Source organism: Stenella coeruleoalba (genome assembly GCF_951394435.1).
Source record: "Stenella coeruleoalba genome assembly, chromosome: 19".
NCBI lineage: Eukaryota > Metazoa > Chordata > Mammalia > Artiodactyla > Delphinidae > Stenella > Stenella coeruleoalba.
Genome location: NC_137165.1, coordinates 35,415,815 through 35,688,698, shown reverse-complemented (window position 1 = coordinate 35,688,698; position 272,884 = coordinate 35,415,815). Strand labels below are relative to the sequence as shown.

Here is a 272,884-nt window from a genome sequence, read left to right as displayed (position 1 = left end):
ACAGTCAATCTTCATCAATTCCTATTTGGATAATTCAGAATTAGTGACAGTTTGGCCTGGGTTGGGCTGAAGTTGACTTCTGAATTATCTAAAAGTGTCTGTTGACAGTAACAAAGGCAAACGCATTTAAAAAAGCGTAATTAAAAAAAAAACGTAATCTTACACCAAGGATGTTTTTTGCTAGCTATCGTCACATACGTAACTTGGTGGCTGAGGGTGACTGAATCACCCAGAATGGGGAGAACTTGTCTCATTTCTTCCACCCGAAGACTTTGACGCAGGATGGTTATTATTCTCCCTTTATAGAAGTGGAAACCGTGCCTCAGAAGAGGTCACTAAGGTCCTCGAGGTCACACAGCAATAAGTGGGATTTGAACCCAAGTATTTTTTTTTTCAGATTGACTTAAAAAAAGAAATTGAACCATAGTTGACTTACAAATTGTGTTAGTTTTAGGTATACAGAAAAGTGATTCAGATATATGTATATGTATAGATACATATATATCTATATATATACATATTCTTTTTCAGATTCTTTTCCATTGTAGGTTATTACAAGCTACTGAATATAGTTCCCTGTGCTATACAGTACTTCCTTGTTGTTTATCTATTTCATATATAGTAGTGTGTATCTGTTAATCCCAAACTCCTAATTTATCCCTCCCTCTGCCCTTTCCCTTTGGTAACCATAAATTTGTTTTCTATGTCTGTCAGTCTGTTTCTGTTTTGTCAATAAGTTCATTTGTATCATTTTTTAGATTCCACGTATAATTGATACCATATAGTATTTATCTTTCTCTGACTTAGTGTGATAATCTATGATGTCTGACTTACTTCACTTAGTATGATAATCTTTAGGTCCATCCATATTGCTGCAAAATGACAATATTTCATTCTTTCTTATGTCTGAGTAATATTCCATTGCATATATACCACATCTTTATCCATTCATCTGTCGATGGACACTTAGGTTACTTCCATGTCTTGGCTATTGTAAATAGTGCTGTTATGAACAACAGAGTGCGTGTATCTTTTCAAATTAGAGTTTTTGTCTTTTCTGGATACATGCCCAGGAGTGAGATTGCTGGATCGTATGGTAACTCTATTTTCAGTTTTTTAAGGAACTTCCATACTGTTCTCCCTAGTGACTGTACCAATTTATGAACCCAAGTGATTCTGATGACCAGGCTCAAGCTCTTTCCACTGACCCACATCATTCAGGCAGTTAAGCTGTTCTTCATCCTCTCTAGGTGCCAGGTGCTGTTCTCAACTTGTCATAAGAATCCTCTCATTCCCTCCTGACTCGTTAAACAATTACCAATAGAAGCACAGTTTTGGAAACCATGGCCCATCTCATTTAAAGAAATAAATTGTAAGCACTTAAGAAACATCCAGCCATCTACACAAAAATGATCTGCCTGTTTGAATTGTTCCCTTCATGTAATCCTCTTAGTCAGCAAACATGTGGGAGGCTGTGCTGCCTAGTGGTTAAGAGCAGGGGCTTTGGTGTTTCATTTACAAGCCAGGTGGCCTCCTACAAGTTACTTCATCTCTCTGGTCTCAGTTTCCTCATCTATAAATCAGCGATAATAACAGTGGCCCCTCCCACAGCTGTTGAGACAATTAAGTTGCCATAAATGTGCTCACGCTTGGAAAGCTCTTAAGTACAATGCCTGACACTGTTAAGTACTTAATAACATTAGCTATTATTATTGTGTTATTATTGTGTTATTATTGAGTAAGAAAATGGCAGTCCCTTTAAGGATATTCTATACTGTAGGTTCTTCGGCAATCTAGACAGCCCCACCCACCCACCCCGGACCTCAGTTGATGTGGATTCGTGAACCCTATTACGAAGACTATTTTTAAGCAGGTGGGTCAGTTGAGGCTTAGAGAGGTTAAATGACTTGCTTAAGGTCACATTTCCTAAAGTGATAAGAATTCAACATGGAACCCAAGTCTGTCTTGGTTCCTAGCTTCCTACCACACTGCATTGTATCTAGAGAAATCCTGAAACGTTTGCTAAGGCTGTTTTTCCCTGTGAGCTCTATTTCTGTTGCCTTTCCTTGATCTCAGTTTCCTTCTTTAAGGAAGAAAGGAAAGTACTTTTCTGGATACCAAATACGCTGAGTTGGGACACGAGCTGAGGACAGAGCTGAGGGAACCACAGACGACCAACCTCATCCCCATCTTTAAATCCCAGTGAACGATTCTGCTGTGTGTAAGTGTGTGTGCATGTCTGTGTATAAATGGTAGTGGGAATAGGGAGTGGGTAGGATGACAGGGTTGCTAAGCAGGAATAGGCAGTGGGTACATCAGGAGTATTTTTCTTCCCTTTTGGTGGTTCCAGGGGATTATGGGTGTGCAGAGGAGAGAGAAGAACCTGACTGTAATTCCATTTCTGCCACTCACTTTCTCCTGTGCAAAATCAGAGTTCAGACTCACGGAATCAGTATATTCTCTGGCTCTAAAGTACTGATTCCATGAGGAAATCAGAGCCCCTGTGTAAACAGTACAGTACCTGGTACAGGGTGGGTGTCCAATGAATGGCAACTGTCATTATGATTTACCTGGCATTCTGTGTTCCCGAAAACCAGGAACGCCTGCCCATCTGACTCACCACACTGGCGGTCGAGAGGATCAAGGGAAGTGATGACAGTGGACGTGCTTAGGAGACCGTCAGGTGAGGTGCAAACGTCATGAAGCTGTCTCTGTCCTCCCTATCCCGCCAGTGTGGTTGGCCTACACCGCTCCATCATTCCTTGCTGCCTCCGCAAATTGTCACTGAGAATTGCTGTGACCCAGGCAGCCCTCTAGGTGCTGAGGACACCATGTGAGCCAAAGACCTGCCCTCTGGAGTGTCTGTGTATGGGGGGAGGGGAGAGCTCACCCAGAACAAGGGAAAACATACTCCTTTACTGTGAGTCAACTTTTCACTGGTCTTGTCTTAACTCCCTGAACACAGTAACAATGTCCTATGCTTTTTTTTCTATTTGTTTTTTGTATTCTCCCCCTGCATTCCAACAGATGTCTTGGACATGATAGATGCTAAATTAATGCTGCTTTAGTCTTGATAACTTCTTACAGCATCTTGATTAAGTTCATGGGCTCTCTAGCGTCTGACTCCTGGGTTCAATATCCAGCTGTATTATTAATTCTGGCTTGGAGCAAGTTGCTTACTTTCTCTGGGACTAAGTTTCTTCATCTGTCGAGTGAGAGATTGATTCTAACCTGTTCTGGGGAATGGAGCCCTTTAAGAACCTGATGAAAGCTGTGAACACTTTCCACAAACATGTGGAGACCTACCTAAACCCTCACACATGTAATTTTTGCATAGAAGAGGTTCATAGACCCAGCAGGCTCACTGATGGGCCTCTGGAGTTCAGAGGGCTGGTTCTCATCACCCTTCCTCCGTCCTGCACCCCTTTTCCTAGCACATCCCGCACTGAAGCCAGACGCACACTCCGCCCCAGCCTACTGCAGCTCCTCCCCTGCCCTCCTGGCCCAGTCTTCCTTTTTCCTCTTTCATTTCATTTCGTAAGCAAAGCTGGCTGCTTGCTCAGCCTCCCACTGTGATGTTAGGAAAACCAAAAGCAGACAGAGAAAGCGAAACCTCATCGTATCTGGATTCTGAAGCTTTGCTCTGACCTGGAGTTCCCCCCACGACTGTGTGGGGAGCCGCTCTGGCTTTTTTGGCTGCTTTAAAAAAAAAAATGTCCAAAGCAGGGAAATTCCCTCCATCCTCTAGGAATCCCAGTCTGGGCCCCAGGAGAAGCCTGAGGCAAAGTCATTTCCTCCTGATGAGCCTTAATTTTCTCCATTCACAAATTGGAGATATGCTCTCTGGTTGTGTCCCTCCTCTGCCCTTGTTAACACGTGTCCCACCTGAGCCAGTGAGCGGCCGTCTCCTGCTTCCTTGTGCCTACAGGGCCCTGCTTGGGGTAGGTGCTCCGTTAGTGCTGGCGGAGGTCTGTAGGGGGCGGCAGGGTGAAGGTGCAAGGGGAGGCCTCCCAGCAGGCTCAGGGGATCTGCCCAGGTGGGAACAGGATTTGAACCCCTCTTCAAGACTTTTCCTGCTACAGCCTGCCCTTGCCTTTTGGTCCAGCTCTGGTTGGTTCATCCTGTGTCATTCTATTCTGTGCCTCCCTTCCCTTCCCCATCCCCTGCTACATTTCACTGTGTCAGGGTACCAACTGTGACGACCGTTCTCCTGTTCAAACACAGTCAGGCTGGAGGGCTGCAGCTTGGCGCCCCCCCCCCCGGCCTTTCGCACCTTCACCACACAGTTCAGGGGCTGTGTACGCCCCACTTGTTTTCTGCAGCTGGAGACCACAGGCGGTGTGTTTGCTGATGTGCTCACTTGCTTCGGGGGACTGGAGGAGCCCACTGCAACACACCCTGGCGGGGGTGGGGGGGGCAGCTGTGGGAGCGAGGCCCAGGCAGAAGCATCAATTCTTCCAAAACTGCTGGGGGCGGGGGGTGGTGGGTAAGGTGGGCAGACGATTTCAGGGCCTCTTCCTCACACTTCGGAGTCTGTTTTTTGTTTTTGTTTTCCTCTGCGTGTTTGTCGGTGGCTTCCCCTTTCTCTGTGCATACATTCAGAGGACGGCAGCCCCTCCCTTCTGCTGTCCCCAGCCCCCAGGAGAAAGGCCGGTTAAGGGGGACAAACTTGGGGCTGAGATCAGACACATCACTTACTCTCTGTGTGTTTTTGGTCATGTTATTAGCTAGTCTACACTTTGGCTTCCTTTCTAGAAATAGGGCAGAGAATCCTAGCTCCTGGCACACCGCAGAGTATGAAATGAGGCAACCAGTGGACTGCTCGGCACCATTCCTGGCACAAGTACATACTCAGAAGTTGATGCCTTCTCTTTCTCTCCCCAAATGTCCAGGCTCTAGCATTTCTTCCCTCAATGTTCCCCCCTCCGCCCAGGAGAGGTGTTCATCTCAGCTCAGTGTCAGGAGGCATGAGGGCAGGCAAGGGGTGTTGACGGTGACTTTCCACTAGCTATTAGGCGCTGTGCTAGATATTTTAGGCATTATTTCACTGATTAGGAAGAAAACACATAGAAAACAATGATGACTCAGGCCTGCCTTGAGCTCTCCTGCCCTCTGTGCGGCAGGCTTCAGAGACTCAGGCCCTGTGCTCTGCCCCTTCTCTGGATTTCTCTCTCTCTCAGCCTGGTCATGGGGTGAGACATGGTCCCCTCTTCCCCATTCCGGGCTGTCCCTGCAGGTCAGCACACAGACCCTTTTTCAAAGAGTTTCACAGACAGGCTTACAAAGGAAGTGACACATGTTTCAGGATCTTACAGGATTCTTGTGGCTGTGATCTGGATCCTGCCCCTGTTTTGAGCTGGTCCCGAGAAGCCCCCTGGATTCTTGGCTGTTGCGTCCATTCCCGGGGCTGGGGGTCTGCAGTCTCTCGCCTTGCCTCCCCTGTGCATCCCCCCACCGCAGATCATTCAGGCCACAACAGGATGGACCTTAGCACCTCCTGAGCCATATGCGTTTTTTAGGACCTTCAGCCTAGGAGAGGAAGTCCCCTTGGGGAATTTCCTCAAAATGGGATTTGGAAATTCTGCACCTTAGTCATTCCTAACAGAGGAAGCTTTGGGCAGTGAAAAGAGCAAGGGACAGGGAATTAGGAGACCTGAGCTCTAGTCCCAGTTCAGCACCAAACCTAGTTGTGAGATTTTGGCAAACCTCTTGCCTTTTGTGGCCCTCAGTTTCCTCATCTAGGAAATGGAGGTTTGACAGTATTATTTCTGAGGCCATTCTCCGTTAAAAGATACAAAACTAGAGGATCTGTAGTGTCCTGGAGGAGAGCTGGGGATAGGTGTCTTATTGCCCCTCAAATTGGTTAATATCACTCCTCCTGCAGGTAAGGCTGAGGGGTTATCATTATTACCCCTTCTTAACCTCCCGTCTTTCCAAGGCTTGGGACTCACCTTACCACTTGGCTCATGAAGTCCTTCCATGGGCAGTACTGCATTCGTCCACATGCTCGCTGCTCGGCCCTTTCACTTCACTCACTCCTTCACTCCTTCCATTCCTCCACCCATCCACCCGTACCTTCATCTCTACATCTGTGTCATTTAAGATTTTGCTTGTAAGTGCAGAAAACAACTCTGGCTAACTTAAGCAGGAGGGTAATGTACTGGGGGTAATGCTGAGTAGCTATTAGAATGGATAGAGCATTGGAGAACCTGACTTGGAAGAAGGACAGGTGAGAAACTATCTGGGTGTTTGGGCAGCAGCTACTGCTTGACAGTCTCATCAGGCCACCACTATTGAAATAAATGTACTCCAGCCATTTTTCCTATCCACATCTCAATCTATTAAGGATTCAGAGTCCTAGGGAGGGAGGATAACCAGGCAAGCTGGTGTCATCTGCTTGCTTCTTGGCTGGGAGAGGATAGCGCACCTGATTTGCAGTACCACCGAGACTATATACCCTGGGGGAGAAGTAATTCCACAAAAGGATGTCAAGCCTCTCGGCCAACCAGGAAACACATGTTTATTGAGCACCCATCATGTTGCAGAGGCCACACCAGACACTTAGACACAGTACAAATCCACCCATCCCAAGGGTCTCCTCACAAAGGATGTATCTACAGAGCTGAAACAAAGATGAGGACCCAGAGAAAGGAATTCCTGTATAGCCATGCATTGGAGGGTCCCAAACAACATTTCTAGGGACAGGGTGACTCATCCTGGATGTGGGCAGATAAGGGGGGTTTTTGTGGACACATATCACGGGAGATTGCTTACATAGATGCACAACAGGATGTGGCCAGGATTAGGCACCAGAAACCCTAGGTCTGCCTCTGGTCTCTGTTCCTCTCTAGCAATGGGCAAGTCGTACTTCATTTTTTTCTTTTTTTTTGCGAACCGCGGGCCTCTCACTGCTGTGGCCTCTCCCGTTGCGGAGCGCAGGCTCAGCGGCCATGGCTCACGGGCCCAGCCGCTCCACGGCATGTGGGATCTTCCCGGACCGGGGCACGAACCCGTGTCCCCTGCATCGGCAGACGGACTCTCAACCACTGTGCCACCAGGGAAGCCCCGTACTTCATTTTTAAAATCTATAAAACAGGGAAAATGAATATAAGAATCCCTGCCCTGTGTAACTCAGAGAACTGCTGTGGAGGTGGAATGAGTTAGTGGATGTGAAGGTACTTTACAAGTACAAGGATGGAGAACTGTTTTCGCCATGCTTACTTCTGTTTCCAGAGTGGCTGATGAGAACACCCATGGCTCATGTGTTACTCTCACTTCTTTCCTGCCCTCAATGCCCACTGCCCAGCAGTAACCATGGAGAGGGTCTGTTGAGATTTTTTGTTCTTCAGGCTGGTGGATAAATGTCCAGGGTAATCACTGCTACCCACCTCAAAGCTGTGGATGGTCAGGAATCTGTGGGCTCCAAGTAGGCTGGAAACAGCAGCTGGGTGAGTGTGTATGTGTGGGATCAGGTCCTGGTTTCTGGGTGAGGCATGGCAACTCTCAGGGCCTGTTTTCTCATCTGTGAAATGGGTGGTTTGCTTGCAGGGAGCAGCCTGTTGGTGGTGCTGGCTCATCTTTGTCACTTGTCCTAGGACGAATGTCTGGCTAGGCACAGGCCTGCCTGTCTGCCCCCATCTTGTCTCTGCCAGCTAAAGGTCTTTCCTCATATGGAAAGCACTCCCTGTGCGGCCTTTCATTGTTGGTGGGCTACACGTTGCTGCAACCTCTATGGAGGGCAGTTTGGCAAAATCCATTTGAATTTTTAAAGCATATATTGTATTTAATAAGCACTAGCAATTCTACCTCTAGGAATTTATCTTACATACATATGCACACAGGCACGACCTAATATATCCAAGATATTCATGGTTTGTAATAATGAAGGCTGGAGACTGTCTCTCAGTAAGGGACTGATTAACTAATTTGGCACTTCCATGCAATGGAATATCAGGCAGCTACTAAAAAGAATGATGTAGCTCCCTACGTGCAGATATGGAATGATCTCTAAGATACAAGAAGTAAGAAACAGAATAGGGACTTCCCTGGTGGTCCAGTGGCTAAGACTCTGTGCTCCCAATGCAGGGGGCCCGGGTTCAATCCCTGGTCAGGGAACTAGATTCCACATGCTGCAACTAAGACTTCGCATGCCGCAACTAAAAGATCCTGCACGCCACAATGAAGGTCTCACGTGCTGCAACTAAGACCCGGCGCAGCCAAGCAAATAAATATTTAAAAAAAAAAAAAAATGAGAGAAACAGAATAGTCTATGTAGTGTGCTACATGTGTGAAAAAAAGAAAAAAAGGACTCACATGTATAGATTCTCTTTTGGAGGCTTGTAAGAAACTGGTAACAATTACCTTCCCTTCCTATTAGGAAGGGGAACAGGAGGGAGGCCTGGGAACAGGGAGGGATAGGAGGGATAGTATTTCTTTAAAGCTTTTAGACATTTAAAATGTCAGTTTACTTAGGACAAAAAATATATTTTGAAAAATTGATATCTATCATTCTAACCAATATAACTATTCAAAATTAGTATATATTTTCAGTTTCTGGTTAAAATATATATATATATATATATATATATATATATATATATATATTACACGAATCCTTCACCCAGATCCCATTTAGCTTGCTTGATTTTTTTCTTTTTTGAAAATTTTTATTTTATATTGGAATATAGCTGTTTAACAATATTGTGTTAGTTTCAGGTGTACAGCAAAGTGATTCAGTTATACATACACATGTATCTATTCTTTTTCAAATTCTTTTCCTATTTAGGTTATTACAGAATATTGAGCTGAGTTCCCTGTGCTATCAGTAGGTCCTTGTTGATTTTCTATTTTAAATATAGTAGTGTGTATATGTCTGTCCCAAAGTCCCAATTTATCCCTCCTCCCCCAGAGGGATACTATTTTGCATCTTCAGAATTTGTATCATGTGCGTGTTTGGTTTATTTATAAAGAGTCACCTGCAGGATGTGCCCAGGTGTCCAGGAGGAATTCCCTTGGCGTTTCTTAGTCTCAGAACCTCTTTTATCCCTGAGTCCAGTGAGAGACCCAGGTCTTCTCAGTGGGGTTCTCTTAGGCGGGACGACTCACCAAGTGGCTCATCCTTGCTGCCGCCTCTCACCCCACCCCTCATCCCATCAGGTGACTGGCCTTTTAGAATCACACTTTGACACCAAAAACACGGCCTTATGTGCCTTCCCCTAAAAGACTGATGGTTGGACCCAGGGAAGGAGGGGCAGATCACTATCTATCTCCTCCGACAGAGGGTGTTGAAGTGGAAACATCACAGGCTTCAGAGTTGCACAAGCTTTGGTTCAAATTTCGGCTTCTGCTGCTGAAGCTGCAAAAACTCAAGAAACTGCCATGATCTTGCTAGCTGGTTTGCTTATCTGTAAAATGGGCCAACTACTGGGTTGGCCAAAATGTTCGTTCGGGTTTTTCCGTAAGATGTTATGGAAAAATTCGAACAAACTTTTTGGCCAACCCAATACTACTGAGCCCTGGGACTGGAAAGACGAGAGGAGGTCATTGTGTACAATGCCTGGCACACAGCAGGCACTCAGTGAATGGTCACAGCTGTGCACATTGTCGGGAAGTCAGGGCCTCCTGCTGGGGCCCTTTTTCATGAGGCGGGGAAGAAACAGTCTTGGTTGGAAATGAGGGCCTCCTGGGCTTGGTCCCTTTCCCAGTAGAGGTGAAAGAGGCATGGTGCCTGCCCACCAGGGGTACACGCTGATTAGATGGTCTGGGAGAGCCTCGAGTTTGCAGCTTCCTCTCTGTAGCTCTGAGGTCTAGAGACGGTATGGTCGGCCCCAAGGTGACTGTTTGCAGGATGGGACTTGCCCTGGTGTTCACAGTGGTGACTCTCTGGCCAGGGGAGAGGCTGACTCAGGAAGTTCTGGAAGGTGCTCCGTGAAGATGGGTGGTCGGGACTGTAGGGGAGCAGCCTCCCCCAGCGTCAGGGGTTCTTATCTCCTGGCTCCACAGATGACCCTGCAGCATACTGGCCTTTCCTGCCGCGTGGGAATTGTTCTGAAAATGGGGTTCTCCTCCCAGCTGCAGAAACATAGCTCCTCCCAGGATGGGCAGTGGTGGAGAGCACGGCGTTTAGAGTAAGGCAGACCTGGGTTTGAGTTCTTGCCTGGCTGTTGGTTCACTCAGTGGCTGTATTCTTTAACTTTGCTGAGCCTCGGTTTCCTTGTCTGTGAAATGGGGATAATAACATTGCCTACTTTTCACTGTGAGGATTCAAAGAAATGTATGAGGCAGTACAAAAATGTTGTTTTAGTAGAGCTGGTTAAAGTTGAGCTGACTGATCTAAAGTGAGGGCAAAAATCTTAGGGGGGGAGTTACTCTTGGGCTTAGGGGAAAAAGTACATAATGGACATGTTCGATAATAAAGGGGGAGACCCCCTACCTTATCCCACCCCTACCTATATTGCCTAGAGAGGGCTAATTGTTCTGCAAAAGAAAGAACTAGGATTGGGAGTCTTTAATGGTCAGTGTGAGAGTTGGTGTGGGGTTGTGAGGGAGAAGAGGGCAGATGGGCAGGGGTCCCAGGTGTTGGTAAGAAAGTCAGGCCAGGGAGAGGTTAATTCCTTCTGGCAGGGAATGGCCAGTGGATTTCTAAGGCAGGGATTTTTATGGTTAATATCCAATTTCAAGTTCTCACCCGAATCATTCTGTGCTACATTCAGAACCTATCTTATGCCCAAATTTCCAGTAAACATCTGTTAACACCCAGTAACTCACACCAGGGTTGTTTTGGGGGAATGGGGGCCCTGACCCATGGTGGGTGAAGCAGCATGTGAAGAAAGAGAGAATTCAGTAGAAGCTGGGAATTGGAGGAGACGTGCCAGGATCCAGCACCAGCCTTTAGTTCTCCTGGGGGATGTGGATGGGCTGAGACTCCTGACTGCCCGCAGTCTCTGAGATGCAGGATGGAACGAGTTTGGGGATATTTTGGTGAGGCTCCGGATGACCCCAGAGCAGAGGCTGCCAAGTGGGTGGCTTAAAAAGGAGGGAGGATGTGCTGAGACTCAGGTCAATGAGAACATGGTGGGGCAGAGGCAGCAAGTGAGGGACCAGGGGCCCTGGCCACACCCAGTGAGCAGACCATGAGTCCCCCGGCTGCAGCAGTGTGGCAGCTGGGAGGGTTCAGAGCAAGGTGAGAGGAGCCACACCTCAAAGCGGCATTAACGAGAGCCAGCAGGATGAGAGCCATGTCCCTCACCCCCAGCCAGGGCCTCGAGGCTGCTTAAGTGCCCCGTGCATCCTGAGGCCATCTGGGAGAGGGTTTCCCATCTTCTTCCATCATTGGTGGGAATGGATCTTCCAGTGTGAGACCAGTTACTGAAAATAAAGAGAACAACCCTTTTGGGGGTATATCTAAGTGGTGTACATTTTTGACACTGCCACATGATGCACGGTTAAGAATCGCCCCCGCTGTCACAGTTGCACACAACCCTTCAGCCACAAAACCACCCTCCCGTGTTGCAGACACATAGGCTGCTCTCCTTCCTCAGCGCTGCAGGTGCTCAGACCACCGGCATTTCTCTCTCCAAAGCCCTGCTGTTCCTGCTGAAAGCACGAGGGTTTTATGTCATGTGGCTGTCCTTTGACGTGTAGCTTCAGTCCTCTTTCAGAGGCTTAATTCCCTAAACTCCCCGCTCCTGCCACCCCCGGGACCAGGCAGGAAATGCTCAGAAAGTAGGATGTGGAACTGTTTTGTTAAAAAATAGAAAGAAAGAAAAGAAATGGAAAACAGCAGCTGAGTCACAGGGAGGTGGGGCTGGACCCAGGCCACCGGGATGTCAGGTGGGCTGGATCGTCTCTTCACTGTTGTGTTGAGCTTGTCCTTCCCCCACCCCCACCCCGCTTCTGTTAAATGGGGGATAATTTTAGACAATTCTTTCCTCAAGGCTTTTGGCAAGATGAGATGACGTAAAGAATTGAACAGGGCTTAGCACACGTGTTGTAAGCACTCACTGCAAAATAGCTGTCATTACCTTGTCTGTTCTCTCCCACCCTCCGTACTTTTGGTCTCTCTCTCTCTCTCTCTCTTTTCTTTCTCTCTTGCCTCCACTTTCTCCATCAGTGAAAAGGTGAATGGTAGCACCATTAAAAATCTCTACTGTGAGGAAAGGAGAACTTTCCTGTTGGGAGTGAGGGGCTGGCTAGTGGAAACAGGGGTCGTCTTGATCCCATGTTCTGAGCAGCCAAGCCAAAGCAGGGTGGACTTACTCCCTCTCTCACCTCCGGATCCTTGAAAACCAGTTCCACCACTTACAAGCTGTCTGACTCTGGGCAAAGGCTTGAACTTTCCTGAGCCTGTTTCCTTACTGGTAATATTGGGATGACCCTGTACACTGCACACTGCGGCTGGGATAGTTAATCAGCAAACTCTATGTCACAGGCCCAGCCAGATGCACATGGCAAATGCTCAGGATATGTAGCTACTTACGCTAAGATGATGAAGCTCTACTGGCCAGGCCAACAACCTAGGAGTCATCCTTGACTTTTCTTTCTCTCACACCTTTGAGGTTGGGCTCCCCTGGAAGCAGACCACGAGATAAGAATTTGAGTGCAAGTACTTCACTGGGAGGTGGTCCCGAGAATTTCCAGTAGGGAAACAGAGAAATGAAGCATAAAAAAGAAGGATGGCCCTGCAGGGTTCTTTACTGAGCAGATTACCATTGTAATGGGGCACCTTGGACTCAGTTCCTCTGGGGACCTCTGGGCACTCTGAGTATTCCCCCAGGGACGAGAAACTGAGTGATTTGCTCACCACTGCGTGTCTATCATTGATTGAGGGCTACTTCAGGGTGAATTCCCCAGCATTCCCATCTTGCTGGGGGTGGGCTCTGGGGCAGAGTTGCAGGTGCTTGTGGTAGAGGGACTGCCCGCTGTTGTGTGGCCTGGATTAAAAGGATGAGCCGGACCGAAAAGATTCCTCTGTTGGGGCCTTGGAAATGGAGAAACAGACTGGGCAGTGGAGGCATAAGAACTTCCTCAGCTAGTACCCCTGGACTCTGAGCTGGGAGGGTAGATTCTATGACGATGGCCCGTAGAGACCACGGGGGCGGCGGGTCAGGCACTGACTGGTCCCATCTGGGAACCTTGGAGTCAGACAGACATAGATGTGAATTTTGGCTTGGTCACTGACTAGCTGTGTGAGTTGGAGCAAGTTGCTTAACTCTCTGAATTCTCCACAGTTTTCTCACATGTCCTACAGCTAATCCCTGCCCTGAAGGGTAGATATTAGGATTAAGTGACATGTGTAAAGTGCCTGAGATAAAAAGATGGCCACTGAGTGTCATTTTCCTCTTCATTTCCTACTGCCCCGCCTCTTGCTTCTTGAAGCTGGGCTGTGACAGGGTAGCAGGGTCGGAAATGGGTTTGGAAACAGATGCTTCTTAGGAAGTGACGGGGAGAACTCCAGCTAGCAAAGCGGAAGAGGAGGCACTTTCATGACGCAGAATTTCCATTTCAGGCTCCCAGGCAGAATTGGGAGGACGGTCCCCTGCCGTTGTGAGAGGTAAGCACAAGACTAAGCAAGGCCAGGGCTGCTTAGGCAGAGGGGGATTTCTGGAGCTTGGCTGGAGAGGAATGGGCCCTCCCCGTCCCCCCTCTCCCCCGGGGCCGGGGTGGGGGGGAAGGTGGGGCGGTGGTGCTGACAGGGACTCTGTTCTGTAGGAAAGCAGGTGGGAAGGCACCCTGCCAGTCCTGCGGCCAGGAGCCACAGGCTGCTCTTTGAGCCCAGGGGGGAGGCAGCCAGAGGTCCCACTGTGGTTCAGCCTCGGGATGAAGGGTCAAGGGAGTCTGTGGTCACACCAAAGTGGCAGGGAGGCCACAGTGGGAACACCCTCAGCGGACTCCTTCCTTGTGGGTCTCCATGCCAGAGACACAGGGTAACAAAAGTTAATGAAAATTATGCAAGTAAAACACAAACATAGAAGAGATTCAGATCATCAAAACAGATTCAAATAATGCAGAAGTACCTAGAGTTGTAGCTGGACTCTAAGTCCACAGACTCGGGTTTATAGGAAAGAAAACTTTACCACTATAACCTAGTCTGATGTGTATTTTTAGCCTGCCTTTTTGCTGGCCTGGTGGGACACTTTAACCTCAGCCTTTCTGGGGTGTTCCAGGCATTGGGGGGCCCATATGATGATCTGTCCCCACTAGTTACTGCTGAGTCATCCTCCCTGGGGTTAGTGGGGGTCTGGTGGTGTTCCGATAGTTTGGGGTCACACTTGAGGACACGGAGACCTGCCCCAGGGCTGCTGTGGCCCATCTGCCTGGATGTTCTCCACAGCCCTTCTTCTTTGGGTCTCCCTGTGTCGACTTCAAGATAAACACACAGTATCAAGTGTTGTGAGTTTGGGCTTCCATGGTGGTGCAGTGGTTAAGAATCCGCCTGCCAATGCAGGGGACACGGGTTCAAGCCCTGGTCCGGGAAGATCCCACATGCCACGGAGCAGCTAAGCCCGTGCGCCACAACTACTGAGCCTGTGCTCTAGTGCCCGCGAGCCACAACTACTGAGCCCGTGTGCCACAACTACTGAAGCCTGCGTGCCTACAGCCCATGCTCTGCAACAAGAGAAGCCACCACAATGAGAAGCCCAAGGACGGCAATGAAGAGCAGCCCCCGCTTGCTGCAACTAGAGAAAGCCCGCACACAGCAGTGAAGACCCAATGCAGCAAAAGTAAAAATAAATAAATCTTAAAAAAAAATTAAAAAAATAATAAAATAAAATAACTTAAAAAAAAGACCCAATGCAGCCAAAAATACATAAAATAAATTAAAAAAAGAGTTGTGAGTTCAAGTTTCATTCCGGGACTTACTGAGGACTATAGCCTGGGAGACAACCTCTCAGCCGCTCTGAGAAAACTGCTCTGAAGAGGTGGGGGAGAAACTGGTACATGTATGATTTCTGGCTAGAGAATACATACGGTCAAGGAGACATCTTTGTAAAAGATTACTGCTAGTCGCAAAGAAAAGGTATCTCAAGTTAATGATTCTAGTGCTTTTCTGTGTATGGGAAGATGTGAGAATCTGGGTTCATTAAAATTCTTCCTGAGATAAATATCTAGCTAACAAAGGGGCCTGCTTGTCCGAAGCACAGAGTGCGTCATCCTGTTGTCTTAATTTCCTCTCAGAGTGTGCTGTCAGCCAGCGACTGCTGTGGGTTATGACCTAATCCTTGTAGAACTGGGTGGTGAGCAGTGCTCTTTGTTTATCTTTGTTTACACCTGCTTCCTGGCAGTGATGCTGGAATGCCCAGGCTGCACCTGCCTCCCTCCAGCCCAAACCAAGACTCTCTTTTTTTTCGGCCACTCTGCGTGTCTTGCAGCATCTTAGTTCCCTGACCAGGGATTGAACCCGGGTCGCTGGCAGTGAAAGCCTGGAATCCTAACCACTGGACCGGTAGGGAAGTCCCTGTTTTTTTTTTAAAGAGCGTTTCATTATCTTTTTCTTTAACTTGAAATATCGTTGATTTACAACGTTGTGTTAATTTCTGCTGTACAGCAAAGTGACTCAGTTATACACATATACACATTCTTTTTAATATTCTTTTCCATTATGGTTTATCCCAGGAGATTGGATATAGTTCCCTGTGCTATACAGTCGGACCTTGTTGTTTATCCATTCTATTATTTTTGACTGCTCCGCGCGGCATGTGGGATCTTAGTTCCCCGACCAGGGACCAAATCTGCGTGCCCCTGCAGTGGAAGCGTGGAGTCCTAACCACTGCACAACCAGGGAAATCCCTGTTTATCCATTCTAAATGTAATAGTTTGCATCTACTAACCCCAAACTCCCAGCAGGACTCTCTTTTCATCCTGGAAGAAATCCATACTCTAATAATTCCGGTGAAGACATTAAGGAAATATGCTTTGAATCTTGTTATTTATTATTAATTTTTTTTGCGGTACGCGGGCCTCTCACTGTTGTGGCCTCTCCCGTTGCGGAGCACAGGCTCCAGACGCGCAGGCTCAGCGACCATGGCTCACGGGCCCAGCCAGTCTGCGGCATGTGGGATCTTCCCGGACCGGGACACGAACCCGTGTCCCCTGCATCGGCAGGCGGACTCTCAACCACTGCGCCACCAGGGAAGCCCTGAATCTTGTTTTATTCTTTGTGCCGGGGGCTTAAGCTTTTAGAACACACAAGCCAAAGAGACCTTCAGTTTTGCTCTCTGCCCTGCCTTCTCTCTCCCCTGAGAGGGATGCAGGAGCTGCATGGTGCAGACTATCTGCTTGAATGAGGGAAGGGAAGAGGGGATAACAATAGGAAAATACCCCCAAATATCCTATCAGGATAAATAAAATGTGGAAGCCTCCCTTCCAATAGGGCTTCCTTCTCCACTGTTAACTCCTATGAGCGGTGTGTCCTGCATTTGCATGTGTGTAGATCTGGTAACCTGGGTTAGTCCCTAATGGTCATGCCCCTCTATAGCCAGGGGCATTTCTCCATCCCCTTTCCCATTTAAAAATGCCATATAAAGTACAGTGTAGAATATACTACAGGGAGTAGTAGAATATGGCCAGACAGTCACGTGTGGTTACATCATGCCCTCTGCACAATCCCAGCTGTTTTTATCTTGATAGATGTGCAGCTCCCAAGGGAGCAGAGTACAAAACTGCTGTCTCTGCTTTACCACTCCCCCAACTCCTTATTAAAAAGATTATTGAGGTGTAACTTGCATAGAGCAAAGTGCATAAATCTTACAGCTTGATGAGTTTTGGCACATGGATATATCAATACTTGTGTAGCCATCACCCAGCCTCATTTTCAGCATCCCAGAAGTTTCTCTCATGTTCTCTCTCTCTCTCTCTTTTTTTTTTTTTTGGCCACGCCACAGGGCTTGTGGGATCTTAGTTCCCTGAACTGGGCCCCAGGCAGTAGAAGTGCAGAGTCCTAACCACTGGACCACCAGGGAATTCCCTCCCTCACGTTCTCTTGTAGGGAATATCCATCCCACAAAGGTAACCACTCTTTGATGTCTATGACTGTTTTGACTGTCCTTGAATTTCATGTAAATGGACACCTAGTATTTACTCTTATGGGTCTGACTCTTTTACTCCAAATCACATCTGTGAAATCCATTCGTATTGCATTTATCAGTGGTTTGCTGTGTAGTATCCCGTTGTATGCATGCACCACAATTACTAGGACTGGACACAAGGTTCTCTGAATTCAGGTTTCCCTCCAACCTCTGGTCTGAAGGGAGGATTTCATGACACACTGCTCTCCGGTTGTTTGTCTTGAGCTCTCACTCTCTACTCCTCTGCCACTCCTCTTGGGGTGGAAGGGGCAGGGTTTCCAGGTTCTCCGCCTGTCTCTACATCATGCCTTCCTCCTTCTGAGGAGGCACTGGCCCTGCCTTCTTTCTTGGGCAGGGAGAGAAACTGGTTTACCAAGGAGGAGATCCAGCAAGGTGATACCTGCTGCTGAGCTGGTGTGGGACTCCTGATTGGGGAGGGAGATTGGGGAAGGAGAAAACAGGCCAAAGGAACGGAAGGAAATCTTGGCAGTGGAGTGGGGGGTCCTGGACTTCCACAAGGCTGTGGCATTGGGGTTGCACCAAGTTTAATCAGCTCTCCCAGCGACTGGGGACCTCGAGCTGGAGTCTTTTTGCGTACAAGGATGCCCAAGGACAGGGGTCACCTTGGTTCCTAGCCTGTCAAAGCAGGGCAAGGAGGATGACTCAGAAAGGACTTGGAAAAGGCTGGCAGGACTGAGCTGGGGAAGCGGGCTACGGCGGCTGGATGGGAGAACAGGTCTTCACTTGGGAGATCCCTGTCCCCAGGAGGCCCTAGCCAAAGGCTAGGATGGCCTTCTGGGGGCATTAGAGAGCTTCTGAGCAGACGACCATTTCTGGACCCCAGTGAGCTGGTTACATTTTAATTTATTACGATGTGTCAAAGCTCCAGCAGCTCCAGAGGGGAGCTGGCTGAGTGTCAACACTGGGTGTATCCACTGCGCATGCTGGTCTCCTTCTCACCCCTGTGCTCCAGCCACACTGTCCCCTGGGCCAAGCTGGCTCCTGCCTAGGGCTGTTGCACTGGTTATGCCTTCTGCCTGGAAAGTTTTCTTCCCATCAGTCCTCACGTGGCTGATTTGCTCTGGTCATTTAGCTCTCAAGGAGCATGTCACCCCCAAAGTAAGGCCCTTCCTCACCACCCCACCTAAAGTAGCCATCCAGTCATGTCCCTGGATCTTGAGAGCGGCTTGGGGGTCTTTCCACTTCTCCAGTTCTTACAGTCTAGGGGAATCCAAAGCTTTCACAAGACTTCCGTGAATCCCCAGTGACTTACTTCACATTTTCCAATCTCTGGTCTAGAGGTGCCGGCCCTGTCTCACACCTCTGGCTTTCAAAGGCAAAACAGTTACTTTTCTTGGTTCACGCAGAGCAATTTCATCCCTTCCCCTGAAATCTTGGTCCCAGTCTATGTCCTGGGAGAGGTTCCTGCCTTCACTGGGATTACAGACACATTTTCTAAACAATGGTTGTTTCCTCCACGAGAGGGATTCTTGTTCTATCTGCTAAAAGACTAACAGCATTTTACTGTCAGGGTAAGAGGCAGAGTTGGGATCTGAACCTGGATTTGTCTGCTGAGTGTGGAGCCAGTGCTTTTAAACCGTTGCATCAACTGTGTCCCCCATATCCTCATTGAGGCTGCTGGTGACTTTCAGTAGTTACTCACATACAGGTGCAGGCACACGTGTATTTTCTACAGGGGAAATGCTTGCTCGTCTGGCCCGTCTCAGGAGGCTGCTCCGAAGGCCGAATAGCATTTCTTACAGGCCAGCCAGAGCTAGCCGCGGGACATCTGGTTGTCCCATGCAAATCCTCACTTGCACTAGATGGATGCCCGAGAGGGGGCGTGCGGCCAGACCTCTCAGTGCCAGGTAAGATGCTCTTTGTACTGCCCAGAGCTGCTTCCTCACTTTCTTCCCTTCCTGTCCCACGCACTGGTTCCTCATGTTGCTGTGTGTGGCCTTCACCACTTACTACCCCTTTCTCTGACACAGGAGTGGAAACCCCACTATTCCAGGCCTTATTGTTCACGCCCTTCCAGTCGATCACCTTCATCCACAAGGCTGACAGTCATGTAAGCTGTCTGGGCATAGGTTAATGTGGGTGAGGTCTTCAATGTAGGATGATCAGGGCTGGGAGACCCCTATGTGTCAGGATGAGGAGGTCCTTCCTGTGTGTGTGTCTGTGTTCATGCACGCGAATGTTTAAAGCCAGGCATTTATCTACCTTGAAAAGCCTAGGAATAGCCCTCTTTAAAAACAATTGAGGGGCTTCCCTGGTGGTCCGGTGGTTGAGACTGTGTGCTTCCACTGCAGGGGGCACAGGTTCGATCCCTGGTGGGAACTAAGATCCCACATTCAGAGCGGAGCGGCCAAAAAATAAAAACAAACAAAAAAACCCAACAAAAGACAATTGAATGCACCTTTGGTCCTGAACTATTAGGAGTTTCTGGCAAGCTTTATATTATGTGCTAGGGTAAGAATTTGACTTTGTATATAGATTTTCAATTAGGTTTTTGGACTGACATCTCAACCCTGAACTCCTCTGATAGACCAAAAGAAAAAAAAAAAAGAAAAAGAAAAAAGACAAATAATGACATTTCCGTTCCAGCTTTTGCCAGAGTCCTGATCCTGGCCTTTGCTTCTTGTTTGCAGCCTCAGTTTGTCCCTAAGGCCTTTGAACTCGGGTTCCCCGATTTGACCCTCACGCTGGCTAAGGACTCTGAAACCTCCTGCTTGGGTGTACACACTGAACTTAGTCTGGCTCCTGTGTCAGTCCAAGCCCTGCCACCCCTCTATGTTCACTCTGGCCCCTGTGAGCAAAGGTCCAGCCTGGCTGTGTTGTATTTGTTGGTGATTCTGTCATCCCTGGGCTGTGAGCTCCTGGAGGAGGATGTTTGGTCACAGTCAGCTGTAAGCTCTCAGCTTTGATCGCAGGGAGGGTGGAGAGAAATCCCTGGATACAGGAGCAGCTCACAGCCTGGCGGGGGGGATTAGAGCAGGTAGCAGTGACCCCTGTGGGGGAACAAGGGGAAGCCAGAGCCTTGGTCCCTTACCTGCCCCGAGCCCCTGCCCAGCCAGCGTGGTGATTGACAGGTAACTGCACAAGTTAAAGTGATTTTGGCACAAGTAACAGAACCCAAGACCTGCTAACTCTGGCTCATGTAAAGAAAAGCGGGTACTCAGATACCTGTGGACAGATTAATGAATGAACAAAACAGGGTAGATACATACAATGAAATATTATTCAGGCCTAGAAAGGAATGAAATCCTGACAACATGGATACATTTGGGAAACATTACGCTCGGTGAAATGAGCCAGTCACAAAACGTCAAATACTGTATGATTCCACTTATATGAGGTACCTAGAGGAGTCAAGTTCATAGAGACGGAAAGTAGAATAGTGGTTCCTGAGGGCTGTGGGGAGGGAGGAGTGGGAAGCTGTTGTTTACCGGTACAGAGTTTCAGCTTGGGGTGATGAAAACCTTCTGGAGATGGATAGTGGTGATGGTTGCACAGCAGTGTGAAAGTACTTAGTGCCACTGAATTGTACACTTAAACATGGTAAAAATGTTGCGAATGTTTTAACACACACAAACCAGAACTGACCTAAACCAACGAAAAGTTATTCTGGAGATGCTAAATGCCACCATGGTCCTTTAGGAATTAAAACAAAACAGGAATAGTGCGAGGAATGCTGGGGCATCTCATGGAATTGAGATTCACCAAACCTCCAAGCCTGGAGTGGGGACAGGAAGTAGGGCAGCTCCAGGGGCTTCAGTGGATGAGTTCATAGGGACAATGAACTTCCTTCGGGACGATGCTCGAACAGCAACCAGTACTCGTTTCTCTGGTCCAAATTTCATCTTTCTAAGAGAGAGTCTCATTGGCCATCTGGAGTCAGGTGGCCATCTGGATCGATTAGCTTCAGTTGTGGTGGGGTGGCAGGGAGGCAGGATGATGCAGTACCACTGGGGGCCACTGGGGGCAGGCATGGGTCAGTTTATCAGAATCCAAGTCTTTGGATGGCCAGTCTTCAGAATGATCACTTCAGCAAATTTATTTGTTTCTCTAATTAAGTAGCTTTAGTTGCCTGATTTTGCTTTGCCTGCATAACACCATTTTGCAGGAATGTTGGATTTTGTCTGAGTCCACTCCCTGTTGTTGAGCTGGGGACAGAGGGGTAGGGAGAAGGGGAGATTGGGTATATATGTCTGGGCTTGGTACCATGTAAACTTTCCAGTCCCCCAAATTGACAAATTTCTCAGGCGAATGTGGAGAAGCCCCTGCAAAAACTTTGATTAAGTTTCTGCCACCCTAGCAGAAAGCAGGCAGGAAATTAGAAATCAAGTTGGCAATAAAGCAAATTTTATTTATTGAATGGTTGCATTTTAGATCAAGATTTTTATCCCCAACCTGGTCTAATGCCCTTCCCTTGCCATGCAAAGCTTAGAGTGGGAGCTAGGGATTCACACCTCCTTTTCTGTTTTGGCACTGTCTATACACACGTCACCCTGGGGAAGACCCGATATCAGGGGATCCAGCAAAACCTCTGCAACAGGGACAAAAATCACTAGTATTTGAATATTCCCACCCTGGCCTGCTAAGAAAAAAGTTATTTTTTAAAAGAAAAGATAATAGAAGAAAAAAGAGACCTAGAAAAGGGATAAGGGTGGACAGGAAAAGTCTTGAGTCCTCTGGGTCTCAGTGAGTGAGAGGCCAGAGGTGGTCTGATCATTTAGAACAGCTGGAGTGATGTGAGGATCTGAAAGCAGAGCAAGGAGGAGGATGTGAAAGATGCTTTTCTGTGCATTAAGAATGTATCCCTGCTCTCCTTCCTTAACTTTGGCATGTCCTCCAGAGATTGAGAATATATTTGAAACTTTACTTTGTGGGATCACTGACCTGCTTCTCTGAATGTAACTCTGTCATTCAGACCACAAGGCTGCCTGCATTTTCACAGGGTTGCACCATTTTTCCCCCAAACTTGGGCTCCCATTGAGGCCTGACCACCATGGGCAGTTGAGGATCTGGGGCTGACCTTTCTCAGATCGAATAATGTTAATAACCTAGACCAACTTCCTGGAAGGATGCAAAGGTAGTCTGGGATCCTTGATGTATTCTTGGACCCGTTCGTTATTGGGGTTGGTACAGATCTCTCGTTTCCTTCTGGTGATGAAGCTGTGGAGGCAGAGTTAGACTGTCATGGGTCATAGAGTATGTTGGGGGTCCAGTCGACACTTCTAGCTCACAGCGGGCTTGCCTCATGCCCTGTACCACCTCCCTAGGCCTCCCCCACCTGGGTCCCCTCAGAAGGCCTCCCTCTCTGGCCTCTAGACCTCATCTCTACATTCAGCCCCTTCCCCACTCAGCCTAGACCCTCAGGCTTGGGTTTCATTATGGCCACCATTTCTTGGGCCACACAACTATAAGTGGCAAAAATCAAGAACGAAACCCAGGCCTGTCCTGTGAGAGTCAAAGCCCAGGCCCTTAACCACTGTTCCCCTGTTCTAGCATGGAGACTTGGTTCTGTGCACCCCATTCCAGCCTTGGGCTCCCCTTCCCTCTCCATAGAAATGTCTGCAGAGCGGTGCTTACATGATTGCTGGCAGGTAGCAGTTGAGGGCCTTTCTGTATCTCACCACCACTTTTCTTGGCAATACTTTCTCATGATACTTCAGGCAGCAGGCGGGTGGAGGGTTCACCGACTCAGGAATTTCTGAGGGAATGACGTTGAATGCTGAGCCAAGGAGGTAGAGAGGGAGCCCATGGCTGCCCACTTCCATGTCCCATCTCTTGCATTCTGCTTTTCTGATGGCAAAGCCATTTATCAGCAGGGACTGATGGTAGCCTGATGGATAATGGAGAAGGTGAAAAAGCTGAACCTTCTGTAGAACCTTCAGCCTCTGGACTGAGTGTCACCAAGTACAGAGGACTGGGGTAATCACATTTGCTGATGAACTTGACTTGGCAAACACATATTGAGCTCCTATTACACGCCAGGCTCTATGGGGTTCAGAACATGAGGAAGACACAGTCACTGCTCTTGTGTACCTTACAGAGCAGTCTGGGTAAAAAGGGAAAGTGAAAAGATAAACGCTACAATAGAACGTGGTCTGGGATAGAGTAGAATTTGACACAAGATGCTATGGGAACAGAATGAGGGGTACCTAACCCAGCCTGGGTGGTTGAGGAAGAAGTCCTACAGCAGGTGGTGCCTGAGTTGATTCCTGAAGGATGATTAGGATTTAGGCAGACAGAGGAGTTGTGGGATCTGGAAAAAAGAAATGTATGGAGGCCTGAGGTGGGGGAAGCCCAGTGTGTCTGGGGGGACGGAACAGTTCCAGGAGGCTGCAATGCAAGGTGGGAAGGAAGATGTAGGAAGGGAGGATATTGACGAGGGAGGGGAGGGCCACACCTCTTCTCAGCTGTGATAGGGAGCCTGATTCTGTGCTAGAGGCACCAGAGAGGCTGAGGTCAGGGAGGAGGCTGAGATGGGGAGATGGGCAGAAGTCAGGGCAGGAGGAAAAGGCTTATATTTAGGCTTCAGAGTCAGACAGCTTGGGCTGGAGTCTCGACTTAATGACTTGAATCATGGGCAAATTTCCTAATCTCTGGGTGTCTTTACCCATTAAACGAGGGTAAAAAATTACGTCCTAGGATCGTGGTGAGGATTAGTTGAGAGAATGCTTGTAAAGCCCTTAACTCAGAGTCTGGCACAGGAAGACTCAGCGCTCGCTGTAATGAAGAGCCAATGGTTGTAATGGCCACTCTTCTGGCCTGGAAATGGCTCTTTCCCCCTCTCTGACGCTCGCAGGATACGAGACTCGGCTGGGTTATCACTGTGTCTCCCTTGGGCTCCCCTGACTGCTCATCAGTTGGGGATATCACCTCACCCGGCCCCCAAACCTGCAGAGTGCAAATCCCTGACCCTCGCTTCCAGCTGGTGGCAAAGCCTGAGACTTCTCGAGAGAATCATTTGCCTGACCCGTGCTTTGGGTGGGCCATTTTCTCTTCCTGCTTGACCTTCCCGAAGGGCACTGTTGCCCCATCCCACCCACCAGAGGCACCTCTACCCACAGTGGCCCTGGTTCTCAAGGCAACGTTTACAAAGACCAGGGGCACCCTGAGAGCGTGTGGGCAGATTACATGGTGTGTGTGACCCTCGCTCCCCTGAGTGTTTACACAGGCAGAATCTGGCCAGACCATATGCCAAGGGCAGCCTTAGGGACAAAGGAAGGGCTGGGGCAGTTGGAGGCGGGTATGTAGAAGGCCTGAGTGCCTTGGTCCCATCCCTGTCACCAGCCCTCATAAATGATGGTAGAGGCAGGGTTAGGGGGTGGGCAAAACAAGCCCCATTCTCCATAGGTCCCAAGCATCCCATAGTTCCAAAACCTCTCAACTTCCTTCAACCCCTTTTCTCTTTTCTCCAGACTTTATTTAGTCCTAGGCTGGAGGATGGAGATAGGGGCCCAGAAACCCACAAATGGTACACGTGGGCATCCCACCAGGACTTCTTTTGGCTGCCGTGGTAGTCCCAGCAAACTACAACAGACACTGCGAGCAAGGGGTGTCTAGGTTCAGACGCCCCGTTCCTGGGCTTAGCCTCAAACATCACTCATCCCTGACCCTTCATCCTGCCCTCCCAGAGGATCTATGGCTTTTTTCATCCACTTGCCTTGCCTCCCTCCTCATTGCGTACATTTATTATCTCTTCTGCTTCTTCCTTGGCTTTTCCTCCTAAATGATAGTTCCTGCTGTCTGTCTTTGGGATTCCTGATGTAACCTCGACCCAGCTTCCTGAAACTGCCCAACCCCAGAAGGATCTGGACCACAGCTCAGCTCTACTTACAAAGCGAAGAGTTTGAAGGCAGCAGCTCTGTGTGCAGGAGGGGAGAGGCCCCGGGGCTGGTGACAGAGACCTGACAGCACTCTTAGCAACACCTCGCTGCCCGCTGCCCCGTTCCCTTTTCTCAGTGCCGCCCTTCAGGGACAGGTGGACTCACTTGGCTGGCTGTGAATGGCAGAAGTAATGGTGAGCTGAGGAGAGAGAAGGCAGCCACGGAGACCATCATCCTCTCAGTGGGGCAGTTGGGCTTTGGAGGCTGAACGGAGACAGTCTCCTTCCTGGCCATCCACGCTGGGCCCTCAGCTCTCTGGACTCTGACCACTTTAGCGGGCGGAGGAGGAGAGACAACGGCCCCTCCCTCGGTGTTTGCTGAAGCGGAGGGCGGTGGAGGGCGGGGTCTGGAGCAGAGTTGAATTCGGTAAGGTTTGAATCCGTGTGAAGGAAACAAGAGAGAAAGGGAAAGTGTGGAGAACGTGCCATGTGTCAGCACCTGGCAAGCCCCACTTCACTTAATCCTCCCAGCGGGGAGTAGAGATTTTCACTCCCATTTTGCAAATGAGGCCACTGAGGCTTAGAGAGGTTAAATAAAGTCTCCAAGGTCACATGGGTAGGAGACAGATAGGCAGTCCTGAAAACCAGATCCGTGCGGTTTCACCATGTTCCCTGCCCCCATCTCTATGTTGGGGAAGGAGGAGGGAGGAGGGTTGAACTGACTATTTCCCCAGGTGATCGGTCTTTGGGAGGGCAAACAGAAAGCCGGATTAGAGAGAACACAGACCGAGGCAAGGGTAGGGTTAGTGCCCTCGGAAAAGGATGTGTGTCCACCCCCGCCAAGGACACATGATTGAGCTCACACTCTTTCTTGTCACAGATTATGCTACAAATACCACCCCCCAGCCCCCACAGTGCCTGATCCTTGGGCCCCTGTTTGTTGCTGAAATGTTTGGCTTATTTATCAATGTTCTCATTTATCTCTTTGGACCTTGGACTCGGAACCAGTTTTACGTCTAATTAGCTGATCCCTTCTGGGTGCCCTCAGTGTGGGTTAATTCAATCTGCCACCATGGCCAATCATGGCCAGCAGAGGGCCACCCCAACCTCATGAACCTGACAACCTGCTTCTGGGTCCGGAGTTCCAGCTGCGGCCCACCCCCACCTTTGTCTAAGCCTGGACCTGCCCCTCAGCATCTTAGCTCTTCAGACTGCCTCAGAGCCCTGTTCCAGGCTGAAGGCAGCGTGCAGAGAAGAAATGAAAGATACAGGGGATTTTGCCTTTGATGCACTGTGAGTTTTAGAGATGTGAGGGAGTGTTTCAGGAGATGGGAGTAGAGGGAGGCAGGGGAAAAACAAGGACTATGAAGATACCTGTGGGGCTTGCTGTTTGGCATGACTGCTTATAAACAGGAAAAAAACATACAATGCAGTTAGTCCTGGTGTGTTCAAGACAGTCAGTGGTGGTGAAGCTGTGGCTTTTTATGAAGCTAGGGAGGGTACGTGTGTGAGATACCCCATTGACCTCTGTTTATGGAGGAGAGAAGGTCTGAGGAAGTCTGCTATACCTTCAGTGTGCAGGCACCCTCCTGGCCCTTGTCTGTGGAGGGCTGGAGGCCAGGAAGGGTGGTCATAGTGCCTACACTGGATGTGCTCTTCCTCTTTGTATGCAGAGCTCCTTCTTGAACCTGGAAGATGGGGGCATCCCCCCCTTTGGGGGCAGTTGAGTGTTATTCCTGGAGCATAAGCTTCCTCTGGACTCCTGAATCGTTCCATCTATCCACGCATCCATCCACCATCCATTCATCCATCCATCTACCCATCCATCCACCCATCCATCCACCATCCATCCATCCATCCATCTACCCATCTGACTATCCATCCACCATCCATCCATCTATCCATTTCCTGAGCACCTGGTGTGGGTCAGGCTTTTTGCTATGCCTTGTGCAGGACACAAAACTGAGTAAAACAATAGAGTGCAACCTGATGTATGTAAGTGGATGGGCAAGAATTGGATAAAATATTTCCATGAGTCATTCCTATCCCAGTCAGCAGGGAACAGAGGCCTTGAGACCAGCCCAGAAAAAGACTATGGAGTTTGCTATAGAGAGGCCTTTATGAAGATTTACCTGCAAAATCAGGTGATAATTCTTAGCTTTACACTTGTGAAGCTTAAATAAGATAATGCACACAAACTGCTTAGCAGAGTGCTTAGAATATAGACGGCGCTACAAAAATGGAATCTGTTATGATTGTGGTTGTTATTGTGTAAAGGTAGCTTTTACACTGTCTTCCTCATTTTCTGCTCAGTTTTCCTCTACCTCCATTGGAGACCTGACCCATTTTTTGGCACCAGGCTCTGGCCAAACTTTTGCAGAGTGATGCTTGAGGCTGAGAGTGCCACCCTGAGCTGGACTCACCAGTGTCCTCAAGTCTACTGCCAATGGGCAATTTAGTAGAAATGAACGAGTGCAGGGAAGGGCATGATGGTCTTTAATTCAAGGCAGGGCAGCTCCCAGGAGGTGTCTGGGGCTAAATTGGGAGTGGAGTTCAGCCCCATCTCTTTAAATTCTGAGCTGTGTCCTTCTCCGCTACTTCTGGGTCACTCAGATCTCCTCCAGCTCCTTTGATATAGTCCTGGACCCAGTCATCGCTGGGGTTGGCACACAATTTACGGCCATTTTTGGTGATGAAGCTGTGGAACAAGAGGGGAGAAGGATGACAAACCAAGGGTCCAGCAGCCAGGAAGCAAGAGCCCATCCTCCCTTCCTCACAAATTCCTCATCCAACCCAGACTGGTTCTCCTTCCTTAGTGAGAGGTAGCCCAGGGCCAGCGTCCTTTCTGAGGCATGCCCTTCAGCCCCTCAGGGCCCCTGGGCCCATCTAGTCTCGGTGTCCCCACCCAGGAAGTGCCCCTTGCCTCCCTTCCCCTCCCCCACACCTCCCCATCCATGGCACCAGCTTCCTCCTGGCCCCAGCGGGCCCCAGACAGCCCAGAAGCCCCCAGGTTCCCTCCCGACTGCCTCTCCCTGCGTGGACATTCCTGAGAAGCACCCTGGGGAGCACCCATTCTGTGTTCTCCCTGCCCTCCTCTCCCCTACCCGGACCCTGCTGGCTCCCCCTCCCCCAGTGTGGTGTATGGGTGCCACCTACACAATTCCAGGCTTGGAGCACAGGCCGCCGGTCTCATAATAGCGTGAAATCCAGTGCTTCCTGATTGGCCGGGTCAGGTAGCTGTAGCAGCACTCGGTGGGGGGGTAAGGTCCTCCTGAGGAGAAAGCATGGAGGGAAGCTGAGATCAGGGCACTTGTTTGTTTGGTTTTTTTAAATAAACTTATTTATTTTATTTGTTTATTTTTTGCTGCGTTGGGTCTTCGCAACGCGAAGAAAGAGAGACTAGAGAAAGCTGCGCGCGGGCTTTCTCTAGTTGCGGCGAGCGGGGGCTACTCTTGGCTGCGGTGCGCGGGCTTCTCATTGCGGTGGCTTCTCTTGTTGCGGAGCACAGGCTCTAGGCGCACGGGCTTCAGTAGTTGTGGCTCACGGGCTCTAGAGCACAGGCTCAGTAGTTGTGGCGCACGGGCTTTTTTCTCCACGTCATGTGGGATCCTCCCGGGCCAGGACTCGAATCCGTGTCCCCTGCATTGGCAGACGGATTCTTAACCACTTCGCCACCAGGGAAGTCCCAGATTGGGACATTTGTTAAAGGTGACAGCTGCTGGCTGCCTCTGCCGCCGAGCAGGTGGAAGAGGGAAGGAAGGAGGGGACAGCCCCCAGAATTCCAAGAGAGGGCTGTAGAAAAAACTCAGTCCTCTGGTCTCCCCTTCAGACTCTTCCCGGGGCTCCCCTTTCCCTCTTCCTTCATTAGTGATCACTCTGCTTTCCATTCTCCACCCCCACATCCCCACCCCAGAAGGACTGGCTGATGACTTTGAACTCCAGATGGAAGAGCAGCAAAGCCCAGATCTCAGCGAGCCCACGCCATCCCTGGGGGCAGCTGGCAGAGATGCTCCAAAAAGGAAGGATGTGGGAAGAAATCCCAACAGGGATTGGGATACATGCCATTTGGGAATGCAGACCCTGCCCCTCCCAGTGTCCCCATCCTGCCCGTTCCCTGCAAAGAGGGCAGGATGCCCATACCAAGCCCCGAAGACAATGGCCCGGGGGCCAGGACACCCAGATCTGCAGGACACCCCACCTCACCTCTGCTGGCTTTGCGCCCCTCACCCCTCATTCCCTCCTCAGTCTCCCCATCTGTGAAGAGGCGGTTAACTGGATTGATGGTCTTTACATGAAGTTTCCTGGAGGCACTGATGCACTTGGGAGTTCAGTCTTGGGTATAAGACCCCATCAGCCTTTTTGTCTGTTTTACATTTTGGGCCTCCTGTGTGAGATTTTGCTTGAAGAGAAGGTTTCCTGATCTAAAACACTTTCTAAAAAAATCACTATTTTTCAGTTATTTTTTGATTCTGAAATTTCATGACTCTTACAGGAGGTGCAAGGGGGTGACAGCAAAGTCACACCGAGATTGAATTATGGGGGTAGCAGGAAGGGCGTTTCAGATCAAGGACCCTGCAGTTAGCAGGTGCAGTGATTGGGGCTGTGCATGTTATGTGACCAACCTGGACAGAAATGTGGGTGTGCACAGCGATGACCTCGGGGTCACCGACAGTGACCGGGTGCTTGGGTGGAAAGGGAAGGGCTGGTCCTCTTATCCAGCACCATTGCCAGCAGCATCCTCACTCCCCAAAGAGTGAAATAAGGGACCCGCTGGTCCCCGGGAACCACTGCCACTGCATTCCTCTGAGCTGTCTGAGTGAATTCTCAGAGAGGCAAATCAAACTGTCCAGATTCCGTCAACTTTAGTCTAGTTTTATTTCAACAGCCTTCTATGTTTCCCTTCAGTTTCTGAAAAGGAAATAAAGTAAAATTGCAGAGTGAGGAATAGTTTTGGCTCCTGTAAAGGCAGCTCATCTTAAGAAATAAGCTGAAAAAAGGTGGCCTGGGGACACCCCCAACTGTTGCATTTCCCCCTACCACATAACTAAAAGATGCTGCACTCGTGGGGTAGGGAGGACCCTGGAAGCAGCCTGGGTGCAAATCCCAGGAGGTAAATGGACATAGTGGCCTCGACAGGCTCCAAATACTGTTCCTCAGTCTCCCTGGGGATAATGACCCCAAATGGGATGAGCCAGTCTTTTGCTTAATGGCAAAGAGAGGTGAATTGAGGGAGTGAAGAGATAGCCTGGCCTCACTGCCAGGTACATGGCATTGACAGGAAGGGGACTCATCCCGCACAGGGTGAGGAAGACACAAGACCTTATATACATACAACGGAATACTACTCAGCCATAAAAAAGAATGAAAATTTGACATTTGCAGCAACATGGATGGACTTGGAGGGCATTACGCTAAGTGAAATAAGTCAGACAGAGAAAGACAAATAACTGTAGGATATCCCTTATATGTGGAATCTAAAAAATATAACAAACTAGTAAATATAACAAAAAAGAAGCAGACTCACAGATATAGAGAGAAAACTAGTGGTTACCAGTGGGGAGGGGAAAAGTAGAGGTAGGGGGTTAAGAGGTACAAACTATTAGGTATAAGACAAGCTACAAGGATATATTGCACAACATGGGGAATACAGTCAATATTTTATAACTATAAATGAAGTATAACCTTTAAAAATTGTGAATCACTCTATCGTACACCTGTAAGTTATATAACATTGTACAGCAACTATACTTCAATAACACAAAAAAGAAGACACCAGACCTCCTTCTAGAGCCCCTTTCTCCTTGTATCCCCGGCAACCCTACTCGTGCTTGTTTACCCACAAGAACCAGGTTGGAAGGTATTGCACTCACTTGAATCGGATTCAGTCTTGGACCCCAGGGCGACGGAGATGAGGACAAGGAGGAGGGGGAGGGATGTGGCTGCCATGCAGACCCTCATCCTCCTGTGAAGGGAGTGGCTGCGGGAGGAGAGCTGGCCTGGTAGGGGCTTCGGAGGCTCCTGGGCTGAGGAAGTTTTGAGAAATGTTCATTGAGGCAACATATATTTTTTTAAATAGGGGAACTAAGATTTCAAAATAGACTTCTCAGCAATTTCATATCCTGCGCGTTTGTTGAGGGTGGAGTGAAGGAAGCACAGAGAGCTAAGTTTCAGGGAGGAAATTGACCTCCATCCCCAGTGGGAGTACGTTTAACCCTTTGATATAAGCTCTTCCCTAGTCGTAGGGCGACCATGAGCACAGTGGTAGAGGAGACTGTCTCAGATTCAGTGAAAGATCTCAAAGGCTGGGATGTGTCCTGTGCCCAATTCTGGTTCCTGGCCTCAGAACAAGGCTGTTTGGGGGCTGGAGATTGGAGGGGATTTGGGGCAACAGGATGAGGTCTGGAGCCCCCACATCAGGTCTAAGAAATCCTCACTTAAGCTCTTCAGCAGAACCTTTGTCTCTCTACCTCCTCCCCAGCCTTTCACTGTCCCCTGGGGTGAAGAAGTGTCACGGTGCTCAGCAGATCATTTATTTAACAAGCATTATACTTTAAGGGTTGCTATACGCAATAGCTGCTGTCCCAAACGCTTCATGACTATTAGCCCTTTTAAGCCTTTTATCAGTAGTTGAGGAAACTGAGGCACAAAAAGCATCCATTCCTCCCCCGAGATTTGACAGTTGATAAGTGGAATCGGGCTTCAAACTCAGGCAGTCTGGCCCCCAAGTCTGTGTCCTTAATCACTCTGCCGTGGAGAAGAAACGCAGGAGCCCCCAACGAGCTGTCTCTAAAACTGTCCTGCCTGGCTTGGCTTCTCTAGAAAACCTTTATTCTGAGACCTTTCTGAGTTCAGAGAGTGGATCCCTTTGGGACCTTCTCCCAGTTTCTGACTTTCATTACAGAAAAGGTTGATGGGAACCTAGAAAATGCTTCATTCAGGGATGGCTAGCAGGTTTCACTGATTAGTGGTGGACTGGCGCTTAGTGTTGGAAATGGTTCTGAGGCCGTGTCCGTGCATCATGTGACTGAGGTGCTTTCTGTGAAGGTGCAGCTTGTGTCATCCTTAGATTTGTCTAAACAGGCTATTTACTGAGGAGGAACTGGAGCTCAGGAAGGGCCAGAGACTTGCTCATGTTCACGAAATGATTTGGATGCAGGACAGACCCACCTCTTCACGCTCTCCATCCAGTGGCCTTGACCGTGCTCTTCCTGGGGGAACTTGCCCTATTCTTCTTGCTGTTGTGGTTAGAAGGCTGTTTCCATCTTCTCTCCTCCACTCGTCAGGGCAGGGCAGGCCTAGCAGATAGCAAGTGATCTGTAAGTATATGTTTTAGAAGAAGGATGAATTGAGCTGGTCTAAGTATGTATATCTCACAGGAAACAGCTGAATTCTCATGCTTAGGTGCCAAGACAGTAATTTATTCAAAATGTTCTGTATTTGTTGTCAGTAATAACACTATTTAAACTCCTCAAGTCAAGTGATAACAATTGTCGTTAGGAACAATCTAAGGAAACAAGATGTTTCTGGGAAGAATATGAGTTGGGAAGAAATAATGATTACTTTGTTTTTGTGGAGACTAGCCTACTTGCCAAGTTGTTGCTAGGATCTCTACAGGAAAGTCCTTTATTTTTCAAGCAGTTATTGAATTCCTACCCACATTAGTCTGGTTACGCTCATTGCTATAATGAACAACCCCTAAATCTCAGGGGATTCATTACATGAAGGTTTATTTCTGGCTCATGTCACAGTCCAGTGTGGGCCAGCAGTGGGATGAGTGTGAATGTGTTGGAGAAGGCTGTTTCATGCACCCATTCAGGGACCAAGTCTTCTTCTATCTTGTAATGCCGCCATTTTCCACAAGAGGCCTCCAAGTTTACTACAAAAGGGGAGAAGCAGAGAGGGATGGGCAGATTTTTATGGCCCAGTTCTGGAAATAGTATAAATTACTTTCACTTACACTTCATGGACAAAATGAAGTCACCTGGCTCCAACTTAATGACAAAGGTAAGGAAAATATAGATCATCTGTGTGCCCAGGGACAAGAGAGAATGGGTTTAGTGACCACATCACTTCTTTGCCATAATATCATGGGCTAGGCTTGGAGGTGACCCTGACTTCAGAGGACTCATAGCGTGAAGAGGGACTCAAAAAAGTAAATGAAAATTGCAAAACAGTGGGATGAATGGACTTCAGTGGCAACATAATCAGAGACCTTAAAGGTTCTCCTGCTGCTCACTGGTGAGTATGCAGTGCCTGTTTAAAAAATGTTAAAAATATCGGATTTCTCTGGTGGCACAGTGGTTAAGATTCTGCCTGCCAATGCAGGGGACACGGGTTCAAGCCCTGGTCCGTGAAGATCCCACATGCCGCGGAGCAACTAAGCCCATGCGCCGCAGCTACTGAGCCTGTGCTGTAGAGCCCGCGAGCCACAACTACTGAGCCCACATGCCACAACTACTGAAGCCCGTGTGTCCAGAACCCGTGCTCCACAACAAGCGAAGCCACTGCAATGAGAAGCCCGCGCACTGCAATGAAGAGTAGCCCGCGCAGAGCAACCCAGACCCAATGCAGCCAAAAATAAATAAATAAAATTATTTTAAAAAATGTTAAAAATGTTTTTCAAAGCAACACATATGCACTGATTAAAAAAAAATTGAATAATATAGAAAGGGTGGGTGGGACCCTTAATATGTTTACTTCTTTGCTTCATTGCCTGTGTGTGAGAAGTCTTCCAGCTCCACCGGCCTCAACCAAGTGGGTCATGCCCTCTGTCCAAGCACTGGCTCACACCAAGAGAAAAGGGAATGAGCTATATTACTTTTAAAATCTTTTTTTTCCTTTACTTTAAAAGTCTTGTCTGTGGTTCTAAAAGTGAAATAGTAAAAATATGGATTTTTCTTTTTACAGCTTTAAAGCACATATTTTTCTAGTTATTTTGCCCTTCTAAGATTTTTACTTTTAAAAATTCAAAATTGGTTGTCAGACTTATTTAGCCATATTTAAACTTTTCCCAATTGTATATTTCTTTTATAATTAAGTAGCTTTGATAAGCTTCATCATGAAAACAATCAAGAATTAACACAAGTCAAAAGCCGGCCCATTTTGTTGTTTGTCCTTGAAAAGACAATGAAGATTCTTTTTTTTTTCAATTCTTTGAAATTAGTTTTTGGTTACTAAAGAAATATGTGCTTTATATAAAAGTTGCAAACAATGCTGAAGTTACAGTGTTGAGAGTGAGAGTTGCTCTTCAAATTTCCACTCCACCCTGCAGCATCAGCATTACCTGGGAACTTGGTGGAAATGCTGATTCTTTGCCCCACCTAGTCCTACTGAATCAGAATTTCTGTGGTTTTTTGTTTGTTTGTTTTTTTGTTTTTTTTGCGGTACGCGGGCCTCTCACTGTTGTGGCCTCTCCCATTACGGAGCACAGGCTCCGGACGCGTAGGCTCAGCAGCCATGGCTCACGGGCCTAGCTGCTCCGTGGCATGTGGGATCTTCCCGGACCGGGGCACGAACCCGTGTCCCCTGCATCGGCAGGCAGACTCTCAACCACTGTGCCACCAGGGAAGCCCGACTTCTCACTTCTTGCTCTGTGCATCCATTTTTCTCCCAAGTTCTTTGGTCACCTTTACAGTTGCTACCCTGAACTCTTTCTTGGGTAGATTGCCTATCTCCACTTCACTTAGTTCTTCTTCTGAGATTTATTTAATCTTGTTGCTTTGTCTGGTGCATCTTCCTCAGTCACCTCATTTTGCCTAAGTTGCTGTTTGTATTTTTAGGTATCTGGTACATGAATTATATTTCTTAACCTTGGAGAAGTGGCCTTCCGCAGGAGACGTCCTGTGCATCCCAGCCGTACATGCCCCTCTCATCATCCAAGCTGTGTGCTCTAGGGGTTCCCCCTGTGGGGGCTGTGTGGTTCCTTCTGTTGTGGCGGGCTATGTGGGTGTCTGATAGGCTTAGTTGGCCCTGGTCTCTTTGTTTGCCAGGTTCTGCCTTGTATGGAGCTGTTGGCTGCTGGTTAGTAGGGCCTGGTCACAAGGCTGCTGACTGCAGAACTCCAGGGAGCCCCAGGGCTAGTGCTGGCTCACTGGTGGGCAGAGTCAGGATCTAGAAGACTCCAGGGTGTTATCTGCCTACTGGTGGGCGAAGCCAGGTCTTGGGGTTAGTGCCAGACTACTGGCAGGCAGAGCCGGATCCTGGAGTCTGGTTTCAGGGCTCAGGGGTCCCAGAGCTGGTGTCAGATCACTGGTGGTGGGGGTGAGCAGGTCCTGATAAATTGGCTGTGATGATGTCCGGGTTGTCCCAAAGCTTGTGTTGGCCTGCTAGTGGGCAAGATTGAGGCCCAGCTGGTCCCAAGGTAGGATCTGGCCTGCTGGTGGGCAGGCTGGTTTTGTAGGCTGTGGGATTGTGGTTTTCTTGCATGTGGTGTCTGCCCCCTGGTGGGTGAGGCTTGTCCAGAGGCTAAAGCAGGCTTCCTGTAGGGCAGAGCTGGGGCCCTGAGGATTCTGGGGCTGGTGCCTGCCCCCCGGTAAGTGGAGCTGGGTTCTGGAACTCTGGTGGGTGAGGCCATGTCCAGAGGCGGCTGTAGGCTCAGGGGGTCTTAAGGCAGCCTGTCTGCTGATGGTGAGGCTGTGTTCCCACCCAGTGACTTGCTTGGCCTGAGGTGTCCCAGCAGTGGTGCCTACAAGCTGTTGGGCCAGAGCAGGGCTGGATCCTGGAGCAATAAGCTAGAGGGAAGATTCCACAGAGGTGCCCCCCAGCGCCAGTGTCCACGTGGTAGGAGGAGCTCCCAAGGATTGCGGTTGCCTCCTGCCTCTCTGGGAGACTCCCCAAGATCAGCAGGTAGGTCTGACCGAGGCTTCTATCAAATGTTTGCTTTTGCTCTGGGTCCCAAGGCCTGTGAGATTTTGTGTGTGCCCTTAAAGAGTAAGGTCTCTATTTCCCCCAGTTCTCTGGGACTGCCAAAATTAAGCCCTGCTGGCCTTCAAAGCCAAATGCTCTGGGGGCTTGTCTTCCTGGTTCAGGACCCCTGGGCTGGGGAGCCTGATGTGGGGCTCAGACCTCTCACTCTTGTGGGAGAACCTCTGCAATGGAGTTATTCTCCAGTCTGTGGGTCACCTACCAGGGAGTATAGGACTTGACTACATCATAAGTCTGCCCCCTACACGTCTTATTGTGGTTCCTTCTCTATGTCTTGTAACTTGTAGCTTTTTACCAAGCACAGATGCAAGGGATTTTTGTCTAGTAGAAAAGATAATCCCCAAAGTTACAGATTTATTGCCCTATAGCAGCGGTCCCCAACCTTTTTGGCACCAGGGACCGGTTTTGTGGAAGACAGTTTTTCCACAGATGGGGTGCAGGGGAGATGGTTCAGGTGGCAATGCGAGCACTGGGGAGCGGCAGAAGCTTCGCTCTCTCGCTCACCCGCCACTTGCCTCCTGCTGTGCAGCCAGGTTCCTAACAGGCTGCGGACTGGTACTGGTCCACGGCCCAGGAGTTAGGGACCCCTGCCCTATAGGATATTAATTTGTTTTTCTCTAACAACATTTCAGAATGCCATCCCCAATAACTATATAAACCTCTGTTCCTCAGATGATCTTTGAATCAGTTTAATTGTTCCTTCATTAATGGGTTAAATACATCTTCGACACATATTCAATCTATACTTGAATGTCATGTTTTTAGCTTTTAAAAAACTCTACTATGATGTCTTGTTTTGACAAAAACGCAAATCCAAAGTTCAGCAATTCCGACAGATTCTTTTTCCTCTTAAAGTTAAAGTTAAATTGGATACTCTTTATTAATGCACTGCTTTTGTAACCAGAACAGAACAGTAATTGTTGCTTTTTAAAAAATAATTCAGGGCTTCCCTGGTGGCACAGTGGTTGAGAGTCCGCCTGCTGATGCAGGGGACACGGGTTCATGCCCCGGTCCGGGAAGATCCCACATGCTGCGGAGCAGCTGGGCCCGTGAGCCATGGCCGCTGAGCCTGCGCGTCCGGAGCCTGTGCTCCGTAACGGGCGAGGCCACAACAGTGAGAGGCCCGCGTACCACAAAAAAAAAAAAAAAAAAAAAAAAAAAATAATTCAGGCCAGGGCCCACCTAGGAGGTAGTCTGGGCTAGAGAGATGGAGGTGAGGGGGCCTACTTCAAGTATCTCTTCTCAAGAGATAGTGTTCTCAGGTCCTTGGTCACTGATCTTAGCTTCAGGTCCAACATGCATTTCTGAACATTCTCATCTTTGGGGTTAGCACAGACACGCTTCTCCCTTTTGGTGATGAAGCTGGGGAGCAAAGGGGGGAAAGATTACAAACAGAGGAGGGTTCAGCAAATGGGAATGGGGAGGCCCATCCTCCCTGCCCCTCAGATTCCCACTCGGCCCAGCCTGTTCTTTCCTTTCTCTGCTGCAGGAGCTCAGTGGCCCCTCTCTGAGACCCTCCCTCAGGCTCCGAGACTCCCTTAGTGACTCGTGGAGTTTCCTTGGGCAGCGTCCCTCCTGCTCTCTCCTTCCTTCCCTAGCTTCCCTCTTCCCTGGGAACATCTCATACCTGATGGATCCTAATGAGGACATAAGCCTCAGCTGACCTGGCAGGATCCAGAGGGTGGGACTTTTCTGGACATCCATCCATCAGGTGCCTCCCCCCACACCCCCAGACATGGCCAGTGAGCTTGGCACTTACATGACAGCAGGCCGGGAACATGCACTGGTCGTTTCTTCATAATCTTTCATGAATACACATCGGATTTTTACTTGGGTGTAAGAGGTGCAGCAGTCAGTGGGACGGTGAAAGCCTACTGCAAGAGAAAGGGTCACTTAAGGACTGAGTCTGAGGAAAACTAGATCCTTTCCCCCTCTCCTCCTGAGTACTGGGAAGGGTAAGAAGGTGCAAGACTCGAAAGTGATGTTTTCCTTCTCTGCCAGCACTTGCTGGTGTCTCCTTGCTTCACTCTCCCCAGGGTTGAGCTGTGTGTCGGAGGGCATCCAGGCGGGGCCACAACAGAGCAGGACCATTCCTCCCAGAAGAGGAAGGGTCTGAGGCCTGCAGGGGGCATCAGAGAACACCCCTCCCCCCTCCCCCAGATGAGCCAGCTCTTGGGACAGCCAGGTGGAATAGAAGTCATCTATGGAAGAGGCCACCTGTAGACCCATGGCCCATCCTGAAATTCCTTGGAGATGTTCACCACCCATAGGACCCTCCTCTCCCCCCAGGCCCTGTAAACGAGGTAGACCGAAGCCATTGAGCAGATATATATATACCGTAACAAAACTTTACCTCCGTGAGACGCGAAGTGTTCGTTCTTCAGGTTCGGCATCAGGTGTTCTATTTGAGAGAAACAGTAGAGAAGGGAAGAAAAATTACTGGGAAGCAGTTGTTTCAACATCTCCATCTATCTCATTCCTCAACCCCATCCCCTGGTAGGGAGGCAAGGATGCTGGACCACTGGACCAGACCTGCCTCCAGACCCATTTTCTCTACCAAGGCCCTGAGACTTTTCAGGGAACGTTTGAAGAAGTTTGAGACATGAAAACATTCTATTGACTTGAATACAAAAAGCAAATTGCAAATCCAACACAAATAAATCAGTTGATTAGCTACATAATGTGATACGGTCCACAGTGCTTTCCACACATTTTTGGAATTCACAGGACTCTGGAAGCAGACAAATGTTTCATTAAATGATTTGGTGGTACAATGTCACCCAAAGTGAAGTGAGGCTATCTACAGGCTTTATTTACTCCTTTAACATAGGAGTAAATGTGTTTGCTGCAGAAATATTACTGTGTTTGGTTAATGTGTCTCTCAGACTCTGTCAGGGATGTTAAGTAACGTCCAGGTATGTGTTACCTTTTAAAATATATATATTTTTAGAATGTGATAAAATGTACATAATATAAAGTATACAATGTTAATCATCTCTAAGTGTACAGTTCAGTAACATTAAGTACAGTCACATATTGTGTAACTCATCACAATCCATCCATGGAACTTCTTTCTTGCAAAACTGAAACTCTGTACCCGTTAAACAATAACTCCCCATTTCCCCCTACCGCATCCCCTGGGCCACCGCCATTCTACTGTCTGTCTCTGAATTTAACTACTTGAAGTACCACATATGAGTGGAATTATACTATTTGTCCTTTTGTGACTGGCTTGTCTCATCATTATGTCTTCAATATTCATCCATGTTGTAGCATGTATCAGAATTTCCTTATTTTTTCAGGCGGAATAATATTCCATTGTATGTGTATACCCTGTTTTTCAATCCATTTGTTTGTCAGTGGACACTTGGGTTGCCTCCCCCTTTTGGAGATTAAAATTCATGCTGCTGTTAGCACGGTTGTACAGGTATCTCTTCATGTATCTGCTTTCAATTTTTTTGGGTATCTCAAGAAAAGGAATTGCTGGGTCATATTTTATTATCTTTTTAAAACCTGAAAAATTCTGCATTCCAAAATACATCTAGCCCCAGAGATTTTGATAAGGGGTTGTAGACCTGTACTATGCTAATTAGGCAAAAACACAACTAAACTTCTAGTTCATTTCTTATATAGTTACATATGAATTATATTAAATGAGGCATGTGCACACACTTCAACACGCTTGGTATGATGTGTGTGGGGCTTGCAAAATAAAGTCTTAAATGACATGTCTTTCCATAACAGCTTGCTAACTAGCTTGTATCCTAGTGCCACCACTTATGGCTGTGTGATCTCGAGCAAATTACCTACGGTTTCTATGCCTCAGCTTTCTCATTTGTAAAATGAGAATAATAATAAGCAAAACCATATAATTTGCTGATAGTCTACCCCACAGCATTGTTAGGAGGATCCAATGTATTAATATCTGTAAGACACTTAGAACGGTGCCTGCTTTCACACAGAAAGGACTAGATATTTATTTGTTAAGTAAATAAATAAATGTGGTTAAGTAGACTTGGGTGAGTCACTCGCCCGGCTTGTCCAATTTCCTCCCTGAAATGATAGTTTTACACCAGAGGGTATATAACAACTCTAACATCATAGAATTCTATACCTCTTTCTACAGATTTACAATTTTACTACAGTTCTCTTGATGTAGCTGGTAATAGTCCTATATCAGCTAAGAGAAAGTGTCATATAATTCTGGCCATGAAAGGGAGAGAATTGTTTCCCCAGGTGGGACCAGTCACCTGTATACAGTTTTCCCCAGGGACCGAAGGCTGCAGGGAGAGGTCTATACCTGCTGCTGCTGCTTTTAACCAAGTATCACATCCCTATTGGGACAAAGGTGTCCCTCTGCGTCTCCTCCCTGGACTGAGGGTCACCATCCACCTGCCTACCTGTGAGAAGGCTCACTGAACTCACCAACTGCAGCCTGGGCAGCAAGGATGAGGCAGGAGAGGGCAGCTATTGAGGTCTTCATCTTCCCCGTGCACAGCCAGTACCAGCCTGAGGACTCCTGGGCTCTCTGCTCTCTGACTCCCCCAGACCCCAGCTCTGCCCTTGTATTTATAAGAACAGGGGGACCAGGAAGTCACAAGGCGGAGGTCAGAATGCTGTTCTTTGGCTGAATAACAGACAACACACTATTTCTAAAAAAGGGAACAAGGCTGGGAAGGTAACAGGAAGTAGAGGGCAAGGATGACTTGAGGTTTTCCCAACTGCCCAATGGATACAGGCAAAGGGAGGGACTAGTTTATGAAGGATACTTCCTCTAGGAGGTTCACTGAATACTTTAACCAGAATTTTTTCCTCGGGAGTTAACCCATTCAAGGGCATGAGCAGCCTGTCATCAGGGGGTGACCAGAGAGGATGCTCTAACGTGTGAACCCGGTCATGTTATCCCTCTCTTTGTTTCACCCCCACATCCAATCCATTAATAAATACTTTTGGGTCTACTTTCAAAAATGTGTCCAGAGTCTTATTATCTTTCACCACATCTACCCTCTCCATCTTGTCCAAGCCAACCTTATCTCTCACCAGGATTCTTGCAAAAACCTCCTAATTTGTCTCCTTCCTCTGCCCTTGCCCTGTTTCACTTCATTCTCAACATTGCAGCCAGAGCGATCCTGTTAAAATATAAATCAGATCAAGTCAATCCTGTTTAAACCCCACCCATGGCTTTTTAATCTCCCCAGTGTAAAGCCCAATCCTTCTAAGAGCCTACAAGCCCCTATGTGCTCTGGTCCCTGTTTTCTCTCTGTTTTCAGACCCTATTACTTCCCCTCACTCATTCTACTTCAGTTATACAGGCTGGTTCAGAGACCTTTGTTCCCTCTGCCTTCGTTACTCTTCCCTTAAATTACTGTATTACTTTCTCCCTAACTTCCTTCAGCTCCTTACTCAAATGTTATTTTTCTGGTTAGTCTTTCTGGGACACTCTATCTAAAATTATAATCTCCCTCTGCCCAAATTTCTTGTCTTAATTTTTTCTCCTGTGCACTTAACACTATCTAATATACTATATACTTTACTTGTAAATCTTTTAATATCTGTCTCTTTTTCTAGAACATAAACTCCATGAAAGCAGGGATTTTTGTATCTTTGTTCCTAGTTTAGATTCCCCTGAAAGCAGAGCATGAGAACTATGGGGTGAAGCTCGATAATTTGGGAAGTATTCCTAGGAGCAGGAATGAGAGCCTGGACCAGTTGGTGGGGATTAGTGTTTGATTCTGCTGGGACTTTTTGAAGTGCCTTATGAATGCATTGCAGAATATTTTGCCTGGAGGAAGAAAGGAGAAACATTTAGCTCCTGGCTTTCATCCCTGTGGCATTTTAAAATATGGCCACAAATTCGTTGACGTGCTTTTCTCTTCAAACAGTGAGGTCTCTGTTTTCTCGTCTTGAAGCAGAGAGGGCTTGTGACTGGTTCCATCAATGGAGCATGCCATGTGACCTCTGAAGCTAGGGTGTGGAAAACCATGGGGCTTGAACCTTGATCACTGGGGACACTTGCTCTTGGAGCCCTGAGCCACCATTTAAGAAGAGTGACTAGCTTGAGGCTGCCATGCTGTGAGGAAGCCCAAACTACGTGCAGGTGTTCTGGTTGACAGTCCCAAATGAGCATAGCCTTCAAGTCGTCCCAGCCTAAGTGCCAGACATGGGAGTGAGGAAGCCTGTAGATCTGCACTGCCCAATATAGCAACTACTAGCCACATGTGGCTACTGAGCACTTTAAATGGGGCTAATCTAAATTGAGATATTCTGAAAGTATAAACTATACACTGGGTTGCAAAGACTTAGTACCCCCCCCAAAGGTAAAAGCATCTCAATAATTTTTTATATCGATTACATGTGGAAATGATAAGGTTTGGGATATATTGGATTAAAGAAAATACATTATGAAAATTATTTCATCTGTTTTATTTATTTATTTATTTTTTTTAAGCCATGCCACGTAGCTTGTGGGATCTTAATACCCAAACCAGGGATTGAACCTGGGCCAAGGCAGTGAAAGTGCCGAGTCCTAACCACTGGACCGCCAGGGAACTCCCCTGTTTTACTTTTTTAATACGGCTATTAAAAAATTTAAAATTCCATATGTGACTTGCATTGTATTTTTATTGGACAACACTGCTCTAGATGGTCGCCCATCCCTTTGAGTCATTTCTTGCTAATTGTGTCTTCCCAAGCATGCCCCAGGCATCATCAGCAGAGATGAGCCATCTGGGCTGTGCCCCGTATGAATTTCTGACCCATAGAATTTGTGAGTAGAATACAATCGTGGTCATTTTATACCACTAAGCTTTGGGTGGTTTGTTACACAGCAATAGATGGTGGGGACAACCCTTCACTGGCCAGTGGTGGATCACAAATATTAAATTCCTCACATTTCTGGTTTGCTAATGCATGTGTGTTATATTCTATCATGATTTCCACAGCTCAGGATCAGAGAAAGCCCCAGGGCAGGAAGCTATAGAGTTATGTGGCAAGAGACCTGCATGAAGCTTGTGTAAATCTAAGAAAGTGATGGCTGAGCAGTGGCTGAGTTAAAGGGTGAGTTTGCAAGGATGTGAAGTAATACCCGATACGGTCCACCCTTTGCTTCCCTCCAATGTGTTTGTGCCTTTATTACGTCTAATCCGTCACAAAGCCTCCTTCAAGATGGTTGTATTAGTTCTTCCAGGTTCAAAAGAACCCATACTGTGTACTCATACTAGTACATCTCTACTACCCACCCCTGCCTTCTCCCCAGGAATCCAGCAGAGCCTAATGTTGCAGGGATGGGAACCACAAATAGATGACTGGGAATTATGGAGAGGGGCCAACCCCTTGGTTCCTGAGTGTTTTAGCCACTGGCGACAGAGCATCATCTGACAACCTTTGATTCAGTGCATATACTGAACTCTGGGAAGGTCCCAACCCTGAAGTTTGTTGTTGCCTCAGCTAAATTATTAACAGCCCACCATTCTCTTGATCTGGGTGATTAAGTATATGCTAATACCAGTGGATCCCATATACCCACTGACTCACACCATTTGCTATAAAATGGATCCCCTGACTTGAGCCATCTTGTACAAACACCATACTGAGTGATCAGACATTCTGTAAGTCCTTGGACCATTGGCAGAGGTACTGCTGGTAGGGAAAAAAACCCCACATCTGGAGTACGTGTCCGTCTTGCAAAGGTTGGATTGTTCTCCCTTGCAGGGTGGCAGAGGTCCAAGATAATCAACAGGTCACCATATGGCTGTTTCTTCTCCTTGGAGCTGGGCGCCATATTGAGACTTGACATCTACTTCTGCTGCTGGAAGGTTAGGCATTCAGCAGTGGCAATAGTTAAAGGGGCCTTGATGAGAGAGAGTCCACACTGTTGGGCCCACGCATAGCCGCCGTCCTTGCCACCATAGCCAAGGGCTTGCTGCACTAGCGCTGTCGTGACTGAGGGAAGAGGCTGGCTGGCTTCCATGGGGCAAGTCATTCTATCCACTCGCTGACTTTCTCCTTTGTTGTGGATGTTACCCAGTGACTTCCAAGTCCCTGTAGTCATGAGTCCTTGTCCAGTACCTCCAAGTTGCACGTGCCTGAGTACCGAACAGATTCCTTCAGGTCCTTTATGTCAGTATCAGAGAGTCCCTGATACAGGAAAAGAGGGGTATGCATGATGGCAAGGTGAGGTGCTGTCAGATTATACCTATGTGGAGCTGGACAAGGCCTGTGCAGGACTGGTTGCTGTAGTGGTGGCCAGAGTAAGAGATGGCACTGACAGACTAGAAGTGGTGTGTACAGAGGTGTCTGACACAGTACCGAACGAATGTTGGTTCAGCAAAAGAAACAGTGAAGGCGCAAATGTCCAATTTCACAATATACTGCCGTTTCTTGACCTCTCTGGTATAGAAAACATTTTGTGAGTAGTTTTTGTGTACTTCCTGAGTCTTTTATTGATTTTCCTCTCCTCCACCACCAAGCAGCATTGGTGACATTTAAGAATCACATCAGCTCTGTTTGCTACTTAGCTTGGCATAACCGAGGGAGCAGGCTGTGCATCTCCACATCAGCTGCTCCAGCCTCAGCGGTCTTCCAGAGCTGATGATAACAACAGCCAATGCTTCTTGAACACTTACTACGCTCCAGGAACTGTGCTTTGGGCAGTTCCTTTGAGACGAGGTGTTTGCTACGTGAAGCACTCACTATAATAATTTCACAATACTGCTTAGGACACCTGCTAGCTTCTTCCCTTAGAGATACCAGATATCTTGTCATCTCTGCCTGTAAACACTGCTCTTGCCACACTCCAGTATCTGGGCTTGCACAACACGTTTATCTAGCATAAGCTGAGCTGCCCTATCCTATTACAAAGTTAGCATATTTGAGCTAAGATGTCCCCTCGCTGGGGTAGCTCATCTTTTTTCTCAGACCTGCACTTAGTCTACGGGAATTTTCTGCTGTTACTTTCAACTTTGCCCTCCCTTCTTTCTCATCACTCCATGTGTTATGTGTCTGCATGCTGGGCAGGTCTTGAAATCTGGATGGTGTTCCATGCACAGGTCCCTTTTCAGGAGAGAGGCCTGAAGTTGTGGTTCTTCCCTGCATTGGTTGCTGTTCCTTGAGTTTCCACGTGAAACCATCCCAGGTGTCCGGCCTCATCTGATGGATGTGTGGTGAGCAAGAAAGGTCCTTTGAGTTCAGGTGGTTGTCCCAAGCAAAGGTGAGGTAGTGATCTAGTTCTCTCTCAGGCCAGGTGCGCATCCCACTGGGAAAGGCATTCTGGGGTATGTGATCTTTCAACCCCTTCAGGGCCACAGAAGAGAGGCCTTGGGGCTGGAACACTTCCTTCCCAAGAGATAAAGCGCTGCACAGCTGTGCTGGGTTTATTGCCTCATGTGGGATTATCTTTCTGCGTTCTGGACTCAACGCGTGCACCTTTGTTTTGCCTAAGCTTGTACGACATAGGGCACCAGGCCAACCCTCCCACCACCTGTTCCCAGTGGGGAAGGAATGGGACCCTTCACTTGTAGCCCAAGAGGGGTTGCAGATCATTCTCCTAAGTTGGCTGCAAGATGGTACCCACTGCCTGTGGGGAGGAACGACACTCACTGTTGAAGCTCATCTTGCTCTGTCTCTTCTCTACGTGAGTAAAGTATTCCATCCAGCGCCTGTGTAAGTTGTGTCCTTTGTGGCAACTCTGGCACAAACCATGCCGTAGGTTGACATCCTGGGACAGCTGCTCCTCGTGGCAGACAAGAGTTATCACCTGCCTAACACGTCCCAACTTTCAAAGTGCCAGGACTGGTACTCCTTTAAGACCCAGACAGGAGGGGACTACGCCTGGACCCCATGCTTTGGAGCACTCTTCGTATCGCAAACACACACTAAATAAATTCATCGGAGAACACAAAGGAACCTCTGTCTCTTGGGATGTGGTACTCAGGGCTGGCCTGGCATGACCTTCAATACTAAACATCCACTCTTGTGACAAACACAGTTCATGACTCAAGGGAAAATGCTTTCCCACCTCTCCTGCCCTGTGTCTTTGAAAGGCTGTGTGTCCAAAGGCTGTGAAGACTGATGGGTTGCCACTGCCAGCACTGGAGGCCGACACCCCTTTGGACCGCGGGGAAGATTTGAACCACAGAAGCCTTTAGGTGAGAGAAAAGGTAAGCCAGCTAGCTTGTCAAAATCTTTCCTCGCAGATGGTATGAACGCCATACGTTCTTGAAAAACAAGCAGTTCTTCCCCGGCGGTGCTCCATGTTCATTTTCTTGCTTGTTTTTGTGCTCCGGTCTGTGGCGATGCACTCCCAAACTGGGGCTGTATATGCAGTAGCTTCACAGGGCTGCAATTCGTTGTACTTTTAAATCTGTTTGTTCGCTCTTTTATAAAGTTCAAATATTGGCACACCTGACATAGAGGCCTCCTTATGGATTCTTACCCTGGGTCCTGTAAATGTTAGGGCAGGCCTGACCAGGACCCACAGAGACAGGTAGCTGGTGAGGTGACTCCTGGTCTACACCACTTCCTCCGTGTCCTTACTGTAAATATCTGTGTTTGGAAATAATCCGTGTGTACCTCTTCCACCCTTGTGTATGATCTTAAACGGCCTCACTATTGTACATGGGAAAGCCTTTCTTTTTAAGTACTAAGGGGAATAAAAGATCCAACCCACACGTCTTCTTGTTTCTCCTGATGTCTACAAGACTGGGCCCACGCCCTCCTTAGAGAAACACAACAAATCCGAAGAATAGCATTCCATTCAAGAGTCCACAGCTTGGGCTTCCCTGGTGGCACAGTGATTGGGAATCCGCCTGCCAATGCAGGGGACACGGGTTCAATCCCTGATCCGGGAAGATCCCACATGCCGCGGAGCAACTAAGCCCGTGTGCCACAACAACTGAGCCTGTGCTCTAGAGCCCGTGAGCCACAACTAATGAGCCCGCGTGCCACAACTACAGAAGCCCGTGTGCCTAGAGCCCGTGCTCCGCAACAAGAGAAGCCACCGCAATGAGAAGCCTGCGCACCGCAATGAAGAGTAGCCCCTGCTTGCTGCAACTAGAGAAAGCCCATGCACAGCAATGAAGACCCAATGCAGCCAAAAATAAATTGAAAAAAAATGAGAAAAAAAAAAAAAGAGTCCACAGCTGAAGTCTGTTTTATAATGTAGAACTGAAACTGCTCTGTGGTCACACATGGATGGGGGTCCTCAGATATCTTCTGACCGTTTCCTTTATGCCTTGGTGATATCAAGTCAAATAAAGAGATTTCTGTTTTGTACAAAGCACTTCTCCTAACTCTAGCTTGGCTATTAGAGATTAGGTCTTGGTTTAAATATTTGACTTCTTCCTTCCTTTGGTAGCTTATGTACAAAAATGACTGCAATAAATCCCCCCACCCCGTATGCATACCCTTGGGAAGTTGTTTCCCATACTGACTCTGGTCTTGGCTATGTGACTTACTTTGGCAAATGAGACAGTAGAATGTGTGATGCAAACAGAGACTTGAAAAGTGCTGGCCCATTGAGACTTGTGCTAGTTTTCTACTGGGAACCTTTATGCAATTATGTGTACCAGCCCATAGTGGCCTCTTGAAGGTTAAGCAACCACATGGAGAGCTGTCCCAGCTGAGAGGTCATCCTAGACCATTTTTTTTTTTTCTTTTTGTTTTCAATATATTAAAAAGCAACATAGTACAAATGTTGTAGTTAATATTAAAAAGAATCCAAATTTTTCAAGGAATTAATTTTTATAAACAAGTTCTACAATGAAAGGGAAACGGCATATTGATACATAAAAGTTTTGTTAAACAAGATTTTAAAAATTTTAAATCAAAGTGTTTTAGACTAAATTCTTTCAAATGTTCAAACAAAAAAGAACCCTGTACAATCTCCATAATAAAATGTGTCCTTGCACTTTGAAAATGTTAAAAGTTTAGAAATTTGAGTGATAGAGGCAGCACTTAAAGGTTTCATGAACCTTTTTTCCCAAAAAAGAATACTTTCAGTAAAACATTTTACTACTTTATCTGACTATGCATTTACATTTTTGTTCTTCCAGAAAAAGATTTACATTAACACTGTATTTTTACTGTAAAAAAAATACATTTAGAGATATTTAACTTCCTGAGTGACTTCAGTCATACATCGAACATTTTTTTTTTTTTTTTTTTTTTGTTGTACGCGGGCCTCTCACTGTTGCGGCCTCTCCTGTTGCGGAGCACAGGCTCTGGACGCGCAGGCGCAGCGGCCATGGCTCACGGGCCCAGCCGCTCCGCGGCATGTGGGATCTTCCCAGACCGGGGCACGAACCCGTGTCCCCTGCATCGGCAGGTGGACTCTCAACCACTGCGCCACCAGGGAAGCCCATGGAACATGTTTTAATGAGCAAATTCGAAAATTTTACAATGAAATAGCATGTGTAGATGTATACTTGTATGCTCACTTACAGTAAAACTCAAGGTCATGTCACAGAACTTACACTTAAGTTCTCTAAGTTAAATAATATGATTTATCCCCAAACTTGACCAAAAGGTTTTCTCAAATATTAGTAAAATGAATCACTGAATTTACATTTTCTCGTTTAGTAACAAAATACTGAGTCATTTCAGACTATCAACTTGAATGTTTTCCATTATATACACCAAAAATCGGATTCCCTAACAAGAAATTTATTGTAATACAAAAAGATAACAGATAATTAAAATATTTGCTTCATAATACAACTAATCCAAATAATACATCCCTTCCTCAATTGTCTAAAATGATTAGGAATTGTGCACTTTCTTTAGCATAAAACCCTTTCCTCTTCTTAAAACCCTGAGGTGAAAGGTTATTAATGTAATAAAACTAGAACCACAATTCTCATTTCTGTATTGGACTGCAATTAGGTTTTAAAAATTTTATAAAGAAATGTGCCAACTTGTAAAGCTGCTCTATAGACTTTTTTAAAGAAAACATTCCCAGAAACAACTTAACAAAAAGGGCCTAGAATGACACTATGAAAACATCCTTTTAACACTTGTTAGTGTCGAGATGAGCGCCATTTTCCATCTCTACCACTGTCTCTTCTGTTATCATAGTCATGGCTCCAGCCATCGGGATTTCTCTCTTCATAGAAGAAATCATCTCTGCTTCCTCTATAATGATGGTCGGATCCATGATCAGTGTAACGCTGTTCACGGCTATAATGTCTATCCACTGCGTAGGTATGAGAATTCTGTCTGACTTTTCGCTGTGATAATGGTGTATCTTGGCACCACTGGGAGGTTGAAGACCGGTTAAAAGTGTGATTATGTGACTGAACTGATGGGGAAAATCCTGATTGATCCAGATGTGGAGAACTAAATTTCCCTCCATATGACATCTGTCTCAAGACACTGTTCATCACTGCTTGTCTCTGAAAATTTTCTGAAGAAGAAAAAGATCTTTGAATTATTGCTGTTGATGGAGTCATGTTATCCACTGTCCTTTCGTACCTGCTAGGAGATGTGGAAGTAGGTCTTGAACTTCCAACATGATGCTGGGGATATGACGAACTGACCTCCTGTGAGGCATGGCTACTTCCTGATCTAAACTGAATTTTGATGGGCCTTCCAAAAAGTTTGATTCCGTTAAGCAGATTCATGGCATAAGGAACAGATACTTCATGTTTGAAATTCACAAACGCAAACTGCTTTGGTTTACCATCCTTATCTTTTGGAATTTTCACTTTTATTACTGGCCCAGCCTGGTGGAAAAGCTCGAAAAGGAGCTCCTCTGTCACTTTCGTTTCAAGGTTGCCCACAAAGAGAGTACGATCCGCTTCCGCTGCCGCCGCCCCCATCTCAGCATCGCCCCCTCCCGAAAAAGGCCGAAGGGTCGCCGCCGACGCACCCCATCCTAGACCATTGAACCCCAGCTGAGTTGCCTCAGACCAGGAGAACCATCCGTCCAACCCACAGAATTGTGAGAAATAATAAATGCTGGCACTTAAAAGCAGTTTTAGATTCATAGCAAAACTGCGGGGAGGTATAGGGGTTTCCCTCATACCCCATACCCCCAAAAGGCACAGCCTCCGCCATTATCAATAGTCCCCACCAGAGTGGTACATTTGATACAATTGGTGAACCTAACAGTGACACATCATAATCACCCAAAGACCATAGTTTACATTACAGTTCACTCTTGGTGTTGTACATTCTATGGGTTTGGACAAATGTATAGTTAGGTGTATCCATCATTATGGTGTCATAGACTATTTTCACTGTCCTAAAAATCCTCTGTGCTCTGCCTACTCATCTCCCCTACCACCCACCTACCCCCAACCCGGCAATCACTGAGTTTTTACTGTCTCCATAGTTTTGCCTTTTCCAGAATGTCATATAGTTGGAATCATGCAGTATGCAACATTTTCAGATTGGCTTCTTTCACTTACTTATATGCTTGTAAGATTCCTCCCTGTCTTTTCACCGCTTGATACCTCATTTGCTTTAGGGCTGTCTGGAGGTACCACAGTTTATTTACCTGTTCACCTACTAAGGGACATCTTGGTTGCTTCTAAGTTTTGGCAATTATGAATAAAGCTACTATAAACATCTGTGCGCTGGTTTCTGTGTGGACATAAGTTTTCATCCCCTTTGGGTAAATACCAAGGAGCATGATTGCTGGATTATTTGGTAAGAGTATGTTTAGTTTCGTAAGAAACCTCCAAGTTGTCTTCCAAAGTGGCTGTACCATTTTGCATCCCCACCAGCAATGAATGGGAGTTTCTGCTGTTCCACATCCTTGCCAGCCTTTGATGTTATTTTTCCAGATTTTGGCCATTCTAGTAGGTGTGCAGAGGTATCTTGTTGTTAATGCTTGTTTTTTTTTTTCTGTAAAGATTTTTTTGATGTGGACCATTTTTTAAAAAGTCTTTATTGAATTTGTTACAATGTTGCTGCTGTTTTATGATTTGGTGGGGTTTTTTTCCTTTTGGCTGTGAGGCATGTGGGATCTTAGCTCCCTCACCAGAGATCGAACCCACACCCCCTGTACTGGAAGGTGAAGTCTCAACCACTGGACCGCCAGGGATGTCCCAATGCTTGTTTTAATCTACTAAATTTGAGGGTGATTTGTTATGAGTAAAAGCTAACTGATAATTTCCTCTTTGGGCAATGGAGATTGACTAATCTGTATAAGTTTCCTGAAAGTAAAAGTAATACTTCCTCATTCAAGAGGAGGCTTATTGCTTTTTGTTGTTACAGAGGTAAAACAAATAATATTAACTGTTAATCCTTTTTAAAGTGTGCAATTTAGTGGCATTTAATACATCCACAGTTTGTGTAAGCATCACCTCTGTCTACTTCCAGAAGATTTTGACCACCCCAAAAGGTATTTCCTACACCCAGTAAATAGTCACTTTCTTTCTCTCCTCCCCCAGGCCCTGGCAACCACTAGTCTGCATTCTGTCTCTATGGATTTGCCTATTCCCGATGCTTCGTATATAAATGGAATAATATTATATGCTGCCTTTTGTGTTTGGATCCTTTCATTTAATGTTTAATTTCATGTTTTTAAGGTTCATCCAGGTTGTAACAGGGATCAGTACTTAATTTTTTTATGACTGAATAATATTCCATTGTATGGCTCTATCTCATATATTTATTTATTTATTTATGTATTTAATTTAATTTTATTTATTTATTTTTGGCTGCATTGGGTCTTTGCTGCTGCACTCGGGCTTTCTCTAGTTGCAGTGAGTGGGGGCTACTCTTCATTGTGGTGCGTGGGCTTCTCATTGTGGTGGCTTCTCTTGTTGCGGAGCACAGGCTCTAGGCATGGAGGCTTCAGTAGTTGCAGCACACGGGCTCATTAGTTGTGGCTTGCGGGCTCTAGAGCGCAGGCTCAGTAGTTGTGGCACACGGGCTTAGTTGCTCTGAGGCATGTGGGATCTTCCGGGCCAGGGATCCAACCCGTGTCCCCTGCATTGGCAGGAGGATTCTTAACCACTGCGCCACCAGAGAAGTCTCTCGTGTTGTTTATCCATTCATCATTTGATGGACATTTGGGTTGTTTCATAATTTGTGGATATTATGAATACTGCTGCTATAAACATTATGTACACATATTTATATGAAAATATGTTCATAGATCAGGGTAATGCTGACTTCATGGAGTGAGTTAGGAAGTATTCCTTCCTCTTCTATTTTTTGGAAGAGTTTGACATGTTAATTCTTCTTTCAGTGTTTGGTGGATTTCACCAGTGAAGCTATGTGGTCCAGAGTTTTTCTTTGTTGGGAGATTTAGGCTTATTTCTTTTAATTAAGCTAGTACTTGTTAAGAAGGCCTACTGTAAGTATGAGTAAAGATGGTTTTATTCTAGTTGGGGTGGAGATGAAGAGGACTGAGAAAGTCCCTGCCATCTAGAGCTGTGAGGCCTTAGGGCCCAGTGAGGATTTCAGAGGAAGGCAAGAGAGATCCCTTGATTAGAAGGAGGAGAAAAATGCATGAAAGGGATGGCATTTGAACTGGGTCTCAAAAATTGGACTGAGACTGTATCCAATTTTAAAAGGCAAAGAAAGAAGGAAGAACGTTCTAGTCAGAGGTAACTGCAAATAGTGGTAATAACAAAGAGTTGTAATAGGACACAAACCACTTACTGTTTTGAAAATATTTTATCATTATATCCTCATTACAACCCTGTATAATAGGTACAATCATCATCCCCTTTTAGGGATGAGGATACGCAGGCAGAGTAGTGAAGTAATTTGCTCACACGGCTAGAAAGGGGCAAAGCTGGGCTTCAAAACAAGGTCTCCTGATACGAGAGCTCACTCTTTCAGACAAAGGCATGGAAATGATAAAATGTGACGCACGTTTTGGGTGTGTGCACACCACGCACATAATGTAGAAATGAGCACAAACATTTAACGTGGTAATACTTTAAGACAATGCCTTAAAGTAGATCAATACTTTAAGACCAAGAGGTGTTTTTTGTTTGTTTGTTTTTTAGAAAAAATAAAGTAGGGAGATTTACATCTGTTTATTTCTTTCCAGCACCCTTCTTTCTTCTGGAAGCTCTGCCCTCCTTCTCTGAGGGAACTTCTCTGCCCATGCAGCTGTTAGTCCCACGGGGCTCTTGTCAGTCCTTTGTCTCAGGTGGGGACCCACCTCCCAAGTCCAGCAGCTGTGGTCCTTCCTCAGTAGTTCTCAGCTTATAAGGAAGCGGGGAGGCAGCTCCGTTGGCGGGGAGGGGGTCCTGTGGTGGTCTTGGGGCATCTGCAGAAGAGCAAGTGGAGTCAACCCCACAGTGCTGAGGAGTCCTTTGCCCTGGGACTCGTTTTCCCTGAGCCACCCTGGCATTTGCTCTTTTTGAGTATTTGGGGACATAAGCCAATAAGCTATTTTTGTTTTTCTCTAGGACATTTAATGTGGGCTTTCTGTCACACGGGACTAAAAGTAAAGGAGCTTCCATCCCCCACTCCTGGACTCCTTCTTGTGTCCTGCTCAGGGTTCTGACCTGCCCGCCTTCACTTCTAAGCTCCTGACCTGTCAGAGGCCCAAATGAAACCACACAAATTCTTGACGTGTCCAGCACAGTTTTGATGGAATGGCCCTTTGCGCTTCCTGCAAGGCTCCGCTACCAAATAGACCCTAAGGCCTGGAGCCCCCTGGCTTCTTGGGCCCCTGGAGGGCTGGGAGTCAGGGCAAAGTTTTGGAAGAGAACAGAATCCAGCACAGTGAGTGAGAGCTGAAAGAAAGTGATATTGGGGTTAAATCCAGAGCAGGACAATTCCCAAGCTCTGGCTGAGGTGAGGGGGGTGGGGTAGTATAATAGGGAAGAACAAATCTGACTCCATATTTGTACTGTTTCTTTTACTTTGACCTTTGTATTCTATTGTTTTTGCTACAAGTTAAGAATGTTGCCTATAGCCTGAAATATACAGGATAGCCCATTCTCAAGGCTCTGACCTTTAAGGGTGTAACACTTTTCCATTCATATAGAGATAAAAATTTGCAGAACAAAGAATAACGTTTGTCCTGTTGACGGTTTACCTGACCTATGTGGACAGCCGCAAGAACAAAGGATTTCAACCCCCGGAAGTTGGCAACAACCAACCACACCCCCTCCCCTTTTACTAAAAAAGAAGCCTGAATTCTTCTCAAAGAACTAAGATGGTTCTTTGAGACATTAGTCCACCATCTTCTTGGTCTGCTGGATTTCCAAATAAAGTCACTATTCCTTGCCCCAACACCTCATCTCTAGATTTATTGGTCTGTCGTGTGGCGAGCAGTACAAGCTTGGACTCGGTAACAGTAGGAGGGGCCTCGGGCATCTGCTTTTCCTGCACCCTGAGCTGGGATGCCCCAATTGCTTTGGGGCAGAGGATAGAAGTCTTAAAAGAGTTTGGCACAAACTGTGTGGGATTTTTTGAGAGATGGAAGAGAGAGAGTATGGTCAGGTCAGCCACTGGTTCTGCCCTGAGAAGGGTGGTATGAGGCTGAGCTGTGTCCACTAGGACACTGAGACCTGCTTCTCTGTCCCTGGGAATGTTGGGGAAAGGAAGGAGGAGGAGGTGGCAAGACCCTGGAGGGGGTATGGCCTGGCCCCTTTTCTGGATGCCTCTTCCTCCTCCTCTTTTAATTTATTCTTTTCCTCCTCTGCTAACTCCTCTTTCTTTCAGACCCTCCCCAAGGCTGGACTATGCCCAGGATGGGCCACAACAGGGCAAGACTGTCCTCCCTGCAAAAGGGATGGGTCACCACCATTTCCCAGTCCTCGAGATCTCAGGAAGATGCTGGGACAGGAAGGGGAGATCTGTCTGTATGCAGCAGAGCCTTGATCATGAAGCAGGAAAACTAGATTTGCCCTTGTTTCTGCTTCTGAAGGCTGTGTGACCCCAGACAGGACACTTACCTTTTCTGGGCCTCTTCCTTGAAACTGCAAATAATACCAGATGGGGCATTGTATTGGGATATGGGTTCATGTCTATTGACATAGCTGATTGCTAAAATTCCCAACCTTTGGGCAATACAGGCAGATGATATTATTGTTATTGTTGTTGTTATTGTTATTATTCTGTTACAGATTAAGAACCTGAGACTCAGGAAGCCTAATGACTCACAGAAGGTCACAAGCTGGTCAGCAGCAGAGCTTCTAGACTGGAAGCTCCCTGAGGGCAGAGGCTGTGTTTCTGTCACACTGTATCCCAGCATGTTGAGAGATAGATGGCACAGAGCGGGGTCTCAAAAAATCATTGAGCACGTTTAAGTAAATGGATGATTGATGAATGAATGTGCCAGGTTGAAACCTAAGTTTGTCTGATTCTAAAGCCTATGATTGTTCTATTATGTCTTATCTATATGATAATAATTATTTTAGCAATAGTTATTATTAATTCCTTACTATGGGCAGGGCTGGAACTTGGGAATGGTTAGTGAGGTACTGACCTTGAGCACAAAATTTAAGGGGGCACCAAAAAAAAAAAAACCTCAGTAATCAACATAAATAACATTTTAATAAAATGTCAAAATTTTAAATAAAGACAGGATCAGTAACAGTACTATGCCAAGCCATATTGGAGCCTGAGGCAAAAGGAAAAATCAGCGTGAGCTTTCGGTAAGAACATCTACTTGTTTGTCTGTCCATCTATCCATCTATATAATACATATTTACCAAGTGCCTACCATTTGCCAGGCCTTCTGCTTGGCACCAAGAATACCACAAAGAATCAAAAGATTGTGGTCCCTGTTCTCCTGGAGACAAACATTAAATAAATAATCACAAAAGTAGCTAGATAACTTATACATTGGAATAAACAACACAATGGAAAGGAATATATTGGGAGCTCAGAGAATGCCTCTCTGATAAGAGAACATCTGAGCAGTGTTAGGTAGGTTGAAAAGCAAGGAAGACAGGAATACAGGTAAGGGAAATAGCTTGTGCAGAGGTCCTGAGGCAGGAAGTCCTAGCACATATCAGGAACTGAGTGTGGCTGGAACCCTGAGAGCAGGGGAAGGGAGTTCCTGATGGGGCTAGAGAGGGGGCAGGAGTCAGATTGCACAGGCAACACCAGGCCTTGTTATGGAGATGGGGTTTATCCTGAGGACAACACAAAGCCTTTGGTGTGTTTTAAACAGGGAAAGCGTGATCAGTTTTACATTTTGGGGAGCTCACTCTGAGTGGTTTGTGAAGAATGGATTCAGGGAGGCCAACGGTGGAGACACCAGTTAGGAGGCTGCTGCAGTCCTCCAGGTGAAAATGATCAGGCTGGACTCAGCCATGGCCATGGGAAGGAGGATCTTGATGATGGCAGTGATTGGCTGGGACGCCCAGCTCATCTGCCTAAGTTGGGTGGGGTCGGGTCTCGGGACCAAGGGCTGCTTACTGTGGTGAGGAAGCCTGGAGGAGCAGCAGGTCTGCGTTGCCAGGTAGGCAAGACCCATGACTCAGTTCCCTCAGAATGGGTCACTCAGATACCAGATGGGCATAGCCACCCACAGCAGTGGCTTTGTGTTAACTGGGCAGGCCCATCCTCTTAGAGTTTGTCCAATAAGACACATTACTTCAAAGACCTAGCCTTGGGTTCGTGCCCCGGTCCAGGAAGAGCCCACATGCCGCGGAGCGGCTAGGCCCGTGAGCCATGGCCGCTGAGCCTGCGCGTCCGGAGCCTGTGCTCCGCAACGGGAGAGGCCACAACAGTGAGAGGCCCGCGTACCGCAAAAAAAAAAAAAAAAAAAAAAAAGACCTAGCCTCACTGGGTCTCAGTACCCTCATCCAGAAATGGGAACCTATGTCAAGGGTTGGGGCGGGGGTGTCAACTGAGGTGTCATCCATAGAGCACCTCACACAATACCTGGCACAGAGTAGGTGCTCTGCAAATCTAAGCCCTTTTTCTCCCTCCTGTGACCAGGTGTCTCCCCTTCCTGGTGGGCCAGGTGGCAATGGGCTGTCTGTAGGATTACAAGTCTTGGGTTTTGTTAGCACCCCTGGATGCCTTCTTCCCTTGCTAAGCCCAATCTACCTGTTGGCCCTGCAACATCAGACCTTTCCCTGTGCCCAAGAGTTCCCACCCCATTCTCCCCTGCCCTCCCTTCCGTCCTTCCTGGAAGACTCAGGTGGCCCCAAAGCCTGGAAGCTACCAGATGTTCTCACTTCATGGATGATTCCTGACTTTTGGTTTTGGCCTTTCAACCCCTGTTAAAATGCTCTGGTTAGTTACTCCCACTTTAGTATGAAAAGAGGCTCAGAGACCTGATTTCAGGATGGCCTCTGAGTGAGAAAAAAATTAAAGGCACTGGGCAACTAAGGATTAGGGCTGTGGAGATGCCCTAAAAGGGCCTAAAGGAGAAAGCTGAGGACAATAGAGGCAGACTTTGCTCATTTCCTGATTGTTCCCTTTTTCAGATTGGGCAACCTCCTTCCTCTCCCCAAAGACATGTCAAAAGAGTAAATACTACTCATACCGGCATGATACCACCTTGATACAGATTCACAAAGAAGGTACTTTATAATTTTTAAATCCCTGAATTCACATTGAAGGTATTCAAGGTGGGGATTCGTTACTAAATTGTTTTGTTTTCATCATTTGGCAGATGGTTAAAATAACGTTATGTGTTTCTGCTGGGTTGCAAACTTCTCTGGAGCCTCCAGGGTGTAATCTGAAACTGGCCCCTATACTTGGAGGGCAGGGAGAGAATGAAGAGAGAGGCGGCTGCTCCAGATTGGTTGATGGCAGGTTTAAAAAGCCAGGGAGGGACTTCCCTGGCGGTCCAGTGGTTAGGACTCCGGGCTTCCACTGCAGGGGGCGCGGGTTCATCCCTTGTCAGGGAACTAGGATCCCGCATACCATGAGGGGTGACCAATAAAATAAAATAAAACTCAATAAAAAGCAAGAGAATTTATGCATGAGGCTCGTCTTGGACGCTGCAAGATAGTAGATCTCTGCACCTGCCCGGCCAGAATCTTAGAAGTTTATATAGAGGCCGTAACTGGGCTCAGGCACAGACACCATGCAGATGGTCTTAACACCACCTTAGTCTCTCAAGGCTGCATCCTTGGGGAGCTTCTGGGAGCAAGGAAGTGAAGCTGAATGCACATTCCAAGGACAGAGGAAGGGGGTGAGCAGCCTCTGATCACCCAGGTCCAGCTTGCAGGTCAAACTCAAGGTCACGTCCTCTCAATGACCTCCCCCTACACTCCACCCCTAGTGACCATGACCAGCTCTGACAATCTCACATGCCCCCCTTCTTCCTCAAGGGTCCTGAGAACCAAACCAAGGGGTTTCACTAGCACGGAAGTGGATCCTTCTTGGCTGCTATCAGGCTACATTGGAGGCAGATGCCTCAGCAACAATACAGGCACATGCAAGAGAAGCACAGGTTAAGACAATAATTCCCCAAATCAGTGGCAGCTTTTCCCACCAAGAGCCCACTGTTCAGAACCACTGATTTATAAGTCCCCTAGGCTGGGGGTAGGATCACTCAGGGCATTCCTGTGTCCTCATGTGATTTAATAAAGACAACACAGTAGCAGACAGAAGACTCACCAGGTATGAACACACAACATTCTGCTTGGCTAATGGCACAGGTGCCTCCTGGCGAGGCAGTGATGATGTCCAAGGCCATCCTATGTTGGAAGACAGCTTTTCTCATTGGAGACATGTCAGTGTTCAGTAAGGACAGGCTTTGTTGGCCTTCATTCAGGGCTTGCTGGGGGATTTAATAAGGGCCTCCGTGTGTGCTACAGTGTCCTCCAGGCTGATGGAGGGGACAAAGATGGTGGCCAAATGATGGTACTGGTGGGAAACAGAATGTGTGTCCCCGGCCTCGAGGAGAGGGAGGTGGCAGCTTTAGGAACTTGACCTGGTTGTGCGCACCATTCATCTTGGCCAGGGGAGGCAGCACTGTCAGGTGTGAGGAGATGGACTGGGGGCAGGACAGACCAGACCAGGACCCCAGGCTAGGGCATCAGCTTCCTGATTGCCAGGGGGTGTCAGTGCCTTCTGAGTTTTAACATGGAAACAGTGAGGACTGCCTCAGGTCTTGCAGGTGAACCCAAATGTCTTTCCACCTATCCTGACCCCACAAGGGCTTGTTCATGATCATCTACCCCTTGGATTCCCTTTGTCCAAGCCTTAGGGTTAATCCCTTTAGAACAGCCGGTCAGTGCAAAGGGTTAACAGCCAGGGCTCATGAGTGCTCACCAGCCAAACTGCTCTGAGTGCAGCCCACTGGCTGCTGTGGTTCATCTCTCCCTGAGAGGCTCTCTGTGGACGAGGGCTGTGTACAGCACTAAGAGCTGTTGCTCTGTGGGGTTATTGGCTTTTTTTTCCTCTTAGCGTAAAGCCTTTGAGCTCCATCCAAGTTGTTGCGTGTATTAATTATTTGTTTCTTTTATGGCTGTGGCTGGTAGTATTCCACGGTATGGATGTACTAGTCTGTTTAAGCATTCACCCATTGAAGGACATTTGGACTGTTTCCAGTTTTGGGTTATTACAAGTAAAGCTGCTCTGAATAATTGTGTAGTTTTTAAGACTGATTTTAGCCTCATCAGTAGGCTTGTCTCTCCCTATATACATAACTTGGCCTAAAATGTCCCACAGAGAAAAAGAGCCAACCCCCCCCAAAAAAAACCCAAAAAAACAAAGCCCTAGGAAAATCAACCTTCTGTCCTCTGCTAATAATAAAGTTAAATATATCAAATCAAAATCTTCAAGAAAAGTATATAAGCTCTTGATCTTTTCTTATGAGTCAGATATTCAACTTTCCATTAGGCAAAATTTAGGGTGAAACCCAAACTGAAAACCTATTTTTTTCTCTCAAAATTGTGATTTACAAATGAGGTTGACAACCAGGTGCTGGGGTAGCATTTACCATCAGTTGATTTATTTGTGGATTGATTGACCAGCTGACTAACAAGTGGTTACTGAGAGCCTACGAAAGCCCAGGGCAAGACAATTAGAAATAGTGGTAAGCAAAATGGAGCTGTGTTCTCATGGCAGCTAGATAGTGAAGAAATAACCACACAAATAATCTCAAATTATAAAATGTGATAAGTGATCTGAAGAAAAAGCCCAGGATGGTCTATAAGAGAATAGGAAATCCTAAATTGGGTCTGGGGGCAAGGGAGTTCCCTCCTAGGTATTGCCATTTTGGCTACGATCTGCAATAGTGAGAGTGAGCTAGGGACAGAATAGGAGAAAAGCACTCCAAGAAGAATGTTGAGAAAAACTGAAGGAATTTGAAATGAACTGCCTTCTTCCAAAAAAAATAAAAGGTTGCTGGGTGTCTTCTCTAGGGTCCTCTTCTGGATGATCTGATTTTGAAAGGGCTTGTACCTTTCATTGTCTTTGCATTGTTTTAGGACCTAGTAACTTGTAGAAAACTTATAGCCACGCATATAATCCTTATCTACAGAACTGCAAATGAATTTTGTCTGGTGGAATACCATTGATTATTGCCCTGTGTATATTGACCAAATTTGCATCTATTTGTAAATTTATTTCAGCTTTCCTCATTACTAATAAATGTGTACGTTGTTTGCATTCTCCATTAAGTTACTTTTCATGTGTGGTATAAGGAAAGGTCCAGCCTCATTCTTTTGCATATGGGTATACGGTTGTTCCAACACTATTTGTTGACAAGACTATCCTTTCCCCATCGAGTTGATCTGGCACTGTAAATGAATTAAAGAAGGAGGCCATTAGACTGAGGTAGTTCTAATATCTTAGCTGCCTATATAAGCAAACCAAATCTAAGCCTATAAGTGCTTCAAGGTTAAGAAATTGAAACTTAAGGAAAACCAATCACAAACAGCCAACTAGGTTTCCCAAATAAGGCAATGGCTTAAGCTATAGCCAATCAAATAACTTCCTTGTTTTGCTTTTCCCTTTTCTCTATAAAAGGCTTTCCCCCAGTTCCTGTTGGTGGAGCGCTGCTAACCACTTGTGGTTTGGTGCTGCCCACTTCTAGTTGATTTTTGCTCAAATAACTCCTAAAATGTTTAATATGACTCAGTTTATCTTTTAACAGCACCCTTGTCAATAATCGTTTGGCCATAAATGTAAGGGTTTATTTCTAGACTCTCAATTCCATTTTATTTATCTATATGTTTATCCTAATACCAGTACCATACTGTTTTGATTAGCTTTGTAGTTTGTTTTGAAGTCAAGAATTGTGAGTGCTCCAACTTTGTTTTTCTTTTTCAAGATTTTTTTTTCTTTTGCTATTCTTGGTCTCTTGTATTTCCATACAAATTTTATGATCAACTTGTTATTTTCTGCAATGTAACTACCTCAGATTTCGATAGCAATTACACTGAATCTATAGATGAATTGGGGGAGTATTACTAACTTAACAATATTAAATCTTCCAATCCGTGAACATGGGATATCTTTCCATTTATTCAGCTTATTTCTAATTTCTTTCAATGATGTTTCGTAGTTTTCAGTGTACAAGTCTTGCATTTGTTTTGTTAAATTTATTCCTAAGTATTTTATTCTTTTTGAGGCTATTGTAAGTGCAATTGTTTTCTTTCTTTCTTTTTTTAACATCTTTATTGGAGTATAATTGCTTTACAATGGTGTGTTAGTTTCTGCTTTATAACAAAGTGAATCAGCTATACGTATACATATATCCCCATATCTCCTCCCTCTTGCGTCTTCCTCCCACCCTCCCTATCCCACCCCTCTAGGTGGACACAAAGCACTGAGCTGATCTCCCTGTGCCATGTGGCTGCTTCCCACTAGCTGTTTGGTAGTGTATATATGTCCATGCCACTTTCTCACTTTGTCCCAGCTTACCCTTCCCCCTCCCCATGTCCTCAAGTCCATTCTCTACATCTGCGTCTTTATTCCTGTCCTGCCCCTAGGTTCTTCAGAACCATTTTTTTTTTTTTAGATTCCATATATATGTGTTAGCATACGGTATTTGTTTTTCTCTTTCTGACTTACTTCACTCTGTATGACAGTCTCTAAGTCCATCCACCTCGCTACAAATAACTCAATTTCATTTCTTTTTATTGTTGAGTAATAGTCCATTGTATATATATGTCACATCTTCTTTATCCATTCATCTGTCGATGGACACTTAAGTTGCTTCCATGTACTGGCTATTGCATATAGAGCTGCAGTGAACATTGTGGTACATTACTCTTTTTGAATTATGGTTTTCTCAGGGTATATGCCCAGTAGTGGGATTGCTAGGTCATATGGTAGTTCTATTTGTAGTTTTTTAAGGGACCTCCTTACTGTTCTCCATAGTAGCTGTATCAATTTACATTCTCACCAACAGCGCAAGAGGGTTCCCTTTTCTCAACACCCTCTCCAGCATTTATTGTTTGTAGATGTTTTGATGATGGCCATTCTGACTGGTGTGAGGTGAGTCCTCACTGTAGTTTTAATTTGCATTACTCTAATAATTAGTGATGTTGAGCATCTTTTCATGTGTTTGTTGGCCATCTGTATGTCTTTGGAGAAATTTCTATTTAGGTCTTCTACCCATTTTTTGATTGGGCTGTTTGTTTGTTTGTTTTTTGGCTGTGTTGGGTTTCATTGCTGTACGTGGGCTTTCTCTAGTTGTGGTGAGCAGGGGCTACTCTTTGTTGTGGTGTGCAGGCTTCTTATTTGCGGTGGCTTCTCTTGTTGCAGAGCAGGGGCCCTAGAGTGCTCAGGCTTCAGTAGTTGAAGTGCATGGGCTCTAGGACGTGTGGGCTTCAGTAGTTGTGGCTCAAAGGCTCTAGAGCGCAGGCTCAGTAGTTGCGGCGCATGGGCTTAGTTACTCCACAGCATGTGGGATTTTCCCGGACCGGGGATCAAACCTGTGTCTTCTGCATTGGCAGGCAGATTCTTAACCACTGTGCCACCAGGGAATTCCGGGTTGTTTGTTTTTTTAATATTGAGCTGCATAAGCTGTTTGTACATTTTGGAGATTAATCCCTATCAGTTGCTTCATTTGCAAATATTTTCTTCCATTCTGAGGGTTGTCTTTTCGTCTTTTTGTTTTAAAATCTATTTATTTATTTATTTGGCTGCATTGGGTCTCAGTTGTGGCAGGATCTTCGTTGCAGCACGTGGGATCTTCTTTGTAGCCTGTGGGCTCAGTTGCGGTGTGTGGGCTGTCTAGTTGTGGCACATGGGCTCTAGAGCGCATGGGCTCAGTAGTTGCAGTGCTCGGGCTTAGTTACCCTGCGGCATGTGGTATCTTAGTCCCCAACTATGGATCGAACCTGTGTCTCCTGCATTGGAAGGCAGATTCTTAACCACTGGACCACCAGGGACGTCCCTGTCTTTCTGTCTCGTTTATGGTTTCCTTTGCTGTGCAAAAGGTTTTCAGTTTAATTAGGTCCCATTTGTTTATTTTTGTTTTTATTCTCATTACTCTAGGAGGTGAGACAAAAAAGATCTTGCTGCGATTTATGTCAAAGAGGGTTCTGCCTATGTTTTCCTCTAAGAGTTTTATAGTGTCTGGCCTTATATTTAGGTCTTTAATCCATTTTGAGTTTATTTTTGTGTATGGTGTTAGGGAGTATTCTAATTTTATTCTTTTACATGTAGATGTCCAGTTTTCCCAGCACCACTTATTGAAGAGGCTGTATATTCTGGCCTATTTTATCATAGATTAAGTGACCATAGGTGTGTGGGTTTACCTCTGGGCTTTCTATCTTGTTCTATTGATCTTTATTTCTGTTTTTGTGCCAGTACCATACTGTCCTGATTACTGTAGCCCTGTAGTATAGTTTGAAGTCAGAGAGCCTGATTCCTCCAGCTCCGTTTTTTTCCCTCAAGATTGCTTTTGTTATTCGAGGTCTTTTGTGTTTCCATACAAATTGTAAAATTTTTGTTCTAGTTCTGTGAAAAATGCCATTGATAATTTGATAGGGATTGCATTGACTCTGTAGATTGCTTTGGGTAGTATAGTCATTTTCACAATCTTGATTCTTCCAATCCCAGAACATGGTATATCTCTCCATCTGTTTGTGTTATCTTTGATTTCTTTCATCAGTATCTTATAGTTTTCTGTGTACAGGTCTTTTGCCTTCTTAGATAGGTTTATTCCTAGGTATTTTATTCGTTTTGTTGCAGTGGTGAAGGAATGGCATTGTTTCCTTAATTTTTCTGATCTTTCGTTGTTAGTGCATAGGAATGCAAGAGATTTCTGTGCATTAATTTTGTATCCTGCAACTTTACCAAATTCATTGATTAGCTCTAGTAGTTTTCTGGTGGCATCTTTAGCATTTTCTGTGTATAGTATCATGTCATCTCCAAACAGTGACAGTTTTACTTCTTCTTTTCCAATTTAGATTCCTTTTATTTCTTTTTCTTCTCTGAGTGCTGTGGCTAGGACTTCCAAAACTATTGCAAATAAGAGTGGCAAGAGTGGACATCCTTGTTTTGTTCCTGATTTTAGAGGAAATGTTTTCAGTTTTTCACCATTGAGAATAATGTTTGCTGTGGGTTTGTCATATACAGCCTTTATTATGTTGAAGTAGGTTCCCTCTATGTCCCTTTCTGGAGAGTTTTTGTCATAAATTCGTGTTGAATTTTGTTGAAAGCTTTTTCTGCATCTACTGAGATGATCATATGGTTTTTATTCTTCAATTTGCTATATTGAAGAATCCTTGCATCCCTGGGCTAAATCCCACTTGATCATGTGTATGATCCTTTTAGTGTGTTGTTGGATTTGGTTTGCTAGTATTTTGTTGAGGATTTTGAGGTCTATGTTCATCAGTGATATTGGCCTGTAATTTTCTTGTTTTGTGATATCTTTGTCTGGTTTGGTATCAGGGTGATAGTGGCCTTGAAGAATGAGTTTGGGAGTGTTCCTCCCTCTGCAATTTTTTGGAAGAGTTTGAGAAGGGTAAGTGTTAGCTCTTCTCTAAATGTTTGATAGAATTCACCTGTGAAGCCATCTGGTCCTGGATTTTTGTTTGTTGAAAGATTTTTAATGACAGTTTCAATTTCATTACTTGAGTTTGGTCTCTTCACATTTTCTATTTCTTCCTGGCTCAGTCTTGGAAGGTTGTACCTTTCTAGGAATTTGTCCATTTCTTCCAGGTTGTCATTTTATTGGCATGGAGTTGCTTGTAGTAGTCTCTTAGGATGTTTTGTATTTCTGTGATGTCAGTTGTAACTTCTCCTTTTTCATTTCTAATTTTATTGATTTGAGTCCTCTCCCTTTTTTCTTGATGAGTCTGGCTAAAGGTTTATTAATTTTGTTTATCTTCCCAAAGAACCAGCTTTTAGTTTTATTGCTCTTTGCTATTGTTTTTGTTTGTTTGTTTCTATTTCATTTATTTCTGCTCTGATCTTTATGATTTCTTTCCTTCTATTAACTTTGGGTTTTGTTTGTATTTCTTTCTCTAGTTGCTTTAGGTGTAAGGTTCGGCTGTTTTTTGAGATTTTTTGTTTGTTTGTTTCTTGAGGTAGAATTATATTGCTATAAATTTCCCTCTTAGTACTGCTTTTGCTGCATCCCATAAGTTTTGTGTTTTTGTGTTTTCATTGTCATTTTTTTCTAGGTCTTTTTTGATTTCCTCTGATTTCTTCAGTGATCTCTTGGTTATTTAGTAGCATATTGTTTAGCCTCCATGTGTTTGCGATTTTTACAGGTTTTTTTTTTCCTGGTAATTAATTTCTAATCTCTTAGCATTGTCGTCACAAAAGATGCTTGATACGATTTCAATTTTCTTAAATTTTCTGAGGCCTGATTTGTGACCCAAGATGTGATCTCTCCTGGAGAATGCTCTGTGTGCACTTGAGAAGAAAGTGTATTCTGCTGCTTTCAGATGGAATGTCCTATAAATATCAGTTAGGTCTATCTGGTCTAGTGTGTCATTTAAGGATTGTGTTTCCTTTATTAATTTTCTGTCTGGATGCTCTATCCATTGGTGTAAGTGGAGTGTTAAAGTCCCGCCTTATTACTGTGTTACTGTTGATTTCCCCTTTTATGGATGTTTGCATTTGCCTTACGTATTGAGGTGCTCCTATGTTGGGTGCATAAATATTTACAATTATTTTACCTTCTTCTTGGATTGATCCCTTGATCATTATGTAGTGTCCTTCCTTGTCTCTTGTAACAGTCTATTTTAAAGTCTGTTTTGTCTGATATGAGTATTGCTACTCCAGGTTTCTTTTGATTTCCATTTGCATGGAGTATCTTTTTCCATCCTCTCACTTTCAGTCTGTATGTGTCTCTAGGTCTGAAGTGGATCTCTTGTAGACAACATGTATATGGGTCTTATTTTTGTATCCATTCAGTCAGTCTGTGTCTTTTGGTTGACGCATTTAATCCATTTTCATTTAAGGTAATTATTGATATGTATTTTCCTATTACCATTTTCTTAATTGTTTTGGGTTTATTTTTGTAGGTCTTTTTCTTCTCTTGTTTTTCCTGCCTAGAGAAGTTCCTTTAGCATTTGTTGCAAAGCTGGCTTTGTGGTGCTGATTTCTCTTAGCTTTCCTTGTCTGTAAAGTTTTTGATTTCTCCATCAAATCTGAATGAGAGCCATGCTGGGTAGAGTAATCTTGATTGTAGGTTTTTCCCTTTCATCACTTTAAATATATCCTACCACTCCCTTCTGGCCTGTGGAGTTTCTGCTGAAAAATCAGCTGATAACTTTATGGGGATTCCCTTGTATGTTATTTGTTGCTTTTCTCTTGCTGTTTTTAATAGTTTTTCTTTGTATTTAATTTTGATTAGTTTGATTAATGTGTGTCTTGATATGTTTCTCCTAGGTTTATACCATATGGGACTCTCTTCCTGGAGTTGATTGACTATTTCCTTTACCATGTTAGGGAAGTTTTCAACTATAATCTCTTCAAATATTTTCTCAGACCCTTTCTCTTTCTCTTCTTCTTCTGAGACCCCTATAATTTGAATGTTTGTACGTTTAATGTTGTCCCAGAGGTCTCTGAGATTGTCCTCAATTCTTTTCATTCTTTTTTTCTTTATTCTGCTCTGCGGCAGTTATTTCCACCATTTGTTCTTCCAGCTCACTTATCCGTTCTTCTGCCTCAGTTATTCTGCTACTGATTCCTTCTAGTACATTTTTAATTTCAGTTATTGTGCTGTTCAACAGTTTGTTTGTTCTTTAGTTCTTCTAGGTCCTTGTTAAATGTTTCTTGTGTTTTCTCCATTCTATTTCCAAGATTTTGCATCATCTTTACTATAATTACTCTGAATTCTTTTTCAGGTAGATTGCCTATTTCCTCTTCATTTATTTGGTCTTGTTGGTTTTTACCTTGTTCCTTCATCTGCAACATATTTCTCTGTCTTCTCATTTTGTCTAACTTACTGTGTTTGAGGTCTCCTTTCTGCAGGCTGTAGGGTCATAGTTCCTCTTGCTTCTGTGTCTACCCCCAGTGGGTGAGGTTGGTTTAGTGGCTTGCCTAGGCTTACTGGTGGGAGGGACTGGTATCTGCATTCTGGTGGGTGAAGCTGGATCTTTTCCCTTTGCTGGGCAGGGCTGCATCAGGTGGTGAGTATTGGGGTGTCTGTGGGCTTAGTCTGACTTTAGGCAGACTGTCTGATGAGTGTGGGTTTGTGTTGCTGTCTTGCTTGTTGTTTGGCATGGGCCATTCAGCACTGGATCCTGCAGGCAGTCGGGTGGAACTGAGTCTTGGAGTTGAGATGGAGACCTCCGGGAGAGCTCTCACCAGCTAACATTCCCTGGGGCTGGGAATTCTCTGGCATTCCAGCGTCTTGGACTCGGTGCTCCCACCCCAGAGGCTCAGGCCCGACCTCTGGCCTGGGAACCAAGACCCTGCAAGTCACATGGCTCAGCAAAAAAGGGGGAAAAAAATAAAAGAAAAAGAAGGGCAGGAAGAAAACAAATGAAAACAAACAGACAAACGAAACACAAGACAAACAGCAAAGACAAAAACAAGCATACAACAACAGCAATAATTAAAAACAAACAAACAGACAAACAAAACCCCACAAAAAATGGTAAAAGCAAAACCATACAAATAAAAACAAACAAACAAAACACACACATACAACATAAGGAACAGAAACAAAAACAGAGAAAACAAAAAACAAGAGAACAACCAGACAAACAAAAGAATCACAAAATGAAATTGAACAATTAAAAACAAAACTAAGAAACACAAGAAATAAAATGGAAAACGAAAGCAGAATGCAAACTGAAGGAAAAAACAAAACAAACACAAAAACGATAAAAAGTGATAAGAAAAGAACAAAGAAAAAAAGCAAACTAAAAAAAAGGAAAAAGAAAAACAAGGAAAAAACACAGAACAACAAAAAAGTAACATAGAAATAGAAATATAAAAAACTAAACAAAAATAAAAACAAATAATAATAAAAACAGCAACAGAACAAAACAAAATATGAAAAAATAGTAGTAACTATATTTTCCTGGGGTCTCAGCTCTCAGTGTCCTTGCCTCTACCGTGAGTCACAGCCAACTTCTTCTCCCCCAGGAGGCCATCCAAAACCTGTAGGTAGGTCTCTGGTCCCTCTGTGGGCACTGTGGGGGCAGCTCAGACTCTGACCTGTCATAACTCCTGAATGTACTAGTCCTGAAAGTTCACAGCTGCTGGAGCTAGATGGGTTTCATTTGTGGGAACACTCATACATTCAGATATTCCATAGATACAGGGTTTACCAAGCCAATCGCGGTGATTTAATCTGTGTTTTGTGCAGCTGCATGGAAAGATTTTTGTTCCTCTTCCTTAATCACCCCATTGTTATCGAAACAGGAGTTTGCTCCTGAGGCTGCCCTGGAGCAATTGGGTCTGCCCTGGTGAGTACAGGACACGGAGGTGGCACGACTGCCTGGGTTATGGGGGCCCCAGCAGTGATAGGTGCGCAGGAAAGCTGGCAGCCACGGTCACGAGAGATCCGGCCCTAGTGGGAGCCTTTCTTAGCACCTGGCAGCTGGCATGAGAAGGTCAGCCCTGGTGGGGGCTTTTCCTAGTGCCTGGTGGGGCAGAGGGCTGGCATGTGGGGAGAGAGAGGCTGCAATGGTGGCTCCACCCCCGGCACGTCACTCAACAGTGGTGCCTTGCTTCTATGGCAGTCTGGGTCTCCTCCACAAGCATTCCTGCTTGCGGATTTCCTCCCTCCCATCCCCTCAGGCTGTCTCCTCACATCCAACAGCAGTCTTCCACCCAGGTTTGTGCTCAAAGCCCCACATTCCAGCTCTCAGCCACTGTGTGCACTGGCAGACACATGTCCCAGTCTGGGGCACACAGGGCTGTGGCACAGACCACTTGCATACGTCTCACTCTGTCCTGTCTGCCACAAACCGGCCATTTCACCCTCCTCCAACAGCCTCAGATGCTCCCCTTCTGTCCCAACTGATTTCCCCATCAGTGAGGGAGATTCCCAGGATGCAGGAACCTCTTCTCTGCTTCCTCTCCCTACCAGGGACTCAGATCCCATCCTGCTTCCTCCCTTCTTCTTTTTCCCTTCTTTCTTTCATCCTACCCAGTTATGTGGGCATCTTTCTTGTCCTTTCTGGTGTTCAAGGTCTTCTGCTAGTGTTCAGCCAGTATTCTGTGAGAATTGTTCCACGTGTAGATGTATTCTTGATGCATTTGTGAAGAGAGATGAACTCCACATCCTCCTACTCCTCCGCCATCTTGGTTTCTTCTCATAAATGATGTTTCTATGTGTAGTGACAAGATTATAGACTCAACAACACATTGAATGTTCTCTAGCACATACAGACGGTTGATAATAGAACACATGAAAAGAAGGGAACATTAACACAAAGTAAAGGGCCAACGAAAATCATTTAAAAATGGAAAAAAATGCTACAACTATTTAATATTTAAAAGTTATCATTCAAAACTAGAAATCTGGGGCTTCCCTGGTGGCACAGTGGTTGAGAGTCCGCCTGCCGATGCAGGGAACACGGGTTCGTGCCCCGGTCCGGGAAGGTCCCACATGCCGCGGAGCAGCTGGGCCCGTGAGCCATGGCTGCTGAGCCTGCACATCCGGAGCCTGTGCTCCACAACGGGAGAGGCCACAAGAGTGAGCGGCCCGCGTACCGCAAAAAAAAAAAAAAAGGTTAGCCAATGTTTCTGGTTTCATGTCCTAGTATTCCATGACATTTATGCATTTTCTCTTTGTATTTCTTCTATTAAAGCATTTATAAAGAGCTATAGCCTTTAGCAATTATTCAAACACTGGGCAATGGCAGCAGACATTATTATTCAATAACATAACATCCACATCTCCTAGCAAGAAACATAGTTGAAGTTGCCCATTTAAGGATATATTTTGTTTCCCGAGCTTGTTATTTCTTGAAATACTACTTATATGAGTTGTGAAAATTTATTAGTTTTACAAACTCATTAGCATTTCTTAGCAGCAGAGCTATGAACTTGTACCATGGCAACAGTCTCAAGCTGTTGGATGGAGACCACCTCTCCCATACATGCTCCTGCCCTGATCTCCACACATGCTGATCTTAACCTTGAAATCCAGGTGCCAAGTGTTTCCTGCCGTTGCTCCTGATGTCAGCAAATTCCTTTAAGTCAGTAACTTCTCTCTGTTGAGTGTTAAGCTTTATACTTTCAGGAGAATTATAATACTTTTTTCCATTTTCCCAATTGCTCAACTGAGTTTTCTCGGGACTTGGAATTTAGAAAAACATATAATTTCCTGAGAAATGCTGAGAAGGAATTCCCACATGAAAATGCTAGTAGATGCCCAAGGTGGGCCACAGCAGGGTGGGACTGTTGCCCTGCATCTGAGAGGACCCTCCCTCACAGGTCTCAGGGAGGAGGGGGGGATGCTAGAAGAGGGGAGTTTGCTTGGCCCAGAGGAGCAGGGCCTTGGCTAGGAGGCAGGAAAGTTTGACTTGTCCTTGTTTCTGCTCCTAAGAGCTGTGTGACTCCAGGCAGGACACTCACCCTTTCTGAAACTTTGTCCTTAAAATGGCAAATAGTAGTAATGGGGCAAGTACTGTGCAAGTTGATTTTTATACTGATGATTGTTTCGTGCAATAAAGGCCTTACTACCGCTGTGGAACAGACGCGGAAGCTGAGGGTCAGCAAGGCTAAACGAGGCACAGAAGGTCACAAGCTGACCAATGCGGAGCTTCCAGACTGAGGCTTCCTACGAACAGATGTGTCTGCTTCTGCCCACTGCTGCATTCCAGGATGTTGCCTGAGTGAGTGGCACAGAGTAGGCGTTTAATGTATATATATATACTTATTGAATGAATGAATGAATTCAATTTGAATCTATGTTTTCCTGACTGTAAAGCCAGTTACTTTCTCCATTCTGTTTTGCTGTTCTCTGAAGACAAAAAAGCTTGTACTTACAGACGGTCCCTGATTTAGGATATTTTGACTTTACGATGGTGTGAAAGTGATACACATTCAGTAGAAACTGTACTTTGAATTTTGAATTGTGATCTTGTCCTGAGCTGGTGATAGGTGATAGATCCTCTCTTGTGATTCTGGGCAAAACAGCTGCAGCTCTGGGTTGGACATGGGATCACCAGACTCAACACTGACACACTTATAACCACTCTGTACCCAGACAACCATTCTGGTGTTCATTTCAGTGCAGTGTTAAAAAAATTACATGAGCTAGCCAACATTCTATCATAAAATATGCTTTGTATTGGATGATTTTGCCCAACTGTAGCCTAAGGTAAGTGTCCTGAGTACATTTAAGGTGGGCAAAGCTAAGCCATGGTGTTTGGTAGGTTAGGTGTATTAAATGCATTTTTGACTTCTGGTATTTTCAATTTCCAATGGATTTATTGGGAGGTAACTCCATCGTAAATTGAGGAAAGCCTGTACTAAGCCTCTACTACAGGCCAGGTGCCTTGCTTAGTTCCTGATGTGACTTATCTCCCTTCCTCACACAACCGTTTGAGAAATTACTACTTATCCCATTTCCAGATGAGAAGTCATACAATGAGAACTGAAATTATGGGAGAGCAGTAAAAAGCCCTTTTGCAGTCAAAGTTCCTGGAAAATAGCCATCATCCCTTGAACTGGCAGGATGTCACACAGTAGTCCTAGCATGGAGTGTTTTCTGTCTCTGATTTTGGTTGCAACTCAGCTTGGGAGAGTGGTTTCCTGGGAAACCTCCTCCCAGGGCCCCGGCTCTGCCACCTTCTCCCCTAGCTCCAACCCACAGCAGAGAGGCAACCGGGCCTGTTTAGGGCAGTAAGCTGGGAGTCAGGACACCTGGGGTCCAGCCCTGCCTCTTTCAGAGTCACCTGCTGCTTCCTCTTCCTGTATTCTACTGATATTTATTGAGAGACTACTACATGCCAGGAGCGACTGTGCTGTATACACAATGAGACAAGTCTTATAGGGAGAGGAGGGAAGTTGACACGGGTGTCTCAGGCTCAAATGCCCCCGCAGGCCTGTCAGAGAGAGCAGCTGGGTATGGCCTGGAAGTGGGGACCCCTGAGGCCTGGGCAGCACCCCTAAGGGGACAGCATCACCACCTCAGTTCCAGTTGGAGGTTAGCTCATGGAAACTTGGGCTCAGGTCTGCTTGGTCTTCCATATTTGCGAAAGAAATGGGCAATATAGATTTTTTTTTCTATTTTTATTTTTTTTTAACATCTTTATTGGAGTATAATTGCTTTACAATGGTGTGTTAGTTTCTGCTTTACAACAAAATGAATCAGTCATATATATATACATATGTTCCCATATCTCCTCCCTCCTGTGTCTCCCTCCCTCCCACCCTCCCCACCCCACCCCACCCCTCCAGGTGATCACAAAGCACCAAGCTGATCTCCCTGTGCTTTGCGGCTGCTTCCCACTAGCTATCTACCTTACGTTTGGTAGTGTATATATGTCCATGCCTCTCTCTCGCTTTGTCACAGCTTACCCTTCCCCCTCCTCATATCCTCAAGTCCATTCTCTAGTAGGTCTGTGTCTTTATTCCTGTCTTACCCCTAGGTTCTTCATGACATTTTTTTCCCTTAAATTCCATATATATGTGTTAGCATATGGTAATTGTCTCTCTCTTTCTGACTTACTTCACTCTGTATGACAGACTCTAGGTCTATCCACCTCATTACAAATAGCTCAATTTCGTTTCTTTTTATGGCTGAGTAATATTACGTTGTATATATGTGCCACATCTTCTTTATCCATTCATCCGACGATGGACACTTAGGTTGTTTCCATCTCCGGGCTATTGTAAATAGAGCTGCAATGAACATTTTGGTACATGACTCTTTTTGAATTATGGTTTTCTCAGGGTATATGCCCAGTAGTGGGATTGCTGGGTCATATGGTAGTTCTATTTGTAGTTTTTTAAGGAACCTCCATACTGTTCTCCACAGTGGCTGTATCAATTTACATTCCCACCAACAGTGCAAGAGGGTTCCCTTTTCTCCACACCCTCTCCAGCATTTATTGTTTCTAGATTTTTTGATGATGCCCATTCTGACTGGTGTGAGATGATATCTCATTATAGTTTTTATTTGCATTTCTCTAATGATTAGTGATGTTGAGCATTCTTTCATGTGTTTGTTGGCAGTCTGTATATCTTCTTTGGAGAAATGTCTATTTAGGTCTTCTGCCCATTTTTGGATTGGGTTGTTTGTTTTTTTGTTATTAAGCTGCATGAGCTGCTTATAAATTTTGGAGATTAATCCTTTGTCAGTTGCTTCATTTGCAAATATTTTCTCCCATTCTGAGGGTTGTCTTTTGGTCTTGTTTATGGTTTCCTTTGCTGTGCAAAAGCTTTTAAGTTTCATTAGGTCCCATTTGTTTATTTTTGTTTTTATTTCCATTTCTCTAGGAGGTGGGTAAAAAGGATCTTGCTGTGATTTCTGTCATAGAGTGTTCTGCCTATGTTTTCCTCTAAGAGTTTGATATTTTCTGGCCTTACATTTAGGTCTTTAATCCATTTTGAGCTTATTTTTGTGTATGGTGTCAGGGAATGATCTAATCTCATACTTCTATATGTACCTGTCCAGTTTTCCCAGCACCGCTTATTGAAGAGGCTGTCCTTTCTCCACTGTACATTCCTGCCTCCTTTATCAAAGATAAGGTGACCGTATGTGCGTGGGTTTATCTCTGGGCTTTCTATCCTGTTCCATTGACCTATCTTTCTGTTTTTGTGCCAGTACCATACTGTCTTGATTACTGTAGCTTTGTAGTATAGTCTGAAGTCAGGGAGCCTGATTCCTCCAGCTCCGTTTTTCGTTCTCAAGATTGCTTTGGCTATTTGGGGTCTTTTGTGTTTCCATACAAACTGTGAAATTTTTTATTCTAGTTCTGTGAAAAATGCCAGTGGTAGCTTAATAGGGATTGCATTGAATCTGTAGATTGCTTTGGGTAGTAGAGTCATTTTCACAATGTTGATTCTTCCAATCCAAGAACATGGTATATCTCTCCATCTATTTGTATCATCTTTAATTTCTTTCATCAGTGTCTTATAATTTTCTGCATACAGGTCTTTTGTCTCCTTAGGTAGGTTTATTCCTAGATATTTTATTCTTTGTGTTGCAGTGGTAAATGGGAGTGTTTTCTTGATTTCACTTTCAGATATTTCATCATTAGTGTATAAGAATGCCAGAGATTTCTGTGCATTAATTTTGTATCCTGTTACTTTACCAAATTCATTGATTAGCTCTAGTAGTTTTCTGGTAGCATCTTTAGGATTCTGTATGTATAGTATCATGTCATCTACAAACAGTGACTGCTTTACTTCTTCTTTTCCAATTTGGATTTCTTTTATTTCCTTTTCTTCTCTGATTGCTGTGGCTAAAACTTCCAAAACTATGTTGAATAAGAGTGGTGAGAGTGGGCAACCTTGTCTTGTTCTTGATCTTAGTGGAAATGCTTTCAGTTTTTCAGCATTGAGGATGATGTTGGCTGTGGGTTTGTCATATATGGTCTTTATTATGTTGAGGAAAGTTCCCTCTATGCCTACTTTCTGCAGGGTTTTTATCATAAATGGGTGGCGAATTTTGTCGAAAGCTTTCTCTGCATCTATTGAGATGATCATATGGTTTTTCTCCTTCAGTTTGTTAATTTGGTGTATCATGTTGATTGATTTGCATATATTGAAGAATCCTTGCATTCCTGGAATAAACCCCACTTGATCATGGTGTATGATCCGTTTAATGTTCTGTTGGATTCTGTTTGCTAGTATTTTGTTGAGGATTTTTGCATCTATGTTCATCAGTGATATTGGCCTGTAGTTTTCTTTCTTTGTGACATCTTTGTCTGGTTTTGGTATCAGGGTGATGGTGGCCTCATAGAATGAGTTTGGGAGTGTTCCCCCCTCTGCTATATTTTGGAAGAGTTTGAGAAGGATAGGTGTTAGCTCTTCTCTAAATGTTTGATAGAATTCGCCTGTGAAGCCATCTGGTCCTGGGCTTTTGTTTCTTGGAAGATTTTTAATCACAGTTTCAATTTCAGTGCCTGTGATTGGTCTGTTCCTATTTTCTATTTCTTCCTGATTCAGTCTTGGCAGGTTGTGCATTTCTAAGAATTTGTCCATTTCTTCCAGGTTGTCCATTTTATTGGCATAGAATTGCTTGTAGTAATCTCTTATGATCTTTTGTATTTCTGGAGTGTCAGTTGTTACTTCTCCTTTTTCATTTCTAATTCTATTGATTTGAGGCTTCTCCCTTTTTTTCTTGATGAGTCTGGCTAATGGTTTATCAATTTTGTTTATCTTCTCAAAGAACCAGCTTTTAGTTTTATTGATCTTGGCTATCGTTTCCTTCATTTCTTTTTCATTTATTTCTGATCTGATTTTTATGATTTCTTTCCTTCTGCTAACTTTGGGGTTTTTTTGTTCTTCTTTCTCTAATTACTTTAGGTGCAAGGTTAGGTTGTTTATTCGAGATGTTTCCTGTTTCTTAAGGTAGGATTTTATTGCTATAAACTTCCCTCTTAGAACTGCTTTTGCTGCATCCCATAGATTTTGCGTCGTCGTGTCTCCATTGTCATTTGTTTCTAGGTATTTTTAAATTTCCTCTTTGATTTCTTCAGTGATCACTTCGTTATTAAGTAGTGTATTGTTTAGCCTCCATATGTTTGTATTTTTTACAGATCTTTTCCGGTAGTTGATATCTAGTCTCATAGCATTATGGTCGGAAAAGATACTTGATACAATTTCAATTTTCTTAAATTTACCAAGGCTTGATTTGTGACCCAAGATATGATCTATCCTGGAGAATGTTCCATGAGCACTAGAGAAAAATGTGTATTCTGTTGATTTTGGATGGAATGTCCTATAAATATCAATTAAGTCCATCTTATTTAATGTATCATTTAAAGATTGTGTTTCCTTATTTATTTTCATTTTGGATGATCTGTCCATTGGTGAAAGTGGGGTGTTAAAGTCCCCTACTATGAATGTGTTACTGTCGATTTCCCCTTTTATGGCTGTTAGTATTTGCCTTATGTATTGAGGTGCTCCTATGTTGGATGCGTAAATATTTACAATTGTTATATCTTCTTCTTGGATCGATCCCTTGATCATTATGTAGTGTCCTTCTTTGTCTCTTCTAATAGTCTTTATTTTAAAGTCTATTTTGTCTGATATGAGAACTGCTACTCCAGCTTTCTTTTGGTTTCCATTTGAATGAAATATCTTTTTCCATCCCCTTACTTTCAGTCTGTATGTGTCTCTAGGTCTGAAGTGGGTCTCTTGTAGACAGCAAATGTATGGGTCTTGTTTTTGTATCCATCAGCCAATCTGTGTCTTTTGGTGGGAGCATTTAGTCCATTTACATTTAAGGTAATTATCGATATGTATGTTCCTATTCCCATTTTATTAATTGTTTTGGGTTCATTATTGTAGGTCTTTTCCTTCTCTTGTGTTTCTTGCCTAGAGAACTTCCTTTAGCAGTTGTTGTAGAGCTGGTTTGGTGGTGCTGAACTCTCTCAGCTTTTGCTTGTCTGTAAAGGTTTTAATTTCTCCATCAAATCTGAATGAGATCCTTGCTGGGTAGAGTAATCTTGGTTGCAGGTTTTTCTCCTTCATCACTTTCAATATGTCCTGCCAGTCCCTTCTGGCTTGCAGGGTTTCTGCTGAAAGATCAGCTGTTAACCTTATGGGGATTCCATTGTGTGTTATTTGTTGTTTTTCCCTTGCTGCTTTTAATGTTTTCTTTGTATTTAATTTTTGACAGTTTGATTAATATGTGTCTTGGCGTATTTCTCCTTGGATTTATCCTGTATGGGACTCTCTGTGCTTCCTGGACTTGATTGACTATTTCCTTTCCCATGTAAGGGAAGTTTTCAACTATAATCTCTTCAAATATTTTCTCAGTCCCTTTCTTTTTCTCTTCTTCTTCTGGAACCCCTATAATTCGAATGTTGGTGCGTTTAATGTTGTCCCAGAGGTCTCTGAGACTCTCCTCAGTTCTTTTCATTCTTTTTTCTTTATTCTGCTCTACAGTAGTTATTTCCACTATTTTATCTTCCAGGTCACTTATCCGTTCTTCTGCCTCAGTTATTCTGCTATTGATCCCATCTAGAGTATTTTTCATTTCATTTATTGTGTTGTTCATCATAGTTTGTTTCATCTTTAGTTCTTCTAGGTCCTTGTTAAATGTTTCTTGCATTTTGTCTATTCTACTTCCAAGATTTTGGATCATCTTTACTATCATTATTCTGAATTCTTTTTCAGATAGACTGCCTATTTCCTCTTCATTTGTTAGGTCTGGTGGGTTTTTATCTTGCTCCTTCATCTGCTGTGTGTTTTTCTGTCTTCTCATTTTGCTTATCTTACTGTGTTTGGTTTCTCCTTTTTGCAGCCTGCTGGTTCGTAGTTCCTGTTGTTTTTGGTGTCTGTCCCCAGTGGCTAAAGTTGGTTCAGTGGGTTGTGTAGGCTTCCTAGTGGAGGGGACTAGTACCTGTGTTCTGGTGGATGAGGCTGGATCTTGTCTTTCTGGTGGGCAGGTCCACGTCTGGTGGTGTGTTTTGGGGTGTCTGTGGACTTATTATGATTTTAGGCAGCCTCTCTGGTAATGAGTGGGGTTGTGTTCCTGTCTTGCTAGTTGTTTGGCATAGGATGTTCAGCACTGTAGCTTGCTGGTCATTGAGTGAAGCTGGGTGCTGTGGTTGAGATGGAGATCTCTGGGAGATTTTTGCCATTTGATATTATGTGGAGCTGGGAGGTCTCTTTTGGGCCAGTGTCCTGAAGTTGGCTCTCCCACTTCAGAGGCACAGCACTGACTCCTGGCTGCAGCGCCAAGAGCCTTTCATCCACACGGCTCAGAATAAAAGGGAGAAAAAGTAGAAAGAAAGAATTAGTAGAAGTAGAAAGAAAAGAAAAGAAAGAAAGAAAGAAAGAAAGAAAGAAAGAAAGGAGGGAGGAGGGAGGAAGGAAGGAGGGAAGGAAGGAAAAAAAGAAAGAAAAAAGATAAAGTAAAATAAAATAATGTAAGATAAAATACAATAAAGTTATTAAAATAAAAAAATAATTATTAAGAGAAAAACAAACAAACAAACAAAACGGACGGATAGAGCCCTAGGACAAATGGTGGAAGCAAAGCTATACAGACAAAATCTCACACAGAAGCATACACATACACACTCACAAAAAAAGGAAAAGGGGAAAAAATCATAAATCTTGCTCTCAAAGTTCACCTCCTCAATTTGGGATGATTCGTTGTCTATTCATGTATTCCACAGATGCAGGGTACATCAAGTTGATTGTGGAGCTTCAATCCGCTGCTTCTGAGGCTGCTGGGAGAGATTTCCCTTTCTCTTCTTTGTTCTCACAGCTCCCAGAGGCTCAGCTTTGGATTTGGCCCTGCCTGTGCATGTAGGTCGCCGGAGGGCGTCTGTTCTTCGCTGAGACAGGACGGGGTTAAAGGAGCAGTTGATTGGGGGCTCTGGCTCACTCAGGCCGGGGGGAGGGAGGGGCACGGAGTGCGGGGCGAGCCTGCGGCGGCAGAGGCCGGCGTGACGTTGCACCAGCCTGAGGCGCGCCGTGCGTTCTCCTGGGGGAGTTGTCCCTGGATCCTGGGACCCTGGCAGTGGCGGGCTGCACAGGCTCCCCGGAAGTGGGGTGTGGATAGTGACCTGTGCTCGCACACAGGTTTCTTGGTGGCGGCAGCAGCAGCCTCAGCATCTCATGCCCGTCTCTGGGGTCCGCGCTTTTAGCCGCGGCTCGCGCCCATCTCTGAGCTCCTTTAAGCAGCGCTCTTAATCCCCTCTTCTCGCGCACCAGGAAACAAAGAGGTAAGAAAAAGTCTCTTGCCTTTTCGGCAGGTCCAGACTTTTCCCCGGACTCCCTCCCGGCCAGCCGTGGCGCACTAACCCCCTGCAGGCTGTGTTCACGCCGCCAACCCCAGTCCTCTCCCTGCGCTCGGACCGAAACCCAAGCCTCAGCTCCCAGCCCCGCCCGCCCCGGCGGGGAGCAGACAAGCCTCTCGGGCTGGTGAGTGCCGGCCGACCCGATCCTCTGTGCGGGAATCTCTCCGCTTTGCCCTCTGCACCCGTGTAGCTGCGCTGTCCTCCGTGGCTCCAAAGCTTTCCCCCTGTGCCACCCGCCATCTCCGCCCGCAAAGGGGCTTCCTAGTGTGTGGGAACCTTTCCTCCTTCACAGCTCCCTCCCACTGGTGCAGGTCCCGTCCGTATCCTTTTGTCTCTGTTTATTCTTTTTTCTTTTGCCCTACCCAGGTACGTGGGGGGTTTCTTGCCTTTTGGGAGGTCTGAGGTCTTCTGCCAGCGTTCAGTAGGTGTTCTGTAGGAGTTGTTCCACGTGTAGATGTATTTCTGGTGTATCTGTGGGGAGGAAGGTGATCTCTGCGTCTTACTCTTCCGCCATCTTCCCGGAAGCCACGTCAGTCCTTGATTTTGTAAACTCCCCGGGCAATACAGATTTTTAAGTGTTTCCAGTTTTTCAATGTTGGCAACCAATCCAAATATGATAAAACCCCATTAAACCATGAAGACAGTTTCATCCTTGGTGGTTTCCTCTCTCCCAGTTTATGCTCATGCCTGGCTCCTGTGTGTCCTCAGGAAGCAGCTGAGCAGATAGCCTGGAGGGCTCTGGATCAGCTTCTGTAAGTTGGGGACCAGAGGCCAGGAAGGCTGTATTGAGGCAGGTTTTCCCCGCCCCAGGGGAGGCAGAAGTGAGTCCCAACCAGAAATGGGGAGATATCCTTGGTAAAGATGCTGTCTGTTTTGCAGTAACTTCCAGGTTGCTTTTTCTAGGCCACCCTCATCTCTCCCTGCAGCCCCTCTTCCACCCCCTCCAGCCACAGTGTTCTTTTTGTTCAGAGCAGTGAGACTAACAGGTCTCACCTTTATTGGCCTCGGAGTGGAGGGCAGCAGGAGTGAGGAGGAAGGCCAGGGTAGCCAGGCTGACCCTCATCCTTCCGGTGGCCAACCAGCTACAGGAACAGGGCTTCTCTGGCTCCTTTAAATCTAGGCTCTGAGCTTCATTTATAAGAGGTTGCTGCTCAGGAAGTCACAAGATAGAAAAATCCAAGATTGCACGGGAGTTTTGATTCTTTGGAATTGTGACCAGCAAAGTATCTAAAATATGAGAACTAAGTCAATTCAGCTGAAGAAAAGCGGAAGGCAGAGAACGACCCCAGGTTTCACAGTTGCTTTATATCTTGAAGGTGGTGGTAGGAGAGGCCCAGAGACCAACGGCTTTGTTGGAAACTGCCCTCCTCTCCTGCCTGTCCCCAGGGAGCCTGGCTGAGCCCCCTGGGTGAGCCCAGCCTCAGGTGTGGACCATGAACTCAGAGGCCTGGATGACTGTCTCAGGATCAGCAACTACAGGGCCCACCAGGATGGGGATGTGAGGGTACAGTGCTGTGTCCACCCTGAGCACAAGACTCAGGCCTGATGGGGGTTGGCAGTGGGGAGCTGGGTCCAGAGAGGATCTGGGATGGCTGGGCCTCACCAGCCAGGATTGGACTGGCACCCCTCGCTTAGGCTGAGCTTAAAGCCCTTGCCCCCTGCCCAGCACAGGGGGCTTGATCGGATCCTTGGCAACCAAGACAGGGGCACGGGGCTCCCTGCTCAGCCAGGACTGAGGGACATGTTTCTTCTGGATTGAACTGGGGGAGCCAGAGGCAGGGCAGTGTATTCCATAGAATAGAGTTGTAACTTGTCACCCTCAAGTTTGTGCTGCAGGGTCCCTGCAAAGGACACCACAATGACTTAGTAACCGAGAGGTAGGGTACCAACCATCTTGGTTTGCCTGGGGCTCAGGGGGTTCCTGGGATGTGGGACTTTTAGTGCTGACACAGGTATGTGTTGGTCACCCCCCTGGAGGTCAGGCAGAGGTGACTGTCCCCATCTCCACTCCCACCAAATTCAGATCAGGCACCTGTGTGGTTTTTAAATTTCTCTTCATTGTGGTAAAATACATATAGCATAACATTTTCCATCGTAAACATTTTTAAGGGTACAGTTCAGTGGTATTAAGTACATTCATACATTGTGCGACCATCACCACCATCCATCCACAGAACTTCTTTCATCTTGCAAAACTGAAACTCTATCCCATTAAACAATAACTCCTCATTCTCCCCTCCCCCAGCCACTGGAAATCACCAGTCTGCTTTCTGTCTCTATGAATTGGACTACTCTAGGTACCTCGTATGTAAGTGGAATCATACTAGGTACCTCGTATATAAGTGGAATCATACAGAGTTTGTCTTTTGGTGACTGGCTTATTTCTCTTAGTATAATGTCTTCAGGGTTCATCTGTTTTGTAGCATATGTCAGAATATCCTTTCTAAGGCTGAATAATATTCCATCGTATGCATATACCACATTTTGCTTGTCCATCCGTGCATGGACACTTGGGCAGCTTCCACATTTTAGCTATTGTGAATAAATGTTGCTATGAATGTGGCCATACAAATACCTCTTTAAGAACCTGTTTTTGATTTATTTTTTTTTTTGCCTGTGTACCCAGCACTGGGATTGCTGGGTCATATGGCAAATCTATGTTTAATTTTTTCAGCAACTCCCACATTGTTCCACAGCCATTGTACCATTTTATATTCCCATCAACAGTGCACAACAGATCCAATTTCTCCACATCCTCACCAACATTTTTTATTTTCTGTATCTTTTGAGAGTAGCCATTCTAATGGTGCGGGGTGATATCTCATTGTGGTTTTAAGCACTTGTGTTTTTATCAGTTTTATATAATAGGGTTCCAGTGTGTTTGCAAAGAAAATGACCCCTACTAAAAGGAAAAATTTAATGCCCTGTTCTAATGGAAAGAGCAGGAACTTTTGGTCTAGTCAGAGGGAGGCACTGTTTTGTCCTGGAGTCCACTGCTTACAAGCTATGGGAACTTTTGAGTAATTTCATTAAGTTTTTAAAGCTTTGCATGGTTACTGAAAGGTGTATGTAACATAATCTAAGTGAGTGAAATCTTCCTTATATGTCCATATTTAGACCTTCCTTAGGGCTGAAGTTCATTCAGTAGATTTGCAACTTTTTTTTTACTTTTTAAATTTTTTATTTATTTTAAAAATTATTTTTAAAATTTAATTTTTTCTACTCATGTTTATTGAACCTCTCCTGTGTGCCAGGCACTTTCTAGGCCCTTGGGATACAGAGGCAGACAAAAAAAAGCAAGGCTTCTGCTCTTCTGCTCTTTAATTCTGCTCAAATTATAGTGGGGAATCAGACAAAAAGGGAGTAGGAGATGGAGTTAGGAAGAGAATAAACCAAGGTTGTGATAGAGCCTGAGGGTTGAGTGGAGGTTGCTTAACAAGCCAGTGAGGGGAGCCTCTTCAGAGGGGGTGTCATTTCAGTTGGGACTGGCTTGTTGAGGAGGAGCCGGACTTGCAAAGATCAGGGGAGGTTCGTCCTGGGAGGGGGAACATCAAGGGCAAAGACCTGGAGGGGGGAATGGAGTTGGGGCATTTGAGGAATAGACAGAAGAACAGGTGACTGGAGAGAAGGGAGGTGAGGTCCATCGTCCAGGTCCTTTGGACCTGGTCACTCAACAGTTTGCATCCCATTTCATCCATGTGGGCCCTGAAGGTAGCTGTATCCTGCAGAACAGGTGGGTGGATGTAACAGGAACACTTGTCATTTGCTTTAAGGGAAAACAAGGAAGAGAAGACCACAGAATCATCCCCCTTAGACTTCAGTCTCCCTCCTGTAGGTAGATGGAGAGGGTCTGAGCTGCCTGATTTCTCCCAACAAACAAAAACCTAAGTGGGGATCAGTGCCTTTCCCCATTCTCTATAAGTTGAGAGAGATGGAGAGGCGTGTAGTGGATGCCTCTGATGGCTGCCTTTCTCCTCCCTGCTGACTGTGGGCGACTGGGTATGCAAAGGACGGGGCGGGTGGCAGACAGTGGCCTTTGTCCCTTGGTTAGCAGAACATCAGATGTGGGGGAGGTGTGGGACACGCAGGGGCAGAAGGATGAAAGAAGCTGACTTATACCAGAACTTGGGTCCGTATGCCAACTCCTGGGTTCTCGAATCTAAGTTCCTGGTGACACTGAGTTATCTGCCTTCCATGCTTTTGTAAGCGACATGCACCCTCCACCCTCTTGCCTAACTGACTCTACTTCTCTATTCAAAAAAGGGGGGCTGGAGTGGGGGAGGGGGCTTGGGGTAGATTAAGCCTCCAAGAGATTTTTTTGGGGTAAAGGTGCTGTTTTTGTTTTTGTACTGGCAATACGATAATGTGTCAGCCTGCAATAGATTGTATATTAGCTTCCTGAATTTTATTGTTTTCCCAGCTGGTTCCAGGTACTTTTATTAAATGCTGGAGATCAGAGCCTTTGTTTACAGCTCTTTCCAGCCCACTGTTCCTCAGATAACTGCTGCTGCCAGAGAAGGAAGTGGAGTTGCTCCTGCCACACTTGCTCTAGCTGCACCCATGCTGACTTGCAGTGAACACTTCCTTTTTAAGTTGCCAACAAAGGATTTCTTACCAAGAATTGCTTAGATATGGAGTCTTGTCCATAACAGAGGTGGCTGACCACTCTCAAGTTCATGGAATCCATCTTCTTTCCTATTCCTTCTTTGGAAAGTCAATTGCTGTATGCTCATCCTATATTCTACAACCTCTTTGCCTCCCCCAAATCCACAAAGATGATCAGTATCTACTGTAAGTTGTCTGGGCTGCTAGAAGGGACTTCATCCAAGCCAAGAAATGAAATGTCATACAATCTACCTACCCATCTTGGGCTTCAATTTCTTCTTGTCCATGGGAATTATGCCCGTTTAGACTGTAATGGACAGAAAAGGGTCAAATAAAAATTGGAGACCAAGTGTCCTGCTTTATCTCTTCCACCTGTTTAGTTAACACTCACTGTTCATTCATTAATTCACTCATTTACCCTTTCATTTATTCTATAAAGAATTACTGAATGCATACAATGAGCTGAGCATTGTCCAGGCACCAGAGATTCAGCCATGAGCAAGATGCTTGGGGTCTTCTGCAAGTTTAAGTAAGCAGTAGGCCTTTGGCACGTTCTTCTTAAAATGAGGCAAAAGAAAAACATTCATCATGATTCATTATTAAAAAAGCAACAGTATGGAGAAGTTTAGAAAACACTTAAGCATAAAGAAGTAAGCAGAAATATGCTGTGGTCCCACAGTGACACTTTTAGATGTATCTTTTCCCTCTGCATGCTTTCTCCTCAGCTGGGATCATACACAAAAAAATCAGTTTCATAGCCCATGCTTTGACAAATTGTGAATAATACAATTTATTTATTATTCTAATTTATAATATAATATAAATATTATATTTATTATATTATAATAAATATATTATAATAAATATATTATAAATATGATATATTATAAATATATTATGATATAATATAAATATATTATAATATAAATATTATATTTAACATTATAATATATAGTATATTTAATATTATATTATTATAAATATATTATAATATATACAATATATTATAAATATACTATATTAATATAATTACAATAAATATTATAACAAATATTATATTATTTATTATAATACAATTTATTTCATTATAAAATTCTATATGTGACTTAAAATAATTTTTTAACAAAAATGGTGCATACTTCTTATAGAATTTTTAAGAAAATCAGAGAAGAGGAAAAAACTCACTGTTTACCACTATTCACATTTTGATGTGTAATTTTCTAGTCATTTTCCTATATATAATCATTATGCATATTAAATACATATACCATTAAACAAAAAATAGGGCCATACTAAATCTTCTTTTCTATAATTTGATTGTTATAGTTTTATAATTTTTCTTTTAGTATTGAGTAGGCATAAAATATAGATTGAAAATAAAGAGAAACAACACAACAAACATCCCTGCACCCATCACCTCATGTGGGCTTCTGCAATTCTGTCCCTTTTCCATTTTTCCACTGAGCAATCTCACTTCCAAATATTGTTTATGCTATACTTTTTCTTTTCTTGTAGTTTTATTACCGACTCCAAGCTTGTACTGCTCACTGCAAAACAGGCCAATAAATCGAGAGAGAAGTTTTTGGGGCAAGGAATAGTGACCCTATTCAGAAAACCAGCAGCCAGAGAAGATGGTGGACCTGAGTTAGAATTCAGGTTTTTTTTTTTTTTTTTTTAACATCTTTATTGGAGTATAATTGCTTTACAATGGTGTGTTGTTAGTTTCTGCTTTATAACAAAGTGAATCAGTTATACATATACATGTGTTCCCATATCTCTTCCCTCTTGCATCTCCCTCCCTCCCACCCTCCCTATCCCACCCCTCTAGGTGGTCACAAACCACCGAGCTGATCTCCCTGTGCTATGCGGCTACTTCCCACTAGCTATCTATTTTACTTTTGGTAGTATATATATGTCAGTGCTACTCTCTCACTTCATCCCAGCTTACCCTTCCCTCTCCCTGTGTCCTCAAGTCCATTCTCTATGTCTGCATCTTTATTCCTGTCCTAACCCTAGGTTCATCAGAACCAGTTTTTTCTTTTTAGATTCCACATATATGTGTTAGCATATGGTATTTGTTTTTCTCTTTCTGACTTACTTCACTCTGTATGACAGTCTCTAGGTCCATCCACCTCACTACAAATAACTCAATTTCATTTCTTTTTATGGCTGAGTAATATTCCATTGTATATGTGTGCCACATCTTCTTTGTCTATTCATCCGTCGATGGACACTTAGGTTGCTTCCATGTCCTGGCTATTGTAAATAGTGCTGCAATGACCATTGTGGTACATGTCTCTTTTTGAATTATGGTTTTCTCTGGGTATATGCCCAGTAGTGGGCTTACTGGGTCATATGGTAATTCTATTTTTAGGTTTTGAAGGAATCTCCATACTGTTCTCCACAGTGGCTGTATCAATTTACATTCCCACCAACAGTGCAAGAAGGTTCCCTTTTCTCCACACCCTCTCCAGCATTTACTGTTTTGTAGATTTTTTGCTGATGGCCATTCTGACTGGTGTGAGATGATACCTCACTGTAGTTTTGATTTGCATTTCTCTAATGATTAGTGATGCTGAGCATCCTTTCATGTGTTTGTTGGCAATCTGTATTTCTTCTTTGGAGAAATGTTTATTTAGGTCTTCTGTCCATTTTTGGTTTGGGTTCTTTGATTTTTTGATATTGAGCTGCATGAGCTGCTTGTATATTTTGGAGATTAATCCTTTGTCAGTTGCTTCATTGGCAAATATTTTCTCCCATTCTGAGGGTTGTCTTTTCATCTTGTTTATGGTTTCCTTTGCTGTGCAAAAGCTTTTAAGTTTCATTAGGTCCCATTTGTTTATTTTTGTTTCTATTTCCATTTCTCTAGGAGGTGGGTCAAAAAGGATCTTGCTGTGATTTATGTCATAGAGTGTTCTGCCTATGTTTTCCTCTAACAGTTTTATAGTGTCTGGCCTTACATTTAGGTCTTTAATCCATTTTGAGTTTATTTTTGTGTGTGGTATTAGGGAGTGTTTTAATTTCATTCTTTTACATGTAGCTGTCCAGTTTTCCCAGCACCACTTATTGAAGAGACTGTCTTTTCTCCATTGTATATCCTTGCCTCCTTTGTCATAGATTAGTTGACCTTATGTACGTGGGTTTATCTTTGTGCTTTCTGTCCTGTTCCATTGATCTATATTTCTGTTTTTGTGCCAGTACCATACTGTCTTGATTACTGTAGATTTGTAGTATAGTCTGAAGTTAGGGAGCCTGATTCCTCCAGCTCCATTTTTCTTTCTCGATATTGCTTTGGCTATTTGGGGTCTTTTGTGTTTCCATACAAAGTGTGAAATTTTTTATTCTAGTTCTGTGAAAAATGCCATTGGTAGTTTGATAGGGGTTACATTTAATCTGTAGATTGCTTTGGGTAGTATAGTCATTTTCACAATCTTGTTTCTCCAATCCAAGAACATGGTATATCTCTCCCTCTCTTTGTATTGTCTTTAATTTCTTTCATCAGTATCTTATAGTTTTCTGCATACAGGTCTTTTGTCTCTTTAGGTAGGTTTAATCCCAGGTATTTTATTCTTTTTGTTGCAGTGGTATATGGGAGCGTTTCCTTAATTTCTCTTTCAGATTTTTCATAATTAGTGTATAGGAATGCAAGAGATTTCTGTGCATTAATTTTGTATCCTGCAACTTTACCAAATTCATTGATTAGCTCTAGTAGTTTACTGATAGCTTCTTTAGGATTTTCTATGTATAGTATTGTGTCATCTGCAAACAGTGACAGTTTTACTTCTCTTCCAATTGTATTCCTTTTATTTCTTTTTCTTCTCTGATTGCTGTGGCTAAAACTCCCACAACTATGTTGAATAATAGCGGTGAGAGTGGACATCCATGTCTTATTCCTGATCTTAGAGGAAATGCTTTCAGTTTTTCACCATTGAGAATGATGTTTGCTGTGGGTTTGTCATATATGACCTTTATTATGTTGAGGTAGGTACCCTCTGTGCCCACTTTCTGGAGAGTTTTTATCAAAAATGGGTGTTGAATTTTGTCAAAATCTTTTTCTGCATCTACTGAGATGATCATGTGGTTTTTATTCTTCAGTTTGTTAATATGGCGTATCACATTGGTTGAATTGCGTGTATTGAAGAATCCTTGCATTCCTTGGATAAACCCCACTTGATCATGGTTTATGATCCTTTTCATGTGCCATTGGATTCTGTTTGCTAGCATTTGGTTGAGGATTTTTGCATCATGTTCATCAGTGATATTGGCCTGTAGTTTTTCTTTCTTTGTGACATCTTTGTCTGGTTTGGTATCAGGGTGATGGTGGCATCGTAGAATGAGTTTGGGAGTGTTTCTCCCTCTGCTATATATATATATATATGTATATATATATATATATTTTTTGTGGTATGCGGGCCTCTCACTGTTGTGGCCTTTCCTGTTGCGGAGCACAGGATCCGGAAGCGCAGGCTCAGTGGCCATGGCTCACAGGCCCAGCCGCTCCGCGGCATGTGGGATCTTCCCGGACTGGGGCACGAACCCATGTCCCCTGCATCGGCAGGCGGACTCTCAACCACTGCGCCACCAGGGAAGCCCTCCCTCTGCTATATTTTGGAAGAGTTTGAGAAGGATAGGTGTTAGCTCTTCTCTAAATGTTTGATAGAATTCGCCTGTGATGCTATCTGGTCCTGGGCTTTTGTTTGTTGGAAGATTTTTAATCACAGTCTCAATTTCAGTGCTTGTGATTGGTCTGTTTATATTTTGTATTTCTTCCTGGTTTAGTCTCAGAAGGTTGTGCTTTTCTAAGAATTTGTCCATTTCTTCCAGGTTGTCCATTTTATTGGCATATAGTTGCTTCTAGTAATCTCTCATGATCTTTTGTATTTCTGCAGTGTCAGTTGTTACTTCTTTTTCATTTCTAGTTCTGTTGATTTGAGTCCTCTCCCTTTTTTTCTTGATGAGTCTAGCTAATGGTTTATCAGTTTTGTTCATCTTCTTAAAGAACCAGCTTTTAGTTTTATTGATCTTTGCCCTCGTTTCCTTCATTTCTTTTTCATTTATTTCTAATCTGATCTTTATGATTTCTTTCCTTCTGCTAACTTTGGGGTATTTTTGTTCTTCTTTCTCTAATTGCTTTAGGTGTAGGGTTAGGTTGTTCATTTGAGATGTTTCTTGTTTCTTGAGGTAGGATTGTATTGCTATAAACTTCCCTCTTAGAAATGCTTTTGCTGCCTCCCATAGAATTTGGGTCATCGTGTTTTCATTGTCATTTGTTTCTAGGTATTTTTTGATTTCCTCTTTGATTTCTTCAGTAATCTCTTAGTTATTTAGTAGTGTATTGTTTAGCCTCCATGTGTTTGTATATTTTATAGTTTTTTTTTCCTGTAGGTGATATCTAGTCTCATAGTGTTGTGGTTGGAAAAGATACTTGATATTATTTCAATTTTCTTAAATTTACCATGGCTTGATTTGTGACCCAAGATATAATCTATCCTGGAGAATGTTACATGAGTACTTGGAAGAGAGTGTATTCTGTTGTTTTTGGATGAAATATCCTCTAAATATCAATTAAGTCCATCTTGTTCAATGTGTCATTTAAAGCTGTGTTTCCTTATTTATTTTCATTTTGGATGATCTGTCCATTGGTGAAAGTGGGGTGTTAAAGTCTCCTACTATTATTTTGTTACTGTCGATTTCCCCTTTTACGGCTGTTAGCATTTGCATTATGTATTGAGGTGCTCCTATGTTGGGTGCGTAAGTATTTACAATTGTTATATCTTCTTCTTGGATCGACCCCTTGATCATTATGTAGTGTCCTTCTTTGTCTCTTGTAATAGTCTTTATTTTAAAGTCTATTTTGTCTGATATGAGAATTGCTACTTCAGCTTTCTTTTGATTTCCATTTTCATGGAATATCTTCTTCCATCCTCTCATTTTCAGTCTGTATGTGTCCCTAGGTCTGAAGTGGGTCTCTTGTAGACAGCATATATACGGGTCTTGATTTTGTATCCATTCAGCCAGTCTATATCTTTTGGTTAGAGTATTTAATCCATTTACATTTAAGGTAATTATCGATATGTATGTTCTTATTACCATTTTCTTAGTTGTTTTGGGTTTGTTATTGTAGGTCTTTTCCTTCTCTTGTGTTTCCTGCCTAGAGAAGTTACTTTAGTATTTGCTGTAAAGCAGGCTTGGTGGTGCTGAACTCTCTTAACTTTTGCTTGTCTGTAAAGGTTTTAATTTCTCCAGCAAATCTGAATGAGATGCTTGCTGGGTAGAGTATTCTTGGTTGTAGGTTTTTCCCTTTCATCACTTTAAATATGTCCTGCCACTCCCTTCTGGCTTGCAGGGTTTCTGCTGAAAGATCAGCTGTTAACCTTATGGGGGTTCCCTTGTATGCTATTTGTTGCTTTTCCCTTGCTGCTTTTAATATTTTTCTTTGTATTTAATTTTTGATAGTTTGATTAATATGTGTCTTGGTGTGTTTCTCCTTGGATTTATCCTGTATGGGACTCTCTGCACTTCCTGGAGTTGATTGACTATTTCCTTTCCCATGTAAGGGAAGTTTTCAACTATAATCTCTTCAAATATTTTCTCAGACCCTTTCTTTTTCTCTTCTTCTGGGACCCATATAATTTGAATGTTGGTGTGTTTAATGTCCCAGAGGTCTCTGAGACTGTCCTCAATTCTTTTCATTGTTTTTTCTTTACTCTGCTCTGTGGTAGTTATTTCCACTATTTTATCTTCCAGGCCACTTATCCGTTCTTCTGCCTCAGTTATTCTGCTATTGTTTCCTTCTAGAGAATTTTCAATTTCATTTATTGTGTTGCTTATAATTTTTGTTTGCTCTTTAGTTCTTCTAGGTCTTTGTTAAACGTTTCTTGTATTTTCTCCATTCTATTTCCAAGATTTTTCATCATCTTCAGTATCATAACTCTGAATTCTTTTTCAGGTAGACTGCCTATTTCCTCATCATTTGTTTGGTCTGGTGGGTTTTTACCTTGCTCCTTCATCTGCTGCATATTTCTCTGTCTTCTCATTTTGTTTAACTTACTGTGTTTGGGGTCTCCTCTTCACAAGCTGCAGGTTTGTAGTTCCCATTCTTTTTGATATCTGCCCTCAGTGGGTGAGGTTGGTCCAGTGGCTTGTGTAGGCTTCCTGGTGGAGGGGACTGGTGCCTGTGTTCTGGTGGGTGGGGCTGGATTGTCCTTCTGGTGTGCAGGGCTGCATCCAGTGGTGTGTTTTGGGGTGTCTGTCAACTTAGTATGATTTTAGGCAGCCTCTCTGCTAATGGGTGGGGTTTTGTTCCTGTCTTGCTAGTTGATTGGCATGGGACATCCAGCACTGGAGCTTCCTGGCTGTTGGGTGGAGCTGGGTCTTAGCATTGAGATGGAGATCTCTGCGAATGCTCTCGCCGATTGATATGGGGCTGGGAGGTCTCTGGTGGTCCAGTATCCTGAACTCGGCTCTCCCACCTCAGAGGCTCAGACCTGACACCAGACCAGAGCGCCAAGACCCTGTCGGCCACACGGCTCCAAACTCCAGAACTCCACACTTCAGTGATCCCCCCTCTAGACCTGTCTCATAATTTTTTATTGTGTTTTGGGCATTTTGTATACAAGAACAATAGGGACTGAAGCAAATAATTTACCCAGAACGTGCATGCCTCTTCTTCTTTCAGGCTGCTAAATATGGGGCTGATTCTATCTGATCTGTAGTTGAATTGGCTATGGGCTTTGTTGCAGCTTTAGTTTGACTCAGCTTGTACTGGCTTTAAATATTCTGAGGGGAGGATCAGGACTTTTCTTTCAGCAGGGTTTGAGATCTGAGCACTGGCACAATTCTCAACATCTCTTTGTGCTGTTAACTTTCTGAACCATATGAGGTCTTTTTAATTTATAGCCCATTTGCCCATCTAGGTCACTGGTTATTTCTCTTTATAGTACTGCTCTCAGCTTTTGGTACCTCAGGAGAGTTTTTCTTTGCTTCTTTGCTCTAATCATAGATTTTGGAAGGCAGCTGCCTTATCATTTGTGAAGGAGTAGGATGCCCCAGAGTTGTTCCTCTATGCTCTGCTGCCCCTGACTTCAGTAGTTGAAAGCCCATAGCATTCCAGAATGATTTCTTCTCAGCTTTTCTACCCCCTACCTTCAATAGCTGAAGCCTATAGTGCCTTGAGTGGACTTATCTCAGATTTCCTGCCATGTTCTCAGCCTTTGGTAGCTGAAAAGTTGGAGAACTTTGGATGAATTTCTGTCATCTGTTCTCCCCCACCCCTCCTGCCTTGGCATGTAGTTGCTTCGAACTTGCTGGGAGTCCAACACATTTCAGGAGGTTCTCTTTCCAGTCTGCTGCCCCTAGCTTTTAGTATGCTAATCATGGTCTTGAAGAAGTCTTGTAGGAAAGAGATGGCAGACGCGTGCAGGCTTGCTCTGTGTCTGGAGCTCCTTGGAATTCTAATATATTATGCTAACCCACACATGGCTATTAGAAGTTAAAGTTCAGAAGTTTGCTTTTTGGGGTTTACTTCACTTTGCTTTCTTTTTTCCATTTGTAGTCTTCTTATGAGTATGTGTGTATTATATTTATTGAGATATAGTTTAAATATATATAAAATTGATCATTTTTAAATGTACAGTTTGATGAGTTTTGACAACTGCATAAAGTCATGTAACTATCACCACAATCCAGATTTAAGGCATTTCCATCACTCCAAAAAGTTCCTTTCTGCCCCCTTTTTCACTCAGTCGCCTTCCCTCATCCCCAGTCCTTGGCAACCACTGATCAGATTTCTGTCCCTATAATTTCATCTTTTCCATAATACTATGTAAGTAAAATAATTTGATACATAGACTTTTCAGTCTGGATTCTTAATATTATGCTTGTGACGTTTATCCATGTTGTTGCATGTATCAGTAGTTGGCTCCTTCTTATTGCTGAATAATATCCCATTGTATGGATGTATAGTCAGTTCTGCTATAATGCTTGTTTAGGAAATGTGAATTTATTCCGATACGATTAAAATATTAGGAAACAAGTTGAGCATAACACAAATTATTCCATTTGCTTACATGTGATTTTATCCGTGAAAAACATCAGGTGAACAAGCCTCACAGGAATACACAACACACACACGCGCGCACACACCCCCCTCAAATACCTACTAGCTACCTCTGTTCACTGCATGCGTTATGAGCCATACTCATCCACAACTGGAGTTACAACTTTCTGGCTTCAGACAACCCTCTTTCTACCACTTTACAATAACTCACAAGCTGTAACCCTCTGACTCTCACTGCTACAAGCAAACTTCAGGTCTTTTTCAAAGTTAAGTGGCATAGTTGTTGTAGTATTTATGTTAACTATTTAACATGTGTAAAACTGTGCTATCATTTTTATTAGATTCCTATTTTTCCAGTGTGTCACCGATGAACTGTTGGAGTGTTGTGGCCTCAACCCTATTTTCCTGTAACCCTGTAGTTTTTATTGCATGATTTCTTATAGTGCAGTGATTTTTAGGGATGTACGTTTCATGTTATAGCAGAATAACTGTACCACAATTTGCTTATCCATCCACCACTTGAATATTTGAGTTCTATTTTGAATGAAGTTTGGGGATGTTTTGAATAAAACTCTCACAAACATTTGTGTACAAGTCTTTGGACATAAGAGATAAAAGTAGTGGGAAGTCTGAGGGAGCAAATGTAAGGGTCCTGATGTGGATGGAATCTTGACCGTGTCTGCAGATAGGAGAACTTGGCATGGAGCTCATTCTTCATTTGCACCCCAACCTCCCTGGCGACTTGCTTTATTCAGTGCCACCAAGACCTCCTCTGGATGAACATTTAGTTTCAGTTCTAATAGCAGGAAGGAAATATAATGGGAAAAGGGAAAACTTTAATGTCTTTTAGAAGCAAAATTATGTATTCAATACACTTAAGTATGTAATATATTTGTTATTTTTCTTATTTTTTCTTGATATGTGAAGAATATTAACCATTATACAAGTTGTGTATATCTTTTCTGAAGTTGGGGCCATACTTGTGATTTCTTATCTAAGTTGCAGAGTTCTGGTGTAATCTTTTTTTAAAATTAATTAATTAATTTATGGCTGTGCTGGGTCTTTGTTGCTGCTCATGGGCTTTCTCTAGTTGTGGTTGTGGCCACCAGGGAAGTCCCTCTGGTGTAGTCTTATGAGTACTTATTCTCCTTTATTTTCCAGCCCTAGGCAGTGTCACTCCCCTCCATCTTCCTGAAATTTTCTGTGTAATTTAATAAGATGTTGGTTGGGATTTATCCTACTTCAAAACGCTCTTGTCTCATGCAAAAAAGACCTTTCCGTATACCCCCTCCACAGACGATATCCCTGGAGTTGGCAGGACTAGCCCTATACTTCATTACATCCCTCCAGTCTACTGAAGCAGGAGATTGAAGAGAAGGGGGAGGAGAGAATCATTGCCCAGGGTAGGGAATGTTATTGCTTCACTACTCCCATAAAAGCAAATGAGAGGGGCTTCCCTGGTGGTGCAGTGGTTAAGAATCTGCCTGCCAATGCAGGGAACACGGGTTTGAGCCCTGGTCCGGGAAGATCCCACATGCCATGGAGCAACTAAGCTCGTGCACCACAACTACTGAGCCTGCGCTCTAGAGCCCACGAGCCACAACTACTGAAGCCCATGCACCTAGAGCCCGTGCTCTGCAACAAGAGAAGACACCGCAATGAGAAGCCCACCCACCACAACTAAGAGTAGCCCCCGCTCACCACAACTACAGAAAGCCCCCGTGCAGCAACAAAGACCCAATGCAGTCAAAAATAAAATAAATAATATAAATAAATTAAAAAAAAAAAAGCAAATGAGAGAACTCCAAGGGAAATACTTGCAGAGATTGGACGTGCCATCAAAGAAGGAGGGAGTCTTCTCAATACCTAGGTGGAGCCAACATAAACAGTATATTTGCTGATGTGCCCTGAGTGTACCTGAGTAGGGGTAAGGGGAGGGGAGAGAGATGGCAAGCAGAGAGACTTTGCCTACACTCTGACTTTTGCTTGATAAGCATGAGCAAAGTGAAGATGCCGTAAGAGGTGGAGGGACTTGAACCGTCTTGCCTTTGCCCACCCAAGTAGATGATCTCTTGGTTAGCTGGAAGCAGAGTAGCAACATCAGGGAACAGGGAATGTCAGGTTAAATCTGTGCCAGGTGGAACAACACCTTGAGAGACAGAGATCTGATGGTTAAGACCATGTGACATGGATGGACCCAGGTTTATCCAGCACTGCTAACTACATAGCCATAAGGAAGTTAATCTAAACCCTCTGAACTTCTGTCTCCTCATCTGTCAACTGGAGAAGCAACAGCATTTGCATCATAGTAACATTCTGAGGATGAAATGAGCCAATACATGAGAATTATTATTTTTATATACCACATTTCCTTTATTTATGTTTTAGTTGAAGTATAGTTGATTTACAGTGCTGTCTTAGTTTCAGGTGTACAGCACAGTGATTCAGTTATATATATATATATATATATAGTTATATATATATATATATATATATTCTTTTTCAGATTATTTCCCTTATAGCTTATTAAGAAATACTGAGTATAGTTCCCTGTGCTATACAATAGGTCTTTGTTGGTTATCTATTTTATATATAGGAGTGTGTATCTGTTAATCCCAAACTCCTAATTTATTCACCCCCTTCCCCCCGTTGGTAACCATAAGTTTGTTTTCTATGTCTGTGTGTCTATGAAAATTCTTAATTCATATTAGACTCTGAATAAATATGTCATTATTCTCAAGAAAGATTGATTTATTTTTTTTCAAAAAGCAAAGGTGCACATGAAGGAATGTCTTGCTTTTTTGTTCATGTAAAGTGCTGATTTTATTTTAGGAAATAGAAATTACAGTTTAATTTATAACATAATATTTTGGCTTTAGCTTTCTAGGATGCTGTCTCCATTGTAAGGCATAATGTCATTAAGGTGGCATGTCTTCTCTTTTTTTGTCTTTTCTCACTCTTCCAGTTTTCCTAAACTTCCCCTTTCATTCTTCTCAATCAGAATTATTGATGATCAAGGAAACAACATAATGGCCAGAAGTCCAAGGCTTACTTTCATTTCATTTTATTTTATTTATTTCTTTATTTTATAAATCCATCTATTTATTCATTCATTCTTGGCTGTGTTGTGTCCTTCCTGCTGAGCGCGGGTTTTCTCTAGCTGTGGCAAGCCGGGGCCACTCCTCGTTGCGGTGCACGGGCCTCTCATTGAGACGGCCTCTCGGGTGGTGGAGGCGCCCGGGCTTCAGCAGTTGTGGCATATGAGCTCAGCAGTTGTGGCTCACAGGCTCTAGAGCGCGGGCTCAGCAGCCGTGGCGCAGGGGCTTAGTTGCCCCGCGGAATGTGGGATCCTCCTGGACCAGGGCCCCAACCGTGTCCCCTGCATTGGCAGGCGACTCTTAACCGCTGCGCCACCAGGGAAGTCCTCCCAAGGCTTACCTTTAAATAAATAAAAGTATCTTCATTATTCAAAGGGTTATAACATAGTGCAAAGTCCAAATATTTGTTGAAAAATGAATATTTATAAAGTCTTGTTTGTTGATGGATTTGGCCCAATATCTAGAGAGAAGATTTAGCACAAGCACCCAACATCACCTTGGACAAGTATGTACTATGTGATTTCTTGGAGAAAACATTCAGTAGAAAACATGTTTCCAATTTTGAATTACATTAATAAAGATGAAATAATTTAAATAAATTAAAATTTAAACATGGAAGGCTCCAGAGTTTGGTTAGTAGGAGGTGGGGTTTAGACCCATAAAAGAGAGTTGCTGGGTCCCATTCTTCTGGCTCAGGTTTCTGCTTCCTAATCTACTGATGGATTTGGCTCTTTCTTTCCGGACCCCTCAGATTCAACTCCAGGCTCTTGATGTAATCCTGGACCCAGACATCACTGGGGTTGGCACAGACCAGCTGATCTCTTTTAGTATGGAAGCTATGAAGAAGAGCAGAATGATTAAGGACACAACCAGCAGGGAGATTTCTTGGCCATGATGACCCCTTCGTTCTTTCTGACTTGACATCTCAGGATCTGTCACTTTCTCAGCAATCAGCTCTCATACCTCAGGAACCCCAATTTCCTTGACAGTCTCATGGGGATCTCCTCAAATAGCTTCCCTCCTGCTCTCTCTTCTTCTTGGCATTTATTTATTTATTTATTTATTTTTTTAACATCTTTATTGGGGTATAATTACTTTACAATGGTGTGTTAGTTTCTGCTTTATAACAAAGTGAATCAGTTATACACATACATATGTTCCCATATCTCTTCCCTCTTGCGTTGGCATTTAGTTATTTTTTATTGAAGCATAGTTGATGTACAGTATTATACAAGTTACAGGTATACAGTACAGTGATTCACAATTTTGAGGTTATACTTCATTTATAGTTATTATAAAATATTGGCTATATTCCCTGCATTGTACAATATACCCTTGTAGCTTTTTTTTTTTTGAGACAGTGGTACAAGATCTTTTATTATTATTATTTTTTACCACCCCCCCAACCCCGCTTTCCCCCCTCGGTGTCCATATGTTTCTCCTCTCCTTGTATCTTATTTTATACATAATAGTTTGTACCTCTTAAACCCCTACTCCTATATTGCCCCTCCACCCTCCTGCTGCTCTCTTCTTTTTGCACCTGGCCAACTCTTCCTGGTTCCGTGCTGGGTCTGGACTGGCTCAGAAAACACCTCAGAGTCTCTTCTGTATCTGTGATGGACTCAGAGACAGTATTTCTACCATGGTGCCCAATCTACTTCTCTATACTCACGCAGGCAGCTCCCCTCTATGGGGCTTCCCAGTTTCTCATCCCAAGAATAAGCAGGACGAGTGGCCCTTACGGGACATTGGCTTAGAGCCCTGGCGGCTGCTACAAAATCAGCAGGAGGCTGAGGAGAAGGCACAGCAAGACACTGAATCATTCGAAAGCCAAACAACCTCAACTTCTCCTTGCCTTCCACCCACAAAAGGTCAGAAAGAACTAGAAAGACATAACATTTCTTAAAATTGGGGAACTTAAATGAACTGGGGCGTGTGGTTTTTCCTAATAAATTTCCCCTCACTCTCTATCTCTCCATTTTGGCTTTTATTCTTACTCTTTAGGGGACTTAGCTCACTAAAATGCCTACCATCTTTTGGAGGAGGGAATTTCATCTAGCCCATGATGTCACAAAACAACAGAGATCAAACCTGAGATATCTCTTATGTCTCCACAACAACAGGGCTTTTGGGAATAGCTGACATGAATCTAAACTTACCTGCACCAATGGGAAATAACTAGACCTGGAGTATGCCTCTTGCCAATTATTCAGTGAATATGGCCTCAATTATCTTATTTATAAAGTGGAATTAACCTGCCTTGTTCTTTCTCCCTGAACCACTTGGTAGAATATGATAACCTGGGCACTTTTGAAAGAGAGACCGCCTTGGGTTCAAGCCCTGGCCTTTTTTCTTGGAAGACGGAAACCGGGGGTGACTGGAGGGGAATATTTAGTAATAGCGTTGGTGTCAAGCTGTGAGTTGCACAACTCAGGGCTGTCAACACCCTTTGGTTAACAGAGGGGTTCAGAGCATCTGCACGAATAGCTCAATTTCTCCATTGGTTGGGGACACTTCTGATGAAATTATTTGTTTTCTGAGGTCTTTCTGAAGAATCCTTAGTTAGTGGGTGGCCGGGAGCTTGTATTGAGACAGGCCTCCTTTCAAGGACAGATGTATCTGTGAACTGTGTGCTGACTGTTGCTCCCCCACAGAGCAGAAGGTGCTGATGTTCTTTCACAACTGACTTGACTGCATAGGTGTGATATATATGACGATGCCACAAGCAGTCCAGTTTAAAGATAACCCTCACCATCTGGGCTGGAAGATCCACTTCTAACATAGCTTCCTTGGTCATGTCTGGTGCCTGGGCTAGGACAGTTGCAGGACAGGCTCACCTGGGACTGTCAACTGGAGCTGTGTATATGTGGCCCTTCCAGATGGCAGTCTTAGGGGTCAAAGATGACTGTTCCTGGTGAATAAGGTGGAACCCGAATAGCTTTTTATGACCTAGCCACAGAAATCCCATTGTACCTCTTCCAACATAATCTATTGGTCAAAGTTGTCACAAGCCTGTCCAGATTCAAGGAGAGGGGAACTAGACTCCTACCTCTCCATGAGAGGAGTGTCAAAGAAATCTTGGCCATGTTTTAAAAGCACCATAGTATCATTTTATCTGTAAGTATTTGTATTAGCTTCTTATTTTTTATGTTTATATATTGTAAAAAATTTTAATTGAAGTTGATTAAATCAATGTAGTTGATTTATAATATCGTCTAAGATTCAGGTGTACAGCACAGTGATTCAGTTGTATTAGATCCTTGTTACTGCTGTAACAAATGACCCCAAACTCAGTGGCTTAAAACAACACAAATTTATTTCAAAAGTCTGAAATGGGTCTCACTGGGTTAAAATCAAGGTGTCTGCAGGGCTGCCTTCCTTTTTGGAGGCTCCAAGAGAGGGTCCATTTCCTTGTCTTTTTTGGCTTCTAGAAATTGCCCACATTCCTTATCTGTAGCCAGCAATTTCTGGTCAAGTCTTTCTCACATTGCATCACTCCGACTCTGACACTCCTGCCACCCTTATAAGGATCCTTGTGATTACATTGGGCCCACACAGATAATGCAGGGTAATCTCCCCATCTCAAAGTCAGTTGATAGCAATCTTGATTCCTCCTTGCTGTGTAATGTAACATAGGTTACAGGTTCTCTAGAGCACAGGTTCTAGAGATTAGGACGTGGACCTCTTTGGGAGGGGGGTCATTATTCTGCCTACTGCACTATTTCAACCTTTATCTTTAAAAAATAAGGATTAAAAAAAAAATCACAAAACCATTGCTTATTTGCCATCTGCATATCCTCTTCAGTGAAATGTCTGTTCATGACCTTTGTCCATTTTCTAATTGGATTGTTTGTTTACTGTTGAGATTTGAGAATTCTTTATATATTCCAAATACAAGTCCTTTGTCAAATATGTTGTTTGTAGACATTTCCTCCCATTCTATAGCTTGTCTTTTCATCTTCTTGACTGGGTCTTTTGAAGAGCAAAAGTTTAAAATTGATGAGGTCCAATTTATCAATTTTTCATTTTATGGGTTGTGCTTTTGGTATCAAAGCTGAAAACTTTTTGCCTTGTCTTAGGTCCTGAAGATTTTTTCTTATGTTTTTTCCTAAAAGTTTTGTAGTTTTATGTGTTACATTTTAGTCCATGATCCATTTTGAGTAAATTTTTGTGTAAGATGGGAAGTTAAGGTCAAGGTTTTTTGGTTTTGTTTGTTTGATTTTGTTCTATGGATGTCCAGTTTCTCTGGCACCATTTGTTAAAAAGTTACTCTTTCGCCATTATCTCTTCCATTATTATTTGGTAGAACTTGCTTTTGAAGCCAAATAGGTAAGAAGATTTTTTTTTTTTTGCAAAGGATTTAAATTACTGATGTTAATTCCTTAATAGAAATAACACCATTCATATTTTCCATATATTTTTGTTACATAGACTTCTCATGTCAGTAAATTATATTTCTGATAAGGGAGAAAAGGGACTATACTCCAAAGGAACAGCAAAATTTAGCAAGCATGTACCAGCCTGAGCTGGGAGATTACCTTGGGTTTGGATTTTGAGGATGCTTGATCAAGGAAGCTGGAACACAAGAATGGATTGAGGGAGCTTATTGACCAGGGGGTTCTCTTTCTGGATATAGGCTATAACTTCCTGGCAAGGATCCCAGAGGTTGGTGCAAATTTGCAGCCAGGAAAGCTCCAGAAGCCTGGAGAAAACAATAGTTCATGCTGAGTGAAGTTAAAATACTTGAATTGCCATGACAGATGGAGAAGGAAGGGATGAAAATGACTATGGAAGTGGGCATGCTGGAGTAGATATACCATGTGAGGCTGAAAGACCCATCAGATTATGTTCCATGGGAAGTCCCAGAGAACACACTATTCATCAAAGCCATAAGGATTCACTGGTGAGACAGGCACCAGCATCAGTTGTATTTCTCCTCTGTAGGCTAGGACTGATGGTAGGAGTGGCTGTCACAAAACTTGGCCCACTGATAGCAATGGGGATGATGCCTTCCCTCCTTCCCTCCTTGAATCTTCAGAATTATATCTTTCATCAGTTTTGTAAAACTTTTAGCCATTATCCCTTCAGATCCATTTGCTGTCTTATTCTCTCTCTCCTCTCATTTTGAGATTCCAATTAACCAGATGACAGATGCCCTACTCTATCCTCTATGTTCTCTTATCTTCTTTTTTTGTAATTTTTTATTCTTCTGTTTCTCCTTGCTTCACTTTGGTATGTTTTAAATTTACCGATATTTCTTCAGTTGGGTTTAATCTGCTCTGAGTTTTTATTTCAGTTTTTGCATTTTTCGGTTCCAGAATTTATTTCCGACTTTTACAAATCTGCAATGATACTCATTATAGTTTCCAGTTCCTTGCCAAAAAGCTCAAGCTTCTTTGTAAGGCATTAGCATTAACATCTGGGATCATGTTTAAAAACATTTTAGAGTTTGAGATTTTCTAAACCACCCAGGTGACTGGAGCTGGCCTCCTGTCTGTTCAAGGGATGGTTCTCTTCTAATTTACTTTTACTCCTAAGCCATCAGCCCAAACAGAGGAAGGTTTCTTACAGTCCCTTCACTTGGGCAAACCTGGACTTTGTTTTCCTGCAGCCTGGCAAGGCTGAGAAATGTTCAGCTCACCTTCTTAGCCACCTCTTCTGAATTGCAAACATCCTCAGTCTAGAAGAGGTCTCAGTGCCAGGCTCACATCTCTGGATTTCTATCCTCTATGGGGTCTTAAATCAATAATTCCTTACTTCTCATTTGCTGAGGTAGGCTGTCTCTTATTAGAGAATTGTGCATTCCTGGTAACTCTGCTTCAGGTGGAACACTGAGAGACAACTTCCTAGTGTTTAATTAAGAGTGTGGGACTTGCTCTCCTCTGCAGGTTTGACCACAAAGTTACTAGCTGTGTGACCTTGGGAAAGCTCACTGAAACTCTGTTTTCTCATATGTCAAAGGAAGATAATCAGTATACACAACACAGTGATTTTGAAGAAGAGACAATGCATGTAAATCCCTTAGTACAGTCTGCGGTTTGTAGTAAGTCCTCAAAAACTGTTAGTCTTTATTCTTAAGAAAGCTGAATTTATGAAAATACATAAATATGCATGATCGAATACTTTGCTTTGGTGCAATGTAAGTGATGGATTTCCCTGGTGCATATAAATTTGCATTTGTTTTTAATACTTTTCTTTTCTTTTCTTTTCTTTTTTTTTTTTTTGTGGTACGCTGGCCTCTCACCGCTGTGGCCTCTCCCACCGCGGAGCACAGGCCCCGGACGCGCAGGCCCAGGGGCCACAGCTCATGGGCCCACCCGCTCGGCGGCATGTGGGATCCTCCTGGACCGGGGCACGAACCCGCGTCCCCCGCATCGGCAGGTGGACTCCCAACCACTGCGCCACCAGGGAAGCCCTTTTCTTCTTTTTTAGTCTATGGGAAATGTTTCCCTGGTATAAAGCCTGGTATTGTTGGGATAACATATCCTCATTCTCTTGCCTTCCCTTTCTACTCAGATGCCTCTAATCATTCTTTCTTATTCTTTCCAACCAATGAAACTGATTTGTCAGGGGATAAAAAGAATAACCAGTAGTCCAAGATATATTTAGGAAACAAAAAGAATCTTTATTATTCTGACATTTTGAACAGAGTAAAAGGCTCATAAAAACTCAGTAAGCATCTGTTGATGGGTTTGATCCAATGTCTACCCAGATACAGGAGTACCGTCATTCACCATCATCCCAAACATGAGTCAACCACTGTGTGATTGACTGGGAAGGGGCTTGGGAATGAGAGGGTGTCATATGATTTCTCAGAGAAAGCATCAAATGAATAAAATGATATACACTATTTAACTAGCTTAACTAAATTAAAGAAAGTTTTCAGAATGTGGTTAGTGGAGGGGAGAGGGACTCATAGGAGAGGGAACTTCTGGGGTTGCAGTCCCCTGGTTCAGGCCCCTGCTGCCCAATCTACCCACACCTCTAACAGGCTCCTTCTGGACCACTCAGGGGCTCTTCTCCAGGTCCCTGAAGTATTCCTGGACCCAGTCATCGGTGGGATTGGCACAGATATATAAGCCCTTTCTGGTGACGAAGCTGTGGAGAGGGCAGAAGTATTATATAGAGAATGAGTAAGGATGTTCTTGACCACCTGTGGCCCTTTCATCTTCATCCCTATGGGATTAATGGAGATAACCTCAGGTCATCTCCTTTCTGCTGTCTCTTTCTCTCCTCTCTTCCCTCTACTTCTGGCCACATCCTCCCTGGCTCTCGGCAGGCCCCATCCCATGTCAGGAAACAGCCCAGTGGCCTCTCTCTGTGTGTCCTGCATACACAGAAAGCCCCCAGAGGGCTGGGCGCCTTCCCAGGATGGCTCCTTATCTACAAGCCGGTACGCTTGAGATCTGCTCCCTGCTCTGACTCCTGTGGATACTCCCCCCGCCTCCACATCCTGTGTCTCCCCAGGGCTGAGCAGGAGGACTGACACTTACATGATACCAGGTCTGGAGCACTGGCTGCTGGTCTTAAAAAAGTTAACCACTTTTCTGCGGGGGATTTTCCGGGAGGTGTAGGTGAAGCAGCAGGTGGGTGCGGTGTAAACCCTACCTGTGGGGAAGCAAGAACAACAGTTACTCAGGAGTACAGGCAAGCCCCAGAGGATCAGGAAGAAGTGGAGAGAGACAGCGTAGCTCAGAGCTGAGGTTTGGGGGTAAAGGAAACCGGAAAGCATTTGATTCTTTCGTTTGTTTGTTTCTCATTAATTTCCCTCGTCTTGTTTTTGGTCTTGTCACTCCATTTTGGTCTCTATCTTTTTCTACAGGGAACTAAGCCCTGCAGAGGCTACTCCCTCCTCCTAACTCTCTTTGTGGAATTTTTTTCTGATCAATTGAAGGATAAGATGGCTGAGTTAAAGTACGAATGATTTTCACAACTCTTGGGAATCGCTGAATTGGGATTCTGAAACTTACCGCCAGGATCTAAATAGACCTGGATTCTACCTCATGCTAATAAGCAAATGTATTAGACTTCAATATTCTCATCTAAAAAGTAGGATAAAACCTCTCTAACTCCATCCTGAAGCCCAAATCAATAGAAGCTTTCGAACCTTCTTGAAGAAAACAACCATGTCATTTTTGAAACCCCGTTTGAGGTTCTTTAATTTCACATGGGGGTTCTTAGGCCACAGCACTTGGGCTAGACTTCAGACCAGAGTGTGGGAAGCAACGACTAAAGGAGGGCAGGTAACAGACTTACTTTTTGCATAGCAGCAGAGGGCCATGGTGCAGAGAAGGACAAAGATGGTAGCCACGATGACCTTCATGATGCGGGACAGGCAGGCAGAAGAGTGTGGACAGAGCTGAGATGGGGCTTGGGAACTCCCTACTGCTGGCCTCCTTCTGGAATGTGAGCTGTCTTCGCTCCTTTTAATAGGTGGTCCTGGGCTGCAGGAACATAAAAATCGGAGGTGCCTAAACAAGGAATTTTAAGTGTAGTGGTGTCGTTTGAGTTGTATAACCCAGCGTTGCCTGTGGTTACTAGAGAGGTTTTGGGTGCACCTAGCAATGGTTCAATTGCCAATTTGCTTGTGTGCTTATGAGGAAGTGGTTTCTCCAGATGGGGCACCAGGAGTTGGCATCGCCCAGGGATCAGGCTTAGCTGTTTCCTTTCCACGTGACAGATATCTCTCTGTAGTGAGTGATCACAGCCTTCTTCCATGGAGCAGGATGCTCTGATGGACTCCCACAATTGTCCTAAGTGTAAAAATGCCACTGAGTCTCAAGAAGGATAAGCCAAACTTAAGCGCACCCTAGATGGAAAGAACAGAATTGGAAAGGCTGGAGGTACAAGAACGGTGGAAATAAGGATTAGCTTTCCAGTACTGGTCTATTTGTCAAATACTCACCACATACCTACAATGAAGTCTGGATTTAACGCTGGCTAAGGGTCCAGCCTTAAAAACGTCCATATTATTTGAGCCAGAAATTCTGTTTTTTCAGAACCTATCCTATGGAAATGAACTCACAGAACATGGAAAATTTTAAGGACACTGTTATTTGGTGCAGCTTATCTTTGATCAAATAATTGACACCAAACTACATATTCTACAGAGCTGGAATGATAAAGTAAACCCACTGATAGACATAATGGTTAATGTTTAAGAGCCTAGTGCCAGCCTCTTAAACAAATAGAATGACGTGAAAAGACTTAATTTTTAATATTAAATATTAACAAGCAAGATACAAAAAAAATCCTGAGAAGAGGAAGAAAAAACCAGAAAGAAATATGCCTGTCTGCCCCTCACCCCATGGCCCATGGGTTGGCTCTCCTCCACAAGCCCTGCCTGTCTCTAGGAAGGAGGAGTGATACCGATATTATACCAGGGTAGGAAAACTGGCTGTGTGTGTCACCATGACCATGAACAAATTTGTGACAGATCTGGAGAGAAATAAGAGAAGCAGCAGGCACTGAGGTGTCTGCCCTAACCATGAAGAAGTGGCAACCAAGAGCCCGAGAAAAGCCAACTCAATTTTTTCTACCCTGGGCGGAGGCCGCCTAGAAGTTGGTGGAGATGTCAGAGCTCAGGGCTGCAGAGTAGGGCACAAACGAAGCGAGGAAACTAAGCATTTCTTCTTTTCCTTGAATTTTAAAAAATTAATTAATTTATTTATTTTTGGCTGTGTTGGGTCTTTGTTGCTGCGCCCGGGCTTTCTCTAGTTGCGGTGAGAGGGGGCTGCTCTTCGTTGCAGTATGCAGGGGCTTCTCACTGCGGTGGCTTCTCTTGTTGCAGAGCGCGGGCTGTAGGCGCACGGGCTTCGGTAGTTGTGGCTCGCAGGCTCCAGAGCACAGGCTCAGTAGTTGTGGCACACAGGCTTAGTTGCTCCGCGGCATGTGGGATCTTCCCGGACCAGGGATCGAACCCCTGTCCCCTGCATTGGCAGGTGGATTCTTAAGCGCTGCGCCACCAGGGAAGTCCCTACCTTGAATTTTTGTTTTGAATCTCTGCCTGTCTTGTTCTCAGTCTCTGGCTCCCTCTTCAGGGAATATAGCTATAGGAACAGTGAGCCCTTGTTCCGTCTCATTCGGGGGAACTTCATCTGGTGCACAGAGGCATTTCCCAGCAAGATACCACCTTCTGTACATCACCCAAAGTGTGGAGCTCCTTGGGAGAGCTGAGGGAATATATCATTTGGCTCATCCTAGGAACCAGCTGGACCTGGCATTTGCATCTTGTTAATGCCTGCATTAGACCTCAGTTTTCCCCACTAAAAATGGGTCCTAGTCCTCTTCTGCCTTTTAGATACAGAGGCTAGGAGAACTAAAACTTCTTGGGAAATAGTTCAGAATATTTTGAAAACTTTTGTGAATTCTTTGCTTTCACGTAAGGAATCTCAACCATAGGGCTTAAGTAATATGGTTTAGACATCCATCCAGAGCATTGGGAAACAATTCTAAAAGGGAGAAAGGATGAGGGTGCAGAGAGTCTTGCGATACAGACAAGACCTGTGAGCTGAGGGCCGTGGTGAGGAGATGGTGAACAAGGGCAGCCATGGGGAACTCATCAGTGATGGGCAGGCAGAGGGCAAAGCCAAGATAGGACTGGGTACTTGCTGCTGCCTCCATCCTTCTGGAGTCCATCCTGTATCCTTGTCCCTTTATAGGCAACTCTGAAGCATGAGAAGCTGGAGGCTGGGGATGACCAGATCGGAAGTTGTCGGATGGTGTCGTGTTATGAGTTGCACATGTCGGGGTCTGTGGGGTCACACGGAGGTTCAGGGCATCGGAGATAGAGCTCAGTTGCTCACTTGTTGGGGCTGATTGGCTGGAAATGTTTTGGACAGTGATAGGAGGTGACATGATGTTAGGGTTAGAGCTATAAGTACATGGAAAGATCTAGAGATTAATGGTTTCACCCACAGAGCAGATCTGATGCTTTGCTACAGCTCTTCTGATCATACAAGGTGACATTTATGGGTAATGCCCCAGCACCGTGAGCACACAAATCGCAATGAAAACCACACCCTGGGTGGAAAGGGCCATGACATCGTGTTGCTCAGAGTGCTTCTAAGGAAGTGATTCACCAAAAACGGGGGAAGACAGGAGTTGTTGTCTCTGGGGGACCAAGCTTAGCTGGTTCTTTCTACCAAGAACAGTTCTTTATGGCCCATACCGTTCCCTTTTTCCTTCCTCAGAGCAGACATGTCTAATGTTCTTCACAGGTGTTTTGACCATGACATACCTAATGATGCCACAGAGTCTAAAGTAGCCTGAGCCATGTTTGATCCAGTCCCAGATGGACAGAATGGAATTGGAGAAGCCTGGGCTACAGGCATGACAAGATAGATGAGATCCACTTTTTAATGACTGTTTCAATCATCAAACATTCACAAGTCCCTACAATGTGTCGTCACTGGGTTTAACAATAGCGTATAGAAATGGACATGCATTAGATAAAGGTGCCTCTATAGATCAGGAGCCTCAGTTGTTCTTATTTTTTGACTCAGAAAGTCTACAGCTAGGAAAATATCCTGTGGAAAAAAACTTCATTTGTGGAGAAAGTTTTATGCATATAGATGTTTGGTGCAGTTTATTTATAGCAATTAAACATTGGAACCAGTCCAAATGTGCTACAATAGTACATGATAATATAAATGCACTAGGCTGATGGTTGAGTAAATCAGGCAGCTCTTAAAAATACTGGAATGGGGCTTCCCTGGTGGCGCAGTGGTTGAGAGTCTGCCTGCCGATGCAGGGGACACGGGTTCGTGCCCCGGTCTGGGAAGATCCCACATGCCACGGAGCGGCTGGGCCCGTGAGCCATGGCCGCTGAGCCTGCGCGTCCGCAGCCTGTGCTCTGCAACGGGAGAGGCCACAACAGTGAGAGGCCCGCGTACCGCAAAAAAAAAAAAAAAAAAAAAAAAAAAAATACTGGAATGATTTGGAAGTCTTGTAATGTTAGGTATAAATAAGAAAAATACAAAATTGCATCCACATCATGACTACAGTAATGTCCCTTCCCCTCGCAGACACATAGTAAAAAGAGGTAAAAAAAAGCAAGTAAGTAAATGGAACTATCATAAGCCTAGGGGGAAATGCACTTGAAAGAAATAAACCAAATTAATAGTGGTTAGGTTTGGGTAATAGAATTTTTCCTACCTTTAAGCAATGTAATTTTACTCAGATTATGCCTCGGAATACATTTATGCCACAATAAGACAGGAAGAATGTGGACAAAAGCCTCCTACATCCTTACTTGCACTTGTCATGCTTACCCAGCTTTCAGAAATGAAACAAGTTTTTTTTTCTTTTCTGTATTTTATATATAGTTAAAATTAGCTTTTACCACTTTTGAGGGTCATCTACAGTTAACATTACAAATTATGCAAAAAAAACCCAATTTGAATTAAAAACACTAGCAACATTGCTTTTTCTCTACTCCTGTGAGACTCCCTCCTATGCCTGTGGTTGAGACTTTTTGTGAAGATGTGATACCTGAGCAGCAGCCACCATTTCATCACCATGAGGTAACAAGCCCAAAGAAGAAAAGCCAATGAAATGATGTGGGCAGGGGATATGTTTAAGAAGGGAGTCCTTGATGACATTATTGAGCTGCTAGGCAAACCCTGGAAATGCCAGCTTGACTTTACAATAAGGAAACAGGAAACGTTCTAGGATTTTTAAGTAACGAGGACTTCCTTTTAAAATTTCTTTACTTTCACAGTTTCTAAGGGCGAATTATTATTGCAAGAGGTGAATACACCATCACGTATTTAACTGTAGCTCATCTTTTAATTGTTATAAATAAGCTGTGACAAACACCATGATGCCTACGATGTCATCTCTGTGTTTATTTCCATAGGATAGATCCCTGACAGAGAGCTCTGCTGTTCAAAGGGTAACAACATGTTAAGGCTCCTCATATTAGCTCCCAGTAAGCCCAGTTAAGCCAGGGACCAGCTGTTCTGTGTCCGTCTCAGCCTGTTGATGGTGATGCTACAGTTCAGAACGCCCTGCAGGATCTCACCTGGGCTGTACTCCTTGTGGGAGCCCCACAGACATTTCCCTGACCAGAGCCAATGTTGAGGCTGGACCAGCCACTGTGGTTCTTATTATGACTGCAAGACACACCTCAGCAACAAACATCAGGGGACTTTGAAAAGACAAGAATTGTTACTCACCGGTCCTGGAAGGTACACGGCACTGCTGGGGCCACACGGCGAGGTTGCCAGTAGAGAAAAAGCAAGCTCAGACCTGGGGTTCTGCCTTTATTGGGGCGAGGGTGGGGTGCCCAGGGTTTCATGTGTTCACTCTTTATTGGTGAATTTAAAACATAAAAGAGGAAATTAAACAGGGAAGGGAAAAGTGGGGTCACTCAAGGGGTCAGTTATCTAGGTCACCCAGAACTTTCTAAAAGGGGAACTTCATGGGTAGGGCAGCCTGGCCCTTTATCTAGTTGTGTATTGGGCAATGTGCTTATTCGAGATAGATTTCTTTGATATGGATGCCTCAGCAGTCAGGTAGAATGTTTGAGGAATGAGCCAGAGTCTGAAAGGCCAGCCTCAATCTGGCCCCTTCTGTAGCTGAGGCTTCTCCAGTTCTGCTGTCTCCATCCAGGCTATGGTTTCCCCTTGGGGTGTGCTTCTTAAGACTCCGTGGCATTATCATCTACATCACAGCTGTGCCGTCAGCTGGGGTGAGTACCAGAAGGTTCAGCCCTGTGGGAGAGATGCTTGGTCTACAGATCTGCTCTCATGAGAAGGCACCACCTACCCTGGTCACAGGGCCACACCAACCTCTCACCTCCTCTCACTGTGGAAACCATTTCCCCATCAAGTAAGCAACACAAGCATTCTTGCAAACAGCCTGAGCCTTTGTGGCAACCCAAAGCTTTCCTGGCTTGTGCAATTCGCTGCCTGATCCCAACACAGTGATAAAAAATTTCCTCCTTGGTCTACCCAAGTTTCCATCTTTGAATGCCCCAAGGCTGCCTATAACGAGGGGACATGGCTTAGACCCCAGAAGGAGGCTGCAGCTTCGAGTCGCCAAGTCCCAACTCTTCTTGGCCACCACTTGGGCTCTCACTCGGCTGTCAAGCATCATGGGGGTCCCCGGGGCCACCCTGGCTGTCCCGCTCCTCTCCGCAGCCCCCCGTGAGTCTGTCCTCCCTTTCTTTTGCCCTGTCCCCTGCCGCCCCCTCTCCCCACTCTCTGGCCACGGCTTGGGCCACAGTGCCAAAATCTTGTGCCCGAGCCCTGTAAGTAGACGACTTCAGAGAGATTTCAGACACTGTTTCCTGAGCAGAATTCCCCTTCTCAAGGGGTTTTAGCAATTCTAATCTCCGGCTCTGGGAGAGAGTGGGAGGGATTCCTGGGAAAATGAGACCCAGATGGGATTCTGACAAGAGGTGGAACCTGTGTCGAGCTGGCTCCCAGTGGTGTGGCCTTCACTCTCCTTAAGAATCCAGTTGAGACTCCCCAGTGAGAGAGAGAAAAAGAACTAATTTGTTCAGAAAACTAAATCCTCCATAGAGAGGCACAGAGACTCCAAACCAAGACAGACAACCCCGAAAGAGAGACACAGAAATAAAAATGTCGAAGGAAAGAGGAAATGCCAACTTCCTCCTGGATCCCCCCCGCCCATCCTCCTCCCCTCCGGCAGCACTGTCTCCTTCAGGTCCGCCTGACCCTCCAGCTGCAGCTGGTTCACCTTTTCCTCTGAACAAGGACTTAGGATCAATCTGTCCTGTTTCTCACGGTTGGTGCCAACACCCCGACCGCCTGCTGCTTCTCCTACATCTCCTGGCAGATCCCGTGTAAATTCATGGATGACTATTATGAGACCAGCCGCCAGTGCTCAAAGCCCAGTGTCATGTAAGGGCCAGTTTCCTTGCCCACCCTGGGGAAGCAGACTGGGGGTCTGGCCTGAGGCACCTCCTCAGAGCTCAGGACACCAGGAGAGGCCACTGCCGTGTTTTCTGACCTGCTCTGGGGCCTGCAGAGAGTCCTGGAGGGTCTGCCCACCGGGCAGAGGGAAGAGTGACAGCAGGAAGTTGGCCTTCCCAAGGGACCCCCATATGAGACACAGGGATGGTCTGTAAACCCCAAGAATAAGGACATGATATAAAGCATGCGGATAGGCTCTGAGAGGTCTGGGGCAGAGAAGGAGGGAGGGGTCACAGTGGGCCCAGGATTCCCCTGTGGGATTCCTCAGTGTGTAATCCTTCCACTCCTCTCCACAGCTTCCAAACCAAAAGAGGCCAGGAGGTCTGTGCCAACCCCAATGGGGACTGAGTCCAGGAATACATCACTGACCTGGAGCTGAGTGCCTGAGTGGCCTGGGAGCTGCAGGGAAGGTGTTACATTTATGGTAGATGGGGGAGCAGGACAGTAACCCTGGGACTCCAAAAGGCACCTCTTCTGTGGGTCACATCCCCGCCCCCAGCCACACTCTGGGGCCCTCCTTAACTTTGATGTATCTTATTTAACTTTTGTCATTTATTTCCACTGTCGAAGTGGGTGATGTAATGAATATTTGCTCTGACACCGCATGTCATCCTCTTCACCATCCATCCCTCCTCCTTCCTCTTCAGTTCTCCTCACTCTCAATACGTGGACCAATCAGTGTGATTAGCGCTCTCTTGGCAGAAATGGCACCACACACAACAAACAACACATGCTGATTGAGTGCTTTTGCCCGGCACCATGATTCAAAATATCGAAGGCTCTTATATAAAAGGTAACCCAGCATTTTCCTTGTGCTGACTCTCTTGATTTTGTTTTCCCAACTAACCTGAATCACAGGTTGAGAGGAGTACTGGGGGAAGAAGTAGGGAAATATGAAAACGGGCAGAAAGCAATGAGAAAGGGATAAAAGCACTAGTAGAGGAACACCAGACATCTCCCTGGAGATACTTTCCTGGAAAGTTGAAACTGACATATTACTTTGTAAGCAAATCACAATGGATATGGTCTAGGAAAATTTCCTAGTTAAATGAATACCGTGGTGATGCGAATGTGTGCACACAAGTTCCTTTTCATAAATGATTTCCTCAGAATGATGGCTAACACTTGTTGAGGGCTTACCAAGTGTTGGGTTCTTCGCTAAATGCATGCATTAGTGCTGTGCTAAGTGTTTACATTAGTGCTGTGCTGAGTGCTCACATTAGTGACAGTCTAGCCACTCCTGCCTGCAGTCTGTCAAGGATACCCTACCCGCCAGTTGACTGAGAGGCTTGGTCACCTTCTCTGTTGTTCTGCACTTTGCTTTCTCCGGGAATGTTCTCCATAGCCACACCTGAGCTGAGGCTTGGGGGCCAGAGTGGCCAGAGTTAAATATAAATACAGGATGAAGAATTCTTCACTATAAGGATGTCCCATGCAATAGATGGGACATACTTATACAAAAAGTATTTGTCGTGTATCTGAAATTCAATTTTAACTGGGAATCCTGTATTTCATCTGGTAACCCTACTTGGGGTGCATACCTGTCATAATGGCTGCCTAGTTCCTGCTGGAGATGGGTGCTATAGGATTGGCTTGAGGGAAGAGCAGTGCTTTTCAACCTTGAATTCACATAGAATTACTTGCAGGAGCTTTTTAAAAAACTCCATTGCCTGGAGAGCACCTCCAGAGTTATGGGTTTAATGAGATTTAGGTGGGAACGGGGCAGCAGTAATTTTAAAATGTTAATGCACAGGTAGTTTGAGAACCAATGTTGGGGTGTAGTCCTTGTCTGTTTTTGGCTGGTCTTGGGGTTTCAGAGGCAATACAACTCCTTTCCCATTTTTCAAAGTTCTGATATGTTTTTGGTCAATTCCACTGGATGGTTAATTAGCAGAAAATCCGTCAGTTACTGTTACTTTTAGAACGGGGTTTTGGAACTCCTCTCTCATAGCACAGTACTGGGAGCTCTGGGCGTCCCCTTTACCGTCACACCCCTCTCCCCCATGTCACTGGCTGCTATCTCCCCATGGCCCTCTGCTGATGAAACGATGCCACAGGCATGGAGGTTTCCTTAATTAGCTCCAAGTATGTTGCCGCAGTTGTTGCCTCCAACTGCATCCCAGTTGCCTGCGTCTTCGCAGAGAACATGATGGTTCATTTTGTCCACAAGATAAATATTTAAAGGAGGGGTCTGAGAACGGGATGACTCAGGCTGTATATGGACCCCACTTTTTTGTCCTCTCTATTCTCTCATCTTCCCATTTCTTCTTATACTAACATTAGCTTGGAGGAAAGAATTCTGCTTTTCCAGATGACTGATTCTCAATCGGCTTGATTTGCAGGCAGCAAGCAGAAAGGGTTTCTCTTAAGCAAACTATACTTTTTTCCTTCTCTGCTATTGGAGAAGCCAGTTTCAAAGTGAGCTAATCTCTTTCTTAGTGGGCTTTGCTCATGTATGCAAGAAGTAATCAGTCTTCAACATCCTGAATTTTGCTTTTGGATGCAACCTTGGTAGGCAGATGACCTTGGTGAGAATACGTGAGGCCATGGGGGTGACCCGCTGTTGTGCTGACCAGAGGTATCCTTACTGATTTTGCATTCAGCTCCTGCCCTCAGCCAATTCCACTTTTGGGGTCTGCTGCCTGCAACACTGCAGTCTGTGTCACTTAGGGATGTTTTGAGTTACTGTATCAGAAAAGCTGGCTCAATCTGACTAACCCGATAAAGGAAACTTGTTAGTTCACTTAACTACCTTCAGGCAAAGCTTGATCCAGTGGTCCTTAAAGTATCACCATAAACCATATTTCTTTCTGAATTTCTTTTTTTAAAATAGATTTTATTTATTTATTTATTTACTGGCTGTGATGGGGCTTTATTGCTGCACGCGGGTTTTCTCTAGTTGCGGTGAGCGGGGGCTACTCTTCTTTGCGGTGCGTGGGCTTCTGATTGCGGTGGCTTCTCTTGTCGTGGAGCACAGGCTCTAGGTGTGCAGGCTTCAGTAGTTGTGGCACACGGGCTCAGTAGTTGTGGCTCACGGGCTCTAGAGCGCAGGCTCAGTAGTTATGGCGCAGGGGCTTAGTTGCTCCGTGGCACGTGAGATCTTCCCGGACCAGGGCTGGAACCCATGTCCCCTGCATCGGCAGGCGGATTCTTAACCACTGCACCACCAGGGAAGCCCTCTTTCTGAATTTCTGATCTCCCTTTCATTTGAGAGCTTCATCCTAGGACCTCAACTGTAAAGTGAGTCATTTTGCTTGCAGGCACTTCCAGATGTTATGAGTTCCCCCCACCCCTCAAGATCCCTTCACTGCGTTTCAAGAGGAGAATGACCTCTCTTCACACAGGTGGAACCCGCTAGGCGGTCCGCTCTCTTTCTTCTTCCTATAGATATAGAATGTGCTTGTTGACTTCCTGAGCCAGACTGAGTAGGAGAGAAGAAAATGAGCTAAGGGGCAGAGCAGAGAAAGGAGTGAGTTTCCTCTTGGTCAAGCGACCCTGTGGAAGGTTCTGGAGCTTGAGCCTTCTTCTCAACGACACAGCACAGATTGGGGAATCATATATCCCACCTTTTCTGGGGAAGACCCCGTTTATGCTGGTTGTGCCAGCATAATTACTAATAGTATCCTCTTTGACTCTCAGAACGGTCATCCTACCAATAGGAGGTCTAAGTCTTGAAAGGTCTCTAACGGCAGGAGCTCAGGGTTGATGTCCACAAAGGTCCCTGGCTGTGTGGGCAAAGGATGCTGAAGTCCAGTCTGCACATCACCTGTAAACTCTTACACCCAACGCAGGGCCAGGTGTGCTCCAAGAGGGAGACTTTTCTTAACATGCTCAGGCTAGCGAAGGCCCAGGTGTGCTGCCAGTGGTGTGGACTGAGGGAGAGATGACGGGTGCGGGCAGGAGTGGGATGTCAACATCAGGGAACTATGCAAAGAGAGGACCCACAGAAACCCCTTCTGTGCAAAGAAATGCATGTGCTGCCCAAAAGAGCATCAGTGGCTTATTGGTATTAAAAAGAGAAGCAGAGATAACAGGCAGAAGGGAAAAGGGACTACATCTGTTAAGTTTTCTCTTTACTCCAGTATCACCCCACATAGACCACCTACCTCGCCGCCATACCAGAAGAATTAGGCCTTTAAAAGAGAGGAGGGGAAGGGATCCAGGACCAAACTAAAGCCTCATCTCACTCCAACTCCGCTGAGCCCAAGTTGCACCAATGGGAGGTGTGGAGGTGGGGAGAAGTGGAGATGAGATCAAATTTGAGATTGAAGTTTTAAACTGAAAGAATTTTAATTACTGAATGTGGCCAGAAAGTTATGGGATCTGCCCCAAAATGTTGTTAAGGTGGAACCAGCAGTGGGAGAAAAGTTCAGCATTTTATGTTTGTTTTCTGTAAGAGTCAGGATAGGACAGGCTATAGTTCTGTAATGAACAACCCCCCAGTACATTAACGAAATAAAAGTTTCTCACTTGCACAAGATCTGATGTAGGTTGGATCATTGGTTCTCAAAATTTAGTGTGCTCCAGAATCACCTGGAGGGCCTGTCTAAGCCCAAGAGGCTCTAATTCTATATGTCTGGGGTATGGCTCAGCTCTGCTTTTCTATTGGGCTTTCAGGTGATGCTGCTGCCGCTGGCCCATGAACTGTACTTTGAGTTGTACTGATCCCAGAGCAGCTTGCCTGGTGACTCAGGAATCTAGGCTGCTTCCATCCCGTAGCTATAGCTTCTGGAATGAGAGAGAAGGAGACAGAAAAGGCGTACTGCTTTTAACTGTTCTGGCCCAGAAGTGACACACGTCACTTCTGCTTACAGACCATTGAGCAGAATTAGTCACAAGAGACCAACCCAGCTGCAAAGTAGGGAAACATATGGACTATTTAGGGAGCACTGTCTCTGCCACTTACTCTCAAACAAAAGGGTAACCAAGGAAAGAGGTCTGACCAATGTGAACTTTTATTTTTGGCCGCGCATGCAGATTGCGGGATCTTAGTTCCTCCACCAGGGATTGAACCCGTGCCCTCAGCAGTGAAAGCACCAAGTCCTAACCACTGGACCACCAGGGAATTCCTGACCAATGTGAACTTGTAGTCTATGAGAGTATTTTGCTTTTTCTTTTCCTAACCCCCTTATTACTAAAAGATGACTGTCAGTTTAGTACTCATCCTACATATGAGGTATTCATGCAATATTCGTGCTGTCAAGATGTGGACTAAACCCTAGATCTGTTGGGAAACATTTCAATGCTCATAGGCCAATAGTGTAAGTCGTCAGATGTTGAGAGTCCACAGAAGCAAGGAGGAGACTCCATGGCTTCAACAAGAGCAGAGGTTCCTCCTGTGATCACTCCTAATAATGCCCACACACTTGTCATGGGTGGTTTGCTATGTTGTTGGGCAGAAGGGAGAATATCTCAGAATGGGAAAGGATTATAAAATGTTGCATGGGAGGAGCCGTGTGTGCAGGTAGGTGTGCGTGTGCGTGTGTGTGGAGAGAGAGAGAGAGAGAGAGAGAGAGAGAGAATCCTGAGTCAAAATGTACCCCTTGGAGCTAGACAGGATATGTTTGTTACCTTGATCTCTTGATACAATGGACAGCATGACATTAACCAACATTCCAAAGTTTTCTGAGCCGCACTGAAGTCTGAAAGGCTCATCCCTTCAATGGTGGATCTAGATCTTGAGCAGGGGATTCAAATATCTGGGATACCACATATAGCTGGGGGTGGGCTGTGGGAGGATGAGATGAGGACAAAGAGAGCTAAGAAGGGGCAAGTTTTTGGAGTAAGACCCCAACTTAAAAAGTCTTGTCTCTTAAATGAAAAAATTCACACACTCATATGTATGAAAATCAAAGGACAAAGAGTGGAAAATGAAAAGGGGAGCTCTCCATTTCTTAAAAATTGTGTTTCCCAGAGGAAATCACATTTAACAGGTTGAGAGGTATCACATCACATGTCCTTCTTATGTTTATGTAAATATATAGAGTTTTTACCAAAGCAAGCATTATTACATGTAGTTCTGAAACAATTATGTTATAACAAAGATATTTGTATATTTACAGATACACATATGAAGGGTATATTTTATATACATAGCTTTAAATTAATGTCATGGATACGTTTTCATCTCAGTACATTTATATCTACTTCATCATTTTCAGTGGTTTCATATTTATTATGTGGCTGTACTATGATGCTTTAAGCTATTCCATTTTTGATGAATTTGTTTCTCTTTCATTGCTTTCACAAACAGGGCTGCAAAGAACATCTGTATGCCTATACCTTTATGTCTTTAGATAGTGTTTCTCAAAATAGATTCCTCAAAATAAGATAGATTGAAGAATGCGTCGTACATTTAAAAATTTGCTAGAAACTGTGTGATTACTCTTCAAAAACCCTGACTATCAAAATTCCACTTTGTGATACTAAAAAATAAAGAGTTTAAAACAAAACAAAGTAAGTAGGGCTTAACAAAAAATTAATATACATTTGCATTTCTTATAAGCATGTGGAATTTCTCCCTCCTGAATTTTACAACAGAGACTCTGACTTAATCTAACTTTCTTACGCTTAAAAACATAATCTAGGCCAGGACTCAGAAAACTTTTCCATAAAGGCTCAGGTAGTAAATGTTTGGGGCTTTGCAGGCATACAGACTCAGTGGCAATTATTCAACTCTGCCACCATAGTGGGAGCAGCCACAGACCGTATATCATGGAATGGGCGTGGCTGTGTTCCCCTAAGACTTCGTTTACAAAAACAGTCTGGAATTTTTTTTTTTTTCCGGCCGTGTGGGGCGGCATGCGGGATCTTAGTTCCCTGACCAGGGATCAAACCCATGCCCCCTGCATTGGAAGTGCGGAGTCTTTAACCACTGGACCACCAAACAAGTCCCAAAATCACCTTTCGTTTTTAACTTTCAGGAATATGTGGCCTCTAGATGTGTGACGAACCTGAAGCCTGGCCCTCAAGCTGAGGCACAAGAACAAGCAAACAGGCTTCTTTTACAGAGAGCTGGGGTGTGTTTCAACCTGTTATTTGTGCTGTGCCCTGAGGCTGGTAGCCTGTTTTCCATGATTGTTACAGTCTTGAGAGACCCAAGAATGCAAACCCCTGTGGCCACTAGAGTCAGAGGTTCGCAGGGCATCCCCTGGCAGCAGCCACAAAGCCTGGACACCAGATGGAAAAACATGGTCACCAGGAATGTGTAAAAGCCCGTCTCCGGGAGATACCAGTGCTGTGGAGTGTGGCAGGGGGTGAGCACAAAGATGGTGTCCACTGGTGGGAGGGTAAAGATGCCTTATGCTGAGAAGAAAGAAAAAGAAAAAACAATAACTGCTGGCTTTAGTAGAGCACAGAGAGAGAGAGCAAAAATGGTTCTACCGTACCTCCATCCTGGAGATGATCCCAATGGCCGGCCCCTCAGGCCAGTGCTTTAAGTTGAGCAAATGCGTCTTTTTGGCCTCAAGTCTGATGCTTTTCCAATGGCTGCTTCTGCGCTGGGCCCTGGGGCGAGTGAATCTGCAGCGTGAGACCCTTAAGAGGTGTTTCTCAGTTTGCCACAGCTCTTTGGATCTCGTGGACACGAGTCCCATTGGTTTTCAAAGCCTGATCTTTGGGGGGGATCACCTCTCAGTTGCAGGTCTTAAAAGTTGGGGTGCCTGAAAAGTTGATGGGTTACAGACCTTTTGCTCCTCAGGGAGAAGCTCCCGGTTTGTGAGTTCCCTCCTGACTGTGGGTGGTCACCCTGGGGGTGGGGTTAATGGCCAGACCACAGCTCAGACTCTTCTACCCTCCTCCCACGTGGTACATTTTTTTTAAAACTGAGGTATATTTACAATATTAGTTTCAGGTGTACAACATAGTGATACAAAATTTTTATAGATTTCACTCCATTTGTAGTTAGTATAAATATTGGTTATATTTCCTGTGCTGTATATACCTTGTAGCTTATTTACTTTACATATAGTAGTTTGTACCTCTTAATCCTCTACTCCATCTTGCCCCTCTTCTGTTCCCTCTCTCCACTGGTAACCACTAGTTAGTTCTCTGTATCTGTGAGTCTGTTTCCTTTCTGTAATATTCACTAGTTTGTTTTATTTTTTAGATTCCACATATAAGTGATAACATACAGTATTTGTCTTTCTCTCTCTGACTTTTTTCACTAAGTGTAATGCCCTCCAAGTTCATCCATGTTGTTGCAAGTGGCAAAATTTCATTCTTTTTTAATGACTGAGTAATATTCCATTGTATATATAAAACCACATCTTCTTATCCATTCATCTATTGATGGACACTTAGGTTGCTTCCATACCTTGGCAATTGTAAATAATGCTGCTATGAACATTGGGGTGCATGTATCTTTTCGAATTAGTATTTTCTCTTTTTCCTGATATACACTCAAGAGTGGAATTGTTGGATCATATGGTAGTTCTAATTTTGTTTTCTGAGGAAACTCCATACTATTTTCTACAGTGACTGCATCAATTTACATTCCCACCAACAGTGTACAAGGGTTTCCTTTTCTCCACGTCCTTGCCAACATCTGTTATTTGCAGTGTTTTTGAAGATAGCCATTCTGACCAGTGTGAACTGATAACTCATTGTGGTTTTGACTTGCATTCCTGTTGATTAAAAAATGTTGAGCATTGGGCTTCCCTGGTGGCCCAGTGGTTGAGAGTCTGCTTGCCGATGCAGGGGACATGGGTTCGTGCCCCGGTCTGGGAAGATCCCACATGCCATGGAGCGGCTGGGCCCGTAAGCCATGGCCGCTGGGCCTGCGCGTCTGGAGCCTGTGCTCTGCAATGGGAGAGGCCACAACAGTGAGAAGCCCGCGTACCGCAAAAAAACCACAAATAAATAAAAATTTTTTTAAAAATGTTGAGCATCTTTTTACGTTCCTTTTGGCCATCTGATGCCTTCTTTGGAAAAAGTTATCTTCAGGCTTTCTGCCCACTTTTAAATTGGGTTTTTTGTTTTTTCATTGTTGTTGTTGAATTGTATGGGCTATTTATATATTTTGGATATTAACTCTTTATGAGTCATATCATTTGCAAATATTTTCTCCCATTCAGTGGGTTGTCTTTTCATTCTGTTGATGGTTTCCTTTGCTGTGCAAAATCTTTTAAGTTTAATCAGGTCCCATTTGTTTATTTTTGCTTTTGTTTCTTTCGCCTTAGGAGACAGATCCAAAAAAAATATTGCTATGATTTATGTAAAGGAATGTTCTGCCTTTGTTCTCTTCTAGTAGTTTTATGTTCTCTTCTAGTAGTTTTATGGTTTCCAGTCTTACATTTAGGTCTTTAATCCATTTTGAATTTATTTTTGTACATGGTGTGAGAAAATGTTCTAATTTCATTCTTTTACATGTAGCTGTCCAGTTTCCCTAGCACCACTTATTGAAGAGACCGTCTTTCTCCATTGTATACTCTTGCCTCCTTTGTTGCAGATTAATTGACTATAATTGTATCGGTTTATTTCTGAGCTCTCTATTCTGTTCCATTGATCTTTGTGTCTGTTTTTGGCCAGTATCATATTGTTTTGATTATTGTAAGATTGTAGTATAGTCTGAAGTCAGGGAGCGTGATTCCTCCAGCTCTGTTCTTTCTCAAGATTCCTTTGGCTACTCGGGGACTTTATGGTTTCCATATAAATTTTAAAATTATTTGTTCTATTTCTGTTAAAATTGCCATTGGTATTTTCATAGGGATTGCATTAAATCTGTATATTGCCTTGGGTAGTATGGTCATTTTAACAATATTAATTCTTCCAATCCATGAACATGGTATCTTTCCATCTGTTTGTATCTTCTTCAGTTTCTTTCATTAGTGTCTTATAGTTTTCTGAATACAGGTCTTTTACCTCCTTAGGTAGGTTTATTCCTAGGTATTTTATTCTTTTTGATGCAATTGTAAATGGAATTGTTTCTCTAATTTCTCTTTCTGACAGTTTATTATTACTGTATAGAAATGCAACAGATTTCTGTACATTAATTTTGTATCCTGCAACTTTACCAAATTCCCTGATGAACTCTAGTAGTTTTTTCATGGTGTCTGAGATTTTTAATGTATAATATCATGTCATCTGCAGATAGTGATAGTTTTACTTCTTCCTTTCCAATTTGGATTCCTTTTATTTATTTTTCTTGTCTGATTGCTGTGGCTAGGACTCCCAATACTATGTTGAATAAAAGTGGGGAGAGTGGGCATCCTAGTCTTGTTCCTGACCTTAGAAGAAATGCTTTCAGCTTTTCACCATTGAGTATGATGTTAGCTGGGGGTTTGTCATATATGGCCTTTATTATGTTGAGGTATGTTCCCTCTATCCCCACTTTTTGGAGAGGTTTTATCACAAATGGATGTTTAATTTTGTCATCTGTTATTCTTCAGTTTATTAATGTGGTGTTGATTCACTTTGATTAATTTGCAAATATTGAACCACTCTTGCATCCCTGGGATAAATCCATCTTGATCATAGTGTATCGCCCTTTTAATGTATTGTTGGATTTGGTTTGCTAATATTTTGTTGAGGATTCTTACATCTGTGTTCATCAGTGATACTGGCCTGTAATTTTCTTTCTCTGTGATATCTTTGTCTGCTTTTAGTATCAGGGTGATGCTGGTCTCATAGAATGAGTTCAGAAGCATCTCTTCCTCTGCAATTTTTGGAATAGTTTGAGAAGGATAGATGTTAACTCTTCTCTAAATGTTTGGTAGAATTCACCTGTGAAGCCATCTGGTCCTGGACTTTTGTTTATTGGGAATTTATTTTGTTACCAATTCAATTTCATTACCAGTAATTGATCTGTTCATAGTTTCTATTTCTTCCTGGTTTAGTCTTGGGAAATTGTAGATTTCTAGGAATTTGTTCATTTCTTCCAGGTTGTCCATTTTATTTGGCATCTAATTGTTTGTAGTAATCTCTTATGATCCTTTCTAATTCTGTGATGTCAGTTATAATTCTCTTTTTTCATTTCTGATTTTATTAATTTGAGCCCTTTTTTTTGATGAGTCTGTCTAAAAAATTGTCAATTTTGTTTATCTTTTCAAAGAATCAGGTCTTAGTTTCATTGATCATTTTTATTGTTTTCTTAGTCTCTATTCCATTTATTTCTGTTCTGATCTTTATGATTTCTTTCCTTCTACTAACTTTAGGTTTTGTTTGTTCTTCTTTTTCTAGTTCCTTTAGGTATAAGGTTAGGTTGTTTATTTGAGATATTTTTTGTCTCCTGAGGTAAACTTGTATTGCTATAAACTTTCCTCTTAGAACTACTTTTGCTGCATCCCATAGATTTTGGATCATTGGCTTTTGGTTTTCATTTGTTTTCAGGTATTTTTTGATTACTTCATTGATTTCTTCAGTGAGCCATTAGTTGTTTATTAACATGTTCTTTAGCCTCCACTTGTTTGTGTTTTTTGCAGTTTTTTTCTTGTAGTTGATTTCTAGTCTCATAGCACTGTGGTTGGAAAAGATGCTTGATACGATTTCAGTTTTCTTAAATTTACTGAGGCTTGTTTTGTGGTATAGCATATGATCTATCCTGGAGAATGTTCCATGTGCACTTGAAAAGAATGTGTACTCTGATGCCTTTGGATGGAATGTACTATATATATCTATTAGGTTTAATGTGTCATTTATGGCCAGTGTTTCTTTGTTGATATTCTGTCTGGATGATCTGTCCATTGATGTAAGTGGGAGTTAAAGTCCCTTACTATTATTGTGTTACTGTCAGTTTCTCTCTTTATGTTTGTTAATATTTGCTTTATGTATATAGGTACTCCTATGTGGGTGTATATATATTTACAATTTTTATATATTCTTTGATTGATTTCTTGATCATCATGTAATGTCCTTCTTGGTCTCTGGTAACAGTCTTTGTTTTAAAGTCTATTTTGTCTGCTATAAGTATTGCTATCCCAGCTTTCTCTCTTTTTAAAAAATACTTATTTATTTATTTATTTATGGCTGTGTTGGGTCTTTGTTGCTGCCCGTGGGCTTTCTCTAGTTGCGGCGAGCAGGGGTTACTCTTCATTGCGGTGCATGGGCTTCTCATTGCGGTGGCTTCTCTTGTTGCAGAGCATGGGCTGTAGGCATGGGCTTCAGTAGTTGTGGTGCATGGGCTCAGTAGATGTGGCTCATGGGCTTAGTTGCTCCGTAACATGTGGGATCTTCGTGGACCAGGGCTTGAACCTGTGTCCCCTGCATTGGCAGGCGGGTTCTTAACCACTGCGCCACCAGGGGAGTCCCCCCAGCTTTCTCTTGATTTCTATTTGCATGGAATAACATTTTCCATCCCCTCTCTTTCATTCTGTGTGTCTTTATATGTGAAGTGGTGTCCTGTGAGTCTCAGCAGTGCACTCCCCTCTGGTTACTAGAGCTGTATCCTCTAGGGGTGTGCCCTATGTGGGCTGCTTGGATCCTTCTGTTGTGGTGGGCTGACTACTGTGGGTGGTCTGGTAGGCTTGGCTGGCTCCTGGTCTGTTTGGTTGCCAGGCCCTCCCTTGTGTGGAGGCCACCAGCCACTCCTTGGGGGGGCCGGGTCAGAGGGTAGGGTCAAGGGTCAGGCTGGCTGCAGAACGCTGGGGGGACCCTGGTGCTAATGCTGGCTCACTAGTGGGTGGAGTTGGGGCACAGGAGATCCCTGGACTGGTGCCCACCCACCAGTGGTTGAATCTAGGTCCTGAGGCTCGTGCTGGCCCACAGTTGGGCAGAGTTGGATCCTGGGGTCTGGCTGCAGGGCCCAGGGATCCCAGAGCTGGTGTCAGACTGCTGGTGGGTGGGAATGATTTCTGACACAGCTGGCTGTGGGGTCTAGGGTATCCCAAAGCTTGTGTTGGCATGCTGTTGGGCAGAGCCTGTGTCTGGTCAGTCCCAGGCTGGTGCTGGCCTGCTGGTGGGTGGGCTGGGTCTGCAGTCTATGGAGCTGCAGTTTTCCTAGGCCTGGTACCTGCCCGCTGGTGGGTGAGGCTGGTTCTGAGTTTAGAGTAGGCTCACTGGTGGGTGGAGCCAGGGCCCAGCTGGTCTGAGGGCTGGTGCTGGCCTGCTGGTGAGTAGGCTGGGTCCACAGGTATTGGGCAAGGTTTTCCTGGGGCTCATGTTAACACACTGGTGGGTGAGACTGATTTTGAATCTAGAGCAGGCTTGCTGGTGGGAGGAGCTGGACATTCTGAGGCTGGTGTCTGCCCTCTGGTGGGTGGACCTGGGTCCTGGGGTCTCTGGCTATAGGGCTCTGGGGGTCCCAGATCTAGTGCCTGCTCACTGGTGTGTGGGGCTTGGTCCTGGGCCCTCTGGTGTATAAGGCTGTGTTCAGGGGAGGCCGTGGGCTCAGCGGGTCTTAAGGCAGCCTATCTGGTGGTGGGTGGGGCTGTGTCCCTGCCCAGTTAGTAGCTTGGCCTGAGGTGTCCCAGGACTGGTGTCTATGGGCTGGTGGGCATGGATGGGGCTGGATCTGAGGCTAATAAGCTAGAGGGAGGATTCCAGCATGGCACCTGCCAGCACCAGTGTTCACATGGTAGAATGAGCTCCCCAAAATGGCTGCTGCTGGTGTCTGTGTCCCCGGGGTGACCTGCAGTTGCCTCCCGCCTCTCTGGGAGGCTCTCCAAGATCAGCAGGTACGTCTGACCCAGGCTCCTTCTATCCTGGGTCCTGGAGCATGTGAGATTTTTGTGTGCACCCTTTAAGAGTGGAATCTTTATTTCCCACGGCCCTCTGGGACTCCCAAAAGCTGGCCTTCAAAGACAAATGTTCTAGGAGCTCGTCTTCCTGGCCCAGGACTCCTGGCCTGGGGAGCTCAATGTGGGGCTCAGACCCCTCACTCCTTGGGGAGAACCTCTGTAATTGTAATTATTCTCCTGTTTGTGGGTTGCCCACCTGGGTGTATGGGTCTTGACTGTACGGTGAATCCTCTGCTCCTGTCTTGTTGTGGTTCTTTCTCTATATCTTTAGTAATAGAACATCTAGTTTGGTAGGTTCTTGTCTTTTTCATTGATAGGTGCTCTGTAAGTAGTTGTAATTTTGGTGTGCCTGTGAGAGAAGGTGAGCTCAGGGTCTTTCCATTCCGCCATCTTGCCCTGCTATCCACTGTCGCTCTTTTCTGTTTGCTGATGTGAAGTAGCTGCTCAGGTAGTTTTCAGGTCTTCTGCAGAGGAAATTGTTCGGTACGTAGCTACAGATACAGCATGTCTGTGGGAGGAGGTGAGTTTGGGATCTCCCTAAATCACCATCTTGGACCACTTCCTCTATCGCTTATTTGCTCTAATCTTAGGTTTAGTCTCCATCTCCTTCTGCAGAGAATGCAGCTAATTGAACAGTCTGTCTCTTGTTCCAATTCCATTTGGGAACCTTAATCTGTTCTAAGAAGAGATTTTTCCTGGTCTAAGAAGAGATTTTTTCCAGCAAGAGACTATCTCTGTAAATCACCTATAAGGTGGCACTGAGGTTACTTAGCTGATCACTGGGAACCACCTGAAGCTGGATTCTGCCTCCTATTGAAAACCCACCCAATTTTCCCACTCCCACTATAGGACAAGCCCCCACCCTTCCTTCTGGGTACATAGAATAGAAAGCTAGAACTCCTTTGGAAAGAGAAGCCCCCCTGAACAGATAGCCCAGGGCATTTTTGAAAACCCCTTGGGAAGTCCTGTATTTCACTTGGTACCTCCGTACATGTGGTCTGATCTGAGCCAGAAAGTGGGGGGACAACAGCAAATGTCAGCAGGAGGACACTTGTGAGAGGAGGGCTGGGAGCAGAGAGCCCTGGTGAGGAGGGCAGTAAGGGCTCAAGAGTGTGGGCCAGAACAACTCACTGTTGCCAGCCTCCTTCTGGGGTCTAAGCAACATCCCCTACTCTTTTTTTTTTTAAACATCTTTATTGGAGTATAATTGCTTTACAATGGTGTGTTAATGTCCCCTACTCTTAAGACCTAAGTGGTGGACTATTGGGAGATAGAAACTCGGGGTGATGAGAGAGGAAGTTTTTAAGCCCAATTGTGCCTTGTTGACTTGTATATGCAAGAGGGGTCTTGGGTAACCACAAGGCTCAGGGTATTTGCAAGAATAGTTCAAGTGCTCACTTAACTGGGGCTGTTTATGGGGAAGTGGTTTCCACGGCGAGAGGAGATGAGATGTGTCATTGTGGGACCACACTTAGTTGGTTCTTTCTCTGTAGAGCCCTATAGTCATAATTTCCCCCAGCAGAAACTTGTTATTCCACAGCTGTTCTAACTGCATAGATGTGGCATTTGCAATGATGCCATGAGTCCTGAGCAGCACAACCCAATTTAAACCACACCCAAGTAGACAGAGTTGTATTATCAAAGCCTGGGCTTCAGGAGTGATGAGAGGGCAGGCTGCTTTTCAGACACTCACTCATTCAAGAGAGGTTCATCAGGGCTCTCAATAAACACAAAGCAAAGAGGATAAAGACATGTTAGGTGGACTTCCCTGGTGGCACAGTGGTTAAGAACCCACCTGCCAATGCAGAGGACACAGGTTCGAGCCCTGGTCTGGGAAGATCCCACATGCCACAGAGCAACTAAGTCCGTGCGCCACAACTACTGAAGCCCATGCACCTAGAGTCCGTGCTCCACAACAAAGAGAAGCTACCTCGGTGAGAAGTGTGCGCACTGCAACAAAGAGTAGCCCCCACTCGATGCAACTAGAGAAAGCCCGCGCGCAGCAACAAAGACCGAATGCAGCCAAAAAAAAAAAAAAAAAGACATGTTAGGAACCTTACATGTAAGGAACCTTAAAATGATCTTAGCCTTTGACCAAGATAATCCGTGTCTAGGAATCTATTTCCTATATAAATATATTCAAATATGGAAGAAAGTTTATGCATAAGAGTATTTGGTCCCCAGCATATTCATAACAATTTAAAATTGGACCCAATTTAAATCGTCTACAATATGGAAATGGCAAAGAAAATTAGGGTATCTTCACTTGGTTGGCTCTTAGGGAGCCTTTACAAACAATACAATGACATGGGAAATGCTTAAGTTCTAATGATAAGTTAAAAAAAAAAAAACCCAAGATGCAAATAGGCTTATTTTAATCAGGACCTACCCCATGTCTGGGGATGTGGTCAATTCTATATAATATTTTTTTGTGGATGCTGTTCCCAGGAAAGAGGGGGAACAGAAGCAGCAGGTATGATGTGTCCCCTGCCATCTACCCCTTAGTCTGTCTAATAGTAAAGGATTCTCCTCTCTTCCTCAATATGGGCAATTTCAGTAATGATGATTCATTATTCTGAGAGTTCTCTCATTTTCCTCTTTCCCCCGTCTTCTGCTTTTATGAAGCAGGGTGGGTGGTGTTTGTGGCAGGACCAGTTCTACCCCACTTAGTGTGTCCTGGGATGAACATGTAGCCCTATTTTCTGGTGGTGACTTTTGCCACTATGAAGAGCTTAATGTCTCTTTTGCCTCAGATTTGGGCAATAGTCATTTATAGGGCAACAGGAAATATACAAATCAGCATTTTCTTAAAAGTAAAGTCATTCAGGAACGGAGAAGACTAAAAGTTTCTAATCTAGAGAGCAAAGGAGAAGACATATTTATCACACCCAAAGTGTTAGTGTTGTTAACTCAAGGAAAAAATCTATAGGAAAAACAAACACATAGTGAGAACATGTTTTTCCTGACCAGCACCTACTCTACATCCTTCTTGATACCAGAAACCCACGGTTCCTTTGGGAAGCGATTCTTGCTCATAATTCTCAGATTTATGTGAAATTCATCCAACCATGATGCAGGTATGTGCCTTGATTAGCTTAAGCAAATGAATGAAACCCATCCCCTTAGCCACAGTGATTGGTTAGGAATTGGATTTCTGACCTGTCAGTCAAATCTGAAAGAACCTAGTGATTTTTTTTTCCAAGGGAGACACAGCGTCTCTCTTCCCTGAAGAAAATGAACAAGAATTCATGTGACACTGGAAGGTACCGGCAGCTATCCTGGGACTCGTACATGGAAGGGAGGTCAGAAAGAGAAAACGGGACCTGCAGGGCATCACGGGGCTGCTGCGTCCAGCCTTTCCTGGAGCCAGAGCCTCCCTGTACCCTTTGATCTTGGAACCACAGGGTTCATTTATTCCAGTCTCTTTGAGGTAGGTTTGCTTGTTTGTTTTCCTTCTTGCAACTACTAATACCCTGAGAAATACAGAGTTCTGTATCTGTGCAGAGATACAGAGTCTGTTAAAAGTAACAGCTCGTGACTGAAGCATGGGATTAGCTGAACTGAAAAAGCAGGGCGTTTGGTGAGGACTTTGTTAAGTGGAAGTGGTTTGGTGTGTCTGGGAATCACCTGGAGTCTTGTTAGACACAGATTGCTGGGCACCACCCCCTAAAGGGGGAAGCCCGGGGCGGGGGTGGGGGGGGTGTTTGCTTAGAACTTGCATTTCTAATGGTTCCCAGATGCTCCTGCTGTGGTCTGGGCAGGACCTTTTGAGAACCGCTCTCACATGGTACTGCTGGTGCTGGTTGACCTGTGGTCTACTGCATCTCAGTAAAACTCTTTTTTTTTTTTTCCTTTAAGTAAAATTCTTTAAGAAAGAGCTCAGGCTGCTTTGAAATGGGCTTATCTGACATCAAAAAAGGGAAACAATTCAGCTTTGCTAAGAAAGGCCTTTCCAGTCTGTCAACTGTTGTCGGTAATCTGGAGTCTCGAAGGGCTGTAAGTGCAGATATTTCGACTTCAGTCTAAAGTTAATGTGAATAGAGGCAGGGAGGTGAGAGACTTAACAGGAGAGAATCCTGAGCTCTGACTATGGGTCCTAAGTCCCTCTCTCCACCCTCTCCTGTGAAATATTTGTCTTCCTTATTTGAAGTGGACAGTCAGCTCCTTGTAAAGGCGCAGGGAAGGCGTGGCTTTGGGCATCAAATATTCATCACTTTTGCATGTTGCTCCATCTCTGCGGGGGCCGGAATGGAGGCAGCGCTCTCCCGCCACGTGGCTAGAGGTGGGGGTGTAGGGGTGACTGTAGTATTGAGGCCCATGCTAGGAAACACATTCCCAACACCAGGTAAAATGCAAGGTATATGACCAGGCAAGCTCTCCCTTTTGGGTTACTGACCTCATGGAATAGATCAGAAGCCTGCTGTCATTAGATGGGCATTATTTGCGGGACTTCCCTGGCGGTCCAGTGGTTAGGACTCTGCTCTCCCCATGCAAGGGGCACGGGTTCGATCCCTGGTGGGGGAACTAAGATCCCGCATGCAGCGCAGCACAGCCGAAGTTAGCTACCCAACACCTAAGGCAAACTCCAGGCTCCTAACTCACGTGGGTAAGAAGTTGGCAGCTCCCGAAAAGGGCTCCTCGCTGGCACACATGTGTGTCCACAGAGGACAGTCCCCAGGGAGATCAACCCCCAGGGAGGTCAACCCCCAGGGAGGTCAACCCGAGAGGCTGACTAAGCACTTCAGTCAAGTCTCGGACTCAAATGCCCTCTACATTGGTTAGTAGTGCAATTCCCACGCTCCCCGCTCCCTCACAGGGGTCTTTATTCTATTTACACTTTTTGTTCACAACACTTGTGTTGAGTGATCGGGCACGGGTTAGCTTTCATTAGCCTTTGGGCTGCTGGACCTTGAGAAGCAGTGCAGCATAAACGAGCAGATTTCGTTTGTCCCTAGATGCTGGAAGCCAATAGAGAAGAAGTGATGACAGCCTCACTGCTTCTTTGGGGACAAAGTTTGTTCCTCTCATTCTCCTGATAGAATCTTCGCACTTGTCATGGTGTGGGTGGTAATGGTGTTAGGGGAATGGGGCTCCCGTAAAGGAAGGGGATTATAAAATGTTTTCTAGGAGGAGCTCTGTGTGTGTGTGTGTGCGTGTGTGCGCGTGTGCGGGTGATATGAAAGCCTTGGGCGAAAGGACTTGCTCCTTGTATTGTCCTCGTTATATAACGAGGACAATATATATATTGTCCTCCTTTTATATATATATAAAAGCCATTATGGCATCAAGACTGTGAGCTAAGCTGAGCTCTCTTTTCTTTGTGTCAACTCAGAATCTCAACCAGAAAGTAGTTTTGATGGATGGAATATCACCTGTCGAAGGGTGGGTAAGATGAGACTGGAGAGGTGAGCAATACATGCTCATTGAAAACTAAATCAAATAAAAAGTACAGAAAATAAAAAGGAAGAGTCCCCATTCCTTTAAAGAAAAAAGAATAAAAATCCCATTTCCTCTAAGAAACCATAGTTAGCTATTTGATATGTATCTTTCCAAATATGTGCCTTTGTAAATATATATGTATATATGGTTTTTTAAAATAAAAGCAAAAATAGTGTCATTCGATACATATAGTTCTGTAGCATATTTGTAGAGTATATATGCATATACTAGATGTGAACAGATATACCTTTAGCACCTAATATTATGGACACTTTCCATAGGTATAGATGTGTGTTATCCTTTTTACTAACCACAGAATAGTCCATTGGTGGGCATCTCAATTCTCTTCTGATGTAATCTTCTACTGGTTTAAATGGTTGTTCCCATTTGCTTGCTGTTTACAAACCGTGCTGCAAAGAATATCTTTGTGTCTGATGAACCTATGGGCAGGACAGGAATAAAGACAAAGACATAGAGAATGCACTTGAAGACACGGGGAGGGGGAAGGGGAAGCTGGGACAAAGTGAGAGAGTAGCACTGACATATATACACTACCAAACTTAAAATAGATAGCTAGTGGGAAGCAGCTGCATAGCACAGGGAGATCAGCTCAGTGCTTTGTGACCACCTAGAGGGGTGGGATAGGGAGGGTAGGAGGGAGTGGCAAGAGGGAGGGGATATGGGATATATGTATACATATAGCTGATTCACTTTGTTATACAGCAGAAACTAACACAACATTGTAAAGCAATTATACTCCAATAAAGATGAATAAAAAAAAAAAGGAGGGCTTCCCTGGTGGCGCAGTGGTTGAGAGTCCGCCTGCCGATGCAGGGGACACGGGTTCATGCCCCGGTCCGGGAAGATCCCACATGCCGCGGAGCGGCTGGACCCATGAGCCATGGCCGCTGAGCCTGCGCGTCCAGAGCCTGTGCTCCGCAACGGGAGAGGCCACAACAGTGAGAGGCCGGCGTACCACAAAAAAAAAAAAAAAAAAAGAATATCTTTGTGTCTATATATAGTCCTGTCCTCTGGCAGTGTTGCTACAAAACAGATGCCTAGAAATGGAATCAGGGCAAACGGTATCTTGGTCCAATAATGTGTGCATTTTAATGTTTGCTTAGCAGTAGTGTTGAATTGTAGTCTAAAAGTTTCATCACTACAATTCTAAACTAATTTGGGGTACAAAAATTAGATTATTTTAAACAACATGAAACAATTGTGGGTCATAAAAATTAATACATGTTTGGTTTTCACACAAGTCTTTAGCATTTCTCCTCCTTCTGCCGGAAGGACCCGAGCTCAGTGTACATTTCTTATAGTTATAACTCAGGCAACCTATCTATTAAATAACTGAGTTGTCACAGTAACCCTATAAACAGAATCCTGCTCCACATGCAGGCTGGTTATCTTTTCCTTCTCTAACATTAGCCATGTATTTTGTGGAGCATGGATTCTAGCAAAATAATGTACAATATACCTGTTACCATATGCAGATGTGCACTGCATTTGGAAAAGAGCAGTGAATTCTATTGACTATTTCAGTGGTTCTCAGCTGTTAACATGCATGTGGAACACCTGAAGCTTGGTAGAAATATCAATTCCCAGGTCCACACCTAAAAATTCTGACGTGAGTGGATTAAACAATCATTGCTTGTAATTTGAGTACAGGTGGATTACATTTTGGGAAATAACTTGGTTACTGGTTAAGAGCAAAGTCTGTAGTTACATCAAAATCTAGTTTTGGAACTCAGTTGTGCCGCTTACTTGCTGTGTGATCTTGGCCAATTTGCTTAACCTCTCTGAGCCCCAGCCCCAGTTTACTCTTCTGTCAAATGAAAATATTAATAGTACTTAAACTATACTAGGTCATTGTGAGGAGCAAATGAACACGGCAGAAAAAGCACTCAGCCTGGAGTAAGTCTCTAATATGTTAGTAACTGTTATTCAGAAAGTTTGATTTATCGTAAATATGTATTATGAATACTCTTCTTAATGGTATCCATTCATGTACATTATGATTTGATTCATAAAATAGTCGTAATTTAAATGTTCTGGAAATGTGGCTCCCGAGTGTTGACTGAAAAAAATGCACAACCTAAAAGTTAAGAGTTAAGTTTTATTGATAGACAAAACTGAGCACTTAAGCCCAGGACACAGCACCTCAGATAACTCTGAGGGACTGCTCTGAAGAGGCAAGAGGGGAGCCGGGATATATAGGAGTTTTTGCAACAAAGACCAGGTAGTCGGAACATCAAAAGATTACTGTTAATTAAAGAAAACCAGCTGTCTCAGGTTAAGGAATTTAGTGCTTTTGTATGTATGGGAAGATGCAGGAGACTGGGCTCACTGAAATCATTCTTTTGATATGAACCTCAGCTATCTGGGGCCAGTATCTTGTGTTTTCTCATCCTGAGTTTCCTCAGGATGCACCATTGAGGGTGGCGGCAGCAGCTGACTGCTAGATGGTGGGCAACTTGTTTCTATCCTGAATTCCCTCAGGGCGTACCTCCAGAGGGGGGGCGGCTGTAAGGTGATGGCTTGATGGCTGCAACATTCTTTGTTTACTGATACAGCAGGCAACATTTTTCATTCACAAGCAGAGTAGCTCTGTGGTAGCCCCCTTCCATCTCTCGCAATTTTCCTCCATTTCCCATCTTCCTATTCTTTAACCTACTATCCCTTTCAACCTGTGATTCTTTTTGTTAATTAATTTTTTTATTGGAGTATAGTTGATTTATAATGTTGTGTTAGTTTCTGCTGTATGGCAAAGTGAATCAGCCATACGTATACACATATCCACTCTCTTCTAGACTCCATTCCCATATAGGACATTACAGAGCACCAGATAGAGTTCCCTGTGCTATACAGTAGGTTCTTATTGGTTATCTTTTATATATAGTAGTGTGTATATGTCAATCTCAATCTCCCAATTTATCCCCCTCTTCCCCGTTGGTAACCATAAGTTTGTTTTCTATATCTGTGACTCAATTTCTGTTTTGTAAATAGGTTCACTTGTACCATTTTTCTAGATTCCACATATAAGCAATATCATGATATTTGTCTTTCGGAGAAAGTCAACCAGTGATTCTGATTTGCCAGATAAACAAAACCAAACTCAATGCCAGTTTACTTTTCAAAAGAGCATCTGTATTATTTCGCTTTGCTGAACACAGCACTGAACGGAAACATCCAATACACGATTGTCAGTCTGGTGGCATTGGCACCATCTCTGCGTAGAACAAGCTGCCGACAGTCAATTGTCAGCAGAGTGCAAGTGAATGGGGAGGGGAAGGTCTGTGAAAAGGCGTCTTGGGACCTCTTGGAGCATACAGTCCCAGACACAGTGGGACACTGCAATTAAATTACAAAAATTAAATATTAATATTGTATATAAATAAGTTGCAATCTAAGTTAGGATCGAGTCCCGGAGTGTTGCTGTTTGGAAACAAGCAGCACACAGGAGAGGTAGCTGTGGAGGTGACAGGGGTGTTTCCAAGGCTCAGACCCCTGCTGCCCAGTCGGGCCACTGAGGTCACTGGGTTCCTCAAAACTTCCAGGCCACTCAGGCACTCAGCTCCAGGTCAGTGATGTATTCCTGGACCCAGTCCTCACTGGGGTTGGCACAGAGCTGCCGGCCTCTTTTGGTTTGGAAGCTTTGGAGAAGGACAAAAGAATTACACACTGAGGAATCCAGCAGGGGGATCCTGGGCTCCCTGTGGCCCCTCCACCCCTCTCTCCTGGGAGGCCCAGGCCCTGCCACTCCCTCGGGGACCCTCTGCCTACCTCAGTCCAGAGAGACGCTCTCCCTGACTCAGGGGGCCCCTCAGAGGATGCAGCCTCCTTCTTCCCCTCCCTCCCTCTGGGCTGGCCTAGCACCCCCTGACTCTGCAAGCCTGGCCGGGTCAGGTCACAGCTCAGAGACCTGGGTCCTGTATACTTGATAGGCCCCGGAGGGCTGGGCTTGCCAGGATGGCGCCCCTGGCCTGTCTGTGCCCTTGGGTGCTGACTCCCATCCAACATCCCATCTCCCCAGAGGTGGGTGGGAAGACTGGCACTCACATGACACCGGGCTTGGAGCACTGGCTGCTGGTCTCAAAACAGTCAGCTACGAATTCGCGAGGAAGCTGCCAGGCAGTATAGGAGAAGCAGCAGGCCGTTAGGGTGTCAACCTCAACTGTGGAGGAAGGGACAGAATGAGGCTGAGTCATAGTTCAGAACAGGATGAGGAAGACTCGGAAGGAGAGAGACAGCCTGGCTTAGGGCACAGACTGGGAGACAGGTCACTGGAAGGCGCTGGGCATTTTTCCCTAGAAATATCCCTGTCTCTGTCCTTGTTTCTGTCTGCATCCTTCTTTATTTTTGACTCTTCACTGTGGGCTCTCTCTTTCTCTGTGTGCTCCAGACATCCAAACAGACTGTTCTTATCACATCTCCCTTCAGGAAATTGTTTCTGGTTCAAGAAGTCACACCCCAGCAAAAGAAAAACCTTGGACAGCTCTCATGAGACATCCAAGGGACAAACTCTTGGGGGGACTTAGCGTGAGTTACTGGAAGACTGACACCATGGGGCGGTAACCAGATTTGGATTCTGCCTCTTGCCAACTCTTTTGTTTAGGTCCCCGTTTTACCATCTGTAAAATGGGACTGTAACTCCCCAACCCTGGCTCCAGATCTGAGGACCCCTTTATAAAGATAAAAATTAAAATCTTGAAGAGAAAGGCCAAAATGTTTCATAACCCTTTAAGAAGATCTTTATTTTCTCTTGGGGGCTCTCAAGGCCAAGTAAAGTTTGGTGTGGGGACCCCTGCAACTACTGCACAGACTCACATGGTGCCGAGAAGACCTGGCCGCAGAGGGCCATGGGGCAGAGGAGGACGGCGAGGGCAGCAGCGGGCACCTCCATGATGCTGAACAGACAGAGTGTGGCCTTGAGTGTGGGACTGGGTGCTCGCTGCTGCCTGCGTCCTTCTTTAGTGAGAGGCCATCTCCCCAGCTCTTTATAGGCAGCCCTGATGGATGGGGAAGTGGAATCTGGGAGTGAGGAAGGAAATTTTTAAGCGTCGTGATGCTTTCACATGGTTTCATAACTCAGGGTCCGTGGCAACCACAGGGGCTCAGGATATCCAAGAATAGCAGCTGCCAGCTACGAGTCTCAGCCCGCAACACATGACTTGTTCTGGTTTCATGTGAGGAAATGGTTTCCCCTGTGAGCGGCGGCAGAGGGGTGTGTGTCCACCCAGGGCTATTCTCAGCCGGTCCCTTCCCCTCATGACTTCTCCAGCTCTGACCTTTCCACAGAGCTGAAACTGCTGCGTTTCCCCAGCTGCTCTAACCACAAGGATAGGGCAGGTGTGATACTGCCCTGGAGGGTGGCACAAGCTTCCCTTGGATGCAAGGGACTGAATCAAGGAATCCACGCTAGGGGACTAGGAAGCATGAGGTCATGTTTCCGTCATGTGTCCAGTCATCAGTCACCGAGTGACCAGGGGCACTGGGTTAAACACTAGTTGAAAATCATAAAGAGACATTAGATGCGGGTGTTAATATGTCAGAAGCCTAAACATATTTATACCCACTAACCTAGAGATCGCATTTCTAGGAAAGAGTTCTAAAGAAACAGGCCCAAATGTGGAGGCATCTTCAGGCAGGAAGGTGCTGACCCAGCCACATTTATAACTCTAAATAAGGAAACCTAAATTTTCCTCTATCAGGGAATGATAAACTCAGTTATGATATATCCACTGGAATGTTTGTTATTAGGCCCTTAAACTAAATGAAGTAGCATAAATATAATCGTAACATCAGTTGTCAAAAAGTAAGATAAAAATTATACCAACTGAATAAGATGAAGAATTATACAAATATATACGTGTATATGTGTATATACACATATACGATAAATATTGTAACCATAAATTGTGTGTGTGTATACACACACAGAGATATATGGTCTAGGCATGGAAAAAATAAAAAACATTGGCAATAAATGCCCAAAGCATCATTAGTACTTAACGCTGTGTGACGGATGAATGGGCGATTTTGTTTTCCTTTTTTTCTGGAATTTTCTCTTTTTTTTTTTTGGAGTAAGAATGTATTACCTTCCTGGTCAGCCCACAGATTTATGAACACATTCTGTCTTAAAACATTTCCAACACCACCAGTTGGAAGGTAGGTTGTTGGCAGATGTTTAATTTGAAAGAATTTTTGGATAAATATACTAAGGTTTCTTTCGAATGGTCTTTGCTAAAATGAAGTCTTGATTTCCATTTCTCTGAACTATTTTGAGGAACCTGTAAGATATTTACATAAGTAATGCCAAATTCGGAGCAGTGTTCCTTTCCTATTCTTTTCAACTCATAATTTCAGTGGTGTGAAAGAGTCTACTTTCTTAGCCAGATGTATATATTTTCTTTTCCATCCTTTATTGTTACAGAATTAGTGGGCATAAATCACATTTTACATTGAGAAATAGATTTAGTTCTTTCTAGTGATCTTTTAAAAAATGTTATTGAAGTATAGTTGATTTACAATATTGTGTTGATTTCTGCTGTACAGCAAAGTGATTCAGTTATACACACATATATATATATATATTCTTTTGAATTATGGTTTATCTTTTCTAATGATCTTTATCCTCTAGGTGCCCCCAGTCTAGTAGGAGCAGGTAGAGTATAAACAGATAACCACAGCACTTAACAGAAACTGCTAAGATTCTCAGGAGAAAAATAAATGAAATCTCAGAATGTGAGGAAGAGGGAGTCATGGTCTCCCTTGGGAGGATAGGGAAAGGCGTCACGGAAGGGATGGAATTTTGATTGGGTCTTGAAAGAGACACAGGATTTGAACATATATAGATGGGGTGGCAGTAGATGGCCTGGCCTGCTAATGCAGAGTCACAGGTGTGAAATTGCTGGGTCAGAGGGAGGAGTGAGTCCTTCAGAGTAGCTGCACGGTGGAGGGGCAAATATGGATGAAGAAGCTGCATTAGGACCAAACCAAGAGGGCTTTGAATTCCCCCAAAAGGAGTTAGAACAATGGAGGAGATAAGACATAAGCAGAGTGAGACCACACCTGAGGAATTCTGTCCTTCCTGTGTCCGTAGAGTTACTTCTCTTAAAACACATGGGCTGTGTTTCCATCCCATCCCTATGATTGCTAATGCTGGTCCGAGGGAGGTGCAGCAAAGGCAAGATTTGGGGCAATGGCAGGTTTCACTGGGGCTGTAGCATCCAGCTGTCTTCCTTTGTTACTGTCAATTCCAGAATATGGAGTCTATCATTTGCTTCACTGGAAACTCCAGGTCACAGACAATGCCTCCTCCTCAACGTCCACCCCCTCTGCCCCAGCCCTCAGTCGATACCCTGAATTGAATTCCCTCATTTACTTCTTGGGGGAACCCCGTTCACACTCGTGATTTAGTTTCTGAGAGCAGGCGTCTCTGAGTTGAGGAGGTTGAGAAGAAGGAAATGGAAACTGCTGAGTCAATCACGTTTCTGATAACGGACTTTATTATTTAGCTCTGCCATTGCAGCACTTTCCACATTGTGTGATAGTTATCTTTGTAATTGTCTCTTCAAAAATCTAGACCTGTTGATTTTATTTATTTTTAGATTATTATTGGAGTATAGTGGATTTACAATGTTGTGTTAGTTTCTGGTGTACAGCAAAGTGATTCAGTTATATATATTCTTTCATATTCTTTTCTGTTAAGGTTTATTCCAAGATATTGGAATATAGTTCCCTGTGCTATAAGTAGGTCCTTGTTATTTTATATATAGTAGTTTGTATCTACTAATCCCAAACTCCTTAATTTATCCCTTCCACAACCCTGCCCCTGCCTTTCCCCTTTGGTAACCATAAGTTTGTTTTCTATGTCTGTGAGTCTGTTTCTGTTTTATAAATAAGTTCATTTGTATCATAGTTTAGATTCCACATATAAGTGATATCATACGATATTTGTCTTTCTCTGACTTACTCACTTAGTATGGTAATCTCTAGGTCCATCCATGTTGCAGCAAATGGCATTATTTCATTCTTTATGGCTGAGTAGTATTCCATTGTGCATGCATATGTGTGTGTGTGTGTGTTTGTGTGTCTGTATACCACATCTTCTTTATTCATTCATCTGTCAATAGACATTTAGGTTGCTTCCACGTCTTAGCTATTGAAAATAGTTCTGCTGTGAACATTGGGGTGCTTATTTCTTTTCCAGTTAGAGTTTTCATCTTTTCCGGATACATGCCCAGGAGTGGGATTTCTGGATCATATGGTAACTCTATTTTTTGTTATTTAAGGAACCTCCATACTGTTTTCCATAGTGGTTGTACAAATTTATATTCCCACCAACAGTGTAAGAGGGTTCCTTTTCTCCACACCCTCTCAGCATTTATTATTTGTAGACATTTTAATGATGGCTATTTTGACCGGTGTGAGGTGATACCTCATTGTACTTTTGATTTGCATTTCTCTAATAATTAGTGATGTTGAGCATCTTTTCATGTGCCTATTGAATGTCCTGTTGATTTTAAACCAAATTCATACCATGTCTTGGTGGACTTAAACCAAATTCTAACACATGTTGATTATAACATGGTTAATTTTCTGACATAGTCTCTATGTCTTATAATTTTATTCTTTTTGATAAATATAAAATTCTATCTTAGTGATTATATATTTGTAAGATTTTTCATATCAATCCTAAAACCAGGAAATAGCTCTTTGTCATATATGTTTTTATTTGGATCAGGAAAATAACATACTTGTATGCAGAGTATGTGCTCCGTATGCACATATTTAATGAATAATGTAAGGAAACCTTAGGATGGATGAGTTGGAAGGGTCTCAGAAATATCCTAGGAGGTAAATTAATGTTCCCAGGTAAAATGACTTGCCCAGGATCAGAGAGATGGAATTAGTCAGTTTTACATTTCAGTGTCTACATTATTTAACAATGTATCTCCAACAGTAATCGCAATGCATTAATAAGTATTTGGTGAATGAATGGTTCATTGATTTGACGAACACTGTGTATTATGGCCAACATCTCACTAGGGAGTTGAAATACTAATATTATATAAAGGATCAGAAAGGCCGTGGTGTCAAGGTCTTGATCTTTGGGGACCACCAAGATCTCTTACGTGGTGATCACAGAAACTGGCCAACGGTCAACATGGTGGATCCTTCAGCATGGAGGGCCTTGATTTGTGTCCTAGCTTTCTGGTTCGTTCCAGCCTCTTTGAGGCCCCACCTCAGTCCAGCAGAACATCCCAGCCACGAGAACAGGGAATTCTGGCTGAATAATCAGGTTCTGCAACACCTCTGCCTAGTCCGGCTCTGCTCACCTCCTCATTGTTTCCTGTGCCCTGGCCCTGATGGATTGGTTTCGTTCCAGTTTCCGGTCCCATAGCTCTACATCCCCAGGCGTCAATCTCAGCTCTCTCCCTTTGGCAGCAGTGGTTCCATGGATGGGCTCATTGATAATGACACCCTTTTTTGGCCCGGCCTTGGCCTCCTTTTTTCCAGCTGTGGTCCACAGAGTCAGGCTGCAGCAGGCTTGGCCCTGCCTTTCATGTGGGCAGAGAAAATATCCTGGGGGCCCATTTCTAGCATCCTAGAGAGACAGTGTCTCACTGACGCAGCCCCTTCTTTCTGCAGCCAGGCCCTTTCCTATCTTGAGTTCTTCTTGTCATTCTCCTCTGGCCATTTTGTGTGTGTGTGTGTGTGTGTGTGCGTGCATGTGCACGTGCACGCAGATCAGGGCGTACATCTTGGTACTGGTACCAAGATGTACTGGTCTCCTTGGTACTTGGTACCTTCCACCTGTCCCCCTGCTCCTCCTTCTGTGACTCAGTAAAAAGCATTCCCTCTTACCAGGTTTCCAAGCCAGAAAGCTGGGAGTCACCTTGACTCCTCCCTCCCCCTCATCTCCTCCATCTATTCAACTACTGACTCTGTTGTATACTTGAAATTAAGTGTATCTACTTCTCATCTTTCCCATTGCCACTGTCTTAGGTGGGTCCTTGTCACTTCTTGTCATGACAAGAGTGTCCTGTCAATTGCTTTTTCCTCCAGTTGCCTCTCTTCAATTTGTCCAGCACAAGGCATTTGAAGTGATTTTGATCAAATCAGTCTCTGTCTCTCTCTATTGAAAACCCTTCAAACAGTCTGCCTTGTTTCCAGCATGAAATGGAAGCTTCCCCTCTGTGACCTGACCTCTGTCTCCCCCTTTGGCCTTGTTTCTTGCCACCTTCAGACTTCCTGGAAACAAAGACTCAGCTCTCTAAACTACATGTGATTCCTTAAAAATGCAGGTCTCTGCTCTGCTTTTTATGAACCAGGTGTCACTTGGCAAAGCACAATTTCCCTTTCGTGTAGATCACAGGGCAGAGTGAAATTCTATAAGCATGGGTATATCCCGTGAAAGCTGCAGAGATTAGTATTTAGACCAAATAAAGGAAACCACTGTTTAATTACCTTAATTTTCTAAGGAAAAGAGAGAAATCCATGGATTGCACTATTCAAAGACATGCAAAATGCAAAACCGAAAGATACTTTACATCATAATAACACAAATTTGGCCATTAAACTTTAACATAAATTTATAAGAAACACATTTCCCTTTTCTGATTTATTTACGCTCTGGAGCCATACCTTCTTGGTATCATTTCAAAATCTGTCATGTACGAGCTGTGTGTTACTTACCTTCAGTAGGTTACTTACCTCTCTGTGCTTCAGTGTCCTCATGTGTGAAAGGGGATAATAACAGTACCTACCTCAGAGCACTGCTGTGAGGATGAAATGCATTAATATCTATAAAGGCTTAGAACATGACTGGCTCATAGTAAGTGTTATGTGTTAGTTACTATTATCATTATAACTGCAATATTTCAAGTAGTCCATTTTATATATTTTAAAAAGCACGGGTCTCTTGTTCTTTGCCTGAATGACCCCACCCTCACACTCTTCCTGGTTAATCATCCTTCAAGTCTCAGCTCAATTTAGAATAGAGGAAGGTTAGAAAAACCTGAATGGGCTAAGTAACAGATTGGTTAAATATAAATTTTGGTATAAAACTTTGGAATATCTCCACACTGAAACATCATGCATGCTAATTTTGTTTCTTATAAAATTTTTCTTTTTTATTAAATTTATTTATTTTTGGCTGCGTTGGGTCTTCGTTGCTGCGCGCAGGCTTTCTCTAGTTGCGGTGAGCGGGGGCTGCTCTTTGTTGTGGTGCGTGGACTTCTCATTGTCATGGCTTCTCTTGTTGCAGAGCACGGGCTCTAGGTGTGCAGGCTTCAGTAGTTGTGGCACGCGGGCTCAGTAGTTGTGGCCCACGGGCTCAGTAGTTGTGGTGCACGGGCTTAGTTGCTCCACGGCATGTGGGATCTTCCCGGACCAGGGCTCAAACCCGTGTCCCCTGCACTGGCAGGCGGATTCTTAACCACTGCGCCACCAGGGGAGCCCTGCCCTTCACCTTTGACAGCTAAAGAGCAGGTCTGTGGCCGGTGACAAAGGCACATTTCCACTTTAAGAAGATTGGGACCATCACTGATGAATGGCTTCAACCAGCTCACTGTCCTATGGACTCCATCCTGAACCCTGCACTTCGAATAATTGTGTACTATTTCTTCAATCTGCAATCCAGTTTCTGCTCCCATTCTCTCCAAGGGATTTGGCTACCATATCGGCAAGACTAAAGGATTTACCTTTTCTTAGTTTATTGTCTTGGCAGAACAACCATATATTCCAGATCCCCTTGGCTTTGCAGTTGCAACATTCACTCACAAGGAATTCTCTAGTTCCGGGCACTCCACTTCCTAGTGGCTAAGTCTCTTGGTCCCGACACCCAATCGTCTCTCCTACACTTGCATCTCAGCACTCTCCTTCCACAAAAGCACAGCATGTCGGGATTGCCCACCTCTGCTTCCCGCCCCTCAGCAGGATTGTAATCTCTTCTGAGAGTCTGGTACCTTCAGAGACTTCCCACGTGTGATCTCAAAGGGTCACACCTGTCAAAGAAGTTTGGTCATCTCTGGACCAGGAGTTGGAAGAAATTGGGTCTTGACACATATCCTATGTAACCTTAATCAAGTTTTTTAACTTTTCTAGGTCTTGCTTCCTAATCTGAGCCATGGCAAAACAGATTGGGATCAGATAAAACCATAGACATGGATATGCTGAGGGAAATCCAAAGACCTTTGGAAGGTCTTGTTACTGCTGTGGCCACTGGTCCTGCTTTCAGGACCACTGGGGAGGCTGGGAGGACAAAATGACAAAACAGATGTGAAAATTCCCAGGATGGAGTTTCGAGCACAGTGGCCGTCAAGGGCGTGGGAGGGGAAACCTCTTATCAGCACGAGTGAGGGGAAGTGGAGGACTTCCCTGCTCAGGAGTGAGGGGGTGGCCCACAGTATGCCCGTGGGGCTCTCTGGAACCATGGTTAACTCTCGCTGGCAATTCTCACATCCCTGAGCTGGAAAGAGCTGAGTCCTAGAATAGTATCCTTTACCATGAAACCACTGGGCATGTGGGTTGAGGAAGAAGGAGGAGGAGTGACTCCCATCAAGGCTGGGGAATCATATTCTGGATAGAGTGTCAGATGCCTAGTTAATTCATACTTCATTTGACTAAATGGACTTCATGTCCAGAGTCCATATTACCTATCACACCCCCTCCCATTAAAACTGGTAGTTTGAGCTGCCTCTGGACACTTATTAATACCTACTGTGTAGGGCTTCCCTGGTGGTGCAGTGGTTAAGAATCCGCCTGCCAATGCAGGGGACATGGGTTCAAGCCCTGGTCCGGGAAGATCCCACATGCCACGGAGCAGCTAAGCCTGTCCGCCACTACTACTGAGCCTGCACTCTACAGCCTGCGAACCACAACTACTGAGCCCAAGTGCCACAACTACTGAAGCCCGCGCACCTAGAGCCTATGCTCTGCAACAAGAGAAGCCACCCAATGCGAAGCCCAAGCACTGCAACAAAGTGTAGCCCCCGCTCACCACAACCAGAGAAAAGCTCACGCACGGCAACAAAGACCCAAGGCAGCCAAAAATAAAAATAAATAAATAAAATTTAAAAATACCTACTGTGTACACAGAGATAAGCATAACCCAGTTTCTGCATTAAGGAACTCCCTTTCTAGGAGCGGAGACAACCAAGTAGGCAGATATTTTATAGGTGATGTGATGGAGGTAGCACAAAGGGAGGTACAGAGTTCAGTTGGAAGAGAGGTCAGGGAAGGTTCTCTAGAGGAGATGAGCACTTTTTTGGTTGTGTATTTGAGAGGCATTTGTTATCATTCTCTATCGACTATTACTTAGAAATGGCCTCAATGTATAAACCTTGGAGGCCATTGATTTAGCTAAACATTTTGACACAAGCCTTTGTACTCCCTGTGTGAACGTTCACTGGTGTGAACACAGCATTATTGTTAAGACCTTCATGAATAAAAAAATTTTGCCTGCATGAGCCAAAGATCAAATCTAAGGCTAGGAGGCAAAAATCAACAAATGCACTGCGTGGCTAATCACCCACTCTTATCTATCATCATTCTTCTTATGTATTTTCATAAGAGTTATGTCCTTCCATGGCTTGAAGATCAGCGCTCCCCACTCATGTAGACGGAGGTCTCCACGTCAAGGGCTCTTCCTTAGTGCACAGTGGATTTAGTCTTGACCTGGAACTATTCATTTACAGCCAAGAGATGGTTTTCTCCATCCTTTGGGCTCTCTGACATTTTGTTTCTACCTCTGACATGACACATACCTTATTCCATCTCACGAGACAGTGATTTCTGTCACTGTCAGCACCATCACTAGACTAAGGACTCTGAGGGCAGCGATGGGTCGTCATTCAGCTCTGTCTGTCCTGACAAAGAACAGGTGACTACTCAATTGGGTTGAATGGAAATGCCAGGATAACGAAGTCTGTGTAGATTCCGGGTACCACGAGACACATCCTTCTTCCCTTGAAGCAAGGTTCTTGACGCATGAAGATGAAACTCCATCAACCAGGAGAGACCACGAGAGATACTTGCATAAGTGATATCAGAGATTGTAGAGTGTTAGAGTTGGGGATGGGGGTCTTGGTGAAGATCAGAACACTTGAAACAAGACTCACAGGAAGAAAGGAGTGAGGGCAGAAAGGATAAAGAAAAGAAGTACAGTCTGTGTGCCTGTGTAGGTGGTGGGAGCAGGGAGAGAGGAGAGTGATGAAGTAGGAAGACATTGTACTTTATTTAGTGACACTGAAATGCTCCGAGATGCTGCTCTGACTCCTTCTATCCCACATCTCTACAGCACCCAGGAGGCCTGGCTCCCTCTTTTCACTCTTCATTCTTCCTGTTCAAAGCAGAGGCAGGTAGCAATGTGGGACTGCGGGTGAGCAGGTGGATCAGAGTGGTTGAGCTGAAGGTGGATAGAGGTCTTGATCCCATCATCCTAATGGCCCTCATTTGCCCTGATTCATGCACTACTGTATTCCTGGCCTTTGGAAGCTTCATGTAGTCACCTTCAGGCCCACGGCAGCTGCCGAACCAGGCAGGGCTTTACAAGTACACAAGGAATTCCCTGTGGATGTCTGGGAAACACCCACAGGCTTAGATTATATACTTTATCTGTAACATAGATGAATTCATTGCCAGCTTTATCCAATTCCATTTTTATACTGCAAGAACATTCTTTATCTGGGTCTTCTACACTTGATTCTTCCTGATTTCTTTCTCCTTTTCTGTTATTGGCCCAAGGGAGCACACTGAAATCTTGATTTCTTTTGCATTCTTTGGGACAGATGGACCACACCCCTTTCCTGTATTCAGCCCTGATAAGATGGGTCTTTGTGTGTGGCGTGGCCCCTAGGGGGCCAGCAGTTTCTCTCTCTGTGGTCACATTCTATATTTGTTCTGGAGATGACAGGGTAGAAAGAAAATGGATTTTAGAGTCAGATGAACCTCAGTCCAAATCTTGGCACTGCCACTTAACAGCTGTGTGGCCTTGAGATTATCACTGAACCCTGTTCTGTCCTCTGAATCTCATTGCTTCAGGGGAATAATCACACCCTGCTCAGGGTTATGGTAGGGTTAGATGTATGTGTATAACGCGGCTTGCCTAGTGCCTGACACATAGTAAATGTTCGCTGTGTAGAAGCTACACTTCTGCTGGGGCCTTCTGCACACTGGACAGAAGCTGGACACTTTCGTTATGCCCAAGGAAATATACAGGGCACTAAAGTTCACTCTGCCTGGCAGAAGGAGGCCTGCAGTGGGACATGGAATCCTGGCTTCCTCCCCTTCTTGGGGCCAAGCCTGTGGTGACCCTAGAAAGACTGACATGAAGTCTCTAGCTTCTGGAGGTGCTAACCACCAAGAGCGTGATGGTTCTCATCTACAAGCCCCTTCTAGCAGGTGTGAAGGTTCTATCTTTCTGGTTGGGTTTGCAATTCTCCCCCAAGCCTCAGTCACTGCCTTTGGTATACCACTTCCCTCTAGGGTTCAGCCCACTTCTTCTCTCCTACACCTCCCTCCGCTTTCCTCCGTGATGACACTGCTGGGGAAAAGAAAGCTGTGCAGAGGTCCTCAGCCAGCTAGCTTCAGTTTCCTTATTGGCACCATGACGTCATCTGTACCCTGGAAATTCCACTCTCCCCCATCTCTGTCCCAGGCCTCAGAGTTCCTATAAAGAAGGGCTCCCAACTCAGTATCAGCACAGAGCACAGAAGGGTTCTGAAGCTTCTGGGTTCTGCAGTCCGAGCTCCAGGCAAGTCTCTCCTCAACCACGACCATGAAGCTCTGCCTGACTGTCCTCTCCTTCCTCGTGCTCTCAGCTGCTTTCTGCTCTCCGGCTCTCTCAGCACCAAGTAAGTCCATTCTTCCAGCTGCCACTGAGCCAGGATGTAGGCAGCGCTGACTTTTCTAGTTGGGGCTGGTCCAACACTAACATCTGGGGATGAGACAAAAGGGAAGATTCCTAAGTAGGCTGCAGGTAAACGTAGAGTCTGGTAGACACTCAGTAATATTCAAGTTCCCGTTTTCTTAAGAAATAGCAACCCATAGACTGGTTTAAGCAAGTCCCTGTCTCTCTCTGTGCCTTGGTTTCCCCATCTGTAAAATGAAGGGAGTTAGACCTGTGCTCTAAGACCCAATACAGCCAGAACCTTCTAGAATCCTTTCGGTCTTCTCCTAGGATTCTCTATTCAGAATAAGACTCCTACTCAGAGTGGATGGGATTAGATACAAGGGACCATATTTGGGGATCTGGCAGATCCACAGGGATGCCCTTTGAATATCTATAACTAGAAGCCAAAATGAATAGCTCTGGGTAGAGCTTCTGTCTCACCTCGGCCTTTCTTCCCAGTGGGCTCAGACCCTCCCACTGCCTGCTGCTTCTCCTACACCCTGCGGAAGCTTCCTCGCCACTTTGTGATCGATTATTACGAGACCAGCAGTCTCTGCTCCCAGCCAGCTGTGGTGTGAGTATCAACCCTGGGGCCTTTCTTGGAGGCGAGGGTGAGGGCAGGATTAGAAAAGGGGGCCTGTTTGAGGTGAGGGGAGATGAAGCAGTAGGGAGGCAGGTGTCAGGGCTGAAGGCCTCCCTGAAAGCAGTGAGGAACAGGTCATGGTGTCACCTGCTGAGACCTGGAGAGGGCTGGGTGGGAGCTAAAGGAGGGGAAGGTGCTTTCCGGGGAGGAAGTTAGCTAGAGGCCAGGAAAACAGGGAAGGTCAAAAAGATGATAGAAGATGTGGGCTGAATTCTTAAACCATACTTAGAAAACAGGTGCCAAAGTCATTGCTAGGGGCAGCAGGGAATGAATGGGGAGATATGTCCACATTGATTGCAAAACTCATTGGTTCCTAATCTGGGCAACTCAGGAGGCCACAGCTAAACCCAAGGAGGAAGTTACAAGGAATCAGGTCCCAGCAGCACCCCAGGAAGGGTCTTCTCACCCAGTAGGCTGTCCAGCATGAGCCATGGTGAAGGACAGGGAGATACCCGCCACAGGCAAGGTCCCATGGGATTCTAACCTGTCCACTCTTTGCTCCACAGATTCCAAACCAAAAAGGGCAGGCAGGTGTGCGCCAACCCCAGTGATCCCTGGGTCCAGGAGTACATGGATGACCTTGAACTGAACTGAGCCGCTCTGAGGGCGGGGCAAGTGTTCTGCAGGAAAGATCACCTGAGCCCGACGCACCCTCTCCACACTCAGGACCCCTCCCGGCAGTCCCTGTTCCTTCTCTTAATTTAATCTTTATTATGTACTATGTTATTATTGTATTTGGTGTTGTTTCCCACTATTTATGTTTGTTTTGCCGAAGGACATGTGTCCCCCATGGGGATGGTCCACCATCACTGTTTCTCTGCTATTGCGGATACATGGATAATGCAATTGAGTCCAAGTGTTAATAAAATTTTTTAAAAATGTAGACAGTTTCTTCGTGTTTTAATTTGATTTGCGGTAAAGGGAATTGCCTGCTATTATGATTAGTTTCCAAACACAATAAGAATGAGCAATTACTGAGTCCTTAATATGGGCTAAAATGTCTAGAGATACAAACTTCACTTAATACTATTAGCAAGGATTTTAACACCCTTATGAAGTAGGGACTGTTATCCTCAATTTTACAGATGTAGAAACAGAGGCACAGAGGTGATGTGACTTGCTAAGGCATGTAGGTCTGCTTGGGGTGCACCGTGAAAGGCTGATCCAAAAAGATACCTGTGCTGCTGAGGGCTATCATTTCAACATCTTGTAGGGAAGCTGTAAATAGGAACAGCAGCACAACAGAGAGGGAAGATGAAGCAGCTCAGAATCAGAAAAGTGGGCCTCCATCACTCACTATCATTAAGAAAGTCATCTTGGGGGCTTCCCTGGTGGCGCAGTTGCAGGGGACACGGGTTCGTGCCCCGGTCTGGGAAGATCCCACATGCCGCAGAGCGGCTGGGCCTGTGAGCCATGGCCGCTGAGCCTGCACGTCCGGAGCCTGTGCTCCGCAACGGGAGAGGCCACAACAGTGAGAGGCCCGCGTACCGCAAAAAAAAAAAAAAGTCATCTTGTCTCATTGGACCTCAATTTTCACCCCTGTAAAGTGGGAGTGATATTATTCACTTTGAAGGGGTGTTATGATATGATGTGTAAAGCTCTCATCGTGGGGCCTGGTGCCTGGAAGTTTCTCTCTTTCCCTCTCTGAGCCTCAGCTTTTTCACTTAAAATGGGCTATAACGTCTATCCTCCCAGGGTCATCAGGCAGATTAGATTAGTGGATCGGCCCTCCAGAGCCAAAGCAAATGCAAAGTGTGGTGATGAGGACAAAAGAACAGATGTCAGATCTGGTTCTAGAGTGTGATGGGAGTAACCCAAGGCCACTTAACAACCCTTCGGTCATGACTTCCTATGACATGGGTCAGGCAGAACATGCCTCTCTAGTAGAATTACATGCACAATTAAATCTTGATTCACAAGCTGGGAGGAACCTCTCAGACCATCTGGTCCAGCCCTATCTTAGTACAGAAACTGAGGAATAAGAACTGAGAAGTGACTTTCTAAAGGCCACCCAGAGAGCATCAAGGCCAGTGTCAAGCCCCAGGTTAGTCCCCTTTTCTGTGCTCGTTGTGTTATGCCTCCATGGTCCCCAAAAGGACAGCTCATCGTGTAAGTAGGGTAAAGAGGGAGCTACGTCAAAATTGTTTGTGTTCTTTTTTTTTTTTATTGAACTATAGTTGATCTATAATGTGTTGTTTCAGGTGTACAGCAAAGTGATTCAGTTATATATTCATATATATATTATATATATATATATATATTCTTCATATTCTTTTCCATTATAGGTTATTACAAGATATTGAATATAGTTCCCTGTGCTCTACAGTAAATCCTTGTTGTTTAGCTATTTTATATATAGTAGTGTGTATCTGTTAATTCCATACTCCTAATTGATCCCTCCCCTCTCTCCCTTTCCCATTTGGTAACCATAAGTTTGTTTTCTGTGTCTGTGAGTCTGTTTCTGTTTTGTAAATAAATTCATTTGTTTTGTTTTGTTTTTAGATTCCACATATAAGTGATAATGTACAGTATTTGTCTTTCTTTGTCTGACTTAGTACGATAATTTTCAGGTCCATCCATGTGCTGCAAATGGCAATATTTCATTCTTTTTATGGCTGAGTAATATTCCATTGTATATGTGTACCACATCTTCTTTATCCACTCATCTGTCGATGGACATTTAGGTTGCTTCCATGTCCTGGCTACTGTATTGTAAATAGTGCTGCAATGAACATTGGGGTGCATGTATCTTTTCAAATTACGGTTTTCTCAGGGTATATGCCCAGGAGTGGGATTGCTGGATCATATGGTAGCTCTATTTTTAGTTTTTTAAGGAACCTCCATACTGTTCTCCATAGTGGCTTTACCAGTTTGTATTCCCACCAACAGTATAGGAGGGTTCCCTTTTCTCCACACCCTCTCCAGCATTTATTTATTTATTTTTTTAAAAAAAATGTTGAGCCTTCTTTTAATTAATTTATTTTTATTTTTGGCTGTGTTGGGTTTTCGTTTCTGTGCGAGGGCTTTCTCTAGTTGTGGCAAGCGGGGGCCACTCTTCATCGTGGTGCGTGGACCTCTCACTGTCGTGGCCTCTCTTGTTGCGGAGCACAGGCTCCAGACGCACAGGCTCAGTAGTTGTGGCTCGGGGGCCTAGTTGATCCGCGGCATGTGGGATCTTCCCAGACCAGGGCTCGAACTTGTGTCCCCTGCATTAGCAGGCAGATTCTCAACCACTGCGCCACCAGGGAAACCCCAGCATTTATTATTTGTAGACTTTTTGGTGATGTCCATTCTGACCAGTGTGAGGTGATACCTCATTGTAGTTATGATCTACATTTCTTGTTTGAATGTTCTTAGTCTGATGCAAAAGCAGAACTGAGACTATGTACCTCTCTGGGGCCAATAGACACAATTTCCTTCCTTGCCCTGCCCTCAGCCACTCCCATCATCCCAGAGCTCCTGTAGAAACCTCCTTCAGATTCTGCAGGGACTGAGAAAAGGAGGTTGGGGAGGGGCAGAACTGATCCCAAAATGTGTGAGAAGAGGCTAGCAGCAAAGAACCTGACTGGTCTTGTCTTCTACTTCTCATCTGCCTAGATCTGAGCTGTCCAATACGTAGCCACTAGCCACAAGTAGCTATTTAAATTTCAATTAAATTTAATTTCAGTTAAATAAAATTTGAAATTCAGTTCCTCAGTTGCACTAGTCACATTTCAGGTGCTCACTGGCTACATGTGGTTCGTGGCTGCCACGTTGCATGGTGCAAATGTAGAACATTCCTATCATCATAGGAAGTTCCATTGGACCAATATCCTCAGGGCCTAAAGGGAGGGAAAGGACGGGTAATTGGGGTGGCCGGGAAGGTTAGGGTATGGTCTTTGGTGAAAGATACACACCATTCTGAGGGAAGGGGTTGGGAGAGAGAATTCATGATCCCCAGGCCTGAGACAAGGTATAGATCTCTGTGGTAGGCTGAATAATGGCCCCCAAGATGTTCACATCCTAATCCCCAGAATCTGTGAATATTCCTTTATAAGGTAAAAAAGCCTTTGCAGATGTGATCAAGTTAAGAATCTTGAGATGAAGAGATTATCCTGGATTATTTGTCTGGATCCTAAATCTGATCATAAGTGCCCTTATAAGAGGGTGCAGAAGGAGATGTGACCACAGAAGAGAAGGCAATGTGAAAACAAAAGCAAGATGCCATGCTGCTGGCTTTGAAGATGGAGGAAGAGGCCACGAGCCAAGAAATGCAAGAATGCAGCTCTAGAAGCTGGAAAAGGCAAGAAAATGGTTTCTCTCCTAAAACTTCCAGAAGGAGCACAGCCACCTTGATGTCAGCTCAGTGGATGAGATTGTGGACTTCTGACCTCTAGAACTTTAAGAGCATAACTGTGTATTTTTTTAGGACACCAAGTTTGTGTAATTTGTTACAGCAGCAATAGGAAACTAATACAGTCACCAATGGAAGGGTCATTGACAATGACCCCCTCCAGCTTAGTGTGGAAGGGAATGGAACATTCTAGAAGGTGAGACAAACTTACCCACAGGAGAAACTCAGGGCAAAGTGGACACATTCCAAGGTGACAGATTATGATGAGGTGAGGCATCTCAAGAGGAGGGGCTGCTTCAGCAGCTGAGTGTGAGGGCTGAGGCTTCACCAAAGATTCAACACCCACCAGCCACATTATGAGGAAGCCTGGAGACTTCTCTGGTGCTCCAGTGGCTAAGACTCCACACTCCCAATTCAGGGGGCCCGGGTTCAATCCCTGGTCAGGGAACTAGATCCCACATGCTGCAACTAAGCGTTCGCATGCCGCAGCTAAAGATCCCGTATGCCGCAACAAAGGTCCCAAGTGCCATAACTAAGACCCGATGCAGGCAAACAAAATAAATAAGTATCCAAAAAAAAAAAAGAGAGAGAGAGGAAGCCTGACTCTTATTGAGACTCCTGGGGCCCTCTGGGCATCTTGGTCTCCTATCTGGAGGAATCTACCCTCTCATTTGTCTATTGAACCCCAGAGCAAAGCCATGGCTCATGTCTGGTTTCATTATTAGAGAGAAGGCAGGGTTAGGGCCAGAATCTGGACCTCCTCCCTCACAGTGGAGCCCTTTCCCCACACCTCCCTGCCCCTGAGGTGTGGAGAAGAGAGAAACTCAGCTTCACAGAGGCCGGATCACCAAGGAAGACAGCAGTAGGCCTGAACACCCTCATGAAGAAATGCTTTACCAGGGAATTACAGATGACAGCATGGACTCCTTGTGGTGTGGCAAAGTAGGACTTCACCTGTTGTGCAACATCAGACTTTGTTTTTTCTTTTCTCCTCTTTTCATAAAACTTCCTTTTCTCACCCAGAGGCCAGGGAGCTTGTATCTGCTTTCAAGACTGTCTGGTTGAGGTTTCTCTGGGTTTCTGGGTGGGGACCAGAAGAGATGAGGCAGGATGGGGGGTGAGCACCATTGGATGCCAGCCCTGTGTTTTCTGCTTTTGTGCAGTGCCTGCCTCTTCCCATCTCCCTCTCTAGACAGGAGGAAGTCTGTTTCCTCATGTTCTGGTTTATGCAAACTTTCTGTCCTCTCACTACCTCACCCCAACCCAGAGTCTTCTGTAATGTTCCCATAATACAGGCATTTTCGTCATAGGAGGCCAGAAGCTGAGCGAGCAGAAGCCAGGGATGTGAGCTGAGCTGCAGAGGGTGAAAGAAACCACAGCTCTTCCTGATGACCGGGCCCAGCGGCCCCAAGGCTGTCTTGAGCTGCTTTGCATACTCACCCTTCAAAGACCCAGGAGTCCTGTCATGGCTTCCTGGGTTGGGTCCATGACTCTGGCCCATTTGTCCAACCCTAAGCTCCTCTGAGCTCGCCAAGTCTCTTGGAAAGGCTGGCAGCCTTCCTGGGCTGTGCCTCCTTCCAGCCCCACTACACCCTCTTCCAGGGCAGGGATGGGACCCTATTAATCATTCTCAGATGCCTAACTTTTTGGCTCACATCTTTCCTTTATCTTCCCTCTAGCGTCTATCTTATTTTTCTCTCCTGTTATGTGGAAAGCTAGCTCTTAAATCATGAATTTTAAAAACACATCTACACTTTATGGTATCAACCCTATCTCCAGTTTCGTGTGGGGTTTGGCCTTATCCCCATCCTACCATGTCCACCCAAATCCTTTTCTCCCCAAAAGCTGAGATCTTGAAATGGAAAGCCTGTGCTTTCAGAACTAGTATGTAGAGTCTGAAAGAAAACCGACTGAGGAACTCAGTTGACTTGCTTCTCTAAGCTGTGTCCACCCTCCCCCAAGGACAGTGAGTGTATTTTATAATTGACTGTTGCAACACAGAGGAATGCCAGTGAGTATAGGGAAGTAGGGGAAGGAGGGAAGACACCTTGTAATTCCTCCAAATATTGTCTGTTACACACTTAAAGTCATGCAGAAAGGCAGCAGGCCCCCAGGTGTTAAGGAGATGTCGTTAGTCGGATATGTGCTATCCGACTTTTTAATTTCATCATCTCTGACCTAACAAGGTCTCATGCTCTGTAACACAATGTCTTGGTGTTCATCCCCGACTCTTTATGGAACAGGACAAAGATGACAAAGATACAACATAAACAAGATCTGGGACTAGGGAGCTGAGCGTGCAGTTGGGTGTTTAAAGGATTTGACAGGGTTGGGAAATGACTCTCTGGAATATGAAATTCCAGGAAAAATGGAATTCCAGCAAATTCAGGAGTCTGAACATGGAAGCTGTGACAGCCTCGAGGTCTCGTGCCATTTAAAAAAATAAAAGAAATACAACTTTGATGGCTGCAAGTACGATGGGTGGGTTTTACAGACTGAGTGTTACTGGCCCAAAACTTGGGTCTGCTCCCTCGCAGGCAGTAAAGCCAGTCTACTGACACCGGACTGTGGTGAAGGAAAGTGCAGTGTTTATTGTAAGGTGTCATACAAGGAGTTGGGGACAGCTAGTGCTCAGAAAGCCTGAACTCCCGGATGAGTCTCAGCAAAGCCTATTTAAAGGCAAGGTGGGAAGGGGAGTCCCAGGGTCTGTGATCAGCTAGTGCACAATTCTCCGATTGTTTGATAGTAAGGGTGTCACAGGGGTTAAAATGATCAATCCTTAGTCTCCAGTAGGCCTGGGGACTATGTGCTCATGGTCATTAAGTAGTTAATTTCTTCCATTTGGGGGTTATTTTAGCATCTGTAAAACAACTCAGGAGATGTGCATCAGAGACTATTATCTGGGTACTTCAGAACGGAGCTAAAGCAGAGGATATGGGAGAGGGGTCTGTCCCAGGAAGGCCCCATAGAGTCCTGCTCAGTTACAGGAGGACATCTAGGAATTCCCAAGGTCTTGACTCAGTCTTCTCCCTTCATTGTTCATTTGCATCTCATGGCTGCTGCAGACACCTGACCCTTTCAAATGATAATAGGTCATGAGAATTTAGCAAATCCCCCAATTTGTGATTGTCACTCGAGTACCAGAAATCCACTTTTTCTAGGGACATCATTTTGTTTTGTTTTTCACAAAGAAATAAAGGTTTTATTTGGTAGGTAAAGCACTCCGCATTATTTCCAGGTGCATGAAAAGCATCTGCAGAGCTTTTCTGGACCCCAGGACTGGAGAGTCCACATCAGTGGGTCTCTGGTGGGTTTGGGAGTATTTGCAAGGCATGACTTTCTTTGAGTCTCACTTTCTTCATCTGGGTCATGGGGGTGCCGATGGAAGCAGCCCCTCAGGCTTGTGAGCCTTCAGTGAGATGGTGGGTGTAAAGTACAAGTACAGGACCTGCCAGGCAATTGCGTGCTTCATAAAGTTCAGGTATTGGAGAGAGTCCCTCCTTAATAACCTTGCAGCACCTGTTTTTGCAATGCCTACTTCAGCAAGACTATTCCAGGCCATGATTATGCTTTGCTTCATACTTGGAACTGAAGTGCTAGAGTAACCAGCAGGTTATATTGGGTTACACAACTTCTGCTAATTAAATGTCTTTACTGTGGTGAGAATTTTTTGCCTTATATCCCCAACTGGGATACATCCCAAGGGGCCTATGGGACTATATACAGCTGGAAATAGTCCATTAAAAACTTCAGGGGAGAGGGATAAATTAGGAGGTTGGGATTAACAGTTACACACTACTATATAGAAAATAGGTAAACAACAAGGACCTACTGTAGAGCACAGGGAACTATATTCAGTATCTTGTATAACATAATGGAAAAAAATCTGAAAAAGAATAGCTACGTCTATATATGTATAACTGAATCCCTGTGCTGTACACCTGAAACTAACACAGCATTGTAAATCAACTCTACTTCAAGAAAGACATAAATAAATAGAATTAAAAAAAATTTAACTTGTGAATATTACCTTATATGGCAATAGTGACTTTGCAGACATGACTAAAGTAAGGTTTTTTTTGTTTGTTTGTTTGTTTTTGCGGTACGCGGGCCTCCCACTCTTGTGGCCTCTCCCGTTGTGTAGCACAGGCTCCGGACGCACAGGCTCAGCGGCCATGGCTCACGGGCCCAGCCGCTCTGTGGCATGTGGGATCCTCCCGGACCGGGGCACGATTCCGTGTCCCCTGCATCAGTAGGCAGACTCTCAACCACTGCGCCACCAGGGAAGCCCCTAAAGTAAGGATTTTGAGATGAGGAGATTATCCTGGACTTCCTGGGTAGGTCCTAAATGTAATCACAAATGTCTATGTAGGAGGGAGGCAGAGGGAGACTTGTCACAGATTGGGAGAAGGCAAAGTGAAGACAGAGCAGAGTTTTGAAGGTGTTATGCTGCTGGCCTTAAAGATAGAAGAAGGGGTCAAGAGCCGAGGAATGCAGCTCTAGCAGCTAGAACAAGCAAGGAAGGTCTTATCCCCTAGAGCTCTGGAAGGAGTTGCCCTGCCCATACTTTAGAATGTATACCTTGATTTCAATCTTCTGAGCTCCAGAACTGCAAGAGAATAAATTTATGTTGTTTAAAAAAAAAATTTAACTTGGGGACGCAAGACTACAAATGTACTGGATCAGTGTGTGAGAAATCCATGTCTCCTTCACTGTGGTTGGAAGTGTAAATTGTATAGTCTTTTTTTTCCTTTCAGTTTTGTTGAGAGATAATCGGCATACAGCACTGTGTATGTTTAAGGTGTGAAACATGATTTGACTTATATACATCGTGAAATGATTATCACCGTGAGTTGAGTGAACATGCATCATCTCATAGAGATAACAGCAGTAAGAAATTTTAAAAATTGTTTTTTCCTTGTGATGTGAACTCTTAAGATTTATTCTTTTAGCAGCTTTCATTTATAACACTTAGCAGTACTGATTATCTTTACCATGTTGTATATTATATCCCTAATACTTACGTATCTTGTAACTGGAAGATTGTACCTTCTGATTGCCTTCATCTAATTCCCCCTTCCCTCTCCTCTGCCTCTGGGAGCCACAAATCTGATCTCTTTTTTCTGTGAATTTGTTTGTTTTTGAAGTATAATTGACCTGCAACACTATGTTAACTTCTGGTACACAAGACAGTGGTTCAACATTTCTATACATTTCAAAACGATCCCCAGGATAAGACTAGTTGTCATCTGTCAGCATACGAAGATATGACACAATTATTGACTATATTCCCCACACTGCACATTTCGTATCTGCAAAGAAACCTAGGTGCCCATCAATAGAGGACTAAAGAAAGTGTGATATGTATAGATGAATATTATATATATGCTATATATATATGATTTATATATATGAATATTATTGAGCCATAAATAGTGTAGTCTTTCTGCAGGACAATTTGGCAATATCTTCCAACTTTACCATAGATGTCTCCTTTGTATTTCCATGTTAGGGCATCTATTCTGGGAGAAATACTGAGATAGATATAGATATAGATATAGATAAAAGGAAGCACTACAAAGTGTATGTTACATATCCACAGCAAATTGTTTGATAACCAAAAAACCCACAAACCTGCTAAATGTCCAACAATGGAAGTTTGGTTAAATAAATTATAAGCCATTCATGTAATGGAATTTTAGATAGTAGTTATTTTTTAAAAGGAAAAGAAGATACTAACCTGGAAAGCTGTCCAAGACATCATGTTAAATGGATAAAGCAAATTAATACATATAATTTCATTTCTGCAAACAAAGTATATATTTGTATATACACACATGTGTGTATGTAGAAACATAGGAAAAGGGTTTAGAAAAATACGCGGCAAACTGGTCATATTGATTACCGCCTGCAAGGTTACTCTGGATATATTTGTATTGTTTGAATTATTTAGCACATTCATGTGTTTGTTGTGTGAAAATGAACTTTGACAGGTTATATTAACTAAGTGATAATCGTCCCGTCTCATCACTTTTTGAGAGGGATTCAGGAGTCCTCTCCTTGCCAACCGTGCTGCGCCAAAGGATTCTCCTGCAAGCTCTTTGGGGCTGTCCAGCCCCGGCCCCATGAACAAAGCCACGATACGTAGCAGCCTGGGATCCAGCCAGCCACCTTGGGTTTGGATCCAGGCTGACCAACTGCTGTTCTCTATGCTGCCTGCAGCCATTAATCTCCACCCTGGACTGAGCTCCCTCTCTGGGTATCCTGGTCCCTCCTTCAGGTTGAGGAGTCCTTCCTGGGTGCTTACTACCCTTTGCATCTGCAGAGATTCTGAGATCCTGGGTGTGAGCTCCCTGCCTGAGATGGCCAGTCTGAGCCCTCCTCTTGTGGCTTGCTGAGTCTTTCTCTGTTCTCAGGGTAGCTTGTCCAGGCCTCCCCACAGGGAGTGCTAAGGCGTTTGTCCAGGCTCTGACCACCAAGGACAACGCAGACTTTCTCTTCATTCCCATGGTCATTGGGGTTTTACCTGCCTACGCCTTTCTCAAAGATTTTGAGAATCTTTGGATAGGAAAGAGGGTGGGCTCCTTCCACAGGCCCCTGTGGAATGTTTAGTTGTCCTTCTGCTGTAGTTCTGCTCATGTAGCTCACCCACACAGCCTTCTGTCCAGGAACCTCTTGGTATGGAGCAGAATAGGCTCAGAGAACACCAGTCACCAAGAGGGACCATGTCTCTCAACCCCCAAGGGCCCTGCCCAGCTTGTGATTTTTATTTTATTTATTTATTTTTTTAAATTTATTTATTTATTCATTTATTTTTTGCTGCGTTGGGTCTTTGTTGCTGTGTGCGGGCTTTCTCTAGTTGCGGCGACCAGGGGCTACTCTTTGTTGCGCTGCGTGGGCTTCTCATGGCGGTGGCTTCTCTTGTTGTGGAGCACGGGATGTAGGCTCACGGGCTTCCGTAGTTGTGGCTCACAGGCTTTAAAGCGCAGGCTCAGTAGCTGTGGCGCACGGGCTTAGTTGCTCTGTGGCATGTGGGATCTTCCCGGACCAGGGTTCGAACCCATGTCCCCTGCCTTGGCCGGCAGATTCTTAACCACTGGGCCACCAGGGAAGTCCCAGCTTGTGATCTTTATACATCACTACCATTGTGGTTCCACCCTCAGCCCTGGGAACCACTCAAAGCACACATTCACCATCCTTGTGTAACCGGTCCTGCAGGACACCCCAGATGGGCCCTGACAAACAGCACCTGGCTTCGTAATGTAAGCTCGCACTCTGAAATTCTAATTTACACAAAGAAAATTCTTTTCTTTGACCACAGTTCCCAAGGGCACTAGGGAAACCAGGGGCAAGCTGTGATGAAGCAATGAATGAAGGGCTAAAAAATGTTCCCAAGCTCTCCCATTAGGTATCTGCGTCTCCAAGAAACCATTCCCTGATCTGAGAAAGCAGAAATCAAGGAAACTAGAACATCTGAGGGCACTCCCTTGAGGGCTTATATTTTGATACTTTTCCAGGTCTTCTTCCTCCCGCCCCACCCTCCTTTCTGGTGACACTGAGAGTATAAAATGGGCTGGGCTCTGCCCGTGCATCACATAAAGTTCAACATGAAGACAGGCACCATCTTTGTTCTGGTGGCTTTCATCGTCAGGGGGCTGGAGGTGGCCTATACTGCGAGACCTACTTTCGGAGGTGAGGTTGCTGAGGGGATCCTCCCTGAGAGCAGAGAAGGCACAGAGCCCAGTGTTAGACCTGGGGATGGTTTGGCACGGAAGCTGCCGTGTCCCCACTGCAGAGTGGAGATTCAGCCTTGATCAGATGCATTTCCTTTGATCTAAATGAGCCGTCACCCTGCGATTCACATTCCCCTTATCAGATTGGGTTGGATCTGATCTGTGTCTCTAAAAGAAATACGTGTGGTTTATCCTACCATTTTGGTTGTTATTTTATTTACTGTTGCAGATATCTTTGTTAGATACATAGTCTTTTGTTATATAATCTATTTTATTTGTGTAATCTCTCTCTCTCCTTTCCCCTCTCTCTTACTATATGTTTTGCATTTAGAAAGGGTTTCGTTTTTTGTTCTATTAGTTACCTTAAACTAAGACCTTAGAGTACCACCCTTGGTCCTCCTTTTTTTTTATTATTACCTATAGGTTTCCTGCTATGAGTGATAGTCATAATGAAATTAGCTAATTTCCTTCTTTCCTTCCTCCACACTCCCCTACCCCCAGCAGCTGATTTTAAGCAATATCCTTTCATTCCCACTTAATCATGTTAAGGTACTTATCAAGCTTACTCTGCTTTTCCTATGTTCTTTCCTTCCGCCTCCCTGATTTTTAATAGGTATATTGTCAAAACATATAGCTACTTCATAGACTCTTTCCATAGACCATTATTAAGTCTGAATTCTACTGTAAGTATATATCTAATGGCCTTACTAGTCCCCGTTTTGATGCCTCTCCAGTACTTTGGTTGGCTGGCGATCAGTCTCTAGTACATTCCTCAGGAAGTTCCCATGGGAAAAATGACCCCAGTCTTCTCCATCAGTCACCTCATTGCTTCCTGCGGATTTCTGCACAGATGCAAATGTCTCACTGGTGTGGTAGGTGACAGTGGTTTGTCTCCTTCCATCCACTCATATTGTGGAGTTTGAGGGGATACCTTGTTCCGCAGTTTTGTTGTCTATGTGTTTTGAATTTTGCTATTTTGATTGCTCTGTGTGTTTTTAAGGGGAAATTATAGAAGATTCAAAAATTATGCCAACCTACACAATTAAAACCACCTTCCCAAAATCTGACGTTATTTTTTTGTAACAACTTCTAACTTTCTCCTTTGTGAAGTGTCTGTTCAATCCTCTTGCCCATTTTTCTATTAGGTTATCAATTGTTACTATTGATTTGTAAGGGATTCTGGATACAAGTTGTTTGTTGTATATATGTATTATAAACATTTTCTCCCAATGTAGCTTTTCTTTTCACTCTCTTAATGGTGTCATTCAATGAAGAAAAGTTCCTTATTTTAATGAGGTTCCATCTACCTATCTAGTTTAATGGTCAGCAATATTTTTGTAATATTTAAGAAATATTTGCCTATCCTGAGATCATGAAGCTATCTATTATAGTATCTTCTAGAAGCTTTATTGCTTTACCTTTCACTTCGGTCTATAACCCATTTGGAACAGAGTTTGTAGTGTGGTGTAAGGTAGGGGACAAGTTCCTTTTTTTCACATGGACAGTCCATGTTGCATTAATCCAACCACACTGAAATCCTGTAACTTTGTTTAAAATTGTCTTGATCCTTATTTTGATTATTGTTGGTTTGGGAAACTTACATGTAAACTTTTAGAATCAGCTTATCCATTTTTGTGAAAACTCCTTCTACGATTTCTACTGGGATTATATTAAATTTCAATTTTGGGGGAAACTTGTTTCTTTATAACACTGAATCTTTTCATCCATGAACATGACGTCTGTCTCCATTTATAAGACAGTTAAATTTTTTTCTTAGTAATATAGTGTAGTTTTCTGCACATAATTGGTTAGATTTATTTCTAGGGAACTGATGGTTTTTGAAAGATATTGTAAAGGCATTGAGAGTATTTATTTTCTAATCGTAAGACTTCAAAGCTTCTAACTGTGTCTTTCCTCTCGCCAGCGATCTGTATGAATGAGTGTTCAGGAGACTGGGACTGTGAAGAAGGAAAAGAATGCGTGGAGGTTGGCTGTGCACGTATCTGCGCCCCACAGACTAATAAAGGTGAGCCCTGACTTTCTCCACCCCAGCCTATCCTGGGAGAATTAAGAGCTTGGTGTTACCTGAACTTGCACAATTGTGTGATCACCCAGAGAAACACACCCGAATGCCTGAGGTGTCCCTCTGTTCTTGCCCTTTGAGGGAAAGGTTGGTCTCAGAACATTTATCCCAACATTTTCAAGTATGAGAATCCTAAAAAAAAAAAGAATCTCATTTAATTTTTCACAAGGAATACGTATTTATTACAGAAAAGTCAGGAACTACGGAACAAAATGATGGCAAGATGTGCCTGTAATCTTATTACTAGGAGGTAAACATGGTTACGTGTATGTTATCCTTCCACAAATATATTCAGGGGGTATGGTGCCAAATAATCATGACATCACACTCCACGAACAAACATCTTTAAACTTTTCTTTTTACTCTCAATAATATGTAGTGAATAGCTTGCTACAAGCATGGACATATTTCTACAACTCTATTTTTTTCAAAGACATCAAAGCATTTTTACTGTGAATGTACCACATTTTGTTTACTACTTCTTGACCAATGGGCTTTTAAACTTCTCTAATATTTTACTATCAAAGGGTTCCCTTGAAACTAAATCGTTCCGTTTATAACTTGATTATTTCCTTAGGAAACATTGCTAGAAATGATATTGCTGACTCAAAGGGCATGCATGTTTTTTTAAATCCAAAGATACTTGGCCAATTTGCGTTTGTGAGGATGTATTGTTTATGTCAAAAAGTTTCATAAACTTCAAAATGCTGGGTATTGTAAGGTCGGATCTTAACAAACGGCACCGCGAAACAGAGGAAAGCTTCAAGTGAGCTTTATTAGGGAGCGCTCCCGGGCGAGGTTCACTGGTCCGAGAGAAAGGAGCCAGAGAAGTCGCACCCGGGCGAGGGTTGGGCAAGATTTTATAGGGGAAGAAGGGAAAGGGGTGTGGTGAATCTGGGAGGGCGCAGGGTATTCCTTATTTGGTGGTCTTTTCGGGTATCCTGGGGGACCGTTAGTCCCGCCCCTCGAAAGACGGGAAGGCTGGGCGGAGTGCAAAGTCCCCAGGTCAGTTCCTGGAACTGGGTGGTGTGGAATGTCTCCAGGGCAGTTTCTGGAACTGGGTGGTCCGGAGGAGAATTTCGTTCTGATGCAACCTGTGAATCTGATTGTGTTCCCCTGCCTCGGGCCAGTTGGCCTTACAGGTATATTTTAATTTTAAATTACATGCAACTTAAAAACAACTTCAAAGATGTTTATGAAATGTTTTTAGGGAATGTTTCAAAGATCCTTTGCCATAAGTTGGCATCCCACATGATGGGAAAAAAGTGAAAAACACATATTTGGCAAATTCTCTGTGCCAGATCTTTTTCAAAATACATTATTTTGTTTAATCTTGAGCACTTTAGGTATGAAAGATATAGGTATTCATCTCACGTCCATTTTACAGATGAGGAAACTAAAGAATGAACCAAATATATATTTTTCTTTTTCTCACCTTACCGTGATTCCTGTCCACCCTCTTCCTTTTCTTTTTCTATTTTTATTTTTATTATTATTATTTTGCGGTACATGGGCCTCTCACTGTTGTGGCCTCTCCCTTTGCGGAGCACAGGCTCCAGATGCGCAGGCTTAGCGGCCATGGCTCACGGGCCCAGCCGCTCCGCGGCATGTGGGATCTTCCCGGACCGGGGCACGAACCCATGTCCCCTGCATCAGCAGGCAGACTCTCAACCACTGCGCCACCAGGGAAGCCCTCTATTTTTATTTTAATTTTTAATTTTTATTTTTTTAACATCTTGATTGGAGTATAATTGCTTTACAATGGTGTGTTAGTTTCTGCTGTATAACAAAGTGAATCAGTTATACATATACATATATCTCCTCCCTCTTGCGTCTCCCTCCCACCCTCCCTATCCCACCCATCTAGGTGGTCACAAAGCACTGAGCTGATCTCCCTGTGCCATGTGGGTGCTTCCCACTAGCTATCTATTTTATATTTGGTAGTGTATATATGTCCATGCCACTCTCTCACTTTGTCCCAGCTTACCCTTCCCCCTCCCTGTGTCCTCAAGTCCATTCCCTACGTCTGCGTCTTTTTTCCTGTCCTGCCCCTAGGTTCTTCAGAACCTTTTTTTTTTTAGATTCCGTGTATATGTGTTAGCATACGGTATTTGTTTTTCTCTTTCTGACTTACTTCACTCTGTACGACAGACTCTAGGTCCATCCACCTCACTACAAATAACTCAATTTCATTTCTTTTTATGGCTGCGTAATATTCCATTGTATATATGTGCCACATCTTCTTTATCCATTCGTCTGTCGATGGACACTTAGGTTGCTTCCATGTCCTGGCTATTGTAAATAGTGCTGCAATGAACATTGTGGTACCTGACTCTTTCTGAATTATGGTTTTCTCAGGGTATACGCCTGGTAGTGGGATTGCTGTGTCATATGGTAGTTCTATTTTTAGTATTTTAAGGAAGCTCCATACTGTTCTCCATAGTGGCTGTACCAATTTACATTCTCACCAACAGTGCAAGAGGGTTCCATTTTCTCCACACCTTCTCCAGCATTTATTGTTTGTAGATTTTTTGATGATGGCCGTTCTGACTGGTGTGAGGTAGTTTTTTTTTTTTAACATCTTTATTAGAGTATAATTGCTTTACAATGGTGCATCAGTTTCTGCCTTATAACAAAGTGAATCAGTTATACATATACATATGTCTCCATATCTCTTCCCTCTTGTATCACCCTCCCTCCCACCCCATGTGAGGTAGTTTTTTTTGTTTTTTGTTTTTAAGTGTTTGGCCACACCCCACGGCATGTGGGATCTTAGTTCCCCAGCCAGGGATTGAACCCATGCCTCCTGCATTGGAAGGCAGTGGACTGCGGGGGAGGTAGTTTTGATTGTAGTTTTGATTTGCATTTCTCTAATGATTAGTGATGCTGAACATCCTTTCATGCGTTTGTTGGCAGTCTGTATATCTTCTTTGGAGAAGTGTCTATTTAGGTCTTCTGCCCATTTTTGGATTGGGTTGTTTGTTTTTTGATACTGAGCTGCATGAACTGCTTGTAAATTTTGGAGATTAATTCTTTGTCAGTTGCTTCATTTGCAAATATTTTCTCCCATTCTGAGGGTTGTCTTTTCATCTTGTTTATGGTTTCCTTTGCACCCTCTTCCTTAAGTCACTTGGATCACACTGCAAACAGTGACACCAAAAAGTGCCTTAACAGTGCCCCCAACTTTCACTAAAGATCCCTGTCCTCCTCCAGCTCCAGGGAAGGCAGAGCCTGAGCGCCTGGCTCAGGAGCTAAGTCTATGGTGTTAGCTAACCTGTCGCCATCTGCTGGCTATCACTGTCTAGTGCATGACCTACCCAATCAACACAGCAGTACTGGCTAGAACTGATGAGGTGGAAATGTCTGTAAATCTCACTTTTGCATTTAATGTTCATTACACATTTTTGAAGTAAATATTATTACCCGTATTTCAAGTGCTTGGAAACTGAGTCTCAGAGAGATTATGTGCTCATCCCATATCAGGCAGTTAATAAATGGCAGAGGTGATCTCTTCACATCCAAAGCTAGAGTACTTCCCAGCACACCACGCTGCCTCCCGAAGAAATAATAATGAGGGGACGTTATCCACATGGTTCTGTACTTTCATCCACATTCAAACTATAAGAAAAAACCCCACCCCACCTCTTTGTATGGAGTGACCACAAGTGTGTGTCAGCTAACTGGCCACACTCTGACTCGTTCTCGTGGCCATGCTCCCCACTTAGATCTCCATCCTGCTCAGACCACCTTGTCCTGTTCCCTGCAAAGCCAACTGGAGCAAGCCACCTCTGTCCCAGTGGGGTTTCCCCACCTCTGGCTGGCTGACTGGACTTCCCCTGCGACTCCCCTCCTGACTCTCACAGCCCCTCCCTGGGGAGCCACGGGAGGAGGCAGTGAGGGTTTCTGATGGGGAAGGCTATTCCTGGGGCTGACATCATTGTCCTGGTTCGTGGGAGAGCACGGCTGCTAGCTCCACAGAGCCTTGGCAGCCATCCAGTGTAACGAGGAGATCTGAAGCCGCACAGACCCCATTTGAACCCTGGCCCCTCCTTTTCCTAGCTCTGAGTTGGGTGCATGTTACTCATCCTAAAACGGTGATAATAGTTCGTACCTCACAGGGTCATTCTAAAGAGTGAATGAGGTTGTGCTAAATACTTAGCCCGGTGCCTGGCACTTAGCAAGTGCTCAATAAACGGTGGCCAAGAAACAAGTGAAGGGTTGGTGCCAGATATACACCTTCCCCGAGGCTCCCTTGGTCAAGAGGGAGCATTAGCACCATGTGGAGGTGAAGCTTTCAGGGCCTGGAGTCAGACAGACATTCTCTTGGCTTTAGGCTCGGCCGCTTACTGGCTGTGAGATCGTTTTGTGAGCTTGGGTCTCCTCTCTGTGGACCCATAGACAAGTCTTTAGTAAAGCTCAGAGCGCCACCTATTTCTAAGGCTTAAATACGTATTTCCAAATTGCCTCATAAGGACCCTTTGAAAACATTAAAAAGGTTAAAACGTAACATAACGGAGCTTTTAGTATGTAACATGCATAAGGACACCATGCCTAATGGACTCAGTAATGCCACTAAATGGAAGTTTATGCTATTATTTACAGCTGTCTGTGCTTATATTTGAAAAGAGTAGCACAACACTTAATCATTTTATAGACAATGTATGGGTTTCATGGGGACTTGCTAACCGTATGCATTAACCCTGCGGTCTGGTCCTGCCTGACATGTACAAGGCTTAGAACCTGGCCCCAGGAGCTTGGGCCGCTACATCACTCCCTGGCTCTAGGTCGCAGCTCTGGTTTCCTTAGGTGCTTGTGACATGGACTGGAGGTTGAGGGTCAGACTGGGGGTTGGACCTTCCAAATTCTATTAACCTTTAAAATCTCAGAGGCAGCCAGGGACTCAGGAAAGACCAAGACCCCTGGTTGCCAAAGGCCCCTTCTCTTAAAGGGATGAATGAAAGATTTTTTCCTTTCTCTCATCTCTGCCAGGGTTTATATCTCCCCTATTCCCAGAGCAAAGGGAGTCCCATTAGATTTTCCTGCCTACAATTGTCTCCCAATTTGTACTAAGGGGTGGCTTGGTTCCAGACAGGAAAACCATAGCCTCAAACCTACAGAGGGTGAGAGAAATCTTTACGGCAGCAGCCTGTGTCGAAAAACAGGCAGTCATGACAGGCTGGATGGAGACCACCACTAGCTCAAATGACACTTTTGGGAGAACTAGAAAAAGGCCCCTTACACCAGACAGAGTCCAGTTTGGTAAACAAACGCCTTTATCCATTATGGAAAAGTTGCCTCTCCCTCTGGGCGGAGGACTTCAGAAATGAGGTTGAGATGTATTACAGTGCCACCCATCCTGTCAGCAGACATAATTGTGTGGCTCACAACCTGTAAAACCACACGTGGCAGCCCTGGCTAGAGTGGATGAGGGGGAAGTGTGCATGCCTTGATTTCTCATAACATCTTTTTAAGTTGTAGTGTCATGCTCATTTCATAGACATGGGAACTGGGGCTCAGAAAGGTGACATGACCTGTCGATACATGGCAAAGCCAGTCTCTTTAACTTGAAAAAACCCAGAACATTTTCATACACCCTCCCTGCAGGAAGTACCCTTCAAGAGTCACCATTTGCCCACTTCTGCCTCTTTCTTCATTCATTTCCTCAGGGCACAGAAACGCTAAGGACAAATGACCCAGCATCTTTGCATATGGTTCTGTCTTTTTCCTGTAAGTCCCAACCGGAGCAAGTGGGTCCTGTCCCAGAGGGATTTCCCCGTGTCTGGCCGGCTACCTGGCCTTCCTCCACATCTCCCCTCCCTTCCCTTAGCCAGGACCCATAGCCCCATCCTGAGAAGGGCTTCTGATGGGAGCAGCTATTCCTGGGGCTGTCATCACTGTCCTGGTTCGTGGGTGAACACAAATGCTAGTGCCACAGAGACCTGGGAGCAGTAACGAGGAAGCTTCTTTTGAAATCTTTCCTTGGAATCAGACTTAGCAGATTCTGTGTCAGCTTTTTTCTGTCTCTGTGGTCTTGTGCAATTTGCTCGAGCTCCCAGAGCCTCAGTTTCTGTACTTGGGGATTACGAAGACCTACCTCCTAGAGACCTTGTGACAAATAAATGAGATCACAGATGTGACTCACTTGCCTAGAGCTGGCACAATAACAAGGGCTCACTAAATGGTAGAAAAAGTCCCTGGGAGCATGAGAGCCAGAAATGCCCCATTTCTGAAGGTGCCCTTCATCGAAAGGGAGCATCACCCTCATGTGACTGTGAAAAAACAGGATGTCCAGAGTCCAAAAATCTCCAATTGAATCCCAGCCTCGCCACAGGCCCTCCGCTATTATCACCTGTGTCTCTGTTTGGAGGACAATTAACAAGTCTTCAATCAAACCCACAGCCCTGAATACCTTTAAGCGTTTTGATTCATATTTTCAAAATCACCCCATGAGGACAATGTAATTATGTAAAAAATGTCAGGCAACCCACACGATGGTTGATTATCCAGTTAACTCAGTGATTCTATTAAACTGTTTTGTAATTTATTGGGTACAATAGGTTCCACGTGTGTTTGAAAAACCAGCAGCGTGTACTATTTGACAATATGTGGTGTCTAGAAGGATTTACCAACCTTATGCACTAACTAATTCCCTGACAGATACACAGTCACTCTGGGAAGAAACATCACATTCTGAGCTCCTGCTATTTGCCAGGCAGGTCCTGAGATTATTGCTTTTAAATCTCAGAGGTACAGTAGTAACAAATATCACTGTTATACAGATGAGGAAACTGAGGCATACAGCAGTGAAATGACTTTCTTGTGGCCACATAGATAATGAGGGAGAGCCCAGGTCTGCCTGTGAAGCATATTGAAAGGGCATATTGAAAGCCCTCTGTTGTGGCCATTTGCATAAATTAGAATATATCCTATTCTCTTGTATAAAGTATCCTATTATGCATGACATACATCTTTTAAAATTTAACATAAATTGTGGACATCTTTCCATGTCCACACAAATACATCTCATTCTTTTTGGATTATGTGATGACTAATGAATAAGTTTACTATAATTCATTTAACCAATTCCCTTTTGGTCGTCATTCTATTTGCGTGACAGTTTTTGCTGTTGCCCAGGTTGCTGTAATGAACGTGATTTTATATTTTTGTCCATAGGTGGAAATGTTTCCTGTAGAATATATTTCTTAGGAGTGAAATGAAAAGGTCAAGGTTATGAACATTTGTTTTCATATTCTCTCCCTTTCCTCTCCTCTTCCTCCCTCCCTCTCTCTCTCCCTCCCCGCCCTCTCCTTCCTTCCTTCTTATACCTCCTCCCTCCCCCCATCTTCCTCATTGACCAGAAGGACTTTCCCCTTTTCTATGGAATGAGAATTCACATCATGTCCAGCATCTTCTCTCTGCTCAGAGCTCTAAGCCTTGTGTGTGTTAAAAGGCGCTTCTGAAATTTCGAAAAATTTTTCTCTTTTAGCAGAGCCTGTTGTTGTCTAATTCAACAAAGCCTAATTTGAAACTCACTGCCGAGCCCTGGCCCCTTTATTCCAGGCTGATGTGCCCTCCCCACGAAGCAGGGGCTGCCATTAACTCAATGAGTTGTGGGCGGGGGAGGGCAATGGGCAGCCAGAAACTAGGAAGAATTGGGAACAAAAGATACATTGAATCAACATCTCGGAGTAATATCATCTCATTACATCATGTACATTGTGAAAGCATTCTTTAAACTGTAAAGTTCTATTCAGATTGTGAACTTTTTTGCAATAGTAGACATTTTATAAATTACATAATTTGTTAAAGTGATAAAATGTAGATGCTACCTTGTAGGAAGGGCTCCGTTCATTCTGTGCTCCAGCCCCTTCCTAGTACCTGCTCCTGAGACTTAAGTTTGTTTTGTTTTTTTTTAAATTTTTTTATTTATTTTTGCTGTGTTGCGTCTTCATTTCTGTGCCAGGGCTTTCCCTAGTTGTGGCGAGCGGGGCCCACTCTTCATTGCGGTGCGCGGGCCTCTCACTATCGTGGCCTCCCTTGTTGCGGAGCACAGGCTCCAGATGCACAGGCTCAGTAGTTGTGGCTCATGGGCCTAGTTGCTCCGCGGCATGTGGGATCATCCCAGACCAGGGCTCGGACCCGTGTTCCCTGCATTAGCAGGCAGATTCTCAACCACTGCGCCACCAGGGAAGCCCTAAGTTTTTGATGTATCTTCTCTGGCAGACCACTGTGAGATCCGGTGCTGGAAAAACTGGAACTGCGGAGCCAGGAAATGGTGCACGCAGAAGGGCTGTAGGAAAGTCTGCCACGGCTCCTCCAGAGGAGGTAAGACCAGGAGCCCCGCCTGATTCCCCAGCCAGCTGTGCCAGGGTTAGCCCTGCCTGGCCTTTCCAAAACTGTGCTGCTGATCAGAAATGGGACAGAAACCCATCAGTGTTCCTGGGGGCTCTTCCTCCACTCTTGCCCTTACAGGGGGAAAACAGGTGAGAGAGCCATGTGCCCAGCATGTCATTAATAAATACCCCTTAAAAAGACCTTTAATCATTTCCCTTTTTTTTCTCCAAGTGAAGCTCATTATATAAAAGTCAGAAACTACTGATGAGCCTATATATGTGTATATATGTATATACTATGATTATCGTATGATGATCATTATATATATATATGGTATGCTTATATAATCATAATATTTTGACTGTCTAGAAAATAATGAACACTTCTGCAGCATTATACTTATTATCTGTATTTATATAAATATTAATGATATTTACTATTATTATATTTTTAACCCAGAAAAGCCATTCCATAAATACTTTTTTGTCACTTAAGTTTTGTTGGGAGCATCTTTCACTGTCAACACAATATATTTCATTTTACTTGATTTCACATATTTAATTATTAAATTTAATAAATTTAATTTACTGTATCCCACCATATAGAATATACTACATCACCTCAGTAAATCACCTTCTAGTGGACATTTCAGGTGGGATTTTGTTTTGTTATCTTGTTTACTGTTGCTATTCTAAGCAATACCTCAATGCTGGTTTTTCTCACTAGATTTTCTGTACCTCCTTATTATGCCTGAATGAAGAAACTGAGGTTTCTCGGGTTAAAGTGACTGTGAATTGCTTGTGGTTATAAAACCAGTGAGTGGCTAAGTCAAGATTGATGCCGGCTCCGTGCTTGGCAAAGTGGCAGGTGCAGGGCAGGGCTCCGGAGCCTTCAAATCCCACCTCTGCAGCTCACCAAAGTGGGGTTTAGGGCAAGTTACTTAACCTCGAGTTCCTCTGCTGCAACATGGGTCAACACCTATTGCAGAGGGTATGGTGAGGACTGAATGTGCTAAAGTAGATCATGTATTTGGCCCTGACCCTAGCACATAATTTTTTAAAAAAATTAATGGTAGGGAAAAGGAGTAACAGGAAATACTGTTAAGTAGGAGGCAACACCACATGGGCTTAGGACTTTACTTCAAAACGTTGCTCTGTGGACACTGGGGAAATGTATGTAATATTTTTAACCCCCAGTTTCCTCATCAGGGAAACCCAGAAAATGTTATCTCCATTACTACATCGTGTGAGGATTAAATGAAATATATGAATGTATATGGTACTGTCAGCCTTTTAAAAGAAAAAGGTAAGCAATTCAGCCAGCAAAATTGAGTTTATTCGAGAATAGCAGAGGAGTTGCAATTGGAGAAAGGAAAATGTGGCAAACCACCGGCAAGTCTGGAGAACAAAGGAGAGCGTGCTTTTACAGAGGACAGGAGGAAGTTGGGAGGGGTTGTTTCGTGCAGCAGTTCATTGGAGGAAAGTGAGAGTCTGAAGTGGTGGTAGCTTCTCATTGGCTGCAGGCGAGGGCGGCTCCTGGCCGGCGGCCAACAGGAAATCTTCCTCTTTCCTGCTGGAGGACGCAAGCTGCCATGAGTGGTACCTGCATGAGAGCCCTTCCTTCGTGGTTTCCTCGCTCCTATTTTGAGTTAGGTTTCCTTAACACGTTTTTCACAGTATAAACATCTGGAGAAGCAGATGTGCTCAGAAAACCAGTGACTCATTGCATGGGGCCGCCCTGTGGCAGAACTCATGGGAGCTGGGACAAGCAAAAAGAATCTTAGCATCCACTCCTCCTCTGCCCTCTTTTCCTCCTAAACCTGGCTAATTTAATTCAGGTCACCCAGAAGAAAAAAATGAAATAAAAATCGGAAAAGGTGGGGCTTCCCTGGTGGCGCAGTGGTTGAGAGTCCGCCTGCCAATGTAGGGGACACGGGTTCGTGCCCCGGTCCGGGAGGATCCCACATGCCGCGGAGCAGCTGGGCCCGTGAGCCGTGGCCGCTGAGCCTGCGCGTCTGGAGCCTGTGCTCCGCAACGGGAGAGGCCACAACAGTGAGAGGCCCGCGTACCGCAAAAAAAAAAAAAAAAAAAAAAAAAAAGAAAATCGGAAAAGAACAGATGAGACTCTTAGCTTGGGCACATAGTTTGTTGGATATGATCAGCCTCTACTTTCAAATTATTTGTGTAAGAAACTCCACATTTCAAATGAGGAATCTATCCTGGAGAAGAAATAGATGCTACAGGAAGCCGGTGTTTGTGCACTGGCTCAACTGGCAGAGTTGTTGCAGAGATTATTTGTTCTTTTCTTCCTTTAACGTGAAAGCTCTGGAAATCTTACAGGAGATGAACTCATTCACGAAACAGTCCCACCAGACCAGAGAATAAGTGCATGCAGGGGTTATACCGTCCTCAAGACAGGAGCCAGGAGCTGGAAACCTAGGGCCTGAACTCTCCTCCCATCAGGTCTGGGGACCTCTGACCAGAGCCCCAACCCAAGGACTCCCAGCCAGACTCACTGGGGGTGAGCTGGTGCCTACATTAGCTTGGTTTCCCAAAGCCACAGGGATGTCAGTCTCACTGTTGATCAATGGTGTCAGTTTCCCTGCAGGCTGCTGGGATTTGACACTTCCTTCTCTTGCTCTCTGCTTCTGGGGCACACAGCAGGGTGGCCCCAGTCCCCATCCCCTGAAAAGGCTTTGGTTGCACATTCTCTTTAATTTGCCTCACTCTTTCAGGGCACCATCCCCCCACCCCGCAATCTTCCTAGCAACGTTTCTGCTCAATTCTCTGCACAGCTGGATAAGAAGAAAATTTGAGAAGTCCTCTAACAAGTTACACCCCCAATTGTTCCCCAAATTTGCCCTCAGGCAGTGCCCCAGACCAAACCTTTGCTCCCTCAGGCTGAATTTTTTCCTGCCCAATATGGTTTCTTTATATGTAAGTTGGTGATAATTAAGGTCTTGATACTGATACGTGACTCTAAAATCACAAGTAGCAAAATCAGTCAGGTCACTTAAAGAGGAGACATTCTTTTGAACCAAAAGGCCACTGGTTACAATGAGCACCTTGCAAGCACACCCTCAGCTTCACTGCCAAGGAAAGGACCAGGCTGTGCTTCTGCTGCAGTCAGGATGACAGAGGGACTTCATCCTGGATCCGGAGACTTTAATGGTTTCTTCACGTCACTCGGTTTCACAGTTTCAGTGACACAAGGTGGCTTTTGCTCAATGAGCCTTTGATCAATTACTCCTCTACCTTTCTAAGTATGTGGTACCTTCATCCCTCTAATCCCAAGGAAGGGAAGAGGAGGCAATAGAGTTAGCCACGTGGTGGGCTTGAGCCACTGGAAACCCCTGGTGTTGGCTGCTGGCAGTGCATCTGTGATGGTGTCACAAACAGCAAGAGACCTCAGGAGGCACCAGGGTTTGGGAGGCTGAGAACCAGCACCATTTCCTTGGTGAGAGAGGCCTGAACTGGGAACCATGTAGGTAGAATGCCACCCTGTACACCTAGGAGAGGAAAGCCATCTTTGTAGGTGCAGTGGTGGTCAGCATGGAAAAGGTTACACCGGTCTGCAACAGATGCCTGGGAGGTCAGGGATGAGCATAGTTCCTCAAGTGTTTGTTTGTTTTAAATTACTTAATTAATTTGGCTGCGTTGTGTCTTCGTTGTGGCACACGGGATCTTTAGTTGTGGCATGCGGATCTTTAGTTGTGGCGTGCAAACTCTTAACTGTGGCATGAGGGATCTAGTTCCCTGAGCAGAGATCGAACCCAGGCCCCCTGCATTGGAAGCGCAGAGTCTTAACCACTGGACCACCAGGGAAGCCCTGTTCCTCAAGTGTTTATGGGTTCCTACCCTGAAGGCTGACCATTAGCCTCCCCCGCCCCCCAAAAAAGTCATTGTGCCTCCCAAAAGACACATTGGACCCTCAGGCATATGAGGCCCCAGCAGAACCAATCCAAGAAGCCACGAGGGCATATGTGTCTGTTGGGGAATCACAGAGAAGGTATTGATTCAATATGGACTTTGGGGCCAGGTCCTCCCGGGTTCCAACCCCAGAACCACCGCTCACAAGCCCCAACCGTGGGCGAGTCATTTATGTTCTCTGAGCTCCTAGTTCCTCATTTCTTAAATGGGAACGATACATAGCTCAACAACTCTTTCTTGTGTGTGCAACTGTCACACATAGGAATTGCTCTGTGAGTATGAAAATCCTTCTGTTTTTCTGCTCATCAACAGCTTTGGCCAAAAAGCTGAAGCTCATTTCTCTGAATTTTCTTTATTTTCTTAATGTATGTTCCTTTGTTTGTTAAAGTTACACATTTCTTGCCAAAATTAAAATGTCATAGACTAAACAAAAAGGGCTAAATCTGCCTACAGTTCTATCCCCTTTGAATAATCACCATTGATTGTTGGGTAAACATTATTTCAATGTCCTCTATGAATATGCTAATATATACTTATTTTTATATGTCCTGTTTCATTCTCCATTACACTGTGTGATATATGCCATGTATAAGTGGGTCCATTGCCTAATCTCCGCCATGTGTATGGTAGCTTCCAGATACCCATACCTAAGGCTTCTTCGTGTTCACTGAGGCTTTTATTCTTTTTCTTTTTTCTTTAATTTTTTATTTTATATTGGAGTATAGGTGATTAACAATGTTGTGTTAGTTTCAGATGTACAGCAAAGTGATTCAGTTATACATATACATGTATCTATTCTTTTTCATATTCTTTTCCCATTTAGGTTTCTACATAATATTGAGCAGAGTTCCCTGTGCTATACAGTAGGTCCTTGTTGGTTTTCCTTTTTAAATATAGCAGTGTGTACATGTCAATCCCAAATTCCCTAACTATCCCTTCCCTCCACCCTTCCCCCACTGGTAACCATAAATTCATTCTCTAAGTCTGTGAGTCCATTTCTGTTTTGTAAATACGTTTATTTGTATCATTTCTTTTTAGATTCCACATAAAAGCAATATCATACGATATTTGTCTTTCTCTGTCTGACTTACTTCACTCAGTATGACAACCTCTATGTCCATCCATGTTGCTGCAAATGGCATTTCACTGTTTATAATGGCTGAGTAATATTCCATTGTATATATGTGCCACATCTTCTTTATCCATTCCTCTGTCGATGGACGTTTAGGTTGCTTCCATGTCTTGGGTATTATAAACAGTGCTGCAATGAACATTGGGGTACATGTATCATTTCGGACCATGTTTTTCTCCCGATATATGCCCAGTAGTGGGATTGCTGGGTCGTGTGGTAGTTCTATTTTTAGTTTTTTGAGGAACCTCCACACTGTTCTCCACAGCAGCTGTACCAATTTACATTTCCACCAACTCACTGAGCCTTTTCTGATGTTAGAAATCTGTACGGAGCACTGCCGAGGAGACTGGGACTGTGGAGCTGGAGAACGATGTATCAAGAGGGGATGTAGTCGAGTCTGCTTTTTAGTCCAGGACCCAGGAGGTAAGAGCACACAGCCCTGCCCAGGTCCCCAAACCCTGCACAACACAGAGACTGTGTGCTTAGCTCTGCCCAGACTTTCCTTCCTTAGATGGTAAATTTCCAGGGTCTCTGCTTTCAGGCTTGTCCTTCCAGAGGGAAAAGCATGTCACAGACCTGTGTGTCCTGACTTTTTGAGCACAGAAACTTCTTCTTTTATTTTGTTACACAACTAATAATGTTCATTATAAAAAAAACTCAGAAATACTACTAATTAAAAAGATAAATTATCCAATGGATAATAATTATCCACTGGATAATTTATTATCCATAAATTATCCCATTACCCAGATAACCACGTTAACCTTTAAAATAAAAGCTTCCATGTTTCATACACACACAGATATATTTTTTCAGATTTAACAAGGAATAAATGTTTGTTTTGTGGTTACTGCATGTCTGGAACTGTGCTGAGTGCTGGGAGATAGTTAAGGAGAAGTCTTCGTCCTTAAAGATCTCATAGTAACAGAGATATAAACAAACAAACAAAAATCCAGGATATATGATTTTTACAAATATGGTGTTGCAGCCCATCCCTGATCAATAAACACAATTCTATCACACATTTTAAAAAGCTTCATTGTTTTCCAGTATGATATGCCTTCTTTCCATGCCTTCTTCTACTATTATAGAATTAGATAATTATCATTTTGAGTTACTTTTTAATAACAAGGACAAGATAAATGTCCTTGAGCTAAATCATATTTCTTAGCATAAATTCCTAAAAGTAGAATGGCCAAATTACATTTGAAAGCTTTTGATAAAGATTGCTATATTGCCTCATGAAGACACCTTTCAACACCAAAAAAGCTATAGCCTCACTCCACATATTTGTAATTTAACAGACAAACATCTACTCGCATTGTGTATGTATATATCTGTGTTATTGATGTGTTTGTACTTACATTTGTAAAAGCCAAGAGAAGATTCCAGAAGGAGCTACAGGAAATAGTAGATATCTCCTGGGAAATGGGCTGGTTGGGTTGAGGGAAAGAGAAACTTCCTTTTTACTTAATATAGTTGAGTATTTTTTGTTTTAAAAATAAAAACATACTACTTTTCATATAGTGCAAAATAGGTAGATAGCTTGTCTCTATTTTTTGAATTGGATAAAAGGTTAAACAAACAAACCTTCTCACAGCCCTCCCCTGTTATCCTGTCAGGCTTAACAGTTTTCAGCTGAATTTTTTCTACGAGTAGATTGTGTGCAGGAATGCCGAGGACCCTGGGACTGCGCTGTAGGGAGCTGGTGTGTCAACAACGGATGTAGCCGTGTCTGCATACCCTTAGGAAACCCAGGTAAGCGCTGCAAGCCCAGCTGTCCATGTCCCTGACTAACTGAATGCTTAGCCCTGCCAGGACAATGGCTCTTAGGCCAGCTGCACAGAGAGAGAGGAGGCGGCTATACTGGGGCCACTACTAACTTCTGGGAGAATTAGAAAAGAATAGAATTCTTCCAAGTCTAGAAGACCATGAAGACAGATTAATAATATCTTGCTTTAGAAGTATTTGTAAACTTGAAAAAGCTGGAAATACTCTTAAAACAGAAATGAAATAACGTTAAGGTACCAAATTATTCTTCAACAAGGTCTGGAAAGAACACGGTTATGAACAAGTTAGCTGATCTCTCACACCCAAACACACGTCCACACCGGTGTGAAACACACAGGTCCATTCATTCAGTCCACCAGCATGTACGTCTGCCCAGGCGGATTCTTGCCAGCCATGGCTGGCTGGTACTCTTTCCCCACAGAACCTTCAACTCCCTAGGATTGATCCTTCAAGCCTAGGATTGATCTTCGCTGCTGTAAGTTTGGTGGGTGCATCAAAGTGGCCTGGGAGTGACTTCCCTGGTGGTCCAGTGGTTAAGACTGCAAGCTTCCAGTGCAGGGGGCCCAGGTTCGATCCCTGGTTGGAGAACTAAGATCCCACTTGCTGCATGGCACAGCCAAAAAAACAAACAAAAACCAAAGTGGTCTGGGAACTAGGGAGGCTATAGAGTTAAGACTGGGTGTATCATCCAGGGAACAGCTCGCTAACACACCTCTACATGGTCTCAGGATCAAGGACCACACTTAGATGTTTTGGGGTGGGGGGGAGACAGAGGTGTATGTAAGGAAATCCCACAGATGAAGGAGATCTCTGCCCAACATGGAATAGAGAATTGTCAACCACCATTTCACTTGATTCACAAGAGTGATATCCAGCCTGCATTTTCCATGTTAGTCAGTCTACCCTAACTCAATAGGGTAGACTGTTTTGGGGGGTGATATACAGCAGGGGTTCTCCCATATCAACACACATAAGAATGACCTTGTGAGGGGTACTTCCTTGGTGGTCCAGTGGTTGAGAATCCATCTTGCAATGCAGGGGACACCGGTTCGATCCCTGGTCGGGGAACTAAGATCCCACATGTCACGGGGCAACTAAGCCTGCGCGCCACAACTACGGAGCCCACACACCACAGCTAGAGAGAAGCCCAGGCACCGCAACGAACGATCCCGTGTGCCGCAACTAAGACCCAATGCAGCCAAAAATAAATAAATAATAAATATATATTTTTAAATGAATGACCGGGGGAAGGCTTGTTAAATCCAGATTGTTGTGCCCCAACCCTAGAGTTTCTGTTTCAGTAGGTCTGGGGTGGGGCCCAAGAATCTGAATTTCTAACAAGCTCCCAGGGGATGCTGATTCTGCTGGGTCAGGGGACCCATTTTGAGTAGCACTAGATACTGGATTGGGGATCTTAGTTCCCTGACCAGGGATGGAACCCGGGTCACAGCAGTGAAAGCGCCACGTCCTAACCACTGGACCAGCAGGGAACTCCCTTTAAACAAAACAAAAACAAAAACAAAAAACTTGAAACCTGGTCTTTTGTCTTTTATCTACTATTTCTTTCCAAATGCAGTCATCAGAGCCCTATACTAGAAGTAAGGCTGGTGGTGGTGTTAGTACCCAGTCTGATTTTCACACTGTGGGACTCAGTGTTCATTGGCGCCTGAAGGCACATAGAATTGGTGAGAAGTTGTTTCTGTTTGTGATCTGGGATTTAATTATCTAGTTTCAGCTGGAACAAAAAGGAGGGGGTTACTGGCAAAGCTCTCTCCTCTTCTCCCAGGATGCTGCAGCTGCTGGTCATCAGTGTGTTTTCCCACACACAAAACAGTACTGTGTGCCTCCAAGGTTTAGAAGGGGGAAAGATTGGGGGCATCCAGAAGGGAAGAGGCTAAAGGTCCATCAGGGAGTGAGACACTTCAGCTCGCTCGCTCTCAGCACTGGGTCCCACTCCCTTCTACAGAGCCAGCCTGGGTTCTGGCAAGACTGTTTTGTTTTTCAGCTGAACAGAGACCTGGAACTTGTCCACAGCTGGCACCAGGAGTGATTGGAACTTGTGTTGAAATGTGCTCAGGGGATGAATCCTGTCCCCTGGGACAAAAATGCTGCAGCCATGGTTGTGGACACTCTTGTCAACCCGCTGTTCGAGCCGTGAGTATAAGATAGAGAGCTGCTTAAGGGGAGGATGAGTCCCTGCTGGCCTTTGCCAGCCCAGAAGGGACCCCGGCTGCCCCTCTGCTCACTGAAGTCTGGGTGACTTGTGGAGAAAGCTGGTTGGTAGCAAAGAGCAGGAATTTCTGGAAAGTGACATAATTACCTTTGTATTTTAGGAGGAGGACTTCACTATCCGTTTGGATGATAATTGAACCTTGGCCTCCTTCAGTAACTGTTCCCAAACGTCATCTTTATTCTAAGAGCTGTGCTTTCTTACCGACCCCAGGATCACAGGATGTGGATCTAAAATAACTTGGTTTAAGTGTTGAACTGTGGCAATTGAGGACTCATGGGGTGACTGCTTTCAAAATTATCTTTCTTCTTAATAAAATGATTTCTGTAGCATTATCAAACCTGAGTCATTATTTCTATGTAAGATTTCTAGTTCACTGACATTAGTACCTCTACCTCCAACAAGTATTTAACCCCAATCTATGGACCCTCTCTCTTTTTCATCATCCATCACCATTCATGTCCTCTGTTTCTTCCTCAGCCTTTTCCCTGAGACCAGCCCAGGCACTCAACACTGCCTGGAAATCTAACCACACTTCCCCCAGAAAATTCACTCTCCCAACAACCAAGATTTCCACTTATCTTTCTTCAGCTCCCCATCTCATCTACCTCTCACTCCAACTTCCACCATTCAGGTCTCACCGTCTATCTCATCTATCCTTCATTAGGAAAAGAACTGCACGTTTGCAAAAATGTCCTCCTCTTCTATCCCCATATATGTGTATCCATTTACTCTGCTTTATCCCCAGTAATAATGGAAAAAAAATGCTCGCTACTCCTATTTAAGTCCAACCCCTCCACTAACATTCTTCTTTTCTAATGAAAGACTTCTCTAGTTATTATCTCCAGTACCGTAGATGTCTCCCTTACTACTGGATCCCCCCCTTGTCACACACCTATGCCTTGACTCCATATTTCAATCCAGCTACCATCCACTCCACAGCTGAAACTCCAGCTATCATTGTCTGTCTATATTTGCTTCTCTACTTCCTCATCACTGTTTCCATCCCCTATTCTCTCCTCCAAGGGCATGTCTCCCTCTTCCCTCTGATTGGCTCCAACCCCCATCTCACCTCACTCCAGGACTCCAACCAAGCTTCCTGTGGTCTACCACACACACTGAAACTTGGATAATGCCACTCACGTAGTCTGAACATCACCTACTCCTGGGACCCTCTGAGCAGGGCACAAGGAATGGAGAGCTAGCATGCCCCCCAAACGAATCATCTCAGGACTTAGTAAAGTAGCAGAGAGCCTATTGGGCCCCCAGTCTGGAGGATGATGCCCAAAGGAGTGACAACTAGATCGTGGTTCTTTTCTTGGTACCAAATGCTCCATAGAGGTTGTAAAGAATAGCCTCTTACTTTTAGGAGTTTCAAACCCAACCGAGAGTAAGGAAACATTTAAAGGAGAAGGAAAATATTTTATTTGATATATTTTTCAGTTTTAGATATTTGCCCTACATTATTTCCTTATCCTTACGACAGCCCTGAGTTGAGAATGCTGAGCCTCTAACTCTTGATGAAGAAACATAGGCTAATTGTCAAGGCCATGTGGCCAGGATGTAGTAGAACCTGCATTTAAATTCAGATTGTAGTGGCTTCCAAACTCTCTCTTTTTCTTATACTATACGACCTCCAAAAATAAAAATGCAGGATGCATATTTATCTGCAAATTTAATTCCAGCCAACCACTTTGAAAGCCGTCGTACTCCCCACCCTCCCACAGTGGGAAGCCCTCATAGTGTTGGGGCCTTAGGAATTGACACTGCAGGGTTTCCTAACACTTGGTTAGTGACTTGTTACAGGATCTGTGTTAACATTTGGACGACCAAGCACTTGAAAGACCTGGATCAATTACACAGTCTCTGTGCCAAGCTAATTAGTCCCTAACAGAGAGGCTATGCATGCTGGGTCCTCCTGAAACTTTGAGAGGTAAAGAGGGAACCTCTAAGGTTGGGTTGTGAGAATAGCACCATCTCACCTGACCGTGGATTGCAATGTTCCTGGAGTCTAAAGTCTACATGAGATGCCTGGGGAAGCAGTGCTTTCTGGCTGGTACGTTTGGATCCGTACAATGGAAAGTTACTGGTGGCCCAAAAATCTGTACTTATTTCCAGCTGGTCCAACTCCAAAATATTTGTCTACATTACCCTTTTTCTCCTCTTCACTGAACTTCACTTTCTCAATATCATGCTGAAATCCCAGGGCTCACAAATATTCCCTCTCCTATGCCAATAAAATGCACAATAGGGTCACCCCAAAGTCATTGAGCCTCACAGCCTATAAGGAAGGAATGAAATCACATCTGAATTATAGCATAGGCTGGTACTTCTTAAATGCAAGAAGAGTGTAGTATTCCATAACGGCTGCACTATCACCACTATTCAGGAAAAATAATAGTGACTTTAAGAAACTGGAATTCCCCCCCCCCCCAAAATAGCCCTTCTCTTTAGCAGTGGAGTGTGTGTGCGTGTGTGTGTGTGTGTGTGTGTCGGATGGTCGGGGGGAGGTGCAGGGGTTGGTTAAGGGCAAGAGATTAAATGGATTTGTCAAGAGTTTTGTGACTAGGGAAGTTCCCTGGTGGCCTAGTGGTTAGGATTTGGTGCTTTCACTGCAGAGGCCCGGGTTTGATCCCTGGTCAGGGAACCATCCCACGTGCCACGTGGCCAAAATACGAAGAAAAAAAAAAAGAGAGAGAGAGAGTGATGTGACTAGAGTTCACATTGTATTAATTAGCTGCCGCAACCAATAAATCCCCAAATCTTACTGGCTTAACTCAGTTATGGTTTATTCCTCCCTGGTGTGAAATCCAAAATGGGTATTCTTGAACTGCAGGCAGATTTCCTCCAAGTGGTAATTTGGTAAACGGGCTCCTTCCATATTGTGGTTTCATCAACCTCAACATTTGGCTTCCAGGATCACTTGCCTAAGTGCTTCGGGCTAACAATAGGAAGAAGAGGATGGATGGCATGGGTTTGGGGTGGGGAGGGGAGTTAAGGGCTTTGCCCCAGAAGTGGGGCACATCACCTCCGCTCACAGTGCCTGGAATTCAGTCACATGGCCATGGCCAGCTGCAAGGAAAGCTGGGAGCTGTAATCTACTGTGTTCCTAGGAAGAAGAAATGAGTTTGGTAGAGTCATTTACCCAGTAAGTCTGACGCTCATGGGTTGAGTAGGCCTATCCTAGTGGTCAGACAGAGCCATCCTTGTAAAATAAAAGTTCTTCCAAACAGTTTTACAAAAGGAAAAATGAAAACTTATACAAAAAGCTGGATCCACATTTCTGAGAACCTGTAATAAAGGGAGGTCTGAGGATTCTGTACAAGGTAGAAGGAGGGAAAAAAGCTATGATACTCAGAAAAGGGGTTTTCCTTCCATCTGAACATGACAGGAGGCTTATTTACCCAAGGGAATTTCTACTTGTTAGCAGTTCAAGTAGTGTGACCCAGTGAGGAATTCTAGAGAGTTCCATGGAGGCTGGGGGGAGAAGACGAGAGGGTACCAGTGCCCATTCTTAGATCAAGCCTTGAGTCCTGTAATATTAATATTTGGGTCTAGAATATAGTGAGTGGGAATGTGTAACGAAAAGGCATAAACAGTGTGGGATGGATGAGAGAGCTTAGGATTTGGAGTCAGAAAGACTCGGGTAATTAAGAAGATGTGTGAACCTGGGGAAGTTATTATCTCCCCATGTATGAAATGGAGATAAACCCTGAGAGTATTTTTGATCTTTAAAAGGAGTGGAGATAATGTGTGTGTGTGTGTGTGTGTGTGTGTGTGTGTGTGTAGAAATATATGTATATATTATAGGTATAATTATATATATTATTCAATATACAATATAATTATATATATATTATTCAAAATACATGTATGTGTATTAGTGTATGTGTGTGTTTATAAAACCTGGCCCATAGAAATGCCCAATAAATACCAGGTCCCTTGGTTTCTACCTCCTTTCTCTCTGTCACGCAAAGTGGCCTCCGTTCTTTAGTAGTTTTGAATATTAGGTGGAACAAGCTATTTCTTTTGGCTCAGAGAGCTTATATGAAAATACAACATTACTCAATGCTAACCTCAGGCCAATATCATCCAGAAAGGTCAGCTGCCTATCAGGGATTACGCTTGCAATTACCTGTGTCTTGATCCAGGTTCCACACGCTGCAGAGCTCACAGGGGAAGAGTGTAACCCGTACCCTAACACATATGCTAACCCTAAACCGTTGTCGTACCCTAACATGTACCCTAAACCGTACCTGTTCCCTAACTCTAACCCTAACCCTTACCCTAAGCCATACCCTAATCCTAACCCGTACACTAACACTAACCCGTACCCTAACACGTACGCTAACGCTAAACCGTTGTCGTACCCTAACCTCTACCCTAAACCGTACCTGTTCCCTAACGCTAACCCTAATCCTTACCCGAAGCCTTAACCTAACCCGTACCCTAATCCTAACCCGTACACTAACACTAACCCGTACCCTAACACGTATGCTAACTCTAAACCGTTGTCATACCCTAACCTGTACCTAAACCGTACCCGTTCCCTAACCCTAACACTAACCCTAACCCTTACCCGAAGCCTTACCCTAACCCGTACCCTAATCCTAACCCATAAACTAACACTAACCCGTATCCTAACACGTACGCTAACCCTAAACCGTTGTCGTAACCTAACCTGTACCCTAAACCGTAACCGTTCCCTAACCCTAACCCTAACACTTACCCGAAGCCTTACCCTAACCTGTACAGTAACACTGACCCGTACCCTAACATGTACGATAACCCTAAACCATTGTCGTACCCTAAGGTGTACGCTAAACCATACCCGTTCCCTAACCCTAACCGTAACCCTAACCTTAAACCTAACCCTTACCCGAAACTTTACCCTAACCCGTACCCTAATCCTAACCAATACACTAACACTAACCCGTACCCTAAAACGTACGCTAACCCTAAACCGTTGTCATACCCTAACCTGTACCCTAAACCATACCCGTTCCCTAACCCTAACCCTAAGCCTAACCCTAACCCTTACCCGAAGCATTACCCTAACCCGTACACTAATCCTAAACGGTACACTAACACTAACCTGTAACCTAACTTGTACGCTAACCCTAAACCATTGTCGTACCCTAAACTGAACCCTAAACCGTACCCTAAACCATACCCGTTCCCTAACCCTAACCTGAAGACTTACCCTAACCCGTACCCTAATCCTAATCCGTACACTAACACTAACCCGTACCCTAACATGTACGCTAAACCTAAACCGTTGTCGTACACTAACATGTACCCTACACTGTACCCGTTCCCTAATCCTAACCTTAACCGTAACCCTAACCCTTACCTGAAGCATTATCCTAACCCATACCCTAATCCTAACCCGTACACTAACACTAACCCGTACCCTAACACGTACGATAACCCTAAACCGTTGTCGTACACTAGCCTGTACCCTAAACCGTACCCGTTCCCTAACCCTAACACTAACCGTAACCCTTACCCGAAGCCTTACCCTAACCCGTACCCTAATCCTAACCCGTACACTAACACTAACCCATACCCTAACACATACTCTAACCGTAACCCATTGTCGTACCCTAACACTTTCCCTAAACCGTACCCGTTCCCTAACCCTTACCCTATCCCTAACCCTAATCCTTACCCTAAGCCAACATCACTAATTATTAGAGAATTGCAAATCAAAACTACAATGAGGTATTACCTCGCACCTGTTAGAATTGGCATCATCAGGAAATCTACAAACAACAAATGCTGGAGAGGGTGTGGATAAAAGGAACCCTCTTCCACTATTGGTGGGAATGTAAATTGATACAGTCACTATGGAGAACATTATGGAGGTTCCTTAAAAAACTAAAAATAGAATTACCATATGATCCAGCAATCCCACTACTGGAAATATACCCAGAGAAAACCATAAATCGAAAGGACACATTCACCACAATATTCTTTGCAGCACTATTTACAATAGCCAGGTAATGGAAGCAACCTAAATGCCCAGAGACAGACGAATGGATAAAGATGTGGTACATATATAAAATGGAATATTACTCAGCCATAAAATGCAATGAAATTGGGTCATTTGTAGAGACGTCGATGGATCTAGAGACTGTCCTACAGAGTGAAGTAAGTCAGAAAGAGGAAAACAGATATTGTATATTAATGCATATATGTGGAACCTAGAAAAATGGTACAAATGAACCGGTTTGCAGGGCAGAAATAGAGACACAAATGTAGAGAACAAACGTATGGACACCGAGAGGGTAGAGCCGTGGGGGTGGGTGGGGGGTGGGTGGGTGGGAGGAGTTGGGAGATTGGGATTGACATGTATACATTTATATGTATAAAATAGATAACCAATAAGAGCCTGCTGTATAGAAAAATAAATAAAATTAAATTTAAAAATTTTAAAAATAAATAAAATTTAAAAAACAGAAAAAAGTTATTCCCTTCACATAAATGTATTTATATGAATGAATTATTTCCATGCTTATATCTATAAATACAAAAAAGAGGAATAAAATCTACCTTGAACCAAAAAAGAAAAAAAAAAGAACCCACCAGTTATACAGAGGAAAACCCTATCAGGGTACTTCCTCCAGTGGTAAACAATTCTGAAGTTGGTCAGAGGTGGGGAATCGTCTCCCATGCAGCCAGCAGCCCCCCCATCCCCCACGGCAAGGAGAGTCCTCATTGCAAAGCTAGGGGACCGTGCCGAGGCGTCTGTGAGTAAACGTGAGCTGAGCCCCAGGCCAGCTGCTGCTGAACTGTTCCCACCCTTCCCAGGTAAAATACCTGAATGTGTACAAGGACTTGAAAGCCTACAGGAAGGGCCATGGAGCCACACCAGCAACAGCACGCCAGCCGACTTGGTGCCTGCAGGCCAGCCAGGATTGTCATGGCCCCGGGCGCTCTTCTGGAATCTTTCCATTTCCCTGCCTGAGATACCCCTCTTGTCCAGGCCCCCACTGCTTTTTTCTTTCCTCACCTCTGCCCGGGGAGAAATTCCAGCGGCAGTTATGGGTGACACATCCTCTTCTTTAGCAGGTGGCAGCCTGGCAACTCCTGCAGAAAGTCCAGCAGAGCCCCACTCACACCGGGCCACCCACAAAGGCGTAGCCCCTCACTCCCACCCATCAGCCCAGCCCCGACACGGCTGACGGGGCAGAGAATATGGCGTCAGGCACAGCTGCAGGGGCTCTTGCTGCCTGGAGCGGTGTTTATATTGATCTCAACCCAGGCACACCTGGGGAGGGCTGGCCCGCACGGTCAGGCTGCGCAGGTCAGCCAATCCTCACCCCTCAGGGGCTCACAGTTGCAGAAAACGGAACTTGCTGAACCGGCCAGGTCCAAGGAACAGGTGTGGGCTCCTGAGAGTCAGGATAGACAAGGGGCTGCAGCTCTGGCTTGTTTTCTAATCATTTTATCTGGCCCATGAGTGGGAGACAACTTCAAGAAGACCCTCTCCTAATGAGAGGAACCCAGGAGTCAGGGAGAGGAGGGGTGGTGGGTGGAGACAGAGGCCTGGTGCCCCAGCTGCAGTGGAAGTCTCTGGAAGGCCAGGCAGAGGGTGGCCGCACAGGGGAAGAGTGCATCTCTGCCCATCTGCATTGTCATCAAAGGAGACGCCACTCAGCAGCGTGATGTGCGTGCGGTAGTGGGGCGTGTGGGGAGGGGGGCGCGTCCTCCTCCACATGGTCAACACAGAGCTGCAGGGGCTGCCCTCAGAACTCGCAAGGTGGGCTTCCTTTGTGGCGCAGTGGTTAAGAATTCGCCTGCCAATGCAGGGGACACGGGTTCGAGCCCTGGTCTGGGAAGATCCCACATGCCGTGGAGCAACTAAGCCCTTGCACCACAACTGCTGAGCCCCCGTGCCACAACTACGGAAGCCCACGTGCCTAGAGCCTGTGCTCTGCAACAAGAGAGGGCACCGCGATGAAAAGCCTACACATCACAACGAAGAGTAGCCCCTGCTCTCCGCAACTAGAGAAAGCCCGCGCGCAGCAACAAAGACCCAAAGCAGCCAAAAAAAAAAAAAAAAAAAAAACTCGCAAGGCGATTGGAGAGTCCTGGCAGCAACTACCTGTTACTGTCAGGAGGAGGAAGTCAGGACCCGGTACAAAGACAAGAAGGGGAAGGGAGTGGGAAAGTCGGGGGCATGAGACATCGTATATATGAAGAAAAAACGCAAGCAGACATCTCAAGTGCCACCTCTGCATCTGCTCACACGCTCAGCCTCCAGCTGCACTCCCCACCCTTCTCACCAGCCTCCTATGCTCCTGCATACACCCGTACTCACCACGGTGTCTTGCTGGGCACATAATGAATGCCCAATAATACAGAGTTCCTTTCATTTAAAGGAGAAGCATCCTTTAAATATCACAACTGCAGAGCCCGCGTGCCACAACTACTGAGCCCACATGGCACAACTACTGAAGCCTGCATGCCTAGAGCCTGTGCCCTGCAACAAGAGAAGCCACTGCAATGACAAGGCCACACGCCGCAGCGAAGAGTAGCCCTCGCTCTCTGCAAGTAGAGAAAGCCCGAGCACAGCAACAAAGACCTAATGCAGCCAAAAACAAATAAAATAAATTAATTTTTTTAAAAAAGCTCATTCATCTGTGCCACCGAGAGGAATCAAAATTATTTTCTAAGAATTTGGACCTAACCTGATAGTAACGTGTTCTAGAGAAGAGCACTACTTTTGGAGTTTGAGCTTGGCTCTGCCTTTTAACTGTCATCTGGGGTACGTTACTAAATCTCTCTGTGACTTAGTTTTCTCATCTGTAAAATGGCAATAATCCTGTCTGTATTGGAAACAATGTTGTGTGTCTTCCTAATTACAATTGCTCCCTGAATACCACCGCAACACACACACACGCTCACACACATACACCCTTACACAAACACACACACAGAGCCCTCAACAGCTTTGTTTGTATTGTCAGTTTGGGGGGCGCGGGTGACATCTGACTCAAACCAGGCCAAGAAGATTCTCTCCTCTGGCATTTTAAATTTGTGATTGGGAAAATCTAGTACTTTCTGGACTCATCTTGAACTTGAGGGCTCAGGGGAGGTAACATTCCCCCTACCATATGGTTTGAAAAACAGAGGAAGATGGTCAGCAGAGAAAGAAAGATGAAGTAGATGTGAAAGTGAAGCAGAGGACTTCCCTGGTGGCTCAGTGATTAAGAATCCACCTGCCAATGCAGGGGACACGGGTTCGAGCCCTGGTCCGGGAACATCCCACATGCTGCAGACAACTAAGCCCGTGTGCCACAACTATTGAGCCTGCGCTCTAGAGCCCGTGAGCCACAACTACTGAAGCCCGCATGCCTAGAGCCCGTGCTCTGCAACAAGAGAAGCCACCACAATGAGAAGCCTGCGCACCGCAGCAAAGAGTAGCCCCCGCTCGCCGCAACCAGAGGAAGCCCACGCACAGCAACGAAGACCCAACACAGCCAAAAATAAATTAATTAATTTAAATAAATAATAATTTTTTTAAAAAAGAAAGTGAAGCAGAAATGACACCCTTGCATTTTCATACTAAATTCCCTCTTTTAGCAATCAGACTCCTAACCAACAGACCACCTCACAGCCTTGTTAGGATTAAGTGTGAGGAGGTCGGTAAAGAACCTAGCCTGGAATGAAGCCAGTGCTCACTAAATGGCATTTGGGAGTTGTTACGCCCTTCACTCACATCTGGAGTGGGCTTCAATTCAGATTACCGGTCTTGGTGAGATTTTTTTTGTCACAAGACAAAATTTTCTTTAGGCTTTATAAAACTATAAGGCTTAAATGTCTACTTAGCTGACAGCACCAAATAACTGCATGCCAAGGTAAATCCAGGGAAGACGAGGGCCTCATTACCAAGACTCTGAAGGCCCCACTCAGCTTCGAGTAACCGAAAGGACAAACTAAGGGAACCAGCTTAGGGAACCAGCAAAAGAGTACCCAAAATAAAATCAGAAAAGAGGACATCTAAAAGGAAATGAATTTAATTTTGACATACCTTTGAGTTTTGTGCAATTTAAACTTTTTTGTAACATTTTAAAATATTTGGAATTACATATGGATTGATATTCTTGTCAGCGTTCAGCATCTCTAAAAGTTTCTTTCTGGCTCTTACCCTGTTACAGAAATTAGACACCAACCAATCTCAGCGTTGGGATAGGCAGGATCGAGTTAAGGTAGTTTGCAAAATTACATAATGAATAACCCATAAATGTACTCCTTAACCCACCTAGGGGTATTAGCACTTTGTGAGGTCAGTTGTTTGCCCAAAGGACCTCTAACTGGTGCATTTCAGGAACTGTGACAAATGGAGCATAACAGGGCAGCTCTCTTCCTGTAGCCCCAGAATTAGGAACCAGGGGCCCTGGGGAAACGTCAAGTACTGTGCTTTGTAAAGAGAAGTCAACCAGCTCCCCAGGGCCTTATTAAGAGGTTACAAACTGGTCCTGCCATTACCAACCAGCCCAGTCGTCCTCATCTCACATTAAGATAGACATTGTATGAAACACAGTTTTGATGGCCAGAATTCATACATGCCTCTCCCCCATCCCTGCTGCTACTGGGGAGGGAAGAGGGCCTATCCCTCCAGAAAACCAAGGGGAGCACATGTTTCAGAGAATCACTCCCCTAGTGTAGGAGTGTGTACAAGAAGGGGGGAAATGAAATTCACTGCCTAGCTGGTTGGTTACTGCAGTCGCACCCCACCCCCACCCCAGTGCTTCATGATGGGAGACATTCTGGAAGAGTTTAACACGTATATCAGGAAATTGGGTCTTCAGAAATGAAGGTGGATAAGAAGAGGCGGAACTCCATCCCAAGACAATTACACGTATCATACAGGCAAAGGCCACCACGTCTGCCTGGTGCCCAGGAGTAGAAAGAATCAGACCAAGCCAGAAGGAGACTAGAGTCGCCTCCTTACCACCAGCAGGTGACCTAAGAGCACCCTTGCTGCCTCTCCTACTGTCTCTCCCTGCCCTCTAGACCAGAGGTGTCAGGGCCCAGAACAAGGAGGGGTGAAGTGAAAGAGCAGGCTGTACCTCCACCAGCTAGCGCCCAGTTCCTACATTGTAAGCACTGTAAGGACATATTCCTCATGCCCAGCATGTGCCTGGCCCAGAGAAGACATCTGATACTTGTGTTGAAAAAGGAATGAGTGAATGAAAGTATCCCAATTCACCTTCTTTCTCAGTCACTCACTGCTTTCCTGGTTTAGGAGTCATATTTGTCAGTCAGAGGAGGGTGTTCCCTTGGCTCAGAGACTTGCTTAGGTAACAATGTGGCATAACCCAAAGTATACATGATGTGTGTTCTCCGGACATGTCAGCTTCTGGGCGGGGCTTAGGCTCCCACAGACTCTAGCCCCACCCTTGGCATTTCATCCCAGCTCAGGGGGCAGAAGAGGATAAATTTCAGCTGTTCTCAGCCCTGCTGCATCTTTACCAAAGACCTCCGACAGCAGCATGAATTTGGGAGGCTTCCTCCTCCTTGTGACCCTAGTTGCCCTCAGCTCAGAGGTACAGGAGCTTCAGGCTGCCATGAGACCCTTGAAACTTCTGGGTAAGTCCATGCAGAAGGTAGCCCCGTCCTTTTTTGTATGAGGGAGCCAGAAAGTAAGCCATCGGGGACCAGTGGGTGCAGGGGCAGGAGGGGAAGAAAGGAGAGACGGGAAGATATTCCTGTCAAGGAGCCATTGCAGGGACCCACCTTGACTGTAGAATCTCTCTGCTTCTGCTTTTACTTTCTCCCCTCTTTTCCCTGGGTCACCCCTCCATCTAGACTCTCCAAAAGGGGAGCCTTCTGCACCCTCATCAGCCACCCTCCATCTCCCTGGCGTCTCTCTCTCCACCAGTTTCTTTGTCTCTTGCTGCAAATAAATTGGATCGCCTAGAGAAAACATTTTCTTCAATATGTGAACCCTGAATCATCCCAATCTCTTTTTTTCCTTTTACCACCAACATTCTCAAAGGGGTAACCTTCATTCTCCCCTTTCTTCCCCATAACTCACTCCTTAATCCCTTGAAGACTGACTGTAGTCTCCATTGCTGTCCCCATCGCTCTCCCAGATCTTCTTGACAAATCACTTGACTCTCTTCAGTAGCCAGAGTCTTTAACCTCTGCAGCATCTGACATTGTTTGTCACTCCATCAATCCTCCAACTTTCTTCTCTCTTACATTATCGTCACTATCTTCTTCTCCCTAAATGTCATTGGATTCAACTCTAACTTGTCTCTTCTTTGTTCTCCTTGCACTACATTAAATCGGTTCCCAAATACCATTCATTCTTTGAAATTGTTTCTTACACATGTTCCTTCCTTTCCAACCCCCATTGCCACACTGTATTTCCAGTCCTGATTACTCCATGTTTGGGCCAGTGCAATCGTTTCCTGACAGCTCTCCCTGCCCCTCTCTTCCCTCTTAAGTTTGCTTGCTTGTGGAATCCTGGTCTATTCTATGCTCTCACACCAGATAATCTTCATAAGTAAACAGCCATCACATCCCTCTCTTGACCTACCAAATGAAATCTCAACTTCTCAGATCCGCAAGATCTGCCCTCTGTAACTCTGTCCCCTGCTTACCTTTCTGCCTTAACTTCCAAATGTTCCCTAATACTTATCCAGCCTTCCATTTGCTACTCTTCCGGGTTAAGAGTGAGGAGATGAGTCATATAGGGTACAAAATTTAGGGAGGTGCTCACCCCCAGGATTGCACAAGTGCCTCCTTAAATTTTGTGCCCTGGGTGCCTCATGCACCTCTCCCTAGTCCCACCCTGTTGCATTTTCCCTTTGTGAACTTTGGCTAGTAATTCTTTTCTCTTCTCTACCATCCATCTCAATTCTGCCCTTAAAAGATTTCCATACTTCAAGACTCAGATTTCCTGATTAATTAGAAGTAATGTCCTCTCTTTTCTGAGCTCCTTTAGTCCTTTGGATAAACCTCTCTCAGGGCACATGTCACATACTCCTTTGCTTTTAGTACTTTAAACATAAATCCTATCTCCATTGTTAGACTCTACGCTGCTTGAAGGCAATAACCCGATCTTACATCTTCGTACTTCCTGAATAACTTACCGCTGTGCTTTGTACATAGTAAGAAATCAACAGATGTTAATGAGTGACCAAACTACTGTGAGTGGAGACAAGAAGTCTCCCAATTCTCTTACCATAAACCAACAACGGCTAATAAAAGCATAGAGGGATGGTGTTGATCTTCTCTGAGGTCTGCAGGTACATTGTAGACATCCCACCAGGCCCCCGTCTTACATCCTCAGACATTGCTAATCAATCATAGCACTCTTTCTCTTTGAGCCTGGACAAGGTGTCCCAGCGCTTCTCAACCCAGCATCAGAATAGCCACCTCTATTGATTGGAGTTGACACCGGAGAGTGAACTTCATCCACCTCTGTTGGATCCAAGGGCTTCTTTTTACATATGAGAAAACAAAGGCCCAGAGAGGTGCAGAGACAGAATCAGGTAGAGAATCTCCTGATCACAGCTGAGTAACCAACCCAAGCACAGCACACGTTCGTCCAGAGCTCTGCACACATTTTGTTAGAAACCCTTGGGGGGGGGGTCTTAACTAGCTTCTTGGACCTATTTCATTGGCCCTCGAAGACTAACCTTGAGGCTCTGGGAACATGGGGAGCCTCCACTCAGGTCAGGAGTGACTCCTTGAAATCTGGAGATGTGCTCTTCATGTCAGGGTCAGTTTCACCCTGTGGGATGGCAGAGGGGGCATGGCCTAGGGGCCAGGCGGGTCTGGGTTGGTTCCCACTTCTGTACTGACTGGTAGGAGAGTCACCTCTGTGCACCCCAGCTGCCACTCATAAAATGGGGCCAGTCAGACTCACTGCACAAGGTGACTGCAGGGCACCCTTGCTGCCATTTGGTAAATGTGAGTCTCCCCTTCTCTGCCCCTTTCCCTGCAGAGAGGAGAAGTGAGGACATTGAAGTGGACTTCTTTGCACTTCCCCTCCACAGACACAATTATCCCCTTCTTTAAAGTAGGCCTTACTTTGTTGAGATTGTGTGAATGCATAGTTTTTCACTGAAACATATAAAATGTTAATGAGTGTTATTTTGCAAGTAATCATTTATAAATTATACTATGGATTGAACCAAAAGAAGAAAGTGGAATTGGCTCCTTAATCAAGGGCTGGCCTCTCTAGCACCTGTGGCTATAGCATGGCGGTGTTCAGCTGGTCTGTTCTAACGTAGGCACCTGCGTTGAGCTCTGCAGTGGTGACTGGGACTGTGGTCCAGAGGAGCACTGCGTCAGGAATGGTTGTGGCCACGAATGTGTCTCGGACTAAGGACAGGTAAAAACATCAGGCCCTTCCCTGCTTCCTCAAACCATGTCCAAACCAGGCAGGCGGTATGCTTGGCCCCAATAGGACCTTCCAGAAATGAGTGGGATGGAAGCCAGTCTCTCTGTGGCCTCTTCCTCATCACCCACCCTTCCCAAGAAAAAGAAGCACCTATCACAGGATGGTGGTTTCCAAATCTTTAAAATAATTTCATTATCTGGTATATCCTAGAGAAAGATCAGATTATTTGAGGAAAAAAAAAAGATAAAAATCACCCATAACCCTCCACCCCAAAATGATGTTTGCTTAACACTTTGGTACACATTATAACACATACACACATATATAATATTTATTTAAAAAATGAGATAATCTGGGCTTCCCTGGTGGCACAGTGGTTGAGAGTCCGCCTGCCATTGCAGGGGACACGGGTTCGTGCCCCGGTCCGGGAAGATCCCACAAGCTGCGGAGTGGCTGGGCCCGTGAGCCATGGCCGCTGAGCCTGCATGTCCGGAGCCTGTGCTCCGCAACGGGAGAGGCCACAACAGTGAGAGGCCCGGGTATCGCCAAAAAAAAAAAAAAAAAAAAAGAGATCATCTTGTACCTATTTTGATTTCTTGATTATTTCACTTAGAAATAGCTAGTGAGGGAATTGCCTGGCGGTCCAGTCGTTAGGACTCTGAGCTTTCACTGACAAGGGCCCGGGTTCGCGGGTTCGATCCCTGTTTGGGGAGCTAAGATCTCACAAGCTGCACAGTGCGGCCCAGAAAGAAAAAAAAAAAGAAATAGTTAGTGAACAACTTTTAATATCAACACTGATGTTTCTATCCCATCATCTTTAATACCCTTCACGTGTGCTCCATATGTGCATGTATGTTCATGCACATATGTTCATACACATGTATGTTCATATACTTACCAACCCCATTAATACACATTTAATATATTTCTTATTTTTTACATCATTAATATGGCTGTAGTGAATACTGAATTGGTATATATGCCCTTATTAACTTCCTTGGAATAAGGTGTATAATTGATGACCAAGGAGTATGCTAATTTTAAGCCGTAGGTGCACATTGCCATATTATACTATAAGAACCCTTTTACTATAAAAATATTTCAGGGGCCTCACATGGTATTTCTTTTATTGTCAATAGCCATTGATTGAAAAAAATGCATAATAGAAAGCTACAAGGATTCAGTTTTGATTATAAATTAAGTTGTACTGAACACAACAGAATCAACACATAGTTTAAAAATAACTTGCTTGTGTTCAGAATGTATTATTTTTCCTATCCACCCACAATCCTTGGGGTGCTTACGGCCTTGCTGGTTCCTGGCAGGTTCTTACTGATTCCCAGAACTGGGAACTCTTGCCTCTCAATTGTATTCTGTGGATCCAGGTCCCCCAAACAGCAGGTCTCATGCCTAATTTTTTTGTCCATTTCGCAGATGAAGACATCCTAAGGGCCATCCTTCTCTAATAGTTGTTCATCCCTTCCTGGAGTTCCTGTCTTCAAAGATGTGACTATTTGAAACTCCTTGCCCAGGAAGACAGATGAAAATGGGGGCCCGTGGATGGAGATGACAAGGGATGTGGTGGGGAAGGGAAAATAATCGTTTCTTTTAATAAATCGTCATAATTGGGCTTCCCTGGTGGCGCAGTGGTTGAGAGTCCGCCTGCCGATGCAGGGGACACGGGTTCGTGCCCTGGTCCAGGAAGATTCCACATGCCGTGGAGCGGCTGGGCCCGTGAGCCATGGCCGCTGAGCCTGCACGTCCGGAGCCTGTGCTCCGCAGTGGGAGAGGCCACAACAGTGAGAGGCCTTCGAACCACCCCCCCCCAAAAAAATCATCATCATTAAAAGTACCCATACTACTTAATTTATTTGGTGAGGGGTGATAGGAGGAGGAGGTGGCGGTGGGGGAGAGATGACATTTGTTGGACACTTGCTATGCAACAAGGACTGTGTTATACGTCCCACAAGTATCATCTAATTTATCCTTACAACGACCTTGTGACAATGCTTCTTCTCACTACCATTTTACCTATGAGGACACTGAAGTTCGAAGAAATTAAGTAATTTGTTCAAAGTCACATAGCAGGTAAGTGTCAGGGCCTTAACTATACTTCCATGTCACATTCTAAGGCCTATAAGTTATATCAATAGCATAGTGGTTAGGAGATCCAACTTTGAATTTCAAACCCAGGCCCACCACACAACTGTGTGGCCTTCAGCAAGTGTCCTAACCTTTCTGTGTTTCAGTTTCCTGATCTATATAACAGGATCTATTAGGTTGGCCAAAAACGAAATTTTTGGCCAACCCAATACTTCATAGAGCTGCAAAGGTAGAAACAGTTAGTTCGTGTAAAGTGCTTGGAATAGTGCCTGACACGTGGGAAACATTAAGTAAATGTTGACTAAATGATTATTATTATTGTCAAATTGATAGGCTAATGACTCTTAGTCCTAATTTTCTAAGACTCTAGAACAGAACACAAGGCTAATCCTCCTTCCTGGCCTCTCACAGTTCATCCGGATACTGAAAGCCAGCCCCTCTCTCCTGTTTTCTCCATTATGAAATGTGGGAGGTTAAAATAGACTTGAAATTTCTTGTCTATGTGTTTCACAGTCACAGACCTAAGATTCAACTGGCCTAGGTTGTAGACTGATGTTGACTAATTTACTGCCTTCATTGCCGCTGACAAACCATTTAAACTGTTTAAAGTTTTTCTCTTTCAACCATTTAAACTTTCTTTGGCTATAAAAAGGGAGAAATGATAATATCTACCTCATTTGGATCCTAAGGTTAATAGAACTTTACAGTTTACAGAACATTTGATTTTCATACCAACCAACAGATGGCAAATAGGGGGCTCTGATAATAATAGTAACTTCATTTATTCTGTCAACAGGTATTGTGGGTTGCCTGTCACATCCTAGGTGCTGTGCTAGCACTGGGGATACAGTAGTGAACCAGACAGATGTTATCTGTGCCTTCACAAAGCTCACATTCTATAAGAAGAAATAGGTAATAAACAAGTAAACAAATAAAGAAGATAACTACACATTATGGTCAATGTTCTGAAGGAAATAAGGATGTGAATTAGAAATGGGGGGGGTGTAAAGTAAAGCCTACCTTAGTTAGGATGATCTAGACCCTAATGAGGCAATAAAAGCGAAGTCTTAACAGGGTTCCAAAACATGAAAGAAATGAAATTCCAGAGTGAGACTCCAGATCCCCTTATGCAGAATTTATAAAAGGAAATATCTGTGAACTTACTTAGCACCCTTTAAAGCCCCTCAGTCACTGTAAGATTATAAAAATACTGAGAGTGAGGAAAGGTAAGGATGTGTGAGGAGATTTTCTTGGGAGGGCATTTGCCAAACGGTGATTTTTCACAGTTTGGAGGTTAATGTCCAAATACAAGCTAATGCCGGGGGCCTTCAAAGCCCTCTATGAGAGCTTGATATATGTTTCCTTCAGCTGGTGATCACCAGAGAGTAGACATGTTCATTTCCTTGGAGAAACCACACTGCCATCCACAAGGGTATACTCCATCAGAACTCAACAGACTGGTATAGTTCACAATCTCTGAGTCATTTCAGTCTTGAATAACACTAAGTGTGGGTCATCCACATTTCAACTTAAGATTAGCCACACCAAACCTAGGTCCTTTCCACAGTTTCTTTCATGCCACCTTCACTGTGGTGATGACCACGTCTCAAGTCCTTCTAGCCCAGTGTGTTGGACAACTCTTATGCACTGCTTCAAATACTCTTGGCCTTATAGTCTTATCCTAATCATTGCTATAGGAACCAGTTTATCTCCTGCATCTACTACATGTCAGCACAAGCTAACATGTCAGACTCCTACCCTAGTAGCCCACACCTCTCACTTTTGCCTCAGGACTTCTTTGTCCATGCAACAAGAGACTCCTGCAGGAACCATCACACACTGATGCATGCTCAACTCAGAAGCACTGGAGAATTAATGCTTGGTGGAGCAACACCTGACAACAGAGGTCAAAGGCCGGCAGATATATGCTCCCCCCTTCCACTCCTCAGGACAGGTGTTCTGAGAGCATTCCGTAAGTCTTCTCAAAAAGTCCCGAGGACTGAGCAATCATTCACCCCTTGCAATGGGCAACTGGATAGCACATAGTTTTGTTGATTCCCCTTTCTTTCCTGTTCATTCCTGAGTAAATCACTCACATATCAACCTCACCTGAGGCTCTGCTTTAGGAGAATTCAAACTAAAACATCAGTGACTAGAGACTTCCCTGGCTGTCCGGTGGTTAAGACTCTGCCCTTCCAATGCAGGGGGCACAGTTTGATCCCTGGTCGGGGAACTAAGAGTCCACATGCTGCACAGTGTGGCCACAAAAAAAAAAAAAAAAATCAGTGACTAGTTCTCAGCTACTGATCTTCTCTGAGTAAATGTTTGAGTATCACAAATACACATACATATGTATACACCCATCCAAGAAGAAATAATATACAAACATAATGAAATTTAAATTCAAAATAAAATAAGTATTTCTCCCCCAAAATCCCAAAGTTTTCAGAGAACTAGCTCTTCTAAAGCGTATCACCAATTTTCATTGCTAAACATAAGTATTTTATTCACAGGATAAAATATGTACATTTGGGTGACTTCAAGGGTTTCCCTAAGAGTTATGGGTGAGAATTTGCTTTATGTTCGCATAACTCAAACGTCCTAGAGATGGTTTTCCCAGTCTGCCCAAATGTAAATTTCAAGCCTTCACTTCCGGTGTGACTGAAAACTGTTCACATCTTTTTAAATGGCTATTTTCCTTTCCAGCTTCTTGCTTTTAAGGTTTCAGGAGATCTTGGGGTGTCCAATCTCAACCATGTCACCCTTAGGCAGGATATATTTTACATGGTTCAGTTTGAACTCCCAAATTACTTCTGTGTGATTAGGTGCTTTAAGATCTACAGGATTCATGGCCAGCTGCAAAGTATACTGGGGAACACAGTTTTTATTCAGGGTGGTTTTGTGTCTAGGGAAAAAATTAGGGGCTCCAATATGATGTAAGAAGAGAAGGATGTCGAACTAGCAGTTTCTGCCACTCCCCTCCACAGCGACCTTCCTGCAACCCCAGAATGAATCTGAAACGCTTAGTACGAAACAGGAATGTCAGCCCTGCCCAGTAACAAACTCTCTGGGAGGGCAGAGTCCCCACTTTTCGTCAGGGCTCAAGGAGAGGTGGGCGGCGAAAAAGTCTCCCACATAATTTCTCATATACATTCACAGGGTACTAGTCCGAGGATCCGTTCTGTATTCTCAGAACCCCTCCCACCTCGGGTTCTGGTTTGAAACAGGCATTTCCGGGATTGGCGCGCGGAAGCGGGGAATACCCCGGAAGTATTTCCCTGTGGTCCTACGTAGGAAAGATGGCGGCGGCGCAAGTAGCGGGTTCTTTGACGAGCGGACCGGCGAAAGAGGCGCAGGGGGAGCCACCCCTCGAGCAGGGCCATGGGTTCCGCTGCTTGTCAGCCAGGCTCTGCGCCCTGCGACCGGATGACAGCAGCTCCAGCCGCACCGAGCTCCACCTGCTCTTCGACCAGCTCATCTCCGAGAACTACAGCGAGGGCAGCGGCGTGGCCCCGGAGGTAGGCCCGCTGGCCCCGGCCCCACCCTTCAGGGACCTTAGCTGGTGGCTCCCGCCCGCCTCTCTAGCCTTTTCGCACCCCCACTTCGCAGTGCTTAGTTGCAGGCTCGTTTGCTGCCTCCGTCCGTGGCACATTTTCCGCCCTCCCTTTCTGGAAGAACTGTGCCGTGCCTGGCAAACTAGCTTCTTTCAAAACCCAGCTTGATGACTTCTGCTCCGATAACATTGCAGGTGTCATCTCTGGTGCCACCTTCCCGTCCCTCCGCTCCCCGCATTCAGAGCACTTTGTGTATAAAATTCCTTACTACCACGTACTGTACTGTACCGTACACGGTTCTAGGGATCTTAGAACGTGGGTATTATTAGGTCTATTTTACTGATAAACATACTGAGGCTCACAAAAAAGGTCCAGTGTCGTATTGCTGGCAAAAGGCAGAGCTAGAATTGGAACTAAAGTGTCTCAAAGTCCCAGCCATTTTCTGTTCCTCCATGCTAGCTCCGCACTCTCTGAAGTACTTTGGCTCTGAGCAATAGTATTCACACACATCAGGCCTTGGATGCTACTGAATTCCCTGAACTCTTGACCCAGTCTTACCACTGTTTTCTGGTGCTCACAGGCACCTCAAACTTGACAGTTCTTAAAAATTAGTTCATTGTCTCCATGCACCCACCACATCCTCACATTCATTGTCTCCATGCACCCACCACATCCATGCACCCACCACATCCTCACATTCATTGTCTCCATGCACCCACCACATCCATGCACCCACCACATCCTCCATGCACCCACCACATCCTCACCCACATCCATCCTCACCCACCACATCCTCACTCCGTCCCATCCCCCAACACACACAAACATGGAGTCTGCCCAGTCACACAGAGCAAAGGTGCAGACACTGGTTCTTCACCTTTCCTTCCTCCCAGATCCTATCCAATCTGGATTCTTCAGAATCTATGTCAGAAATGTTTCTCAGTCCACCGCCCCCCCCCCACGCCCCGCCCCATTCCCGTTGCCAAAGCCTTAGGCCCTCAGGCAAGATGATTCTCCTGGATTATTCCACTGGTCTCCTCTAACTTATTATTTCCAGCTCTTCTCCAAACCATTCTTTGCTCTCCTGCCAGAGTGACCTTTTCTTTAGCGGAAAAGAATCTCATTAGAAAAGTAAAACTCTGATTTGGGAGGATCTCCAATACATATTGGTAACTGGGCAAAGCAAGTTACAGTATGAGACCAATATAGGGTGGGGAGGGCTTGAACATAAATGTACATTTATAGATGCAAAGAGTTCAAAACAATGTATGGGAGAGTTTACAACAAAATAGTAGTTTGCGTCACTAGGGAGCAGAGTGGAATTAAGGGAGGAGTCGGGGACTTTTGCTTTATTTATATAATTTGTGACTTTCCAGTCTTATGTCCCATCACTCCTGCTTCTGTGCCCTGTGTGCAGTCATTTTAAAACTTGCTGTTCCTCAAGCACATACTGGTGTTCCACACCTATTCCTGTTCCAAGCCTGCCCACTCCATTCCCTTTGCTTGCTGTGTCTTTCGGTGCCTTGTCTGTCTGGCAGAGTTTTACTCATCCTTCAGGTCATTCCAGATTCTGCTTAAAAATCACCTCCACAAGACCTCCCTAATTACTGTATTCCCGCAGAATTTGTACTGAATTCTTTCAGGACCTAATTCACTTTAATTATTTGTGAATAGTATTTCTGTCTCTTTCACTAGATTGTGAGCTCTTTGAGATTCAGGAATATGTCTGTTCATGTTTGGAGCCCAAAGACCTGGCACACTACGTGACACAGAGAAGGTGCTCAGAGCCTTTTAATTCAATAAACATCAATAGGTGAATGAATAGTGTGATTTGCAAATAGGTAAAAAGAATTCCTAATTTTACATGAAATTTGTACAAGTGTCATTTCTGATTTTCCCAGTGACATTGCAAATTTGGTTTGCTTACCCTTTGGTATTTTTAATTTCAGTGTGTGCGTTTATATGCTGGAATCCTTTCTTTGGTTATTTAATTGTACTGTCTCTGCATATGTAGAGATTCTGGAGTCTTTAGCCTGAGAAAAATCATATTGATTCTTTTCCTTTTTTAGCACATGCTATTTTTATGCTGTCATCCTACTCTCTGCCTCATATTTCATCTTTCCCCATTTTGAGTGTGAACGTTCACTTTTATTTTCTCATTTGGCTGTGTTGGGGGCGGGTCTTCTCTTGGCTAACAGGTATAGCACCTTTTCATTGTCTGTTTTTTTTTTTTTTTTTTTTTTTTGGTAGGACGTCAGTACTCTTCTTGTCCAAGCTTGCCAACTGGTGCCTCTTAATCAGAATCATCTTGTCAGCAAATTGTCTCAGCTTATCCACCATTTACTTAACACACTACAGGTAATCATATAGGTAACTTTAGAATTCAGATCATGAATTTTGAGAATAAGTAAGTACCTTTGAGATACTACCTCTGTGATAGGTATGATAGGCTGGTCTTTTCAGAAGCTGTGCAAATGTGAGAAGCAAATGCCTTACTAAGAATTATATTAAAACAAATACAACTCTGACCAAAAAAAAGATTCTACAGGTTTGTCCATCAGAGGTATTCCTATCAATTTGGTTCGGGAAACCAATATCATTCAAGCCCCCAGGTCTTAGAATTTTTCAGGAAAGATATATTTGACTAAGACATATCTATGAATAAATTGAAATATCCTCTACCCCTTTCCTACCAGTATTTTTTCCCCTCTCCCAAAGCTACCATTTTTGTCATCTACTTTTGGTCTTCATAGAACATAAGAAGTAGCTCAGGGGCAAGGTGACCTAGATAATAAGATGCCTGTTATTTATGTCAAGGTCTGTACTGAAGCTCCCCTCTCTTCAGAATGTTTTCCAACTTGCTGAATAAATCTGGTATCTTTTTTTAGGAACAGTTCAAAATTTGAGGCTGTTACTATAAGCTACCACATGAGTATGTGAATGTAGTTAGCACAGAACTTATCAATTAGCATTATGTAATCTAGGATGCTTCTGGCTGCAAGAAACAGAAGAGCCAAGCCAGAATAGCTAAATAATTTTTTAAAAATTATCTTACATCACAGGCCCCAGGGGATGCAGCTTTAGGGGCACTTAATAATTAAGAGGCTTTCTGGCATCTTTCCATTCTGCCGTCCTCAGTGGATGGGTTATCCTCAGCTAGCAACTCTCACACTTAAAATCCAGGCATCCCATGGAAAATAAATAACACCCAGCAGAAGCAAAAGAACTATTTATTTTTTGTCTCTTTTATTTAAGAATGAGGAGGCTTGCCTCACAGACTCTCCAGCAGTCTCTTCCCTGATATCAGGCTGGAGAGACTTAGGTCATACGAGAACCCCTCTACAGCAGTCTGATCAGGGGAATGGTATTACCATGAATGGCTTAAACAAGGGATTTCAACCTTGACTGCCCATTAGAATCACCTGGAGGACCTGTGCTCCCTAGATGGTTACAATATGCAGCTCAGCCCTTATGTCAGGGTTTCTTATCCTTGGCACTGTTGATATTTTGGATTGGATAAATCTGTGCTATGAGGGGGTTGTCCTGTGCATTGGAAGATGTTTAACAGCATCCTGGCCTCTACCCACTAGATGCCAGTAGCATCTCTCCAATTTGAACAATCAAAAATGTCTACAGACATTACCGAGTGTTCCCTGGGGGACAAAATTGCCACTGGTGGAAAACCACTGTCTTAGCAGAATTGGGGTTTACCTTCAGGTCTCGTGTGGGGAAGGTAGACACCCAAATAAGATCAGTATCCTGCCAGCAAGAAAAGAACGGCTCAATATGCTGGAGGTAACCAGGGTAACAGTGGGTAACCAGGTAACAGTGTATGCTGCATGTGACTTGCTAAATGAAATAAGGCTCTTTTCAAGTTTAGAATTTTTCAAACTGATGTGGTGGCTTCTGAATGTTTGCTGTTCTCAGCGGTAACATCTTTTTAACACTGGCAGTTGGAAAAGTTCCTAATCACCCATGGCACCCACAGCCCTTAACCAGGTTTCTAACGTTTGGTGGCAGTTTATTTCAGTTGTCCCTGAATTGGTACTTGGATTAGCCTACTTTATCGCAATAAAATTATAAACTCCTTAAGGACAGGAATATGCCAGCTCTTTCTGTTATATTCCCCACATCATGGCAGAGACATAGTAGCTATTCAGCAGACATATTTAGTCACAGAGTATTTGTTGAGCATTTACTAGGCAACATAGTTGAATTAAAAGTTTTCAGCGGATTGAGTCTTACATATCTGTGTATTTACAGCTGCCGGTGTCTGGTTAGTTCAAGGAAAAGTTACAAGGACTTTGCCAGGTTATACTTTGAGTGGAGGGAGTAAAGGGGAAGAAGTGAGCAAGGCCTTGGGGCAGGGAGGGGGTCCTCTTGATAAGACTTTCAAGGTCTTTAAAGCTGATCTTTTTGACACGAAAAAGATGGATACATGTGCGCTCTCTGTTTCTTAAACAGCTTGATTCAAGTGAGCATTCATGTCTGAAAAGGATTAAATATCTTTCTAGAAGTTAGATCATAATTTTTTCCCCTCTTGATAGGTGATTGTTGATGAACAGAACCTGGATTTCCTGTTGGCATATACTATTTCTGCTATTCAGCAGTGCAGTTCCTGGACACACATGCAGATTCTCCAAGCCTTGGCAGCCCTGGTTTACTGCAACGGCTCCAAGTGTCAAAAGGTAGTTTAAACTGCATTCTGTCTTTCCTTTGAAAGGTTGGGAGCACAGGCTCTAAACCAGCAAGCCTGTGTTCAGGTTTCTGTCCTGCCATTAATTAGATGTGTAACGTTGAGTAACCTTCCTCAGTCACTCTGAGCCTCATTTTCTCACGTGTAAAATAGTTCCTCTGAGGGTGAAGTCTCACTTGTAAAGTGCTTGGCACTTGGTAAATATTAATCATTATTATGATTATCATTACCCTTCAGCTATGCAGCCAAGACGAAAGAGCTTCAGCAACAGCCTAGGCTGGGAGTGCTGATCCTTACTGATGCTTTTTGGGCATATTTTTGCATGCCTGTCTGAAGGATTTACCTAGCAGCTAGTGTTTTGGTACCTAAATTCCCTTTAGTTAAAAAAAAGAAGAAAGAAATCTATTTAAAAAGTAATGTTTTCCTAGAAGCTTTTCTTCGGCCAACATTGGCTGTGATGTTGTTTCAGTACCTCCCAGACTTGCTTGGCAAGAGCGGACTCTTGATGAAGCTGAGTGACTTGGCTCAGTCGGACCCTGAAGTTAGGAGAGCTGCAGTGCATTGTATGGCAAACTTATGTCTCAGGTATGTGGAGTCAGTCAGATTTCCCAGGTGTAATAAGATAGGGCCTCTCATGGGCCCTTTGTAGGTGGTTCAATCTGTCTGAAGCCAGAGCCAACTTAGAAGAATAACCTACTTTGCATTTCCCATGCTCTTTGCTAGTGACATCATCTTATGTTGTTTATTTTTAATTTTAATGTTGCTTATGAAGAAAGCTTATGAAGAAGTGAAGGACTAGGACCTTAGACTAGGACTTTATTTCTAAAATATGGTAAAAGTGATATATGTGCAATATGTTGAGGTTTTGTTTTCTGTTGGTATAAATTCTAACCATATTAAGTCTTCGAGAAGGATATATTCATATTAATTTAAGCTTTGGTGAGATATATCTGTCAAGGCCAATTTCCTTTAAGAAAACAGAACCAATCCCAACTGCCCAATTCTAAATTCATGCAATAGAAAATGAGTGGCACAAGCTTGAACTGATGCGTAATATCTTATCTCTACATTGCAGTGTTGTCCAGTGGCTAGGAAGGCAGCTTCAGCTGTGTGATTCTAGCTTGACTACCTGTCTGCATTATTTCCCTCTCAGAACTGAAAAGCATAATGAAAAAGATTTTGCTTTCTGTGTACTTGTTTCACTATAGACTTCTGTAACTTTTCCCTGTGGAAACCGTTCTTCTTCCTATTCGTTCCAGCCTTGTGCTGGTCCACAGCAGTAGTTAATTAACCGGAGTGCACAATCTTCTATGATACAGTTTCATCCAAGGGTATATTCTAACTCCATTAGTCAGTATTGCTGTTACTTTTAATTCTTATTCTTTGCAAGCCCCATTTCAAAGGCGACTGAGTTGGAGTTGCTTTTTCTGTGTGTGTTTTAGTGTGCCAGGACAGCCGTACTTGGAGGAGCCCTACCAAAATATCTGCTTCCAAGCTTTCTTGACCACTTTACAGTCTCCAAAATCATCTGATATGGATGATATCACGTTTTGCATGGTAGGTGAGACTACTACTAATCCTGTGACTGTTACAGATGTGTTTACAAGCAGCAGTAGAACAAAAGCTGCTATTAAAGAGTTTAATTTTGTTGCTGTATTAGTTTTGTCTAGAGATATAGGCATAAGGGGATGTTTATAACCTAAAAAGGCTGAACCCATATCTTTCAGGTTTAAATTACAAGAAATTATTTTTGTTTGTTGTATTTTGCCTTGTTTTTTTGTTTGTTTTGCAATTCTAGGTTCTTAAACTATTTTTACCCTCCTGACTATAAAAGTGGAAATAAAAAATTTCTGACTAGTGACTGTCTTTTAGATGGAATGGAAAGGAGTGGATTTCAACAATATCTGCAGTATTTTATTTCTTTTTTTAAAAACCTGTTGCAAATATGACAGTTTATTAACACGATTTAAATTCAAAGTGACACGTTTCAAAAATTACAAATCAAAGATGGCGAAAGTTTCTTATAGTCCCCAGCTTAGACAGAGCCACTGGGAACAATTTGTTCTACATGCCCCCAGATTTTTTTTGTATATAAATGAGCATATTTATAATTTTTAAGTGGGATCATATTTAATATGCTGTTTTGCAGCTCTCTCTCCTTTTTAAACTTAATATATCTTGGACATCTTTTCAATCAATACCTGTTGATGTACTTCATGCTTTCTAACTGCTGTAGCTGGGAGACCTTGGCAATTTACTTAACTTCTTGAGCCTACATGTTCCTCATCTCTGAAATGGGAGAAATGTTATAACCACCTTGTAGAGGTCTTATGAGGTGTATATGAACTGTTCATAAAAGCACTTAAATATGCTTGGAAAAGTGCTTGCTATTATTGTTAAGTTTCATATGTAGCAGAGGGTTAGCTTCTTAAATATCATAATTGATGGAAAATTAAAGTTTTTTTCAGTGATTGCACTATTTCAAACAAGGCTGCAGTTCACATCCTTTCCATGTAGGGAGTATTTTTTAAGGACAGAATCCTAGAAATGACATTACTGGCCAAAAAATTAATCTTGATCAGAATTGCCCTCTAGAAACCTGTCCCCACATACATTTCTTTGCTTTTAAGAGCTGCTGTGAAAAGAGCTGCTTTGGTTACTGCATGATAGGGATTTCCTGTTTCCAGTCTCTGCTGCCACATTTTTATTCCTATCGTACTGTTCTCACTAAACATCTCTTCTTTTTTTTTTCTTGCTCACGATTAGTACGTGCGGGTTTATAAACATGTATGAAAAGACCACTCATTCAAGAGAAGCACTCCATTCTTCTAGAAAATAATTAGTAGTAGCTCATCAGCTTTCTTCTCTGGATCCTCATCTCTGCTCTTTTTTTTCCCCTCCCCTGTCTAAAGTTTTTTTCATCATCTAAAGACTTCTTTCTCCATCCTACGTGGTGCTAGAAAGTTGGTCCCTGGACAACCAAATTTCATTTACCTTTTAACTTGGTCTCCTTTTTCCCTCTAGTTGTTACAAAATGCATTAAAAGGTATACAGTCTCTTCTAAATGGTGGGAAGATGAAACTGACACAGACTGATGAACTTGGAGCTCTTCTGGCTGTGCTAAAGGTAAGGCATTGCCCGTTTAAACCCCAGGTCTTCATGTGGTTAGTGTCTTTCCTGTTTACACCCCAGACATAAGGACCAGTTTACATCATTACTCCAAGGCTAGCTTTAGGGTATTATATTTTAAGAGAGAAAAATAAAATGTTCATATTTAAACATATTTAAAATTAAGAACTGGGACTTCCCTGGTGGCACAGTGGTTAAGAATCCGCCTGCCAACACAGGGGACATGGGTTCAAGCCCTGGTCCAGGAAGATTCCAGATGCCGTGGAGCAACTAAGCCCGTGTACCATGACTACTGAGCCTGCGCTCTGGAGCCTGCAAGCCACAACTACTGAAGCCCGCGCGCCTGGAGCCTGTGCTCCGCAACAAGAGAAGCCACCGCAGTAAGAAGCCCGTGCACTGCAACAAAGAGTAGCCCCCGCTTGCCACAACTAGAGAAAAGCCCGTGTGCAGCAACGAAGACCCAGTGCAGCCAAAAATAAATTAATTAATTAAAAATAAATAAAATTAAGAACTGAAAAGACTAAATCTTGCTTTAGTAAATTTATGAAAATTCTAAAATTTTATTGGGAATAGATTATGAGGTATGATCTGTAGATTATTTAATTTTAGATTATGTTGAATCTGTTTGGACTTGAAAGAGGAACCAGTGCTTCTCCTTGGCTTTAGCTCCCATGTAGTAGGCAGACCAATCAAGATGTGTATCATTAGGCTGCCATCCTTTGGCTTCTGAGCCTGCCAGTCAGTGGGAGAGTCAGATCAACCTCTCTGGGGATCCAGCTGTCTTCAGTTCAGCCAAGAAATAGTAAGAAACTTTGTGGTGGCCTTAGATCAAAGCCATGTACGATAACTTAGCTTTATCATGACTAAAACTTTAATTCTTTTCCTGTACCATCTCCTCTACTCCCTAGTAGATAATAGAGAGCTAGATTTGGACATGGATATGCTAAATAAAATGATAGATTGGTTAAAAAAATTATCGATAAAATATTGGACAAAACTGATTGGGTAAATTTTTTAAATTAGTAAATAAAAGTGGTAAGTAAATAAACTAGAATCTAAAGTTTAACCTGATCTGGCCAAACCAGATCCCTCTGGTCTAGATGAAATTAAACTCTCCTTTAAGCTCTAAACCTTCAGGGTATCTATTTTCTTTCTCATTTCAGTTTCCTTAATAAAGCTTTTAAACATTAATCTATTCATCTGTGATTCAGAACATGGTGAATAATTCTGTTTTATGATTTGTTGTATGTGTGTTTGTGTGTTCCTTAACCATCATTATTAGAAAACCATGTTCCATGGACTCCCTGGACTAAACATAGAGATGCCCACGGTGTTGTACCCCACTCCACTTCCTCAGTATGATGGACGACCACCCATCAAACCGCAGCAGACAGAATCCAGCACTTCTCGACCAGCTGTGGTACATTTGCATATATTTAGATTTAAGTTGTGAATTGTTTTTAATTGCTTGCTATGTGTGTTTTCTATGATTTGCATCACTGCTGTGCCAAAGGCTCACCTTGAATTTGATTTCAAGTTAGGGTTTTTAGCATAGTAAATTTAAATTATCAGACTGCTAAAACTACCAGTTAGAACATCTTATACTTCTAAGCAGTCTAGGCAATGTAGCAGCTATAAAAATGGGCATTCACTTTATACCCATAGCCAAGCATCCTCATCCCTCAAATGCTTAACACCACAGGTCAACAGACTTTTTCTCCAACAGGCTAGCTGGTAAATATTATAGGTCTCTGTTGCCACTGCCAAATTTCCCAGTCTTTCCAGATAGCTGCCATCTCCCTCCTGTTTCTGTTGGAGAACCTAAAGCATACAGATATACGGCTGAGGTATTACACCTAGAAATGTAATACCTGATTAAAATGCTTATAATTAGAAATTCTTTCACTCATTCACTTAATCAACATTTACTGAGCATCTGTTATATCCCAGACATTGTGCTAAGCATTAGGAACATAGATTGTGGTTTTAGGAATTTGGGGGAGAAAACAAAGGTGGATAAATACACAACTACATTGCAGTATTATGATTTCTTTCAACAGAATATTCACGGGGTATTCTAGGAGCACATTCAGGGCAACCAATAGAGGAGTAAGGGGGTGCTTTTTAAAAGATATAGTGGCTAACCTGAGCCTCAAGAATGAGTATAGAGAAGGAAGGAAGGAGAATGTTTTATTCAAAGGGAACAACAGGTACACAGTCTTAGGGAATGCGAGTTGAACAAGGGGCTAGAGTGTCAGGTGTGTGGAGGGGAAGGTGGGACAAGTATGTAGCAGAGGCCAAATCATAAGGGTCATATACAGTGTGCTGAGGAGTTTGGGTTTTTATCTTATAGGTGGTGGAAATGAAGCATCTGATACAGGGGAGTGATATGATCAGATTGGCATTTCAGAGAAATCACTGTGATAGCAAGTAAAAGGGTGTGAGTCTGGAGCCACGTTAATAACTCAAGGTAGAAGTCATGAGGACCTTCTCTCCTAAAGGCTAGGGACCTTGAGAATGCAGAGGAGAGCACAGATTCCAAAGATCTTTGGATGTCCGAAAGAAGGAAGTAGCAGAAGAGAAAGAACCTGGCTTTTACTTTAAGTTTTTTGTTTTTTGTTTTTCATTTTTTTGGCTGTGCTGCACGGCATGCAGGATCTTAGTTCCCCGATCAGGGATCGAACCCGTGCCCCCTGTATTGGAAGTGTGGTGTCTGAACCACCAGGGAAGTCCCAGGCTTTTACTTTATATCTACAAAGCCCCAGTGCTCTAAAACCTGGATTGTATGTAGAGGAGTAACATCCCTCCTATGCATCTAGAGTGGTGCTAACTGCGTATCCTGTTTGGGAGAACTGAGAAAATAGTCACTCAGGTCATTTTCTGTAGACCTTGATCTCTTGCAGAACCTTTGTTGAGAAGGCTGAATGCTTTCACAACCGTTCAAGGAAGGTGGCATTAGTCTGTACTTAAACAGATGAGGAAAGGCAAGCTCAGCGAGGCTAAATGATTTGCCCAGGATCACAGATACAGAATTTAAACCCAGGTCACAAGGTTTGCTCTGTCCCATGTATTTCCTACCTTGTTTCTTTTGGTCCAGTAAGTTGTACATAAACACTTAGCATAGTGCCTGACGTATGGAGTATTAAGTGCCGCTTTTTTCTCTTCTCCTCTTCTTTATCCGTACTACGTGTTGGAGACATATTTAGTAATTATCAAATGAGAAGTTACCAATAGCTATCATATATATGTTTTCATTTGCTCCTAAAATCAGAATAAAAGGAAAAAATCAAAAGTAAAAGCGAAGAAAATCCAGCAAGGAGAGGAGGAGGAGGAAGAATCCAGTGGTGAAAGAGAAGTAGCCCCAGTCACTGGCTCAGGCAGACTGAACCCGCATAAAGGGGACACTCAGTGCCCCTCCTCCCTGGGTGTTTCGAGTTTGCCATTAGCTGGAAGTGGAGCTGCAGGAAAAGACCAAGTCTCCTCATCCTTCAGTTCTTCCAGTTGGAAGAGAGTCAGCAGTAGTGAGTCAGACTATTCTGATGCTGAAGGAGGCATGCAGAGTAAAGTGAGGTAGTAGTATTTTGTTATATTTTTATGCCTTATATTCTAAGTTGTGTGTATAAGTTTCTAACCTTGCTTAAAAGTCTGACTGCCGCATGTGATTTAACTTGGAAGAGTCTCATTTACGTGGGACTTTGTATTACTATGCATTTTGCATTGTTCTCTTATCTGTCTTTGTACATGTGGTTCCTCTGCCTGGGTTATTCTTTCTTTCATGTTTTTTGCCTTTTGCCTTGTTAACCACTACCCATCTTCAGTATGAGCTCAGCAATCATATACTCTGAGAAGCCTTTCCTGACCCCTTATTCCGGCTTAGGTACCCCTCCTATGTGACTGTTTGACTTATCTCTGATTACTGTGTTGTAGTCTCTTTAACTGTATGTCTCTGCCTTTAATAAGCTTGTCAAGGGCAGGGGCTTAGTTTATGTCTGCCAGCCTCAGCACAGTGCCTGGCACATACGTAAGGATTCTCAGTACATATCTGTTGGATGAATGGATACTCTGCAGTATCTCATATTTAATACTGATTTCCTAATATCAAAATGTTGCCACCTTATTCTCTATCTAGTTATGTTTTTTTAATTGTTGACTTTATTAACTTGTTAGATAAACAAATTACTTTAACATGTTTTGATCACATTTTGAAATAATTTTTAAAATGTTGGCATCTTTCAGATTTATTTAGAATGTTGAATTTCCCACTGTATCATTTGAGTTGGCTGGAATAAATAGCATTTCATGCTTATGTTTTTAAAAACAATTAAAAGGCTTTTTTCTTCCTTCTTTTGGTTATTAAAGGTCTTACCAAGCCAAAGTTCGCCAAGGAGCATTAGCCTGTTTTCTTTCTACTATAAAATCAATAGAAAAAAAAGTTCTTTATGGCTACTGGTCAGCCTTTGTTCCTGATACACCTGAGCTTGGAAGCCCACAGTCTGTGTCCTTGATGACTCTTACATTAAAAGATCCTTCTCCAAAGGTAAGAGCATTTAAATTCTAAGGGTTATAACTAGGAAGAAAATCTTTACAAGTCTTTGTTGTTTTCTCTGCCCCATCTGATCTTACTGCCCCATCTGATCTTATGTGAACAAGGCTCTTATTAATACCGACCCAAGTCCTGACTTGAGAACCACTAAATGGGCAGGAGGATAGGAAATGGGCTTATGTGAATATCAGGTAGAGGGAGATCACACTGAGCTCACCTCCTGCCCCAGGGCTTGCTTGAAGCATGAGCACACTGAGTTATTGTTTCAGTGTCCTCTGAGCTGCGCTGAAGCAGCTGTGCTTCTCTCTCTTTTATGAAAATGTTGATTGCCATGGTGTTTATAATAGAAAGAAGTTAAAAATGGCTTTAATACTCACTGGAATATCATGGTATATAATGGTTATGAAAGATGTATAAGGCTTAGGGAAATGCTGATGATGCTTTATGAAAGTATAGGATATAGAATTATATGATCCCAACAGTGTTTTTTTTTCCTTCAACTTTTCCATATTTTTCAAATCACATGTAATAAATAGTAATACATATTTTTATGAGAAAAACTTATTTTTAGAAAAGAAGGAAAAGTAACTTGGCAGTCATGGGTAGCTACAGCAAGGTAACTTTGGCTGATCAAATATTTACCTCTTCTTGGATATGTTAGCTATTTTCCAGAAGTTAGCTTTTTACCCAAATAAGGAAACCAGTGTGGTGTTTAGATTCCTCTTACAACAATGAACATTAAAAAGTCATGCTACAGGGCTTCCCTGGTGGCGCAGTGGTTGAGAGTCCGTCTGCTGATGCAGGGGACACGGGTTCATGCCCTGGTCTGGGAAGATCCCACATGCCGCGGAGCGGCTGGGTCCGTGAGCCATGGCTGCTGAGCCTGTGCGTCCGGAGACTGTGCTCCGCAATGGGAGAGGCCACAACAGTGAGAGGCCCGCGTAACGCAAAAAAAACAAAAAAAAAAACCAAAACAAACAAACAAGTCATGCTACGTGGCATCTGGTATCCTCAGGTAATTAACCTACCCTCTCAAAATGAAAGTTTTAGTTAGGCCAATAGTATTATTTTCTGTTTTTAAGATTTTTCCCTTAAAAATGAGGAGGACTAGCAATCCATCATACATTGAAACTCCCTTTGATCATCTCCTTGAGTAGCTAATTACTATATAAGAAAACTTCTAAATGACCCTTCAACACTCTTACAGGGTGAAGAAAAATAAACTAGCCTCAATTATGCACACACAAAAATGCCTTGTACGGTATTTCAAATACCCAATATACTAAATAGTTAAACCAGTAGAAATTTTTCAGATTGACTGAATCATCGGCAAATGAGAACCTGAAAAATGGTGGTGGCAAATAAATAAATAATGAGGCCATTCTAGTAATTGGAAGGAAAACTGCTATGAAGGTTGAAAAAATATATATATATATGTATTTATGTTTTTGAAGACCCTCCAGCTGAGGGGAGCTGCCGTAAGTAGCCAAGGAGATGGAGATGAAAGTAGATTGAAATAATATTCATGATGTTTATATCTTTGTATTTTTCGAACATTTACATTTGAATTGCCATGAGAAATTTTACTTACTGCAAAGTGGTCCTCCTTGATTTGTGTACTTCTTACATATGTTCTTGCTGTTTAATTTCAATAATGCAAGAGACGTGATGAGTGAAAAAAAATATAGGACTCCCTTCTGGAGAAGTCCTAGGTCTAGCACGAAAGCCACACAAAGGTCCTGGAGAAAGGGAAGACCAGTCATCATTCTTACACAGTTTTTTAAAAAGATCAAAGTAATGATTAAAATTCATGAGTTCAGTGTAATGGCAAGCGAAATGAATATACTCAGATTTTTTAGCAGATACTAGGTTTAGAAGGGTGTAAATAAGGGTCATGATAATTGTCCACAACAGGTCTTGGAGTGCACCACTGCAAACTGTCCGTAGTGTAATTAATTGTGAACCAAGACCCATGTTAGAAAAAAGTGTTTTGGTAGATGATGTCAGTGAGAGAGTCTTTTTAGAAAGACTTCTAGAAAGTTACGTGCAAAAATTAAAAGTACTAGTTCATGGACTTCCCTGACAGTCCAGTGGTTAAGACCCTGTGCTTCAGCTGCAGGGGGCGTGGGTTCAATCCCTGGTCGGGGAACTAAGATCCCACATGCCGCAAGAAATGGCCAAAAAAAAAGTACTAGTTCATGTCATTGGAATAGAACAGCATTCTGGATTGATCAGAGCTAGGTTAAAAGGCGCAGCCATGTGTAAAAGCTGAGTGGTCATCTCAGGTGCTTATTGAGTATAGAGTTGGATAGTATAGACTGAAGTTTGTATTAGCCAGGATGAAACATGACAAGACAAAAATAATGTCTCTTCTCCTTGAAGTACACAGTGATGATGGTTTTGAATTCATGGCAGCTCTGATATGACCTATGGTAGATTCAATTGGAAGCACAGTTGTCACTGATATACTGAGAAATTTTCCAGAGAGAAATGGACAGAAGGAAACATGATTGGACTACTCCATTCAGAACACCAACAATGACAGGGATTACTTTCAGGAAACTGGAATGTAAGATGCTAGAATGGTTCATTGAGAAGGAGAAAACTTAGAAATTTCCTCTAGGATTTGGCAGTGTGATGGTACTTGGGAAATTGTCACATGTTTACATGCTGGAAATGTGCTTCAGAAAGCACATCCTATGTTTTCAGGCAAGATAGAGCAATCAGTATAATAATACGACTAATTAAAATAATACTAATGCTACTAGTAACAATATGACTAATCTAAGAATTTCTTCTATATGATTTCCTCAGGTGTTACAAAAGTAGATTATGTATATATATCAACAAGACGTGACCTAAGGGACAAACTGTAGGGCATACCTTCTTCTTGGTACCTTTAGAATTATCCTGATTTTCAAATTCCATGATGATTATTTATTTCTCTTTTAAAGAGCTATGAAATGTGGAAACAAATCAAAATCTAGATAATAGATATCATAACTAGGAAAGAGAATAAAGAGTTGAAACTTTTAACTGTCACGGAATGGTAGGTAATCAGGTTTCCTCTTTTATGGTCAATTAAGAACAGGTGACCTTTGCTTGGAGGTCTCTAAGTCTAGAGACCTTGACACAGTATGCACATGCCTCCACCTAAAAGGCATCCAACTTTGGGGGTGTGCTCAAATGAAATTAACCCTGAACATATGTGAAGGATAATCAGGACTTGGACAAAGCCAAAGACAAGCACAGCCAGGTGCCCTGCATTGAAACCTCAGTGGTAGCCATTCCCAGCAGTGACGACTTCATCACTCTTCCAGAAATATGCTGAGACTGAACATACATAAAAAAGGAAAAAATAAGGATTGACTGAGCTACCTCAGCAAAAATTTCTACTATATCCTTAAATAGCAAAAAAGGAAAAGTGCTTTCTTGTTTCATTACCTTTGAACAAGCCTTCGTGCCCAAGGAGGTAAAACTACCCTCTAGTGAAACTGAGTGCACTGATGTTTATAAGATTAAAAAGGCTTTCATCTACCAATGTAAATATTCAGACAATAAAAACTTAACAAAATGAGCTGTCTGGAGAGCTGCACCTCTTATGGTTTGCTTGTACATCAGTACTGTCTGCTGGAAGTGCTGATTAGAATGGTAAACAGTATTAAATATTGATATAAAAATAAATGAAGCAGAACTTGAACCTGATTCAGTGTCATGAATAGCATTTTTATAACAACAGAGGTATATTAAACAGTGTTTAAAGGAAATAAATCAGCACTATGAGAAGTAAAATTCGATATAGTATCATATTTCCTTATAGATTTTATACCTCGATGGTAGAAAATGACTAATTTCAGTGACATTCTTTTGTTTTCATCTGTGATAGTCATGAATGCTTTTTCCCACTTTAGGTACCAAAGTTAATTGCGCTGAAAAATTTTTACTTTTGAATATTAGTTCATTTCTTTCTACAACTTGGCTTTTAATTTTATTTGGTTTGTGAGCTGTTGAAATTGTAATTTTTAATTATGTTCTAAAGAAATGGAGGTTTAGCATAACATCCGCCCTTTTTGGTTAAGACCAGCCAGCAGTCTAATCAGAGGTTGACAGACTATGGCTTGTGGGCCCAGTCTGGCCAACTACCAGTTTTTGTATGACCTATGATCTAAGAGTGGTTTTTATGCTTTCAAAACATTTTTTTAATCAAAAGAATAATATTTTGTGACATGTAAAATTTATATGAAATTCAGATTTCACTGTCCATAAGTAAAATTTTATTTGAACACAGTCACATTTATTTCTTTGTACAGTGTCTGTGCTCCCATAGCAGAGTTGAGTGGTCGCAACAAAGACTCTGTGGCCTGTGAAGTCTAGACCATAAAATTTGTGCTACTGGCGCTTTATGGAAAAGGGTTGCTAGCACCTCATCTGAGTTCTTGGACCAGCTGACTTGTGCACGAGCTCTCTCTCTGTCTCTTTGTCTCTCTGACACACACTTTCCTAATACATTGTCAACTTCCTGCCTTCCTTAAGTGATTATGCTTAATTCCAAAGACTCATACTACTATACTACAAATTTGTTCTCAAAGCAATAAATCTTTAGTTTTTTGTTTATAATTCCATTCTACGAAAAGCATGCAGAAATGATTTATTTCTTGGTAATTTGGAGATAACAGTTGAAGATTTTCTGGAAAACCTTTTCACACCAAACTCAGATATGCTTCATATTGAGTAAATACTTAGATTAGATCCTAGAATTATAATGTTGATTCCTTGCTTTTTAAATATCTGACTGAAAGGTTTAATTGACATTTTGGGGTGAGCTGGCCAAAGAGGGTATAGTATTATTTCATATTAGTAGTCCTGCATTTATCACCTACATTCCATTTTGGTTAAATTGGCTTTTTTTTCCTTTCTTTTTTCTTTTCTGAGTTTTAATACTGCAAAATCATCAGAATACTAATTACAAGTAATCTTTTAACCTTATAAAGAAAATCTTAATGCAGTGGCACTATTCCTGATAGATACAGCAGTCCATTGATAAAGGTGCACATGTTTTCCTTTCTATCCATAAAGTTATATTTAATAGTATTCCTTTGAGTATCAAAGATTTTATTGCAGATTTTATTTTCTGTACCTAAGAATGTTTCTGAAAGTTGGGTCACTAATGGTGCCTGCCAAGCTGAGTATGCACAAAGTTTCTAGTATCCTATGTAATTAATATTGAGCACTCATGGATGCTTTAGGTTGGAACGTAAAGCAGAAGGTCCTCGGGGGCTTTGGTATGAAACAGACCCTAGATGCGTGTAGTTTTTCCTGCCCACAGGCGGTTTGCTTTTCTCTTTTCATTTGGCTTTATGCTTTAATAAACTAGGCTTCTCATCTTTAAGTTATTTTCATGCTTGTGACATCAGGTTTTTATACTGTGGTGCAGCTTAGGCTTATTCCTTACAGTAGGAAACCCTAACAGCCATGTGATTTGAGGCTCTGTTGGTTTTTTGAAGTGTGGGGGTGGGGCGGCGCGCAGGTGGCTCAGTTCACGGCTGCTCTTAGGGCCTGGTGGATAATCACATTGCCCTCTAATTAAAGGAATCCTAAATACTTTGAAAATGAAAAACATATATATAGGAAGAAGGGGATTCGACTCCTGATTTCTAACTGATGTGCATCATCCTGAAATTTCAGACGCGTGCCTGTGCTCTGCAAGTTTTATCTGCCATCTTGGAAGGCTCAAAGCAGTTTCTTTCTGTTGCTGAAGATACCAGTGACCACAGAAGGGCTTTCACTCCCTTTTCTGTAATGATCGCTTCTAGCATTAAAGAGTTGCACAGATGTCTTTTGTTAGCTTTGGTGGCTGAATCATCCTCACAGACCCTTACTCAGATAATTAAGGTAAATGTGCCAAGTTATCGGTGAGTTAACAGAGGCAGTTTCTTTCTTTTTGCATAATGTTTATATTGCCCAAAAGTGAATTGACAAGAATATAACTAAGTAGTAATTTTATTAAAGATATCCTGTTTGGAAGTCTGTTTCTACTTGTCTGATCATACCTACAATCTCTGTATGTACACCTAAATGTTTTACTAAAAATACTGCTTTATCTTTAGTATTAAGTTGGACCAATGAGAATACAAGTGCTATTCCCCCTGAAAAAAAAAAAACAAAAGGACTGATTTTTAAATAAGTATAAAGACTTTTTAAATTAAAGGCTCTAAAATTTTGTCTCTATGCTGTGACTATATCAGGCCCACTGATGAGCTCTTCTTTGTGTTTTGCAGTGCCTTGCAAACTTAGTATCAAATTCACCTTATAACCGTCTGAAACTCAGCCTGCTGACCAAAGTCTGGAACCAGATAAAGCCTTATATCCGCCACAAAGGTTGGTGGTAGTTTGAAACTGATTGCTTCTTTATATCAACCAGATCTAGATTATTAGTTTTTAAAAAATAGAGCATTTTTATAGCTCTAAGATATCTCTGCTTATTCTCCTCAAATTTGGGGGGGGAATCAACTATTGCTGGAACCCCACTTTTGACCTCTAAAGCCCCAGTGGACACCACTGGAAAGAAGTGACCTGGAGAATTAACTGTAAAGTTTAATGCCTCTTCAATGCATCAGTGCAGTGACCAGAGTATCCCTTTAGAATTGAGATTGAGCAAAATCCCAGGGGGGGTCCCACTCTAGTATGTAATAGTTCATATCCTTTAGATATAAGTAGAGGATGGATGGACAGTCAGATAGACAGACATTATCCTCATTTTGGAAGGAAGAAGTGGAATATAAAACCTAACTTCTTTAACATTAACTTCTCTGGAGTTCAGATAAAATTTCAGAACCTCAAATCTTCACTAACTACAGTCTTATTTCTTATTTCCTGACTTACTTCCACATATAATATATATGTGTTGCCTTTAGAAGACTTGTTTTTCTTTTGGTTGCAAGCTTCAGGATCAGACCACATTCTGTTGAGTTCTTAGTCAGAATTGTAGAACTTGAAGAAGGCACGGATGTTTTTGTGCCATCGTGGGAGATGTTCTGGACCCAGTGTCAGTCTGCAGCTCACTCCCATTTTTGCCACTGCATAGTCATGACCTTCTCTGAACCCTAATTTCCTCCTAACAGGAAGGTCTATGCCTACCTCATAAGATTTTTATGAGGCTTAAATGAGATAATGATATGTAAATATGTAAACAAAGTCCAGTTCATCCCTTTCACCAATGTGTAAAAGGGGACCCAGGAAGGTAAATCTTGCCTTAAGATTGCTTATCACTTCAGTTGCAGAAGTAAGATTAAGACAGCCCAAGTCTTCTGGCTCAGTCCCCTGCTCATTCCACTGCACTAGCTTTTCTTCATCTGCAAACTGAGGGGAGTGAACCATGTCTCAAAGGTCCCTTTCAAGTATCTGACTTTGTCCTCCAGCAACCTTTTATTATTAAACTGTTCAAACCCACAGAAAATTTGTACTATTGTACAGTGAGCACCTGTTACCTCTACCTAGACTTAACAGTTGTTAACACTGTCATATTTGTTTTCTCTCTCTCTCTACATATATGTATCAGTGTGTATATGTGTACATGTGTGTGTTTATATGCATATTTTGGTCTATGTGTACGTATTTATATAGACTTTCTTCCCTTGAATCATTTGAAGGTAAATTATAGACATATTTCACCCTAAATACCACAGTATGTATCTCCCCAAAATAAAGACAATCTCCAAAAAACACAATACCATTCTCACACCTAAGAAAATTACATTGATTCCATAGTATTATCTAATGTCTAGTCCACATTTAGATTTCCTCATGTGTCCCCAAAAGTCTTTTATAGCTTTTTAAAAAAAACCTGGGTTCATTCAAGGTTCATGCGTGATATTTAGTTTTTATGTCACTTTAGCCTTTTAAACTTTTTTTTTAAATTGAAGTATAGTTAGCATTATGTTCAGGTGAACATAATGATTCAACATTTAAATACATCACAAGTGATCACCACGATAAGTTCTAGTAGCTAGCCATCTCTCACAATACAAAATTACTACAGTATTATTGAGTATATTCCTCATGTTGTATATTATATCCCTGTGACTTAATTATTTTATGACTGGAAGTTTGTAACCTCTTAATCCCTTTCACCTATTTCATGTATGCCCTAACCTCCTCTGGCAACCACCAATTTGCTCTCTGTATCTGTAAGTCTGTTTCTGTTTTGTTTGTTCATTTGTTTTGTTTTTTAGATTCCATGTATAAGTGAGATTATGCAGTATTTGTCTCTGTCTGACTTATTTAACTTAGCATAATACCCTCTAGTTCCATCCATGTTGTTGGAAATGGCAAGATTTCATTTTTTTTTTTAATAAATTTATTTATTTTTGGCTGCATTGGGTCTTCATTGCTGCATGCGGGCTTTCTCTAGTTGCGGCGCCCTGGCTTCTCATTGCAGTGGCTTCTCTTGTTGTGGAGCACAGGCTCTAGGCCCATGGCTTCAGTAATTGTGGCACATGGGCTCACTAGTTGTGGCTCGTGGGCTCTAGAACACAGGTTCAGTAGTTGTGGTGCACAGGCTTAGTTGCTCTGCGACATGTGGGATCTTCCCGGACCAGGGCTTGAACCCATGACCCCTACATCGGCAGGCGGATTCTTAACCACGGCGCCACCAGGGAAGTCCTTTTTTTATGGCTGAGTAATATTCCATTGTATACGTATGCCACATCTTTTTTATCCACTTAGGTTGGGCATTTAGGTTGTTTCCATATCTTGGCTATTGTAAATAATGCTGCAGTGAACATTGGGGTGCATATATCAAATCAGTGTTTTTGTTTTCTTTGAGTGAATACCCAGAAGTGGAATTGCTAGATCATATGGTAGTTCTGTTTTTAATTTTTGAGGCACCTCCATACTGTTTTCCATGGTGGCTGCACCAATTTACATTCCTGCCAACAGTACATGAGGGTTCCCTTTTCTTCACATCCTTGCCGACACTTGTTTCTTGTCTTTTTGATTATAGCCATTATGACAGATGTGAGGTGATATCTCATTGTGCTTTTGATTTCCCTGATGATTAGTGGTGATTAGTAATGTTGAGCATCTTCTCATGTTTTTCTTGGCCATTTGTATGTCTTCTTTGGAGAAAGGGCTGTTCAGGCTCTCTGACCATTTTTTAATGGGATTGGTTTTTTTTGTTACAGAGTTGTATGATTTCCTTTTTAAGAAATATATATATATGTGTATATATATATATACACACACACACACACACACACACGTGGATATATCATTGGCAAATATCTTTTCCCATTGAGTAGATTGCCTTTTCATTTTATTAAAGATTTCTTCCACTGCGTAAAAGCTTATTAGTTTGATGTAATCCCACTTACTTATTTTTGCTTTTGTTTCCCTTGCCTGAGGAGACAAATCCAAAAAAATACTTCTAAGACTGGCATCAAAGAGTGTACTACCTGTGTTTTCTTCTAGGTGTTTTATGGTTTCAGGTCTTATGTTTAAGTCTTAAACCCATTTTTTATTTGTTTTTGTATATGATACAAGAAAATGGTCCAGTTTCACTCCTTTGCATGTAGCTATCCAGGTTTCCCAACACCATTTATTGAAGGCACTGTCTTTTCTCCATTACATGTTTTTGCTGCCATTGTCATAGATAAATTGACCATATAAGTGTGGGTTTATCTCTGAGCTCTCTATTCTGTTTTGATTACTGCAGTGTTGTAGTATAGTTTGAAATCAGGGCATGTGAAATCTCCAGCTTTGTTCTTTTTTCTCAAGATTGCTTTGGCTATTTGGGGTCTTTGGTAGTTCCCTACAAGTTTTAGGATTATTGGTTCTAGTTCTATGAAAAATGCCGTGGGTATTTTGATGGTGAGTGCATTGAACGTGTAGATTGCTTTGGGTAGTAAGGACATTTTAACAGTATTGATTCTTCCAGTCCATAAGCATGGTATATGTATCTTTCCATTAATTTGTGTTGTCTTCAACTTCTTTCATCAGTGTCTTATAGTTTTCAGAATACAGGTCTTTCACCTTCTTGGCTAAATTTATTCTTAGGTATTTTATTTTTTTGATGCAATTGTAAATGGCATTGTTTTCTTAATTTCTTTCTCTGATGGATTGTTATTAGTGAATAGAAATGCAACAGATTTCTGTATATTAATTTTATGCAACTTTACTGAATTCATTTATTAGTTCTAATAGTTTTTTTGGTGGAGTCTTTGGGGTTTTCTATATATAGTATCATGTCATCAGTGACAGTTTTACTTCTTCCTTTCCAATTTGGATGCCTTTTATTTCTTTTTCTAGTCTGATTGCTGTGTCTAGGACTTCCAATACTACATTGAATAGAAGTGTCAAGAGTGGGCATCCTTGTCTTGTTCCGGACCTTAGAGGAAATGCTTTCAGCTTTTCACTGTTGAGTATGTTAGCTGTGGGTTTGTCATATATGGCCTTTATTATGTTGAGGTATGTTCCCTCTGTATCCACTTTGTTGAGGGGTTTTAGCATAAAGGGATGTTGAATTTTGTCAGAAGCTTTTTCTGCATCTATTGAGATGATATATGATTTTTACTGTTCATATTGTTAATGCAGTGTATCAGGTTGATTGATCTGCAGATATTGAATCATCCTTGTATCCCTGAGGTAAATCCCATTTGATCATGATGTATGATCCTTTTAATGTATTGCTGACTTTGGTTTGCTAATATTTTGTTGAGGATTTTTGCATCTGTGTTCATCAGGGATATTGGCCTGTAATTTTCTTCCTTTGTAGTGTCTTTGTCTGGTTTTACTGTCAGGGTAATGCTGGCCTCGTAGAATGAATTTGGAAATTGAATTCTCTTCAGTTTTTTGGAATAGTGTGAGAACAGTTGATATTAAGTCTTCTTTAAATGTTTGGTAGAATTCATCTGTGAAGCCATCTGGTCCTGGACTTTTGTTTTGGGGGAGTTTTTTTGATTACTGATGTAATTTCATTACTTGGTCTGTTTCAGTAATTGGTCTGTTCAGATTTTCTCTTTCTTTCTGATTCAGTCTTGGAAAGATGGTATGTTTTTAGAAATTTATCCATTTCTTCTAGGTTGTCCAATTTGTTGGCATATAACTGTTTATAGTAATCTCTTATGATCTTTTTATACTTCTGTGGTGTTGGTTGTATCTCCTCTTTCATTTCTGATTTTATTGATATGGGCCCTCTATTTTTCTTGATGAGTCTGGCTGAAGATTTATCAATTCTCTTTATCTTTTCAGAGAACCAACTTTTAGTTTCATTGATCTTTTCTTTCTTTTTTTTTTTTTAGTATCTCTTTCCACTCTGATCCTTATTTTCCCCTTTGAGTTTTGTTTTTCTTTTCTTAGGTTCCTTTAGGTATGAGGTTAGATTGTTTATTTGAGGTTTTTCTTGTTTCCTGAAGTAGGCCCTATTGCTACAAACTTCCCTCTAAGAACTGCCTTTGTTGTGCCCTACAGATTTTGAAACACTGTGTTTCCATTTTCATTTGTCTCAATGTATTTTTTTATTTCCTCTTTGATTTTTTTCAGTGACCTATTGGTTGTTTAGTAGCATGTTGTTTAGACTCCACTTGTTTGTGTTTTTTCCAGTGTTTTATAGTTGATTTCTAGTCTCATAGGATTTTGGTCTGAAAAGATGCTTGGTATGATTTTAGTCTTCTTAAATTTATCGAGACTTGCTTTGTGGCCTAACATGTGATCTATCCTGGAGAATGTTCCACATGCACTTGAAAAGAATGTGTATCCTGCTGGTTTTGGGTGGAATGTTCTCTATATATATATCTGTTAAGTCAGGGTAGTATAATGTGTCCTTTAAGGCCAGTGTTTCCTTAAACACATTGTTTCCTTCTGTATGGATGACCTATCCATTGATATAAGTGGGGTGTTAAAGTCCTTACTATTATATTACTGTCAGTATCTCCTCATGTCTGTTAATATTTGCTTTATGTATTTAGCTGTTCCTATGTGGGGTGCACATACATTTACAAGTGTTTAATCTTCTTGTTGGATTGATCTCTTTATCATTATGTAATGCACTTTTTTGTCTTTTGTTACAGTCTTTGATTTAAAGTCTATTTTTTTAACATCTTTATTGGAGTATAATTGCTTTACGATGTTGTGTTAGTTTCTGCTGTATAACAAAGTGACTCAGCTATATGTATACATATATTCCCATATCCCCTACCTCTTGCATCTCTCTCCTACCCTCCCTATCCCACCCCTCTAGGTGGTCACAAAGCACCGAGCTGATCTCCCTGTGCTATGCAGCTGCTTCTCATTAGCTATCTATTTTACATTTGGTAGTGTTTATATGTCAGTGCTCCTCTCTCACTTCGTCCCAGCTTACCCTTCCCCCTCCCTGTGTCCTCTCTACGTCTGTGTCTTTATTCCTGTCCTGCCCCTAGGTTCATCAGAACCTTTTCTTTTTTTTTAGATTCCATATATATGCGTTAGCATACAGTATTTGTTCTTCTCTTTCTGACTTACTTCACTCTGTATGACAGACTCTAGGTCCATCCACCTCACTAGAAATAACTCAATTTCATTTCTTTTTATGGCTGAGTAATATTCCATTGTATATATGTGCCACATCTTCTTTATCCATTCATCTGTCGATGGACACTTAGGTTGCTTCCATGTCCTGGCTACTGTAAATAGTGCTGCAGTGAACATTGTGGTTACATGTAAAGTCTATTTTGTCTGATATAAATATTACTACCCCAGCTTTGTTTTCATTTGCATGGAGTATCTTTTTCCATCCTCTCACTTTCAATTTCTGTGTGTCTTTAAATCTGAAGTGAGTCTCTTGTAGGTAGCATATATATGGGTCTTGCTTTTTTATCCATTCAGCCACCTTATGTCTTTTGATTGGAGCATTTAGTCCATTTTCATTTAAAGTAACTTTTGATGGTTATGTACTTACTGCCTTTTTGTTATATGTTTTCTGGTTATTTTTGTTGTTTTTCTCTGTTCCTTTCCTCTTCTCTTGCTCTCTTGTGATTTAATGACTTCCTTGAGTGTTATGTTTGTACAGTAAGTCCCCTACATACGAACGAGTTCCATTCTGAGAACACGTTCGTAAGTCCAATTTGATCATAAGTCAAACAGTTAGCCTAGGTACACAACTAACACAATTGGCTATATAGTACTGTACTGTAATAGGTTTATAATATTAATACATAAAAAACAAACACAAAAAATGAAACGTTTTTAATCTTACAGTACTTTGAAAAGTACAGTAGTACAGTATAATGGCTAGCCTACAGGGGCTGGCATCGAGTGAACAGGCAAGAAGAGTTACTGACTGGAGGAGGGAGTGGAGGTGGCAGATGGTAGAGCTGAAGGATCGTCAGCTATAGGAGATGGAGGGCAAGCTGCTATTTTACTCATGCCTGACATTGATGGAATGCATGTTTGCATCTTTGAAAGTTCACAACTTGAAGGTTCATATGTAGGGGACTTACTGTATTCCTTTCTCTTTGTTTTTTGAGTTAATCTAGTATTGTTTTATGATTTGTGGTTACCATGAGGTTATTTTATAACAACCTGGTATACAGCAGTCTATTTTAAGTTAATGGTTTGAGCACATTCTAAATGTGTTTGAGCACATTCTAAAAGCACTACATATTTACTCCCTACCCCTATGTTTTATGTTTTTGATGTCATCTTTAACATCTTTCTGTTTTGTGTATCTCTTAACTAATTATTGTAGATATATAGGATTTTACTACTTTTGTGTTTTAACCTTCATAGTACCTATATGGTTGGTTGATCCACTACTTTTACTATATGTTTGCCTTTATAGTGAGATTTTTTTTTCTTTCATAATTTTTATATTTCTACTTATAGTTTTGTGTTTTCTGTTTAAAGCAGTCCCTTTAACATTTCTTGTTAGGTCAGTTTAGTGGTGATGAACTACTTTAGTTTTTGCTTGTCTGGGAAACTCTTTATCTCTCCTTCATTTCTGAATGAGAACCTTGCCAGAGGGAATATTCTTGGTTGTAAGGGTTTTTCTTCCTTTCAGTACTTTGAATATCTTGTGCCACTCCCTTCTGGTATGTAAAGTTTTGCTGAAAAGTCAGCTGATCATCTTCTGGGGCTCCTCCATATGTAACTAGTTGTTTTTCTCTTGCTGCTTTTAAGATTCTCTAGTTAACTTTTTTTAAAAAATAAATTTATTTAGTTAGTTAGTTTTGGCTGTGTTGGGTCTTTGTTGCTGTGCGCAGGCTTTCTCTAGTTGCAGTGAGTGGGGGCTACTCTTCGTTGCAGTGCGCAGGCTTCTCATTGCGGTGGCTTCTCTTGTTGCGGAGCACGGGCTCTAGGCATGCAGGCTTCAGTGGTTGTGGCACATGGGCTCAGTAGTTGTGGCTTGTGGGCTCTAGAGCACAGGCTCAGTAGTTGTGGCACATGAGCTTAGTTGCTCTGCGGCATGTGGGATCTACCTGGGCCAGGGCTTGAACTCATGTCCCTTGCATTGGCAGGCAGATTCTTAACCACTGTGCCACCAGGGAAGCCCTCTGACTTTTGACTTTAATTATAATGTGTCTTGGTGTGGGTCTTTTGGGGTTCATCTTGTTTGGGACTTTTTGTGATTCCTGGACTTGGATGTATGTTTCCTTTGCCAGGTTCGGAAAGTTTTCAGCCATTATTTCTTCAAAGAGATTTTCTGTCCCTGTCCCTCTCTCTTCTCCTTCTGGGACCCCTATAATGTGAATGTTAGTACACTTGATGTTGTCATAGAGGTCGCTTAAACTATCCTCATTTTTCTTATTTCTTTTGCTTTTCCATTTGGATGATTTTCATTAGCCTGTCTTCCAGATTGCTGATCTGTTCTTCTGTATCATCTAATCTGCATTTGGTTTCCTCTAGTCTATTTCTCACTTTTGCTATTTTATTCAGCTCTGATTGGTTCTTTTTTACGTTTTCTGTCTCTGTAGAAGTTCTCACTGTGTCCTTCCATTCTTCTCCTGAGTTCAGAGAGCATTTTTATGACCATTAGTTTGAATGCTTTATCTGGAAGATTGCTTATCTCCATTTCATTTAGTTCTTTTTCTGAGGTTTAGTCCTGTTCTTTCATTTGGGACATAATTCTTTGTCTCCTCATTTTGCCTAACCCTCTGTTTGTTTCTATGTATTAGGTAGATCAGCTACATTTCCTGTTCTTGATAGAGTGGCTAAGTATAGAAGGTGTCCTGTGAGGCCCAGTAGTATGGTCCCCCCTGGTCACCAGAGCTAGGTGCTCCAGGAGTGTCTCCTGTGTGGGTTGCATGTGCCCTTTTGTTGTGGCTGGGCCATGCTCTCTGCAGGTGTGCTAGGGGGTGGGGTTGGTTCCCAGTGCAGCTGGCTGTAATTGGGGACTGCATTAGATTAGCACTAGCTGGGTGGAATCCGCAGGTGAACTCAGGGCGGGTTGAGTGATGCTAGTAAATTAGATGGGGAGATTCAGAACTGGTGACCGCCTGGGAATTCCCTGGCAGTCCAGTGGTTAGGACTCAGTGCTTTCACTGATGTGGCCTGGGTTGGATCCCTGGTCAGGTAATTGAGATCCTGCAAGCTGTGTGGTGCAGCCAAAAAAAAAACTGGTGCCTGCCAGTGCCTGGCCACCTAGGTAGAAAGGGAGACAAAGAAAAAAAATTTTAAAGTGGCACTCGCCAGCTCCTCAGTACCTCTTGGTGACACGCCTTAATATTAGTCAATGAATCTATTAGTCAGTGAATCTCCTTCCCATATGATGAGGCACTTTTCAAACTGCTGTCTGTGTGCCAGGACCTGGAGTGACTGAGTTTTTGTGCACAGCCTTTTAGAGTGGATTCTTAATTCTCTGCAGCCCTCTGGCTCTCTCTTGGATGTAAGCCCTGCTGATTTCCAAAGCCAGACATTATGGGGGTTCATCTACCTGATGCATGTCCCCTGGGCTGGGGAGCCCAATGTGGGGTTCAGAGCCGACCTCTGAGGCTGTGAAATCCCTCCTGCCTGTGGTCCACAGCAGTGGGGGTGTAGGTCCCTGCCAAACCATGTCTCTGCCCCTCCTACTTGTCTCAATGTGGCTTTTTTTTTCCTTTTATCCCTAGTTATGGAAAATCTTCTCTGCTAGTCTTTCGGTCATTCTCAGAGATAGTTGCTCTCTATGCAGTTGTAATTTTCCTGTCCATGGGAGGAGAGAGCCCAACATCTTACTACAGTGCCGTCTTGTCCTGCCTCCTCACTTTAGTCTTTTTGACTCTAGTAGTCTGTGGCCCTTTTTCTTTCTTTTATGATACTGATTTTGGAAGGGTCCAAGCCAGTTGTCTTACAGTATGTCGTATACTCTCAGTTTTCTGGGGGTTTTTTTGGCAGTACACGGGCCTCTCACTGTTGTGGCCTCTCCCGTTGTGGAGCACAGGCTCCGGACGCGCAGGCTCAGCGGCCATGGCTCACAGGCCCAGCTGCTCCGTGGCATGTGGGATCTTTCTGGACCGGGGCATGAACCCGCGTCCGCTGCATCGGCAGGCGGACTCTCAACCACTGCACCACCAGGGAAGCCCTACTCTCAGTTTGTTGGGTATTTTCTTTACAGTGTTAACTTACACTTCTGTCCCATAAACTGGAAGTTAGGTCTAGAGGTTTAATTAGATTCAGGTTAAACAAAGAAGCCATAATTCTTAATTGCCTGCAGAGATAGTTATGATCCTTATGGTAACTGTTCCTGTGGTGATAGTTTCTTTTTGATTCCTTTGACAGATGTTAATGTTCGTGTGTCCAGTCTCACACTATTGGGGGCCATAGTGTCCACTCACGCACCTTTACCTGAAGTCCAGCTACTTTTACAACAGCCCTGTTCTTCTGGACTCAGCAATAGCAATTCAGCCACTCCTCACGTCAGTCCTCCTGATTGGTGGAAGAAAGGCCCTTCAGGACCCTTTCTGGAAGAAGCTGCAGTTAGCTCACCAAAGGTGTCTTCAGAGCCCTGCTGGCTCATTCGACTTTGCATTTCCATTGTTGTTCTGCCCAAGGAAGATGCCTGTTCAGGTAGTGATGCTGGCTCCACAGGAGGAAGCACCTATGAGCCATTCCCCTTGCGACTGGAGGCCTTACAGGTAGGAGGTTTCATTTCCTCATCTCTGAAATGGAAGTAATCATTCTTTCTTCATGGGGTGATTACTTCCTGAGGAGTAAGTCTGTGAAAATAAGGTCAAACCAAGCAGTGTGTCATTGGTGTTAGTGGGAGTTGTGTGTGAATTCACACTTTAGGTGTGAATGCTTTGTTTGTTGTTTTGTTTTGGGGGGGAGTGGGTGGGGGGGGGATTGGTTGTAAAACATCACATTCATCCCCTTTGTTGCAAGCCATTTTAGTCACCTCAGGTATTATATGGCAGGTCAGTATAATAGATTATATAATAATTCTGAAGGAAGTTGTAGAGTTAATCTTTGATTTCTGCATCTGAAAGTTAAATAAATGTTTAATTTTCTATAAACTTCTCTTTGGTATTATATCTGTTTAGAGACAACAAAGTATTTGCTCCTTCAAAGGAAGAAAACCACCCTAGATTAAAGTAGTTGTTTTTCTGTAATATTTTAAAAATACTAAAATATTTGTTTTTTCTGTACACCCTAGATTAAAGTATTTGTTTTTTGGTCCTAGGGTCTGCTAATTATCTGGTTAATATTGAACATGTCCTTTAACCTCTTTAACCTTTAACTTTTTCAGTCTTAGTTTCTTCAGCTGAAATACTCAATAAATACCTACCAGTAGATAAATTGTTCCCAGGCTTAAGTGTGATAATATTGATAATCTAAATGAAACACATTTTGTAAATTATAAAGCACCATAAAATTTTATATACTTAATTGAAGATTATGGTTGTTCTTCATTTCATTAACATCAGATTTCAGCCCCTTGTTGAGTGTGAGTGATTTCTGAAATATTGAAACACTTCTGGATATTGCAGTCCTGCATTCAGGTCTTGGGGTTAATCCCCTGTTTTCTTTGCAGGTGTTGGCTCATCTGGCAAGGGGCTACTTTTCAATGACTCAGGTCTACTTGATGGAGCTTGGAGAGGTGATTTGCAAGTGCCTGGGGGAGGCAGATCCATCTGTCCAGCTTCATGGAGCAAAGGTAATTTTCATTAAAAGCCCTGTGCTTCAGGGAGCACAGCTTGGTGCTCTGTGGTGACCTAGATGGGTGGATGGGGGTGGGTGGGAGGGGTAGCCAGGAGGGAAGAGATATATGGATACATATAGATGATTTACTTAATTGTACAGTGGAAACTGACACAACATTGTACAGCAGCTATACCCCAATTTTAAAGAAGAAAAAAAAAGCTGTGTGCTTTTTTCTTCTCTTCCTTTTATGTTCTTCCCTCAGCTGCATGTCCATCAATTCTGAGTTTCTTTAGGAGGTTTCAGGTAGGCAAGTGATATCAATACATTCCTCTATTTTCAGCTCTACATGTAAACCCAAAGAATTGATTTGATAATAAATTAAAAATATATACTTGGTGATTTTGCTTCTGGAAAGAATGCCTCTGAGATAGCAGTTTCTGAGAAAAGAAAGAAAATCAGTTGGAAATTACTTTTCCCCTTGATTTGAGGTAATCTCCAAACTGAAGTGGCTTTTTACCTCCATGGTTCTAATATTCATCTCTGATAATCTATTTCTTTTATCTTGGCAGCTTCTGGAAGAACTGGGTACAGGCTTAATACAACAGTATAAACCAGATTCTTCCATAGCACCTGATCAGAGAGTGCCAGTCAGCTTGGTAAGTAAATGTATATTCATGGTTTTCTCTTTTCTTAGTGCTTCAGTCAGTTTTATTTTGAGGCTCAGTGATAAAGTGGCGTAGAGAGTATGGTTTCTTCCAATATCAGAAATTATGGTTTATAATCTAGGATGAATAGGTTTTATTTGCATTTCAGTTTATTTGCAGTTTAGTGTGTGGTAAGATTATGTGTAACATACAGCCAGTAATGGAAGAAGCAGTTTTTTGGGTTTTTTTCCCCCCCACAAAACCTAGTTTGGTTACACAGTGTGCCCAAGAGACAGACTAGAATGGTGGGAAGAGCCCAAGATTTGGAATCAGAAGGCATGGGATTAAACCACTTAATGAATATGTGACTATGAGCATAGTTTCCTTGTTGTAAAGAGGAGTAAAAATCCTTAACTCATTGGACTTTTGGAAGATTGAATGAAATGTGAAGACTCTGGCAAATAGTAGATGCTCAGTGAGTCTTAATTCCCTTAGCCCCTCCCTGCCGGGGCCCTCCCCCTTATTCCCGTTCATTTCTGTGGTCTGAGCTTGTGTGTGTTGCCCCACACTGTGCCAGTTATTCTTTGGAGGAGGAACATGTGGGCCCATAAAAAAACCTTCTACTTAGTACCAAAAACCAAATCAACTCAACATTAGGGATGTTTTCTCCCTCTGCCCTCCTCATCCTGCCTATTCTTTTTCTCTTCACAATTTCCATCACCCTAGGTGGAATGATAGAATTAAGAATGTCTAGCTTGGGCTTCCCTGGTGGCACAGTGGTTAAGAATCCACCTGCCAATGCAGGGGACACAGGTTCGAGCCCTGGTCCGGGAAGATCCCACATGCTGCGGAGCAACTAAGCCCATGCGCCACAACTACCGAGCCTGCGCTCTAGAGCCCGTGAGCCACTACTACTGAGCCCGTGCACCACAATTACTGAAGCCCGCGTGCCTAGAGCCCGTGCTCCACAACAAGAGAAGCCACCACGAGACGCCCCCGCTCGCCACAACTAGAGAAAGCCCGTGCGCAGCAGCGAAGACCCAATGCAGCCAAAAATAAATAAATTTCAAAAAAAGAATGTCTAGCTCTAGTCCCTTCCCTAGACTGCCACTAAAACTGAAATGTCACTGTTTGCAGGGAGTTGCGTTGTGCTTTGCTATCAGACAGACCTGGGTTTAATCCAGACTTCTCCCCTTGTTCCAAGTGACTTTGAGCAAGACTCTTTTTTTCCTTTTTTTAAAAATAAATTTATTTATTTTTATTTTTGGCTGCGGTGGGTCTTTGTTGCTGCACGCAGGCTTTCTCTAGTTGCACTGAGCGGGGGCTACTCTTTGTTGTGGTGCGTGGGCTTCTCATAGCAGTGGCTTCTTGTTGCAGAGCACGGGCTCTAGGTGCGTGGGCTTCAGTAGTTGTGGCACGCGGGCTCAGTAGTTGTGGCTCGCGGCCTCTAGAGCGCAGGTTCGGTAGTTGTGGCGCACGGGCTTAGTTGCTTCGCGGCATGTGGGATCCTCCCAGACCAGGGCTCGAACCCGTGTCTCCTGCGTTGGTAGGCGGATTCTTAACCACTGCGCCACCAGGGAAGCCCTGAGCAAGACTCTTAACTGTTCGCACTTAAGTGTTGTTTCATATGTAAAAAAGGGGTATACTTTCTGTATTACTAATCTGTTGAGTGATAAATTATCCTAAACACTTTGCAACTTAAAACCATATCCTACATTTATTCTCTCACATAGTTTCTGTGGACCAGGAATTGAGGGCAGCTTACCTGATGGTTCTGGCTCAGGTCTCATGAGGCTGCAGCCAGGATGCTGGCAGGGACTGCAGTCAGCCGAATTTGACGGGTGCTGGAGGAGCTCCTTCCAAGGTGGCGCGATCACTCGCATACCTTGCACGTTAGTGCTGGCTGATGGCAGATCTCACTCAGTTCCTTCCCATGAGGACCTCTCCAGAGGGCTGCTCGAGTGTTCTCCTGACAAGGCAGCTGGCCTCCCTTATAGCAGTGAATCGAGAGTGAGCAAAACAGCTGTAGAATTTTTATAACCTAGTTTCAGAAGTTCTGCACTGTCATTCCCACAATACCCCATTAGTTACACAGGTCAGCCTTAGTCAGTGTGGGAGCGGATGGCCTCCTGAACATTAGGAGGTGAGAATCACTGTGGGCCATCTTGGAGGCTGGCAACCACACCTGTCCACATTCTTCTGGTTTGGGGCAGGAGGACCCAGATTGGGTGTCCAGGAGCTAGGATTGTGGGGCGAAAGAATTGGTGTGTGAGTGCATGGCAAAACTGAGGACTAAGTCCATGGGGCAGGAAATGGAGATGCCAAATCCCCAGACAGATTTGCACATGGGGCATGAAATCCCAGGGTTTTTATAAAGCATGGGAAGGAGACTGTTAAAGGTACTCTGCAGATGCCTACCTTGAGGGGCATTGAAGTGAGAAAATTCTTCAAAGTGCTGAAAACAGAGCCTGTTGTTCAATTTAAGAATCTCCACTGTACATCCGGCACTGTGCTAGAGACTTTACACAGTCGTACATTTTATTATCACATAAACTCTGCCAAGTAGATCTCTTTGTCCTGTTTTACTGAAGAGGAACCAAAGCTTAGACCGGTTCAGTGACTTGCCTGAGGCTGCAGAGACAGGAAGCAGAAGTTGAAGGGCTAACTCCACCCCAGCTCCTGCTCTGGATCTGTGCTCCTTGCACTGGGGCACGTGGCCTCTGGGCTGCTCTGGGACCCCGACCCTTGTGCCCTCGAGGTTTGAAAGAGCCCTGGCTGGGTGTCATTTGATCTGATTCTCGACCAGCTCTGCTGCCCACTAGCAAGTTACGTTATCTCTCTCTGCCTCAGTTTCCTGGTGTGAAAATGGAGATAAGGATATGTTCTTCATTTAGTTGGGCTGAAGATTAAAATGAGTAGATTGTGTAAAACACTTAGAACAATGCCTGGGGTATGGGAAGCTCTCTGAAAAACAGCTGCTGCTGCAGTTACTGCTATCCTCATCTTCATCTTCCTCCCAGTATCATCATCACTACTGCTGCCTTACTGTACCACACTGTAGTTTCCTAATGAATGAAATGGAAGCATTGAATTAGTTGTTTTCTAAAGTTCCTTTCATTGCTGTGGAAGAAGTACTAGTAAAAGTATTTATATAAGCTACTACGTTAAGGAAAAACTTTTCATCACTGTGGTTACTAGTGGTAGTCTTAGTGTCTAGCTGGTTCCACTGTTGTCTCTTGGGCTGCAGTTGTTACTGTGCTTCTGTTCCAGGTGGTGATGTTCTGGACTGTGATGCTGAACGGTCCTTTACCCAGAGCCCTGCAGAATTCAGAGCATCCGACTCTGCAGGCGAGCGCCTGTGATGCCCTGTCTTCCATCTTGCCAGAAGCCTTCAGCAATCTGCTGGTAACCTTAGGGGTGTTTTATCATCTTTAATTTGTGACTCTGAGCATGAGAGCTTGAGTTTGATTTTGACTGTTTTTCATTTTGAACCAGTATTCAGCATTATCTCTGAGGAGAAGGTGCATGTTCTGTTTGAGCGTAGGGTGAGGGCAGTGGGGAGCAGCAGTGAAATCTTAATGCCTCAGAGGAGCTTTTTCTCCCTGTGCGTAGAAGGCAGGGAGAGAGAAGTGAAAGTAGCAGAGGCTTTGAGGTCAGATTTCAGAAAGATTTCAAATCCAAAAGTTAGAAAATCCTAGCTCTTTGGATTTAAATCCTAGCTGGTTTGAATCTCAGCTCTTCTACCTTCTAGCTCTTTGGTTATCTTAACTTCTCTAAAAATTAGTTTTATCCCCTATAAAATGTAAATGATGTGAGTAATAACATGAAGCATGTGAAAACGCCTTGCTTGGTGCCCAACACACATAGTGTTCAGACTGCTACTTCCTTTAATCCTTAATGGCATTTGCATCCATTCTTATTTATGTAAATTAGTTTTTATAAGGAAGGCAGCTTGACTAAAGTAGGAGAATAAAGTGACCTGACTCACGATGGTAGAGGTTAAATGTAATCACGATGCTGTGTGTCCCCCTGCCCCGAGTGGGTACTCAGATGATAACTGGATCTGAGTTGAACCTTTGTTCTGTGCCAAGTTAACCTCAAGGGCTCAGTTGTGGTCAACTCCTGAATGTGGATTCAACACAGGTGTGTCACAGTCACTTGTCGAAGGTATCGGCTCATGGCTGTTTCATTCGCACTTTTCCTTGGCCAACCTTTCTCATTGCAGAGTGACAGGCAGATCCTGTGCATCACCATGCTGCTGGGGCTGAATGACAGCAAGAACCGATTAGTGAAAGCTGCGACCTCTCGGGCCCTTGGGGTCTACGTGCTTTTTCCGTGTCTCAGACAGGTCAGAGTGAGCCTGTGTAGCTCCACTGTGCCTCTTTACAGTCCATTTTCTTACTCTCTTTGGTGGATATAGAGCTCCTGAGTTGGACAGTAAAGGAAATTAAATTGCTTTGTAATCTGGTTTCCTTAATTGCTACTAAAATATGCTACTGCCTGTAGTTCATTTGTTTTTAACGATTTTGCACACTGGCCGGGACCCTAAAACAGTAAATGTTTAAATCAGTGGATAATTGGAAAAAATGAAATGGGACATTACCATACGATACTAATAATTTAGAAAACTAATAGAGTTTTTATTAAGAAGGAAATAAATTTCTCCTTCACTCTTACTTGTGACCTTTATCTCTCTGAGAAGTGTGTAAGTGAACAGGATGTGATTTGGAAATGTGTTCATTGTCCACATCTCTTCCTGAGGTGGAAATCAAGCCAAGCTCAGAATTCATAGACAGGTGTCGCAGGCTGGGTTATAAGATGTTCACAAGAGCAAAATCTGTAGGCTCCTCGCGTGTGCATGGCACATACCAGAATCGTGGGAGACCTTCCCCTGGGATTTTAATGAGTGTCCAAATTGTAATATATAAGAAGAAGAGTAAATAGATTGAATAAATGAATTTTGATTTCCAAATAGAGATTTGTGGTAAAGGCTTACAGCTTTATCTGCAGATAAATTTGAGAATTTTCAAGATAGCGGTGTGAACTCCTAAAGTGACTACAGTGTTTTGATTTGTTTATCTTACAGGATGTCATATTTGTTGCAGACACAGCAAATGCAATATTGATGTCACTTCAAGACAAGTCTCTTAATGTCCGGGCCAAAGCAGCCTGGTCCCTAGGCAACCTGACAGACACTCTGATTGTCAACATGTAGGTGACTCAGCTCATTTCTCCTGGGTGGCTTCCAAGCCTAAGGTCCCAAGAGGATATCTTTGAGCCCTATTATAAAACCAAAACCTTAGTAATGGTTGCCCTACTTTTTAAATATTGTGTTTGTATTTTTTTAAGTAATATATTCACAGGTTAAAAAAAGAATTCAAACAGTACAAAGGGGTATGCAGTATAAAGCCTTTCTCCTACCTTAATCCCCTAGTTTCCCTCCCCAGAGGCGACTGCTTTATTCATACACAAGTATCTTGCTTTTTGTCATTTAACTCTAACATATAACATGTATAAGCATTCTCCTGACTTCTACTGACTTTTTATAAATTGGTATTTATTATTACACAGTCATCACTATGTGATGATTATTTCACCATTACCCTGTAAGTGAACATTCATGTTATTTTAGGCTTTTATATGCATTGAACATTTTCGTGCATGAAATCTCTCCATTTTGAGATATTCTTTTTGGTTACATCCAAAAGAATGTGGACCTACTAGGTCAAAAGGTATAAACTGTAAGTTCTTGGTATAATCTGAACAGATTTGTGGAGCTGTTTTTATAGTTATACTGAGTGAATATAATTTGTACATGTCTATATTTAACTGGGCTTTACCTTTTAACATGTTTTGCCTGCTTTGGATGGGACAGGGAAACACCAGACCCAAGTTTCCAGGAAGAGTTCTCTGGCCTCCTGCTCTTGAAGATGCTGCGATCAGCTATAGAGGCATCCAAGGATAAAGACAAGGTAGACTGACAGCAAAACCTAATATTTTTCAGTTAGATACTTAGTGTATTATAGTTTTATCCCACCAAACTTATCCCTGTTCAAAGGAGATTGAGGGTGTACTCAGGGTATGTAGTGTACACTCCACACTTGTACAGTTTCTTTCCTGTCTTATGAAAAATATCAGTGCCATTTATTTTATTTTTTAAATTTATTTATTTATTTTACTTATTTGTTTTTGGCTGCATTGGGTGCTTGTCGCTGCGCGCGGGCTTTCTCTAGTTGCAGTGAGTGGGGGCTACTCTATGTTGTGGTGTGCGGGCTTCCCATTGTGGTGGCTTCTCTTGTTGCAGAGCACGGGCTCTAGGCGCACGGGCTTCAGTAGTTGTGGCTCGTGGGCTCTAGAGCACAGGCTCAATAGTTGTGGCACACGGGCTTAGTTGCTCCGTGGCATGTGGGATCTTCCCGGACCAGGGCTCGAACCTGTGTCCCCTGCATTGGCAGGCGGATTCTTAACCACTGCGCCAGCAGGGAAGCCCGTCAGTGCCATTTGTAAGACTACTCCATGGTATGTCCATGTAGCTGTTTTTTTCCAAAAATCTTTAAGTAGAATAGACAAGTCAGAAAGATGAGCAGCTTGGCTTTGGACATTCCCTGTTACACTATTAAGTTTTAAAAATGTAGACCTAAGCTTTAGGGTCAGGCAGACATGGTTCAAATCCTGGCTTGCCGGTTACTAGCTAAGTGACCTTTGGTGCATTATTTAACTTCTACGAAGGTGAATTTCTTCCATAACATGGAAGTTGTTACATATACCTCATTGGATTCCAAGATGCCTTTTTTTTTCCTTAAAATCTTTATTGCAGTATAATTGCTTTACAGTGGTGTGCTAATTTATGCTGTATAACAAAGTGAATCAGCTATACATATACACTTATCCCCATTTCTCCTCCCTCTTGCATCTCCCTCCCACCCTCCCTATCCCACCCCTCTAGGTGGACACAAAGCACTGAGCTGATCTCCCTGTGCCATGCGGCTGCTTACCACTAGCTATCTATTTTACATTTGGTAGTATATATATGTCCGTGCCACTGTCTCACTTCGTCCCAGCTTATCCTTCCCCCTCCCCGTATCCTCAAGTCCATTCTCTACATCTGCATCTTTATTCCTGTCCTGCCCCTAGGTTCTTCAGAACCTTTTTTTTTAGATTCCATGTATATGTGTTAGCATATAGTATTTGTTTTTCTCTTTCTGACTTACTTCACTCTGTATGACAGACTCTAGGTCCATCCACCTCACTGCAAGTAACTCAATTTCATTTCTTTTTATGGCTGAGTAATATTCCATTGTATATATGTGCCACATCTTCTTTATCCATTCATCTGTTGATGGACACTTAGGTTGCTTCCATGTCCTGCCTATTGTAAGTAGAGCTGCAATGAACATTGTGGTACATGACTCTTTTTGAATTATGGTTTTCTCAGGGTATATGCCCAGTAGTGGGATTACTGGGTCATATGGTAGTTCTGTTTTTCGTTTTTTAAGGAACCTCCATACTGTTCTCCATAGTGGCTGTATCAATTTACATTCACACCAACAGTGCAAGAAGGTTCCCTTTTCTCCACACCCTCTCCAGCATTTATTGCTTGTAGATTTTTTGATGATGGCCATTCTGACCCGTGTGAGGTGATACCTCATTGTAGTTTTGATTTGCATTTCTCTAATGATCAGTGATGTTGAGCATCCTTTCATGTGTTTGTTGGCAGTCTGTAGATCTTCTTTGGAGAAGTGTCTATTTAGGTCTTCTGCCCATTTTTGGATTGGGTTGTTTGTTTTTTTAATATTGAGCTGCATGAGCTGCTTGTATATTTTGGAGATTAATCCTTTGTCCGTTGATTCATTTGCAAATATCTTCTCCCATTTGCGGTACACGGGCCTCTCACCGTTGTGGCCTCTCCCATTGCGGAGCACAGGCTCCGGATGCACAGGCTCAGCGGCCATGGCTCACGGGCCCATCTGCTCCGCGGCATGTGGGATCTTCCTGGACCGGGGCACGAACCCATGTCCCCTGCATCGGCAGGCGGACTCCCAACCACTGTGCCACCAGGGAAGCCCCTCTTCCATTCTGAGGGTTGTCTTTTCGTCTTGTTTATGGTTTCTTTTGCTGTGCAAAAGCTTTTAAGTTTCATAAGGTCCTGTTTGTTTATTTTTATTTTTATTTCCATTTCTCTAGGAGGTGGGTCAAAAAGGATCTTGCTGTGATTTATGTTATAGAATGTTCTGCCTGTGTTTTCCTCTAAGAGTTTTATAGTGTCTGGCCTTACATTTAGGTCTTTAATCCATTTTGAGTTTATTTTTGTGTATGGTGTTAGAGAGTGTTCTAATTTCATTCTTTTACATGTAGCTGTCCAGTTTTCCCAGCACCACTTATTGAAGAGGTTGTCTTTTCTCCATTGTATATTCTTGCCTCCTTTATCAAAGATAAGGTGACCATATGTATGTTTATCTCTGGGCTTTCTCTCCTGTTCCATTGACAAGATGCCTTTTTTTAATAGCACCTAGCATAGTACCTGACTGATAGCAAGTGCTTAATTTAGTACAGTGGTTCTGGGAAGCCCTACATCAGGCTAATTTAGTCAGAATTGGTTTTTTAAAAAGAAAGCTTCCCAGATGATTCTAGTATGCTGCAAAGGTTGAGACTCTAGTCTAGGAGAAAAGTATTGACTGGAATTATGAAACCTAGCTTTTCCTCCAAGCCTTGCTGCAAACCACCAGTGTCCTGTTGCCCCTGGGCCTTACACACCATCTCTGTACCACAAGGAAAATGGACCTCTCTGAAGTCCAGTCTAACATTAAAAAAATCAGGGCAAGGAGCTCTGCAGAACCTGACCTCTCTGATGGGTCAGGATGTTAACCACACAAGACCTTGCCGAGTTCTAAGAACTTGCACCTTTACAGGCTGAATTTTTCATTATCTCTCTTGCTTTAAGATGTCTTGGGCATCCTGGATTTTTTTAAGTGGAAATTATACTTTCTGACACATGTCTTTAGCATGTTTTACGTTTGATTCTAGGTAAAAAGCAATGCAGTCCGGGCCCTTGGAAATTTGCTTCATTTTCTGCAACCATCTCATATAGAAAAACCCAGATTTGCTGAAATCATTGAGGAGGCTATCCAGGCCCTAATTTCTACTGTTCTAATTGAGGCTGCCATGAAAGTCCGATGGAATGCTTGTTACGCAATGGGGAATGTATTTAAAAATTCTGCTCTTCCCTTAGGTAAGAATGTCTCCCTCTCCTCTCTGGTGGAGGGCCTCTTTGGACAGCACACACCAGTGTGCATTGTTAGTAAAGCCACGGTATTATTCATAATGTTTTAAAAAATGGAAACATACTGAACACCCCAGTTTAGGGGAAAGGTGAGATAAATCATGGTATATGTATTCAGAGAGATACTTTGTTGCCACTTAAAGTTATGTTTACAAAAAGTTTTTGGTAATCTGGGAAAATACTTCTGATGTTAAGCAAATTAAAACAGGATATGAAAATTGTTTCTACAGTACAATCTCAGTTAATGGATAGAAAAAAGACTGAAAAGAAATTAGTCTAATTATTAACAGTGGTTGCCTCTGAATGGGATGATGAGTAGGATTTTATCTGCTTTCATTTTCTAAGTTTTTTACAGCGAGCATCTATCATTTTAACAATCAGGAAAAAAATAAAGGGGAAAACAGACCTGGGAGGAAGAGGGTATAAATTGGAGATTCCATATGCGCCCTTGGTACTGAAGTGGAATGCTGCGTAGGGATCTGCCTCTGAGTAATGACATGCTGTGCGCCTTGATATATCATCAGTGGCTGACAGCTGCTTGGGTGTCTGGATCGCAGCCTCCTAATCCCAGTCGCTTGAATTGCCAGCATTTACCTTACATATTTGTCTCTGTGACAAGATTTGAAACATAAGTGTGTGTTCCTGGAGAGGTGAAGCCATTCTGGACCAGCAGAGCCTACATCACGTTAGGGAAATCTGGCTCTTCTCCCCTTTACTGCCAAGAGCGTCCAGGCGGACCAGTCAGCCGGGAACCAGTGGAGATGTAGCCTCGTGGCTTTTTCCACTGAGGAAACAGCCTGAAGTAACCTTTGGGGTTGGAGCTCATGGAAGCTGGGTATCTGCTGCCTGTCTTCAGAGACATCAGAGATGTTGGGAAGGGCTGGGAGCATTAGGGAAGCTGCCTTCTACTCTGCTGCCCACCTTGAGGACTGAGAACTCCCGAAATGGAGTAAGTGGTAACTCTGACAAGGAATAAAGCTGGCCGATTTCCTGGGGCCAACAGGAAGCGAGAGGAGCCAAGAATCTAGGCATCATCTTCTCAATATTAGAAAATTGAGCCTTCACTTAATCTGAGTCCTCTGTCCCCCAGTCACTGCCTAGACAGTATTTTCTTTTTCTTTGCAATTAAATGCATGACTTGCTTTGTCCAGAGCAGGGTCTAGATGCTAATCTGTGTGATGAAATGGCCTTTTGCCAGCATGAGCAGGGCTGGGCATACAGTTGTGCACTTTGTGCGCTGCTCAGAAGCACCCAGCCGAGAGGACAGGTGGGGCTGCAGTTCAGTCCCTGCTTCTCCCACCAAGCCTCACCGCCTCAGACGAGCATCTTCCCAGAGAAGGAGCCTCTTTCTAAGTCACCAGAGTTCCTATTCAGGGTAGCAGAAGTCCTGAGCACATGTCATGCTCATCTAGGGAAAGGGAGAGCTTTGGGAGCCAGTACTTGGCCACTAACCTAGGATCCCATAGTCACTCACCACCCCGATCTTGTAGGATTATTGTGAGAATTAAATGAAAACATAAAATGACTAACTTGAGCGCTAGTGTATGTGCTTCCTTCTACCCCTCTCACCCCACTTATTTTTAAACCTTTATTTGCTTTAATGACTATGGATTCTTTCTAGGAACAGCCCTGTGGACCTCCCAGGCCTACAACGCCCTGACATCAGTTGTGACATCATGCAAGAACTTCAAAGTGCGCATCAGATCTGCCGCTGCCCTTTCTGTCCCGGGCAAGAGAGAGCACTATGGATCTGTTGACCAGTACGCTCAGATCTGGAATGCATTGGTCACTGCCTTACAGAAGAGTGAAGACACCACAGACTTTTTGGAATTCAAGTACTGTGCTAGCCTACGGACCCAAATCTGCCAGGCACTGATTCACCTCTTGAGCTTGGCCAGCGCCTCAGACCTGTCCTGCATCAAAGAAACCCTTGAATTGAATGGGGACATGGTCCAGTCCTATATCCTACAGTTTTTAAAATCAGGAACAGAGAGAGATGACACTGGAGCACCCCACAGCCCGCAGGAAAGAGACCAGATGGTCAAAACAGCCCTGGAGCACATAAGCAGTGTCCAGGCACTGGCTGGCGACACAGCCAAAAGGGCCATCATGGGCTTTTTAGAAGATATCCTGGCCGTTTATTTTGACTCATCTGGATCACAAGCAGCACTCTTAGGATTAACAAATCGGTGAATATTTTACCGGACCTTCCATGTGTCAAGTGATGACAGGAAGACCTGAGTTTGAGCATCAGATGTGTGGGATTTAATCTTAGGGGCAGAAACAGTCCTTTCACTATTTATTTAGATTGAGTTAGCAGCTATTTAAATTTTTCTCAAAGGGCTCAGCCACTTTAGAGAGTGGTTTCACTGTGTTGGCCATGGCCATGGTTGTTGGAACCCCTGACCTGTGCACGCGGGAGCCAAGGAGTTGGGTTGTCTTGTGGGCTGAGCAGACTGGGGGTTGTAAAAAGTGTTTAGTCTCAGAAGAGTATTTTTAGAATAGCAAAAGGATTTCGGAGTTAGAATGTTGTATATTGTGTCTCTGGGAATTGTTTTTCTTTTATAATAAACTAATGTAAAGCAGTGTGCCCATAATCTACCATTTTTATCAAGTTGCATTTATAGAAAGCTGTGAGCAGAGCTGCTGTTCAGCCAGTTTGTTCTGGTACAGCTGCATCAGTTGCTAAAATACTGAGACGGTTCCTTACAGGTTAATAAATAGCGGTTGCACTGAGCTCCCCAAGTGGCAACCCTGTAAACCCCCTCCACGCCTTCCCTCAAGCCTGTAAAGAGTGAACTGGTACGCAAGGGCCTCTGGCCTAGGCCCATGTCCATTTCACCCTGGCCGTAACATCAGCTTCTATCTGAATTTCCTAATGCCCTTTAGGAGAATGTGGTCCCATATGCTAAATTTATGGTTGTTTTGCCACTTTTGGGTTTGTGCCTTAAAAAAGGATTCTTTGTTTAATTTAGATGATTACAAAGAAAGATTTTTAAGTTGTATTTTGATAATGCCCAAGCAGTTATAAAAAGTAATTTCTCACTGAAAAATTATTGACATTTAAATTTTGTGTATATCTCTTAACCACCAACAATTTATTGGAAATTATTTCAGTCAGGAATTTAGAGATATATAATAAAAGATTCCACACTTATACTTGATATGGGATAAATAAGAATCAAGATACGTAGAGTGGGTTTGGGCAATATATTATTTACCTATGGTTATTTAGCTTAAAATACATATTTCACAGCATACATACGTCCTCAGTTTTTCTTCTTTGCCCTTAAGTTACTCTTCTCCCTCTGTGTTGTTGTATGTTCAGAAAATACTGTTTAGGCAAAGACTAGGGAACAGAGTGCTCAGAGAGCTGAAGGCTCACTTTTCTGTTGGTAGAGTACAAGTTTCCAAAGAATGAGACTACCAGCACAGTAAAAACTACCATATAGAGCATTCTTTAGACTTGCTTTTCTTTGGAGATGATTCTGGACACGATTTTTTATAGAGGCCATGGAACTGAGTTGAACCTGTACTGACCCTGCAATGAATCTTAGGACTTCCTTCTCTTGAAGGAATATATTCTTAGTAGCAGTTTATTTGCTTGTTGTTTTCATGAAAGTAAAAATGTGGCATATATAACTTATTCCTGGTTCTTTGGGCTTTCACTGGTGGGTTCCTTGATAAAATATCTGTGAAGTGACTTTGAATGGTTTTACTTGATGATTCACTCTTATCCTTTGCTTATCTTGAATAAAATCTAATTTTTTTCTTTCTAAACCTTTTGCTTCCATTAAGGTGTCCAGGTTTCTGAAAACAGATGTTAATATTCGTATGCAGGGAAAAAGCAAGGGTAAGCACTTCTAGAAATTCCATAATGCAGGGTGTGGGCTTCCGTCCCAATGGGGTGCTGATTCTCTTCTCCCTGTGGCTTTGTGGGTGTACACCTGGGCCAGGGGCTCCTCTCAGACACCTGGGCTGGGGCCTCAGTAAAGCTGCCATTATGAAAGGAAGCCACTCAGAGAATAAAGGGCCGGAACTTATTTGACGCAGAAACAGTAGGAAGTCTGGCTCTGATACAGAATTCTAATTCAGAATGCCAAATTCTGAACTTTCTTTTGATATTTGAAAGAAAAATTTGGAGGAATCAGCTTGGCACAGATGTCTAGATTCTTTATTCATTGAACTGACAGCATTAGGAAACATCACTTATATTCAAACCTTTCCTGTGAAACCCACTAATTCCTGCCCACTTCTAGAACCCGAGGAAGACGCACACTGTAACCTCTTTTGTAGAATTAGTTAATGGTAGAGCCAGTGCCCTAAGGTGATTAGAGGGTAGACAGAAACCTCCTATAGAATAGCAGGGCAGCAACGTCCCTGATTTTGATATTTGTATGTGAATCCAGACGAGGAGCAGAATCTCACGAACGTAAGAGCTAAGTGAGTTCTAGTTACTCCGGTTCATTCGGCCTTCACCTCATTAATATAGTGCAGCCTCTCTGGAGACATAATTCTAAACAGGAGCAGCTGTGTCAATGGAAAAAGCCCTTCCTTGAGAATTATTGCTCTGCAATCTATTCTATGACCTAGTAGGATTGACTCTAGGAACACAGGTATTTTCTAAATTTAGAAGTTCTGTTAACAAAATGTTATCACATTGATAGGTCAAATAAGAAAACTCATAAAAATGGTCATTTTTATGGTTACTGAAAGAGCACTTGATAAAACTCAATGTTCTTTACTGATCAAAAATCCTTTTAAAGATTTTAAAGAATAAAAAAAGATGCTTCGTTAACATCATAAAATATTTCTATCTTGATGGTGACTTTGCTAAAAAAGTCACAACCAAGACAAGCAAGCCTGTCAGCACCACTGTTACCTAACATTGTGTAATTTGATAGTGTGATTAAATAAACCAAAAGTAGAATTTTCCAAGTTTTTTCAAAGAGAGGTTCCAAATTATCTTTATTTGTAGAACACCAGTCTGAGGGATGGAATTCACAAATAATTATTTGTAGAAAATCAACTCAGAAAATAATAGAATAAAAGTTCTGTAAGGTAGCTGGTTACAAAGTAAATATGCCAAAATCAATAGCTCCTCTATATATCAACAATAACCAATAAGATTTTTTTAATGTTAAAAAAGATCCTATCGGGCTTCCCTGGTGGCGCAGTGGTTGGGGGTCTGCCTGCCGATGCGGGGGACGCAGGTTCGTGCCCCAGTCCGGGAGGATCCCACGTGCTGTGGAGCGGCTGGGCCCGTGGGCCGTGGCCGCTGGGCCTGCGCGACCGGAGCCTGTGCTCCGCGACGGGAGAGGCCACGGCAGTGAGAGGCCCGCGTACCGGGAAAAAAAAAAAAAAATCCTATCACAATAGTAATAAAAGAATAACATACCCAGGAATAAATCTAACCAAAGCGTATGCAAGGATTTTGTGAAAAAATTAAAAAAATTTGTTGGAGGTCATTGAAGACGACATTAAAAAAAAAAAAATGAGGGCTTCCCTGGTGGTGCAGTGGTTGGGGGTCCGCCTGACGATGCAGGGGACACAGGTTCGTGCCCCGGTCTGGGAGGATCCCACGTGCCGTGGAGCGGCTGCGCCCGTGGGCTGTGGCCGCTGGGCCTGCGCGTCCGGAACCTGTTGCTCCGCGGCGGGAGAGGCCACAGCGGTGAGAGGCCCGCGTACCACAAAAAGGGAAAAAAAAAAAAAAGAGAAGATATACCATGTTCCTAGATAGAAGGACCCTTTATTATAAAAAGACCATATCTCTCTGAAACTATAAATTTAGCTTAAGTCCTATCAAAAACAATATTTTTAATGGCAAAATGATTCTAAAGTTCATCTGGAAAAATGAATGTAAAAATTCATACCAAGGATTAGGCTTCTAGCCACCACACTGCAGGGGAAAAGAGAATCTCTTCCTCAGTTAGGGTGCCCTAAGGGAGCATTTTTCAGCCTTTGTAAATCCACGGCCCTGTTTGTTACATAAAAATCCATCTCTTATTCTCATTCCAGTCCTAGCCCACCCTGTCTCTCCCACTGCATGCAGCTGTAGTGCCTGGACTCAATGCATGGAGCAGCTATCTTGGAAAGGAAAGAATAACAGGAAGATCAGGGAAGGAAAGGGGAACTCCGAGTACCACCAAACTGGCAGTAAGTTTACTGTTTTTCCCACTCTGGTGTCTCCTGGCCTGGACTCCAAGCAGACAGAATCCTGGACCTGCATACCATGAAGGCAGAAGGAGCTCCCAGAGAAGCTGTCTATTTCTGGTCCTAGGATGGGGCAAGAGGGCCTATGTAAGTCAGAGAGAGTCAGGGAGATCCCTGTTTATTGCTGCTTCTCATCTCCCACTCCAGCCCCTCGGCAATCCCACTGCAGCAGAGGCTGTCACAGCCAGGCAGGTGCCTAAAACTTCAGGGAGGGGAACCCTTCTCTCTGACCAGAGGCAGTGCGGTCCCAACAGCAAGAGAGTGATGCCCATTGCTTTCTCTTGCTCTCTGGGTTTTCTCATTTGACTTCTTGGTGTGATAATATTTTGTTAATAGAACTGTGACACCAGAGGGAAATTCAAAACCGTGAGAATGAAGGAAGAGCAACAGAAATGGGAAATATTTGGATAAATAGACTATTTTTCTCATCTTAAGCTTTTTATAACATGTATAATCAGTTAAAACAAGACTTATAACATTGTCTGACGGGGTCTTCAGTGAATATAGGTGTAATACACATGAAAGTTACCACATAAAGAGGAAGTGTGAAGAGGTTTATACGGTAGTCAGATTTCTATATTTCACTTGAATGATAAAATATTAATCCCAAACAACCTATGAAAAGTTAAGTATTTTTTAGTCGCTAAAGAAACCACATGCACACACACACAAATTACACAGAAGATATATTTAAAAGCTCAATAGGTAAAGTGGAATACTAAAAAATATTCAAATAATCCAAAAGAAGACAGGAAACGAAAGACAGGAATGAAAAACATAGGGAACAAATAGAAAACAAAAAACAGTAGACCTAAATCCAGACATATCAACAGTTACATTAAGTTTAAAAGGTCTAAGTATACTAATTAAAAGACGAGATTGTCCGAATGTAAAAATATCCAAGACCCAGCTATATGCGTTTTATAAGAAACCCATTTAAAATAAGTAGTATAGGTTAAAAATAAAAGGAGAAAGAAAAATATACCATGCAAATACTAATCAAAAGAAATTTGGAGTAGCTATATACTGTCAGACAAAATAGACTTCAGAGCAAGAAAATTTACCAGGCATAAACATGGAAATTGCATAATGATAACAGTGTCAAGTCACAGAGAAGACCTAACAATGCTAAATGGATATGAACCTAACAACACATCTTCAAAACACATGAAGCAAAGACTGATAGAACTGAAAGGAGAAATGGCAAGTCAGCAATTAACAGTTGGAGACTTTTAACACTCACTCCTTTCTCAGTAACCAATAGGACAAATAGACCATATTCTGGATCATGAAACTCAACAGATTTTTAAGAATTGAAATCATACCAAGTATGATCTCTGACCATAATGAAATTAAGCCAGAAATCAATCACCAGGACATCTCTAATTACTTGAAATTAAATAACATACTTCTAAGTAATCCATAGGAGGTCGAAGGGGCAAGTCTCAAAGGATATTGGAAAATGAGAACTTAGAAAATACTTGAAACTGAACAAAATGAAAATATAATAGTATTTGATATATAACATATCAAAATGTATAGATGCAGCTAAAGCAAAGCTTTGATGGAAATTTATAATATTTGGTACTTATTTTAGAGAAGAAGAAAGGTTTCAAACAATCACCTAAATTTCAAACTTAACGAGGAAAATAAGAAAAAAACCTAGAGCAAGCAGAAGGAAGAAAATTATACTGAGTGAAAGAAGCCACTCTCAAAATGTTACAAACTGTGATTCCATTTACATGACATTATGGAAAAGGCAAAACTTTAGGAATGGAAGACAAATCAGTGGTTTGCAGGGATTGGGATGGGGGCAGGATTCGACTATAGGGAAGCATGAGGGAGTTTTGGAGGGATGATGGAACTGTTTGGAGTCCTGATTGTGGTGGTAGTTACATAAATCTATGCACGTGACAGAACGCATAGTACAGAATACTCCCCCAAACATCTATAATTTAAAAAATCTCTCTCTCTCACACACACACATACACACACACACACTCTCTTGATCTCTCTTTGTCACTGTACAGACTGTATCTTTGTACCATTGGGTACACATAGCCAACTGTGTGCCAGGTATAGTAGCACTAAATATATTTTTTAAATATATTTTAAAAGATGGGAGTTTATCTTATGCCTAATTATAACGGTAATAATCAACATTTATTGGCTGCTTTTTATTTGCCAAGCACAAAAATGATCCTAGATGCATTATGTTAATGAATTTCTAACACTTAAACCATCCTATTATAAACAAGAATATATTTTGTAGCTATTTGTATTAAACATTTAAAATCTTTTTGGTTCTCTGATTCTTTTGGCAAACATTTTTTAAATTTTATTTTTTATTTATTTTTGGCTGCCTTGGGTCTTCATTGCTGCGCGTGGGCTTTCTCTGTTTGTGGCGAGCAGGGGCTACTCTTCATTGCGATGCGCGGGCTTCTTATTGCAGTGGCTTCTCTTGTTGCGGAGCACGGGCTCTAGGTGCGTGGGCTTCAGTAGTTGTGGCATGTGGGCTCAGTAGTTGTAGCTCCTGGGCTCTAGAGCGCAGGTTCAGTAGTTGTGGTGCACAGGCTTAGTTGCTCCGTGGCATGTGGGACCTTCCCAGACCAGGGCTCAAACCCATGTCCCCTGCATTGGCAGGCAGATTCCCAACCACTGGGCCACCAGGGAAGTCCCAAACATTTTTTTTAATTGAGATATTGTTGATGTACAATATTATATAAGTTTCAGGTGTACACCATCGTGATTCACAATTTTTAAAGGTTATACTGCATTTATAGTTATTATAAAATATTGGCTATATTCCTTGTGCTGTACAATATATCCTTGTGGCTTACTTATTTTATACATAGTCGTTTGTGCCTCTTAAACTCCTATTCCTATTTTGCCCCTCCCCACTTCCTTCTCTCAACTGGTAACCGCTAGTTTGTTCTGTATATCTGTGAATCTGTTTCTTTGTTATATTCACAAGTTGGCGAACATTCTTAAAAGTACATACAAGCTGCAGCATGTCTTGGAAACTCAAGTTGTAAACTATAGCTATGTAGCAGGATGGCCAGCAGATGGAGACAGAGAACACAAAATGATTAAGACTCAGGGCTCTTACCAAAGCTGTGATTCTCAAGCTCGGGAGCTGCAGCACCTGGATTTCAGGTTGCTCTCGTTAGAGCAGTGTTTCTCAAACCTGGCTGCACGTTGGCATTACTTGGGGAACTTAAAAAAAAAATACCGATTCTGAGTTTAGTGGTCGGGGGTACTTTTGCCATTGGGAGGTTTAAAATCTGCACAAATGATTCTAATTACAGCAAAGTTTCAGACCCACTACTTCAGAACACACACCAACAGGCGGTCTCAAGCTGGCATGTTTCAGAATCACCTGGAGAACTTGTGAAAACAAGTACCCAGACTGTTGTAGTCTTCATTCTTTGGAGAACCAGTGCATATTGAAATGTTGATGTATCAACTTAAGACAGTTACATATATAATCAGGACTAAATCTGATATAGTCTCAGACTAGATTCTAATATATCAGAGTAACTTCAGGCATCAAATGTTTAAGAAAATTTTATAGGAGAAAAATTTTAATTGAGAAAACGCTAACCGTGAACTTAATTTTTCCCCTGGAAATGGAGAGATGCCCTGGGCCACCCCTAGCCTGTCTTGTGTAACACAAGAGCAAGGTTCCCAAGACTGGCCAGCAGGTTCCCTCGTCAGAGAAACATAGCCTACGCATGGTGTCGGGTTCCAGAAGTTTATAGTCGTGTTTGGTCATTCCATGGAAGGCATCAGGAAAAAGTAGAGCTGCTCAGGCAACCGGATTCCCAGCCTTCATGGTGCAGGCTCCCCCAATTTTTTTCCACTTTCTTTCACCAAAGTGTTTAAATTATTTTAATATTAAAACCATCATAGATTCATTTTCTAAATAACATTTATTGATTTTCCATATTATACAAGTAATGAATCTTCATTGTGGAACTTTAGGAAAAAACAAAACAATAAATATATGTAAGTAAGAATGACTTGAGATAATCACTATTATCATTTTGATATGTTTCATGATACATGTCTATGTATGTGTATACACTGTGTGGACTCACACACTTCAGTTATGTGTGTGTGCACATGAACACTCTTCCAGATATATTGTGGGAAATTAGTCTACAAAATTGCGATCATAACCTGTATACTTTCTTGTAGCCTGCTATTTTACTTAACAATGTATCATGAGCACTAAATACTCTTCTAAAACATGACTTTAATGATTTGATAATAGTCCGTAGTATCAGTATTCCATAATTTATCCAGTTCTCTATGGGACATGGTTTTCCAATTGTTTGTTGATTTATATGCACTCTTTCATAGATGTTAGAATTTTATCGGGATGTGTGATGTGAGGCAGAGGTGTAACTGTGTGCCTTCCCAAGCAGTCAGCCAGGTGTCTACACCACTGATGTAGTAATCATGCAATAAACAATTAAAACATACTTGGAAAACTATAAGACATTGATGAAAGAAATTGAAGATGATGCAAGCAGATGGAAAGATATACCATGTTCATGGATTGGAAGGATTAATATTGTTAAAATGACGATGCTCCCCAAGGCAATCTACAGATTCAGTGCAATCCCTATCAAAATACCAATGACATTTTTCACAGAACTGGAACAAATAATTCTAAAATTTGTATGGAACCACAAAAAGACCCTGAATAGCCAAAATAATCTTAAGAAAGAAGAACAAAACAGGAGGTATCATGCTCCCTGATTTCAAACTATGCTACAAAGCTACAGTAATCAAAACAGTGTGGTACTGGCACAAAAGCAGGTACATAGATCAATGGAACCAAATAGACAGCCCAGAAATGAACCCACATTTATATGGGTAATTAATCTATGACAAAGGAGACCAGAATATACAATGGGGAAAAGACAGCCTCTTCAATAAATGGTGTTGGGAAAACTGGACAGCTACCTGCAAAGTAATCAAACTGGACTACTTTCTCACACCATGCAGAAAAACAAACTCAAAATAGATTAACGACTTAAATGTAAGACCTGAAACCATAAAACTTCTATAAGAAAATAAAGGCAGTATTTTTTGGATATGTCTCCTCAGGCAAGGGAAACAAGAGCAAAAATAAACAAGTGGGATTACATCAAACTAAAAAGCTTTTACACAGCAAAGGAAGCTATCAACAAAATGAAAAGTCCACCTCCTGAAAGGGAGAAGATATTTGCAAACAATATATCTGACAAAGGGTTAATATCCAAAATATACAAAGAACTCATACAACTCAACATCATAGAAACAAACAACCCAATTTAAAAATGGGCAGAGGACCTGAATAGACATTTTTCCAAAAAAAGATATACAAGGCCAATAAACACACGAAAAGATGTTCAACACTACTAATCATCAGGGAAATGCAAATCAAAACCACAATGATATACCACCTCACACCTCTCAGAGTGGCTATCATCAAAAAGACAACAAATAACAAGGGTTGGCAAGGATGTAGAGAAAAGGGAACCTTCATTCACTGTTAGTGGGAGTGTAAATTGATGCCACCGCTATGGAAAACAGTATGGAGATTTCTCAAAAAATCAATGGTTGTTGATCCTTTACATGAAGGGAGAATCACATATGGTGAAGTTCATGACATGTGTACCTTTTGAGCTGAAATATGAACACTCATGAGCCTAGATGTAAAGAACACTTGCTCTTGGTCAGGGAGGGACTGGTCAGACCCGCACCAGCAGGAGGTGGTGAAGTTAGGTAACTGGCCCAAAGTGGCAGAGTCTGAGCTCTTTCCAGTAACAAGCCCACCTTACATACACAAACCCAAGTGTGTCCCATCACATGGGTTCAGATCGGAGTACCTTCAGGTCCCTACACTTTTGGAAAAAGTTTAGCAATATGTATCCCAAAAGCCTTAAAAATCTTCCCACCTAGGAATGCCACTTCTGGAATTATTGTAAGGAAACCATCCAAAATGCAGGCAACACCTACTGTATAGCACAGAGGACTCTACTCGATACTCTGTAATAAGCTGTATGGGAAAAGCATCTAAAAAAGAGTGGAGGGCTTCCCTGGTGGCGCAGTGGTTGAGAGTCCGCCTGCCGATGCAGGTGACACGGATTCGTGCCCCGGTCCGGGAAGATGCCACGTGCCGCGGAGCGGCTGGGCCCGTGAGCCAGGGCCATTGAGCCTGCGCATCCGGAGCCTGTGCTCCGCAACGGGAGAGGCCACAACAGTGAGAGGCCCACATAGCACAAAAAAAAAAAAAAAAAAGAGTGGATATATGTATATGTATAACTGATTCACTTTGCTGTACACCTGAAACTAACACAACATTGTAAATCAACTATACTCTAATAAAAATTAAACAAAGAAATAAAAAAAAATGCAGGCAAATAGAGATTCATAAAGATATCCATCACAACATTTTAATGGACAGAACTGGAAATAACCCAGATGTAAAACAGCTGGGCAATAGTTAAATCCACTATGGGACCTCTCTATGTTAAAGACCTTACAACCATTTAAAATGTTTATGAAGAGTTTTGAATGGTGTGGGGACACATTTATGTTATAATGTTAAGGAAATAAAATAGGCTACAAAAATTTAATGCATATGTTTTAATAACAGCTCTGTTGGTACACTAAGGAAGAAAAATTTTCCAATGTATTAGGCGTGGTTATTTCTGAGTAGAGAGACGAGTGATTTTTCATTCTATTCCATATATTTTAAAAAATATTTTGTCCTTTTATTCTACATGTTTTTGTGTAGTTCCAAGTTTTACACAAAGTGATCAGGAAAAAGTACACATTTATTTAAAAAGAAAACAAAAAGACCAAAAACTGAGTTACCAGTAAATATAAATGGCATTGTAAGCACTATTGTGGTGTCCAGAAGAACTTCCCCTATCTGAATGATGCCAGTTTGGACTGGGGAATGCCACCTCCCAAACCCCAGAGACCACCTGCCCTATGTTGTAGTATCTGTGTAGAACACACATTATTCCTTAACAATTTTATAGAAACTAACTCAGTTTTTTATACTTAACTACATGTATTTTAAGATAAAATTTTAACTACTCTAAAATTAAAAAATAATACCACTTTCTATTCATGAGACCTAACCATAAAAATAAATACAATAAAGCAAAACAAATTACCAAATTCTAGACTGGTAAAGATTCTGAGCTTGAGCCCTTTTTTCTCTCTGTTTAATAAAAAGTGGGGGCAGAGGGGAGAGTGTTGTCAGGGAGAAAGGGACAGATTAGCAAAGTTTTGAGAGTTATTAAAATGTCCTAGCTCATCAACAGACCCCATGAATCAGAAAGATTGAAAGATAATTGAAGCGATCTTCTCACTGGAGACTTTGATTTGTTTTTAATGATTTGCCCAGGTAGCACCCAAACTGCCCACTATACCACACCCTGGGGGAAAGTGCCAGACAGTATTCCTAGCACCAGTGGATCTCCCTCAGTCTGTGGCCACTTGTCCATCTGGTTTTAAGGTCAAGGACAGGTGTTTCTACCATGAACGCCTTTCCATTCCTCTTACAATTCCAAAGTCCTACCTTGTTCAAGACTTTGGTGTTTCCATGCAATACTCCAATGCCTTCATCATTTATTTGCAAAGCATGTTTTGCGGCTTATAAAACCATAAACTTGCTGATACTGTGCCAGTTCTGATCTGAAACAGGCCAGGCAAGTTTAAAAGGGCGAAAAGATGCCACCAGTGCTCAGAAATGGTGGAGGCCAGATAAAAGCTTAGGACACTTAAATTCACTCATTATACAGAGAGGAAACTGAGGCCCAAGAGGAGGGTGGGACCGATGACCAGTGACAGAGTTGGGTTACATCCGGGTCCCTGAATCCCAGTCCAGTGTCACCTCTCTGCTGCACTCCATCTGAAGTTTGCTCAGAACCAAAGTCACTGTTTGCTTTTATCATGAGAGGTTTGCTTACTTTGGAATCTCTTTCCAGCTGCAGGACCAGAAACTAAAATCAGAGACCAATAAAGAAGAGAAGGGTCCTCCTGCAAGTGTTTCTCCTTGCTTCCTAATTAAATGTCAGTGACCTCACTTCTCCCTCTCCTGATTGACACCCAGCTGTGGGCTTGCTTGGCTCAAGGAAGAATCATGGATCTGTGAACTTTGGCAGAAGGTAGGGACCTCATCTCACTCAACCGACATCTAGAGAGACTCTCCATCTGCTAGCGTCCTGGTCCAGCTGCCTCACTCATAGAGGAGACTGAGTCCCAGAGAGGAAGGGTAACTTGCTTAGGGTTTCCCAGCTAGTAAGCAGCAGGGCTAGGCCTGGAATACAAGTCTTCTGCGTCCAAGGTCAATGCTCACTTAAAAAAAAAAGTTTTTAAAATAAAATTCTCTTTTAAACTTGGACAGGGAGAACTGTAGCATCCATGGGACCCTAAATAAAATTCATTTGTTTAATGCATTCATTCAACAAATACTGATGAGTGGGATATGCCAATATATGATTGCCTGGCAGCACTAAGGAGCCATCAAGGTTTGAGGTCATGAATCTAAAGTGTGAGCTGCCAGCCTAGCTGAGCATTTTTCTCGAACTTCATTCAGGTACATGGGGTCAGGTGCTAAGTGAGCAGAGAGTCAGATCTAACCAGGGTTGTGATACTGCCAAAGGAGTGTGATAAAGGAAGGGGACAAGAATTGAGGGGATGTAAAGAAGTGAATACGATGAAAAATCATAGGATTTAAACGTGAATTTTATTATAAAAACTTTTTTTTTTTTAATTTCACACAACGAATTTTGAAACCGAGTTGTGATGCACGTTCAGGTTGAGATGGTAATATTGTCATCTTTGTTTGGAAGCTGTCTTGAGGGTGTTTGCTTGGGCAGGTGCAACTTGGAGACAGTGGAGGCTCTGCTTGATTTAAATTGTTGTTTGAGCCAGTGCTCGACCTGAGAGCCTCAGGACTTTCCTTCCTCCGGAAGGAGGCTTTTGAGACAAATCTAGGAGCTGGTCAAAGCTCAGGAGCTGCAGCTCAACTTCTAAAGCCCTTTTATAGTGTTATTTGTATAAGTAAATAGTTGGCTTCCTATTTCAGGGAGGGACATATTTGTCCTCAAGGCTGCCTCGTGTCCTGGGCAACCACCGGGGTGCTGGAAAACACAACTGCTCCTCTCCTGACGTTGTTTTGAAATAGCCAGGGCAATTTGGACCCTTCCACCACAAAAATCAATTGTATCCTGAAGCTGAAATGCAAACCACCCTGCGTCCCCCACTCAGTTTTGTATTCTGTCCATCCCCTACCTCACTGTAGCGCTTACTAAGAATCTGGCCTCCTTTCCACTCATTGTAGGAGCCCATGCGGATGATCTGCATTACTTAGTTTTCATTGATGTCAGCGGTGGTAATGATTAAGTGGAAACACCCCACCCCATTCAAACGTCTCCCTCTTCCCTGCTGATCCCCATTGCGAGAGAAAGTGCAGTGTGCCTTCCAATATTCCTCCCAGAACTTGTGGCTGGAGTGCAAGTGAGGTGAAACAGTGGAAAGCAAGTCCTCTTGATTCCAGGCACACCACCACCTTCCAGCAGCTCCAAATGTCAGCCTCCTCCCCAGGTGGATGCAGCAGTCTTTGGAAAAACTCAATGGATATTTCACTACCAATTGGTACCAAACAATAACTGAAGGTATAAGCAAAGCAGAAGTATATGCATATATAAAAGTGTACCAAGATGCATACTTCTGATATGTTCTCTTTACATAAATTGTAACCCAGGATAAAAATTTTAATAAAGCAGAATTCTAGAATCCTAACTAATGTAGGATCTAGGCATGGGGGCAATCAAGAATGCTGTTACCCACTTTAAGATCCCAGTGTTCTGGGTTGCCTTTGACAAGAGGACATCAAAACAGTGAAGAATGATTGCCGATTGTTGTTTCAAAAACAGAACAATAGAAGGTAAGTCACCCCACCACCGCACACACATACACTTGCCCTCACATTCTCAATCCCTAGAATAGATCTGAAAAAGAAAAGCCCAAGAAATTCCAAGCATGCATACCTCCCCAGATAAGACAGAAAAGGAAGAAAACCAAACTTTTTAAAGTAAGCATTTTGATCTTCATGCAAACATGGAGTTAATCTTGGGACAGCTAAGCACAATTACACAGATGAATTCATTGTGTGAAATGGTCATTGAGCGTAGAGAATGTTAGTGCCAGTTCAGAGTCCAAGCTCTGTAGGGGTCATACCTGAATCTGCTGAGCTGAGCACATGGAAACCTCGGTGTGCATTCAGGCTTGACCACTCTTCTTAATTTATTTCAGAGTTGCTCACTGGGGTGGCTTCAGGAAATGCAAATAGAATGTCCATAGTGGTGTTTGAAGACTGCAGGGTTTTGATGCATGTTCAAATGAAAATATAAATAAAAATCTCTGTGCCTGTATTTACATGGATTAAAGTTGTTCTTAAGATTATGGTCTGGGGCTTCCCTGGTGGCCCAGTGGTTGAGAGTCCGCCTGCCGATGCAGGGGACACGGATTCGTGCCCCGGTCCGGGAAGATCCCACATGCCGCGGAGCGGCTGGGCCCGTGAGCCATGGCCGCTGAGCCTGCGCGTCTGGAGCCTGTGCTCCACAACGGGAGAGGCCACAACAGTGAGAGGCCCGCGTACCGCAAAAAAAAAAAAAAAAAAAAAAAGATTATGGTCTGATATTTATAATCCTTTACTCTTCCAACTGGTTTTTATTCAATTTTATGCATACAGAGAGGACACAAGCAAAGCACTAGATTGGGTGTGATGGTACCCAGGTTCTAGCTCCAGTTCTGTTTAAAGTCTCCAGGAATCCTGGGGTACTTCCTTCTTGACTCTGGGCCTTCACACTTATAAACTGAGGAGTTTGGACCACATGGTCCAGCTCTAGTTCTGAGGCTACAATTCAGTGGAATTTGGAAACACCATTTCACCTCCAGGATTTTATTTTGAGCAAACGAGAAATATTTTTACAATGTAAAATGCATGTGACTCTACAGCCTGATGGGCCTACCAAACCCACAGACTTAGGGCCACAGTTGGAAAGAACTCAAGTCTCTGTTCCAACCAAGAGAAAATTCTAAACATCAGGTATCATCCTCCATGGTGAATGTGTAAAAGTCAGTACTACAAAGGAACTACGTTATTGAGATGATTCTCTCCCTGTTTATAACCATAAAATATTTGCACTGAAAGAGTCCTTAACAAGCATGGAGGCCCAGAGAGGTTAAGCAACTTGCCCAAGACACACAGGCAGCAGGAGGGAGTCAGGACCAAAATGTAGGTCTCCTCATTCCCAGCCTGGTCAGGACTCCTGCATGTGCCCTTCAGAGTTAGACAATTTCACCTTTAGAATTTTTCTTTCCGGGACTTCCCTGGTGGTCCAGTGGTTAAGAATCTGCCTTCCAATGCAGGGGACATGGGTTCGATCCCTGGTTGGGGAACTAAGATCCCACGTGCCACAGGGCAACTAAGCCTGCACACCACAGCGAAAGATCCCACATGCCGCAACGAAGATCCCATGTGCTACAACTAAGATCTGACACAGCCAAATAAATAAATTAATTTTTAAAAAAAGAATTTTTCTTTCCATATTCACCAGTACCCTTCACGGGGAATGGAAATGTTAATTTTTATTTTTTAGAGTTAATCTTGTTGAAATCCACTAGAGAAATGAATATTGATGAAAAATTCACAGTTGCCTAATCTTAGGACAGTTTCACAACAGAAATGATGAAGGTCTTTGTTCCAAGCTGTCCCTGCCTCATCACCAGAAGCAGAGGAACCAGGAGACAAGAGAAGGAAAGGGGATCCCAGGATTTCTCAGGCGCAAGCAGGAGCAACCTCAACTGCGGATGTGTGTGCTGACTTTCTAAGTCTGAATCAGAACAGGGTCCTGGCCTGCTGATGGAGCTTGGGCCTACGGAAAACAAGCTGGTCTTGGAATAAAAAACAAACCCAGGTATGTCCCACAATGTCCACTGATCTTGCATTTTTGGGAAAGACTCCCATTTCCAGCATTCTCAAATGTTTGAGCCACCAACACACGTCCCCCCCAAATCAAAGCTTATGCACAAGGCACCACACCTCTACTCGAATGCACTCGAATTTAGGGACCATATCTGCTACATGTCCACCAGGGAGAGGTGGCAGGGCCTGGAGGCAGGGGGAGGAATTGTCAGCTGAAGCTGATGGGAGTTACACTGGTGGAAATAGCTCACAACCAGGGGAGCCGAGTTTCACTGCTGTTGAGCTGTGTGACTTGGGCAGGAAACTTATCCTTTCTGTTTCCTCATCTGTTAGGTGGGGAGAATCATACCTCCTGAAAGCATCGTTAAGGGAATTGAAGGAGAGAACATGTTCCCTTCCTCTCTCCCTTTCCTTAGCAGGATCTCTACTGAGAGATGCTACCATTTACTGAGCACCCACTAGGTTGCTCAGCTAGTGGGTGCTCAGTAAGTTCAACTTATCTTTACAACTGAAAGTGTTTTCACACATGTCAGACATGGAAAGATATGGTACCCGAGGTAGGATGTCACTTTGACACCCAACCCTCCCCCAACCCAAACCAGTATTACGGTCATTTGTGAAACAGTGGCATGGCACGTGGTTCACTTGTATATTCTCTGGTGTCTGTAAGATGAACTTCCCTCTTTCTCTTTTCCTTCCCAGTTCCCACTGTATTCCTAGCGCTCTCTCCTGTAGGTGATGCTTAGCCCTAACCCTTCTTACATAGGAAAAGCAGCTTCCCATATCTGAAAGAGGAGGGACCGCACTGGACTTGGTGAGACACCCTGTCTTCCAGCCCACATGTCCCCTTCTCACTTTCCCATACACACGGTCACCCACATAGCTCCTTCCATCCTCACACTGGTCACTGCTGGCCATCAACAAGGTGCAGGTGCAGAAAGAAGTGCCTGTCAGGGGTCAGCCTGGCTCTGCCACGCACTGTGTGACCTAAGCCAGTCCACATTCTCTCTCCGAGCCTCAGTTTCCCCACTGGGAAAAGGAAGGATCTGGATGAGGTGCCCCTCCAGGGCCACTCCAGCGTGGCCTTCGTGTGATGAGGGTTATCTTCCACCAGAAGATGCTTATTTTCCCAGCTCCCAATGTATAAGGACTCCTCCACTCACTCTAGGTGGTTCAGACTTTGTTTAAAAAGGATCTCATTTTACCAGGTTTTTGAGGCCAAAATTATCCCAACGTCAGCGGCTAAAAGCAAATCAGATCAAAAAGCATCCATGTGCCTCATGTGAACACAATTTCTGCTTTGAACCTTCTGCCAAGTCTAGGGCTTATCAGCCAAAGTGTATGTGAATTACCATATGAAAGAACTCTCTTGGATCCTATTTAAAAGAAGCCTCTTTTCAATTTAGGTAAGAGAAACACCCAGTCCTCCAGAAAATACATATAAATTTTTGTCTAAATGTCCAAACAGAGTTATGGCCACAGAAGATGTAATTATCTCCTTCTGGGATAAAGGAATCTTCCAGCTACGAGGGAGAACCAAGAAGCCAGAACGTCCTGCTCGAGACGGCAGCAAGGCCACCACAGAAGGTTGTCCACATTGTTCACTGCACAAGGTGCTCCACTGTTGAGAGGGGAGGGACGTTGGAGGAGAGCCTGCCCTCCACTAGCCAAGCCACGTGCCCAGTACGAGATTACGTCAGGTCAAAGGGAGGCGCACCTCTTAGGAATTCAGCAATGGCAGCGTTGATGCTAGCAGACAGCCTCCAGCCTGGAGAAATAGGCCTTTCCTCTGCTTAGAATACATCATCTTCCAGAGGCTCATGGCAAGAGGAGACTGCAGAAAAGCAGAAGTGAAGGTGGGGTCCTGGGGTGGGTGTGAGGAGAAGCTCCTTCTGGAGACCATCTTAGTGTCTGGAGGGGCATGGACCCCCAATGCCTCGCAGTCGGCTTCCAAAAGAGCACTTGAAAGAACCCAGTGAGACTGCTCCCCACTACCCCTGTCCTCCACTAACCCTCATTTAGGGTTCAGCCCAGGCTTCCCTGACCTCCCAGCTGATGCCAGAGTCCCTGGTGTAAGTTCTCAGAACAGCTTTGTTTTTCCTCTATAAGGTTCATGTGGCACTTTGCAATAAGATGTGTGTAAGTAGTTTGATTCACCTCTGTCTCCCCGGCCAGACCGTCAGCTGTACGAGGCAGATTGTGTTGGGCTTTGCTCTTGGATCGCCAGCGCAGCGTCCGGGGCACAAAGCAGGAACAAAAAAAGGATGGAAATTGTGTGAATGAAAGGGCAGGGGTCTTGCACTTTTGCAGCCCTTCCTGTTTGGGCTCAGAGACATGCAGTCTCCATGACCTAAGCCCTGTGCCCAGGCCTAGGGGACAGAGACTAGAGAAGATACACCCAACCCTGGCCTGGCATCCAAAACACACATGAAGACCAATAAAAATACAGCTTTACAAGTTCACCCCAAGAGACTTGGGCATCTAGGATTTGTATGTTTAACAAGGTGCCCCAGGTGATGCCAAGCTGCCTATTAGGGTTGAGAATCCACAGGTGTTGTTGCCAATAGGTGTAAGGAACCGAAGATACCAAAGCGCAGGAGCCGAGGGCCCACCTGAAGGCTCACGGAAGGTTTTCTGGTGGAAATGACACCTCAGCCAGGTCTTGATCAAAGTGAGTGACATGGAGAAAGGAGAGAAAGGCTTCTGGGTCAAAGGAACAGCATGAACAAAAACAGAGACCGGAGACCGCGTGAGGCATGCTCATGGGTAAGGGCAGTGGGATTGAACCAAAATGACAAGAGTTCGGGCTCCTGGTAGAAAACCAAGCACAAATCACCCACTACTTAACTGGGCTCCCAGAAACTTCTGGGTGGGGAGCCCACATTTCAGCAACCCACAGAGAAGTTCTTCTGCACCACCCCCCCCCTTTTTTTTTTGCGGTACACGGGCCTCTCACTGCTGTGGCCTCTCCCGTTGCGCAGCACAGGCTCCGGACGTGCAGGCTCAGCGGCCATGGCTCACGGGCCCAGCCGCTCCGTGGCATGTGGGATCTTCCCGGACCAGGGTACGAACCCGTGTCCCCTGCATCAGCAGGCAGACTCTCAACCACTGCGCCACCAGGGAAACCCTGCACCCCCTTTTAATGCAGGCCCCATTCCTATTTTTGGTTCCATTTACCTTCTTTTCTTATCTTCTTTCTTTATGGAGACTGTGGCCTTATAGAATAGCCTTCTGAGCCCAGTGCCATGAGGGCAGTATTGCCAGGGCCTTCCTTGATAAATAGGCTTGACTTAAGAACTCCAAGTTGTCCTGGCTAGAAATAAGAGATTGCTGAAGCTGACAAAATGGCGGCATCCGCAGCCAGCAGCTATGGCCATGGGTGTCCAGTATGGCAACAAAGGGTCATCTTACTTGATAAAGAAGTGATGACTGGAGCATGACGGTCAGGCCGCAGGGGGACCTGCACATCATGATTCACCTGTCTTTCCTGGACCCAGAATGGGGGCGGTGGGCTAAGACTGGAAATGACGGAGGGGATGCACATGGGATGGGAGGGCAGACCCTCAATGACCTGCCTTTCCTGGAGTGGCCGCAGTCCACGAGCCGGGGGCTTCAGGCTGTAGGAACCATCTCTCGCCCCCACCCTGGGCTCCCATCCATCCTTCCACATCTTTCCACTGCCTCCTCTCTCCTCGCTCGTTCCGTCCTCTTCTCCCCTCCTGCACGGTTTGGTCCACGGGCCTCAGCTGGGCTGGCAGGCACGTGCTCCCCCTTAAGTGGACTTTTTAAACTGGACTTTTCTACTGAGGCTGGCTGTTGCCTGGACAGGTTTTCTAAGACCCGCGAATATGCTGCAGAGAGGAAGGGAGAGTCCTGGGCACATTTCCCCCCACTTTGGAGGGAAAGGGAGGTGGCCCGTAGGAACCGGTGTGGATCTGAAGTTCTCAGCGTCCGCGCCAAGCTGTGGAGCAGGCGTCTTCTGAGAAATGCCCATGCCACAGTTCAGTGCCGCCCCACCGGAGCCTGAACTATCTTGTCTGCTGTCCAGTTACAAATTAATCTCGGCATCAGTGATTAACTTACTCGAGCCACAGGAGCTGCTGAACCAAAACAGCCCCTTGGGGTGAAGAGTGTCCAGCGTCGTGTGGTGTGTAGCTCTGCCTGTGACCCTCCTCACTCTGGGCCTTGTGCTGTGTCAGCAGGGGAACCGGGAGGCCAGGGTCCCACTCTGGGCACTGCTGCTCTGGAACGCTCCCCCAGCCCCTCAAAGTGGAGATCCGCACAGCAAAGGGCTGGGGTTTGTTTGTCCAGTATGTTTGTCTGCAAGGAAGGTTTTTAAAATGGGGTTGGGGTGGGTATATCCTCTGGAGACAAATGCCACCCGAATACAACAGGCTGGGACTGATATGGAAGAATGGGGAGCCAAACTTAGGGATTTGACGGATGTTCAGGGAACTTACGGGTCATCTCTTAGAGTATAAACCGTCACAGTGGGAAGAGGCCCTGGAGATCATCAGTCGCAACTTCCTAATCCTACAGACACCAAGAGAGAGGGCTTGACTCACCAAAGGTCCCACTTTAGAGCCAACAGGAGAGAAAGAACACATGTCAAGTTGTGTGTGTTTGTCAGATGAAGGCTCATTTCTTCACCACCGTGAGGATAGGCAGCATACCACTCTCTTTGGAGAAAAGACCAGGGAATCCTTCCATACAGCACTTCTACCATTTGAAGGTCTCCAAAGTAAAGTTTCCCTGGTTTTTCTGAATAATCCTGAAAAATCTGGTCTCACTTCTTAGTTCCAGGGCTTTTCAGCAATTTAAAAATGATGGCTTTATTCACCTCAGTGGTCATCCCCAGAAAACCCATAATCCCCGTCTAACCATGAGAAAAACATCAGACAAACCCCAACTTAGGGCCATTCTATCAAGAACCTGACCAGTCCTCCAAACCGTCAAGGTCATCAGAAACAGGGGAAGCCTGAGACACCATCACAGGTCGGAGGGGCCTAAGGAGACAACGATAATTGAATGCAATGAAGTGTCCTGGATGGGATCCTGGGACAGGAAAAGGACATTAGGGAAAAAGTAGTGAAATCTGAATAAAGTGTAGAGTTGAGTTAATAGGAAGGTAACAGTGCTGGCTCCTTAGTTGGAACAAATGTACCACAGTAGGTAAGATGTTAACAATGGGGGAAACTGGGGGATGGACGTATGGGAATTCTCTACTATCTCAGCAACTTTTCTATACATCTAAAACTTTTAAAATAAGGCATTTATTTAAAAATTTTTAAATAGTGCCTTTTGATTTACCTCAGACTGGAATATTTATGAGATGTTTAATCACAGTGCCCATAACGTGGTAGGTGTGGAATAACAAGCATCTGAGAGAGGAAAGCAGGAACAGGGAGGGAGGGATGGACAGAGGAGAGACAGAGCAAGAAGACAAGGTGACACGGAGGAGGAAGACATCAAGGTACAAACTACAAAAGTAACTGTAACCATCCAGCCACCGATGACTGCACAAACAGAAGGTGGTACATTCAGAGTGGAGTATTATTGGCCATAAAAACGAATGGAGCCCTGATCATTGCTACACTGTGGATGCACCTTGGAAATATCACACTGAGTGAAAAAAGCCAGACACAGAAGGCCACATTACTGCATGATCCCATTTATGTGAAATGTCTAGAAAAGGCAAAACCACAGGACAGAAAGTAGATTAGTGGTTTCCAGGGATTGGGGGCAGGGGAGGTGGCAAATGACTGCTAATGGGCAAGGAGTTTATCGCGGGGCTGATGAAAATGATCTGCGATTAGATGGTGGCGATGGCTGCACAACCTTGTGAATATACTAAAACCACTGAACTGTCCCCTTTAAAAGGGTGAATTTTATGGTGTGAATTACATAATAAACTAAAACATAAAATGAAAATGTTAAAAAGTCAATACAACTTAGTCTCTTCCTTCAAGGAGCTCCCGGTGTGCTGGGGGAGACTGTTTCGGTCCAGGCAAATGTAAGCCTTTCCCCTTGTCTATAAGCTGCACGGGACAGGAGCTGTGATAGTTTTGTTTACTACTGATCCCAGCACCCAGCACAGTGCCTGGCCCCTAACAGGCTCTCAAGAAGTACTTACTGAATGAAAGATTGAGTGTGTGAAGTCCTACGACGGTTACAAGGTCACAGAGGAGATGCTAAAGGTGCTCAGAAAAATCCAGGGTGCTCAGAAAATCCACAGGCTGTGACGTGGACAAGGTTGACCGTCCCAGGACACCATAAAGATTTTCAAAGCCCTCCCCTGCGACTAATCCATGTGACCCTGACTCACCAAGCGAAGTCTGACAAAGGTGCCTCCTTCCAGCCCACTGCCTACTCCTTCTCCCTGGGACCCCTTCCTCTGGATACCACAGACTTGCAGAAGCCTGAACCGGTCTAGACCAGCTCTGCTCTGCTCAAGGAGCTCACAGTTTAGAGAAAGAGGTGTATGTGCACACACTCCGCTTCTGATTGCTGTGTGCTGAGAAGGAGAACAGAGGCCAGTGCCAATGGCAGTAGGGGGAGCAGTTCATGAGCCTGGGGCAGAGGCAGGTCCCCAAAGGCTTCCCAGAGGAGGTGACATTTCAGCATGAGGGGCCTTGAAACACGAGGAATGGATTGATTCTGAAACATGATTTCTGGGTCGGTATATCTCCACTCTACCTTTCACAAATGGTTGTTTGTTTTCCTGTTCCTCCTTCCAAGGAGGGCTTCATAGATCCTTAGAGATAGCCTTTAATATCATCACCAAAGCCCCCATAAGACCCCCAACGTGACTCAGCTACCCAAAGGTAAGTGCCACAAAAAATGAAAACTGCCTTTTGACTTTCTTGAGCCAGAAGGAAGTGAATATTTTTGAAAGTCTGGTTTCAAGTGCCTTAATACTGGGCGGCTGAGCCTGGCAGTGGAGTGTCATTGACATGTGAGTGACTTGGCAGACCGCTCTCCGTCACAAGCCCGACCAGCGGGGACGGAAATCTGCAGAACTATGCACTGTAGTCTTGGCAGAATATCAGAGCCGGAGGAGCACAGGATTTGCAGTCAGACAAAGCTGGGTGTGAAAAACAGCCGTGCCGCTCACCAGCTGTGTCCTCTTAGGAAAAACCCGAGTGAACTTTTTGGCCAACCTAGTACAAATCCTGAGCTCAGTTTGCTTGTGTGTAATGTGGCGATATAGTCCCCAGCCACCTTGGGTTGCTCTGAGAGTTAAAAAGGATAGTGTGTGCAAAGCATCCTGGTCAATAAAAGTCCCTCAACAAATTGCAGGTATTATTTTTCATTGTTTATACAATTATGTTATATAGAGACACCTTGTCAATTTGGAGGGTATTTGAAAAATTTCCATCCCCAAACTCCCTCTCACCTTCCAGTTTATTCTAAAACCTATTCAAAGAACAGACTGAGCTCTGGAATTTTCTCCTGGGCTAAACTGCCAATGGAGTTTCTATACCGTTTCATAGTGAGTATTTATGATGAAATTACAGAACCACAGACACTGAATTGGAGACAGGGAAGCTCCTCTGCCTTTTAGCCTTGCCTGTAAAACAAAAACACAAACACAGCCTCAGTGGATATGCTGAGGATGAGAGGTTTCGTCCATAAAATATCTCAAGTTTTAAGGTGAAATCTGATTTCAGTGACCATCTCTTATCGTCTTCAGCATTGCCTATTGCACTCCTTTAAAGTAATACCATGTGGTTGTATAAACTCACATGATTTAAACAGGAGAAAAAGAGAAGGAGAAGGGGGAGGGGGAGGGAGGGGGAGGGAGAGAAAGAGGAGGAAGGGGGAAAGGACAGGCATTGGTGCTTTTAAAAACACCCCAGGTGATTGCAATGTGCAGCCAGAGGCCCACTGGATGGGGCCAATTCCCTTTGGCACTTACCCTATACCCTCTTGGTAAAATAGTAAACAGGAAATACTTGCTTCCTCAAGTCTCCGTACAGGCCTGGTTGGGTTTAATAAAATTGCACCAGCCTGACATTTATTGTACTTGATGGATATGGCTGGATGCCACACGCTTATTGTGAAGCATCACCAGGAACGCTGGGAACCACAACAGATCAAGGACAAGGCTGTGTATTTGCCTTTAGGTGTTAATGGAGGAGCCCAAGGCCTCAGCCCAGTGAGGGTTGCTGTTTAAACACTGGCTGATCTACCAGGGATTTCAGATATTCACTGGACACTCTAAGCTGTTGACCTGATCACAGACACCACATCCAAAGAAGTAAGTCAAAAAAATTTTTTTAAGAATTTTTAAAATTAAAGCCTAGTTGTTTCTTTTCAGCTTTCTGGATTGCTGCTTTCAAGTTGTTTCTTGGGGACGGTTCTTGGTTTCCTCTTTGTTCATGTAACCACTAGATGGTGCACATTACAAAATATTAGCCTGGAAGCAGGGCTGCATTTATCATTTTTGCAGTGACCAGAAGGGAATCAGAGGTAAGGTTGCCAGATTTAGCAAATAAAAATAGAAGACTCCCAGTTAAACTTGAATTTCAGGTAAACAAATATTGCATGGGACACACTTACACTAAAAAATTATTCGTTGTTTCTCTGAAATTGAAATTTAACTGGATTGCCTGTATTTCACCTGGCCATCTTAATCAGAAGGGACTTCAGGGAGTAAGTAGATACTCTGTGGCTCTCAGCTTAGTCAGATACTAGAATTTTTGGTGGCATACCTGAAGGGATCAAGAGACTCAAAGCAACATGAAACAAGCCAGCAATTATTACAACACAATCTCAACACCTATAGTGTGACACTGTCTTCAGGGTCCAAAGCCCTAATGGCTAACCCTCAGCTCCCTGACTTGCCCCATGTCATTGTATGCATCCAGCTGTTCCTGCCCTGTCACACCTCTCATGTAATCAAGGCAAACTTCTGGAATACTCCAGCAAAGTCCGTTGCTTTCTTTGGCTTGAATGCAGCCTTACCCTATGCCTCCTAGCTTTTAAATTAAGCTGGACCTACATTACTTTGAGGCACACAATCTCAGTGTTCAATTTGACAGAGAATGGTGTTTGTCATTTGTAAGAAAAGCAAGTTTTACACGTTGAACAATTTGGTGGCAAACATGAAAAGTTTAGTGCCCATAGCAGACCTCCCTTGGCCAGCCTCAAGTTTGATGCCTCATCGAGAAGAAAGCAGGCACTTTACCTGCATTCTGAGTTCTTTCTTGACACAAATTGGCCAATCTCCCTGCTTGACCACAAGCTTTCTACAGGCAGGGACCATCTTTATAGCATCCTGCATAGAGAAAAGCTGAAGGGCAACCTTGAATACACATGCACTTGAAGTCCCCTGAATCACTGTTGCACTCAATGCACTTTCCAGACAGACTGGTTGTCCCAGTTGTGTAATCCAAGCTGTGGTCCACCCGGTCTCCCTGCACGGCAATTGGGTCCCTGCAAAGAAGAAAGAAGGAAGGAAATGGAGAAGTTAGAATTTGCAAAAGTGAACCTTAAAGGCTACCCAGCTACAGCCCACTCTTATATCTGACTGTTCTCTGCTGAGGGGGAGAGGAAGAGCTGATCGTCAGAAATCTGTCTCAAACCCACTCTTAGGATCTAGTTTCTTCCCTTGCAAGATGATTGCTTGCAGGAGTAGATACATGGGAGAGTATATAGGTGACACAAGCCATCCTTTTTTTCCCATCACCCCCCCCCAACACTTGCCTAGATCTGTTTCCTTTGAACAGCTTTATTGAGATACAATTCACATATTTAAAGTATACAATTCAATGGTTTTTAATATATTCACAAAGTTGTATAACCATCATCACAATCACTATTAGAATATTCTCATCACCCCAGAAAGAAACCCCTTACCCACTAGCAGTCTCTCACCACTGCTCCCACTTTCCACCCCCAGCCCTAAGCAACCATTAATCTACTTTCTGTCTCTACAAATTGACCTGCTCTGGACATTTCATATAAGGGGAGTCATATAATGTGTGGTCTTTTGTGTTGGTTTCTTTCACTTAGCATAGTGTCCTCCAGGTTCCTCCATGTTGTAGCATGTGTTAGTACTTCATTCCTTTTTCTGCTTTTATTTTATTTATCCATTCATCCATTGATGGGCATTCGGCTTGTTTCCACTTTGGGGCTATTGTGAATAATGCTGCTATGACCCTTCACGTACCAGTTCACAATCCATTCTTGACTCTGCTCCAGATCTTGTGAAACATTGAGAAGGGTCAACTCTCTCTTGTTTCTAGAAACTCATTCAAAGTAGAGCAGTCCCATGGAGATGTTGCCTCCACCATAAGAACAAAAAGAGAATATTCATTTAGCTGGAGGAGAGGGGACCCCCGGGGGCCAGGGACCTCTTCTTGGTAGATTCCTGACAACTTATGTGAGCTCATGGGCTCTGAGAAGTTTGGAGAAGATCATGAGGTTTTCCATCTGCAGAATGGGTACATGATCCCTTTGCTTCCTCCCAGCAGCCCCTCATTAAGACATCCACATCTAGTGAAATTTGGGTCCTAAAGTAACACCATATTTAAACAGTGACATGTATGGGAGATATCCTGAATTCCTTAGGTCAACACATGGATAAGGGTGAACAGGAAAAGAGCCTGCATTTTTCAGATTTTCCTCACAACCCTCAGGGCATAAGGGTCCTGGAGAGGAAGCTGAGCACTCCTCCGGGGGAGGGGAAAGGAGGAGTCAAGATTGACTGGAGTGAGTCACCCTTACTCCCCTGCTGAGAGGCTCCTCCGACCCCGGAACTCTGTCCATCTTCCTGGATTCATTCCACACACCCTACTGAGCACCTTCTGTGTGCCAGGTGCTGCAAATAAAAATGCCATATCGCTTGGCAAGTGAGGAAACTGAGACTCGAGTTCCCAAGACAACATAGCAAGTGATGCAGCAGAAATTTTAACAGAAGCAAGCTGACTACAGGGAAGCCATTACAGAAACTTCAACAATGATGAAAATAATCTCCTACTCTCAAGGAGACTGTAGTGAGGAGAACAGTAAATAAACAAAAAATTAAATAGACACAGATTTGTACCACAGGTGAGTAACACAGAGAAACCCTGGGGTAAAACCGAGGGGACTTAAACCAGTGGTGGGAGGAGGGGAACACAAGGTGGTCAAGGAAGTTCCCCCCAAGATAATGAGGTTTGAGAAACAAGGACGAATCTACCAGGGAAAGGAGGGGAAGAAGGGTTTCCTTGCAGAGAGAGAGCAGCAGATACAAAGGCTCCAAAGTGGCAAATATTGTAGCTGTAAGAAGTCTGTAAACAGTCAATGATTGGAGCAGAGGGTATGAGCAGCCATCCAGCTTGGTGAGTGATGGGCAGGGGTCGATAACAAAGGGACTTTCCTATCACACCGGAAGTTGGATTTTATTCTGAAACTTATGGGAAACCATTGGAGGGTTTTAAACTGAGGTGGGGAGGGAATCTAGAACTGTACCAAGTTTACTTGGGCAACATTGTGGATCACAGATTGGAAGGGGCACAGGCAGAAGCTACAAATACTCACAAACCTTTTTCAAAGCTGCTGGGGTCTGCAGAGTGTTCTCCAGGGAAGTCACACTGCTCTCACGGTGGGGTATCCCTCCATGGTCTTCCTGGGTCGGCTCCTGTCGTCCTCTTCTTGTCCTCACCTTGTTGGAGTAGACTGCTGTGTAAAAATCCTAAGAAAACTTGCTTTATAGGTAAAATTTCTGAGTTCTTGTGAGTTTGAAATGTCTTTATTGTGCCCTCACTCTTTTTTTGTTTTTTTAAAAATTTTATTTATTTGTTTATTTTTGGCTGTGTTGGGTCTTCATTGCTGTGCTAGGGCTTTCTCCAGTTGCTGCGAGCAGGGGCCACTCTTCATTGCGGTGCGTGGGACTCTCACTGTCGCGGCCTCTCTTGTTGCGGAGCACAGGCTCCAGACGCGCAGGCTCAGTAGTTGTGGCTCAAGGGCCCAGTTGCTCCGCGGCATGTGGAATCCTTCCATACCAGGGCTCAAACCCGTGTCCCCTGCACTGGCAGGCGGATTCTCAACCACTGCGCCGCCAGGGAAGCCCGCGCCCTTACTCTTTCCCTCAGAACTTTTAGGCATTGCTCCACTGTCTCGTGATGATTGCAGTCTGTTTCTTTCCTTTGATCTCACATTCGAAAGAGTGAGCTTGTGCTTCTCATCCTCTTGAGCATTATACTTCAGCTCTACCAGCCTTCTTGTCGTTCCTTGCACATATCAAGCCACCTACGACTTGTTCCCTCTTCCTGGAATTTTCTCCCCAACTCTGCTCATGGCTGGCATCATTTCATTAATCAGGTCTGACCTCAAATGTCAGCTCTGAGAGGCCTTCCCTTACAAACCTAGCTAAACTAGCAAATACTAGATGTGCAAAAAAGATTTATCAAATTAATTTAAAATGATTAATTAATTAGTTGATTCTAACTAGGATTCTGTGGGAATATTTTAGAAAGGAGCTAAGTGTTTGGACTAGGCCACATTTGCAATCTAACTCATTTTCAGTTGGCTATGTATATGGGAAAAAATGAATCTCTAAGTCCTACCTCATACAATACAGAAAAACTTATTCAGGTGGCTTATAAATCTAAATATAAAAGAAAAACTGATAAATATTCTAGAATAAAACAAACTGTCTTCATGGCCTTGGAGGATTCTTTTTTTTTTTTTAATTATATTTTTATTTTTGTCTGTGTTGGGTCTTCATTGCTGAGCGTGGGCTTTCTCTAGTTGTGGTGAGCAGGGGCTACTCTTTGTTGCGGTGCGTGGTCTTCTCACTGTGGTGGCTTCTCTTGTTGTGGAGCACGGGTTCTAGGCGCACGGGCTTCAGTAGCTGTAGCACGAGTGCTCAGTAGTTGTGGCTCACGGGCTCTAGAGCGCAGGCTCAGTAGTTGTGGCGCACGGGCTTAGTTGCTCTGCGGCATGTGGGATCTTCCCGGACCAGGGCTCTAACCCATGTCCCCTGCTTTGGCAGGTGGATTCTTAACCACTACACCACCAGGGAAGTCCTTTGGAGGATTCTTAAACAGGACACAAAAAGTACTAACCATTAAAATAAAACAATAAACTGGACTAGATTAAAATTTAAAACTTCTATTCATTAAAAGACACCATTAAGAGAGTGAAAAGGCAAGTGAGAAAAGATATTTGCGATATACAATACACAAAGGACTCATCTTTAGAATGTACAAAGAACTTTCACATTTAATAAGAAAAAAGGAAGACAACTCAATAGAAAAATGGGCAAAAGGCTTGAACAGGCACTGCACTAAAGAAGTTACCCAAGTGGCCAATAAACATAAAAATAATGCTCAATTTCACTATTCATCAAAGAAATGCAAACTAAAACATAATGCAATACCACTATGCATTCAGTCTTAGTCTGTTCGGGCTGCTGTAACAAAATACCATAGACTGAGTGGCTAATAAACCACAGAAGTGTTTTTCTCACAGTTCTGGAGGCTGGGAAGTCCCACAATGTAGGCACAGATTTGGTGTCTGATGAGGACCCGCTTTCTGGTCCATAGACTGTGCTTTCCAGCTATAACCGCACATGATGGAAGAGAAGAAGAATACCTCTGGGGCCTCTTTTATAAGGGCACTAATCCCATTCATGAGCACTCTGCCCCCATGACCTAATCACCTCCTAACGGCCCCACCTCTAAACACCATCAAACTGGGGGATTAGGTTTCAACATATGAATTTTGGGGAGACACAAACATTCAGACCATAGCACTTACCAAAATGGCTAAAATGAAAAAGAGAAATGATACCAAATGTGGGCAAGTGTGTGGAGTTTCTCAGGCTCTCATAGTCTGGGGTGGTTATGTATACTTATCAACCCCTTTGTAAATAGCCACTAAAGCTAAGCACATGCATATCCTTTGACTTAGCAATTTCACTCCTGGGTAAATACCCAGGGGAATTGTGTATATATGTCCTTTTGATGATGTTCATCAAAACATATTTACCAAAAGAATGCTCACAGCAGAACTATTAGTAATAGCCTAAAATGGGAAACTACCAAAATATCCCTCAACAGTAGAATGGATAAATAAACGGTGACATAGTCATAAAATGGAATACTATTTAGCAATAAAATGTGAAAATTAATAAAGGGAAACCTCACAAAAGTGGAGTCAGGAAGCCAGAAGGGGAGGCTTCACCTACATACCTCTCCACGTCAATACAGATCCCAAAGGGAAGGGGTGTATTTTGTATCTTCAGCAGGAAGTTGACACTAATTTACTACCACCAGCAGGAGAAGGAAAGATTTTCTCCTTGACTGGCAACAGCTCTGCCAGTGAGAGATTGTCACAGCCCAGCCAATGAAAAGCCATTATACTTTGAACTACCAGTTTCCTCCAATGGACTTTTTGTTTATAACAGACCCCTCCCAGCTTCCCCCTTTTCCTCTATAAAAGAGTTTCCTCTGCTTTATTGGACTTGCATGTCGTTTGCCATAGTTACATGTCCCAAACTGCAATTCTTTGCTGCTCTTGAATAAACCTGTTTTGCTGGTAAAATAACTAGCTGTTTTATTGTTTTACGTTAACAGAGAATAAATGAACTATTGTTATGTGTGAAACATGAATGAACCTCTTAAACATATACTTAGTAAAAGAAGCAATACACCAAAGATTTTACATTCTATGATTCCCTTTATAAAAAATTCAAAAACAGGCAAAATATATTAGTTATCATTGCTTTCTATTGGGGTGGGTGGATAGTAAGGGACTGGATAAAACTGGGAGAGGGCACCGAGGGGATTCCTGGGATGCTGGTAATGTTTTAGCTTTTGATCTAGGTGCTGGTTACATAGCTGTATTCACTTTGTAAAAATTCACCAATCTGTACATTTATGATTTGTTCAGTTTCCTCTATATATGTTATATTTCAATTAAAACTTTGCTAAAGAATTGTTGTAGGGATTAGATAAGATAATAAATTAAAGAACTCAGTTCAGTGCCTATGACATGCACCCGTTAATTTTTTTTTTTTAATTAGCAGTAATCTATTTATTTATTTATTTTGGCTGTGTTGGGTCTTCGTTGCTGTGCGCTCGCTTTCTCTAGTTGCAGTGAGCAGGGGCTACTCTTGGCTGCAGTGTGCCGGCTTCTCATTGCAGTGGCTTCTCTTGTTGCAGAGCACGGGCTATAGGCACACGGGCTTCAGTGGTTGTGGTGCACGGGCTCAGTAGTAGTGGCTCACGGTCTCTAGAGCTCGGGCTCAGTAGTTGTGGCGCATGGGCTTAGTTGCTCCGTGGCACGTAGGATCTTCCTGGACCAGGAATCGAACCCGTGTCCCCTGCATTGGCAGGCGGATTCTAACCACTGTGCCACCAGGGAAGTCCCCACCCATTAAATGTTAATTGTTAAATTTCATATATAAATAGTGACCAGTGACCATGATGAACCAAAGTGAGACACTCATTTAGCAGTACAGAAAGTAAAATTTAAAAAAATGGGCTCTACCCATTAAGATGGCCATAATCAAAAACAAATACAAACAAAGCTAGAAGATAAGTGTTGGCAAGGATATGGAGAAATTGTAAACCTTGTGCAGTGCTGATGGGAATGTGAAATGGTGTAGCTACTGTGGAAAATGGATGGCAGTTCCTCAAAAAATCAAACATAAAATTAGCATATGATCCAGCAAGGCCACTTCAGAGTATACACTCAAAAGAATTGAAAGCTGGAACTTGAACAGATATTTGTACACTGAAGTTCAAAGCAGCATTATTCATAATACCCAAAAGGTGGAAACAACCCAGTATCCATCAACAGATGAATGGATAAACAAAATGTGGTAATACACACAATGGAATATTATTCAGCCTTAAGAAGGAATGAAGGTAACAAAAGAACAAATATTGTTACTAAAAAATAAAATCCTCTCCCCACTGCTCTGCAATATTATCTTTGTCATAACTTAGTAAATTAAGTGACCTATATGTGTTGGTCTGGTTTTAGACTATTCTATTCTATTAGTCTGTTTGTCTATCCTTGGGCCAAAATGCCACACTGTCTGAGTTACTGTAGATTTACAATCGGGCATGTTACATGGTAGTGTGATCCTTCCTGCTCTGTTCTTCTTCAAGATTGTCTTAGCTATTCTTGGCTCTTTGTATTCCATATATATTTCAGACTCACTCTGCTTATCAATTTCCATTTTAAAATGCTGGCTGGAATTCTGATTGGAATTGCATTGAATGTATTAATCAATGAGAGAATAGCAACCCTTTGAACTAGGAACTATTATTATCCCCATTATAGAGATGAGAAAACTGAGGTTTGGAGAGCTTAAGT

General features: G+C 43.8%; 8 protein-coding genes and 2 long non-coding RNA genes across 12 annotated transcripts; 4 read left to right on the top strand and 6 right to left on the bottom strand.

Annotated features, from left to right (window-relative positions):
• Nucleotides 1-21,893: 21,893 nt before the first annotated feature.
• Nucleotides 21,894-22,939, bottom strand: CCL16 (C-C motif chemokine ligand 16). The gene is made up of 2 exons (XM_079905713.1): nt 22,662-22,939; nt 21,894-22,244 (listed from the first exon to the last, which is right to left on the bottom strand). Exons 1-2 carry the CDS (start codon nt 22,847-22,849, stop codon nt 22,133-22,135), a joined length of 300 nt encoding a protein of 99 aa, XP_079761839.1. The 5' UTR covers nt 22,850-22,939; the 3' UTR covers nt 21,894-22,132.
• A 4,413-nt stretch (nt 22,940-27,352) lies between these two features.
• On the bottom strand, nt 27,353-31,043 carry LOC307177671 (C-C motif chemokine 14-like). The gene is made up of 3 exons (XM_079905030.1): nt 30,774-31,043; nt 28,060-28,174; nt 27,353-27,601 (listed from the first exon to the last, which is right to left on the bottom strand). The coding sequence occupies exons 1-3, from the start codon at nt 30,859-30,861 to the stop codon at nt 27,457-27,459; spliced, it is 348 nt and encodes a 115-aa protein (XP_079761156.1). The 5' UTR covers nt 30,862-31,043; the 3' UTR covers nt 27,353-27,456.
• Nucleotides 31,044-36,479: 5,436 nt separating this feature from the next.
• Nucleotides 36,480-41,044, bottom strand: CCL15 (C-C motif chemokine ligand 15). Its single transcript, XM_079905063.1, has 4 exons — nt 40,252-41,044; nt 38,180-38,227; nt 37,586-37,700; nt 36,480-37,188 (listed from the first exon to the last, which is right to left on the bottom strand). The coding sequence occupies exons 1-4, from the start codon at nt 40,307-40,309 to the stop codon at nt 37,050-37,052; spliced, it is 360 nt and encodes a 119-aa protein (XP_079761189.1). The 5' UTR covers nt 40,310-41,044; the 3' UTR covers nt 36,480-37,049.
• Nucleotides 41,045-45,945: 4,901 nt separating this feature from the next.
• LOC307177717 (C-C motif chemokine 4) lies at nt 45,946-147,180 on the top strand. The gene is made up of 4 exons (XM_079905096.1): nt 45,946-45,983; nt 145,502-145,697; nt 146,195-146,309; nt 146,885-147,180. Exons 2-4 carry the CDS (start codon nt 145,622-145,624, stop codon nt 146,970-146,972), a joined length of 279 nt encoding a protein of 92 aa, XP_079761222.1. The 5' UTR covers nt 45,946-45,983; nt 145,502-145,621; the 3' UTR covers nt 146,973-147,180.
• On the bottom strand, nt 48,520-49,649 carry LOC307177499 (RNA-binding protein 7-like). The gene has a single exon (XM_079904685.1). The coding sequence runs from the start codon at nt 49,638-49,640 to the stop codon at nt 48,840-48,842; it is 801 nt and encodes a 266-aa protein (XP_079760811.1). The 5' UTR covers nt 49,641-49,649; the 3' UTR covers nt 48,520-48,839.
• On the bottom strand, nt 102,483-109,003 carry LOC307177286 (C-C motif chemokine 3-like). Its single transcript, XM_079904335.1, has 4 exons — nt 108,959-109,003; nt 104,037-104,224; nt 103,274-103,388; nt 102,483-102,878 (listed from the first exon to the last, which is right to left on the bottom strand). Exons 2-4 carry the CDS (start codon nt 104,101-104,103, stop codon nt 102,788-102,790), a joined length of 273 nt encoding a protein of 90 aa, XP_079760461.1. The 5' UTR covers nt 104,104-104,224; nt 108,959-109,003; the 3' UTR covers nt 102,483-102,787.
• LOC307177285 (C-C motif chemokine 3-like) lies at nt 133,400-134,740 on the bottom strand (the record flags this gene model as incomplete). The annotated part of the gene is made up of 3 exons (XM_079904334.1): nt 133,400-133,490; nt 133,897-134,011; nt 134,665-134,740. 3 exons carry the CDS (start codon nt 134,738-134,740, stop codon nt 133,400-133,402), a joined length of 282 nt encoding a protein of 93 aa, XP_079760460.1.
• Nucleotides 147,181-175,547: 28,367 nt separating the features above from the next.
• Nucleotides 175,548-178,219, top strand: LOC307177718. The gene is made up of 3 exons (XR_013825089.1): nt 175,548-175,680; nt 177,719-177,867; nt 178,047-178,219. It is a non-coding gene; the product is annotated as an uncharacterized lncRNA (long non-coding RNA).
• An 11,208-nt stretch (nt 178,220-189,427) lies between these two features.
• LOC307177937 lies at nt 189,428-193,883 on the top strand. The gene is made up of 3 exons (XR_013825113.1): nt 189,428-189,544; nt 192,202-192,302; nt 193,746-193,883. It is a non-coding gene; the product is annotated as an uncharacterized lncRNA (long non-coding RNA).
• Nucleotides 193,884-197,682: 3,799 nt separating this feature from the next.
• HEATR6 (HEAT repeat containing 6) lies at nt 197,683-244,586 on the top strand (the record flags this gene model as incomplete). 3 transcript variants are annotated; one of them, XM_079905938.1, is made up of 22 exons in its annotated part: nt 197,712-197,932; nt 200,219-200,326; nt 202,516-202,656; nt 203,134-203,249; nt 204,107-204,221; nt 205,689-205,790; nt 207,076-207,213; nt 209,065-209,363; nt 210,153-210,330; nt 216,022-216,228; nt 216,615-216,714; nt 227,065-227,420; nt 228,317-228,439; nt 228,996-229,082; nt 232,341-232,475; nt 233,296-233,418; nt 234,157-234,281; nt 234,946-235,042; nt 238,095-238,299; nt 239,972-240,539; nt 242,157-242,203; nt 244,369-244,586. In XM_079905938.1, exons 1-22 carry the CDS (start codon nt 197,714-197,716, stop codon nt 244,584-244,586), a joined length of 3,807 nt encoding a protein of 1,268 aa, XP_079762064.1. In that variant the 5' UTR covers nt 197,712-197,713. The 3 variants fall into 3 exon arrangements, 2 of the variants coding, with proteins under 2 accessions (XP_079762063.1, XP_079762064.1); XM_079905937.1 differs by lacking the exon at nt 244,369-244,586 and having other exon boundaries at nt 197,683-197,932; nt 239,972-242,210; XR_013825135.1 differs by lacking the exons at nt 242,157-242,203; nt 244,369-244,586 and having other exon boundaries at nt 238,095-239,299; nt 239,972-240,091.
• Between the last annotated feature and the right edge of the window lie 28,298 nt (nt 244,587-272,884).

Bases quoted from the DNA above. Each gene is read 5' to 3' on its own strand.
- CCL16 (XM_079905713.1), bottom strand. From the start codon at position 22,849: ATGGAAGTGGGCAGCCATGGGCTCCCTCTCTACCTCCTTGGCTCAGCA. The intron at 22,245-22,661 runs GTAAGCACCGCT...CTGCCTCCACAG, and splicing joins TGCTACCTGCCAGCAATCAT to CTTCATCACCAGAAGGAAAC.
- LOC307177499 (XM_079904685.1), bottom strand. From the start codon at position 49,640: ATGGGGGCGGCGGCAGCGGAAGCGGATCGTACTCTCTTTGTGGGCAAC.
- LOC307177286 (XM_079904335.1), bottom strand. From the start codon at position 104,103: ATGAAGGTCATCGTGGCTACCATCTTTGTCCTTCTCTGCACCATGGCC. The intron at 103,389-104,036 runs GTAAGTCTGTTA...GCTTCCCCACAG, and splicing joins CCTCTGCTGCTATGCAAAAA to GTAGGGTTTACACCGCACCC. The intron at 102,879-103,273 runs GTAAGTGTCAGT...CCCTCTCCACAG, and splicing joins TGCTCCAGACCTGGTATCAT to CTTCGTCACCAGAAAGGGCT.
- LOC307177671 (XM_079905030.1), bottom strand. From the start codon at position 30,861: ATGAGGGTCTGCATGGCAGCCACATCCCTCCCCCTCCTCCTTGTCCTC. The intron at 28,175-30,773 runs GTGAGTGCAATA...CTTTCTCCTCAG, and splicing joins CAAGACTGAATCCGATTCAA to GAGGACCTTACCCCCCCACC. The intron at 27,602-28,059 runs GTAGGTGGCACC...CTTGTTCCACAG, and splicing joins TGCTCCAAGCCTGGAATTGT to CTTCATCACCAAAAATGGCC.
- LOC307177717 (XM_079905096.1), top strand. From the start codon at position 145,622: ATGAAGCTCTGCCTGACTGTCCTCTCCTTCCTCGTGCTCTCAGCTGCT. The intron at 145,698-146,194 runs GTAAGTCCATTC...CTTTCTTCCCAG, and splicing joins TCCGGCTCTCTCAGCACCAA to TGGGCTCAGACCCTCCCACT. The intron at 146,310-146,884 runs GTGAGTATCAAC...TTTGCTCCACAG, and splicing joins TGCTCCCAGCCAGCTGTGGT to ATTCCAAACCAAAAAGGGCA.
- CCL15 (XM_079905063.1), bottom strand. From the start codon at position 40,309: ATGAAGACCTCAATAGCTGCCCTCTCCTGCCTCATCCTTGCTGCCCAG. The intron at 38,228-40,251 runs GTGAGTTCAGTG...TCTCTCAAATAG, and splicing joins TGCTGCCCAGGCTGCAGTTG to AACACCTGATGCCGAACCTG. The intron at 37,189-37,585 runs GTAAGTGCCAAG...TTTGCTCCCCAG, and splicing joins TGTTCCCGGCCTGCTGTCAT to CTTCATCACCAAAAGGGAGA.